Consider the following 288358-nt stretch of genomic DNA (forward strand, 5'->3'; position numbering starts at 1 on the left):
TTGAAGAAGAAAATTGATCAAGCATGATTGGTGTCTATCACAAGTTCACGTTTAGCCAATGTGCTGATCAGGTTGAATACTCTTCTTGGTGAGCACACTTCTCACTGCTCCTCCTTTGTTTTTTGCCATATTTTGCCATACCTCCGTGAGTTCAGTAAATGTAAGCTTGTACATTGATGCACTGTCTACTTCCTTTACAGTTACTACATACATTGTAACTTATTTGCCGTTTTAGTTGATGGCAAACCTCTAAAACCATATGGTTTAAATGTTGCCATCCTGCTAATGTCTTTACCTGTGTTTAGTATCCAAAAGGTGCTCGCAATGCCAGTTTTTGGCCCCTGTCATGACTACCACCACCAGCTGAACGTCAGAGTAATCATGACAAAATATTGTCTAACAAATAGTGGCCTAAATATCATTTACCAAAATATTGCTCCATTGCGAGTATATGTGCTTTTATTAGCTCTAAGAGGGCTATATTTTGAAACAATACTTAGGATATAATATATCTGTCAGACGACATTTAGACTGCAATGTTTTGGTATCATTGTGACGTAGCATCTCTGTCTGACCCTGCTAATCTTGGCTCGAGCTTCCCACCTCTCCCAACGTTGTATTATGCCTGGTAGCTTCATTAAAGGGTTTAATTCTCAACACATGAAACACTATGGGCCTGATTTAGAGTTTGATGGGCTGAGTACTCTGTCACAAACGTGCCGGATATCCCGTCAGCCGTATTACCATTGTATAATAATCTATGGGGATCGTAATAAGGCTGACGGTTTATCCCTCACTATTGTGAAAGAGAAACCCGTCTGCCAAACTTTAAATCAGGCCCTGAGTGTTCTGCTAGGGTTGAGGACGGGTCCAGTATGACAGCAACAGGGTTGATCAAGCGAGCAATCTTTAACAGGTTCACAAATCACAGGAAGAAATTCTTCAGGCACTGACAATGAAGGTGCTTTGGTGACATCCATATCATATAGGCCGCCTGAAAGATAGGAAAGGGGGTCAGTAAACATCGCCATAACGTTTGCAGTGTCCTTGGCATCTTGAAGGCTTGGCTGAGCAGAAAGTAATTTTTGTAGTGATTTTACAGATTGGTTGGTTCGGTCTAGTGAGGCAAAAGAAAGGAGAAACTCCAATGGACCAGTGCCGTAGGTTATATACAAGCTCAGCTATCCTGAAAGAGAATAGCAATTGTCAGTCACACTCTCCAAGTGGCAGCATAGGAATTGTTTCATTGCCCAGTTCACCTTTTCTGCTTGTCTATCAATCTGCAAGTGACACATGGAGGATGGATAGATGTGCATTAATAGCCAGGGAGATGCACAGTTCTTTACAGACGTGGGAAAGGAATTGCAGCCTGTCTGCTATGATCACCAGGGGCTTAACTTGGTCAGTAAGATTGTGTGTGTGTGGGGGGGAGTGAGGGGAAAACACACAGGGAAAAAGTATGTGTGAGTTTTTGTCTGTGTGCATGTAAAATTTCCTGATGAAATCCAAGACACCTCACCATACCCAATTGAAAACCCCTGCACCCAACTGTTTATCAGAAAATACACTAATTAAGAGGGCATAACACCGTAAACACCTCCTAAAGGTAAGCCCCTGATGATCACTGATGAAAACCATACATGAGGAAGGGTCTTGCTAAATCTGGTGCAATTAGCACCTTTCATAAGAGTATTATGTTGTAAAGTGGATTGTTTTTGATAGATGTTCAACCACAACTAATACTCATGCATATAAGGTAATCATTTCTGGGCTGGGTATTTAAAAACATTTCAAAAACCCTATGGAGCTATTGTGAGTGCTGTTTGTGCACTCACAGCACATGACTGGACAAACTTGTGCAAGTCTCCAAACATCAATTCCTATCAGAAGTGAGGCTGAACAAATTGAATCACTTTTCTTGTCAGAGTGACAGTTCAAGGGACACATATGGTCCTCATAAAGTGCTTCTTCTTGTAGTTTTATTGTAAGTACATAAAGAAATTAAAGAACGTGCTGCCTAAGGAAAGGCCACCAGAGGTGGTGCATCCTGGGTCCTATAGGCTACCGTGGATCCAGTGACATACTTTCAGAACGTGGAATGCCTTTTGGCCTTTGGGATCTAATACGTCCATACATGCAATAGCTGTATAACATATAGTTGACCACGTCAGAGATATTTGTGACAAACGGACTGTTTAATTTGGTGTGGTCAAGGAAGTTCTGTACTCTCCTTGACACTAGAAGGAAATGTTCAGTGGGGGATATCTTCAACTAGTGTAGTGCTCACCTTCATGCAGACTCAGACCGAATTAAACTTGTATCCAGTTCTACACCTGAATATTAACTTCACTTAATTTTCTTTGATGTTATTGCATTAATCCACATAACTACTTTTCCATGTTTTTAACTAATGTACACAATTTGAAGCATATCCAAATTTGTCACTAATTCCAAACATGTTTTACACGGATTGATTTATTAGACATTTAAGTGTGTAGGTTGTCTGAGAAATGAGCAAGGCATTTGGCGCAAACCGCATAAAAATGGAGAGGGGCTGGCGCCTATATTAGATGAGTTAAGGCACCTGTAACCTGTCCCTACGCTCTTTATCAAGATTCAAGCTAACGTGCAATAGCTAATATTTACGTTTCAAAACAGTTGAGAATCCTAGGTTAAGAATTGCTGTTCTAGAGTGCAAGTTGGATAATGGCAGGCACAATTTTGTGAGAGAAAATCGCCACGATTCAAAAGCCTATCAAAAATGAGTACGAATGGACTGAGATCGTGAGAAGTTGGTTCTGCAGTTAAGCAGCCAGAAAAGAAAAAGGACTTCAGGCCTTCCTTATCACAAAGACATGTAGATCATAATATTGAGCTAAATGTGAAGAATATTAATTCAGAGAGTAAGGGTGTATGCAACATTCAATGACAATAAAAAGGGTCGTTTTAAAAAAAAACATGGTTACAAATAAACATGACACGTTTAACAATCCGGAACAAAGTAGCTCTGGCGGGTGGTCACCCGCGGAAGTGCGTCAAGGAACGCCATGAAGGAGACATGCAGCAGCAGTTTGAACTTGACTCCCCGACACCAGGAATTTGGGCAGGCTGAGGTATAGTTACAGCATAATCCATTCTGCCGATAAACAGTTTGCCGGATGAGTGCATTTTTCACACATGGTGAATATAATGGAATCAATTAGCTGCAATAGGAGCGATCTGAGTGTCCAAGGAAAGCTTCCAGCAAACCAGAACCCCAGATTTCGACACAATGCGAAGGAGTAGGTGGCAGGCGAGCTCAGGGGACAACCACGGGAAATGCCAAATTGATGGAGAGCCAATAAAAATCAGCACCTCCTTTTCTATCCATGTTAAAATTGATAATTGTTTCTCTTTCAGGAAGCCCTTTTGTCGGACAGAAGCAACAATTTGGCTAGGTTTGCCCATAGTAACCACTTTGAGTATCTATCATCCAGGTAAGCCAATAAAGATGTGTTAAAATAATAAATGAGATAGCCCAGTAGTGTGCAGAAGACGAAAACTAGATTGTTCTGGATCTAGCACGTTGCTGGAATCAAACAAAAATCATGTTACTATGTTTTTGCAGACGTTTAGCAGAAAAAGCGTTTCAAGGCTAGGGGTCAGTAATTAGGGAGGACCTAAGGCTCAGTGAAGCCAGTTGAGTGGTATCACAGCAGAGAAGATTGAATAACTGCACAACTGACAGATGCTAAGCCAGCAGAGTTATTTCAAAACAAACATGCAGGACAAGAGTTCTAGGGAGATCCAGAATAAAGTTGTGCTTCAAACAGAAAGAAGAGGTCATGCACTAATAGGGTGGGTGGGTGGCTCCTCTGTTATGGTGGAGGAGCGTCGCTGACCTTCCCCTCCCCCTCCAGCAGCAGAAGCTGCAAAACTTTCACAAGTAGATAAGCCATGTTTATTATCCCCTCGTTGTGAAAGGGGTGGGCATCTGGGATGAGGAGCAGTGAGGGGGAGTTCTCAGCACTCCTCCTCATTGCGCATGTATGTTTGGCCAGCCGTCTCGGGCTGGCCAAACACACATGCGCGATAAGCTCTCTCCATCCCAATAACAGTTACCAGGCTGGAGAGAGCCTGCACAGGCTCCCAGTCTTCCTGGGAGCACCCAGTCAGAGCGCTCCCAACCAATCCTGACGCTGCTCTGAGCAGCATCAGGATTTGCGGCAGGGCAGGCTGGGAGCCTGTGCCTGTGTGCAGCCAGCAGGGAAGGGGAGCAGGGCACGGGACGGCATTGAAAATGTGTTTATTTTTTTATTTCATTTGATAAAATGTTAGATCTCCTGCCGCAACCCATGTGATTGACATCTCCAACCTCTGTGAAATAAGTGGCTGCTACTGTCCAACTCCTGCTGACCTTTCAGAAGCATCACCCAACCAGGACATCTCCAGCTTTACCTGTAAAAGAGACATTTTATTAGCAGAGGCAGCGTCAATCACAAGTCAGATAAGTCTTAAATGTGACTGGCACTTCACTAGCCACAAAACCTTTCCCATGACACTGGCCATTTGTGAAACATAACTGGGTTACTGTTAAGTGAGTTAATGTGTCTGCTGCAACATCCTTCATTTACTTTGTAAAATCTAGGCTCAAATCTTAGTAACATACTATGAACTCCATCATGGGTTATGGTTCACAATCAAGCACCATCTGGCCATGAAGTCAAGGTCTATAAACAGCTGCTACTCGATGGTTACTATCAAATCAATATAAGGAAAAAAATAAAATAATGAAAGCCTCAATTAGGCATTGTGTGAAAAAACTGAATTGTGAATCAATGGGTATCATTTTAGAACTCCTGAAAAAATAGAAAGTTAATGAGAACTTAATAGAGGTAGTTCTTGATCAAATGTTGTACAAGTGAAATAGTCAGATGAGACCCTGGAAGTATTTTGGACATTTTATTCAGCAATATTTACTTAGGACAATAAATCTTGACTGATTGCTGTGTGGTGTATTAGACCACAGGCTGACAAACAACCACTATGTGCTAAAATATCTATTAAAAACTTAAGCAATCGTTTATGCTGGAGGAAATAGTTGAGTAAATTCAAGGGCTCCCAGTACCAAGGATTCTGGCTGAAATACCCTCTGAGTCTTAAAGAACGAGTTACTTACCTTCGGTAACGACTTTTCTGGTGGATACATTAGCTACCTGTGGATTCCTCACCTGATGAATACTCCCATGGCGCCAGCATTTGACGGAAATCTTCTTACTAGTCTCTGCACGTCGACGAGGACGTCACTCTAGCCCACGCGACGCTGTCTGACATCATACAGGCAATAAGAAGTCCTCGCCGACGTGCCGATGACAGTACCAACATTTTTTACGTGCATGAGAATAATAATAATAACCCAATGCAATGAAAGAGCAAAGCAACATCTCTTAATATTGTAAATCACACAACATTGCAATAAAATAGCTGTAGATTTAATATAACCTTTTTTTTTTTTTTTTTTTTAAACAAATAAATATATTTATACATACGAATCATGTATATACCCAATATATATATAGATTTATATATAAATATACACATATATACAAATATCATACATGCAAAATGTATTGCAACTTTGAAGACCAAAAGGAGCACACTCAAGGATTGCTTGGAGAGACCAAAAAGGCAACGGGGAGGCGGGTGGGACCGTGAGGAATCCACAGGTAGCTAATGTATCCACCAGAAAAGTCGTTACCGAAGGTAAGTAACTCGTTCTTCTGATGGATACAACTACCTGTGGATTCCTCACCTGATGAATAGAGTCCCAAAGCAGTACCACGCCCGGCGGTGGGTGCCTAAATGGTCAAACCAAGAAATCCTGCAGCACTGACCGTGCAAAATGACCGTCCCTTCTGACCTCAGAGTCCAAACAGTAATGTTTCACAAAAGTGTGAAGGGACGACCAAGTTGCGGCCTTGCAGATGTCAACCACAGGAACACCCCTGGCCAAGGCCGAAGAGGCCGACTTAGCTCTGGTGGAGTGAGCTCTAATGCCCTCAGGCGGATCCTTCTTTGCCAAAGAGTAACAGATTTTAATGCAAAGAACAACCCACCTGGAGAGTGTTCTCTTGTGGACTGCCTTTCCTCTCCTCTTGCCCACGTATCCGACAAACAGCTGATCCTCCAGCCTGATATCCTTCATTCTGTCGATATAGAAGCTCAACGCCCTTTTTGGGTCCAGGCGATGTAGTCTTTCTTCCTCCTTTGAAGGATGAGGCGGAGGATAAAACGTGGACAAAGTGATTGTCTGAGCCAAATGGAAGGGTGAAACAACCTTCGGAAGGAAAGCAGCCTTGGTCCTCAACACCACCTTATCCCCATAAAACGTTATATAAGGGGGTTTAACCGATAAGGCCTGCAACTCACTCACTCTCCTTGCAGATGTTATAGCTACCAGGAATACTGTTTTAATAACCAAATACCTTAAGGGGCAAGAATGCATAGGCTCAAAAGGGGACCCCATAAGGAAAGTCAGGACCAAGGACAAATCCCATTGAGGCATAACGAATGGTTTTGGAGGATATTGATTCAGAAGACCTTTCAAGAATCTGAGAACAATAGGGGATTTAAATAACGATGGTTGGTCTGGAAGACAAATGAAGGCTGACAAGGCCGACAAATAACCCTTAATGGTAGCTACTGCACAACCTTTCTACGCTAGAGACAGTGCAAAAGACAAAACATGTGACAGATGAGCATGTAAGGGATCAATCTGTCTCTCTCCACACCACATAACAAATTTAGACCACCTATTAGCGTAGATAGATTTAGTGGAGTGTCGCCTGGCCGCTAAGATAACATCCACTACATCAGGCGGGAGAGAGAAGGAACTCAGGTTGCCCCGTTCAATCTCCAAGCATGTAGGTGCAGACTCTGGAGGTTGGGGTGTAAAACCTGCCCCTGCGACTGCGAGAGGAGGTCTGCCCTGAGAGGGAGACGGAGCGGAGGGCACAGTGAGAGTTGGAGAAGGTCGGAGTACCATACCCTCCTTGGCCAATCCGGAGCTATTAAGATGACTTGGGCCCGGTCTTGGCGAATTTTCCTCAACACTCGAGGAATCAAGGGTATGGGGGGAAACGCGTAAAGCAACTGGTCGCACCAGGTTATCTGAAACGCGTCCCCCAACGCTCCCTGCATCGGATACTGGAGGCTGCAGAATAACGGGCAATGCGCGTTCTCCTGAGTGGCAAACAGATCTATCCGAGGAAACCCCCACATCTGGAAAATTAAACAGACTTGATCTGGATGGAGACGCCACTCGTGGTCTGCCGAGAATTGGCGACTGAGACTGTCCGCACGTACATTCAAGACCCCGGCCAGATGATTTGCCACCAAGCAAATCTGATGGTCCTTTGCCCAGGACCATAGCCGAAGAGCTTCTCTGCAGAGAAGGTACGACCCTACTCCTCCCTGTTTGTTTATGTACCACATCGTGGTAGTATTGTCCGTCAGGACCTGTACCGACTGACCACGAAGGGATGGGAGGAAGGCCTTGAGAGCCAAACGTACAGCCCGTAACTCCAACAGATTGATATGAAACACCTGTTCCTCTGGAGACCAAAGCCCTTTGATCTCCAGATCCCCCAGATGAGCTCCCCATCCTAGGGTGGAGGCATCCGTTATTACCGTGGCCACTGGTGGCGACTGCGCGAACGGCTTCCCCTGTGAAAGATTGTTGCCCGCAATCCACCACTTCAATTCCACAGCAGCATCTCTGGAGATCTTGACAGTACCTTCTAAATCTCCCTTGTGTTGAGACCACTGCCTTCGGAGGCACCACTGAAGAGCCCTCATGTGCCAGCGAGCATGCGTGACCAACAGAATGCAGGAGGCGAACAGACCGAGCAGACGAAGGACCTTGAGGACTGGAACTACCGCTCCATTTCGAAACATTGGAACCAATTCCTGAATATCTTGAATCCGCTGAGGCGGAGGAAAGGCTCGACTCAATGTTGTATCCAGTACTGCCCCTATGAACAGGAGGCGCTGAGAGGGCTCCAGGTGAGATTTGGGCACGTTCACCGAAAAGCCCAGGTCGAACAACAACTGGGTTGTTGACTGCAGATGATGCGACACAAGCTCCGGGGACTTGGCTTTGATCAACCAGTCGTCCAAGTAAGGGAATACTGCTATCCCCTTCCTTCTGAGCTCCGCCGCAACCACTGACATCACCTTTGTGAAGACTCGAGGTGCTGAAGTAAGACCAAACGGGAGGACCGCAAACTGATAGTGCTGCGACCCTACCACAAACCGGAGATACTTCCTGTGCGACTTGAGTATCGGGATATGAAAGTAAGCATCCTGCAAGTCGACAGACACCATCCAATCTTCCTTGTTCAACGCCAAAAGCACCTGTGCTAGGGTCAGCATCTTGAACTTTTCCTGTTTGAGGAACCAATTCAAGATCCTCAGATCCAGGATTGGTCTCAACTGACCATCCTTTTTGGGAATCAGGAAGTATCTTGAGTAACAACCTCGACCCTTTTCCTGCTCTGGGACCAACTCTACCGCGCCCTTTGAAAGGAGGACTTGAACCTCCTGTTCTAGCAACAGGAGGTGTTCTTCTGAACAATAAGATGGGCGGGGCGGGATGAGGGGCGGGAACTCCCGAAAGGGAAGGGCGTAGCCTTTTCCCACAATGCCGAGAACCCAAGTGTCCGTTGTGATAGACTTCCACTTGTGGAGAAAACGCTGTAATCTTCCCCCTACAGGAGAGGAGTGAGTGGGAAACGGTGGAAGCCTAAGGCTGCTTCCCCTGCTGCACCCCTCCAGAGGACGAGGAAGAGGCAGAGTGCTGTTGAGAGGCTCCTCTGGTACGGACCCCACCCCTCCCCCTCCCTCTAAATGACCTATAGGGGAGGGAAGAGGCGGGTTGCTGGAACCTCCCCCGAAAGGAAGAGGAATAAGAGCCACGCCCAAATCCCCGAAACCTCCTGAAAATTCTAGAAGAGGCAGAGGAAGAAGGAGCTTGCAGTCCTAACGATTTGGCTGTGGCTCTGCTCTCCTTAAATCGTTCCAAGGCTGAATCTGCCTTGGCTCCAAACAGTCTGTCCCCATCAAACGGGAGGTCCAGCAGGGTTGACTGCACATCCGCAGAGAACCCTGAGTTTCGGAGCCAGGCCTGTCTTCTTGCCACCACAGCCGTGCCCATCGCCCTGGCCACCGAGTCGGTCGTGTCCAGCCCAGACTGGATAATCTGGGTCGCGGCAGCCTGGGCGTCCGAGACCACATCCAAAAGACCCTGGGGAAGCTCCGTGAATGAAGACGAAATATCATCCATCAGCGCATGGATGTACCTCCCCAGAATGCACGTGGCGTTGGTGGCCTTCAACGCCAAACTGCATGACGAAAATATTTTCTTGGACTGCGCATCCAGTTTCTTGGAGTCTCTGTCTCCAGGCACCGTCGGGAAGGAACCAGGCGCTGACTTTGAGGAACAGGAGGCTTGCACCACCAAGCTCTCCGGCGTAGGGTGTCTAGAGAGAAAGCCAGGGTCAGATGGTGCAGCTCGATACCTCCTGGCCACAGCCCTATGAACGGCCGAGGAAGACACCGGCTTCTTCCACACCTCCAACACCGGATCCAGCAAAGCCTCATTAAATGGCAAGAGAGGCTCAGCTGCAGCAGAGGCCGGATGCAATACCTCTGTCAGCAAATTCTGCTTTGCCTCTGCCACCGGCAAAGGCAGGTCCAAAAAGCTCGCTGCCTTCCTCACCACAGCATGAAAGGAAGCAGCCTCCTCCGTATATTCCCCTGGAGATGAAAGGTCCCACTCAGGGGAAGTGTCCAGCCCACTGGCTGTATCCAGACCATGCAGTCCGTCTCCAGAGTCCTCAATCTCTCCCTCCTCTAGGACTCGCTGGTACTCTTGCTCTTCTAAAAGACGGAGAGCACGCCTCCTCGAATGAAGTCTCTCCTCGATACGGGGAGTCGACATGGCCTCCGCCGACGTCGAAGAACGGCGCCGATCTCCAGAAGCATCTGACGCCGCGTCCGGCGCCACAGGCAGCTTCGGCGCCGAGGCAGGAGCCGGAGGACGAGGTCTTGGAGCCGATGGACCAACCGGAGTCACAGGGCAAAATCCTGACTTCGACGGAGGGGCAACCTCCGGGGCCGAAACATCCGAAGCCACCGGAGCGGCCACCGACGCCGGCCCCGGCGCCGAGCCCACATTCCCAAAAGGGAGAAAGGGCATAAAGGGTGCCGGCCGAAGAGGCGCAGGATCACCCAACGAAAAGGCCAAGGGCCCCGAAGGACCAGCCGGAGCAGCTCCTGGAGCCATCTGCTGAAAGATGGTATACATCGCATTAAGAAACGCGGTACTATCGGCTCCAGGAGTGGGAAAAGCCGGATACTGGGGTGCCTGGATCGAGGGCGACCCCGACGCCGGCCTCGACGTCTGCGACGCCGGAGAAAACACAAGAGGCTGCACCACCTCAATCACTGACGCCTGACCAGGTGAAGTCGGTGACGCCGGAGAGGGCAACGGCATCGATGGATGCGGCGTGACCGTGGGGCTGACCTCCCAAGTCCTCCGACGCCGAGCCGAAGGTGACCTCGAACGAGACTCCTTGCTGGAGTGACGTCGTGAGTCTCTACGGCGCCGGGAGTCTCGATGACGCCGGTGAGACCTTGGCGAAGAAGACTTATGATGTTTCTCCTTCTTCTTTGACTTTGCCATGAATAACTTGGCCTCGCGCTCTTTGAGGGCCTTCGGATTCATGTGTTGACATGAATCGCAAGTCGAGACGTCGTGGTCGGAGCTCAAACACCATAGACAGTCGGAGTGAGGATCTGTAACTGACATCTTGCCCCCACACTCTCGACAGGGCTTGAAACCCGACTTCCTCTGAGACATTGTTACCGCAGAGAAGACTACGCAGCAGACAATACACTGTAACCACGAAGGTAACAGTAACTCCCTCGAAGATAACCGTTTCGAATGCACGGAAAAAAGGGAACTGTCATCGGCACGTCGGCGAGGACTTCTTATTGCCTGTATGACGTCAGACGGCGTCGCGTGGGCTAGAGTGACGTCCTCGTCGACGTGCAGAGACTAGTAAGAAGATTTCCGTCAAATGCTGGCGCCATGGGAGTATTCATCAGGTGAGGAATCCACAGGTAGTTGTATCCATCAGAAACACCTTTATCTACATGCAGGCTCCATATTTCTTGAACTCATCAATAGCTTAATGGAATTAATATTCCTAAAATAAGTAAGAATCTTATGCAGGGTGGCTCGTGCCAAACCACATCTTCGATTAAGTTGACACAAAAATCAATGCCAACGTTTTAGCTTATCACCTGCCTGGTCCAATACATGCTCTCTTACCATCTATGCAGCATGATTTTATGCCTGGAAAATGACATTACATGGTATGTTAATATGGCTACTGCCATTAGGATATATCCATGCCTCAAGTGCTCAAACTGGCATGATCCTGTTGGATGCAAAAATGGGTTTTGAAATGGCCCAACAGGCATTCCTAAGATGGGGTTTGGACCAATGCTTATATAAAGTGATTGACACATTCACAGGAGCACATTCATGCACAAAGTAGAGCCAGAGACCACCATGGCAATGTGTGCTTTTTTCTGCAACCAATGTTTTATTTTATGTTGGCGAGTGCCAGGCAACTCAACCAACAATACCGTTTTACAAACACTATGACAAAACAATTTATGCACTGACAAAGGCAAGAGGCTGGCAGTCACTGTCCGTTAGGTAGCCTTTCATTTTCGGATCCTTGAACCAAAATGGACATTAAATAAATCCTCCCTTGTCCAATCAGATTAGTTTATTATTATTTTTAATTTAGGTCAACAAACTGTACACAATCCAGATTCGGAATCAGTTTGCAGACTAATGCTCTCTTAATTTAAGGAACTAATCCTAATTTCCCCAAAACTGCGATCACTGTGGAAGCCACAGCCATTGACGTTAAATAACCAGCCAGCCTCAGCTTGCTGGTATGCCCTGCTGGTGGAAATATGATTTCTAGACAAGCCTCTAAATCCAAACGCAGAGGACTTAATCCGGACCAACGCTGAGCCCTGTATCAAATCAAGCTTGCCCCACCAACAACTCATCTTCTATAAGGAATTTCTAAGCCTAAAGGTAAACTTTTCACCATGACAAACCTAGTCCCTGTATCTGTCCGGCAATCCGTCATGGGCGGCTATTTGACTTTCAACTGCTCTACCATGACCAGATAACCACAGTTGGCAGCTTGTGCTTTTGACGCTATTTTTTATCGAAATTGTAGAAATTCTTGTTTTATTTATTGACTTTTTGTCATTTTATTTATGAAAATATTTTCTATGTTTCTAAATTGGTTAGGCATTCTTCTAATGATGTGTCTACACTTTAATCACTGTTTGAGTGTTGCACAAACACTTTACATAGTGCCTCTAGGTTGAGCCTAACAGCTTTATTCTGAGCTACCAGAGGGTTAAGCACAGGTTTATTTAGTGACATTTGTGGTTCACCCTGGCAAGGATTGTGATTATTACTTGAGGTGGGTTCTCACCACCTACAAACTAATACTCCTTTTTCTTACAATGGTCCAAGGTGTAACCAGGGCCTGTATGTTAAATGATACTAATTGAGTGCAGCACCTATTCTTATCTAATACAGTAGCAGTATAAACATGGCTTCACACCAACAATTATAGCCTAACTGTAGCATTGTAAAAACTTCAATTCGACTTGTCAAAATATTGACAGATCAAACCCTCCCTTTCAAATTTGAATAAGCCACCTACATGTAGGCTTTAAAGTCCATAATGCATGGTGCATTGCATTTAAAAGTAGGCCTTGAAGAAGTTAATGTTAAGCATGTCCTTGAGGTGACAAGCACCTAAAAGCTATTGTCACTGTAGCAAGATGGCTGTTCCATAAAGAAAAACTGGGATATATTATGAAATGTAATTATGTACTCTTTGGCCAGGAAACATGAGAAACATCATCCCAGGACTTGTTGTAATATTTAATAAAAAAACAAATGTAAGGGTGAAGTCCAATGATCATTAAATAGTAACAAAAGGGTAGTATTAGAAAGTTACTCTTTCCTTAATAAAGCCTTTGGAGGCTAACTTGCATTAGCCTCCAGCTGCAACCCTCTGAGAGCTCAAACGCTGAATGAAGTGTGAAAACTTCCCCCAAAGCGGAAACAAAGGTTTGGGCTGAACCTAGGAACTTGATTTACTTCAAAAGTGCCTCTCCTGTCACAGGCTGATGCCAGGTGACTCAGGCCCCTTCTTTTGTTCACCATGCTCAGCCAGGAACCAAAACCGCGGATAGTGGAGCTGCCCCAGAACTGGTTTAGATTGGCCACTGAGAAGGAGCTGTTCATTGCTGTGGTCACACCTGCAGGAGGGCAGACAGTGGTAGTATGGCTTGACCATCTTGGATTTAGGCAGAGAGGGCCACTGTGGGCCAATTTAACAAGGGTACACATTGGATGCTAAAAAAGAGGGGAGGGCAACCCCCAATGGTTAGGTATGAGCCAGGAGCTACCCCCACTCACAAGCTGGGGCCAGGCATAAGTCTGGTATTGCCAGTATTCTCCTTAGAACACTACTGAATACAAGGAAGATCAGAAAAGGACTGAAACAGCTATCTGAGACCTGGGAAGAGCCCTGAAGGACTGGGCCTGCTGTCTCTTGTGCCCAGGATAAAAACATGGAATCCAAAGGTCGCAAGGTTGACCTGTTCAAGCTAGTGCAACACAACAAGCTACAAGATGCCTATCCTGCAACTGCCCACCTGACTAGTTGCAACTGCACCTTCTCTGGATCCTGCTGTTGGCCTGTACTGGAGTGAATCCAGACCCCATGTGCTGTTCCTGAGATCCTGGAACCCTTGGCTGTGTCGTGTAGGGTTGGACTTCTCCTACGACTCAAAGATAGGCATGTTTCTGGTCAAGACCAGATTAAGAACAGAGGAGGTATTTGGAGCGAAAATTAATTTGAGGACATTTGCCTTAACTTATTGATTTAGCATGAAAGGAACTTCACTTCTGGAAAAAATAGAAATTTGTAGTTGAAGGGGAGGATCACTGTCTTTTTACTTTGTTAGACATGTATTCATATGAGGGTAAAGGTATTTGTCTGAGCAGCTGTCTACAACAAAACACGGAAGACTAAAAAGGAATCGAAGAAGTAAAGACTCAACAACTTGGAAGACAATATCTTTTGCGAAACAACGCTGTACTTTATTAGTTAAAAGTAAAGTTTTCGTTTTGAGATTAAGAAGCAAAGACAGTAAACTATTTGGTTAATGACTTCCCACAGATATGTGGAATCAAATACACTTTGTGGATTCTAAAACGTGTGTTAATAAGCTTGCATTGTTTTTCGTTGGGGGTGAATTTTGTCTTGCCCAATTTGAAAGATGATTTGTCGCACTGGATTAAAGTTGCGGTAAAATAGAGTCTAATCAAAGTTCATATACATATACAGAATATATGTAAAGTCAATATTGATCTGTTCTATCTTCTTTTGTCACAACAATTTTGAAGTTACTCAGTTGGGTCTCACAGAAGGATTTACAGGTTGACGCTGCCTACATCATAAAGTATTGCCTCCCTCCTTTAAGCTCTAGAAATAGAAGTGCTGTTTGTGACATTTGAAGATAATTTTTACTTTTCTCCAATGCTGCAATCCCCCCCCCCACCTTTCCTTCTCCAGGAAACACGAGCATCTTTTGGAAGCTGCATGGGCGCTGTGATTTTGGGGCGGAATGGTCTGAACATAGCGTGTCAGTGACTCTTCTGCACGTAGATTTCAAAGGTTCTATATCGAGGGTGGCTAAGGGGTGTGATCAAACTATTGGGATTGGGAACGGCTGAAAGGGAGGTTATGTAGGAGAAGAGGATGATGAGCAGCTTTCCTTACTTTACCACTATATTATTTCTTAAGGGAAAATCAAGCTTGCATATAACAAAACAAGTCTTCCCTGTTGCTGCGATAGGCAAAGCAGTGCACTCTTATGATGATGTGAGTATTTTTGAAGGATCCAACTACTTGCGGAGGGGTACACTACTAGCTACATCGCCAAAACCACCAAAATGTATCACATGTTTGAATGTGACCTTTGTTTACACAGAAAGGGTAACAAATTAACTTCTTCCATATGTGAACTTACATACACACACACACACACACACACACACACACTGATGGATACACGCGCACAAAAACACTAAAAAATGCAGGTATTTTAATTTTATTTATAAAAGTGTATCAAACAAAAAGTTACATGCAAAGCATCAATATAGCAAACACAATTTTAGTAGTCCTACACATTTGATGAAACACTCTTATACTGCTGCGTGATGAAATAAACTTGTGAACGTGAAACACCAGGACGCCAGTCAGGTGACAAGCCACTGCGGTTGGTCAGCCCTCACAGAACAGCTGCTAAGCAGTGCGCCAGTAATAGTCCTACTTTTAGAAGTTTTACGTGCGGGAGACCATAAAACAGTCATGTTTAGCTAATTAGAACCGTGTGTTCAAATGTTCTGATTCAGCTCTCAGCACAATAAGCCACAGTATTTCTTCTGTCAGCGCCAAATTCTACAGGTGTTATCCTTGCTTCCTAGAAATTAGAAGAAAGTATTGTAAGAGTGATTGCAATATGCATAAGCAAATCATAAGTACTGTCTAAGCTTACACAATACTACACCAAAGATGTAAAATGAGGATTTCTGTGAAACCCATGTTCCAGGAAACATATGCTTCACCAACGCTCTTCATTTGCGCACTACTAACAGATTCAAAAGCGCCAGGTAGCGGGTGGATTGCAAAACCGATAAATAATGGGGAACAAGCGACCAAAACTGTATTTGGGCCTGTTGTAACCTTTAGTGCAGTGGTCAGCACAGGAATTTACAGTCGGGTAGAGATTGATGGTAAATACAGGTCATGTCCTAAATGTAATCCAAATTGAATTTGAATGGTCAGGCATGATTTATATTTTTAATGCGGTTTTAGCTCTATAATTCATTTACACATTTTTCCAGAGACCACCATTTTCAGTTCTCAGCTAGCTTTAGATGTCAATTGCCATTCTTAGGGCCTGATTTAGAGCCTGGCAGACGGGTTACTCGGTCACAAACGTAACAGATATCCTGTCTGCAGTATTGAGATTTCAATAGGATATTATGAAATCATAATACAGAGGACAGGATTTCCGGCACACTTGTGACAGAGTTACCCCATCTGCCAAACTCTAAATCAAGCCCTTAATGTTTCCAAGATACAGAGTGGGCTTTGCTTCAGCCATTGCTCATGAATGGACAGCTTTATCTATTTCTGTTAGGGTGACCACCTCAGTCTAGGTTATTAACGACACTGCTTTGAGTCCTAAACATTTGAACTACATGCCATTGTGTTCAAATGTGTTAATTTAATTAGGTCAATGAAAGCAAAACAAGACTACAACATCCAGAATGCATCAAAATATCTCACAAAAGAACACCACCGGAAACAGGGTCTGTAATTTGTGGAGAGAGATCATTACACTAATCTCAGCTGTCTCCTTTTGATTTAACTGCATTCTTCCCTATTAATGTACTTGTCCCAACAAAAGTGCTTACATGTTTGCATTTAGGGAACTTTTTACTTCAAGCACTCTATGGGAGTGCATGTGTTTTCTTGTACTCTCTCCTGCCCCTTTCCTTTCCCTACCTACTTCCTCCCCTCCCTGTGTTGCTTTCGCCCAACTGTCGAGCGCAGTGCAGACTTAGTACACTGCAAGTGAATATAGCACAACTAGAAAAAAAAAAAAAAAAAAAGAATTTCATTCAAAACAAAAAATAAAGTTTATTTATAGCATAGCAAATGCAAACCCAAAGAAGCTCAGAAATTCAATGGAATCCCGAAAAAGCTCAGAAATCAACTTTTACCTTACCAATGCACAATGCATGCTATAGCTCTTCCTGTTTAGCATGTTCATTACATCACATTACATGGCGGAGGGCTCAATTTATGGTCTGCTTTGCTTAGCATAACGTGCAGATTTCCGAGCTTTTGGGCAATTTGTGTTAGCGGAGTCATAGTTAATCTGTAACTGTTTTGTTCTATACAATATAACATTTTCCAAAAATAACCTACAGAGAAAGACAAGAAGCTAAGAATGCATGCAGTATTGCTTATTTTACTGCATGCAAATCCTGTGAAATCCAAATCAGTGTGTAAATCCAAAAAGGAAGGCTGCATTATTTGTGCTAGGGCAGCTCCTTCACCACTGCAACACATCTTGAAATTATCTATATTTAGCTATATGTTTATTTCTTAGCGTTTTGCAGTACTTACTAGAAATATTGCCGTTTGTAGATGTATATAGTGGTAAAGATTTCACAATGCGCAAGATACAATAAAATATACAACATTGTTTTAATCTCTTCTTGACTTAATTTTTTTGGCCCACTTACAAAATGATGTGTTGTACTTTTGCTCTTATGAGGTAAATATTATATTGCAATGCAATTGTGTTTGTTTTGTGTTTTTGTGAAAACGCCGAGGTATTACAAAATCTTTACAAGCAAATGATTTAACTAAACGGATGTTTATATAGATAGGTGTTGCTATTTCATCGTTTAGTAATTTTGGACGGAAACCTGAGCACTAATTGAGAGGCACCGAGCTTTCCTACATCAGTTGTCTTTGGCGTTCTGCTCCAAGGTGAAAGACATAAAAGGACAGTGCTCATGCATTGTAATGGAAGAGCCAAAAGACAGACTCCTTCTAATGCCTCAGAAAACTGGCACTGCACGCTCCATAGTCTTACGAGGCATTAGCTCATCATGCTTTACTACACTAGCTTTCTTTAATTATTTATTTTACAGAAAGGCTTACCAAGAACAAATTACTTACCTTCGGAAATTCTCTTTCTGGTAGAGATTCAATCGACCTACAGATACTTCGTCTTTTGAAAATTCCACCAAGAATCAGACTGGATTCAGAAACTTTTCATTGATGCTTCTGTGCGCTGGAATTTAGAACCTTGTGGCCCTGCACTGACGCCACTGCGCTGCAGAAAAGACATGAGGGGCCTATCGAGACATCACTCCTGCACACTGACATCTGTTGCTTTCGAAACTCCTCATGCCTCCATATGTGCTGCCCAATAAGGGAATTGGTAGATAGTGTACAGATTCCTACACTTGAGATCTTATTAATGGGTAAAGTCCAAACACAGAATGGGGATGGAGAGTGGTGGTGACGAATTTGCAGCTACAGTCTCTACCAGAAAGAGTGTTACAAAAGGTAAGGAACTTCTGATAGAGACTTCGAGCCTCAGATTCCTCAACTTTTGAATGGATATGAAAGCAATACCTAAAGGTGGTGGGCTGTGGATGGACTTAAACTAGAAAGTCTGTCAGTACATAGTAGACAAAGTGCCCTGTTCGACAGACCTGACTGTCCAGACAATAGTGCTTTGTAAATGTATGGAGAGACGCTCATGTAGCTGCCTGGTTGGTTGCAACGTTGGTCAAAGTCGGACTGGCGTTGAGTCGGCACTGGTGGGAACAATGAGGCCTACCTTTTCAGGCAAGTCAGCATCATCGTCGAAGTACCTGAGCCTGGTGAGGTCATGGGCACCAAGGGTGGGGTCAGTGCTGGAGCCAAGGGCAGAAGTGGCTCAGAGGGTGGAGCTGGTGTTGAAACCAAACCCCTCAGCTGTAATCAAAGAGGAAGGCCTTTCAGCTCCTTGGGGCCTGAAGATACCCTACATGGAGTCAGTAAAGATCTAAAGAGACAGAGCATAGCTGTGTGGAACTTTGTGATCTGGCATGGTGTGGCTCAAGACCCAGGAAACCTTGTTGCACCAGAACAAGTTGCAGAATCATTTATTTTTATTGATTTATGGAAATAAACATACAAATTAACACCCCATGTGCCACATTAATGTATCCTTATGTATCCATTTATACAGACAGTAATAAACAAATGTACAAATTGAAGATACGCTCCCTTCTCACTGGTAATTTTTTTTATACCTGGGTCCATAATGACATGTAGGTGTATACTGTCTAGCCACCTTCCCATTGAGTCTTGGTTTGTTGCTCTTCATGCTCTCTTATCTGTGGGATTCATCTCACAGACACACAGCCACAGGGGAGTATACTAACTTCCCCCCTGGCCTCACAGTTGGACCCAGGGTTGACCCTGTAAGTAGATGCAAATGGTGTACCCACTGGATTCTGGAGCAGATGTTTTTAGCGGACCCCATATATCTCTAGGGTGTGAGCTGGGAGGCAATAATTCGGCATAGGTCTCCAGCTGATCTTTCAAGTATATCAAGTCAGATATCCAATCTTCGAATTTAGGTGCCCGCCCTCTTCCCCACCTACATCCCACCCTCCTTTTTGCCAGCAGGAGGCCTAAGTCTGTATATCTACGATGCACAATTTCTAATGCTCCTGTGTATTCCAGCAGAGCTATGCGCGGTGCGAGCATTAATATCATGAGGAATAGAGCGCCTTCGACTTCTTTCCAGAATCGCAGCACCTTGTGTCATAACCACTGCAGGTGTAGAAAACGCGGACACTCAGCCCTGCACCTCGCGAAGTTGTCATCTGGCCGTAGGCCAGATTTATGGAGCTTCATAGGGGTGTAGTATAACCTGTGTAGGAATTTATAGTGTATGAGTCTCAATCTGCTGCTTGCTATGATCCTACCAGTTTATTGGCAACAATATACCCATTGTTTATCCGATAATGATATCTGCACCTCTCTGCCCCATCCTTCCCACACTCCCCCACTAGTTATTCGCTGTTCTCGGTGTACAGATTGATAGAGGGTTGAAAATAAGTACGGTGGGCTGCCTGCTTGTAGCAGTGTGTGAAGGGTGTTCCCCCTCAGTGGTTCTGATGGGAAGTTTGGTGTAGGGTCTCTAATGCTGTGTTCAAGACAGATAAACAGGTAATTATTAAGTGGGGTCTTCAACATGTCATCTGGGAGTGTGTCACGCTCCTGGAATTATCCTTCTTTTTTAGGTCTCCCCCTGTGAGTAAGTCAAGTTTCTTTAGTAATTGTGTACCTGCTGTTTCGCATGTATCTGACACGGCCCCCTGGTTCAACAGTGGCATATCTGGTAAGTATAATAAGCATTTTCCTGTGCGGTTCACTCATTTTTCGTGCACAGGCCACCGCAGAGTCGGTGGGAGGTAATATCCCTGTGAGGCCTCGGATATGTGGAGTTTGGGGGGAGGGGCAGGGGGGGGAGGCATGTAACCCTGCTTCACTGCCAGATGTGGCATGTACTGGGGAGGTCAGTACCAGTAATGTGAGAAGTGTACCTGCGCGCAATTAGAGTTCCAGGTCAGGGGCTTAAAATCCCCCTCTGGCAAATGGTTGAATGAGGGTTTCCATTTCAAATGCAGCTGTTTACCAGTCCACGCCAGCCTGATCACTTGTGTTTTTGGCATTTTGAAAAAGTGTCAGGGTGGTGAGAATGGTATATTTAGGAATAAGTAAAGTAGTTTGGGAAGTATGACCATTTTCATTAGCGAGATACGACCAGCCAACGATATAGGCAGGGTGATCCAGTGCGTAATACTGGACTGTATATTTTCCAGTGCTGCCCCGTAGTTTAACCGCATTAGTTCTTCCTGGTCTTGGGTGAGCTCTATGCCCAGGTATCTAAGATTCATATCAGTCCATTGCGAGGGGAAGTACGAGCTGCATCAGGGTGTGTCAGTGGGTAAATATGCGATTTCCCCCAGTTTATTTGGATACCGGACATGTGGCCAAATTTGATAAACTCCCACAGCACGCGGTTTAGGGTCTCCGCTGGGTTTCTAAGATATAATGCTACATCATCTGCATGGAAAATGTCACTTACCCAGTGTACATCTGTTCGTGGCATGAGTCGCTGCAGATTCACATGCTGTGCACAGTCCGCCGTCTGGTGTTGGGCTCGGAGTGTTACAAGTTGTTTTTCTTCGAAGAAGTCTTTTCGAGTCACGAGACCGAGGGACTCCTCCCCTTTCGGTTCCATTGCGCATGGGCATCGACTCCATCTTAGATTGTTTTCCCCGCAGAGGGTGAGGTAGGAGTTGTGTATGTTAGTCATAGTGCCCATGCAATGGAATGAATACGTATGTACATAATAAAGGTTAAAGTAATATATTTACAAATGTACAATTGTTTAAGATCTACTTCTAAACGGCTACAGGCTCCCGGGGAGGCGGGTGGGCGCATGTGAATCTGCAGCGACTCATGCCACGAACAGATGTACACTGGGTAAGTGACATTTTCCGTTCGATGGCATGTGTAGCTGCAGATACACATGCTGTGCATAGACTAGTAAGCAGTTATCTCCCCAAAAGCGGTGGTTCAGCCTGTAGGAGTTGAAGTAGTTTGAAATAATGTTCTTAGTACAGCCTGACCCACTGTGGCTTGTTGTGCAGTTAACACATCTACACAGTAGTGCTTGGTAAATGTATGAGGCGTAGACCATGTTGCTGCCTTACATATTTCGGTCATTGGAATATTTCCTAGAAAGGCCATGGTAGCCCCTTTCTTTCTGGTTGAGTGTGCCTTTGGTGTAATAGGCAGCTCTCTTTTTGCTTTAAGATAGCAGGCTTGAATGCACTTAACTATCCATCTGGCAATGCCTTGTTTTGAAATTGGATTTCCTGTATGAGGTTTTTGAAAGGCAATAAATAGTTGTTTTGTCTTCCTAATTTGTTTTGTTCTGTCAATGTAGTACATTAGTGCTCTCTTGATGTCTAATGTATGTAGTGCTCTTTCAGCTACCGAATCTGGCTGTGGGAAGAACACTAGTAATTCTACTGTTTGATTTAAGTGGAACGGTGAGATAAACTTTGGTAAGAATTTTGGATTTGTTCTTAGAACTACCTTATTTTTGTGTATTTGAATAAATGGTTCTTGTATGGTAAATGCCTGAATCTCACTCACTCTTCTTAGAGATGTGATGGCAATGAGAAATGCAACTTTCCACGTTAAGTATTGCATTTCACAAGAATGCATGGGTTTGAAAGGTGGACCCATGAGCCTTGTTAAGACAATGTTGAGGTTCCATGAAGGAACAGGTGGTGTCCTTGGTGGTATAATTCTCTTTAGGCCTTCCATAAACGCTTTAATGACAGGTATTCTAAATAGGGAAGTTGAATGAGTAATCTGCAGGTAAGCAGATATTGCGGTGAGATGTATCTTTATGGAAGAGAAAGCTAGATTTGATTTTTGCAAATGTAGTAAATATCCTACTACATCTTTTGGAGATGCGTGCAATGGTTGAATTTGATTATTATGGCAGTAACAAACAAATCTTTTCCATTTATTTGCATAGCAGTGTCTAGTGGAAGGTTTTCTAGCTTGTTTTATGACCTCCATACACTCTTGTGTGAGGTCTAAGTGTCCAAATTCTAGGATTTCAGGAGCCAAATTGCTAGATTCAGCGATGCTGGGTTTGGATGCCTGATCTGTTGTTTGTGTTGTGTTAACAGATCTGGTCTGTTGGGTAGCTTGACATGAGGTACTACTGACAGGTCTAGTAGTGTTGTATACCAAGGTTTTCTTGCCCATGTTGGTGCTATTAGTATGAGTTTGAGTTTGTTTTGACTCAATCTGTTTACTAGATATGGAAGGAGAGGGAGAGGGGGAAAAGCGTACGCAAATATCCCTGACCAATTCATCCATAGAGCATTGCCTTGGGATTGATGGTGTGGGAACCTGGATGCGAAGTTTTGGCATTTTGCGTTTTCTTTTGTTGCAAATAGATCTATTTGAGGTGTTCCCCAAATTTGAGAGTAAGTGTTCAGTATTTGGGGGTGAATTTCCCATTCGTGGACTTGTTGGTGATCCCGAGAGAGATTGTCTGCTAGCTGGTTCTGGATCCCTGGAATAAATTGTGCTATTAGGCGAATGTGGTTGTGAATTGCCCAATGCCATATTTTTTGTGTTAGGAGACACAACTGTGTCGAGTGTGTCCCCCCCCGTTTGTTTAAATAATACATTGTTGTCATGTTGTCTGTTTTGACAAGAATGTATTTGTGGGTTATCATGGGTTGAAATGCTTTCAACGCTAGAAATACTGCTAACAGTTCTAAGTGATTTATGTGAAACTTCCTTTGATGTATGTCCCATTGTCCTTGGATGCTGTGTTGATTGAGGTGTGCTCCCCACCCTGTCATGGAAGCATCCGTTGTTATGACGTATTGTGGCACTGGGTCTTGGAAAGGCCGCCCTTTGTTTAAATTTGTACTGTTCCACCATAGAAGCGAGATGTATGTTTGGCGGTCTATCAACACCAGATCTAGAAGTTGACCCTGTGCATGTGACCATTGTGATGCTAGGCATTGTTGTAAGGGCCACATGTGCAATCTTGCGTTTGGGACAATGGCTATGCATGAAGACATCATGCCTAGGAGTTTTAATACCATTTTTGCTTGTATCTTTTGTGTTGGATACATGGCCTGTATCACCTTGTGAAATGTTTGAACCCTTTGTGGACTTGGAGTGGCTATCCCTTCTGTTGTGTTGATTGTCGCTCCTAAGTATTGCTGTGTTTGACACGGCAAAAGGTGTGACTTTGCATAGTTGATGGAGAAACCCAGCTTGTGAAGGGTCTGTATGACATACTGTGTGTGACGTGAACACATTGTTAGCGTGTTGGTCTTGATTAACCAGTCGTCTAAGTAAGGGAACACGTGTATCTGCTGCCTTCTGATATGTGCAGCTACTACTGCCAGGCATTTTGTAAAGACTCTTGGCGCAGTTGTTATTCCGAATGGCAACACTTTGAATTGGTAATGTATTCCTTTGAATACGAACCTTAGGTATTTCCTGTGGGAAGGATGTATTGGTATGTGGAAATACGCATCCTTTAGGTCTAATGTTGTCATGTAGTCTTGCTGCTTGAGCAGTGGGATTACGTCTTGTAATGTGACCATGTGAAAGTGGTCTGATTTGGTGTAGGTATTTAGTGTTCTGAGATCTAGTATTGGTCTCAGAGTTTTGTCCTTCTTTGGTATTAGAAAATACAGTGAGTAAACTCCTGTGTTTTTCTGTAGGCTTGGTACTAATTCTATTGCGTCCTTTTGTAATAATGCTTGAACTTCTAGTCCTAGAAGATCTATATGCTGTTTTGACATATTGTGTGTTTTCGGTGGGACGTTTGGAGGGAATTTGTGAAATTCTATGCAATAGCCATGTTGGATAATTGCTAAGATCCAAGTGTCTGTTGTTATTTCTTCCCAAGATTCGTAGAATTGGCTTAGTCTTCCCCCCACTGGTGTTGTGTGATGGGGTTGGGTGACTTGTGAGTCACTGTTTATTTTGAGGGGTTTTGGGACCTTTAAATTTTCCCTGACTTCTTGGGAATTGGCCTCCTCTATATTGTCCCCGAAAACCTCCCCTTTGATATTGACCCTGGTAGGTAGGTGGTCTTGTCTGTGAAGTGTTGGTTTCTGTGGGTTGACCCCGAAACCCTCCCCTAAAAGGTGTCTTCCGAAATGTGCCTCTGCTCTGCGGGGAGTAGAGTGCGCCCATGGCTTTGGCTGTATCGGTGTCCTTTTTTACTTTTTCAATGGCAGTGTCTACCTCCGGCCCAAACAATTGCTGTTCATTAAACTGCATATTGAGCACAGCCTGTAGGATTTCGGGTTTGAACCCAGAAGTGCGCAGCCAAGCGTGCCTCCGTATTGTGACTGCTATGTTTATTGTCCTTGCAGCTGTATCGGCTGCATCCATGGAAGACCGTATCTGATTGTTCGAGATACTTTGTCCCTCTTCCACGACTTGTTGCGCTCTTTTTTTAACTCCTTGGGAAGGTGTTCGATGAGATGTTGCATTTCATCCCAATGAGCCCTGTCGTATCTTGCCAAGAGTGCTTGCGAGTTGGCGATACGCCACTGATTTGCTGCTTGTGCTGCAACTCTTTTTCCCGCTGCATCAAATTTGCGGCTCTCCTTGTCTGAAGGTGGTGCGTCGCCTGATGTATGAGAGTTGGCTCTTTTACGAGCTGCCCCCACAACTACTGAGTCCGGTGTTAGTTGTGTTGTAATAAATATTGGGTCTGTGGGAGGTGCCTTATATTTTTCTCCACCCTTGGAGTTATGGCTCTGCCTTTAACTGGCTCCTGAAATATTTGTTTTGAGTGCCTTAGCATTCCTGGGAGCATGGGAAGGCTTTGATACTGGCTATGGGTGGAGGACAGGGTGTTAAAGAGAAAGTCATCCTCAATAGGTTCCGAATGTAGTGAGACATTGTGGAATTCGGCTGCCCTTGCGACCACCTGTGCATATGATGTACTGTCCTCGGGTGGTGACGGTTTAGTTGGATATGAGTCTGGACTATTGTCAGACACTGGGGCGTCGTAGAGGTCCCATGCATCGGGATCATCCTGGCTCATTGTGGTATGAGCTGGTGAGTGCGTTAGTGGTGGAGTTTGCGCCGGTGATGCATGTGCTGATTGTGGTGGAGAAGGTGGTGGTGTTACTTTCTTTACCACCTTTGCTTGTGGTTGCTTGTCCCCTTGTTGGAAAACAAGTTTCCTTTTCATCTTGATTGGGGGAAGAGTGGTTATCTTCCCTGTGTCTTCCTGGATGTGAAGCCTCCTTTGAGTGTAGTCAGTTTCTACAGTTTGAAGCTCTTGACCAAATCTATGCAATTGGGTGTTTAGTCCTTGTTCCTCTGTATAGGAACTAATTTTCGTTTCCGAGGCTTTTTTCGGTACCGAAACCGTTTCGGTAGGCTTTTTAGGCTCCGAAGAAGATTTCTTTGATTTCGGCGTGGTATCTCGGTGCCGAACATCTTCGGTGCCGCTGTCTCTGCGCCGAATTGTCTCGGAGCCGGTGTCTCGGCTCCGAGGTTGCTGTGTGGCGGTATCACGACCGGAGTCGGATGACTTCGACACCAGCATGCCCTTTTTCGGTGCCTTGGCTCGGTCACCTAGTTTTTGGGTTAAGCCATGGCCTGTTGGCAGTGGCGTCCCCTGGGCTTTTATGGACTTTTCGTGAGTCCTAATTTTCGACGTCTTACTCACGGTTGTTATGTCTTCGGCGTCGGATTCCCCCGAATCCGACTCGTGGATGGAGAACGCTTCCTCTTCGTCCTCGAACCGATGTTGTCCTGTCGGCGTGGACGCCATTTGCAATCTTCTGGCTCTTCGGTCTCTGAGCGTCTTCCTCGACCAAAACGCTCGACAGGCTTCACACGTATCCTCCTTGTGCTCCGGGGACAGGCACAAGTTACAGACCAGATGCTGATCCGTATACGGATATTTGTTATGGCATTTAGGACAGAAGCGGAACGGGGTCCGTTCCATCAGTCTTGAAGTCGCACGCGGTCGGGCCGACCAGGCCCCGACGGGGGATCGAAATTACCCCGAAGGGTCACCGGAGCTCTTCAAGATTCGGTGTCGATTTGTTCTAACTAACCCAATACCGAACGAAACAATACCGACGTTTTTTCCGAGATTCTAACTAACTTTCCGACCCGAAACACGGAGCGAAAAGGAACACGTCCGAACCCGATGGCGGAAAAAAAACAATCTAAGATGGAGTCGACGCCCATGCGCAATGGAACCGAAAGGGGAGGAGTCCCTCGGTCTCGTGACTCGAAAAGACTTCTTCGAAGAAAAACAACTTGTAACACTCCGAGCCCAACACCAGACGGCGGACTGTGCACAGCATGTGTATCTGCATCTACACATGCCATCGAACATAATGTTATTAGTATGTATCCACTAGGTGTACGAATCGTGAATGTATTGTAGTGCTGGCGAAGTTTGCCCGCAAGCGCAAAGAGCAGAGGTGACACAGGGCAGCCCTGTTTGGTCCCCTTGGATATGAAGAAGGGCGCTGAGTGCTCGCCATTTATCTGCTTGCATGCTAAGGGGTTAGAATAGAGCAATGCAATCCAGGTTCTGAAAGCAGGTGGGAAACCCATACGTCGCTATATGACCATTAAATAGTCCCATTCAAGGGAATCAAAGGCCTTTGTGGCATATAAGATCGTTGCTGCAGAGATTCTGGGGTCCATGCTTTGTTGTATTGCAAAGAATGGGTCTAGGTTATGCAAGGTGGATCTGCCTGGGATGAATCCTGATTGATCTGGTCTGGTCAAGAATGGCATTAATAGGCTTAGTCGGTTAGCTAGTACTTTTGCCAGAATCTTTAGTGACAGTAGTCGGTAGGACTCGCAGCTGGAGGCTGTTTTATTTGGTTATGTAGCGTAATTAGCAGGGCTTTTCTCATAGAGGGCGGGAGTTGCCTCTTCTGGTTGGTCTTGGTATAGACCTCCTTTAACTAAGGGACGAGTATAGCGGTATACGTTTTATAAAAGTTGGCTGGTAGGCCATCTTGGCCCAGAACTTTGCATGACGGAAGCTGCATTATGGCTTCTCAAAGCTCATGTTCAAGTTCAGCAAAAAGGAATTTCCACTGAGAGTCACAGAGCCAAGCCTGCGCTACATCTTCTAAATAGCTGCCTGTGTCTGGGGGCATTGTCCTGGCCGAGGAGTATAAATGCTCATAGTATGTCACAAATGTCATAAGTATATCAGGGGTATCTCGGAGTATGCAGTCAGAAGGGTTACATATTTTCAATATAGTGCTATCTCAGTGTCCCGCACGAAGGGTAATGGCTAGCGCACAGCCTGGCCTCTCCCCTTCACCGTAAGAACGTGCCTGTGCATATTTGCCCCTGAAGAGGACTTCTCGCTCCACCGTCTCCTGATAGTCCGTGAGTGCCACCCGAAGATGCCGATCTGTCTGTAGTATGTATCTCAGCCAACACAGATTTTAGTTCTTTAATTTCTGTTTCTAGACAAGCTAGGGTGGACTGGAAGTCGCATAGGATACCAGCGCTGTTTATTAAACAACACCCATGCACTGTGACCTTGAATGCCTCCCATATTGTGCCTACTTTGGAGACTATGCCCCTGTTCTTATCCAAAAACTCCACTATTTCCCTCCTAAGTTCCTCACGAAAGTGGTCGTCCAATAGCATACTTGGGGATAGCCGCTATTTAATAAATGGGGAAATTGTGGCAGGCAATTCCAGCCTGAGAGTGACTGGGGAATGATCCAAATATGTGCGGGCCTGATGTGTGACCTCCCTAATCAAAGGTATCATAGGTTGAGATAGGAGTCAGTAGTCCAACCTAGACCAGCTGGAGTGTACAGTAGAGTAGAAAATGCCCTCCCTTTCTTGTGGGTGCACCCAACGCCAGCAGTCTACCACCCCGTGTGCAGCTATGTCGGCGCTCAGACGATCCGCGGCTCTAGTGCGGAAAGAAGCTGTGTTAGTCTCTCTGTCCATATGAGAGTTGAGGGCCAAGTTAAAATCTCCGCCCCAAGGTAGATATGTCGAACCTATATCCACCACATGACTTCAGATGGGATGGAAGAATAAGGGGTTGTCTGTGTTTGGCCCTTAGCAGTTAATTGTGATGGACTGCTGCCATATCCTTCCCCAAAGGATTGTGTATCTACCCTGTGGGTCATTTATAGTACCTTGAGGTATATATGGAGTGCCTTTGCCTATTAAAATTGCGGTGCCTCGGGAATAGGAAGAAAAGTTGGCATATTGTCGAAAGGAAGCCAAGCTAGTCGTGAATGAAACCTGCGCTCCAACTGCAGCTGCAAAATGGGTTTCCCGTGGCAGCGCCAGGTGAGTGTTGTGTCTCTCTAAATATGTTACTATGTGTCTTTTCTTGCATGGATCACCTAGTCCCAGTAGGTTCCATGTTAGGCAGTTTAGTGTATGGCCAGTTTTAGTTGGCTGATTCTCCGCTGAGCATATCGACATCTAGTGTTGAGTATGTGGGCTAGTCATTATCTGTGGAGGTCGCAGCGTGTATACTGTCAAAGCCTCATGTGTGTAGCTGAGATGTGTGGGTATGTAGCCTTTGGTAACTTTTCAACTTTCCCCTCCCTCCCACACTGCCGGCCCAAATCCATCAGGTAAAACCCTCTCCTTGAAATGCCAAACCAAAGCAATCAACATTAACCATGAAATCTCAGAGGGTAAAGGTGTATTCCCAAGTAGTGTCAGCCAGAGGGCCAGGAGAATCCAGTACTGATGTGCCACCTTATATCTACGGTGCAGTGTGGGCCATCTGCCCGCCTCTTGCAGCATCAGTCTTTGGATATTTGGAGATGGGCAGGGGGGTGACAACCAAGCGGGGTGCAGCAGCTTTACTACGGCTCCCTTTGGGAGTGTTGCCAGTCTCTGTCCTGGCTATACGCAGTCTCAGCCTCCCATGTGCCTAGTCTTGATCCGACATTGCAGAGGATTATCTTGGTTTAGAATAGGCTCAGTCCTGCGGTAATTCCCTCTCCCAGTTGAGTTTTAAATATTCGCTGGCCTGTTGCAGGGTGACAAATACCCAGTCTTTTGCCTGATGTGTGATCTTCAGGCAAGCTGGATACAGCATTGCATAAGGGATATTCACTTGTCTCATTATCTGTTTTACTATGGCATATTTTTTACGAGCTTCCTGGACAGCCAGTGTGAAGACCGGATAGAGCAATAGCTTACCCTCAAAATCCAGGGGGTGCCGTTCATGAGCCATTCTCAACGTCGCGTCCCTGTAACTCAGCTGGCGTACAATTATCGGATAGGGAGGAGCACCTGGCTACGGTCTTGTCATTAGTGCTCTTTGTGCTCTCTCCACCACCAAAACCTGAGAAAATGCCTATGCCCCAAACAGTGGAGTGAGAAAACGTTCTAAGTACTGCTCCATGCTCCAAGTATCAGTGGATTCCGGGATACCCACAATTCGCAAGTTAATCCTCCTAGACCTTGCTTCAACATCTCCATTTTTGGCCGCAATGATTTTAAAACTTTGGCCATTTGCAATAGCTGTTCGCTTTTTACTTGCACTGAGTTTTCAACACTTGAGATTCACTGTTCAGCTTCAGACAAGCGCCCAGCATGACTCTCCAGCTTGTTAGTGAGTACCTCATATTGGGCATTCATATTATCTATCTTATTGTCTATTGAGGAGAAACTGGACTGCTTTGTGAGCAGAACAGCTTTCATTCCCCCCATTTCTGAGGACTCGCCCGGTGTTGCTGATTGTGCAGATCATTGTCCATATTGTCTGGCTGCAACCTGGTCGATTTTTTGGCCCTGAACTGTAGTTTCTCTTGTTTGGCAACTGATTTCCCCATTGTCACTGACATTGAAGCTGGAGTCTCAGTCCGCTACTTCGTAGTTGTCTGGGGCAATTCCCGGTCTCTGCTATTGGGCTACCTGGTTGACCAGAAGCAGACCACTGCTCACCCTCCTGCCGCGGGGCCCCTCCCCTCTTGCGTGAAGTTTTCTCTGCCAATGCCCTTGATCCCAACAGGCAGTCAATAGGTCAGAGCACCAGCCTCCTCCTGAGGAGTGGCCCGTCGTATGTGGGGTTCAGTCCCACACCTTACACTCCCACAGGGCCAGGGTCCAATCCAAGTGCCCAAAGTCACGGCTGCTGGATCCCCCCCGCAATCCAGGCGACGCACGATAGCCGGGGCCATATTATCCGCAATAAGCTTGCTTCTCAGCTGCAGCCTCAGTCGCCTCGCCAGGCAATGAGCTCCTCTGCCCACTGCTGTCGTCTCCAGCTGCAGATCAGGGCCCAGTGCGCCGCCTCTACAACACCCACACGCCACGCCAAACCAGTCTCCATTTCCTGTGGCTCCACAATCGGGCTGGTCGGAGCAGTCCCCACCTCTCTATGCAGACTGCGCTGCAACCTGCCACTCCCCTCCCCCGTTCTGCTCCTCAGACCAATGCAGGATAGTCAGCTTGCACTCGGACTGGGACTCACCTCTGGCAGCCCTGTGACACAGCGCCCCCTCCTACTGTGCCAGGGAGCGGTTGTGTACCGCTCTTCCAGGCCTCACCTCTTTGGCCGCTGCGGCACCGGCGTCCCCGGGCCTCACCACTGTCCACCCCGCACGACCTCAGGCCCCCCCGCCGGCAGCCACCTTTCCTACTGCAGGTGAAGTCGCCGTGCCCTCCAAGCATCCAGAGGCCCCTCCAGTGCTGTGAAGCGGACGGGCGATTACTGCTCTCTCACAGCTCCAAATAGGCCTGTCCACTCTGGGGTTAGCCCCCCGCACCGGCGAGTGTCCGTCTGCGCTGTAGTGCAGTTTTTTTAGCCTGGTCAACAATTATTGAGGCGCACTTTGGGTGTTATATTTATCCTGGGGAGGATTATGCTGGACAGAGTGTCAGGGCCGCAAGAGCCTCCTAAGAGTGCGGCCATCTTGCTCGCCGGCTCTCTAGAGCCCCAAGAGGAATCATCTCTGAAATCAGCCAACTTCTGGAGAAGGAACAGGAGAGTTGACGCCGCCCATGGACTTTGTCAGGTCAATGGGAGTAGCGTGAAGGAGCAGAACTATGCATCAACTTATGATTTTGTGCCTACACCAGGACTTGAGCACAATGAACACTGAAATCTAGAGCTGCTTCATCAACCTTGGAAGTGAGAGTGGAAACAGGATTGAGTCTTGGACTACAGGCAACCCCAGCTCTACATCTTCTTGTGTTTGGCAAAAAAGTTTTGCCTCTTGTTCCCTGATGACCTTCAGGTTCATCGACGTGCAGTCTCCGCAGGTCTCGGAGTTGTGGCCTGACCCCACACACCAAATGCAAACTTGGTGGGAAACTAACAAACATCTGTTTCTGACAGTCCTTACAGGGCTTAACACCTGTTGTTTTAGGGAGTAACACCCCATGCACACTGAATTTAAAGGAAAAAATGAAAAAAGTGATCTCTGAGAGACGAGACAGAAGCTCCAGATCTGTGCCTCACCCACTTGATGTCAGTTTTATTTGGCTTAAAGACACTGAAGCCAGGAATATCAAGTCATTTGTGGCTTGTATCATAAATATGGTGGGCTCTGTAGAATTTGAGTTAAAAAAAAAAAAAGTACAGTGGGTAAAAAGAATCCTCCCACAGTTTAACAGGTGCCTCAATTTGGTACAATGAATGTACTCTGAGTAGCATTAGAATGGAGGCAGTGCCCACTGATTAAATAGATACCCCTCAACAAGTTTCACTTGGAGTTCAATATTAATTCTATGTGGACTGTGGAATTATCCCACTCCCACTGTAGATGTCCATCTGAGCAAGGCTGAAGAACGATTAACCATGATTCAACTTGACAAGACTATTATAAGAATAGAATAAAAGCTTCAGACTACTATTTGTGCACGTCTGTGAAGGTAATTAAATGGCGCTATTAGATAAAAAGGCCTAGTCATCCTAACCTGAGACATTTGCGTTGGAGAAAGAACTGTATTTGGATTATCTGTAAAATCATGTACGATAGCCTGTTCATGTATTGAGTAAGAAATAAGAAGTATTTGACATTTCGGACCTACTTTGTTTAAACTAAACAAAAACCTGATACGCACTCAGGCCAATTGCTAACATCCACAAACATAACACTGCGATAAAAACCCTCCAATACTATGCAGTTACAAGCTAATACCCATGAATGGGAAATAATCACACTGACCCAGTTTTTCTTGGTAAAGCTGTGTGTGGAATTCCCTATTCTAAGCAGATTAATGCACAATTTACTATCACTCTGAGAGGTGGCAGATGGGCGTGATGTGCCGGAGCACGACGTGGGCAGCTGATGGGCAGGGGAGGCGAGAACCAGACAGTCATCTTGTGCCCGCGAGCCATGTTCAATCATCCAGCAATGTTACAGGTCAGATAAAATCAGGCTCAATGTTCCCATACCTATATGTTTTGTATGGGCTCAACAGTATACTTCCCCGTGACAACTTTCCGCTGATTTGTAATTAAACCTTAATGTTTATATAAAAGTAGTTTTCCCGTTAAAATGTAGATATGCTGGACTTGAGAGCTAGAAAGATAAATGCTACAGAAATAGAATGTTAAATGCACTCTAGCATTCTGAATATCATACAGCTGTCGGAAGGTTTAAATCTAATTTCTCACGTGATATATTGTTATCCTATGAGGAAAGACAAAAAAGGAATTGAATTCATAGGAATGAGAGCAGCTAGTCATTTTCATAAGGGAAGTACATTGATTACTATTTATTTTACTTCAAGATAGTGTGGCAGTAAATATTCGCAATAGTGCTTCAACTTCTGTAACCTAAACTGTTGCATATTCCATACTATTCCATGAACTAGGTCAATGATAATGCCCCTGCTGCAGAGAGGTTTTTATCACTGAATTTGGACTACACAGGCCATCTTTTTAAATGACGGCCTAGTTAATATGTTATATCTTAGCTGTACCTTTAAGCAATTCAGTTTTAAGTGTACAGTATACCGACATTTTCTGGACCACTGTTGTTAAGGGTAAAAGAAAATCTACATGAAAATATTGGGAAAAATATATGTCCTGCCTATTTTCAATATATTTATATAGAAACAAAACTTTGATAGTGCGTTACCTGTAATCACTGTATTTCCTTCGTAGTTGAAGGCGCATGAGAAGATCTCATCTGTGTGGCCTTCCAGTACCTGAAGGCACTGTCCGGTATTTGGATCCCAGAGTCTAGCTGTTTTGTCGGCACTGCCTGTTAGTATTCGATTACCTTGGGCGTTGAAGCAAATCTTAAAGGAAATATATGACAAAGGAACAGAAAAATATAAAATTATAATTTAAAAATGCATTTCTAATATGTTGCTTAGTCTTGAATGAATAGTTTCTTACTGCTTTACTTCCTATAATATTTAATTCACCCAGGGACCGTCATTATATGCAGATCAAAAAAAAAGCTAACATATTGTTGGATCCCTCAATTATCGATCTCAGTTTTGTGACCAAAATATCAATGAAATATCACTCTGATTCAACATACCTACTCTTCACCAACATACGTATTGTTCCATTTTCCCACAATGAAGGCACGCTTATTAAAAGCTGAACTTTCAGTCTAAGGAAAAATGCAATTTAAAAAGCTTAATTGCCAATAATCATATCCAGCTGATCTGTTTCTAAGTTCACACAAGTACAAACAAGTATTGGCAAAGTCAATAGGGCTCACCTATGTGATATCTAGTTGCGTTATTGGAGTGAAGTGGAATGGAGTGCCACTGTGTGGTCTGGAGTGGCATTGCATGGCGTGGAGTGACATTGTGGCCCCTTAGAGTGGAGTGAGATTGTGTGGTGTGGATTAGAGTGGAGCAGATTGCCACTGTGTGCCATGGAGTGGAATGGAATTGTGTGGAGGGGTACTGTGTTGCATGGAGTGGCACATTGTGGAGTGGATTTTCACTGTGTGGTATGGAGTGTCACTGTGAGGAGTGAAGTGACATTGTGTGCCTTAGAGTGGCACTGTGTGGAGTGGATCTGAGCTACACTCACTGAGTGGATAGGAGTGTCATTGTGTAGCGTGGAGTGGCATTATATGATGCTGAGTGGAGCAGCAAGGAGTGGAGTAGCATTGAGTGGAATGGCACTGAGTAGAATGGCATTGTGTGTAGTGGAATGGCAATGTATGGCGTGAAGTAGAGTGGCTTGGAACGGAGTGAACTGGCATTGTGGTTAGTGTGTGAAGTGTATTGGCACTGTGTGGCGTAGAGTGAAATGGCACTGTGTGGAATGGAGAGGCATTGTGTGGTGTTGATTGGCATTGCATGGAGTGGCACTGTCTGACATGGCGTGGACTGGCACTGAGAAGTGGTACTGTGTAAATTAGAGTGGCATTGAGTGTATTGGCACTGAGTGGAGTGGAACTGTGTGGAGTGGAGTAGTATGTTGCATGGAATGGAGTGGCACTGTCTGGAGTGGCATTGTGTGGCAAAGAGAATAGTGGAGTTGCGTGGAGTGGAGTGGCATTGTGGGGCACGTATTGGAGAGGCATTGTATTTTGTGGAGTGGCATTATGTGGAATGGAGTGGCATTGTGTGGAGTTGCATTAGGTGCCATGGCATCAAGTGGCATTGTTTGGAGTGGAACCGAGTGGGATGAGGAGTGGCACTGAGTAGAGTGGCGTGGCATTTAGTGGAGTGCAGTGGCATTGTGTGACGTGGAGTGGACTGGCATTAAGTGGGGTGACAGTGTAGTGTGAAACAGAGGCATTGTGTGGTGTGGAGGGGATTGGCACTATGTGGCGAGAAGTGGCATTGTGTGGCGTGACATTGAGTGGAGTCAAGTGAAGTTGAGCTGAGTGAGGTTTAGTGAAGTGGCATTGAGGAGTGCCATTGTATTGAATGGGGTGGCACTGAGTGGAGTGGCATTGTGTGGTGTGGCACTTTGTAGAATGATGTGGAATTGAGTAGAGTGGGGTGGCACTGTGTGGTATGGAGTGGAGTGGCACTGAGTGAAGTGGCATTATTTGGAGTGGAGTGGCATTGGTGGAGTAGCATTGTGTGGAGTGACACTGAGTAGAGTTGCTAGACCTGTCAGCCTTAGGGTGGTCTTCCCCCCAAAAAAAATTCTTTCCTCCTTCATTTTTGCTGATCTCATTTTTGTTGGCCTTAGGACTCTGGGTATTTCTTTCACTACTAACCAGTGCTAAAGTGTGTGTGCGCTCTCTCATTCAACAGGGTGAAGTTGGCTACCATTCAATTGGCACATTTCATTTACTCGTAAGCCCCTAGTAAAGTGGTACTGCATGTATTCAAGGCCTGTAAATTAGAAGCTACTAGTGGGCCTGCTGCGCTGATTGTGTCACCCACTTAAGTAGCCCTTTAAATATGTTTCAAGCCTGCCATTGCATTGTGTATGTGCAGTTTAAACTGACATTTGCACCTGGCAAAAATAAAGCTCTCTTTTAAATACATATGTCAACCTAAACATCCCAGAGGGCAAGGTGCAGTGTATTTAAAAAGTCGGACTGTAATGTAAACTTTTACATGCCCTGGTAGTGAAAAACTCTTAACCCCTTGGATGCGGGCGTCGGCCACTGGCCGACGCCCGCACTACCTCCCTGGTGCGGGTCACAACCAGTGGCCGACACCAGGGAGGGGGTTAATAAATCCTCGGGTGCATCGCACCCGAGGATTTCTTTTCTTTTTTTTTTTTTTGTTCCCCGGGAGACACGGAAGCTCTTCCGTGTCTTCCCCCGCCCGCGGCGCGATGACGTCACTTTGTGGATTTCCCCATCGGCGCAGATGGGGAAAATGGCCACAAACGGCCTTCCCCACGTTGGGAAGGCCTCGTAAGAAAGGGGAGAATCTCCCCTTTCTTACGAGGCCTTCCTGAAAGTGTTTCCTGGCGGCCAGGAAACACCACTAGACACCAGGGATTTCACTTGGGGGGGGACGGCCCCCTCGGAAAACGGAGCTCGCGATCACACACCCCCAGGGGCTAAATTTTATTTAAAAAAAAAAAAAAAAAAAAAAAAAAAAAAAAAAGAAGAAAAAGAAATGGACAGGGGGTCGCCCGTGGGCAGGGCGACCCCTGTGTGGCCAATATTTTTTTTTAGTTCTTGTAGGGTTTCCCTGGGGGCCATTTTGGCCCCCAAGGAAACCATACAACAACTAAAAAAAAATATAGATCTATCTATCTATCTATATATATATATATATTAGATAGATCTATATATAACGATATATATAGATCTATATATAGATCTATCTATAGATATATCTATGTAGATAGATCTTTATATATCACTTTTGTCAATACATGTGTGATTTCCCTGGGGGCTGCGATCGGCCCCCAGTTAAACCAGACCCACATATAAAAGTGATATATATATATATATATATATTAGATTTGACAGCAGTTGTCTTGCAGTTGCAGCTTGCGTCTTCAAAGCAATGCACATACTTCAACTGACGCTTTTCAACTGTAGCTTTTAGGCAGCAATTAAAAAGTCAAGTAAGTATTGTGATTATGTTTCTGCTACAAAAGGGTCAGACTTGTCTAGTGGCAGTTTTAGTGCCATAAAGAAGCGCAGAAGGTTTATATGCCTACTGCAAAGAGCAAATCTGTATTTTATGTAAATAGCTGAGTACATTAGTAAAGTCAGCCATTACCTGCGCTACAATACAAATGAAATGTATGTGCGTGGTGGAGGGCGGCTATGGAGAGATGAAGGGCACTTTTTCTGGGTGGTAATGAGGGAATCCGAGGAGGCGGGAGTGGGAGCACCAATAATGATTGTTGGACTGGGCGCAGGAGGTGCTAAAGACTGTGACAAATGGTGTGTGACAAGGTGTTTGAGTGTCTTGAAAGAACGTGCTGATTGAGGGAAGAAGCGCAGGTAAGGTGGCCTCTACTGTTGCACGTATCTCACACACACCATCGATTTTGTGACTGTCTACGTAGGCTAGTGTTTTAGAGCAACAGTTTAGCCAATAGCAGAGATGGCATCTTGATGGATGACTGCTGCCGTCACTCGGGTTATAGAGGACAGCTCCGACATAGGATCAGAGACTGAGACATCAGATACTGAGACAGCATCTGAGGGACAGGACAATGGCGCAGACTCTGGGAGTGATTTTTCAGTCGGAGGAGTCCCATTCGATAACTCCTCTTCCAGTAAATTATGAGGGAGGTGATGAGGACAGTCCTGCTGTCCCTTTGCAAGCAGTCTGTGCAATGGGGTAATAGTGGGTTAGCCCAACCCAGAGAGCAGGTGAATGAGGCGGCAAGCAGAGAGAGAGAGTGTTCTCTTGGGAGATCCCCAATTTAGTTCAGCCCCAAATTCCACCGCCCAAATCGTATTGTGGAGACATCAAAATTATCTATCGCAAAACAAACTGGTTTTGTAAGGCAGGCACCTGTGTTTTTGGTCCTGGGTTCGGCGGCCATATAGAGAAACACACTAAACCCAAACATTTCTGGAAACTAGACATTCGGGGGAGACCACAGAGGTGTGACTTGTGTGGATTCCCCAAAGTTTTCTTACCCAGAATACCCTGCAAAGCTGAAATGTTGAATAAAAACTCAATTTTTCTCGCATTTTCTGTCACACAAACTACAGGAATATGCTGGGATCCACAAAATTCCTACCACCCAGTGATTCCTCACCTGTCCTGATAAAAACACTACCCCACTTGAGTGCCTACACCTAGTGCCTGCGTAAGGAATGGATCACCCCAGGGTCAACAGCTGCCTCATATAAGGACCAACATTGACCGTTGTGTGATCTATTCCTGTCGCGGGCACCAGGCCTACCCACACAAGTGAGGTACCACTTTTATCGGGAGACTTGGGGGAACGCTGGGTGGAAGGAAATTTGTAACTCCTGTCAGATTCCAGAACTTTCTGTCGCCGAAATGTGAGGAAAAGTGTTTTTTTGGCCAAATTTTGAGGTTTGCAAAGGATTCTGGGTAACATAACCTGGGCAGAGCCCCACAAGTCACCCCATCTTGGATTCCCCTAGGTCTATAGTTTTCAAAAATGCACAGGTTTGGTAGGTTTACCTATGTGCCGGCTGAGCTAGAGGCCAAAATCTACACGTAGGCACTTTGCAAAAAACAAGTTAGATTTCAATGTAAAAATGTAATGTGTCCATGTCGCGTTTCCTGACGCGAGCATTAGGCCTACCCACGCAAGTGAGGTACCATTTTTATCGGCAGACTTGGGGGAAAACAGAATAGCAAAACAAATGTTATTGCCCCTTGTCTTTCTCTACATTTTTTCCTTCCAAATGTAAGACAGTGTGTAAAAAAGACGTCTATTTGAGAAATGGCCTGTAATTCACATGCTAGTATGGGCACGCCGGAATTCAGAGATGTGCAAATAACCACTGCTTCTCAACACCTTATCTTATGCCTATTTTGGAAATACAAAGGTTTGCTTGATACCTATTTTTCACTCTTTATATTTCAGCAAATGAATTGCTGTATACCCGGTATAGAAGGAAAACCCATTGCAAGGTGCAGCTCATTTATTGGCTCTGGGTACCTAGGGATCTTGATGAACCTACAAGCCCTATATATCCTCGCAACCGGAAGAGTCCAGCACACATAACGGTATATTGCTTTAAAAAATCTGACATTGCAGGAAAAAGTTACAGAGTAAAACGTGGAGAAAAATTGCTTTTTATTTCAGCTCACTTTCAATATTTTTTTATTTCAGCTGTTATTTTCTGTAGGAAACCCTTGTAGGATCTACACAAATGACCCCTTGCTGAATTCAGAACTTTGGGGGTGATTCTGACCCCGGCGGTCAAGGACCGCCGGGGCCGGGGTCGGCGGGAGCACCGCCAACAGGCTGGCGGTGCTCCGCAGGGCATTCTGACCGCGGCGGTACAGCCGCGGCCAGAAACTGAAAGTCGGCGGTGTACCGCCGACTTTCCGCTGCCCATGGGAATCCTCCATGGCGGCGCAGCTTGCTGCGCGGCCATGGGGATTCCGACACCCCATACCGCCATCCTGTTCCTGGCGGTTCGCCCGCCAGGAACAGGATGGCGGTATGGGGTGTCATGGGGCCCCTGGGGGCCCCTGCAGTGCCCATGCCAATGGCATGGGCACTGCAGGGGCCCCGTAAGAGGGCCCCACAAAGAATTTCAGTGTCTGCTTAGCAGACACTGAAATTCGCGACGGGTGCAACTGCACCCGTCGCACCTTCCCACTCCGCCGGCTCCATTCGGAGCCGGCTTCCTCGTGGGAAGGAGTTTCCCGCTGGGCTGGCGGGCGGCCTTCTGGCGGTCGCCCGCCAGCCCAGCGGGAAACACAGAATCACCGCAGCGGTCTTCAGACCGCGGAGCGGTGTTCTGTCGGGGGAACTCTGGTGGCGAATTCAGAAATGTTTAGCCCTCCGGGATCCAGCATTGGTTTCACACCCATTCCTGTCACTAACTGGAAGGAGGCTGAAAGCACCAAAAACAGTAAAAATGGGGTATGTCCCAGTAAAATGCCGAAATTGTGTTGAAAAATTTGGTTTTCTGATTCAAGTCTGCCCGTTCCTGAAAGGTGGGAAGATGGTGATTTTAGCACCAGAAACCCTTTGTTGATGCCATTTTCAGGGAAAAAACCACAAGCCTTCTTCAGCAGCCCTTTTATCTAATTTTTTTTTTTTAAACTGAAATTTTCACTGTATTTTGGCTAATTTCTTGGTCTCCTCCAGGGGAAACCACAAACTCTGGGTACCATTAGAATCCCTAGGATGTTGGAAAAAAAGGACGCAAATTTGGCGTGGATAGCTTATGTGGACAAAAAGTTATGAAGGCCTAAGCGCGAACTACCCCAAATAGCCAAAAAAAGGGCTCAGCACTGGGGGTGGGGGAAAGGCCCAGCAGCTAAGAGGTTAAATGCATTTTTCACTACCACAAGGTCTACCTCCCATATGATGTTGCTGGGTGAACTTAGTAGATTTGAAAAGTGATAACTTTCAATTGGGTGCAGGTGGAACTTCAAGTTTGGTGTCTAAGGCATTGCAATTCAAGACTCTTTTTCATGATAAAATCGGATTTTAAGTCACAATTCTGAAAATGCCCCTTTTTGAAAGTTGGTATTTTCTGTCCCCAACCATTTGGTGTCTGCAGCATGTTTTCTGGGTGACATGAGCAAGTGTAGCTGGCAGTTAGACATTGTATATATCCCCAAGGCAGTGAGACAAAGGAGTATAAGTGTTAGAAAGATGGGGCATCTCTGACTTGATGAGGAGCTGTACCCTACTACACTTGCACAACTCACAAAGGGTTTGAGCCAGTCTACTGTGATCCCAGACAAGCTGGGTTCAGACCAAGGAGGCAGGAAATTATAACACCTCTGAGTGTGGAAAACTCTAGAACCTTCTCCTACTTCAAAGTGGGCACCAGGTATAAATAGTGGACTGACTCTTCAGATTATCTCTGGACCTGTGGAAGACTCAGGAGGGCTGCTGTGCTGCTCTGCCAAAAGGACTGCTACTCTGTTGCCCTGCTGTCCTGATGCCTTGCTGCCTGTGTGCATGCGAAGAGATGGACCTGCATCTTGATCCCAGAACCACTAGAGTGACTCCAAGGGCTAGCACCCTAATCTGAGCCTCAGAGACAGACAAAAGCTCTAATCATCCTTAACCCAGCACCTGGACTCTACTTGCTATGAGTATTGTCCTCCAAGTGGTGCCACCCCCAGTCCTGAACATTTGGAAGTGGGCCTGATGGTGCTCTGCCAGCTCAGCTGCAGTCCTGTAAGCAGAATAGACGCAGTACGACACATCCCCTTGCGGTCACCTTGAAACTATCGCAGTCTAATGCATTCTTGATGCTGAACCTCGCACTGCAGTCCAAGTCCCCTCTGAACCACTGCTGCAAGATGCATCCTCAGCACCGAGCCTTCGCATTGCAAGCCCCTCATCGACGGCAACCTTGACAAAGATGCAAGACTTTGCATCACTGCCGCTGCTTCTGACAACAGGGACTCTGTGTCCCAGGGACCTCTGCTGCTTGTTGTGGGCCGGATCGGATCTTGCGGGCGTTTATAACGCGCCGTGTTGCCTCACAACCTCGTTTCTGCCACTGCTTCTGACAACAGGGACTCGGTGTCCCAGGGACCTCTGCTGCTTGTTGGGGGCTGGATCGGACCTTGCGGGTGCTTATAGCGCGCCGCGTTGCCCCGCAACCTTGTTTCTGCAACTGCTTCTGACAACAGGGACTCGGTGTCCCAGGGACCTCTGCTGCTTGTTGGGGGCTAGATCGGATCTCGCTGGCGTTTATAGCGAACCGAGTTGCCCCGCAGTGCAGGACGCATCCGGGCAAAGCCCAGGCCCAGGGTGGGCCCGTCTGCGCCTGTCAGAGACCGTCAAGAGGCCGGACTGGGCAACCCCTTGTGGCCCTAAGGTAGGAGCTATCCCTGCGACATATTGAAGTACTGTGCCATAAAACTATCAAAACTTACCACATTGTTATTTTTGTAGTATTGAGTTGTTTTAAATGGGGACGCGCAAGGCAAGGAGTAGTATGCCGGCGGGCATTGCCCCAAAAAAAATTCCTAAATTGCATCAAGCGCTACACATTTCATCTAGTTGTGTGACTGACGAAATTGATAATTTGATTGAGGAAGTGGAGACCTTGTTGACTAAAAAGAAAAAAGACCCGCAGAAACGATTGAAAAATGTTTCACTTACCCCTTTTTTGTCAGTCAAATCTCGGGGCAAGGGAAATATTCCCGACAGTGGTGTCACCATGAGGCCATCGACAGCACAGGCTGACGGAACAAATATAAGCGCCAGCGAATTATGTACATACCAGACAAGCCCAGAGAACCCTTTGTTAGGCAGTGTGATTGTACATGACATTCCCTGTTCCAATCGCTTTTTACCATTGGAGTCCCAGGGCCAAGTAGAAGAATTGGGTAGCTTTAATCCAAGTGTACGACTTATAAGTCGTCACCCAATCACATCTCATTCTCAGGAGGATTTGATTGCCCTCGTCACTGATTTAAAAGAAGACGTGAAAGAACTGAAGACACTAATGACAGAGGTTTCGACTCTTCTTCGTTCTAACAGTCTTCGAAGGGAAACTGCTTGTGTACAAGCCAGAATTAAATGTTAATTCCACTTCTACTAAAGATCTGGGTCCTAGAGAGAAGACTTTTTCCTGTACAAACCGCAATCTTGACCAGGACACTAGAAATTCACAGATCAGTCTTATTAGTCCTTCTAGTGTAAAAAGTCATCCTTGTGCCCCAATGATTTCTCGACCACATACCAAAGTGGTACGGGAACTGCCTACTGTGCAAACCTCATATCAGTTCAAGGGTAGTGGTTACCCAATCTTCATGTGCAGAGTTCCTCCATTAGCGCATAATGCATACGAAGATAGCGCTTCCTTTATAAATAAGGTTATCCATTGGATACGGCATACCAGACAATGTGGTTCCATCATCCATTCAGATATATCTGCGCAGCGCTATACAGAGAGAGAGGGCCATTTGGATACAATAAAGTTAGTACTGTCTGCGCCTGAGTTGGTAAGGGGCCCATTATCCTTGGAAATGCGGAACCCGTGGCAAAGTGGCTCAAGTATCTGTTTCAAAAGCTGTTGGCCTGCAGATGATTCTTTAATAAGGGTGAACTTTCCCGCCCCGAACCGCAGCCCTCAAATTGAGAGAGATAAACCTTTAGCCATCTCTGAAGAGACCCATGTCTTAGCTAATAAGAAGGAGAGTGCTTGTCAGAATGCGACAACTATTTCAAGGAGACTGGCACAAGTACCTGTTGCTCCAGAAATTGATTGAATGTTTTTGTCTCAAACTGACCAGGATAACAGTGGATCTTCTCGCATCGCCAATTCACAGGTAGAAGGGGTGCCAGATTTAGAGTTCCCGTCCCCCAGGATTAGGGGTCCGGCATCTGACGTACTAGATGTACCTATGGTCAAATTATCACCTAGGAAGAACCAGGCCAGACCTTGTATTTTGTCATCCTCTCGGAAGGACCTTACAACTCAGGAGACTTCAACCCCAAAGCTCCTGACATGGAACTTGGCTGGAATTTGCAATAAACTAGATGACCCAGATTGGGGGGAGTTTATCGATAAATTTGACATTTGCTTGTTCCAAAAACTTGGTCAACTACTAATGTTTTTAGACAAGGGTTCAACTCATTTTGCAAAGAAGCCAGATCATCTCTGGCGGGGAGAGCGGCGGGGGGGCTCAGGTCTGAGCAATTACGGTCTGGGGAATATTAGAGACATTTTTATGGACTCAGAGGATATACTGGCTTTATCCATTCAGCAAAAGCGAGGCTTCTCCCTGTTGTGTGTCAATGTTTATAACAGACCAGGTCCTTCCAACCAATTGTCAAAAACTATTCAGGTGTTGAATGCTTTGGTGTCAGATTATATAACATTGCATTTTATCTTTGTTGCTGGGGATCTAAATGCGACACTTGAACCTAATTCTGCATTTTCCGAGATTACGCAGTTAGAAGATGCATCAAGGAATATTCCTTCTTTTTCTTCTTGGAAGAAGCAGCCCAAATCAAGTAGTAGGGTTTTGCAGATTATAGACTTTATGATAACACATGGTCTTCACCCAGGAAATAGGCGCTTTCCTTCGGACTCTCCTGCAAAACCCACATTCTTCAGAAGGTCATATAGCAGTATACTAGATTATGTGGTCATTGATGTGAGGATATGGCACACTATTCAAGATATTTCTGTAGGAAATCAATACAACAGTGAACATGCCCCACTTTTAGTCACATATGATGCCTTATTCCGTAAAGAACAGATATGCAAAATAGTAATGAAACTATTCCCCCCTTAGCAGTTTCTTCTAACAAGCGTGCCCTGAAATGGGATTTTTTCAAAAATTCAAGAAAACTGTGGGGAAACATGCTTGATTTAGTATCAAACCACCAATTAGTGGAGGATCCCTGTTCATATTCCCCCAACGAGGTTATGGCCTTGCACACGGATCTCTTTCCTATTTTGACGGATCTCTTTTTTAGAACTGTTAGGGAAAATAAGCATTCAGTACCTGGACCCCATCATAGGTGGTTTGGCAAAGCATGCAGGGAGTCCAAGTGCAGCTTGATAAAGGCAATAAAATCTAAAGATAGACATCTGATAATTAGTGCTAGGCGTGAGTATGCACTTGTAATAAAGACCTGCAAAAATAATTGGGAAGTAGAGTCATGGCAGGATTTGCTGACAGCAGCTAAGGAGAAGCACCCAAAACGTTTTTGGTCCTTGGTGGCTTCCAATGGGCGAAATGAAAATTCTAGACCAGATTTTTATATTTCACCGGAAAATTGGGTGGCCTACTTCACGAAGCTGTATGACGTTGAAACTAACAGCAGTATTGTAATTGGACTAGACTCCTCTCCCATCGATAGCCTGACTCTGTTTACACTGAATGAACCTAGGATGGCCATCATGGCCCAAAAATTAGAGGCCCCACATGTGTAGGTCAGGGGCTTTTCCTATGTTAATAATGTATCAAATGCTGTCTTGGCTAGTGGAATCTATCCCCGCTCCTGGAAGGGTGCAATCATTGTTCCTATTTATAAAAAGGGGAATAGGGCCGCTCCTGTGAATTACAGGACAATTAGCCTTCTGGATAATCGCCAAAAAATATTTTGCTATCAGGTTCTGATAAGGGTTAAAGAATGGTTAGAAGAGCCTCAAGCGCTCCGTGATCTCCAAGCAGGTTTCAGACAGAAAATTAGTACAATCGACCAGATATTTAGGTTTCTCACGATCAAATGGAAGATTGTAGACCTGGACACAGGGAACCTTTTTGTGGCCTTTGTGTATCTTAAATCTGCGTTTGATCTGGTCCCGCGCTGTAAACTGTGGGAGGTATTGGACAGAGCCAGCTTCCCAAGTCCCTTACTAAACTTAATTAAAAGTTTATACACTGAGAGTTTTGCAAATATTCGATGGGGAGTAAATGGGGAGGTAACAAGCGAGATTCCGATTAAAAGAGGGGTGAGGCAGGGATGTGTGTTGGCCCCCACACTGTTTTTAATGTTTATTAATGCATGTATCCCTTACTTACTGGCCTGTGATAATGATGCACCAAAACTAGGTGGGACAAAGACTCTGGCCCTCATTCTGACCTTGGCGGTCTTTTCGCAAGACCGCCGAGTTACCGCCGCGGTGAAGACCGCCGACCGCGGCGGTATGCCGCTGTGCGCATTCCGACCGCTGGGAGCGTTCCGCCGGAAAACCGCCAGCAGCCACACTGGCTGTCGGCGGGAAAGTGGAGACTGGTCAACCTCCACCGCCACGCCAGCAGAACACCGCCCACAGAATTACGACCCACATTTCTGTGTGGCGGTCTTCTGTTGGCGGTCTTCTGTTGGCGGTCACCTCCCCATGGCTCCTGTCGCCTCCCGGAGGACCAACGCACAAGGTAAGTTGATCGTCCGTGAGGGGAGGGGCTGGGGGGGTGTTGTGTGATGTGTGCGTGCATGGGGGTGTGCGTGTGAGTGTGTAGAGGGGGTGTGTGAGTGCGTGCATGCGGGCGGGGGGTGCTGCTGTGCCTATGGGCAATGTGTGTAGTTCGGCGGGTGCGCATGTCGGCATGTATGTGTGCGGGTATGTGTCCCCGTTGTGTATGTGTGTGTGTAGGGGGTGTGTATATGTGCATGTTGGGGGTGTGTGCATGTCGGGGTGCGTGTATGTGCATGTCGGGGTGGGGGTGGGGAGGGGGTTCGTACCACCTCTGGGGGGTGGCAGGGGGGTGGAGGGTGTGGGGGGAGGACTCGGGGGGCAGTGGGGGGTGGGGGAGACCCCTATCAGTGCCAGGGAAGGAATTCCCTGGCCCCGATAGTGCCTACCGCCATGGTTCGCATGGCGGTTCCCGACCGCCAGAAACCGCGGCGGTAAGCAGGGTCATGATACCGTTGGCGGTCTTGGGTCGACCGCCGGGCCGGAGTGCGCAGACTCCAGCCCGTCGGTCATGACCGCCGTGGCGGTCGGAGTGGGGAAGTGGCGGTCGATCGCGGCGGTGACCGCCGCGGTCAGAATGCCCTTTTTTTGACCGCCGGTCTGTTCGCGGTCCGACCGCCGCCTCTCCGCCGACCGCCAAGGTCAGAATGAGGGCCTCTGTGTTTACTATTTGCGGATGATACTTTGTTACTATCTCAAACTGCCTCCGGCCTCGCCAATTTACTCGTGAAGTTTATGTGTTTTTGCAAGGACCATGGCCTTGAAGTTAATACTTTAAAAACTAAATATATGATTTTTGGTGACAAAAAACATAAAATAAGGAGGACAATTCTATTGGATGGGAAAGTGTTAAAGAGTCGCCGATTTAGAGAATTTGGGAGTCAGATTAGAGGACACACATAAATGGCAGGCCCATTTATCAAAGGCACACATGAGACTGAAACAGAACTCGGGGTGTCTTGAGATTTGCCAACAGATCTCCCAGATTTGCAATCTCCCCCGCAATAGAAATATATAAAATACAAGCTAGAGGGGGAGCTCTGTATGGAGCAGAGCTATGGGGGCATGGCAATTTGAGGGACTTAGAGCTTGCCGAAAACTCATTTATAAAGGTCTTTCCAAAAATACCTACTAGTTACCCCACTTTTCCTATTCGGATGGACCTAAAATCTAGACTCCATCACCCATATAGCCGATTTAAGACCAATATCGTATTGGATCAGGATTTGGTCCATGGATATCTTCGGCCCATATAGAACATGGCTGAATGCTCTGCTGAGTACACAAATAATAAGAAAAATCCCATGGTGTGATCACGTTGAAAACACTCTGATCAATATAGGGTTGGCCCAGTTTTGGACAGACCCTCATGGTCTTCCAAAAAATGCAGCAGATGTTGTTAAGGATGCATATTGGCTAAAATTAAAAATAGGAAACCTAGCTGAGATGCCTTCGTCCAGCTTGACAGATAGGTTTATATCAGTCAAATGTCACTATGAATTTGACAACTACATGGACTTGATCTTATTCCCCCGAGCACGCGCACTGTATGTCAGGTTTAGGTTGGGATTGTTACCATTACGCACTTTTACTTGTAGGTGGTCCCAACAGGATAACCAACAAGACCTATGCCCAATGGGCTGCGGGTTATCTGAATGCATCGTTCATGTGTTATTTCATTGTCCCGCATATGCCAAACAGCAGATTCGATGGATTATACCCCCTTTGCAGTTCCATGGGCGTTAACAACCAGCTCTTAACTCTTAGCTCTTAGGATCTGCAAAACGAATACCCATGGCATTGTCGTATGTGCTTTGGCTAGATTTTTAGATGCAATTTAGCACGTAAGAGCAAAATGTTTAGGGGTAGCTTGCAATGTATTACATCAAAACAAGCTTAAGTGTGTAGACAACATTGGATATGCTGCTCTTATAGGGAATATTTGATTTTAATTCTAAAATTGTCATATTGTGTTTTTTATTTTGTATTTTAAGCTTATTGGGTGAAGGTTTTTATATTATTGTCTTATATTGGTGATTTTTTATAATTCCTGACTATGTTTTAGAACTTTGCATTTTGCATTTTAATTATTTTTTCTCGAACATTTTCCAGTTAGAGTGTTTTATACTATGGCTCTTTTTTATTCAGGTGTGTATTGTAGGATGAGCATTAAATGGTACTTTTATTACCGAAATAAAGCTTAATGAGAAAAAAAAACATGCATCACTGCCCCACAGATTCGACAAAACTATTGTCTATTACTTTGCATCCAAGCCCCTCATCTACAGCATCCTCGACAAAAAGGGACTCCGCATCAAAGCCTCACAGCTTCCTGGGGCCCGCCACTTTGTGATGCATCCTCAATAAGGGATCTTGCAATGCTCCGCAAAACAGGATTTAAGGTGCTCTTGTTCAGCGGGCCTAACTTGGTCCTTGCAGCCAGCCGGTGCTCCTTCGTAGTTGGCCTGAACATTTGACTTTGTCCTGGTCAGGTGTGGCCAGTTAACCACAGATGGCACTTTGTGCTTCTAGGCACGATTTTCACTTAAATCTTTAGAATTGCATATCTATGGTTTTACTGTTTGGATTTTTCTGGATTCGTGTCAAATAATTTATTAATTTTTACTCTTTTTCTAAATTGGTGTGGAATTTTCTTTTTATTGTGTTTTCACTTGTGTGGAGTGGAATATATTCGCATGGTCAGGAGTGGAGTGGTACTGTGTGGTGTGGAGAAGGATTGTGTGGCATGATATTAAGTGGCATTGTGTGATATGGAAAGTTGCCCGACTTGCAAATGAATTGCCCTATATTGTTTTAAAGTCTCAAGCTACATAAATGCAGTTATAATACAACATATTACTTGTTATCTTGACCTAGATCCATGTAAATAGCTGATGTTTTTTTATTTAATGCAGGAGTTTGTTAGTATGTACAAAGTTTCTGCAATAACTGGTTTGTTCACAAATAAATGTATTATAGAATAGGAGGGGTTAGTGGGGGAGGGAGCAACATATATCCTGCAGTGTTGTAGAGATCCAAATATTAAAAGTATTTTCCAAACAGGAGTAGCAGACGTGATTAGTACTCAATCAGGATATAAAATTTTAATAAGTAACAAAATCATCATGTTGTGATAAAAGGTGAACATAGCCTGCTGTCGGAGGTTTAAACCACAGATATATTTCAGAGTTGAAAATCAGACAGCTCTGGACTCTCTCAGATGATGGGAAGGAAACAGGAGGAGGAGAAGGAGGAGTGGAAGGGAGAAGAAGCACCACGGACAAGGGTTGGTGGGAGGGGAAGAAGAAATAGTATCTCAATTGCAGTGCAAGAAGTGGAATGACACTAATCAAGATGAGTCAATCTGTGCTTGGTCCATGCTCCACAGAAAGTAAATGAAGTTCTGCCTGGCTCTCAGTGGCCGATTATAAGGCAGCAAAGAAGAGTGACAATGATGCCAATGAATGGTATGAAATGGGTGAGAGACCATTACGGTAAACAATACCCCTCGCAGCCACAGCACCTAAAAAAGAAGAATGACCTCTATGACAATTGTGGTAGTTTTTAATCTTGTACTGTCTTTGTTTCGGAACTAGCTGGGAATGGCTGCATATAGAAGGAACCAAATAGAACTTTCTCAGTAACCCCTTGAGTGCTACGGCAACACTGGTGGCTTTTCACAGCCAAGTCCCATGTGAGAGAGGTGTAGGGTAAACAGTTGATTAGTCCTAAAGGCCGTCTCTAAGAAAGGCTTAGTGATATTAACTTTCCAGAGATGTAGCCTTTTTTCTAGGCAGTGTTTTGTATTCTATTTGCTTGAAGCTTAGTCTACTCTACCTAGCAATTTTGAGGGTTTTAATAAGGTTGCCAATAAGGTAGGAAAGCAGGGTAGCAAGAACAGAGCACTGTGACATCATTGTATCTGTACGTAATGTTCAACAAAACTTGGTGTGAAAAAAGACCAACAAAATAAGCATGCAAACAAGCCTATAAACAGAGTAAACAGCAAATAAAATCAACTTCTCCTACAATCTGGCCAGGCCCTTTAGTAACCTATCTGAGGGCAAGATCCTAAGAAAAAAAGGAAGGCAAAACAAGACTGCTTAATGTAAATTTACATTTGGTAAGAAAGAAGGGGAATTCTTAGTGTGGTTGAATTTTGCCTATGGTTTATGGACACATCCACTTTGAATCTCACACACTATTCCAGCTTAACATGTAGCCAACAAATATCAAACCTCCATGGCATGTGTTGCAGATCTGACTTCGGTATGAGCTCGAACTAAAGGTGCATCAGTTTGGACAAGGCAACAGACAGATTCCTTCTAAGACAAAAAATCTAAAGGCCAGTAAGAATCTTTTAATCACTGGTATGGTGAAACAGATGCATAAGAAAGACATTTACCACAACCAATAACTGCAGCTGAATTGATGTTTAAAGAGGCAAACTGGGGGCCTCTGATTTATGTGCAACTATTTACAGAAGATAATACTGGATCTTTTTGGCATGTTCTAAGGTTAATCTGCCTTTGAGGATACCAAATACTGAAACTCGTCATGTGGCATTTGATGATCTTGTTGAAAAGACGTTTAACTTAATTCAAGCTATTTATGTAGGTGGAGGGCATATCATGAATACATTTTGGGATGACAGGCTGAGGTGTAGCACTACATATGTAATGTCCTTAAGGCGCAGGAGTCTTAGAGAAAGTGGTATTACATTCACCTACACTATGCCCAATGAGGAATATCAATGCGCTAGGTTGTTTCAATTTGAAATTTACATTTGGGAGGAGAGAGACTGACTGAAAAGCATTTAGTTGGGTTTTGTGCCAATCTATCAAAAGAGAACTCCTGTAGGTGTCCAAGCATTTTCAATTTCTAGCATTGGCAAAAAGTAGAGGATCTGTTTTTTTAGACAGTGATGTATTTTAGTACTTTAATGTGCAGTATCCATTTGTGCTCACTCACTCGGCTGATCTGCCTTGGTGATCTGGACACATGGAAAATAACTGATGTAATTTGGAGACCTTGCAAAAGAAGCCAGTTCTAAATTATTTCAGCCACATGTGTGTGTATTGGAACTTGTCCCTATTTGTTTAGATATAGCTTGAAGTTAGTGAACACAAAAAGTACTTTAGAATCAGGTGTACTGTTCACAGCTCCCACGTGTTTATATGGTACAGTTAATCCCTGATTGAACAGTTTACACACTTTAAGTAGAGCTATGTAAGCAGCCTAATCCACCTTCGGGGTGTCAGCCACAATCAACTGTCCTGTAAGAGATCACAAAGAAGGGGTTTAGCTCAGTTTCTTCTTTTTCTGGTCTCACTAACAGAATGGCATGTAGCTCAGAAGACAGCCTTTATGTATGGCTGTTGTGTGAGGTATTTCCCATACTGAAAATAGTTCTGCAGTACAATGACAGGCTGTCCTTCACCACTCCGTGCTTTTGCAACCCTGATGTACAGAACTAAGTGTTCGCAGTCGATGACATGAGCTGTTTTGGTTCTTGATTTGTTTTAGTTTTCCTGGAGCCCTAAAATGTGTAATATTTCAGATGCCATATGTAGATATTGCATTATCTTCTCAGGAGTGTGCCTTAATCAAATAATCATGCATGTACAGATTTGACTTTTGGACAGCGCAGGAAGACAGCCAGGACAACCACTTGTAAAATGCACAAGGAAACAAAGGGCACATCTTTCTACTATTAATACTGGTTGTATATTCTGAAGTAAAGAAATGACTGGGTATGACAATTGATATTTGGATTTACTGTTTTGTTGTATCTTTAGCACATAACCAATTCCCATCCTTTAACTGGGGATACATTTGGCACAGGGCCAGCATTCTAATGTTTTTTTGTTTTTTTTAATCAATTTGAATGCAGAGTGAAGATCTATTATGGGACTTAGGGCCAAATGTAATAAAGTTTGAAATTGTGAGTTCCTATTTGCGATTTTATGTGAATTGCAATTAGGAATGCAATTTCAGATGGATGAAACTCTTTTGAGTTTGTTTAGTGATTCCCGGTGGGTCACAAAAACACCTACCTCATGAATATTAATGAGGTAGGTCACTATTTGCGACCCATTAGAAATTACAGCTATCACATGCATGGTGGCCTGCTGGTGTCAGCAGACCACCAAGTCTGAGATTGCTTTTAAATAAAACATTTTTTAACGCAGCCTGTATTCCTTAAAAAATGTAAAAAGAAAAAAATGAACCGTTTAACTTTCATTTTTTAAGAGGAGGCAGTGGTCCACGGGGCCACTGCCTGCTTCAATAAATCATTTTCCCCACCATTCTCAAAGGTGGAGGGGTTCCTTAGGGACCACTTCTCATTTGTGATTGGGTTACTACCAACTTTCTATTGGCAGTAAACTGCGAATGTTTTGCAACTGAATTCAGGTCACAAAACATTCGTACATACCTTTCCCATTCGGTATGAGGAAGCAATGTCTTCAACACACCCCTTCCTAATAGCGAATGGCAAAACCCACATTGCGATTCGGTAACAAGTTACTGAATCGCAGTTTGGGCTTCCGAAAGAGTTTTTCTAGTTGCAAACGGGCCGATTCTGCAAATCAGCCTGTTTGTGACTAGAAAGGAGCTTTGTACATGTGGGTGAAAATTCCTTTATTGGATTTTTTTTCTTCGCCAAGTGATCATAGAAGTATTCACAACAATATTAAATGTCTATTTTAATCAAATGACTTTAAAGGTTTCAGTGGCCTGGCTGATTAATTATCAAACTCTGAATGTCGGTTTTGTAAGAAGCTTGCACAACTTCTAAAACATGTCTGTATTTTGCCATATTTTTGCGTGTGGGAAGATGGTATGAAATAAAATGAACCACTGGGTGCTGATCAGTGTAGGCAGAGTGACCAAGCGATAGCTTTCTGATTGCTGGGGATTTCCCCAGTTCTGTTAAAGGATATTGGTTTCCTCTGCAGTGGTGATTTTTCGGTCTCTGAAAACAAAAAGGCATGCATTTGATGTTGCAGATGCTGATGAAGCTCCTGACAACTAGTATAGTTCATAAATCCACTGCTAGAGGTCGCCTCTGGCATATATTTGAAGTTAGGTGGTTCCTGGGCAACTCCTCTCTTTTGTCTAACCAAAGACTTCAAAGGCTCTGCCCTAGTCTTCATCTTCTGATCTCTTCACCCTCCCCACATGCAATACAAAGAGTGTACTTACAAAAAATGAAATTTCTTTTAATTTCTCATGGAGAATTTAGGCAGTGTGAAGTGAGGTAGGTGCAGTCAAAAAAAATATCTTAGGAGCACATCATAGCATTAACCGTGGTCCTCCCTGAATCTTGCAGTGAGCTTCTCAGCATATTTGGAAGCTATCATTCCTTTCTTCAAAATCACGTGACAATACTCTTTACAATCCCTGAAAAGGTCCACTCACCTCCAAAATGAGTATTTACAACAAATGAGGAGCCATGAAGCAGAATGCACGGAAGGTTACAGACCCATTGTGTGGCATTCTTTTTCCAAACCAACTGATACATCTGCTCTCAATCTGAAGAAGCTAATGATATAGGCATAAAATATCTTGAGTACAGTAGAGAATTGGGTCAGTGGGTCTAAATACGGCCATTTGAATTTTATTTTATTTTTGTCTTCCACCTTTGTTGCTCTTGGGGAGAAAGGTGTAAGTAATACTTATAACATTGGATCATGGAGGTTGTTAACTAGAGGTCTTATTAGTGGTTTCAGCAGTAAAGGCCAAAAATATTGAAATCGGGACCCCTTGAAGAAATACGTCAATGTTCAGCACTCTTCTTACTCTATTTTTGGCTTCTAGTTAGGTGAAAATATGACAAGTTAGAGAAATTAAATGGGGTGGATTTCAGTCCAGTTGGGAATGCAGGCAGGGGTGGCCTGGCTTAGTTCTTGATGTTGCATGTCTTGAAGTCAACTGATATTAAGAACCACAGCCATGGTGGTGCTCCTCTTTGTTCCTCATAATGATGATTGGGTCCCACTAAGTTCCACTTTAGAAGTATCACCTCCACTGCGCTTATTCTGAGATAACAAATAGACACAAAGATAGCTGACCTTTGTCCTTTTCTTTGTTGAACACTGTAAATTGTAATGGGACTATAAGGCTATACAAAACTACTTAAAATTGACCGTCATTCTCCTGAAAATGCCTCTTTTAAAAGTATTCAGAAGTGTGTCAGGTAAAGTATTTGAAGAAAATAGAGGAAAGATGCATCACATGGGAGCACAAATTCAGTAGATCTTTTCACTAAAACATTTCTCTCACACGTAGCAGGTTATATGCGATGGCTTAAGTAATCCTGATTTTTTGTGACCGTGTTGCCGACAAGGTCTAATCTTGCCTGTCAAACAGAAACTTGAACTGTTATGATGAGCGTCCCATGATACAATGTTTCCTGGCTCAGTGAGTAACACTCGTGCAATTACGATGCTCCCGAGAGGTGAAAAAGGCAGCAAATTAAAAGTTAAACAGGGCAAATTCTAATGAAAGTGATACGCCAGACAGAAGTACTACAGGGATGGCACAACTCAACCGATGGTTCAACGTTTCCGTTCTTCCTTCATTGTCACGAGCAGCTCACTTGCGTGCCTAGCGTTAAAAACGTCAGTGTAGCGATGTAGTTCTGCTTTAATAAGCCATAAATACAGAAGATAAACCTACCTTCGAAATTTCCCCATCGTGACCTTCTAATTTTGCGATGCACTTCTTAGTTGTAGCACTATAAACCCTGGCGGAGCCTGTGAAAAAAAAAACATAAAAAAAAAAAAAAAAAAAAAAAACTTTTCAAAGACTCGTTTTTCAGTTTCGGTAATTACACATGCTCCATTAATAATTACAATTACGCTGATGTCAATGAAGCAAGTTGTAATGAACAATATCACAATGTTGTTCTAAATTCATGCTTTCTTAAAAAAGTTACCTCATACACTAACCATTTAATTAAAAAAACGGATTCTTAGGACAACACGAAAAAGCGTTTAACGTGTGGCGAGCGGTTGCAATACATCCGACTGTTCAGAGCCAAACCTTAATGCTTGCTGCATATGCACTAAAGCGAAGGAAAAGGTTAAGAGCGCCACAGAGAACTAGTGTAAGATATGTAGTGGCTGAATATATTAAAAACGACAACAGTAAAGTATAGTTTCACTAGTTTGTCACTAGGCACTGTGAAATGAGCTATAAAATGTTATTTCATCAGTAAGTAATTTTATTAATCATGATGTAGTTACTTAAAACCTTACATGATCTGATAAAAGAAACGTTACATTTTAAAACTAACAACCTTATTAATACTAGAAGATACAAATACTTAAAATATCTAAAGTGATTTTGACTCTGCGGCTAAAAAACTAAATTAGCAAAGCGAGAGGGTACAAGATCGTGCAAATGGAGCAGTTTGCCGGGAAATTTTAGTTTGGCTCCCTTGGTGCTTTTAAGTGTCTGTGCCAGCACACGGGGATATGCAGGTTTTACAATGCTCTCCCTCCTGTTGAGTGCAGCTGCATTGCACTGTTGTTCAGCAAAGACGATAAACTTTGTCAGGCATGCCATTACTTGGGGTTTTTGGCCCTGCAGACAGAATAACATGGCTTGGTGACACGTTCTGCCTCCATTTAGATTACACAGGTTCCGTAGGAGTTTTCTGCATGGGGTTAGCAACGTGGGATAAATGCATATTAAATGCACAAAGGATTCCTGCAGCCCATGGCATAGGCTGTGTGACAGACTGGCTGGCTTTGGGGCCCATGACGGTATTATGTCGAAACCGGTCGAGTTGTAATGCTAGCATTTTCGTCCTGTAATAGCCGTTAATGGCTTCAAACAGATAGCTCTGGGGTTAGATTTTTGTAGGTGTTGATGTACAGCAATGCATGACTGCGTTTGCAGAAACGTTTCTTGTCCTGCTTCCAAGACAGAAACTTTACCTGTTTATTCATTGCTAGTCTGAAAGCCTGGTGTGATAATGGCAGATCCCACAGGTGCTGTGCGGACCGTGTTTTCAGGGCTTCTCCGCTCCCCTTAGCCCAGTGATTTGAGTGGCTGTGGTCCTGGATATCCTTCGAGATGAGCAATTTCAGAGTATTAGATGGCCTGGCTCGGGCAGATGACAGATGTTTTAGAAGTGCAGAGTTTTGCGTTAGACCTTGATCGAGGAGCCCAAATTTCGGTCTGATTGGCACAGGTGAAGCATGTTGTGGAAGGTTGACTACTAGGTGATGAGCTTTGCTCTGGGCGTTGTTAAGAAAATAATTCAATTGGCCCGGGCACGCCACTGATCCATATGAAAGCGTTTGAATTAGTTCTGATTTGAATACTGTTAAAGTGGGTTTCCAAGTGGGCATTCAAATTTTGCTCCGCAGTTTTTGAAAGGCCACGACCAATGAGGCCTGACGTGGTTTCAGGTCATTTAAATGTAGCTTGGATGAGTGGCTCTCTTGTATCCAAACCCCTAGATATTTGTAGCTGGGACTTCTTTCTACTGTACTGCTACCCAGGTACCATTTTACTTCCTTTTTTCGCCCCTTCCCAAAGATGACTATTTTATTTTTTTCGAGGTTAACGGTCATCTGGTTTGCCATTTCATCAGAGCCAATAGGCTCCCTGGTCCCTACCACCCCCACTTGCATTGTTACCCGATTTCCAAGAATTAAATCTTAGGTATGATATTGATATAGGATATAGTGATTAGGTGTAGGTTTGTTAATTTTAGGATTTAATGTAATGTATGACAGCCTGTGAAGAAGGGATACATTTTCCATAATGCATAGTGCAAACAAATCAAGCACAAACCACTTTTATAACGAAAATCACTTAATCTCCCTTTACCTTATAAAGAAAAAAACGTGTTTGCTAAGCCTGGTTCAGTTGTAAAGTGTTCTAATGCCCCCCTAGAGCCTTGTTGGTGCTATAAACTGTAAAGAAAAAAAAAGATAAAAGAACATCATGGCTTTCCCTCTTCCTTTCAAATCATGCTTTTGAGAGTCGCAACTAAAGACCATTTTGCTTACAGTGCACAAGGTCCAAGCAATTCAAATAACATAGCTCAGAAGTCTGCAAAGGTCTCCTGAACATAAAACCACAAACCGCAGAGAGCTCATGAGTGCCAATGATCTACTTTCTCCAGTCAAGCTGCATTAAAAGGGGCGACCCAATGGCAAAGTCTGGTTCAACTGATAAGCTCAAGAGTTTCAAGAGATCCAGATTGACGATCTGTTGCACAAGAACATAGATTCCAAGTATCCCTTGGGTTAAGTTATGCAAAGACCGTAGTCCCTTTTTTAAGGTTTGGACTTAAAGGTTCACAGTGCCGTTCAGTTCAAGCTCAGTAATGGGACTGGTAAAGGTGCTGAAAACAACTCGAGGCTGGTGGAAACTAAGTAGTCTTGTCATGCATGAAGCTTACTTCAGTTACCATTTATGTTGGTAAAGACATTTCTGTTATGATTGCAGAAGGAGGGCTTCTTAAACACACAAACAGTACAGGTGGCCTGCCTCAGCTCCAGTGATGAGTGGCAAGATGCCTGCTGTTTTCTGAGTGGTTGAAGAAACCTACAATGAAGAGCCTACCAGCTTGTCTAGATTTTCTGGAAACCACACATGCCATCCAAACATCGTACTGTCAACAGTCTACATTGCCCACTCTTGAACCCACTCTAACATAAAAAACACTAACACTAACATATACAAGCAGCATCATAAGACAATATTTAAATAAACTTATTTTATTTACATACAGAATTAATTAACATATTCACATCCAAATACACCTATCAGAAAAATAAGGACAGAAAAAGTGTTGAAAGAACAAGTGCTCATGTTCAAAAAGAAAGAAAAGAAGGTCAATCTCACACCTAACCAATATAATCGAAATTTACAGGACAATATTTTCTACCCAGCCCCTCTTGGGTTTTGCAGGGTTACCCTCTGTGGTTTATATTATATATCCAAACATCGTAAGCATGCCATTGTTTACCTCTCTTTCATTGCTCCTTCCCTCCACTACTCTGCCAGGTCACTGGCTCTCAGATCAGAAGCTCACCCTGCAAGGAAGTATCTAGCAGGAGATGTCTGCGTCCCTACAGTTGCTGCACCACCACACTGCCCTATAGTGAGACCTCTGAATTAAGTGCAAGGACTATGTACCACCACTCATCAATTAACCCCTTCAATGCACCTCCCTGGTGCGGGTCACAACCAGTGGCAGACACCAGGGAGGGGGTTAATAAATACTCGGTGCGTTTTTTGGGGTCCCAGGGAGACACGGAAGCTCTTCTGTGTCTCCCCCCGCCCCCCACACGCCCCTTTGTGACGTCAGCATGCTGACGTAACAATGTTGAGTTCCTCATTGGAGAAGGAAGCGGCCGCAACATTCCCCATGTTCGGGAAGGCCTCGTAAGAAAGGGGAGAGTCTCCCCTTTCTTACGAGGCCTTCTGAAACCGTTTCCTGCCCCCGATCGCAGCACAGCTGCGATCGGGGGCCAGGAAACACCACTAGATGCCAGGGATGCATAGTTGTAACAAGACAGACGGAGGACTGAATCAGTTTCTGCAAAGGGCTGAGGTAGATGTTAAAAAGACAGGGATCATTGATCTTGGCCTGTAGATGACTGGTATCAAGGTATGTTATGTGTATTTGTAAAATACATCATACCCTCAAGGCTATCCTGGAGATGAGCAGGTGTATGTGCCTAGCCCTGCCTATGGTAAGGTGGTTAAGTCAAAAAAAAAACTCCCCCCCCCCCCCCCAGGGCATATTTTTCGCCCCCCACCCCACCAGGGGCAACATTAAAAAAAAAAAAAAATACAAAAAAAAAAAAAAAAAAAAACAATGGACAGGGTGTCGCCCGTGGGGGAAATATTTTTTTTAGTTGTTGTAGGGTTTCCCTGGGGGCCATTTTGGAAAACCATACAACAACAACAAAAAATAGATCTATATATGTAGATATAGCTATGTACATGGATATATCTATAGATATATCTATAGATATATATATATATATCACTTTTGTCAATATGTGTGTGGTTTCCCCGGGGGCTGCGATCGGCCCCCAGGAAAACCAGACCCACATATAAAAGTGATATAAATATATATATTTATATTTATATTTATTTATATATAGATTTGCCACCAGTTGTCTTGCAGTTGCAGCTTGCGTCTTCAAAGCAATGCACATACTTCAACTGACGCATTTCACCTGTAGCTTTTAGGCAGCAATAAAAAAGTCAAGTAAGTATTGTGATTATGTTTCTGCTACGAAAGGATCAGACTTTTGTCTAGTGGCAGTTTTAGTGCCATAAAGAAGCGCAGAAAGAAGCGCAGAAGGTTTATATGCCTACTGCAAAGAGCAAATCTGTATTTTATGTCAATAGCTGAGTACATTAGTAAAGTCAGCCGTTACCTGCGCTATAATACAAATGAAATGTATGTGCGGGGCGGCTATGGAGAGATGAAGGGCACTTTTGCTGGGTGGTAATGAGGGAATCCGAGGAGGAGGGAGTGGGAGCACCAATAATGATTGTTGGACTGGGCGCAGGAGGTGCTAAAGACTGTGACGAATGGTGAGTGACAAGGTGTTTTTTGAGTGTCTTGAAAGAACGTGCTGATTGAGGGAAGAAGCGCAGGTAATGTGGCCTCTACTGTTGCACGTATCTCACACACACCACCGATTTTGTGACTGTCTACGTAGGCTAGTGTTTTAGAGCAACAGTTTAGCCAATAGCAGAGATGGCATCTTGATGGATGACTGCTGCCGGCACTCGGGTTATAGAGGACAGCTCTGACATAGGATCAGAGACTGAGACATCAGATACTGAGACAGCATCTGAGGGATAGGACAATGGCGCAGACTCTGGGAGTGATTTTTCAGTTGGAGGAGTCCCATTCAATAACTCCTCTTCCAGTACATTATGAGGGAGGTGATGAGGACAATCCTGCTGTCCCTTCGCAAGCAGTCTGTGCAACTGGGTAATAGTGGGTTAGCCCAACCCAGAGAGCAGGTGAATGAGGCGGCAAGCAGAGAGAGAGAGTGCTCTCTTGGGAGCTCCCCAATTTAGTTCAGCCCTGAATTCCACCGCCCAAATCGTATTGTGGAGACATCAAAATTATCTATCGCAAAACAAACTGGTTTTGTAAGGCAGGCACCTGTGCTTTTGGTCCTGCGTTCGGCGGCCATATAGAGAAACACACTAAACCCAAACATTTCTGGAAGCTAGACATTCGGGGGAGTCCACAGAGGTGTGACTTGTGTGAATTCCCCAAAGTTTTCTTACCCAGAATACCCTGCAAAGCTAAAGTGTTGAATAAAAACTCTATTTTTCTCGCATTTCTGTCACACAAACTACAGGAATATGCTGGGATCCACAAAATTTCTACCACCCAGTGATTCCTCACCTATCCTGATAAAAACACTACCCCACTTGAGTGCCTACACCTAGTGCCTGCATCAGGAATGGATCACCCCAGGGTCAACAGCTGCCTCATGTAAGGACCAACATTGACCGTTATGTGATCTATTCCTGTCGCGGGCACCAGGCCTACCCACACAAGTGACGTACCATTTTTATCAGGAGACTTGGGGGAATGCTGGGTGGAAGGAAATTCGTGGCTCCTCTCAGATTCCAGAACTTTCTGTCACAGAAATGAGAGGAAAAAGTGTTTTTTTGGCCAAACTTTGATGTTTGCAAAGGATTCTGGGTACCAGAACCTGGTCAGAGCCCCACAAGTCACCCCATCTTGGATTCCCCTGGGTTTCTAGTTTTCAAAAATGCGCTGGTTTGCTAAGTTTCCCAAGGTGCCGGCTGAGCTAGAGGCCAAAATCCACAGGTAGGCACTGTTTTCTATGAAAAAATGTGATGTGTCCATGTTGTGTTTTGGGGCATTTCCTGTCGCGGGCGCTAGGCCTACCCACACAAGTGAGGTATCATTTTTATCGGGAGACTTGGGGGAACGCTGGGTGGAAGGCAATTTGTGGCTCCTCTCAGATTCCAGAACTTTCTGTCACTGAAATGTGAGGCAAACGTGTTTTTTTAGCCACGTTTTGAGGTTTACAAAGGATTCTAGGTAACAGAACCTGGTCAGAGCCCCACAAGTCACCCCATCTTGGATTCCCCTAGGTCTCTAGTTTTAAAAAATGCACAGGTTTGGTAGGTTTCCCTAAGGTGCCGGCTGAGCTAGAGGCCAAAATCCACAGCTAGGCACTTTGCCCACGTTGTGTTTTGGGGCATTTCCTGTCACGGGCGCTAGGCCTACGCACACAAGTGAGGTATCATTTTTATGGAGACTTGGGGGAACATAGAACAGCAAACCAAGTGTTATTGCCTCTTATCTTTCTCTACATTTTTTCCTTCCAAATATAAGAGAGTGTGTAAAAAAGACGTTTATTTTAGAAATGCCCTGCTAGTATGGGCACCCCGGAATTCAGAGATGTGCAAATAACCACTGCTCCTCAAAACCTTATCTTGAGCCCATTTTGGAAATGCAAAGGTTTTCTTGATACCTATTTTTCACTCTCCATATTTCAGCAAATGAATTGCTGTATACCCAGTATAGAATGAAAACCAACTGCACGGTGCAGCTCATTTATTGTCTCTGGGTACCTAGGGTTCTTGATGACCCTACAAGCCCTTTATATCCCCGCAACCAGAAGAGTCCAGCAGACATAACGGTATATTGCTTTCAAAAATCTGACATCGCAGGAAAAAGTTACAGAGTAAAACATAAAGAAAAATGGCTGTTGTTTTCAGCTCAATTTAAATATTTTTTTATTTCAGCTGTTATTTTCTGTAAGAAAACCTTGTAGGATCTACACAAATGACCCCTTGCTGAATTTAGAATTTTGTCTAGTTTTCAGAAATGTTCAGCTGTCCGGGATCTAGCATTGGTTTCACACCCATTCCTGTCACTAACTGGAAAGAGGCTGAAAGCACCAAAAATAGTAAAAATGGGGTGTGTCCCAGTAAAATGCCAAATTTGTGTTGAAAAAAGTGGTTTTCTGATTCAAGTCTGCCCGTTCCTGAAAGGTGGGAAGATGGTGATTTCAGCACCAGAAACCCTTTGTTGATGGCATTTTCAGGGAAAAAAACACAAGCCTTCTTCGGCAGCCCTTTTTTTCCATTTTTTTGGAAAAAACTACATTTTCACTGTATTTTGGCTAATTTCTTGGTCTCCTCCAGGGGAAACCACAAACTCTGGGTACCATTAGAATCCCTAGGATGTTGGAAAAAAAGGACGCAAATTTGGCGTGGATAGCTTATGTGGACAAAAAGTTATGAAGGCCTAAGCGCGAATTACCCCAAATAGTCAAAAATGCGATCAGCACTGGGGTAGGAAAAGGCCCAGCAGCTAAGAGGTTAATAGCTTCAGCAGGATGGGGAAGCTTATATTTTCCTCTTCAGGAAATCCTGAATGAGATTTTGTTGCCCTTGCTACTGTATAGGTCTACAAAGAGACAGTAGAAACTGTAGAAAGATGTGCAGCATCACATCCTGAGGCTAAATCAATGTAAACAATGTTTGCAGACTACACCTCCAATGCTAGCCTTTGCAGCAGACAGAGAACTTGTCTGGATTTTCTAACGACCATGGGACCAGACCTGTTTTGGGACTTCTTTTTGAAGCATTTTGACACAGTGTTAGAAATAAACTAGTTCCCTTATCTCTCTTTTGTCCACATATTGTTCTAGTCATGATCTTTATAGAAGCCCACTAAGATTAACTCTATATAACTAATCACTGGCCACTTTCTTCTCTCTGACTCACAAACCAAGATTGTCCTAGTTTGCAGATCTAATATCAGCAAAACGTTCATAGAGGAAATCACAGACTTCATCATCACTCTATCATGTAATCCAACAATATCCTTCTGTTGGACTCAAAGGTAGTTGCTCCAGAAAGACTTCGAAAGTAGCGTTATTTAACATTTTCAGCACCACAAAAATTGAACAACCCATTCATTCAACCCAAACCAACATCAACATTGGCATCTCTCCTTCACAACAATGTAATCTTTCTAATGGCACTCGATTGATCAGCCCCACTGCCACCGATAATCATCTCCCCCTTCCTACAGCAACAGTCCACCACTGTCAAACAACATCACTCCACCTTTATGGACGTGCATGATGTTCAAACAAGAAACTGTTATTCTGGCGAACATAAGTGAATACACTCTCTACTGCAGTTGGTCAATCTCATCCATCCAGCCAATATTGCTACTCACAAGCTCATGCATGTACAACCTAGCACATGCTCTAGGTTTGATGATTCACCCAAGAACTTATGAACAAATTAGCTATAAGCAAGAAAAGAAACTAACACCCAAATCAGAGAAATAAATTTCAGCGCTCTTTACTCAGAAACGTAATCTCAGCTGTCAAGTCACTGAAAATCAGTCAATGGTTATGCTGCACCACAAAATCAACAGAGCCATCATGTAGTTCCTAAGTTTGATTCCAAGCCTCCATACTCCTGCACTAAATTGAAAACTGTAATGCAATCAACCAAATATTTACCAAACAATAGAAAATCATCCATGCTTCAAAAGCACAAAGGAAACTACCCTCTTCTCCTCCATCCCTCTATATAATGTCCCAAAGCAGACCTATTTAAAACTTCTTCCTCATACACGGTTGGGAACACCTCTGCCACCCTTTAACCCACTATAAACGACGATATTCACCCTTTGTTCAGGGCATTTGTTCCCAATACAATGCAAACTCCAATGATACACCCACAACTAGAAAAAAGCAAAGCTAAACCCATGAAACTGATAGCTTCAAATCCATCACAAATCTACCATTCCTTAAAAACATAATTACATAAGCAGTTGCTGTATAGCCAAAAGACCAAGTTAAGGAATATACTCCAAAATCCAAGTCATGGAAGGCGCATTTCTCATTACAAAATGGGGCCCCTGCTTTTTGTCCTGGTCCCGCTCTTAGCCACCTTAGAGCCACTGGCAATCAATCTCTAAACAATATACTTTTATCACTCAAGCAGTTGAATGGTAGAGCATTACATACCTTCTCCAAACTCTAGAACCATCCTCATCTCACCCAGACAGGCATTTCCAGCTACCAGTGTCTAGTGGTAAAGAGTTCCCCATTATTATGCTAACATTAGCTTTGACCACACACAGAACAACCACAAGAGGCACAGCAAAGGCAGCAAGCAGAGCAATCTTCTGTCAGGTAAAAAGAACGGGCAAAGCAGTTGGGATGAAGGTGTTATTCAGCCCCTACAAGAGTTGCCACAGGGCAAGCTGCCGCTGAAGGGTGGTGGCCGTGAATTACCAAAGGAGTCAAATTTAATGAAAGAGAAAGTAAAACTGTAAACAAGAGAAATAGAGTAAGAAAAAACAGTTATATATTTGACTTCTTCCTCCACATCACCAGTTGCTCCTCCACAATTCCCCCACCGATCACTTTATGTTTACATATTTTGTTTATTTATTGAGAGTCTGGCAGTTGCAACTTGCTGTTTAACTGCTCCTTATATACTGCACACTTTTGCGCTCATTTTACTATTTTTTTTTAATTTCCTATTGCAAGATTGGAATCCAACATCTTTGAACTGTAAATAAAAAAAACAAAATGGGAGCCGCATCATGGCATGCGAGCGCGTGCATGGCTGTGAGACGTATATATGTGTACACATCATCGTGTTTTTTTTCTTTTTGCTTACTCTAATTAGCACCTAAAACGAACATTTTTTTTTCTTTTTTGAGGAACAGAATCGGTAAAAGTATCATGCACTAATAGGTCCGCATTGCTTTTAAAAGACGAGAAATAGGTTTTGTGAATTCTGGTTTTAAACTTCTGACTTATTCCCTTAACCTCTCATGGAACGGTGAGCTTCAACTGACACCCCTTGATGTTTTGAATTGTTTTACGTGAGTCCACAGAGAACTTCCGGGCCAACCTTTAGCTTTATGGCCAAGTGCTGGTCCTTTTCGTTGTGCTCGCTCAGTGCCACTTAGGGTGTGATTCAAAGGGGGTGGGGGGGTATTCGTCTACTACTCCTTGCACAGGAATCGGCTCTGGAATCACCAATCACACATAGGATAGGAAAAGTGCAGCGTGTATATTGTTTGACGTTTTGGTTTCTCTTTATGCACAATCCTTTAAACCGGCTTTTTGGAAAGTAGCCATTTATAACTTGTAAACTGAAACATCTAAAGATAAATATTCGCCTTGTTATATTTGTTTTTTTTTCAGGAATATATGTTTAACAATGGGGATTTTTAGGCCTTCTCTTTTAACTGTCTTGGCTTCAAAAATGCCGATTATCTTTAATTAGGATAGGTGTACATCGGACTGTATAAAACCCAGTATTTTGCGTGCTGTCTCTATATATTTATGTGTTTCTCCGATAGGTCATCACCTCAATTACACCTCCTCTTCTCAAATCAATAGTATTTCACACTACCCAGGCTTATCTGCAAATTGCAGTACATGTCAAAGTACTATCTTAGAAATGAACGCGCAGACAACATGCTAACCTGCAAATCAAAACGCATCTTTGTAAATTAAAACTTAAACACTTCTTTAACCTCTATCGACTTTCAATGTGATATGTCATTAACCAGGTAGTGAAAACCTGTGTACTTGTGTTGAGTAAGGACGTGCTTTGGACAGAGGAAGGTGCATATAATAATTGACAAATTTTTAAAGTTTATTTCCAGAAAATTACTACATTTCATGACCCATGCCTTGGAAAATGCACAGGACAATTCATTTATGTTCTGTAGAGTTGGTAAGCGATGTTCGACCAACAGTAAACAAGCACTGAAAAAAACAATAGGCTTAATTTACAACAGGCAAGAAGGGATGTGTTAGCTTTAAAAATTCCCTTAGAATATCGTTCTAAAATGGCCGTCGAGCATTTTGGAACGGTAAACTAGAAAAATCAAAATTGCTGCCATGCACAAAAAGTCATGCATTGTGCACATATGTGGCATGATAAGTAGATGCATGCATGCAGACACATAAAAAAAAAAAAAAAACATACGAGTACACAACAACCATTTTGAAATGGTTTCATTGTCTAAGGCCACTGTATGCACATGCAAGGCCATGCATGCATTCCGTACACCAAAACACATGTGCACGAACCAAATGGCTTCAAGCAAGGCAGCCATTCTGGCGTTTGGTCAAATTTGCTGTTCCAAAATGGCTGTCATGGTAGAATACGTTTATTTTTAGAAAATAATGTTCCCGGGAACGCAACAGGAAAAAAAAAGAAAAAAAAGAGTGGACCAGTAGCGCTTAGTTGTTGTCAGACAATCCTAAGGAAAAAAAAAATAATAATAATAATAATAATAATAATAATTGTGGAACAGGGCAGGGAGTGAGCAGGGGGAAAAGGGGTTTGAATATGAATCACCAACAGATCTCTGGGGTGTGTTCAGATACCCTCTGCACTGAAAAAAATATTTCAAAAGAGGCTGTAAAGGCAGTGTGCAATGGAATTTTTTTTCTTTTTTTAAAGTAGCTCACATTTGTGAAATGCCATGAGCTGACCCAAAAACATTAATGGATAACCCCTAAAGTCGTCCTAAAGCTCCTTTCTCTACCTCTAGGTATTTGTATGTTGTGTGCTGTGTGTGACATCATGCATTCTTGGTAAACAGCTTAAGCTTTCTGTAGGCAGTACCTTAGGCCAGTGGTTCCCAACCTGTGGTCCGGGGACCCCTGGGGGTCCGCGAAGCCTTCTCAGGGGGTCCGCGAGAGCCTAGAAAATTAAAATATATGAACAAATATTGACACATTAGGTCCCCAGCTTCCAGTAATGACTCAGGTGGGGGTCCCTGGATTCCCATGATGAGTCAGTGGGGGTCCCTGAGCTCCATTAATGTTAAAGTGGGGGTCCACAGAAATCAAAAGGTTGGGAACCACTGCCTTAGGCCACTGGACTTATGCAGCAAGCGAGGGCCAAATCATGCACAGGGTTTACTAAAAAAATGCAAACTATGCAGCATACTTGGGCACATTTTGAGATTGTATCAGTTCGTTTTTTGGCATTTTTTTATATGTTAACACTGTCTGGACAAAGGTGTCACCTTAGTAGTACTAGTTTAACATCCAAATACAGCAATATGCAACTGGAAGGGGAACTGTCAACCTTTGTGAAGTGCCTCACGCTCCACAGCAACAAGTGTTGCCACAATTTTAGTAACTTTTGATCCATTTAAACTAGAAACACTTTTTGTTACATTCCGCAAATTATGCATGAAATGATGTATTGTCAAATGCAGCAAACCCATAATTAAACAAAAAAACGCCACAGCCTCAGAATTTTTAATTACAGTGGGCCTGGCAGTACCTAAAAAATAGAAAATTAAAATATCAATAGAGACAAAGGCAACACATTATTACACTATAGAACCCATAGCATGCTACAAATTTTTGATAACTCTTACAATTTCTCAAACAATAGTAGATTAATAATTGCTCTGGGCCTCGATTATGAGCTGTGAGAAATTCAATGCAAAGGTTCTGAGCAGCCAGAATTACCATTGTCGGCCAAAATCTTCGTATTGAATTGCTGCAATTACTAGCTAAGCTCCAGGGAATGGAGAATAACTGTGCAGACTCAGATTTACCAGGCCGAATTTTGTGCAGTATTACTCATCCTGGGTGGCTAACTGCCGACATCACATTCAAGTGTTGCAGACACTGGTAAACTCATCGGGAGGGCACTGTTAGATTACATTCCATGCTTCATTTATGTAACACATTTCTTCAATAACAGAACCGGACCAAAAAGATTCCTGCATGTTAAAATTTATCAGGTATTCATATGAGCCCTTTGCAATGTTGCTTTCATTGTCTAGTATTCTTGTTTAATGCTACATCTATTACAAATCAAATGTGGTCCCCAAAGCATCTTAAGCTGAAATCAGGAGGCCTTGATTAAGTGGACTTGTTCACCTGCTAGTGGTTTATTCCTTCATTTTCCATGACAGGCAGCATTCCTTGTTGTGGGCTGTTTATCGTGTGTAAAGGTTTCTACTAAGCTACCTTGTGCCTTGGCTGAAAGTCAGGTGGAGGATGGTGTTAGATCACACATCTGGGTTTTCCCAATGTGATTTTAGCAGCTTAATTTTCCAGGTATTAAAATTCGGGTTTGGTGCCAGGGAAACAGGGTGCAAGAAGATCAACCAACTTATAATTATGATAAGCAGAATTACACATGGAAATTCAGCTCCGCTCAACTTATAAGCCTGGCCATATTGTTTTGTTTAAAAAAAAAAAAAAAAAAGACATCCTTTCTATGTTCCACATTTCAATATGCTGTCAATCTTCGCAATGATTCAAGAGTACATTTCTGCGCACAAGCTCTCTAATTCTAATAAATACAGGCCTTCAATGCCTTTCAAGGCCTTTACTCATTCTTTGTGTTGGAGTGGGTTGTGTTGTTGCTACCCACTCTGTACCTTACCTGTGTTGTGAAGCTCTGTATAAAACATTCCACTACATAAAAAAGACAAAATGATTCACATTCTCAAAGCTTGTTTTAATTTATGAACCATCACAAAATATGTGGGCAGATTTAGCTTTGGGGTTACATGTGAAATAAATAGTTTTGACAATGAAGGAGATGACTTTGTAAAAAAAAATATATATATATATATTTAAACACAGCTGACAAGCGGCTCCATGTCATTTGTACCTTCAACCAATTCTGGTATGTTAGCCAACAACACTTTGTGTGCTGTGGGTTTGAGCCAATAATGAATGTGTTCATAGCAAAGCTATAAGCCCCACAAAATAACATGCTGTTAGGTGAGAAGTGTTGCATTGACTCAGCGTGGACTACCAGAGAGTCTTGGGAGAAGGAGAAGGGCCATGGGAGCAGGCTGCCCCAGCACTGCAGATTTATGAGTCATAGTCTATGGGCACAGCTCTGTATGGAGCAGAACTCTGGGGATTCCATAATTTATCAGATATGACCAGATCTGAGGACAAGTTCCTGAGAAATTTACTTTTCCTTCCACCCAGTACACTGACATATCCTCCTCATATCAAGTTTTAAAGGATATTACTACAAGACAGAGCTAAACTTATACCGATTCTGTTCTGGAGGAGATTGAGGCCATCCCTGAATTAGCTCATTATGCTGAAGCCTTGCATGAAGTAGTTAAACAAGACACATTCCACAAAATAGCCTGGCTACAAGCTTTTATACTCTCTGGGCCTAAAAGAGGCATGGGATTCTACTACACTGGAGTCCGTTCACTCCATATAGCAATTTAAAAAATCTACCAGTTACAGACAGCGCAGAATGATGTTTCAAACGCTAACAGAGGCACGCTGACAACAGAATTTGTTGACATTAAGCCCGTTAGTATTTTTTAACACTTTCTAAACACGATCATAGACCCAATTGACAGTACACTACATATCCAATTCACGGTTGGAGCTTTGCCTCTTAAAAGTATTTAAGATGGTCAGTGACATCTATAACATCCTTGTTATGCCCAGTCTGTAAAGTTTACAATGTAACTATAGCCCACATTTTATTTGGCCATGTAGCTTACTCCCGTTTGAGAGCCACTTGGATTAAGCCGGTCTGCAGACAGGTAGGTACAAATAACTATGTGGCTGCCTTAAGAATATTAAGATCTGATCCCAGACCTCTCTGTTTGTTCTGTTGCCTAGTTTCTGGGTAGGATGTGGATTATAAGGAGGAACGCTATGCTAATCCAAACGTAAAGCCTTCACTGGTCATGTATTTCAGCCTTTAAACACAATTTTTAGCATTTTTGATATGTACTAATAAGTATACTGTTATTGGCTTTCTATCCCTGTATTCTGCACTTTATTGTGCACACTGCACATAGTATTACACAATATCCTCAAAGATGTACTAATAGGTCAAATGGATAATGAAATGTGTTAGTCCTCATTATTTCTATTTTGTACTGTTGGAACCTGACCTCTTGGCACTATCTCAAAATGGAGATATTATAGTTTTAATTAGGCCTGAGTGGACTTTGCGGATTTCTGCTATGTAGAACTCCGTGAAGTGCCAAAAATACTCCACCACGCTGCGCGGAGTTCCGCGAGCGCAACAGTTTGGGTAAGGCGCACTGTTTGCATTGATTTTCAGCTCAAGAGTTTCTCCTGCGCTGTAAAATCAGTGAGAATGGCATCACCTAGAGCACCAGAGGGTGCTAACTTCTTTTTGCCGCTCAAGTAGATTTTATACTTGAGCAGCAGCTTCCTCAATGCGAGCGGCAGCTTTCTCAATGCGAGCAGCCTACCATGACCGCACTCATTCAGAAATCTCGCTTGCCAACACAGCGATTTCTCTCGCTCACTAACTTAAAGTTGGCGAGCACGAGCAAGAGAAAAATATACTCCACGTCACTTTGCAGAGTTTTTCAGAACTCCGTGCGGAGTGGGGAAAACTCTGCGAACTCCGTGGGTGGAGCAGAATTCCTCACCTACCACTAGTTTTATCACTTTCTTTAGTGTTTTGGCATGAATAAATATAATGCCATTGTACAGTGGCTCTCTATTTTCGTACCCAGCATTTTTTTGTTTTCATAGAACCTGCACATAGCACTTTACAATATTTGTGAGGATGCTCTACTTTGCTCTTCAAATAATAAAAAAAAAAAACATATTTGCTTTGAATATCCCCACAATTGTAACTTCAGAATATGTCCTCCAGGCATTATCTTGGAACGGAGGTCAGAATAAAAACAAATGGGAATAAGATGCTATGTATTGCACTTTGGTCGACTCCACTGTATTTAAGATAAGCACATTTTGTAATAATTACTGATTTTCTTACTTAACATGAAACGGTTATCTGGTTCTAGTTTTTTATTTTAACACACACATTTCTTTTGTATCTTTTGTATTCTATGCCATGTGTTGCCAAATTAAAGTTATTTACTGAAAAGCCAGGAAAGGCTGGTGGTCTCAAATGTCATAGTGCCGCTTGGTAGAGTTGTACAATGCAAAATAAAATGTAGCTCCTGGCATTCTGGAGGATAAACAACCGAGCAGTTGAGAGAGCAGAGATAGCTTTCCCAATGCAAATAAGTGTGCATCACTGCTAATGTGTTAACATTAACACTCCTTGGTAAACAAGCATGCCAAAAAGATGGCATTTACCTGAACAATGCCAGCAGGAGCGGCTGGAAGTATCTAACAAGACATCGAGAAAGGAAAATAATGTGCTGCTGCACCTCTTTCTGAGCCCATCCTCGGCACAGAGTTTATGAGATAGAGGTGGAGCGCCTACAACAACACTGTAATGCACCCTGCCTTGAACAGGAACAGCACATGCTGCAGCTAAGCCTGCGAGGTCGGCCAGTGTTTGCAGGACTTGTGAGCACACATAAAGGCATTTCTGAATTTACTTTTTAATGAACAGGTTACTCAATCTGTGCAGTATTTTTCGTGTTATAAAGATGAGTGAAACCATTATGATTTATAGACAATTGTGAGCGAAATTCTAAAGGCGTAAGCATTCATCTTAGGTTGTGACGTTTGTAAAGTGCATGCTCACCATGTTTGTTTCATTGCACTAATCCTACAAAAGACATGAGTTTCATAAGTGTGACAGAAGATCACTGGTGAATGGATAGTTGGTCGAGCAGGAGGAGGCAAGTTCTAAATGGTGAAGGTAGAATCACTCGCTGTCAACGCAGGCTCTGTTGAATCTGATCAGGAAAGAGATCAGCTGTCATTGAGCCAGGAGTATGGCTAAGAATATAATGCTTTACTACATTCTTATTAAATCAGGAAACAACCAAATATGGATTTGGTAAGGATATACATAGATTCAAATGCTTTGTAAAACAAAAAGGAGCTAATGAAGAGCTTTCAAAATGGAATCCAAATGGGTGAAACAAGGGCATTACATATCACAAAAGGAATATGATTCTGCAGGTCCTGTAGTCTAGTTAATTGATATTTCAGCTCAAGGAGGATTATACTGATGTGGTCTAAGCGGGACCTACCTTTGCTACAATAATAAGACATTTGTTGTTGTTCTATGGTGGGTGGTCATTTTAGCAGGAAGGGGAGCAGGGGCCACACACGCACACAGACATACACACTCACTAACACCTGTGCATTCACACAAACACACCCATTCACAACACTCACTCACTCAAATACAAGTACCCACATTCATACATACATGCATCTTCACAGAAGCTCCCTGGGAGGAAAGCCTCAGAGGTCCCAGGAGGGTTGGAACTGCTGCCTTCTCTCACTGGCAGACCTTAGAAGGGTTGGAACTGCTGCCTTCTTTCACTGGCTGACCTAAGGTCAGCCAATGAGAGAAGGCAGCAGTCCCTCACTTGTAACAGAGTGGGGTGGGGTCAGTGAGACTATTAATCCCACCCTGCTCTATGACTAGGTGTCACTAATTGACACTCAGCCCTGAAGTGCCCAGATATAAGGCAATTTGTGACGCTCCCCCTCGTCATAAGGGGAGGGCCTTGACACACTTTTGCCAGGCTGAGGAGGTCACGCCCACAGGTTTGTGAAATCCTCAGCCTGGCAAAGTTCAGCTCAGGCACAAGAACAGAAGAGTGTCTGTCAGGCTGACCTTTGTTCACTCCAAACTAGCATACTGTAGGAAAGTAGCCTCTTTCTAGCATGGTTACCCCCACTGTTTGTGAGTGTGTGTCAGTGTGTTTTACTGTGTAACTAGGATCCTGCTAGCCAGGACCCCAGTGCTCATAGATAAAAGCCTATATGTCAGTGTGTTATTGCCTGTCTCACTGAGCTCCTGCTGGTCAGGACCCCAGTGCTCATAGTTTGTGGCCTAATGTGTATGCCTGTGTCATGCCTAACTGTGTCACTGAGGCTCTGCTAACCAGAACTTCAGCGCTTATGCTCTCTCTGCTTTTCAATTTGTCACTGTAGGCCAGTGACCTTATTTACCAATTTCAATTGGTATACTGGACCCCTTATAAGTCCCTAGTATATGGTACCTAGGTACGCGGGCATTTGGGTTACCGGAGATCCATATGGGCTGCAGCATTTCTTTTGCCACCCATAAGGAGCTCAGACAAACTCTTACACAGGTCTGCCACTACAGCCTGCGTGAAATAGTGCACACACTATTTCACAGCCATTTTCACTGCATTTAAGTAATTTATAAGTCACCTATAGGTCAAACCTTCACTTGCCGAAGTTTAGGTGCAAAGTTACTAAGTGTGAGGGCACCCTTGCACTAGCAAAGGTGCCCCTACATACTTCAGGGCCATTTCCCCGGACTTTGTGGCTGCGGGGACGCCATTACACGCGTGCACTACATTTAGGTCAATACCTATATGTAGCTTCACAATGGTAACTCCGAATATGGCCATGTAACATGTCTAAGATCATGGTATTGTCTCTCTCATACCAAATCTGGTATTGGGGAGCCAATTCCATGCATCCTGGGGGCACCACCATGGACACCCTGTACTGCCAAACCAGCTCTCTGAGGCTTGCTCTGCAGCTACAGCTGCTGCCGCCTCACAGACCGGGTTTTGCCCTCCTGGGGTCTGGGCAGCCCAGTCCCCGGAAGGCTGAACAAAGCATTTCCTCTTTAGAAATAGGTGTTACAGGCTGGGAGGGGAAGCCTCCCCCAGCCTCTGGGAATGCTTTGAAGGGCACAGATGGTGCCCTCCTTGCATAAACCAGTCTACACCGGTTCAGGGACCCTTCTCCCCTGCTCTGGCAGGAAACTGGACAAATGTAAGGGGAGTGACCACTCCTCTTTCCATCACCACCCCAGGGGTGGTGCCCAGAGCTCCTCCAGTGTGTCCCAGACTTCAGCCATCTTGCTTTGCAAGGTGTGGGGGCACTCTGGAGGTCTCTGAGTGGCCAGTGCCAGCAGGTGACATCAGAGACCCCTCCTGATAGTTCCATACCTGATAAGATAGCCAATCGCCCTCTCAGGGCTATTTAGGGTCTCTCCTGTGGGTTCCCTTCAGATACTGCTTGCAAGTTTCCTTCAGGAATTCTCTGTAACAACTTCAGCATCCTCTGACCTCAGATCAACCGCATCCTGCTCCAAGAAACGCTGTAACTGCAACAAAGTGTCTACAAGAGACACTTTTCTTCAGCAACCTCAGCTCCAAGTCAGCAACTGCAACAGTGCTCTGGGGACTCCCTATCTTCATCCTGCACCAGAAGGACCGAAGAAATCTCCCATGGAGTGAAGGAGTCACTCCCCTGCTCCAAGCAGGCACCTTCCAAGGCTAGGACCGGTACCCTTGGACTCCTCTCATGGCAACAAGCATGTTCCTAAGGCCACAGAGGGTGGACATCATCAACATAGACTGTCTTGAGGTCCTGCTGACGCAATTTGGAGGATTTAAGACCTTGTCTTCCCTGAGAAAGACGGTACCCCTGTGTATTGTGTCTTCTTCGCCTCCTGAGGCCTTTGTGCACTCTTTGCAAAATTCCTTTGTGCACAGCCTGGCCCAGGTCCCCAGCACTCCACCCTGCGACGCTCAACTCGCTGAGTTGTTCTCCAGCGGCGTGGGACCTTCTTTTGTTGTGCTGCATCAACTGCGTTTTGCACCTCCTTTAAACTTGGATCCTGCTGCTTCTGGGGGCGCTGGCTGGAATCCTGAGGGTTCTCTAAAATGCTGAGGCCCCTCTTCCTCCTCACACAGAGTTGAGGCCCCCAGGTCCCTCCTGGGTCCATCCAGCGCCATTTTGATTAAAAACACTTTTTTGTTGTAGCCAAGGCTTGTTGGCGCCTTCCAACACGAAATCTCATCCGCAACGATCTTCACGCCGTGGGACATCTTTTGCATCATGCAGGAACCCGCTGGCATCTTCCTAGGGTGCATTTCTGCAGTCTTCTACTAACTGGGGACTCTTCATTTGCACCTTCTTCTGGGTTGACAGGGGCTCCTGTCCTTCCTGGAACCTCTTTCGACTTCTGGACTTGGTCCCCTTCCTTTGCAGGTTTTCAGGTCCAATAATCTAGCAGTTGTTCTTTGCAGACTTGGTTGGTTGCTTCAAAATCCCCAAAACGAGGTGTAGTGTGTCCTAAGGAAACTTGCAATACTTTACTCCTGCTTTTCTGGGCTCTGGGGTGGAGTAATTTACTTACTTTTACTGTATTTTTACTCTCCCAGCGATTCTGCACACACTACACTTGTCTAGGGGGGAATTCGTGATACACATTCCACTTTTTTAGTATGTGGTTTGTGTTGCCCCTAGACCTATTTTCTCCAATTGCATTCTACAGGATTTACTACTGTTTGCATGGTTCTATTACTATTTACTTGTCTAATTTTGGTGTCTAGTGCATATTACTTACCTCCAGAAGGAGTATTGTCTCTAAGATATTTTTGGTACTGTGTCATCCAAATAAATACCTTTATTTTTGGTATTGTCTTTACTTGTGCATAAGTACTGTGTAACTATAAGTGGTATTGCATGAGCTTTGCATGTCTCCTAAGCTGCTCTGCTATAGCTACCTCTATCAGCCTAAGCTGCTAGAACACTACTACATTCACTAACAAGGGATAACTGGACCTGGTGTAAGTACCCAAGGTACCCACTACAAACCAGGTCAGCCTCGTACACATACTGTGGAGAATGGCTCAGGGGCAACAGCCAGACTCTGGGCTCAATAAATCTTTCACGTTCAGCAGATGGTATTGCCTACCATCAGGTTCCTCCACTTCCCCTCTCAAAATATTTCTCCAATAATATTCCTTGAATGATGCACAGGGCAGAGTAGAATTCAACTCAATGTCTTTAGGTGAAATGTTTGCAACTTCTGAATTAATTGAAGCACTCCACTACACATGCAGTAAAGTCTGAACTATATAAATAATAAAATACAACATTATTATTAATAATACCAACACTACTACTAATAAAAATAATATAACGAAATGGTTAATAAGCTCCTAATATTGAAGTTAGCACAGAACCTCAGTTCTTCATTTGAAGACATTTTAGCAGAATAAGTATCTGCATTTTATTCTTCATACAGCCCTTGTATTTTTTTGTTTATAAACAATTTTATTAGTTTTTGCATAACAACTTAATAGCAATAGGTCACATCTGCACCTTATAGGCATATTGGTGTACAAATCCCATTTGGTTTGCATGCGTACATAATCACCGCAGATTGTGATGTTGAGGAACACGTCACTCAAATGTCGTCACACACAAGGAATATCATTTAATCGGATTTCCCATGAAGCCCGTCCACCTCCCCACACCCTGTTATACTTAGATGGGTACCCTCTTGCTTCATATACCAGCTTTTCTTGCTAGGCACACCAGTCCACGCCCCGCAAGCCATTGAGCAATCGCCGTTGCCATCTCCGTCCTCCAGCCGGCTGCGATATCCATTTTGCCCACCAGGCATGCCACCCCGAGGAAGGCCTGCTCCACTCTGCTAGTCCCCACTCCCTCCAGGACACCCAACAGGAGTAGCATCGGGGCAGTCTCCACCTCCTCTTGCAGGATCCTGGAGATTTCAGCTGTGACCACTCGCCAGTAGGTTGCTATGTGTGGGCAAACCCACACCATATGGTAGAAGTCTGCATTCGGCCTGCACAGCTGGGGCAGTCCGCATGGGGTCGGAGACCCAATTTGTGCATTTTATCGGGCGTGAGGTATGCTGTATGCAGATAATATGTTTGTACCACACAAAGGCGTGTAGTCCTAGTTAAGTTCCTAGGGGCCATCAAGGCATCCCACCAATCCTCTTCCTCTATTGGCCCAGCCAGCTCTCCCACCTCTCTCAAAGCCTATCCAACGGTTCTGCTGTGTTGGTGACCAGGGTGTGGTGTATCTGAGACACTCCCCCCCCCGTCCAAACCAGCCATCAGGGATTTTGCTTCCACAGGACTAAACTCAGAGAGGGCCGAACTAGCCTGGATGTGCGTGCTCAATGCATGCATGAGTTGTAGGTATTTAAGAAACTGGGTCTTAATGAGCGAGTACTGCTGCTGAAGCTCCTGAAAGGACTGCATGTGGGAGCCCGCCCAGACGTCCCTCAAAAGTGAAATGCCTATATGGTCCCACTTCTGGAATGCCTTTAAGGCAGAAACCTCATCAAGCCACGCCCCCAGCCATAGCGGGGTCTGCTGGGTGAGCCTCCACTACCATCCCGTCATCTGCTGTACCGCCCTCCACCCCAGCAGTACCACCCTTGTCACTTCCGGAATCTTACGCGGTGGGGTGTTACCATACAACATCTCAAGCAGTTTGGGAAAGCCCACTGTCAGGAGTTCGAGCTGGTACGCTGGATCCGACCAACCACCTCCCAGTCAGTCATTAATCACCAGCAAGTGCATTGCTAAGTAATAGAGATATACGTTGGACATTCCTAACCTCCCCCCCCCTTCATACACATCCCTTTGACAAGTACGGAATGCGAGCTGAGAGGGAGAATTGTACCATAGGAATTGTCGCACCATTGCATCCATTTCTTTAAACCATCTCTTGGGTATCTGGTAGGGGAAATTCTGGAGAAGATAAAGGAACCGGGGCAGAACCATCATTTTATATAGTGCTATCCTTCCCAGGCCATTAAGACGCAAGGTCAGCCATCTCTGGAGGTCGTCACTTATCCTCTGGGTGAGTGGTGAGACAGTGAGCGACCAGACCAATTCGGGCAGGAGGGCCACATTCACTCCCAGGTACCGGAAGCTATTGCGTTGAATAGGAATATTGTTTTGCCAGTCATAGCAATCCCTTGCAGGATGCAATGGAACCAGCATGGACTTACTGGGGTTGCATGTCAGGCCAGATGCTTGGGAGAACAGCCTCAGTATTTGCAAAGATCGGGGTCCGCTAATGGCTGGGCTGGTCAGGTACAGGAGTACGTCATCAGCGTACACCGCTATATGGTCTTCACGCCCTGTGGGCCAAGACCATCCGTCAATCAGTGGGTCTTCTCTTATCTTCTCAAGCAACTCTATCTCTAGTGCGGAGAGAAGCGGGGATAAAGGGCACCCCTGGCGGGTTCCCCGGCGAATTTGAAAGGGATCCGACACAACCCCATTCACCTGCGCCCAAGCAGTTGGATTGAAATAAAGGAGCAGCACCAGTCCCTGATATTTAGGGCCGATCCCGACACTTGGAAGCACATGGGAGAGAGACGTCCAGTCTATTGTGTCGAACGCTTTCTCAAAATCTATGCGGGGATGGGTAAGGGAGCCACGATAAGCCAGCGTTGCATGCAGTCGCCTAAGGCAATGCGTGGTACTCCTAGTCGGCATAAAGCCACATTGTTCCGGATGTATCAGTGAGGGTGGCACCCTCTTCAGCCTGGTGGCCAATATCTTAGATAGAATCTTCATTTCAGTGTTAAGGAGTGAGATAGGGCGGTAGGCAGAACAATGCTGCGACAGAGAATGGGTCTTTGGGATCACCACAACGGTGGCTTGATCGAGGCCTGGGGGGAAACCGCCTGTCCGTACAGTCTTTGTATTTTAAATGATGAATGCAATCTAGGTCCTCTCAGGCACTTTTTTTTGTGTTATCTCAACAGGTCCGCTATGGCAGGCTTCTCCAACAAGTGATTCATGAGTTACTGGCAGCTCTCCAACTAATTGTAAGTAGGTCTCCTCTGTGGAGCCTGGACTAAAATTAAAAGCTTATGGTTGATTGAACTAATATAAATACCACAATTAAAAAGCATGTGCTTGACACAAAAATGTGTGCATTTTCAGAACTCGTGAGATTATCTTTTGAGAAAATGGCTAAATTTCCAAAATATAGCTACAACTATATATTAGTAATAAACCAGTTTTTGGAGACTACTTACCAGTATTATTACCTTGGTGCCAGGGCATTGCAGCTATAGCTGTTTTGTATTACCCACATTAGGGCATTCTAAATTGACAGAGCCTTCTTTACATCACTGCTGGCAACCCTGGACCAAGATGATCAGTGCTGGTAATGCATGTCGTGGCCACTATTGTAATCTTGTCTAATGTGGTCACATATATATAATATTGGCAGAACGTGATGATTTTTATTGGACATAAGTAGCTTTTATTGCAGAAAACGTTGGGGACCTCTGTTCTAAACCAATTTCCTTTTCCTCCTACAGAGTCAAAATATGAATATAGAACTCTCCTAATTTCACAATTATTTCAGTATTCGTGTCTTAGGTTTGCTGTAGTTCATCTTTACTAGTCTGTGGTCCATATTCAAGTGACATTGTCTTTAGACTTCAACATTTATTTATCTTAGAAACTTGAGTCAAAAGGTAGTGTTCTTAGGTACAAATATACATAGCCACAACTATTGCATGCATCTTGTTTTGATTGTATAAGCCCTTGCGGGGAGAAGAAAATGTGTTTCTCTATTGCACAAAAAGACCGGTGAGATTCCCATGTTTGCTCTTTCCATAAATTTAAAATCCATAAAATGAGTGAAACATATAATCAAACATGTTGTATCCACTGTTTAAATTATTATATCAGTAAAGAATACAGGCCACTTACCATCAGCTGAAGCAGTTGCAATAAACTGTCCTGTATAATCAAAGCAGACATCTAATACTTCATCTTCATGCCCTGTCAGTGTTGCCATACACTTCCCATTCAGAGCATCCCAGAGCTTCAATCAGAGCCAGAAAAGATACAGGGGAAAAGAAATATATAAAGATGAAAGAAGTTAGGTAACGGAAATGTTTACCAAATTTTAATGCGAAAACACAGTTGAAATTCGCATAGCCACACCTGCTTCTGCACTGAATGATTTGAGCTTGAAGAGGCAGTAGAGTTCGCTCTTCTGATGATCATTAGGAATGTTAACTTTATCAGGAATCTAAAAAATGTGGAACTCTAAACAGGGCACTGACAACAGCTCTTCGCATCAGTTTGCCAGCACACAAACTTACAACAAAAAAACGTTAGATAGGTCTACTAAGATACAGCCCAGGTAAGCAGCAGCTAGATACAATGGTACCAAACAGCAACATCAGTCAACAAATGCAATTCACATTTTTAACCCTCTAAGAGGATAGAAGATGTATAGCAACTTGGTAAGCCCTGCAGTCCAATTTAATTAGAAGTTAAGATCATACTTCCTGAACTCAATCAACACTACACGGGGACAGACATCTTACAAAAACCTGCGTCATAATTCCTAGTTGAACGCTAGAAAGTTCCAGATGGATTTACATTTCATGGACAAGTTTTGGAGTTAGGGACTGAAAGGTAAACCTTTCTAAAATGTTTTACCACTAACATAGCTGTGCAGTCAAAAAACCCGTTCTGCCTCTTTTGAAGAACAAGCTCATCCTAATAAGTTTTATAAAAAAAAGATTTACATCTCATAGTGGGATGAGTGAGTGCTTTTGAAAAAGAGGGTAAAAAAAAAAAAAAAAAAAAAGGTTCTTAGGCCCATATTTCATGCAAACGCACAAGCCATTTTTGCTCTGCTGCACGAAAAGGAGACAGCAGGAATGCGCAGTATTTAACATTATACAATGCTTCTTTCTTTCTGCACTGGTGCTCAAACTGCTGCCTAGTGCAAACGTAGGCACCCTTTTAGCATGGTGCAAGGGTGCCTGCAATGTATGCAAGATTGTTATTGTGCAGAAAGGAACATCCTCCTGCACAAAAACAATCCTCAGAGGCATTTTCCTCCTTCTACCTGTGCTCCACAATAAAGAGGACAAATTAAGATATTTCTCCTCATTGCACCTCTGGCGGGGAGGCATACAAATCTGATACATTCAAAGGTGTACCAATGTTGGGAAATCTGGGACTGTATAGAACACATGGGTGGATGACATGGAACACCAACGCTCCACCAATGGAATGCCTCCCTGCCGCAGAGTGAAGAGTTACTCTAGATTTTTCAAGCCACGAGGGCCACACAAGGTGGCCTTGCATGGCTTGGTAAATCTCTCATGTCTTGCGTCACCCATGCATCCCCTTGAGTGGAGGAAGGGTAAGCAAAACCTTGAGAAATGTATTTAACAGAAGGCAAAACCTTGTGCCAAACTGAAGCTGTTTACCACCTCCCACTTGTAGTACATAGTGAAGCATGAATGTAAAGGGAACAACCCAGAAAGCCGACCTACATACATTAGAGACAGGGACCCTTCAAGCCTCTTCCTGAAATGTAAACAGAAAAGAAGGGATAAACCTGCAGTGTAGATTGAAGAAATGACTGAAGTAACCCATCTCTTTGGAGAGGGGACAATCGTATCTTTGAATCAGGATAACTGGAACAAACATATTAAAGAGACTCCGAGGGTACTGGCAGGAGAGCACATCCAGTGTGCCCAGATCCCATGATCTGAATCTGACACTTTTTCAGAAAGAATTCCCCAAGATTTCTCTTCCGCTTTAAAAGACGTGATCCTGAAAAGGAAACCCATTTACAATGGAGACAAGGCAAAGAACAGGAGCTAGGAAAATTGTCAACCCTTTTGTGCTACCTATGACGGAGGTCATGGGAGAAGGCAACACAAACAAGCACTGGCAAAGCCAATAAGTCTTGCCAATGGAGAAATATTGGCATTGTCAATGTCTTTCAGTCATGTGGTACAGCAGCATAGCTGATCTTCAGCATGGCTAAAAGTGCTGTGGCATTAAGGAGAGTGTCACAGAGGAGTGTGGTGTAGGTCAGTGGAGTGGTGTATAGTGGCATGGAGAAGAGTGGTGTGAAGTGGAGTGGCCTGGTGTAGAATGGAGTGGCAAAGGGCACGGAGTCGAGTGGCACAGAGATTGGTATAGAGTAGATGGCGCAGAGTAGAGTGCCATGGAGCAAAGTGATGTAGAGTAGAGAACCGTACAGTAACAAAGTGGCACTGTGTAGAGTACAGTAAAGTGGTGTACAGTGGAGTGGCATGGAGTGACAGTGGGGTTGAACAGAATGGTGTAGAGTAGAAAGGCATAGAGTAGATTGGTATACAGTGGTTTGGAGTGGCGTAGAGTGTGCAATGTAGGGTGGCATGGAGTACAGTGGAGTCGCGTAGGGTGGTGTTTAGTGGCATTGAGTGGCACAGAGGAGAGAGGTGTAGAGTGGCAAAAAGCAGAGCAGTGTAGAGTAGAGTGGAGTAGGGTGGCATGGATTAGAGTTACGTAGCTTGGGGTGGGTCTGAGTGGTGTAGACTAAACTGGTGTAGAGGACAGTGGTTGAAAATACGATGTCAGAGTAGGTAGGCATAGAGAGATGTGTGGAATAGAGTGATATAGGGTAGAATAGTGTCAAATGGCTTAAAGTGGCTAGAGTGGAGTGGCATAGGTGATGTAGAGGAGAGTGGCATAGAGTAGGGTGACAATGAGTGGGGTGGAAGAGAGTGGCAAAATGTGGTGTAGCACAGAGTAGAAAGGTGTAGTGTAGACTGAGATAGAGTGGTGTAGAGTGTCAGAGTGGGGTGGAGCAGAGAGACACAAAGTAGAGTGGAGCAGCACAGAGTGGAGTAGTGTAGAGTAGCGATGTGTGGAGTTCAGTGGCATAGAGTGGAATGGAACGGTGTAGACTAGAGTGGAGTGGCATGGAACAGAGTGACAGAAAAAGAATTGAAGTAGCGTAGAGTACCATTTTGTCCTGTAGAGTGGCATTGTGTGGAGTAGAATAGAGCAGAGTGGCACAGAGTAGAGTGGAGTAGAGTAAAGTGGTATAGAGTGGAGTGAGTGGATAAATGTGGCACACAGTGGATTGGAGTGGCATAGAGGACAGTGGCATAGAGCAGAATGGAATGGCATATAGGAGAGTGGAGTGGCGTAGAGTGGCATGGAGTAGAGTGGCATAGAGTGGAATGGCGCAGAGTGGAGTAGCATAAAGTAAGGTGGCAGAGTAGTGTGGTGTGGTGTAAAATGGAGTAGAGTAAATTGGCATAGAGTGGAATGGCTTAGAGTCGAGTGGAATAGAGTGGAGTAGATGAGCAGTGTACAGCGTAGTGGTGCAGAGTGAAGTAAAGCTATGATAGAGTGGTATAGAGTGGCATGGAGCAGAGTTGCATAGAGAAGAATGGTATAGAGGAATGGAGTAGAATGGCATTGTTTGAATTAGAGTGCTGTAGAGTGGAGTAGGGTGGTGCAGCACAGATTAGAGTAGCGTAGAGTGGTGTGGCATTGAGCGGAGGGGCGTCGGATAGTACAGTTGTGGGTGAGAGTAAATGAAGCATCAACAGAGACGCTTATAGGGTAATAGCAATATAAATAACAAGCTGTATGCCTGTGTTAAAAATGGGAAAGCACATTGCACATCCAGGATCAATACCAAAATGCTCAAAATATAGAAAATAGTAGTTTCCAGAGGACAGAGAACAAGGACGAGGAGAACAAATGTACTTGGTCCATGGTCCAGGGAGGAGCTAACACAAGAAAGTAAGGGAAGCCTATGGGAGCTAAGAAATCGGAAGATTGAAAATGAGAGGAACAACAGAAACAAGTAATGGTATGCTGTGAGCAGCTTGTAGGCCAACTCAATGGTAAACAATATGTCTTGCAGCACAGCGCTTGCTCTCAGTAGGCGAGAACTAAAAAGGGATTTGCTGAAAGAAAAGCCTGTCATAGAGGCGCAATGCCTCAGTTAGTGAGGAATTAAATGAAGAAATGGCTCTAGGAGGTAATGGGATTTGTAAAAATCAGGTTTCAAAAGTGTTCACAGATAGGGGCTCGTTGTACAGAGTGGTGTTCCTGCGCACTATGGAAACACCACTCAGCAAGACTTTTATTGGGTGCAGCATGCCACATAATGTTACAGGGTGGGATATTGCACACTTTAATATCACTACCGGCTATACCACTGGCTTTTCCCATTACTGATGTGACTAGAAAAAAAGGACTGAAACTGGGAAATACACGGGGTGACCAGTCCAGTAGTTGTGGATGCTGCATGTTATTTCCACATTCTGGATCCAAAACTACTGCTATTTTGTTAATGCACTGGTAATTCCACAGGATATTCGTGATAGTGGACGCAGTATTACCGCCACATGTATTAACCAAGGAAATTAAGATGAGCTCATAAAAATAAATGTGACAGAATGTTAAAAAAAAAAAAAAAGAAGAAAAAAAAAAAAGGACTATTAAAACAGAAGGAACAGAGGCAAATTAATCTGAAATGCGAACCGTGCGCTTCCTCCAATACAACCCCAATTACAAGCAGCAAAAAGTACCTGGATGAAAGGCACATCAACGGGACTATGGGCCCGATTTAGAGTTTGACAGACAGGTACTCTTTCACAAATGTGACAGATACACCATCCGCCTTATAGCAAGTGCTATAGGATCCAGTAATTCTAAATAGGGAGTGCGGGATATCCGACAGGTTTAGGACGGAAAAACTCTATTTCAGACCCTATGCCTTTTCAAATATACTATCCTTCAGCAAGAGGCGGTGACCCCAGCCCACAGCATGACAGTCACTAAGTGATTTCAGATAAACCTGGGTCGTCTACCAAGAAATCAGTCAAATACACAATATCCAAGAGAAGTACAATATTCACTGTGTCCAGAAGCACTAGGAGTTACCACTAAAATACAGATATGGAGAAAAAGAAAAAGAAAAAGTAAAAACAAAAGAAACAAAAAGAAAAGCTTGCATTATCTGCATGTATATCAGATCAGAAGAAAACGTGAAATGTAATGGATTTAAGAGTGCTCATCCGCAGATTATAGATCAGTGTTTAAACGTGGATTGTCCTGAATAGCCAGCAGAAATGCAGTTATGTTGGGAAAGTTTAATGCACATATTTCAGAATAAAATAAGATTAAAGCTACTATCAGCACTAGCAAAGTGAACAAACAATGTTTTAATATGCTCCATGATGGGGAGATTGCATCTCTGGACAGCTGTCTCTCCCCCAAAGGGATTTCATGCAGTTGGGATTCAGGTTTTTATTTCTCGCCTACTCATTGGGCATTGGTCGCTAAAAATAAGCGGACACCTCAGGCATCAGAGTACTAGCAAGATATGTCCTTCAAGAAAGGCTTGAAAACCAGAACAACTGTTAAGGGCAATGAGATGACATTTAGTGAAGGGATAACTTTTTTTAAATTTATAATATTTTGTTAATACGTTTTACGATTTTAAAGGAGTATGGAAAACTGCTGTACGACGTGAGAAAGTGATCCATCATGCCATATGATGTGAGAAAGTGATCATGCAAGGAAGTCACCCCCTTAGACCAATTATAATAGAAACGAACAAAGCACATAACTGCTTTGATTCATTGCTAACAATATAATCAAATATAAAACCAACACTCAGACTAGAGTGTAAAAGTTCCACTGCTTCGTTTAGCAGACTTAAATGTCTCTTTTCGGTGGTAATGACTGCACATATTATTGTCTGGTAGGTAGAAATGTTTTAAGGTATGGGCAAAGTGGGCTCTAACCCAGGGCCTCAGCCTTTCAGGAGGCCTCTGATAGAGCCAGCTCTATGGGCAGAGAGTTTTGCCCTGATGACCATGAATACTTCTTAAACAGATTATTTCAAATACTGTTTCTCTTTAAGTTATTTTAATGTGAGTGATATGCGAGAGTCTATTACAGACATTTTGCTGAAATCTATTTATTTTTCACACATCCAATAAAAAAGATTTTTTTTATACCAAAACAGGACCTCAGATGAGAAATGGGAGTGTGTCACATCACAGAGATTTACAGTATTATTAGTGAGCTGCTGCTGTGGTAAAATATCACTAACCCAGAATATTACATGTACCAACTTTTGAATTTGGATAAGTGCGCCTGTGCACTGTCAGTGACGAGGCCAATGAGCATGAAGAGACTAAACTGAATCATACATTCAAAGCCGTTTCGAACAGAGGCCCCTCAAAATATTTTCGGCCCAGGGCCCCGAAAATCCTTAAAATGCCCTTGCTGTTAGGAAGGGTTCTCAGTTCTTATACTGCCGACTGACTGGACTACTATGTCTAGGGGAAAGAACCAGCAAGTTCCAAAATGTTAAATAAGTGTCTTCTGTCTTTTACACATTAATTCACACACATACCTCTTTGTGCATATCATGCGTTCACAAAATTTTACTTTAATTTTTTCAGGACGATCTTGGTACTATCAACCTTTTTTAGGTCGCTATGGAACAGAAAAAGGTGCTTATGATCATGACCTACACACTTGTCCCCCCAAGCTCCTGCAACTCAGAACTCTATTGATTTGTGCCTGGCTAGATAAGACACAATATGGAGAGCTAAAAGTAAGGACCGGGGGACGAGCTAATCGGATCAATGGAGAGCAGGCTATAGTGGGTACCTTAGCAGGACAAGAGGACCAGCGGAAGACAGCATTTCCATGTTGGTATCCATGTAATGGCTGTGTGACTAAAGATTGTTAAAGTGGTGGTATGGTCAGATGTATGTCCCAGCCTCAGCAGACCTGTTGGCATCCTCTCTCCCTCCACCAGCAAGCATTTAGTCGATGGATGTCTCCATGAGCTCCCTTTGTCTTTTAACATAAGCCCACAAAATCGTAACAGTTGAAACTGCAGAACCCGTTCACTGACAAAATTAATCAAAATTCCTAAACTGCCAACTATTTGGCAGCTCATAGGAAGTTTTGTGTTTTTGTAGTTTTATATAGAGCAAACTTGGCCCGAGGGGTTGGGAGCGTTTTACAGGTTACAGATTCCAATACAGACGTTATGTTATTGTCCAGCTGGCAACAAAGGTTTAAACGCTGTTAATAGTAAATTCGAGCAAGTCACACATTAAGAAATGAGTACAGCATGTGTAATTAGAGCAGCATAGTTACGGATGACATTGATCCACTGCTAGCATGTGACTGTTTCATGACCTGACATGACCAAGGCCAACGACAGCAGGGTGTCCAAGAGCGAAGCAGTTAGATAAGAAGCCTCTGGCCCATTACTGCCAGACTTTGTATCAGAGTCAAGCAGTTTATCAGTTTACCAACCTCAGAATTCCATCGTAAGTTCAGTCCTGGCCAGAGATATGGGCAACGTCTCGGTACATATGATATGCACTGCCACAAGCAGGATCGAAAGAGGGGTCATAGGGAAAGAGGTCTCAATAATAAAAGCCACAGAGGAAACTCAATTCCAACCGACTCCAGATTTAAAGCAGCTGCAACTGTGCCCTGCTAGACAGATACCCACACATCGCCTTCCATGAAGTAACACCTCCACAAAAACGTCAGACTCCATATAAAATCCTGGGGAATACCACAACAGATAATCTGAGGAGACAAGCATGCTGGTCTCACTGACTGTTGGAAATTGGGTTACTGGATTAGAAAGGCGGCGATCTACTCAAGCCACATCCACAAACTCTGCCAGAATGAAATCAAACAAACCCCAAATAAACCTGCGCTTAGCCCTGTGGTAGCCTGGGGCAAAACAGTCAGGCTTAACTTAGAGGCAATGTGTAAAGTATTTACGCAACACTTCAAACAGTAACAAAGTAGAAACACCCCAAACCAATGTAGAAAAATAGAGTGGAAATTAATGAATCAATTGAGACAAAAACAACAAAAATCCAATGAGTAGAACTGGAGATACGTAATTTCAAAGTTTTAAGCAAAAACAGTTCCTAGAAGCACAAAGCTGCAACTGTGGTTATCTGGTTGTACTGGACTTGGAGAAAGTTACAAGTTCAGACCACAGTGATGGAGCGCAGATCGGATACAGGGACCAAGTAAGACCAGCTGAGCAAGAGTACTTTAAATCCTGGTTGCAGAGCATTGCAAGATCCTGTGTCCAGGGTGAGTTGCGCAGCAGCAGTTCTAAGGACCTGCAAGGCTGCAATGCGAGGTCCTGCATAGTCAGTCATCGAGGATGCCGTCGATGAGGGGCTTGCGATGTGAGGTCCTGCATCGAAGATGTCACAGCAGCGGTTCTAAGGAGACTGCATGCCGCAATGCAAAGTCCTGCTTCATTGTCGAGGATGCTGTCGATGAGGGGGTTTGCGATGCGAAGTCCTGTGTCAAGGATGCATCTTGCAGTGGTGATTCAGGGGAAACTCAGCTGCAATGTGAAGGCCTGCATCAAGGATGTGTCGCACAGCAGGGAGTCCGAGGAGACTGCATTCTGCAATGCAAAGGCCTGTGTCAAGGATGCATCATGCAGCAACATGCAGCAACATTTCGGAAATGGAGCTGATCCATGCTACATTGGTTCGCCCACAGGACCAGAGCTGGAATGGCACAGCACATTCAGGTCCACTTCAAAGGGTTCATGACTAAGTGGTCACTATTTGGCGGACAAGACTCACAACAGGCTGAGTTCAGGTGCTGTGTTCAAGGCTGTTGGAGCCTTTTTTGCCCCTCGGGTTTGTGATCAGGAGGCCAGCCAACTAGCCCATGAAGTCATTCTGGTGGCCCTGGGTTCAAGATACAGATTCAGTCTTTCACTCAGGCAGCAGGGTAACAGGGTGGTAGTCTTTCTGGCTGAGCAGCACATCAGTCTTTTTGAGTCTTCCATAGGTCCAGGGGTGTACTGAAGAGTTGGGTCTGAGGGTTCATTAGTTAAACCTGGTGCCACTTGGAATCTGGAGAAGGATCTAGAGGTTTCCATGCCTCCTAGTGTGTCAGGCATATCCTTCCTCCCTACACTGGCCACATCTTGTCTGGGGACAAGAAAGACTAGTGACAAACCCTTTGTGAGTGTGTTAAGGCAAAGCCTTTGTGATGTGCAATTGAGGTAGGTGACAGCTCTTCCCCTTCATTATGTCGGAGTGGCCCATCCTGCCAACTTATATCTTCCCTTTGTCTCACTGTCTGGCAGCAATCCAGAAGGACCAAGTGCCAGATATACGTAGTCATGTGACCCAAGGACAGGATGACGGAACCAATGGCTAGAACAAGAAAAGGGCAACTTTTTAAAAGTGGCATTTTCAGAATTGTGACTAGAGTCCAACTTTATCATTAAAGAAGAATTTCAATTATAGTTCTGCAGGGACCAAACTTTAGCTGACTATCTGTTTTCAATCAAATGTTAGCACTTTTTCAAAGTAATGTCAACCCAATGTTGTCCTATGGGAGAAGCAGGTCTGACAGTAGTGAAAACGAATGTAGGAGTTTTTCACTACCACGACATGTAAAAGTTAAAAGAAAAAACACACTACACCCTACCCTATGAGGTGTTTAGGGCCTATTCTCGGAGTGACATATGTATTAAAAAGGAACATTTCGGCTTGGAAGATTAATCTTGCCAGGTCAAAATAGCAATTTAAAACTGGAAACACAGGCTAAAATGGCAGGCCTTAAGTGGGTGGCATAATCAGTGCTGCAGGCCCACTGGTAGCATTTAATTTACAGGCCCTGGTCACCTGTAGTACCACCTTACTTGGGGTCTTACAAGTAAATTAAATGTGCCAATTGGGTGTAAGACAATTTTCACTCACATGTTTTAAAGGAGAGTGCATACGCACTTTAGCATTGGTTAGCAGTGGTAAAGTGTGTAAAGCCCTACAGGCAGCAAAACTAAAAGTAAAATAAAATAGGAGGCTGGAAAGCAAAGTGTTTGGGGAAAAGCATGCCAAGGATGTCAGGTCCGACATGGTCCCACAGAAATATTCAAGGGACCAAGATGCAAATTAGCCAGCTAAATTAATATGCATGCAGTCAACCCAATTGCACAGCTTGAAAGAGAAGATATGCACAAAAATCCAAGATCACAAGACCTTATGAGAATACTTAAGCACACACTCTAGAAACAGTACAATGCAGCAAGATACCAAGCTATTAAAACTTAAAGAACAACGCTGCCTGTAGTACAAAGGAGAAGGACGAATTCTCAATGTGAGCGAATCAAAGAAAGAAGAAACACTAGGTAATACTGATAAACTGAAAGATCGTGAAGACAGAAGCCTCTGTCCCAAAGCAATAAGGGTTAATTCAATGTATACTAGGACAGTGAAAAGCCAGGTGAGTGATTGCACTTGTTTGCAGGATATAATCAATTATGACAATGAAATCAGTTCAACCCAAATTCTGGAATAAGATTATGGCCCTCATTAACCGCTTGAGTGCCTTGGAAGAGGTGATCTCGTCCAAGGCACCAGTTCCCGGGTGTCTTGGACGAGATCACCTCGTCCTGCACCCGGGAACTGAGGGGAGTGCTAGCGCTCCCACCATGGGCTCCCCACCCACACCCCCCGGTTGTGGAAGGAAGGGGAATCCCTTCCCCCTCCACCCCCTCCTCCACTGTGACGTCAGCGCGCATCGCGCGCTGACAATCACATAGGGGCCTCCTCCATCGTGCTGGAAGCTCAGCTTCCAGCGCGATCGAAAGAGAAATGCAAAGCATTTCTTTTCTGATCACGTGGAGGAGGCCGGAGAGGCTTCAAAGGGAAGGAAAGGAATTTCCTTCCCTTTGATGTCTCTCTGACCGTTACAAAAAGCCGGATTGCAAAGTAATCCGGCTTTTGAAACGCCCACTAGACACCAGGGATTTATTTATCTTTTTGAAATTGGCATAAGGGAGCGACCCCTTGGGCAAGGGTCGCCCCCAGGGGCAGATCGGCCTATTATTAGGCCGATCTGCCCCCAGGGGGCAGAGAACCTCTAGGCACCAGGGATCATTTTTTTTTTTTTTTTTTTAAAGAGGTGGGGAGCGATCCCTTAGGCAAGGGTCGCTCCCCTAGGGGGCAAATTACATTTAGGCGATTGGCCTATTTTTATGAGGCCAATCGGCCCCCAAGGGGGACAGAAACCACTAGACACCAGGGAGTTTTTTTTTTTTTTTACGTGAATTTCACGCAAGGGGAGCTACCCCTTAGGCAAGGGTCGCTCACCTGGGGGGCAAATTTATTTTAGGCCATTTCTGGCCCCCTGGGGGGCAGATCAGCTTATTTTAATTAGGCCGATCTGCCCCCAAGGGGGGCAGAAACCACAAGGCACCGGGGATTTTCTTTTTTTGTTTTGTTTTACAGATGGGGAGCGACCCCTTGGGCAAGGGTCGCTCCCCTGGAGGGGAAAATTGTATTTAGGCCATTTCTGCCCCCTTTGGGGGCAGATCGGCTGATTTTTGCTAGGCCAAACTACCCCCAAAGGGGACAGAAACCACTAGGCACCAGTGATTTTTTTTTTTGAGCCAATGTCACGCAAGTGGAGCGACCCCGTAGGCAAGGGTCGCTCCCAGGCAGGGGTTCGGGGGGGTGGGGGGGCAAGTTTATTTGAGCCCATTTCTGCCCCCCCTGGGGGCAGATCAGCCTGGGCAGAAACCTCTAGGCGCCAGGGCTAAAACAATTTTTTTTTTTTGTTTGTTTGTGTTTTTAGAGATGGGGAGTGACCCATTAGGCAAGGGTCGCTCCCCTGGGGGGCAAATTGTATTTAGACCATTTCTGCCCCCCTTGGGAGCAGATTGGCCGATTTTAGGTCAATCAGCCCCCAAGGGGGGCAGAAACCACTAGGCACCAGGGCTTTTTTTTCCGCCAATGTCACGCAGGGGGAGCGACCCCGTAGGCAAGGGTCGCTCCAGAGGCGCTTGGGGTGGGGGGGGGGGGGTAATTTATTTTAGGCCATTTCGCCTATTATTATTAGGCCGATCTGCCCCCAGGGGGGCAGAAACCTCTAGGCGCCAGGGCTAAAGTTTTTTTTTGTGTTTTTTTTTTGTTTGTTTGTTTTTTTTAAGCGATGGGGAGCGACCCATTAGGCAAGGGTTGCTCCCCTGCGGGGCGAATTGTACTTAGACCATTGGGCAGAGAGGCCGATTTTAGGTCAATCTGCCCCCAAGGGGGCAGAAACAACTAGGCACTGGGGATTTTTTTTTTGTGCCAATGTCACGCAAGGGGAGCGACCCCGTAGGCAAGGGTCGCTCCCTGGGGGCCTGGGGGGGCATATTTATTTTAGGCCATTTCTGCCCCCCCTCCCGGGCCGGCTGAGCTAGAGGCCAAAATCCACAGGTAGGCACTTTGTAAAAAACACCTCTGTTTTCTGTCAAAAATTGTGATGTGTCCACGTTGTGTTTTGGGGCAATTCCTGTCGCAGCAGCTAGGCCTACCCACACAAGTGAGGTATCATTTTTATCGGGAGACTTGGGGGAATGCTGGGTGGAAGGAAATTTGTGGCTCCTCTCAGATTCCAGGATTTTCTGTCACCGAAATGTGAGGAAAACGTGTTTTTCAGCCAAATTTTGAGGTTTGCAAATGATTCTGGGTAACAGAACCTTTTCAGAGATCCACAAGTCACCCCATCTTGGATTCCCCTAGGTCTCTAGTTTTAAAAAAATGCGCAGGTCTGGTAGGTTTCCCTAGGTGCCGGCTGAGCTAGAGGCCAAAATATACAGGTAGGCACTTTGCAGAAAACACCTTTGTTTTCTGTCAAAAAATGTGATGTGTCTACGTTGTGTTTTGGGGCATTTCCTGTCACGGGCGCTAGGCCTACCCACACAAGTGAGGTATCATTTTTATCGGGAGACTTGGGGGAACATAGAATAGCAAAACAAGTGATATTGCCCCTTGTCTTTCTCTACATTTTTTCCTTCCAAATATAAGAGTGTGTAAAAAAGACGTCTATTTGAGAAATGGCCTGTAATTCACAGGCTAGTATGGGCACCCCGGAATTCAGAGATATGCAAATAACCACTGCTCCTCAACACCTTATCTTGTGCCCATTTTGGAAATACAAAGGTTTTCTTGATAGCTATTTTTCACTCTTTATATTTCAGCAAATTAATTGCTGTATACCCAGTATAGAATGAAAACCCACTGCAGGGTGCATCTCATTTATTGGCTCTGGGTACCTAGGGTTCTTGATGAACCTGCAAGCCCTATATATCCCCGCAACCAGAAGAGACCAGCAGACGTAACGGTATATTGCTTTCAAAAATCTGACATTGCAGAAAAAAGTTACAGAGTAAAACGTAGAGAAAAATTACTGTTTTTTTCTCCTCAATTTCAATATATATTGTTTCCAGTTGTTATTTTCTGTAGGAAACCTTTGTAGGATCTACACAAATTACCCCTTGCGCAATTCAGAATTGTGTCTACTTTTCAGAAATGTTTAGATTTCTGGGATCCAGCATTGGTTTCACGCCCATTTCTGTTACTGACTGGAAGGAGGCTGAAAGCACACAAAAAAATCGTAAAAATGGGGTATGTCCCAGTAAAATGCCAAATTTGTGTTGAACAATTGGGTTTTCTGATTCAAGTCTGCCTGTTCCTGAAAACTGGGAAGCTGGTGACTTTAGCACTGCAAACCCTTTGTTGATGCCATTTTCAGGGAAAAAACCACAAGCCTTCTTCTGCAGCCCTTTGTTCCCATGTAAAAAAAAAAAAAAAAAAAAAAAAAAAAAAAAACTTTTTACTGTATTTTGGCTAATTTCTTGGCCTCCTTTATGGGAACCCACAAAGTCTGGGTACCTCTAGAATCCCTAGGATGTTGGAAAAAAAGGAGGCAAATTTGGCTTGGCTAGCTTATGTGGACAAAAAGTTATGAGGGCCTAAGCGCGAACTGCCCCAAATAGCCAAAAAAAGGCCTGGCACAGGAGGGGGAAAAGGCCTGGCAGCGAAGGGGTTAAGAACACGGTGGTAAACATACTGGCAACGGCGAACAGAAGACCGCCATTGGTGGTGAACAGAAACCCACCACATAATGATGAAAAAAAAAAAAAAAAATCAGAAACCGACAAAAATCTCCCTGCCACCAGTCACCGCCAGGATCTTGTCGACGGAAATGCCTGACCTCCAACCCCACCAACGCTGAGCAAACAAACACCCCGCCCTCCAAATAATGAAGCACAAATCAGCGCGGCGGTCAGTAGAAGCCGAACTACCATTGGCAGTACAGACCGCCACGGGCGGCAAGTAGACCCAACAGCAAGAAAAGGCATACATTGTCAAGTTTGAAACCCACACACCTGACACACATCCACAACACTATAAAACACTCACAGACACACCCCACAATCCTTTGCAATGAAATTAGGCCAACTAATAATGAGAACTCCAGAAGCAGACACCGAACGCCACAATCCACGATACATACACCCAACCACACAAGAGCACCCTCACCTAGATCCACACAAGACACCATTCACAACACTCACCATGGCACCCCCCCAAAAAACCCACACTTCACAGAACAGAAGCTCAGGACTAACCATGGTGGATGAGATCCTGAAGGTGGAGCCACAATTATTCAGGGCACAGGTCCAGCACACATCCATTGCCAGGAAGATGGAGCTATGGCAGACAATATTCAACAAGGTCAACGCACTGGGACACCATCCACGCACCAGGGACGACATCCGCAAGAGATGGAACAACCTGTGTGGGAAGGTCAGGTCCATGGCATCCAAGCACCACATTGCAGTCAAGAAGACTGGGGGAGGACCTCCACCAACACCACCAGACCACACTGACTGGGAGGGAAAGGTACTGGCCATCCTTCACCCCGAGGGACTCACTGGACTCACTGGAGGGATGGATTCAGGTAAGTCATCTACAATTACCCCATATCCATCACACCTGGAATGCATGCACCACTTCACCCCACCCAGGCCACAATCAGTACATCCAGTCACCCTGCATGCCCACAAACCCACTAACAGGCCCACATCCCTGCCCCTGTGCACAGCCACCCACCCCTGCAAGGAATCACAATGGCCTACCTACAGCAACCACAGTGCACCTCCACATCCTGAGCAAAAAGCAATGCTAACCTCACAAAAGCAACCTGCATTGCCCCAAAGTGTGATACCTGCACAAAACTGCCCAGTCCTGTGCACCCCATCCGATCATGCTAATGTAACAGACATGTCCAGTCCTCTCAACAGGCACCACCACCCATGCCACCCTGACGGACAGGACAAGGAGTGACAGTGCCCCACAGGGAGACAGAGTGACCTCCCAGGACACTGGGGATGGAACCCTGGACAATGACCATCACCCTGGCCCCTCACACAGTCCTGGACTGTCACCATTCAGCAGCCCCACCCAGGATACCACTGAAACACCCCTACCACCGAGCCAACAACATCAGCCCAGGCCACAGACTGGTGGAACACAAGTACAGAGGCCACAGTCACCCCCTACCAACAGGCAGGAAGGCAATGGCCCCAGTCCAAGTGGCACTGCCAGACCTGTGCAGGAGACACAGGCACAGGGGGCTAGGCCCAGTGGGAGGGCATCAGTGGCCCGGGGGGAGGCCACAGTATGGATGCTGCAGCCCAGGACGTGATCTCTGAGGTCCTGGGAGCATATCACAATACCCAGGACAGATTGGATCAGGTAGTATCCACCCTGGAGCAGAGTCAAAGGATGCAGCTAGCACACCACCAAGAGGCCATGGAGCAGTGGAAACTGCACAATGCCACAATGGCCAACATAGCAGGTAAGCTGCTGCACCTTGTCCCAACACAGCCTGAGGCCCACACAGACCTACTACAGGCCAGGATACAGACCAGACAACAACAGCATCAACTACACATGTACCACCCTCTCAGGACACACAGGGGACATCCATCTCAACCTGTACCGGCCAACACCAGGAGGCCAAACGGACCCTCAGAACCAGATATGGCACAGGAACACCTGTCAAGACCAAGGCCCCCCTCAAAGATGTGACTCTGGCAAGAACTGTCCTCAAAGTGTCCCACTGAATCAATGACCAAACCGTGTGAAAACTACAACAAACTCTTGTAAGCATTGAGGGACCTACCACTACTGCCAACAATGGTGCGACCATCTTGCCATATTGTACAACAACTAATAGCCCACTCCCGTCACTGTAATCTGCACAATTTAATCCCTGCACCAAATAAAATACCTTTTCACCTGTTACAATGTCCCCTGTCATTAAGTTTAAACAAAGTGAAGTATGGATGTAACTGTATGATAATTCTTTTATTTTTATCTGAAAAGCAGGAAATGCACCACGCGCATTACATGTTGCTGTGCCTACAGATGTGTTGAACTATTACACATATTGTAATGTGTCCTATGCAGAGCTGGTCACAGTGGCCATGAGTATTGACCCAACACCCCCTAGATGACAAGGCACACTGACAGTATGATGCGCAGACAGCAATCTAATCCAATTTTCCCACAAAGTTACTGGAAGTAGAGTTGTATCAGTTGGCTCCTGGTATTTACATTTTCCCCCTCATCATCACTATCACTCTCATCCCCTCTCTGAGGAAGCTGGTCTGGATATACAGCACCCTCCTCCTCCAAGAGTGGGATAGAATTTCTCACAGCCACGCTGTGCAGCATGTAGCTGGCCACCACTATTCTACACACCTTTTCAGGCCCATAGGCCAGGGAACCGCCAGAGATATGTAGGCAACAAAATCTGGCCTTCAGGAGGCCTATTGTGCGCTCTATCACCCTTCTAGTACGTCCATGGGCCTCATTGTAATTCCTCTCTGCATCTGTTCCAGGATTCCTCACTGGTGTCAGGAGCCAACGCAAGTTGGGATAGCCAGAATCACATAGAAAAAGGTGCAAAATAGGACTGTCATTGACAACCCTCAGAGGCAGGCAGCCTGGCTGTCTGCTATGTGATAATAAGTGTCAGAAACACCTACCTATGATCCATCCTCTGTCCTCCTGTAGTTGTTCCATCTTGTGTGGCACACTACTGTTCCTCAGCACAGAGGAATCATGGACTGAACCAGGGAACATGGCATTCACATGTGAGATGTTCTGGTCTGCAGTACACACCAACTGAATGTTCATGGAATGAAAGTTCTTCCTGTTTCTGTACACCTGTTCACTGACTCTTGGGGGAATGATAGCTATGTGTGTGCCATCGATGGCACCTATCACATGGGGTATTTTGGCAAAGGTATAGAAGTCAGACTTGATGGCAGGGAGGTCAGCACTTTGGGGAAAATTCACATAGGACTGTAGGTGTCGTACAAATGCATTCAGGAATCTTGACAGTATAACGCTAAACATTGGCTGTAAAAAACCTGCACCCATGCCCACTGTCACTTGAAATTAGCCCGTGGCTAGGAAATGGAGTGCAGAGAGCACCTGGACTTCAGTAGGGATGGCATGCTGATTATGATTTTCCGGTCTCAGTGCTGGATCAAGTAATGCACAAAGTTCATGAATAGTTGCTCGAGTGAGTCTGTAATTGATAATGATGTGACGCTCCACCATGGTCCGCGAATCAACAAGTGGTTTGTACACCGATGGGGCTCATCCTCGTCACAAGGGTCTGTACCTAGGAGGAGTTGAAAACACGTGTGAGGAACACACATACATCTGCACACATTGTTTTTCATTCAGCACTGCTGGCATGAATGTCGACGACACAAATGCTTAGTGTGTGTGACATTACAGCATCATGACCACAATGATATATCAGGACTGGTCAGGTGAGGTAATGTATATTGTTACAAGCCTATGGGTGTTTAGGGGACAATAGGGCCTGCATCGTGCTAATGAGGGTTTTACAACTGCGTAGTAACACCAAAATGTCTGCCCCCTGTAATCCAGAAGTGTCATGGTGGAAGTGACATAATACCGCTAGCGGTTGACATAATAGTGTAAGGCAGTGTTTACCGAGGTGCGCAAATTCATTGGTTAACATGGTTGTCAATGGGCATTCTTAGCGTATCATCATCGCTGCCGGCTGTGACGGTGCATACCTCCGCGGTGCGTACGCAAACTCATCACCCTAACTTCACTTGACTCCCTGATCTCGTGCATGCAGGTACTCCACTGAGTGTACTGCTGTCATGGAAATGACACGTGTTGCAGGGGAAAGGGCCCCAGCCTTCACCAACGAGGAATTGGAGAAGCTCGTGGACGGGGTCCTGTCCAGGGGCACTGATGTGTGTAGTGGTGGGGGTTTGCAGTATACATGTGTGCATTTGTGACACTGTATGGTGCAGGGTTCTTGACATGCTGCGTGTGTGTGTGTGTGTTGTTAGGCTGTTTGCAATGTCCATCCCATAGTGGACATATAGCCAGCTGTATATGATTGGCCAGTGTCTGACCTCAGTGTTACTTTTCTGTGTGTCCCTTATAGGTAAGCGCCCACCAGAATAGGGGACTTTGGCATGCCATCGCCAAGGAAGTGCGGATCCTGGGGGTCTACAACCGGCGGACCACCCACTGCAGGAAGAGGTGGGAGGACCTGCGGCGATGGGCGAAGAAGATCTGCGAGGCCCAGCTGGGGAAGTCCTCCCACCGAGGAAGGGGTGCCCGTCGGGCACTGACCACCCTTATGCAACGCATCCTGGCAGTGGCGTACCCAGACCTGGATGGGCGCTTGAAGGCTGCACAGCAGTCACAAGGGGGTGAGTGCATATACCATATTTTGGTCCCTTGATGTATGTGTGTGTGTGCATTCTTATTGATGCTGTCTAGTGGCAGGGACTATGACTGATGTCCATCTACAAAATGGCCTCACCTCAGCATAATGTCAAGTCACCTGCACCCACTTCACGCACACCTACACCTGTCACCTGCCACTCCCTCTACCTCCACTCCCACGCCTCCCTCCAGGTCCACCCCAATTGCACCTAAGAAAGTTTTCCTATCCAGTGTTGACCTATTTCAACCCAGTGGCCCACCTCGTCCCTAAACGTGCTCACCTCCTTGCCCTGTCCACTCCTCCCACGTCACAGCCCACCCCTGTCCACCCTTCCCATTCCCGTGCCCCTTCCCCAGAGAGGAAGAAGCCCTGTGCTGCACCAGGTCCATCTACCACCCCCCGGTCCAAGCCCACTTCCCCACCTTCCAAGGGCTAACCCAAACCCCCTCCACCTTCCAAACGGAAATCTAAGCCCCACCCCCCAGTCGTAATTCCCGACCCCTACCACCCTCTGCCCCTGTTCCTTGAGGTGCCTGGATGCCCCATTGTGGCCCCTATGAGGTGGAGTACCGTTGCACTTGTGGGAGTCAAGCTGGAGCCATTGCGGCCCATCAGACTTCATGGACTGGCCTTTGGCCTTTTATGCACTTCTGTTGCTCAGTGAGCAGAATAAAGGTTAATGTGTGGCCTACGTTGTTTGAGGCACACTCTGGATCTGTGGTCTCTCGTTTCATTGTTTGTGGGTGTGGGGCACATGTATGTACTTTGGGCAGGTTGGATTTGCGTTGTGTCGGGTAAGTACCTCTTGCTGTGGGGTGTATGGCTTGTGCTGCTGTGAAGGGTTGTGGGAGAGTTGCAGGGTGGGTTGAGTGGGTGGGTATGTGACTGTGCCCTTTCTTCCCTTGTTTAGTAGGTTGCGGTACTTACCGTCGTCGTCTTCGTCAGCTTTCTCGGTCGTGGAGGTAAATGGCAAGGAGCAGGGCTGGCATGATCTGCAACTCTCTCTCCAAGTCTGCTTCGGCGTGAGGTGATCCTCCAGTGAGTGTTTCCTTATATTTGGTTAGTTTCCGTCTGGCTTTGCGTGGCAGTGGTTCCTGCCCCGGAACTGACGGCGGTCTAGTGCTTCATTATTTGAAGGGCGGGTAGGGTTTTTCCCATCGGCCTGTGGGCGGGCTATGCCGTCGTTGTCAGAACTCCTCTGCTGGCAGTGAGTGGTTTTCAGGATGCCTGTGTTTCGGTTGGTTCATTATTTGGCAGTTTGGATCACACGTCTGCTGGCGGTTGTTACTGCCACCACCGGCGGTGTGGTGTTTACTGCCGTGCTCATAATGAGGGCCTAGTTTCTCAAACTAAACTGGATTTTATTACAAGACCAGAGGCTCATATTAGGCAGTCTTTTCTCGCTTTAATTTTTACAGCAGCCAAGAAAAACATTTCCCAGAAAAAAGTGATAAAACTACAAGTGACATCACAATGGGAACAGCCAATGGGATGTCGAGTACAAGTACTAATATCCTGACTGCGAACAACAAGTCCTCTTTTCTTGCTGCTCGCAGTCAAGATATGTAATCTCACTGTTTTAATTTCATATAATTGATATTTGCTATGTGTTTATGTTTTTTATAATGTTTATCTAACCTTTATTGTCTGGGAACAAGGCACCTCGGTTCATTCCTCTGGCGCGCTCATTTCCCTGTGCCAGCGCGTCTCCTAACGGTCGTCATTCTGCCGTTGGAGACATGCTGGGCGGTCGTTTTCTTTGTGGCTGTCAGTGTGTTACTCAGCGTTTCCTCCGCCTTTTCAGGACGCTTTTCTCTCAGCTTGCGTTTGTCTGCAACGCAGATTTTTTCCGTTCCCTTCCTGACTAGGGAGTGGTTTTCACCAGGTTACCGCCTCCTCCTTACAGCAGTAGTACTCAGTTTATTTACACGCTCCCCCCCAATTGGCCACTCCCCTTTCTTTCATTTTAACTTTTAACCCCTTTTTTGCTGGTTTAAAGTTGGTGTGACAGCTTAAACAGCCTTTTTTCATACAAATTGACTGTTTTCCTCTTCAACATGTCTGAGGAAGAAGAGTCTCAACTTTTTAAGGAAAATTTAAAGTCTTTCATTAAAGACTCTGTTCAACAGGCTGTATCTGTTTCTATGTTGGATAATTCTAAGAATTTGGAAGGTTCTTTAAAATGATTTCTGCTAATGATGTGCCTTCTGCAAAAGGCAAGAAACAAGCGGCCACCCTACCTGGGCCTTCTAAAGGCATTTGTTTCATTTGGTCCTCCCACCCGAGAGCTTTCTAAGTCGGGACCCCCCCCCCTCCACATTGTACAGTTAAGAGACACTGATGATGATGACTCTTGCAGTCACAAAGACGATTTGGACGGATCTAAGGATCCTTAGGTTTATGGGCCTCCGAAGAAAAGGCAGAAAATGTCTCCTCATGACGGTGGTGTCGCTCACCCTGTGTCTCAAATGTTAGTAGACCATTCTGGGGAACCTAGGTTTGACCATTCTTTTATGGTACACCTTAATTCTAAGGAATGGTTTCCTGCTGACAATGTTGCAGTTTTTGTTTCTTTTCATTTATGTCATTCAATGGACAAGGTAACCATAAATAAATAAAAGTCTGTGTCCACGTCCTACATTAACTAACAGCATTACTGCTACCCCTGTTTTTGATCCTAACATGCTTTTGTTTTTTACAAAATTCGGCAAAGATCCTAAAAAGGGTGTGGATAGACCTTGGTCTAGTTGCCAAGATAAATTTTTGGATTTGGTGGGTCCTCTCACTAGAATTTTTGATTTGGCAGAAGAGGCCAAAATGGATCAGTCATCGATAAACGCTGTAGTGCTTTTCAATTGGGTCCAACAGGCTATTTGTATGCTTGGTAATGAGAATACTCAGTTGTATATTGAGCGAAGAAAAAAAAGTCTCCTATTGAAGATTGACCTGAAGCTTGGGTCTCTGGCCTCCAAAGCGGAGGCGCCCATGGCCAAAGGTTTATTATTCGGAGATTCTTTTATCAAGGAGCTCGGCAAGTAGGTCTCTACCTTTGCCACTCTGGATAAGGCTCATCTTTCCCTAAAGAAGATTTTTTTATCTCGGATTTTCTCCAGGGCCGGCAAAGGCAGGAGTCGCTTTGCCAGACGCTCTCTCAGGGTGTCAATATCCCAGCAGAGACTCCTACAACCAGCAGAACCAACCTGATACCTACTCAGGATACAAGCCGCATTTCTACCCCCGCCGCTCAAGAGGGTACCGGAGCAGAGGTTATTCCAGCAAGGGAGAACAATTTTCTGGTAAGTTTTTCAATTCTGGCCTACCTCCAGTAGGAGGCAGACTGGCCTTGTTTGTAAATTCATGGTTACTTCTCACGTCAGATCCCTGGGTGATTCAGTCTATTCAGAGTTACCTCCCAGAGTTTTATCAACCCCCAATTTAGTCCAGTTTCCCTCTTCCCCTTCTTTTTTTCTCAGGATCAACACCAACTCCTCCACAGTGAGATTCAGTCCCTCCTCTCCAAACAGGCCATAAAGCCAGTCCTGTTAGACTCTTCAGGTTTTCTCAGCACCATTTTCTTGGCACAAAATAAAAACCAGAAGTTTTGTCTCGTTCTCAACCTCAAGAACTTCAACAACTTTGTGGTTTATCGCCATTTCAAGATGGAGACTATTCTCCATCTCAGAGATATTTTACTACAAAACGATTGGTTGGTCAGATTGGATCTTCAACATGCTTACCTTACCGTGCCAATTCATCCTTCTCACAGGAAAAATCTCCAATTTCAATGGGAAGATTATTTTTATCAGTACAAATTCCTCACTTTCGCCTCTCCTCGGCCTCTTGGTGTTTCACCAAAATTCTCAAGCCAGTAGAGGTCTTTCTCTGATCTCACGGAGTACATTTGATCCTCTATCTAGACAACTTTCTCCTTGTGGCACAGGACAGAGATCTTCTTCTCTTCCAGTTAAATCTTTGTCAAAATCTTCTCCTCAAGTTAGGATTTCTCATCAATTTTGAAAAATCTGCCATTGTTGCAACTCAAAAGCTGGATTTTCTAGGTTTGCTCATAGATACTAATCTTTCTATTCTTCAACTTCTCCCAACACAACGTCTCTCTGATAAAGAAAGACATTTGTCAATCATAGTCTCTTCCTCACATCTCTCTCAGAACTCCAGCTCGTCTGGTAGGGCTTCTTGCTTCCTCAATTCAGGCAATCTTTCCAGGCCCTCTGCATTATCACACCCTCCAATGTTTGGAAGATTTAACTTCTTCACAAGGGTCTTGCTTATTTCGATCCAGTTTCTCTGGATCCCAAGTCCAGAGAGGAACTCCTTTGGTGGCTAACTCACTTAGACGCCTGGAACGGGAGAACTATCTTCTCTGTCGCCCCAGATCTTGTATTAGAATCCGATGCAAATCGGACTGGTTGGGGCGCAAGGTGTGGTCGGTTCTCAACTGGAGGCGCATAATCTCTGAAGGAGTCCCTCTTGCACATAAACAGTTTAGAGATGCTTGCAGGTTCCTTTGCCATCCAACCCTTTACCAAAGAAAGGCTAAGTTGCACCATTCTTCTCTGGATGGACAATCTAACTGCTGTCAAGTGTATCAACCATCTAGGAGGCACTAGGTCCAAGATTTTATCAACCCTGGCAAAGCATCTTTGGGAATATTGTCTGTCTCTGAACATTTCAGTGAAGGCAGTTTACCTACCAGGAGGTTTGAATACAGTGGCAGACTGGTACTCCAGGCATCTTCAGGACTCCAACAATTGGCAACTGCACCCTTCAGTGTTCAATGGCCTTATTTCCATCTTTGGCAGCATGTCCATAGACCTTTTTGCCTCTTGTCTCAATTCCCACCTTCCTTCCTTTTTCCGTTGGAGACCGGATCCACAAGCCCTGGCCACAGATGCTTTCCTCCAAGTTTGGCCGCTATCTCTTCTTTATGCTTTTCCTCCTTTCCTTCTAATTCCCTGGGTCCATGCTCATGCACGCAGGCAACAGTCTACACTGGTTCTTATAACACCCTTTTGGCAAGCGCAACCTTGGTACCCAACTCTTTTGGAATTGGCAACCGACCATCCGGTCTGGCTTCCTCATTTCCCGAACTTATTGCTGGAACCCCAAGGTCGACAGCACCACATGGTCCTCGACAACTCCCTGTTTCTCATTGCTTGGAGGATTTTGGGTCATCCTGGAGAACCCCAGAAATTTCGGAGGAGGCTCTCAGACTCATCCAACAATCTAGAGCCCCTACTACCACAAGAGCCTATAAATCTGCATGGGCCACTTGGTGCAGCTGGTGTATGGACAGGAGTTCAGATCCCTTTTCAGCTGATGTAGTGTTGGTTGTGAATTTTCTTGCTTCTCTAGCTTCGCAGGGTAAAGTTTACAGCACTATTAATACTTCAAGATCAGCCATTTTAGCTGAACATTACAGAGTCAATGGCAGACTGGTTTGGTGAGCAACCTCTCATTTGTCAACTTTTAAAGGGAGTAAGATTTGTTATTACTCTATCTCCCAAGTATACCATAATGTGGGATGTTAGTTTGGTGTTAACATTTTTCATTGCCTGGCCAGAGAATGCATTCCTTTCTCTTTAGCAACTTCCTGCAAAATGGACTATGCTTTTATGTTTGATTTCTCTAAAGCACGTTTCAAATGTTAAAGCTTTGGATGTTACCTCCTTTTTATTCTCCCCTTTGGGTGTTTCTTTTCAGGTTCGAAGACGCACTAAGAATAACCTGGCTTCTGTTCTTTATCCATTTTTTCCCTCTCAATCCAAGTTGTGTTTGAAATTGTTTAAAGAGTTATGTGGCTCGTACTGACGATTTGCGATCATCCTCGTCTTCCAAATTACTCATTTCTTTCCAAAAACCTCAAACCCGTTGCTTCCCCTACCTTAGCCCGTTGGGTCAAATGGATCATGTCCTTACCGGGGATTAATGTAGAATCCTTTGAAGCCCATTCTGCCAGAGGGACTATGGCCTCTCAGACTTTCTGGGCTGGGGCCTCTTTACAGGATATTCTCAAGTCTGCAGATTGGTCTAATGAAAACACGTTTAGAACATTTTATTGCAAACTAATTGCACATGTTTGATTCTGTTGTTTCTATACTTTGAACATGCATAATATGAGCCTCTGTTCTTGTAATAAAATTTAGATTTTCATATCCTTGGTGTCAGAAAGGCTAGATTTTATTAAAGACACGGAGGTGAGTATTATCCCAACACTTAATTAACCCTTCTGTTTCTTTGGTTTCAGTTCCAACCCCCTCTCCCGGCATTGGTTCCTCCTAATCCACATGGTTTTCTTCCATCTTAACAGGAATCCTTCGTCAAGGCGTCTTCTTCCTGGAGTCGTTCCTATTCTCTCCAGTTTAAAGACTGTTTTATGGACCTTTTCACTATGTTGACTATTTTATGCTGTTTTGCTTGTTACTTATTCACCTCTTTAGTTTGCATCAAGAAAAGAGGACTTGTTGTTCGAAGTCAATATATTAGTACCTGTACTCGACATCCCATTGGCTGTTCCTATTGCGAGGTCACTCTTAGTTTTATCACTTTTTTCTTGGGGAATGTAGTTTTTCTTGGCTTCTGTAAAAATATAAGCGAGAAAAGACTGCATAATACTCACCTCCGTGTCTGTTATAAAATCTAGACTTTCTGACACCAAGGCTAGGAAAATCTCAAATTTGTGCTAGAGAAAACACCCAAAAGATGCAAGAAAACATTCAGCACCAGAAATTTAAGTAGAGAATGACATACTACCAGGATACAGCTCTTATATTTTGTATGTATGATAGGAGGGGCATAATTTCTAACTTAGATGAGAATTGCAGTGCTTTCTCTCCTTTTTTTAACTCATAAAAGGTGTATTGTGCCAGACAGACAAATCATTTGTTTTAGTCCCAAATTTGAGAAAACACAATTGTAAAAACAAACAGCTCCTTCTTATTTACATCAAAGCACAAGCAGTAAAAGAAGTCATAAAACAATATCTGTGAATTTTATGAATGTTCACCATGAATCAATTATTGAAACGTATGCAACCTTTACTTTGCTGCACACTGCAACACAACAATAAGCACTGCACAACATCAAGCAGCTCTAATGTACCTTGACACTTTTAGATGATGGTAGTATAGTTGTATGTTTGCTCATCTTTTACTCTGCTTCTCTGTTTGTTTAACCATTATATTTGCTAAACCTAGATTCCTTCTATTTTGCTTTCCAACATATTGAAATTAGAATTCAAAAGTAAGGAATTGCATCTTATGCAAAACAATTAATTTATTATCATGTTCCTTAACCATAACCTTATAGTCTTTTTCTTGTCAAATGTTCTTCTTTTTCATCCATGTTGTGCATTCAAAGAAAATTAACTTGGTGCTTGCTTTAAATGATCAAGTGTTTGAACACTACTTTTATTATGGTATTTCTTTGAGTAATGAAATATCAAATAATATTTTACATTGACCTATAGGCTCTATGAAATGAAGGATTTGTGATTGAGAGGATGGTACACTTGCTCTGAGAAAAACATTCTAAAGATATTGCTCTCTTACCAGTGCTTACTTTGAGACAGTAGTTGCAGCTCGGGCCCACTAGCACTTATTTTGTGGGACCAATACTTATTTTTCCTCCTCAGACTTTGATCCAGTGTAAGAGAGAAAAACAAGAAACAAGGAGGAAAAGAAAGATGTAAAAACAATGACTAAAGGGAAAAAGCAAGGATGAAAAAGAATCTGAAAGAGTGAGCTAAACAGACAGAGTGCCTTGAAGTGGATTAAGAAAGCCTAAAGTGGAATGAAGTCTACGCAGACTAGGTATCCAGGACCCGGACACTCAATAATGATGGATATAATTCTCTGAGCTAAACTTTGGGCGTTAGAACTTATTCTTTTACATTTTAGATTTTGTCTCTTACCATACAGGTTTTGTCCATTGACCCAGTAGCAATAAGCGAACAATCCCAATTGAATTGAGCACTGCTGATCTCCCCTCGATGTCCTATCAATGTCTGCATCTTCCTTTTAAAAAAAGGGAGAAAGTAAATTATATTAAAAAAACACTTCAACAAATTATGACTCCCGCCTCAGGCAGCAGCTTTCTAACATCAATGTGCATGATAGGGTCTTAACATTTATTTCTCCCTCCTCAACATACCTCTCCTTGCCTCACCTCTTACAGGATTTCTCTCCTGTTGAACCAATATCTCAGCCCTCTTCTCTACCCTATCCTGTCTTGCATGCTACAGTTATTTCCACAAAGAGCATGTTGCCTTGAAAATACAATTCTGACTCCAAGGGTAGGGCCTTACCTCCTCACAGTGGATTACTATTATCAAGAACCATTTAAGAATGACTGATAGCAAAAGTGAAATACTGTCATGCTGTAGCTGACCCTATTTGTAGCCATCCATCACCCCTTGGCCACTACAGTTAAATTCCAAGAGCAAGTTGGAAGGCTTCCTGGACTCGAGCCTCACGTGGCACATCTAATCAATACAGTTTTTTTTAATATCAAGTATTGCATAATTGAGGCAAAACGTTCAAATTATGTTTAGTGAATTCCTGAACAAATTGTCTTAGAAAATAAAGTCTACATCTCCTTCCAGAGACCTCCAGCACTTTAATCATTCAATGCTCACCACAAAAATCCATCATACAAGGAAGCCTTCCAATCTCAAGTGGGGTTTTGGGGAGTTCTAACCAGGGTATGCCAAATTGATTCACTAAAATATCAAGTGTAGCATAAATGAGAACACACACATTTTGACTTCCCTATCACACCAAAGAGGTCACTTTTGTGTGAATCACAGGCCCTCAACTGCATTCCATTTACTACTAAGTGGATAGGGTAATGTGTCTAACCTATAGTAAACTTGGCTTCTTATAGCCAGCTGACTTTCTTTACCTCCCATTTACTATTGTGCTAGAAGACCAGATGTGGCAAGCCATAGACAACAGCCGCTGCTACTGACGTTCATGCCCAATACATCAGATAGCTTCTTCTGATTAGAGAGTATAAAATGCAGAACCTAATCTTGGTACATGATTCATGGACACCTATGAGCCCTATTGCATTATATTGTATTGCAGCATTTGTATAGTGCTTACTACCACTATTTGAATAGCATGCTACACCATTTGAGGTGTGTGGCTGGAAGGAGGTTTTTGTTTTGATCCTATGTGAGAAGGGTTTCCATGTTATGCATGATAGCCATGAGGTGCAGTTTCATGTTAAGGAATGCAGAGCATAGCAGTGTGTTGGATGATGAAGGGTATGAGACGGGCAGGTAGTTTTATGGTTTTCAGCAGGATATTGGTTACCATCATTTGCAACATAAAATAATGGACTTTGCTCACTTACATTTTTCCTAATTAAAAAAAAAAAAAAAAATATATATATATATATATATATATATATATATATATATATATATATATATATGTATATTCTCTGTTTCATTTGTCTTCAGAAGTTACTTCACCATATTTGGAACTGAAAAGTAGACTTATGAAAAAAAATTAATAAATAGAAAAAAAACTCAGTATCAAGTAGAACACAAGAACATGACAACTTAAGTGCAAAACAGGATTATCAATTTGTTCATTTTAGCTGCATTTGCATTCACTGTGGAACAAGGTTCTACATTTCTGGTCTACAGTTTATATGGATGCAGTTATGTTACTTTATTCAATAGGCCAAGGAAACCAGCCGCAAGTGTCTTTTGAACACAAATTGTGGGTTAAGAGCAGTGGCGGCACCTCTGCTATGGAAGAGGAGCATCGCCCCCACCAGCAGCAGCAGCTGCAAAACTTTAAAAATAAAACAATAATAAACAATGTGTATTATCGTTTTATTTCTAAAGGGGCGGGACCATAGGGTGATGACAGCCATAGAGGGGAATGATGTTCACTCCCTGCAGTGTGCATGTGTGTCTGGCCAGCCGTCTCAGAACAGCCAAACACACATGCGCGCACTGAGCTCTCTCCTACCCAGCAGCATGAGTGTAGCGTCAGGATTGGCCACAGGGCAGGCTGGGAGCCTGGGCCTGCCTGCAGTGCAGCGGAGAGCAGAAGAGCGGCAGTGCGACAGTGTCAATGTAAGCTTTTTAAAAAAAAAAAAAAAATTGTCATCCCCCCACTCACCCCCGCCCTGCCCCACCACTTTGTCCTGTCGCCAGCCGCAACTGGTTGAGAGGACTTAGAAGTGTGCTGTTACCTGCCAGTGGTCACGTCCCATACCGACACTGTGTGGTCAAAAGAGCCTGTGATCACTCGTTCTCCGGTGGTGTTAAAAGACAAAGAAATAATTTCAGCAGAATGTCCCTGTAAAAAGATAATTACACTTTGAAACCGATCTCCTTCACAAGCAGTCTAATGTACTAGAATAACTTAATATTAATCCTGCGCAAAAGTCAATGCTTGAAATGCCTATCATAGTACAGCAGTCATTCTAATTATCATTATGAGAAATGAGGAAAATGAGTTCATTAATGTTCAATAAATATGATTCAACATGAAACGTTAATATTTAGGCATTTATATTACATAAGCCGCATAGGCATTAGTGGGGTAAGCTCTACAACTAAATATTAACCACAATTTAAAGTCGATGAAGTTATAATTACTTTTCAGAAGCCCTTGTGGAGTGAGAAATGGCAAAAAAATGAACATGTGTATCTGTAGATTTCGAAACCTGAACAGTCCTCATGAAAGCTTCTCAAATAGGAGCCCCCTAGCTCAGCTCACTCTTGCCCTGCAGTGAGGGTTCCCCTTGACAGCAACACTGCTGCTTTATTTTCGTTATATATCACGAGTAAAGTGAAAGCTAACATGGTTTTCTCCTTCACAGAGCACAGGAGGATGTTCTCACAGTTCAAAAGATAATAGTGGGATAACAACTGTAGGAAAAAAAAGCTAATAACTGGTAGTTTCGTACTATGGAATTTAATTTTGACTGACAAAACACTAGAGCATAAAATGTGCAAAATCACAGCTTGCCCTAAAGCTTACCCATCCTCATGTAGTGTCCCTTTCTTGTTTTCTAGTTTACAATGTTTTCATTCATGGTCCTTATAGCAAGTGAATTGTAGAATGGGCTCCCCCGCGATCCATGTTGGCTGTTTGTACTGGTCTGCGAGGTGAGATGGTTCAAGGCTTTCTGTGAATAAGGATCATTTTAGCTATAGGTGGTTTGCGCTTCTCTAAAAATTGTGAATGAGCTTGTTGGCAGCCCTGTGTTTAGGCCCTCTTCACCAGTACATTGTTTCTTAGAAGGAACATCTCATGAAGTTTGATCTGGAGAGTCGGAGAATTGAAGTGGGAAGAGAAGCGGCACAAAGTGGGCCAAGTCCAGTACAATGCAAGTGGTGGACAGCTTGCATTGTTCTTTGGTTCCAGCTGACACACGTCATACTACGGTTAGGGGAGCACAAGGCCAGTGTTTACTCTGAGTGATGCACGTGGCGCAGTATGGTGGACGAATACAGTGAAGTTGTTGAGTAAGTGTAACTCACCCATTCCTCAAAATAGTGTAGCCAAAATGCATGCATTCATCATCCCTTTAATCTGTGTGTCGAAAGTTAGCGAAATGTATGTGTGCATACCTATTCAACTACGACATAACACCTGAGCTTCTAATGTCGCATAGGTTCTCATTATCCTAATGAGACTACTGGTTGTGGGCGGCAGATTCACCTGTACTGCAGGCAACCAGGTCTGATCCTGCACTATGTGACACTTGTCGGCCTAATCTGTGTTCTGTTCCGGCTAACGAGCAGTGCCTCATCCCCACTCGAGAGCAGGGATGATTGGGGCAACCGGAGGCATGATAAATGACTCCTCAGGGAAATCGTGGTCACTCAGATCCCATCCGTTTCTCTCAGTTACATTAGTCTCACATATGCAAGGACAGTCAGAGTATAGCTCAATAAAGTTTTATTGAAGTAACTGCATCTTAGATAATAAGGCATGTATTGCAATAACTAGGACGATGAAGCACAATAAGATTGAGATTGTGACAAGGAGAGTAAAACATAAAAATAACGCTACCATATTGTCACTAAGATCGTTAGCATGTTAAGATCCATTTCTGCCCTCTAGGTTTCCCCTGGGAAGACATCATCCCTCATACTTAAGCAAGAGGCTTGTAGTCTACATAAGCAGCTGCAGCAAAGTAATCAGCAATCAGCATACAGTCGTGGTCATCTGGCCGGAATCTCCCTCTAACGTACATGGTCAAAGTAGTGTTTTTATAATAAAACAGCTGATGTTCCAAGAAAGGATCCCCATGTAAGAGTTTGTATGTTTCTGTGAACATTGGAGACAAAGCGTACCACTTTTGCTGGCATCCTATCTTACTACAGCCTTGTGAAAAGCACAGAGTGAAAGAAATGTCTTGTTTGAGAATGCAGTGTTGACTTGGGTGAAGAACAGCTAGATAGAGAAAATAAAACAAGACCGCAAATGTGGCTACTGGTAAAATAATATAACAAAGCTAAAATAAAACATATCTAGGTTAAAGTGCAGAGCGGCAGGCCTGGTTTTCTAAAATAATGTGTATAAAACTATAGCTAAAAATGGCTAAACAACACTAAGAACCAGAGTATGGTGGGGAGCTAGCGGGCTCTGTACCTGCTATCTTCAAATCAGCACCTTACGACATATGAATGGCGATCACAATATATCTTGCATATTTGAACTGTGAAAAGCTCAAAATAACATTCTTCGTCTCAAAGCGAGAGGTCCCAAAAAACAATGCTGATCAGTCTCAACTGGAATGAAATATTTCAGAGTTAAACCCAAAATAGGCAAGACAGGACAAGACAAGAGATGCAGGATATGCTTCACATACTAGTGCTAAGATTTAACAGGAAATGAAGAGTGTTAAAGCCTGCAAATGTCACTGTGAACCAAGGCGTATAGTTAAAGCGTCCATTGTGTCGAAACACTACTTTGTGTTTCAGTTGGTAATGTGAATTTGGAGAAAACAAAGGTGATGAGAATAATGACAGAAGGTATATATATGATGCTTCATTTACAACTTGACAAGTTGAAGACTATTGTGAGGAACTGAGTGAATTATAAGGTATGGCTGTGCCGCCTTTCCCTGGAATACACTCACAAAAGCAGTCTTGGGTCCAGTCAGGTTCGTTTGTACAACCTTTAGCTCAACCCTGGATAGCTGGGGCTTCAAGCAATAAGACTTAACAAAGTAACTTAATGTGGAGCATTTAACAGTACCAAAAGAATGAAATAAGAAAGTCCCACAACTTAAAAGAAACACAACAATAATTCATAAAAAATAAGTTACATTAATATGAATTTATAGAGTGCACAATTAGCAAAATCCACCGTAGGGTCCTGGAGATACAGATTTTTAGGTTTTATCACTTTCAATTTCAACCGCAAACAAGCATTGGTCAACAAAAAGTTTGAAAACATTTCAAAAGTTTGTGACAATTAGTTTGGCTACTCCAGACCAGCTTGGGCGACCAAATTCAACAGTATGGAGGTCTGGCGGGCCAGTGGGATAGACTTGGACAGTTACTTGGCCACTAGAGCATTTTCCAGTCCAGTTCTAAACTTTACAGCATAACTGCCATAAACTATAATCTAGTGGTCCCGATGCTGGGGATACAGGATGAAATGATGCTCAATGATGCTTCGGTTGCTAGCCGATCAATGGGGGTGCCTTTGTGGTGATTCCTCAGTCCACAGGTAATGTGGGGTGACTATGGTCACAGAGGTCTGGGTTCCACAAATTCCTCTTTGAGGCAATAGCTGGCCAGCTGATGCTAGGCTACCATTCTCCTTACACAATGGTCAGGGCAAAATCCTTTAGTGGAGGCTTGTGTCTCTCTTGGGTGACCAATCTGGACTCTGATGACACTCCCGGGTCTGGCAGGCTTAGTTGCATCTTTTGGCCATTGAGGATCTGTCTCCTAGAAAGCCCAATGGAAGATAGTGGCAAATCGTATGCGGTGGCAACCAACTTGCCGGTCTGGGATACTTCAGCTATTTTGTCACTGGAGTTGGTTCAAGTGGATCAGCCAACTGATCCTTGGAGTTGCTGCATTGGTCTGGGGCACAACTTTTTCCAGTGCCAGGAACCACAGGCACAGTCCTAACTTCATTACCCAAAAGGGAAGCAGGTGCAGTCAAGCAGACAGCACAGCCTCTCGTTGTGTGGTTCAGGGGCAGCAGGATAGTCCTTCTTTGGTCCTTGTTCCAGTTCTGGTGTGATCTGAGGTTCAGGGTGGCAGGGATGCCATATTTATCCCTGGAAAATGCCCTGTGGGGACCATGCAGTCACTAGCCAATGAGCTACCAGGTCCCCTCCCTTCTGGTGATGCATTTCCGGCATTGTGTGGCACCTAACAACCCCAGAGTGCACTATTATGTCCACTCTCAAGATGTCGGCACCATTCCTTAGCTGTCAGGAGCTTAGTAGCCCACCTAAGAGGTGTAGCTACAAGGGGAATACACCCCCCCCCCCCAAAAAAAAAATGGTTTGGGCACTGGTCTTCTCTCTCTCTAGTCCTATCTCATCCTGTCTATGTGAACAAAGGGCAGACCCTTGAGAGTGTTATCACCATTTGGCCACCAAAGGCAGTTTACCCTTTGAAGCTCAGTTTTTGGGCTAACACCTTAAGTGACTTCCTGCTTAGGGGATGTAACACCTCGGCTTGCAGCAGGCTGCTATTTTTCCTAAGCCTGGGAGTCAATCATAAGACTCCTCAGGTGAGCAGAAAGCTGTCTGTAGGCCAGTGCTCATGTGAGGCCATTGTACTAGAGACCCAAAGTGGCAACTTTTTAAAAATTGCATTACTATAATTCTGGCAATAAAGTTGACCTAGGCATCAGTTGGGGTTTAATGCCACAATTAATTTTATACCTTACAATACCCAGTTAGTTAGTGCCATTCAGAAGTTAGCCAGCTGGGGTGTCAGCTGGTTATCCTGTATTAGCCAATGAGGCTACTAACTACTCCATAGCACAACAACAATTTGAAGGGTTTTGCCGCTAAGGCACATTTAAAATATATGTCCTACTTAATAACACACACATATATATATATATATATATATATATATATATATAACATAATATATACCCCCCTTGCCTTAGGGCTTCCTAGGTCTTCCTAAGCGATACTTGCTTGTATTATTAAGGGACGTAGTGGCTTTACCATTAGTTTAAAAGTCAAACTAGCATTGTGACCACTGCTCTTCTAGTCTGAAGTGTCAGGCTGGGAACCATTTTGTGCTTTCTTACCCAGGGTGGCACAATCGGTGCTGCAGCCCTGGTAAACACTCTGCCGTACATGCCCTTGGTCCCCTGGGTACCATATACTAGGAACGTGCAAAGAAATAGGCATTTCCTTACAACTATGAATAAGCAGTATAAAGCCTACTAATGGGGGAGAGACCACCTTCCAACTTCGAACTAAACTACCTTACCATTTAGGTCTCTGTTCTTATTCGACATGCACAAATCAAACAGTTTGTTGATTCGATCTCCACTGGAAAAGTCAGCAGTGCATGACAAAAAGGTGTAAGAAATGATATCTACTATATCACAGGGAAAGCCCCTAAATACTTGACATATGTATTCTTGACAGGGGTTAACTAAAAGGAATTGATCCATATATCTGCCTAAAACCCATCTCTGGCATAATCAATGTTTGTGACTACAGAGAGGGGTGTCTGTTTGGGAAACGTGGAAGGGTACCGCAATGAACATCAACCCTTTCATAAAACTCAAGGAAGTTGAATCCATTACCACTTTGTCAGACACTTTCAAATTAATAGGTTGGAACTAAGGAAGTAAATACAAATACATAATTATCAGGTAAAATAAATAATAATGTTTGCTTGAGCTCTCCTTTAATATCACATCCAGCAAAAAAGGGCATTTGCAAGAGATTAGTTACAAATTTGTATGGAATGACTATAGAAAATACCAAAAATACCTACCATGCGTGTGGCAAACTTTGTTGGAAACTGTACCATCACACAAAAATTGACATACCTTTACAGTTGTACAATGATGCGATTCGGGAATTCATACTACTGTTGATGCAGTTAAAACTACTATACTTTCAGCACCAGTCCGGGTGGTGTGCTTAGATGAAATGAACATATGCTGGATATGTCTAAAGTAATATTGGGATATTGTACAGATCAGAGAATATTTTGTTAGTGTAACTACACTAGCAGTTAGCAAAATGTAGAGGCCAGTTGTGGGCTTTCCAGACCATATATATATGTATATATGTTTTACAGCTTCTAAAGCACAAAAGTCACTGATGACTAAGCCAATTGTTTATCCACATTCTCCAAACTGAAAAAGTATGTGAAAAAGGAGACTCTTAATTACGGGGTGGTTGCAGGGTTACTGAGGATTATGAAAAACACATTATGTGAAAATGAAAAATAAATGAAAAGAAACTGGTTACAAAGAAAACTAATAAAAAAATGAGAAAGTGATTTTTTTATTTTGAGTAATGATGATGAAAATCTGTCATAAGTTGAAATTGTTATATTTCGTAACTAGCGATTTGGGACAGAGTTAGGATAGTTTGAAGGCTTTCAGCTATTTGAAAATGAAGGGTTAGTATTGAGGATAGGGTTATGCACAAGATTATGGACAGGGTTAGAGGCATGTTTTGGGCAAGGATGAGGATTATGTTTAGGGCATGGATTAATGTCAAGTGTTACGGTTGTGCCTGGGGGCATATTAAATGTCAAGGTTTCGTTTTTTAAAGGGATTAAGGCATTATTTATGGTGGGAGTTTGGGTTTTGGAAATGCTGTCAAAGTGCTATATAGTTACCACGTAAAGTACCATGCTAAAGGAGCGTATTCACCATCTACAAGGCTTGGTGCTGAACATAGAACTTTAAAACAAGAAAGAAGAAACAAAAACAACTGTACTGGTCCTGGCAAATACTCCATTCATTTTCTTAACTGCAACCCTTAAAGAAAACTATGGGAATTTTTAAAGGGAACATCGATTATGGGATCCTGTGTAAACCCAGTCTCACATCTTCAAGAAGGCTTTCGGGAACGGGTTGGAACTACAGACTAAACACTCAGATTGAGTTTATTTTAAAATAAATAAGTTGACCTACAGAAAGAAGCAGTCTGTGTGATTTTGAAGAAACTTCAAAGTTATTTCATTTGTGTGAACAGGTCAAGGCGAATTTCGGTGTTAACGGAGAAGGCATGCCATTGACCATTCAGACACTGATATGCCCCACATAGATAACTTTACTCATTTGAGATGGGGTGTGAATGGAGAGCCCATCTTTACATCAAAGATCAGAAAATAATCTGATACATCTGTGTTTTACCTTCATTGCTGTTGTATTTGTTGGAACGATATACTGAAGCTACTGTTCCTTCTTTGCAAATCTAGATTTGGGGCGTGGCACAGTGGGGCAAATGGCTGTCTGGCACACCCGAAGTGATATACAGAGGTTGCGGTAGCACATGCACTAGCAAACCAATTGTTCATCTCACTGCTGGGAGTCCTGCTGACTTGCTAATCATTAGCATTCACTTAAAATACTGCAGAGTGCTCACAGTTGTCTCATATTAAAATGCTGTTACAGTTTTGAATTCACTGAACTGTTTCAAGTCACTGGAAGAATAAGATTGGAGGGGGGAATCAAATTGTTATTCCAACTCTCTCCTGTGCCGTTTTTTAAACAATTCTTAATTTAATCTGTCAGCACAGTTTACTGCATTTAACACATTCCCAAAGTGGGGCAAAGAGGAGGTCTGAAGAGTAAGTGCAGTGTATAAAGACGTGAAAATAAAGAGGAGAGTTTGGACTGGGGAAAAGGAGGAAGGGCTGAGAAGATGAGGAGAAAACGGTGCACAGGTAGCGAGGGAGGGAGAGGCTATTACAGTGACCGAGGTTAAACAGTAGATCTAATTCTCAAAAAAGGCAGCGGCCAAAGGCTAGGAGCTGTAGCATAAAGCAGAGTGTAGTAACAATACTTACACTGTGAAAAGAACACAAAACAGTACTGCTCACAAAAATGATATGGATCCAGTTCAGTGCTTAGGGTGCCAATCATACTCATTTCAGCTGTGTTCTTCTAAAGGGGGGATGCTATATCCCAAAACAAATGAATGCCCCCTGATTCCTTGAAACACCGAGCTGACCCTGTAGACTGCAAACGAGCTTCATGTTAAACCTTATGCATGAATTTGTATAGCCACTGTTCGTGTTTGTGGAGGACTCCACAAACTTTCACTGCCAGAGGATAAAAACCTTTACTACAGCCAAGAAGTAGTATCCACTATCCTAAGTAGCTCAGCGCACTGCTGGTGTCGGACATATTATGCACAATAGCCACTCAGGCGGATGGTTTAAAAAGTGCCCACTGGTTTAACTCGCAGTGAAACGGAAAGCAGACAAGTACGAGTCTAGTACAGGATAGGAACATGGGAAATGGACCAGACTATAGCCCAGGCAGGGCACCTCTAGCACAGTGAGGTTGGCTGGAGTATCACGGAGTGTAGAGGTGGAGTATCAGTTACCAGTTACTCCTTCCCTTAAACTGAATTTAAGCCTCAGCCTTAGATCTTTGTAGCGCAGCAATAGTAGATACAAACAGGTTTCCCCTTCAAATGACTTCAACTATGGAGTTTGCGGTACAGGTGGAGAAATGTTATTTAATTTTGAGAATGGTTGTGGAGTCAGGACAATATACAATCCTATAGTGACATATTTAAATTACCCCAGGCATCAATCATTGCTATACTGTCCCCCACTTGATTTTTTTTAAGTGTAAAGATGGACAGAAAGCTAACTTTGTTTAGAACGAAAATTAGCGTTCCTCTGTCCCTTACGATTTTTTCAAAGAACCCTCAATAGATTTCACAATCATCAGAAATGTTTGGAAGACGAAGGGAAACGAATTAATCGGTATGGTCACTAAAATATACATTTTATATTAAAAGGAGTTACTGTATTAAAGTAGTACCGTTTTGGACGTTTCTTGATCTGGCTAAGTGATAATAAATTAAAGCAAATGTACCGGTCCTTGAAAAAAAATCTGACAAGAGCAAAGACCTCTAGGAACACTCCTCCAGACATAGCACATCACAGAAAGTAAACTACAAAAAAGTACACAAAGTGCCTGTAATGTGAAGCTTAAGGTTGTGAAATTATTTTCTTCTACATCTTCAGATCTTTAGATCAATTTATCTACAAAAATCAAATGCAATGATGATTTGATATTTTGTAAGCATTTACAGTTATGATGCAATATTCCCTCCCAGAAGTGTATTTGATAAATTAATTCAATCAAAAGTGTTTTAAAAAAATCGAGATCTATTTTCTTTGCTCCATATAAACTGTACAGCGACTGCACTTCTGCGTGGTCACCAGTGAAGAAACGTGGTGTTACATATGTTGTGTAACAGCTTCTAATCCAGAATGCAAACTTCCGTAGTTCTCGTAAATGAAAGTTGTCCTAAACTTATTTTTCAATTGATGGATCTCGTGATTATTTTGGAAAGAGAGTTTCGGCAAGAATAAAACTAGAGAAAGAAAGTTGAATCTCACATGTATTAAATCAGTGACTATCCACTATAAGGACTATTTCTGAAAACAAAACATACACTTAACGTAACAAATTCCTCTCCGGTCTGTATATCCCACAGCTTTGCTGTTGTGTCCATACTTCCAGTGGCAACCAGGGTGCTTTGAGGGTTGAATGATAGACATACCTGAAAGAGAAATTTAAAAAAAAAAAAAAAGGTAGTTTAAATACCTTATACAGGCAAGAGTGACTCTCTCTTAGTGAGTTACTTTTATGTTGTTACGTCAATTAAACCAGTCCAGAAATGGTAGCAAAGTGCAGTAACGGAATAGGCATAAAACAATGAATGAAAGCTTTAGAGAACCAAAGCAAATACATACGATTTCCGCAGTGTGTCCACGAAAAGTGTGAAAGCATTTGCCCGTTGTTGCACTCCATAACTTGCAGGTCTTGTCAAAGGATCCAGTTGCAATTTTGTCTCTAGAATATTACAGAATAAAGATTTTCAGACAATGAACAAAAACATATGAATGCCAAACGTGTATTTGTTTGAAGGAATACATACTGGGGGTTTTAATGGTATCTTCAGTCTGGGCTACAAACAGCTTTAACCCTCTATAGGAAGACCTACTGATGTTGTTTGGTCTATCTTAGTTTCTTGCTCTAGAGTTGATGGCTTTACTCCCTGATCTTGTGTTTTTTCCCACCTAAGAGTATTTTAGCTGAATGAGTTGTTATCCTTCCACAGCATACAGGAGGAGATTGTGGGAAATGAGTTCCATGCCTTAATCCTGCTGTTTGTTTGTGTTCTTACTACCCAGTTTGAGACTTTTACTGTGAGTTTCACACACTGTATATTTGATTTAAATAGACTGAGAATGCTAACAGTATCCGACTTTTTAGATAAGTTCTACTGCTATGCATCTGGGTGGGGGGCGGCTCTGGGCTGGTGTGCATGTGTGCTTGCTGAGCGTGTGGGACTACCATCTAGCTAAGCCCAGTATTTGTGCACAGGTAGCCAGTTATGGCTAGGGCCCTTCAGGGATTGGTTCTAACCTATTGTAGATCCTATAATATGAGCGGCATCCATAGTGTTAATAGGTAGTTCTTCACTAAAATGGATGTGTGCTCACTGCATTTTACCTTATGGGTGAAGCCTGCCCCACCCCACAGTTTTGCCATACTTAGGCCTAGAGATACCAGCCAGATATCAATTTAATTTTAGGAAAAACAGTTACACTGAGAAGATCAACAGTCACGTTTGTGATATCTGTAGTGTTTATGGAACTTGGAGATGTGTTATATTCCCCTAGCTCAGCCATAAGCAGATTCCAGGCCTTTGTTACCTCTGCGGGGCCAAATTCATTACTCTGCTGGCCAGCAGGAGAATCAAAGACCTCTCCACACAATACAGATATTAGTCAGTGGTTGGACCAGACCTGGGAAAGAAAGGGGTGGGGAGAAAATCTGCATGTGCTAATAATCTCTTCACACCACAACTGACCCGGGCAAGCCTAATCCTACAGTACCAATGGTGGAAGGCCAGCTCTCTGAAGCCAAACACATGAGGGGCTCCCTTTTGAAATTTTGGTGGTAAGGGATCAGGCAGCTTTGTCAGTAAGGGACAAGGCTGAGGTGCTCAGCGGAGGTCTTGCCATAGACTACGGGAAGTTACCATCTTCAATATTCCAGAATACTGTGCAAGAGTGTTGGGACAGGGGTGGAGGGATGATGTGGCACCCTTGGATTAGCACATGTGCCCCCCCCCACCCCCCAGAACATTCCATCCCCACTTAAAACCCCCTGCACAAGGGACAGACTCTTGAGAGCTCACTGGACAGAAGAGAAACACCGGAGAAAGGCCAAGCTGGAAGCAGAAGCCACCTGACCCACTAAGAAGATGAACTGATGGACTTTAACTTCAGCTGGCCTACTAGGATGGGTATTTACATGAATCAAGGTTTAAAGGTCAGGAGGCACAACAAAACTACTCCTGCTGGTTAGACTTCAAGCCCAAGATGAAGTGAATCATCCCAACAAGGCTGGAGAACATCACTAGTGAAGTCTTGTCCACCGAGGAAACTAGGAAGGAAACCAAGCACTTAGCGCTACACTGCAGACTCTTCAAACTCTCCTAGGGAGGCCCAAGTCCCCTGAGGAGGGTGCACACCTCCCTAATAATGTTTTATGGGGAACAGCCATGCTTGTGGCCTATTCCATGAGATCTTCTATGGCTCTGGGAATCCCTCCCTATGGTTGCTGCCCAGAAACATCTCAGGAGACCCTTCTTCCCGGGACAAAAGGAGCACAGAACAACACTGCTGTTCTCCATTCTCTGGCAGTGGTTTGCCCCTTCTCCCGATATCCATGTCCGAGGGGAATGGGCGGCATACCACTGATGCCCAACATGCCCAGGAAGAAAGAAGGAGGACTGCTGGCTTTGCACATCATGCAGTAGCAGTGCTGAAGAGGGAGCCAGCATGGCTGTTTGAGTGTATGCTTCCCATGCAGCCCCAGTAATGGACGCAATCAAGGTGCCCCAAAGAAACAGGGGCATCCAGCCTCTAAGGAAGCTGTAAAGAGCAGCACAAGGCAGCATATGACAAATAGTTTTTTTTTTTTTTGGTATAGTGTGAAAGTTCCCCATTCAGTATTCAGGTCTGAGGATGAAGTAGCACCACATAAGTCCCCACAATTGCTTACAAATTTGCATTTACTTCTGCTGTGGTGGCCATAGGGACTGCAGCACCACCAATGACTTATAAAGTGTTCAAGGGAGATGCCAGGAGTGCCCCCAGAAGTTGTGCCTCAAGATTGTCCCAAGGGGTTACATTGCTATCCCTATGAAACAATTTCAATAATGGGAAGGACTTTTGGAGCTGGTGCTTTTGCAAGTAGGCTGTGGAATGCAAGGATGTCTATGGGCTGATCTGAAAACTGCAGAGGCAGCAGTATAAAGAACGAAGAAAGTCATGTCCAATCTATAAAGTTTTATTGAATATGCTTACATGAACAATGGGTCTTAACACATGTTAATGAATGTCCTTAAGAGATGGTACCATCAGAGGATGTTATTAATGCAGTTTGCAATGCGTTTAAATATCATTTTACATGATATTTTGTCTAGATAATGTGTAGGGGTACTGGGATTTACGATAACGGCCTGCTGGCTATCTGAACTGGTGTCTTTAAAGGTTTATCTAGCTAAGCTACCTAATTGAAGATATGTGCACACCTTGGGGGGGGGGGGGGGGGGGTGTGTGTGTGTGTGTGTGTGTGTGTGTGTGTGTGTGTGTGTGTGTGTGTGTGTGTGTGTGTGTGTGTGTGTGTGTGTGTGTGTGTGTGTGTGTGTGTGTGTGTGTGTGTGTGTGTGTGTGTGTGTGTGTGTGTGTGTGTGTGTGTGTGTGTGTGTGTGTGTGTGTGTGTGTGTGTGTGTGTGTGTGTGTGTGTGTGTGTGTGTGTGTGTGTGTGTGTGTGTGTGTGTGTGTGTGTGTGTGTGTGTGTGTGTGTGTGAAGTGTCTTTCATTTCATATGAAAAAGCACTGACTGGTCAATAATTTATTGAGCTTGTTGTACACCAGCAAGCTAGGGTACCACTTCTAGCTGAGTAGGTCGGTTCAGCTTAAGATAGTCAAGTGCTACAATGTGGGTAGTTGGTACCAGTGAAGGGCAAGTTGCTAACTTATCACTTGTGAAGGACTCACATGTTTCACAACAATTACCCCAATTTCTTACAGGAACAATTTCTTTCATTGACATTTCATTACTGTTAGAGATTAGGTTTCTGGTTGGCACAGGTATGCACCCTGTCCAAGCAGGAATCACAATTCTAGTGAGGGTAAGAAATATATACTAAAGGTTAACCTGTGCTTACCCTCTGGTAGCTTGGAACACAGCAGTCGGACCTACCTTAAGAAGCAATGTGTAAAGGATTTGTGAAACATTTCAAACAGTAAAACTGTGAAAAGACCACATAAAAATGATCCACACCAGGTTACAAAAATAGAGCTTACGTTAATGAATAAAAAAAAACAAAATGACAAAAATCCAATAAACGAAAGTCAAGATATGATTTTTTATTTTTAAAGATGAAAGGTGAAATAGCGTTTGGAAGCAATAAGTGCTGAAATGGGATATCTGGTCATGCTAGACCGGGAGAAAGTCAAGAGTTCAGGACACCCGCAGTGGAGAACAGACCTGCTACAGAACCCACACAGGGCCAGCTGAGCCTCAGTACCTTAATCCTTGTCACAGCAGGAGATGCGTTGATGATCCCCACGCAGTTGGGGTGTTGCACCGGAATTCCCCATACAACGGTGGCAATGCATTGGGTCTGAGTGCGATGCACCAGTTCTGGGTTCAGCAGTTCTGAAGGTGATGTGCCAGATCAGTCCAAGCAGTGGCTGTGATGCGTCTGTTTTGAAGCAGTAGATTTGGGGTGATGCAGCAGTTCTGAGTGCAATATGCAGGTCAAGTCCCTGCAGCCACAGTGATGTGTTGATCCGTATCTCGCAGCAGACGATGTGTTGGTTACAATCAGTGCAACGGCAGCGATGCATAGGGTTTGGCAGATGCAGCACTTTACACTCACTTCCAAGGGCCCTGAACTGGGTTGGCACCACTTGGCAGAGCAAAACTTACATCAAGTAAAGTACAGGTGCTGTTTCTGGATGGAAGGGAAGTCTTTGCTGTTCCTGAGACTTCAGAACTGGAGGCAAGCCAGCAAGTCCTTAGAATCACTTTGGGTCTGGGATGTAGAGGCACAGGTCCAGTCCTTCACACTACCAGGCAAGAGGGCAGCAGGTCATCTCAGAGTAGCAGCTCAGCAAAGTGAGAGTCCTTGAAACAGCACAGAAGTCCTTCTTCCTGGCATAGTATCCACAGCTCCAGAAGTGTACTGAGTTGGTGGTGTCAGAGGTCCAGTACTTATACCCAGTTGAGCCTTTCAAGTGGGGAAGACTTCAAAGAAGGGTCTTCCCTTCCTGCCCCGGCTCCAGACTCACTACAGGGGGTATGCAGCTCTTTGTGTGTGGCAGGCCACTGCCCTGTCAGGTGTCAGCCCCTCCCACCCATCCTGCCTAGGATGGCCCATCAGGATGTTGATGGCTGATCAGTCACACCCAAGTTCCCTTTGTGTATGACTGTCTAAAGTGAATGCACAAGCCCGGCTGCCACCCCACCCCAGGCACCAAATGGCTAAAGAAGGAAAATGCAGTTTCTAAAAGTGGCATTTTCAGAACTGCAATTTAAAAATCAGACTTTACTGTAAGCTGTGATTTTAAATTGTGAGTTCAAAGACACCAAACTTGACAAATGTATCTATTCCAGAAGGGTAAGTACACTTATAAGATGCAATAAGGTAATCCCAATGTTATCCTGTGGAGAGATGGGCCTTGCAGGATTGAATAAAAGATTTGGGATTGTCTTTTCACCATGGAAAGATATAAAACTTAAAACTACATGTCCTGCCTTTTACATACATTGCGCCCAGCCCTGTGGGACATATAGGGCTTACTTTAGGGGTGAAGTACTTATAAAAAGGGAAGGTTTGAGCCTGGCAAGAGGTTTAACTTGCCAGGTCAACATGACAGTTTAAAACTGCACACACAAGCTCTGCAGTGGCAGGCTTGGGACATAGTTAAAGGGCTACTTAGGTGGGTGGCACAATCAGTGCTGCAGGTCCACTAGTAGCATTTAATTTACAGGCCCTGGGCACATGTATACAATTTATTAGGGACCTATTAGTAAATTAAGTATGCCAAATGGGTATGAGTCAATGTCACCATGGTATTGGGGAGATAGCACACGCACTTTAGCACTGGTTAGCAGGTGTATCCTAAAACCAGCATAAACAAAGTCAGAAAATGGAGGAAGGAAGGAAAAACGTTGAGGGGGAAGGCCACTTTAAGGCAGTCAGATTTAACAATTAAAGTAACATTTATAATAACAGTAAATACAGCTGGACTTTATTAAGAATAGAACGAATTACTCAGGTATCTTACATGGGAAGTACTACTTATTCTGCAGACTTAAAGATCTGTTAAAGGCTGCTATCATCTTGACAAAGCTTTCATGGTTGGTAGCTCCTGATAGATTACAGGGGTGGATTTGCATTTTATATTCTTGTGATAAAATACGTAAATAGTTTTCATTCTTACTGTTAGAAATGGGGTTTTTGGTTGGCAGTCAGGTTACCCTCTGTCCAAGCAAGAACCCTCACTCTAGTCAGGGTAAGTCACACACAATCCAAAATTATCCTGTGCCCACCCTCTGGTAGCTTGGCACGAGCAGTCAGGCTTAACTTAGAAGGCAATGTGTAAAGTATTTGTGCAATAAATCATACAATAACACAATATAGCACCACAAAAATATACCACACAGTGTTTAGAAAAATATATAATATTTATCAGGATAATTGTAGGTCAAAACGAATAAAGATGCAATGTGAAATTGTAGAGATATCACTGAAAAGTGATATAAAGTGTCTTAAGTCTTTAAAAAGCAAACAAAGTCTCTTTCAAGCACAAAGTACCTGGTTTAAAGTGGAAAATCGCTGCAAAAGGCCGCAGAAGAAGAGATACGTGAAAAAATGGTGTGTGCGTCGATTTCTCCCCTGCACACACAGACTTGCGTCGTTATTTTTCATGCGGGGAAGTCGTGCTTCGTTTTCCGGCACGCGGACAGTCTCTTTCTGTGGGTCGCGGGATTACCAGATGTCCCGGGGTCTGTGCGTGGATTCTTCGGCTTGTTTTCCGGCAGCGTGTCGTTCCGGGAGGCTGTGCGTGGAATTCTCGTCCTCACGGCATGTGTCGCGTTGATTTCCTCTCTGGAAGTCGGGCGCCGTTGTCCTTGCAAGGCCGTGCGTCGAAGTTCCGGTCGCCCCGAAGGTGTCGCGTCGATCAGCGTCGGTGTGCGCCGATTTTCTCGCCGCGGAGCAAGCTGTGCGTCGAAATATTCGGAGCACGAAGAGTCCAAATGAAAAAGACAAGTCTTTTTGGTCCTGAGACTTCAGGGAACAGGAGGCAAGCTCTATCCAAGCCCTTGGGGAATCACTTTTACAGCCAGACAAGAGTTCAGCAAGGCAGCAGGGCAACAGCAAGGCAGCAGTCCTTTGTAGAAAGCAGTAAGGTGAGTCCTTTAGGCAGCCAGGCAGTTCTTCTTGGCAGGATGCAGGTTCTGGTTCAGGTTTCTTCTCCAGCAAGTGTCTGATGAGGTAGGGCAGAGGCCCTGTTTTATACCCAAATGTGCCTTTGAAGTGGGGGAGACTTCAAAGAGTGGCTAAGAAGTGCACCAGGTCCCCTTTCAGTTCAATCCTGTCTGCCAGGGTCCCAGTAGGGGGTGTGGCAGTCCTTTGTGTGAGAGCAGGCCCTCCACCCTCCCAGCCCAGGAAGACCCATTCAAAATGCAGATGTATGCAAGTGAGGCTGAGTACCCTGTGTTTGGGGTGTGTCTGAGTGAATACACAAGGAGCTGTCAGCTAAGCCCAGCCAGACGTGGATTGTAAGGCACAGAAAGATTTAAGTGCAAAGAAATGCTCACTTTCTAAAAGTGGCATTTCTAGAATAGTAATATGCAATAACCAACATCACCAGTCAGCAGGATTTGGTATTACCATTCTGGCCATACTAAATATGACCTTCCTACTCTTTTCAGATCAGCAGCTAGCACTTCAATACTGTATGAGGGCAGTCCCAATGTTAACCTATGAAGGGAGCAGGCCTCTCAGTAGTGTAAAAACGAATTTTAGGAGTTTTACACTACCAGGACATGTAAACTACACAGGTACATGTCCTGCGTTTCACCCACACAGCACCATGCTTTAGGGGTTACCTAGGGCACACATTAGAGGTGACTTATATGTGGAGAAAGGGGAGGTTTAGGCTTGGCAAGTGCTTTTAAATACCAAGTCGAGGTGACAGTGAAACTGCACACACAGGCCTTGCAATGGCAGGCCTGAGACAAGGTAAAGGGGCTACTTAAGTGGGTGGCACAACCAGTGCTGCAGGCCCACTAGTAGCATTTAATCTACAGACCCTAGGCACCTATAGTGCACATTACTAGGGACTTATAAGTAAATTAAATATTCCAATCAGGTATGATCCAAGGTTACCGTGTTTAAAGGGAGAGAGCATATGCACTTTAGCACTGGTTAGCAGTGGTAAAGTGCGCAGAGTCTAAAAGCCAGCAAAAACAGTGTCCAAAAAGTGGAGGGAGGCAGGCAAAAAGTTAGGGGTGACCACCCTAAGGCTGTCAGGTCTAACACTTACCTATTCTCCCAAACAAAGAAATCTGTTTTTTTTTGTCAAACCATTCTATTACTGGACCAAGTGAATCTGCTTCAAAATACTATATTCAACTGCTGATCCCCAAACCATCACTTAGAGACAATAGAAGTGAGTGGGCCCTTTAAAGAGAACTTCTTAGTGCTTGCTTGCCAACCCTACCAATTTAGACAGTAGATTGCTGCTTTTAGGTAGCCTTACTGCCTACTTGATGCCACAGTGCAACCCTATGGAACTTTAGAATTTGTGTCTAATCCCAATCATGTGGCTTTTATGGCAAGGCTGAGCATCTATCTCTAATACAGCTCTAACCATGAATGCAGAAATATTGTGCCTAGTCTCATGTGCTGTGGACTTTACCCCTCTGGTTGCAGCCACTTCAAACCTGATAAGAGCTTTTATCGAAAAATGTTTTTGGGCAATGCACTCTCAACACTGGTCTCAAGGTGAATGGAGACTTCTGCTACCATGCCCTCTTAAATGTCAAAGCCTGGACTCCTCTGTCTTCCACTCACTCACCCTTCCGCTTGGGCTTCAGGGATGGCTTGGAGTTGAAAAGCATCAGCTTAGCTAATTGTTTTGCAGGCTCTCCGAGTCCTAATCGGCTGACCTCAAACCAAGGTGGCCCCACATCATGCTTGGCAAAACTACCTGCAGTGAAGGAAGGGAAAGGCTGTGATGGACATAGTGAAGGTGTCTGGGGTGAACCTCAGGCGCTCGGTTAAGACCACTGGTTTATCTGTCACAGGTCAACGATGGCTCCTGTTGTCTATTTTGCACACAATATGGTGCATCTTATCTCCTCCTCAGCAAAGTGAAAGCAAGTTTAATAGGCAGAAGTATTGTAAAGGGATTTATGGGATGAAAAGAGGTGTCATTTGGGCTACAGAGGAGTGGAGCAAATGGTGGCACTTTGAGCTTTTAGAGGTAGGGAACATGGTAAGAGGGCATCCACACAGACAACTGCTAGGGCACTTAAGTGGCAAGCATGTGGTGAGTACAGTAAGAGCATAATGACAGTGTGCACCCGCTATGTAATTTCCTGGGACGTTTGGCTGAGGTGGCTAACTGAATCATGATGAATATTAAAATTATGCCATTAGTGCAGCAAAAGCTCTGACGTCACTGCCTGTGATGTAATCAGTGTGCTAACTAGTATTTTGGAAACCTGAAAAAAATCTAACTCTTTTTGGACACAGAATGTTGACAATTGGCAGTTTCTTTCCAATGGTAAAATTTTTAGTTTGGCCTGGCAGTATGCCATGACCAGAATATTAAAATAAGCAAGCAGAACATTGGCACACCACGTAAATACAAACCGATGTTTGCTTCTTTATTTCTGATTAAGCAGGTACTAGAAAGCCAACATACAAAAGCATACTTTAATAGCTGAAGGAGGCTAAAAACAGACAATGTTGTACAGAAGGGGGAAGTTTAGAGCATAATCTCACCCATAGGGATTGTTAAAGGCAATCGCATAAACTACATTTCTGTGTCCCTCCAATGTATGAAGCTCTTCTCCAGAGGCGGTGTCCCACACTTTGCATGTTCTGTCATAACTTCCAGTGATAAAGCTGAAATGATTCAAAATAAGATCATTCAAACTGGAAAAAACACCCCATCATACTACTAAACAACATATCACAAAACACTAAGAAACTGTTGAAAACCTGGAATCTGTAGGCTTAAAATGCAGGATTCCAATCCTCTAAAATGGAACAAGAATATGTGTTGCATAGTGAACCTTACCCAATCAACCTCACTAATGGAGCCATACAGACCAGATATGGAGGTTGATAACAGTTGTATAGCACACTGAAAAGCTGAGAAAATAAAGTTATGTTTAGTGCAGCTTGGATTTCTTTGTAAAGGCTCAAACAAATGTAAAAAAAGTAGCATTTGTAAAGTGCCTCATACCCCTGACAAGGTGGCGAAGTGCTGTGATTTTTACCAGCTACTAGGCACCCTTTTGGAAATGTGTGGTTGGAAGGATGATGGGTGTAGAATGTGCATGTGTGAGATGTTGTTGAAGACATGTGCCAAAAACGGTGAATTTTGCAGCAGTCTTATTCCCCAAGTGTTGCAGAGAGTGAGAGAATAGGGGCAGCTTGTCTCGTAAGGTAGAAATCAACAGGATTATGGGTCATTGTGTTAACAAATGATAACATCTCAACTTTGTAGGCAAGGTTAATCAACCAGAGAATGCTGTATGGAGGCCACCCAGGAGCAATACACACTCAACTTCTGAGGGGACACTTACGCAACCAGAGAATATTAGGAGCGAGAAAATAGGAACACTGGAGGTCTGGTTAAGCAATCAGAGTGTCATGAGGCCTTACTGGGCCCTACATTGGTTCATCCCCTGGATGCATGGTTAAATGGTTAGAGAATAGTACAAGGAATCCACTGAGAGTGACAAGATACTGTTGTCAGTGTCATGGACATGTGTCTCTATTGAAGAATTATAATGTCTATCCCATCATAATAGTTAGTAAACACTGAAATGCATCACCTTGCCCAATTAAAAAGAACACGTACCTGGAGCCAGATTTATTGAATGCCACATTGGTCAGTGGAAGTATATGTGCTCTAAGAACCTGAAAAGGGAAACAAACACTTTCAACACCAGTATCTTGAACCCTGAGCTTAGATTTGTAAATGTAACACTAAATTGTGGGAACATATTACAGTTTATAGATCTCATCAGCAGCAAAATATGGTTAGCAAAACAGCAATCTTAAATTGTAGGAAATATGATGCAAACAAAAATAGAAAAAAGACAATCTCTGGTTCTCTTAATAACGCTTATTATATATTCAAAGAATCAACTTGAGAAACATCGAGACAGCATACTTAGGCAACAAAGTCTGGGGTCCAGTCTAACTTGGTACTTTTCCTCGTCAGCTCTCTCAGGGCAGTGCAGATGGTCACATAATCCTTGATGTACCAAGCACAGTGTTTGCCATTCCCAGGAATTACCTGACATCACGCACATCCTTGGCAGCTGGTGTTTCATTTAGTGCCTTGAATTTATCTGGATCAGCCTTTATACGGTGGCTTAAAAAGAGGGGTCTATAGAATTTTAATTGAGTATGGTGGAACTCGCGCATGGCTGGGTAAACATCAGTTTGGCTTTTTGAAATGTTTAACATACTTGCCCCAGTGTTCGATCATGTTCTTCCGTAGTAATTCCAAATATTAGGATATCGTCACTGTAGTTCAATGCATTCACGACTGGACTGATTACTTGTCTTATCACTTCTTGAAAGATCTCGGCAGCTGAGGACACCCCAAAACTAAGAGGCTCATATCAAGATAGGCCTAGGTTTGAGGTAAATGTTGTGATGTATCATGAGTCTTTCTGAAGTTCTAGTTGGTAATAACCCTTATTCAAGTCCAGTCTCAAGAATATACAAGCTCCGTTGAGGAGTGTAATCATGTCCGAAAGATGTGGTCCTGGGTGCCTCCCTAGTTGAACTGCAGTGTTAAGTATTCTCATACCTACATAAATGTAGGTCTGTGTGTTGAGTTTAGGTACAATTACTAGTGGAGACACCCCCAGGGATTTGCCTTTGTGTCCTCACAATTATGTTTGTCTCTAAGGGCCAGATGTAGGAGGCAGTTTGCACGTCGCAAACAGCAAATTTCGCGGTTTGCGACGTGCAAAATGCACTTTGAAATGCACAAATGCCGTTTTGCGATTCAGTACCTAGTTACCGAATCGCAAAACGGGTTTCTGAGTCGCAATTAGGAAGGGGTGTTCCCTTCCTAGTTGCGAGTCGCAGTGCAATGCAGGATTGTTTTGTGGATCGCAAACCAAACGCAGTTTGCACCCTTTTGTAATGGGTGGTAACCCATTCACAAAAGGGAAGGGGTCCCCATGGGACCCCTTCCCCGTTGTGAATGGCACTGCAAAAAAAATTTCAGAGCAGGCAGTGGTCCTATGGACCACTGCCTGCTCTGAAAAAATGAAATCAAAACGTTTCATTTATCATTTTTGTGATGCATCTAGTTTTCCTTTAAGGAAAACGGGCTGCATTACAAAAAAAAAAAAAACAGCTTTATTAAAAAGCAGTCACAGGCATGGTGGTCTGCTGTCCGCAGCAGGCCACCATCCCTGGGAATGCCGCCACTCGCAAGGGGGTCGCAAATTGCGACCCACCTCATGATTATTCATGAGGTGGGCCTTTACAACCCCCTTGCGAGTCGCAGATGGTGTCAGGGACACCATCCAACATTCTGAATTGCGACTCGCAAATTGCGAGTCGGTCTGACTCGCAATTTGCGGGTCGCAATTCAAAATCTTCCTACATCTGGCCCTAAGAGTGTTAGAAATGTGTTTTCTGTTTGGCAGATGTATGCACCCTGTCCAAGCAGGGAACCACAGTCCTAGTCAGGGTAAGTCAGATACACACCATTAATTATCCTGCGCTTACCCTCTGGTTGCTTGGCACACAGCAGGCAGGAATAATTTAAAGTATTTGTGCAACATTTAAACAAGTATAACAGTGAAAACATCACACAAAAATAATCCACACCAGGTTAGAAAAATGAATGTAATTCAATCCAAAAAACAAGAGCAAAAAAAAAAAAAAAAAAATCAATATATAGAAGTCGAGATATTAATTTTTAAAGAATAAATGTGCAAGTGGCGCTCAGAAGCAAAAGGTGCCTATTGGAATATCTGCTGCGCTGGACAGGGACAAAGTCAAGATTTCGGGCCGCCCACGATGGAGGCGGGCTACAGGATCCACACAGGGCCCGCTCAGCTACAGTACCTTAATCATTGTTACAGCACGAGATGCATCAATGATCCCATGCAGTTGGGGTGTTGCGTCGTATTTCTCAAAGCAACTGTGGGGATGTGTAGGTCCAGAGTGCAATGCACCAGTTCGGAGTACGGAGGTTCCAAATGTGATGCGCCAGGTTAATCCATGCTGGAGGGGTGATGCGTCAATCTTCTCCATGCAGTGGCAGTGATGCATTGGTTCCGAAGTGGTGGCTTAGAGTGCAATGTGCTGGTCCGGTCCTAGTAGCAGTGGTTCGCCAATTCCAATCTCACAGCAGGCAATGTGTCAGTTCTAATCAGTACAATGGCGTTGATGGGCAGGTTCTGGCAGGTGCAGCAGTTTAAACTCACTTCCGAGAGCTGTGGACTGGCTTTACACCACTTGACAGAGCAATAATTGCAGCCTGCAAAGTCCAGGTGCTGTTGTCAGATGAAGTGAAGTCTTATGTCCCCAAGACTTCAGAACAGGAGGCAAGCCAGTAAGCCCTTGGATTCACTTTAGTTCTGGGGATGTAGAGATACAGGCCCAGTCCTTCTCACTCCCAAGCAAGAGGGCAGCAGGGCAGGCACAGCAAACCAGCAGTAGGAGAGTCCTTTCAGCAGCACAGAAATCCTTCTTCCTTGCAGAATGTCCTCAGGTCCAGAAGTGTACTAAAGTGGTAGTGTCTAAGGTCCAATTCTTATGCCCAGTTGTGACTTGAAGTGAGAGAGACTCCAAAGAGAGGCCTTTGAAGTGCACAAGGTCCCTGACCTTCCTGTCCTGGCTCCAGACACTACAGGGGGGTTATGCTGCCCTTTGTTGGGTTCAGGACACAGGACTCCGCTCCTCTCTCCCATCCTTCCCCAGAAGGCCCATCGACATGCAGATGACCACTTAGTCACACCTAAGCCCTTAAGTGTGTGGCTGTTTGGAGGAAATGCATAAGAGCCCATCTGTCACCCACCCAGACATGTATTCAGAGCCAGGCAGAAGGTACTAGGGGCCAGATGTATCAAGTTTCCCAATAACCATTACCAAATTGCGATTTATTGCGAATCGCAATTAAGTCATCACTATAGGAATGTATGAAACTCCAGGAGTTTCATATGGCGATTTGCAAGGGCTCGCAAAAGACCTACCTCATCAATATTCATGAGGTAGGTCGCAATTGGGCAGCCATTGCAAATGGTTACAATCAAGGGGATGGTGGTCTGCTGGGCTCAGCAGACCACCATGTCTGTGATTGCTTTTCAATAAAGCAATCTTTTTTTTCTTTTTTAAAGGAAAACGGAATGCATTTAAAAAAGAAAAATGAAAAGTTTTCTTTTCATTGTCTAAGAGTAGACAGTGGTCCGTGGGACCACTGCCTGCTCTTAAAAAATGCTTTCACATGCATTCACAAAGGGGATGGGGGTCCCTTGGGGACCCCTCCCCTTTTGGAAATGGGTTGCCACCTATGTTAAATTGGTGGTAACTGCGAATGTTTTGCGACCGCATTCACAGTCACAAAACAATCATACATACCTCTGCGTTTCGGTATTAGGACGAGAGGCCCTTGACACACCCCCTTCCTAATACCGAATCGGTATGTAGTCGTAAATCCAATTTACGATTCGGTAACAAGTTACCTAATATCCAATTAGATTTGATACATACCAAAATGCAGTTTTTGCGATCGCAAACAGCCCGTTCGGCAGTTTTTGCAATCACAAAACTGTTTGATACATCTGGGCCTAGATGATTTAAAGTAAGAAAACACAAACTTTCTAAAAGTATTATTTTCAAAATTACAATTTAAAATCGGACTTCACCATAAGTTGTGACTTTAAATTGTGATTCCAGAGACACCAAACTTGGGGGTCCCATCTCTTCCAAATTTGAAATTACACTTATAAAGTGTAATAAGGCAATCTCACAGTTAACCTATGAGAGGGATAGGCCTTTAAGTCGTGAAAAATGAATTAAAGAGTTTAACACTACCTGGGCATGTAAAACCTAAACGAATTTCCACCTTTTTAAATATACTGCACCCAGCCCTTGGGGCTGTCCAGAGTCTACATTAGGAGTGACATATGTACTAAAAAGGACAGTTTGGGCCTAGCAAGAGGGTCAACTTGCCAGATTGACATGGCAGTTTAAAACTGCACACACAGGCTCTGAAATGGCAGGCCTGAGCCAAGCTTGAAGGGCTACTGCAGTGAATGGCAGAATGAGTGCTGCAAGCCCACTAGTATAATTTAATATATAGGCCCTGGGCACTGGTAGCAGACTTTACTAGGAACTTAAGTTAATTAAATATGCCAATTGTGGATAAGCCAATTTGATCATGTTTACGAGAAGGATCACATGCACATTAGCATTGGTGAAGTGCCCAGAGTCCTAAAGCCAGCAAAAATGAAGTATGCAAAACACAAGGTCAAAAAGCAAAAAGGCAGGGAAAGCCACACCAAGAATCCAGGTCTAACAAAGAGTTTTTGGACTTCTTCCTCAAATACTTTCTGTAGGTGGAATGGTATTCTTCTGTGATATTGGGCCACTGGTTTGACTTATTCATTGATGTGTACTTGCATGGCAAAGTCTTTCATTTCACTAATCCTGTGAACAACTTTGGGTATCAGCATACTGCTGATGGTATATCTTCTACCAAATGTATTACTGCGATCAGTTTAAGTTGTTCCTCAGTGGGTAAGCGGAGTAGACATTCTGCTGACCCTAAGCCAGCCAACAAGTGTATGTCTTCTTCGGTGGTTTGGTTCTTGTATATAAGTTTTGTTGTGAATTTCCCTACGTAGGGTATTGGTTTCTTCATCATCCAGGTGTGGACTTGTATCTTGGTTGGATGCAGTCATGGCTGTGGTTTCATCTTCCTGTATTTTTCTATACTAATGGAGTTTAGGGACATTCCACTGTCTAGTATGAAGTTGATGCAGTGGTTTCCCATGATGATTTCAATGCACGGACATTTGCTGTTGCCTTCTTCCTAGTGGGATACCATTAGAAGATATTGGTTGCTTTCAAAGGCGATTGATGAGGATGTTGAGCTTCATGTGGATACTTTTTTTATCTAGGTTGTTTACCATGGTGTCCGGGATCTTTACATATTGCTGCTGGTGTCTCTTAAGGGACATTCATGACATCTGGCTTTATGATGTTGTGAGTGCCAATTTGACATTTTCATTGATCCTTTCCACAATTTTTCAAAAATTGTTCTCTTTTCCACATTTGTGACACTCTTGGCAGGACACGAGCCATCATTGGGGGACAGCTGTTTTTCTGAAGTTTTCTTTGATTGGTTTTGCAGCCAGAATGTCTGTTCTCGCTTTTCTGCCTTATCGTCTTCAAATCTTTTGGCTTGTGCTTCTGCTTGACAATTTAGTTGTTCCCCTTGTCGTGTGACGCCAGCTGGATAGTGTATTACTCATAGTCGATGTTCCTGGGCAAAACGTTTGTGTCTTACTTGGCACATACTGATGTGTAGGTCTGTGATTGTGTGGGTGGTAATTCCCATATAATTGTATGTATCTCCTTTATGAGGAGGTTCTTCATTATGGCTAAAATTTGCTTCTTGTGCTTTGCGTCTCTGAATTTGCTGAGCCACTCCTTCCATATGGGTCCTATTGTCTTTCCTAAAGAAAGGGGTAGATGATCTGGAGGCCAGAGATAGAAGTCTGCTGATCTTCTTCCTGGTTTTGTCTCTGTCATCATTGTTCTTTCAGTTCTCCTTTTTGTTTAGTGAGCGGTCATCTCTTGCAGCGCTGTTCTAATTTTTGGCTTGCATCCATCAGTTATTGTTGACTAGCGTGTTTTTTTCCCCCAGTAGTATTGTTTGTTTTGTGTGCATGTCGGATTTCAAAATGATCACTCCATTGATTTTATTGAGATTCAGTCAATGTCTGGCTTCAAAATGGCCACCACCAACAATTCAATGTATTTCTTTCGGAGCATCTGACTTCAAGATGGTGCTACATTTTCCTCAACAAAGTCCTGGGGGTGCCTCATTTCTTAATGGCTGCCACTGTGCTTCAACGAAAACCGAGTGGTTGGTGGCCAGCTTGCAAAACACAGTACGTTTCTTCTTTTAGGATGTGATTTTGCTTTACGCTCCCATTGTTTGGTATCTTTGGGCACACCTGCTGACTCTCAACTTGGGTTGCGATGCATTTAAAAATGTGCATATAGTGCAATGTTTGCTTTGATTTTGGGTCAGAGGAAAGTTAAAATTACCATGGTTGTGCTTCGATCATCTGGATCGCGGCCGTGGTTACTCACACTGCTTTTTTTAAGTTTTGCCTGCACAGCACTTGCACTGTGGCAAAATCTTGTGTGAGAAAAAAAATAAAACTTAAAAGGGTCTTACAGCCTGCCCCCAGTCTTCTCATTACTTACCATTAGTAGGCTTCCCCGGTCACTCTCCTTTTCTTTCTTCTAGTTGGTCAGCTGGCGTCACTGGCTGCCCTTCTTCTCTCCGTTCCTCGCCTTTGTCTGTTCCTCAGAGTTTGGATGAAGTACCCTTTCCGGTTGGCGATGAGTTGCAGAAAACAGTGTCCTTCCACTAGCTTTGCGCTTCTGAGGTACTTTTTTTTCATTGCATGCCCGCCCTCCATTTAAGCAGATATGCTCCATCTTTACACTGCTCCACATCACCATTCACCCCAACAGTTCAAAAACTATACAATATACATAGCGGTTAGGACATTTTCTCTTCAATCTGGCCTTCGTGACAACGGGACAGGGGCTGCGACAGTGCTCCACAACATGTAATTCCTTCCTACGGTTGTCCTTCCTTGGCACAGCAGATTCCTTCGATGCAGTGGTGGCTCTTGGACACTTTTATTTGTCCAGGGGGAGCACTGCGTCAAACACCATTGCTGCTGCTTGAGAGCACCGCTGCAGCCTATGCTCTTCACAGCCCAATGGAGTAACCTAACTTTACTTGTATCAGCAAGGCAGACACTTGCACCGCCGCCCCAAAGGGGTGATTTTCATTTTGGGAACGTCACATCAACATGGCCTCACTGCAGCTACCCTCTCCAGCCCCGAAGAGTAACTTTACTGTCTAGCGGGCCTATTTCTGATTCGGACTGCTGCTCCATCTGCATGACCTCCCATTTACAACTCAGCCAAACTGAGTACTCTGATTTACAAGCGCCACATCAGCACGGCCTCTGTGGTATTTTTCTCTGCGATCACCACCACCACCTTTGCGGCCCACACCAGGATACTCGATTTTCATTCCACCATCACCTTACGCCTGAGAAGCAACCCTGCTGGAGAGAAGGAATAATATCTAAAGGAACAACGATGGCAGCATAGTTGGAATTCATTAATGAAATGAGCAGTAATCAGCAGGTCCCAAGATTGAATATGAAAGATTAAAATCAACCTTCCATCTTTCAAATGTCGGTAACTTAAGTGTGGTTGAGTTGGCTGAAAAAAGTGCTACAAAACGTCAGCATTGAGTGCGTCTTAACGCTTTTTTGTTTACTTTAAACCATGTGGCACACAGCCCGTGAAGCTGTGCAACATCTTTAAAAACATTACCAAGGCCAAATAGCTCTGTGTGAGCTATTTTGCTTGGTTATGGTTTTTTTAAAGATGCTGAACAGCGGCACAGGCTGCGTGCAACATGGCTTAAAGCAAATAAAAACAGCACTGGGGCGTGACCAGCGTTGACACGATTGTGGTGTTTTTTAGGTCGAGCCTAGACAGCTGACTTGTTGAAATGAGTACAGGACTTTGCTCCCACCTGCCGCTTACCATAGGTTGAAGGCAGTGTTGCGCTTGTTTTGCTGCCTTCTAACAGGTTTGGCAGCCATTACATCACTTCCTGTACTTGACTAAGGAGCACCGACCAAGTACAGTTTAATTATGCCTGGATTGTTTTTCTGCTGTTTGGAAGGACTATTTTTTTGTTTCCTGCCTCTCGTGTTTGTCAATAAGCACTCGTGTTCATGCGTGCAGTTCATTTTCTGCCTTTTCCCTTCACTTGGTCCTTACTTTACATAATCAGTAAATACATGTAGTTGTGTCTTGTACATTTTTTGTGGCTTTATATAGCATGAAATCGACCCAGGTATTGAAACCAAAACAGTGGCTTTTCCTGCACAGCGGGAGAGCCAATACTACAATATTCATTGCACTCAGGGAAACTCACTGCATAATGCTTTGCAGGCATTCCTTTTTCAACACATGTTTTGTCCATAACTCAGCCTGTGGTGGTCCTAAAGCACCACAAACACCACCAAAACATTCAGAACAATGTGCAGTTTCTATTCAGGACATATTGTGGGTCACACTAGGTTAGAAGGGGTCCAAAAATCATAACCTCTTCTACCATTTAATGCAAATGTAAACTCTCATAGCTGGAACTTTCCTTTTACAGTTGACGAGCTTATGTTATAAGGGCCTTGTTTGCAATAATATTCTGACAACCTTGCTTAGCCTGCAAATGAGTAATGCACTATGCTCTCCAAGGGCTGAAGGATGATAGTTGCCCCAATAGCCTCCACAGGGACATCTAGCCATGACTATGGTACGGCACCTTCCACTGCTGACTCTACAGGGACATCTTTTAACGACCTGTGGCACTGCATCCTTGTGCGGCTGACTCTACAGTTAAATGATATTTAAAAGGCCTCCTAGGTCTGAAAATGTGTTATACTCTATGCCCTCAAGGGGCTGAGTATATAGTTACAATGCAATGTTCTTTGTCATTATTTTTTTCAAGTGATTATGTCCTCTAAGAGCTGACCATATGGTTACGTGACCATGTTTCTTCCAAATGCTTTTTTAAATGTGGTGCTCCGTAGGGGCTGTTCGGACCATTACAGCCTAATGCCAAGTGTATGAAAGAATGCACAAACAGTTTATTTCTGATAAAGATTTCAGCCATTTCACTGAGGACCTGGTACCTCTCCATTCATTTCTGGGTTTGGGGGACATTCTGAGCTTCTGACGTCAAAAGAAGTTCTGACACTGTTCTGTGACACTGTACTTTGAGTGCTTTTGGCTCCACAGGGACATCAGGCCACAGCCAGTGGTACTGCACCTTCTGCCACTGACTCTACAGGAACATCTAGTAATGACCTGCTGTACTGCACCCTTGTGCCTCTGACTCCACAGTTAAATGATATTTAAAAGGCCTGCTAGACTTAAAAATGTGTAATGTATTTAGCACTCAAGAGGCTGACTATATGGTTACGCTGCAATGTTCTTTAGCATTATTTGTTATGCAATTATGCCCTCTAGGGGCTAAATATATGGTTAAATGACCATGTACCTTTCAAGTGCTCTGTAGGGGCTGTTCAGACCACTACAGTCTTATGCCAAGTGTATGAAGGAATGCACAAACACAGTTTATTTCTGATAAAGGTTTAATGAGCTGCATGGCTAAATATTTATAAGGTCCCAAATGTGAGGTTGTCATTATCATTTACAATGCCAACAGCTCGAACTCTCACTAATGCGAGACCTATTGCATTGCAAATGCTTGTTTTGTTTACTCTAACTGACAAAGCCAATAGATAGCACCTAGGCGAAACTTATTGGCTGTGCCAGTGCTTGTTTTTTGTTTTTGTTTTTTGTTTTCGCTCTGCTGGCTGAGCAAATTTTGCACAATTAAGAGATTATACTATGGTGTTGACTTGGCTTGCTTGCCATTGGGCCATCCCACCTTCGTCACTAGTGTGATGGCCTGCCTCAAACAGCCTTGCTCGCCAACAAAGCAAGGACGCAAGGATGATGAGGCTAATCTTTTATTTGACCATTGCCCTTACTAGTCACACTCGGTCTGCTCATGAGGAGGTATCCTCCTCTCGTTTTAGTTCGTCCTCCTCGTTGGGACAACACCTATCGCTTGACCTTTCCTGTGAGGTCAAGAAGTTCTGGTTTTGTCAGTAGCTAGACTGGTGACCTGCCTGATGCTCGACTTTTTATGACTCACACTACAAAATGCACATAAAATGACCTCTGCAGGAACAAAACAAAATCTGTACACTCCTGACATGGAGTTGCTTCGCTGCCCTCCGTGGGGAGTGAAATGCGTTATCTTGGCTGGGATGGGGCTGCGCTACTAATTAAGGTGGAGCTAAGAACAGGGTACGAACCCCCTACAGAAAACTCACCCCGTAATCTGTTGATTTGAGGACACACAAAAACGCCAAAAAAAAAAAAAAAAAAAATACAGAATGTCAGACTTCACAATAGCTTAAAATTAGGTAAGGAAATCTATGTTGTAGCATATTTTCCGAAGGTTTCCCCGACTAAAATGTTTAAAAGGAACTTAAAACAACGATTATCTGAATTTTTTATTTGCTTCTTTACAGCGAACATTATTCATCTTCAAGAATAAACTAAATACTGAAAAATTTCGAAGACGATTCATTTCTTCCTAAAATGTTTGGAGTCGAAGGACCTGAGCGACTAAAGTCAGTTCTGTTATTTCTTTGTCTTTTCTCTGAACTGAAACCCCATTTAAAATCTAAGAATAGAAGAAATAATTCATTTTGCTCATTAAAGTGTTATCTCTGCAAACTCCTCACTCACTATGTGAACTCCGTATACCTTTGAACAATTTGGACACCTTTTAAAAACTGCTTATTTACATCTAGTTTCCTACAGTGATATAACACTGCCATCTGCTGTATTTCTTCTGAAAGCACAGGGCAGACAACAAGGTTGAGAAGACAATTCATAAAAATATTGGTCGCTACTGCAAAACTATCCGCTCTAGTTTAAACTGCTCAAACAACGAGACATGACAGAATCGCACAGACTGGTTTTAGAGCGCTAGAAATCAAGTGCTTTTAAGAGTACAGCAAAGTAAAAAGGAGTGAATATCCTTGAGTCGATAAAAGATAAGAAATGGTTTCTTACCTGTAACTCCAGTTCTCTCGTAGGGGTATTTCCATGATAGTCATAAGCACTGAATAGTTCCGCGCGCCTGCGGGGACCCCGGAGCACTGTTGTGTAGTATATTCTTAAGTGCAATCATCAGCTCCTTGACAAAAAGGTCTGTGAAAAACACTTAAGAATAACAATGTGCAGCCTATGTGAACAGCTACACAGGCCAAATTGTTAGAAGAAAAAAAAAACAGTTGTAGTGTAAATTTCACGTTTAAACCTCTATTTATTCTATAAATACATAAATAAATACATTCTCATATTTTATTTACACCTCTCATGAGAATAAAACAATGTAGGGCAGTGTAGCCCATAGGCTGCCATTATACAGAATGAAAATAGAGCTGTGCCTTTAAGAAAGTAAAGTCTTCCTGTTTCCCATCATGCACAGCAAAAGGCAGTTGCCTCAGTTCTTTTTTGGAGGCTATTAACCTGACATGAAGAAAAAACAAAACATTTGTTGGAGTACCAACCTCCATAATATTCATGTTCTATGTCAACTCCACCGGGGAGGAGGGAGGGTTGCTTATGACTATCATGGAAATACCCCTACGAGAGAACTGGAGTTACAGGTAAGAAACCATTTCTTCTCTCGTAGGGGATTTCCATGTATAGTCATAAGCACTGAATAGAGTAGCAAGCCCATCCCCATAACCGCGGTGGAGTAGATATAAGAATACTGAGAAAAACATGAATCATGCAAACAAATTCTTGAGCAAAGCCTGCCCAACCTGAGCATCTGCCCTAGCGTCTGTATCAAGGCAGTAATGCTTAGTAAAGGTATGGACCGACCTCCAAGTGGCAGCCTTGCATATTTCTGCCAAAGGGATATTTCTCATCAAGGCTACAGTAGCTGCTTTCCCTCTGGTAGAGTGGGCTTTTGGCCTACCACCAAGGGATTTGTTTGCTAACTGATAACATAACATTATACATGAAACAATCCACCTGGATAAAGATTGTTTAGATGTACCCAAACCTGTTCTGATTGGGCCATAGTTAATAAAAAGCTGTTGTGATTTTCGTAAGCTTTTTGTCCTGTCCAAGTAAAATTTCAAGACTCTCTTTACATCCAGAGAGTGCAGAGTTCTCTCAGCAGGAGTAGCTGGATTCTGAAAGAAAGTCGGTAATGAAATAGTTTGGTTCACATGGAAGTCGGAGACTACCTTAGGTAAAAATTTTGGATGAGTTCTCATTACCACTTTTGCAGAATGAAAAACCGTGTAGGGTTCCTGAGCGCAAAGGGCCTGGATTTCGCTGACCCTACGCGCTGAAGTGATTGCCACCAGAAAAGCAGCTTTCCATGTGAGATGTTGCAGCGATGCCTTATGTATTGGCTCGAATGGCGGCAGCATCAGACGTGATAAGACAACGTTCAGTTCCCATGGAGGAGAAGGCTTTCTAATGGGGGGAAAAACCTTCTTTAAACCTTCTAGGAAATCCTTAATAATCGGAATCCGAAAAAAGGAAGTTTGTGAAGGACTCTTTCTGTATGCTGTGACAGCCGCCAAGTGAACTTTTATTGACGACAGTTGTAAGCCCGATTTTGCCAAACTTAACAAGTATGGCAGGATAGATTGTTCTCCACAGGAAACCGGGTCAATGTTGTTGTGTAAACACCAAATGCAGAATCTCTTCCACTTGCTTGCATAGGCTGATCGTGTGGAAGGGCGCTTTGCTTCCTTCAGAATTTCCATACAATCCTGAGGTAGGTTCAAGTGTCCATATTGCACTAGCTCAGGAGCCATGCTGCCAAACTCAACGATGAGGGGTTGGGATGAGATATCTGCCCTCTGAACTTCGTGAGAAGGTCCGGACGATATGGTAGCCTGATGTGTGGTTTGAGTGACCGGTGAAGAAGGTCTGGGAACCACCACTGGCGTGGCCACTCCGGAGCAATTAGGATCATTTTGGTCTGAACATTGGACAGCTTCTGGAGGACCGCCGGAATCAGGGGAAGCGGTGGAAAGGCGTAAAGAAATGCTCCTGACCAGCTTATCCACAGGGCATTCCCCAGTGTCCCTGGATGGTAATATCTGGAGGCGAAGTTTTGGCATTTTTTGTTTTCTGGGGTTGCGAATAGGTCTGTAGAGGGGGTACCCCAGAGTGCGAAAATGGAATGAACGACGTCGTCGTGTAGTACCCATTCGTGGTTCTCGTCCATTACCCGACTGAGGGCATCCGCTTGAACATTCTGGATGCCGGGCAGGTGAGTTGCCACTAGTGACAGGTTCCTGGCTAGAAGCCAATGCCAGATTGTCTGAGCCTCTCTGGATAAAATTCTGGACCTGGTGCCTCCTTGTTTGTTCACGTAGTACATAGTGGCCACGTTGTCTGTCTGGAGAAGGAGAGTTTCCGTTCTCAGAGAGGGAAGGAAGGCTTTGAGCGCAAGGTGGACTGCGCGAAGTTCCAGCAGGTTGATGTGATAGAGACTCTCTCTCTGTGACCACTCGCCTTGGACTCGAAGATGTTCCATGTGCGCCCCCCATCCGATCAGTGACGCATCTGTTACGATGGTTTGAGATGGGGGCCGTTGTTGGAACGGAATCCCCACCAAGAGATTGCTGGGTAAACACCACCACTTGAGGGATTGTAGGGTGTGAGGAGAAAGAAGGACTTTGTTCTCCCAATCGTCCCTCAGTTGACACCACTGATCCTCCAGGTTTTCCTGCAATGGTCTCATATGGAGGCGAGCATTGGGAACCAGATAGATACAAGACGCCATCGAGCCCAGTAGAGAAGCTATTATTCTTGCAGTGGCTTGAGGTCTTTCCTGCAGTTGTTTGCACTTCTGGAGAATCGATAACCGTCGTTCCTCCGAAGGAAACACCTTTCCTAGCCTGGTATCTACAATGGCCCCTAAGTAATGCAACCTCTGAACAGGTGTTGCTGTAGATTTCAGGAGATTGACTTGAAGACCAAGTTTTTGCAGCAGTTGTAGAGTCCATTCGAAATGTTGCTGTGTCTCGAGACAACTGGAGGCCTTTATGAGCCAATCGTCTAGATAGGGGTAGATGAATATTCGCTGTTTCCTCAAGTGGGCGGCTACTACCGCCATGCATTTGGAAAAAGTTCTTGGCGCTGATTTTAGGCCGAAAGGTAGAACTGCAAATTGGTAATGGCGTTTTCCGACAGTGAACCTTAGGAATTTTCGATGTTTCTTGGTTACTGGGATGTGAAAGTAAGCGTCGCAAAGATCTATCGCACATAGCCAGTCGCCCTGACGTAGATGTGGATAAATTTGGTGTAAGGCTAACATCCTGAATTTTTCTTTGCGAATCCATTTGTTTGCTGTCCTCAGATCTAAGATGGGACGAAACTCTTGTTTGTCTTTTTTCGGTACAAGGAAATATCTCGAATAAATCCCCTTCCCTTGCTGGCTGATGGGAACGGGTTCTATGGCTCTTTTTTGCAATAGGATATTGACCTCTAACTGTAGAGCTTCGAGATGGCGGTTGGCTGTTTTGGGTGGAACAGATGGTGGAGGACTGGTGAATCTGAGAGCGTAACCATGTCTCACAATATTCAATACCCAGGCGTCTGTTGTGATGCGTAGCCACTCGTCCAGATGATTTGAGATACTTCCCCCTACCGGAGTGGATAACGGAGGAGGGGGAAGCAAAGATTCAGGGCTTAGACGTGGGAGCCTGTCGAGTTGCCTGAGTTTGAGGTGTTGAACGACCCCTTGTCGACCTTCGCTGAGTAGAGAAACCCCTTTGATACTGCTGTTGTTGCTGTTGCTGGGGGCGCGAAGACATCCAGTGTGGCGACTGATACCGGTGGGTGAAAAGTCGTCGTTGATATGGCCGGAAAACCTTTCTTTGTTCTTTCGGTCTTTCCATCCCTACCGCTTTCAAGGTATCTAGTTCAGCTTTCATTCTAGCCATCTCGTCATCGGCATGAGAACCGAACAAGGTGGAGCCCGAGAAAGGCAGGTTTTGTATTCTCTGCTGCGCTTCAGGTTTGAGTGATGTAAGTCTCAACCATGCATGCCTTCTGAGCGCTATCCCGTGTGCATAATTGTGTGCGGATAGCACCGAAGAGTCAGCTGCAGCACTTATAATTTGGTTAGACACCATGGATCCCTCACCCACGACCTCCAGGAAATCTTCCCTTTTATCCTTAGGAAGATGTTCCGCAAACTGTATTAAAGAGTCCCAGAGGGCACGATCGTACCGCCCTAATAACGCAGTAGCGCTGGCTGCCTTCATCGTGACGGCTGCAGTAGAGCATACTTTTCGTCCTGCAGCATCTATCTTTCTGCTCTCTTTATCTGGAGGTGAAGAAGAAGATGGTGAGGTTGAATGCAGTTTCTTTGCCGCTACTATGACCACCGAATCAGGAACTGGGTCCGACCTCAAGAATAGAGGATCTTGTTCTGGTGGACGATATTTTTTAATAAGTCTGGAAGGAGCAGACTTTGTTGCGGCCGGTGCAAGGAAAATATCCATTGCTGGTTCAAGGAGACCTGGAACCAGTGGAAGCAAAGGTCTGGAAGATGTCCTGTGATGCAAGGTCTCGAAGATCACTGACGTCGATGGGGCAGGTACCGCCAGCGGGATGTTCAGCTTGGTTGCCCCTCGTACTAAGACCTCCTGGAACGTATTCACATCATCTATGGGGGACACTCTCGGGGACGGTGAGTCCGATAGGGTTGGAGAGTAGTCCCGTGTAGACGAAGAAGAACGCCTGTGATGTGAATGCTGAGATCTCTGCGGGTCATGACGGTGCCGAGAGGAAGAAGAGCGTCTAGAGGAATGTCCCGAACGTCTTACAGACCGCGTTGGAGTCCTCAAAACAGACTCTACAGGAGGAGCCGGAAGAGGCCCCGTAGGTGTTACCGGCGTCTGTGGCAATGGTGATTGTCGAGGAGAGAGTTGTGGAGACGCTGGAAGGAGGATGATTGAAGCCGAGGATTCTGAGGTTGTATAAACCCTCCTAGGTCTTTTTGATTGTCTCGACGTCGACACACTCCTCGACGTCGAAGTACGGTGACGGCGAGTGTCCTTCGCCGTCGATTCTTCTCGCCGTTGAGAATCTCTCGACGACGACCCTCGACGTCGCCGTGATGACGGTGAACGTCTACGACGTCGAGCACCCCTCGACGTTGATCGATCTCGCCGTTTCGACGGCGAACCGGATTCAGATCTCCTCGACGTGGAACGTCCTCGCCGTGTCGACGGTGACCCAGATCTCGACGGCGAAAGTCCACGCCGTCTCGACGGCGAAATCGTCGTCGACGGCGAGCGATGTCTCTTTCTCGCCGGCGAACCACTCCTCGACGGCGAGCATGTTGGCGCCGTTCCTTGCCTCGACGTCGACGCCCTCGACGTCGTCGGAGACCTGTGCCGTTTTTGAGCCGGTCTGGTCGGAGTTATAGAGGAACCAGTGTGAGCCCTGGTAGAAGACTGACCTTCTCCTCGCTCTGTGGTAGAATGACCACTTTTCCTCCTGTCCTCTTTCGCCTGGAGTCGGATCTTCTCCCTGTCACGAAGGGTCCTTCTGGAGAAGGTTTTGCAGATGTCACACGACTCCGGTTTGTGGCTGGATGGAAGGCAAATTATGCAGACCCGATGTGGATCTGTTTTGGCCTTTTTTCTGCCACAAGAAGGACATTTGTCAAACAGTGAAGGCATTTCTGAAGTAGAAAAACCTCAAAATTCTGTCAGAATCTAACAGAAAAAAGCAGAAAATTATCACTCAATGTTAAAAACGTCGAGTGAAAATGAAATTCAAAAGATTTTAAATGAATTTCTGTCACAAAAGGATTTTGTGAGGTAGAGCTCAATGCTTCAGGGTCCTGTCAGAAAGGAGCCGGAAAAAAGAACTGAGGCAACTGCCTTTTGCTGTGCATGATGGGAAACAGGAAGACTTTACTTTCTTAAAGGCACAGCTCTATTTTCATTCTGTATAATGGCAGCCTATGGGCTACACTGCCCTACATTGTTTTATTCTCATGAGAGGTGTAAATAAAATATGAGAATGTATTTATTTATGTATTTATAGAATAAATAGAGGTTTAAACGTGAAATTTACACTACAACTGTTTTTTTTTTCTTCTAACAATTTGGCCTGTGTAGCTGTTCACATAGGCTGCACATTGTTATTCTTAAGTGTTTTTCACAGACCTTTTTGTCAAGGAGCTGATGATTGCACTTAAGAATATACTACACAACAGTGCTCCGGGGTCCCCGCAGGCGCGCAGAACTATTCAGTGCTTATGACTATACATGGAAATCCCCTACGAGAGAAGCCTTAAAACAAGCCATGTTACGAGTTTACGCAAAGAGGGTTGAATCAGTAAGTGGGCACTAATATTTACAACCTGATACATTCATTAACCAGGCATTCATCTACGACCGGCTTAACAAAATTGGACAACTCCTAGCACTGATGGTTCACACTGAACATCTTCCTCCTACACAGAGGATAAAATAGGAGGCAATGGAGGATGAGGAGAGCAGCAGATAACGTGAGGTATGTTACACTAAAAATAAGAGTGCGTGCTATGTAGAGGTTTGCCTTTTTTTTTCCTGCGACCCGCAAAAACATCTGACATGTATAATGCTATACATGAACAGGGCAGCAGATCACTGGAGCGACTTTCAAGTCTATGTCAGTCTGATTGATGGCACTTCCGTTCATCTCCTCACCAGAATCTGCACCTTCTCTCGATACATGGTAGAAAATCAGCCACATTTGAGCCACTGCGTCACACCATCGGACATTCGGTGGACGGAATGAATGCTTTATTACTCAATGGTAATCTTCAATACTTCGAGGCCCGGACATTTGATAACCAACCACCCATTTTCTCTACTGTTTTTAATATTTCCAGTACCACGGTTTGGTCAATGGCATGAAAGGCAAAGAGATCACAAATGAAGCCAAGACATCTGACACCTATCCACATCTACCAACACACACACACACACACTTTAATAACCATCAATGCAAACTCTTAAACAAATGATTTGGTCACCACAACATTTTCTAGAATGTTCGCAGTACAAAGTTTCACAACTAGGAACCTTTTTTTTTCTCCTGAAAAGAGGTAAAAAATAAAAATAAAAAAAAAATAAAAAAAAATTCCAGTTTAAATGAAATCAAGCATGCTTTCCTACTCAAAAAAATATGAGTGATTTCTGTCAATAAGGCCAAAAATAGCTCCATTTACTTGCTAATTATTCTAGATTGTACAGGGTCTCTAGGGCACATTAATGGACTGCAGTCACAAATAAGATTTTGAAGCACCCTAAAAACTTCCCAGCCGTCAATTCAACTTAAAAAGACCTTTTCTGAAACTATTGTTTTTGACTATTCAAGAGGTGCAATTTAACTTGAAACTACGATATGAGTGTTTTACCTTGGCGTTATCTCAGATCCTATTGCCTGATGCGCAATATCTTATTTGTGATAAACGTCCGTTTAGTTTTTTTGACAAGCTTCATCGGAGGAGAAAACTTTTGGTTCACGTTTAATAAGAAATTTACGAAAAATTAGAACAAAAAAAGGTGTTAGTACTGACTGGAGGAATATACAAGTGAAGGAAAATAAGTGGCTACTACAAAGGCACTTAGATTGGAAACACATAGGCCCTCATTCTGACCTTGGCGGTCTTTTCGCAAGACCGCTGAGTTACCGCCGCGGTGAAGACCGCCGACCGCGGCGGTATGCCGCTGTGCGTATTCCGACCGCTGGGAGCGTTCCGCCGGGAAACCGCCAGCAGCCACACTGGCGGTCGGCGGGAAAGTGGAGACTGGTCAACCTCCACCGCCACGCCAGCAGAACACCGCCCACAGAATTACGACCCACATATCTGTGTGGTGGTCTTCTGTTGGCGGTGTTCTGTTGGCGGTCACCTCCCCATGGCTCCCGTCGCCTCCCGGAGGACCAACGCACAAGGTAAGTTGATCGTCCGTTAGGGGAGGGGGTGGGGGGGGTGTTGTGTGATGTGTGCGTGCATGGGGGTGTGCGTGTGAGTGTGTAGAGGGGGTGTGTGAGTGCGTGTATGCGGGCGGGGGGTGCTGCTGTGTCTATGGGTAATGTGTGCAGTTCGGCGGGTGCGCATGTCTGCATGTATGTGTGCGGGTATGTGTCCCCGTTGTGTATGCGTGTGTGTAGGGGGTGTGTGCATGTCGGGGTGCATGTATGTGCATGTCGGGGTGGGGGTGGGGAGGGGGTTCGTACCACCTCTGGGTGGTGGCAGGGGGGTGGAGGGTGTGGGGGGAGAACTCGTGGGGGGTAGTTGGGGGTGGGGGAGACCCCTATCAGTGCCAGGGAAGGAATTCCCTGGCCCCGATAGTGCCTACCGCCATGGTTCGCATGGCGGTTCCCGACCGCCAGAAACCGCGGCGGTAAGCAGGGTCATGATACCGTTGGCGGTCTTGGGACGACCGCCGGGCCGGAGTGCGCAAACTCCTGCCCGGCGGTCATGACCGCCGTGGCGGTCGGAGTGGGGAAGTGGCAGTCGATCGCGGCGGTGACCGCCGCGGTCAGAATGCCATTTTTTTTACCGCTGGTCTGTTCGCGGTCCGACCGCCGCCTCTCCGCCGACCGCCAAGGTCAGAATGAGGGCCATAGTTCCATACCAGACAAAATAATTTACATAAAAAATTATCACCTGGGTATCCTGGTGCTGAAACCATCAGCCAATAAGCAGTTGGTGTGCATTCGTACGGTACACAATTGATTCACTGCCAATTCAAGGTAGAATGGCGTTACATCATCTCAAGGACGTTGCACGTTTCATCCAAGGCTGAACAGCTATACTATCTGCAGCATGGAATGTAGGACGACCCCTACAAAAATACTGAGAGGCCCTAGTTGCAGACGCTCTTTATTATACTCATTGGAAACCCATTTTCACTGTAGCTTCAGCTCCCATACCCATAAGTGCCAATTCATTACACAACCAGCTATGGGCTTATTAAATAGTACTCCATAAACCATCCCCATTTCATACGACAATATGATGTACGTTCTTACGAGCCTGAGCGAAGGCATTTCTTGCTGCTAACATTAGATCCTTATTGGCCCTCTACCCTTCCCTCCATACAAATTATCACCTTAGGGGGCAAGACGTCCTTCACTTAATTTTTTGTGTATAAGAAGCATCCCTATCTAACCTGCTACCTTTGGTTGTAAATCACAACCCTAAACCAAGTACAGGCGATTCATTAACTAATATAATGACACAGTCCTGCATGGATGCATGGATTTTATTCCTCCCTAGGTTCTTCCATCACAGTGATCAAATCTCCATGATACAAGGGCTCCATTTCACCCAATAACAGCCCAGGTAACTTCACAAAGGATTATACATAAGATCAAGCATGATTCCAAGGATGAACTCAAGAATCTTGAAGAAGCATTAGTGATTGGCGATGACTTTGGAAAAACTCAGAGACAAAGGCATTCCAATCTTAATTACATGTTTCATTCAAATCACTCTTACGTGCACAATTTAAATGTAATTCTCTTTAAATATATATTTTTTCCACGTGGTGTTACGCTTCATAGCGTACCTCTAATGATTCCTATACCAGTATGTGGTTGGCCACATGTGGCACTTGACTACATGCAAGGCTATCCAGAAGTGCATTTAATTTTGTTTTGACAGTAGTAGCGCTTTAGTAGAATTAAAATAGTTTTATTTGAATTGCAATTGTCTTACTCCTACGTAGGTGTGTTTTGCATGTCTATCATTGAAACCCCTCCTTTAATTCTCCTTAACCCCAATCATTTAGGAATCATTTTTCCCCATTTTCCAACCACTTCTCTCTCCTCCATCCCACATTTATTACTAAATCCTGTACTTTCGTCTGCAGAGATCTTAGACCCCATAGGAGGGGGGTAGATGGAGTTCTCTGACCGAAGGTCTGTGAACTGTATTTTGGAGTAAATCAGATAGTACTACCTAACTGACTAGCTTTCGTGAGTAGAGCCCAAATGGGAGAAATTACACAATTGATGTAAATAAGCCGCAGGTTGCTCAAGTACCCTTTCAGGCTGCTAGAACATTTTCAAAACAAAACAAGAAGGAAGATGTACAAGAGGTTCCTTAGTCAACAGATTTATAACTCTTAAGAAACCAGAATATCAGAATGTAAGCCCTGCACATTCTCTCGGCCTTCTTTACATTCATAAAATCATTTATATAATAATGTTTGCCTTGATGTATGAATTAATCCAATCATAGCAACGCTGTCTTGCTGCCTATTCTATCTCATGCACAACGTTTTATGTAATTATTAGCAACAAACCGAAATGCAACTCCATCATAGTTTATAAGGGTAACCAACATCTTTTTAAACTAACTGGAGGCCTACAAAAAATGTAAAATAAAAAACAAGCATTGGCAAAGTCAGTAGGTCTCTCCAGTGAAACCTACTGGCTTTGTTTATGGTTTTTGGTTTCTGTAGATGCCAGCCTTGCCTTAGAGAGAAAGAAAAATCCTTTAAAGAGGGCCAACACTGAGAGGTAAATAAAAAAAATAATAAAGCATGTGCGTCTCATGCATTGGGGAGAAAAGTGAGTGGTCGATGGCAGTGTGGAGTTGCTGGGAACTAGGGAAAGGTGTTGCAAGCGCAGGAGATGGAGGTGGAAGATAACGGCGTGAACTGCAGGGGCCCAAAAGCGAGCTGCCCGGAAGCAGTTTACTGAGCCCTGGTGGAAATAAAAAAATATTTTTTTTTTAAACGAAACCAAAATAAATGGGCTGAGGGGAGCGGTGGGATGTAATGTGTAGGCAGAATCCCACACAAATAATATTTAAAAGAATGAAAACATAATTTAAAAAATAAGACGCAGGGATGTAGGGAGCAGTGGGGCAACGGGTGAGGGAAGCGATGCACTTCTGTGTGCTGAAACACAACTAAAAAGTAGTGCACTCATGTCAGCAATGGAAGGGGGCAAGACTTACAATCTGACACGATGTAACAAAGCTATGGTGCAGGTGTGGGACAAATATAAGAATAGGAAAGAAAGCCATGTAATAAGGAGTAGAGAACTGAGACAGCCAAGAGAGCCATCGACTGAGCAAGGGGATGTTTCACAGCCCACTTTGTATAATGTATAGAAAAACAGTTGTGTTAATATTTAGCAGTTCGAACCGATTACCTGCCAAAATAGCTCCTTAGTTTGACAGCAGTGCTAGAAACAGGAAGGCAAAGGTTCAAATGCCGGGGGCGACGACTCTCATCTACCTCAGGTCAATGGAATGCGTACAACAGATCTAGCTAAAATCATTACTTCGTAATCAAGTGCAGGAAAGTACCGTCTTGCCTGGCATGTTACCCCCATTTTTACTTGTGTGCCAGTTTGTTTTTGCCTGTCTCACTGGGATCCTGCTAGCAAGGACCCCAGTACTCATAGTTGTGGCCTGAATGTGTTCCCTGTGTGGTGCCTAACTGTGTCACTGAGGCTCTGCTAACCAGAACCTCAGTGCTTATGCTCTCTCTGTCTTTAAGATTGTCACTGCAGGCTAGTGACCATTTTTTCACAATTCTGATTGGCACACTGGAACACCCTTATTATCCTCTAGTATATGGTACCTAGGTACTCAGGGGATTCGGGTTCCAGGAGATCCCTATGGGCTGCAGCATTTCTTTTGCCACCCATAGGGAGCTCAGACCAATATTACACAGGACTGCCCCTGCAGCCTGAGTGAAATAACGTCCACATTATTTCACAGCCATTTTACACTGCACTTAAGTAACTTATAAGTCACCTATATGTCTAACCCTCACTTGGTGAAGGTTAGGTGCACAGTTACTAAGTGTGAGGGCACCCTGGCACTAGCCAAGGTGCCCCCACATAGTTCAGGGCAATTTCCCCGGACATTGTGAGTGCAGGGACACCATTATACATGTGCACTACATATAGGTCAATACCTATATGTACCTTCACAGTGGTAACTCCGAATATGGCCATGTAACATGTCTAAGATCGTGGAACTGGCCCCCCCATGCCAAATCTGGTATTGGGGTGCCAATCCCATGCGTCCCCGGGGCTCCAGCATGGACCCTGGGTACTCCCAAACTAGCTCTCTGGGGTTTTCCCTGCAGCTACCGCTGCTGCCAACCCACAGACAGGCTTCTGCCCTTCTGGGGTCTGAGCAGCCCAGTCCCAGGAAGGCAGGATAAAGGATTTCCTCTAAGAGAGGGTGTTACACCCTCTCCCTTTGGAAATCGGTGTTAAGGGCTGGGGAGGAGTAGCCTCCCCCAGCCTCTGGAAATGCTTTGAAGGGTACAGATGGTGCCCTCCTTGCATAAGCCATTCTACACTGGTTCAGGGATTCCCCCAGCCCCCGCTCTGGCGCGAAACTGGACAAAGGAAAGGGGAGTGGCCACTCCCCAGTCCTTTACCATCCCAGGGGTGGTGCCCAGAGCTCCTCCAGTGTGTCCCAGACCTCTGCCATCTTGAATGCAGAGGTGTGAGGGCACAATGGAGGCCTCTGAGTGGCTAGTGCCAGCAGGTGACGTCAGAGACCCCTCCTGATTGGTGCTTACCTGACTAGGAGGCCAATCCTCCTCTGAGGGCTATTTAGGGTCTCTCCTGTGGGCTTCTCTTCAGATAACGAATGCAAGAGCTCACCAGAGTTCCTCTGCATCACCCTCTTCGACTTCTGCCAAGGATCGACCGCTGACTGCTGCAGGACGCCTGCAAAGTAGCAAGAAGACTACCAGCGACATTGTAGTGCCTAATCCTGCCAGCTTTCTCAACTGTCTCCTGGTGGTGCATGCTCTGGGGGCTGTCTGCCTTCACCCTGCACTGGAAGCCAAGAATAAATCTCCCTTGGGTCGACGGAATCTTCCCCCTGCTAACGCAGGCACCAAACTTCTGCTTCACCGGTCCTCTGGGTCTCCTCTCATCGTGACAAGCGTGGTCCCTGAAACACAAGAGCTGGATCCAAGTGACCCCGACAGTCCAGTGGTCCATCTGTCTAAATTTGGTGGAGGTACGTCCTTGCCTCCCCACGCCAGACAGTAATCCTGTGTACTGCGTGAACTGCAGCTGCTAGGGCTTCTGTGCACTTTTGCAAGGAATCTTTCGTGCACAGCACAGCCCAGGTCCCCAGCACTCCGTTCTGCATTGCTCATCTTGCTGAGTTGACCACCGGTTTCGTGGGACCCACCTTTGTAGTGTTGAGACAACCGCCATGCTCAGTTTTCTTGAACCCGTGTTCAAGTTCTTCTGCGGGTGCTGCCTGTTTCTGCGTGGGCTCTCTGTGTTGCTGAGCGACCCCTCTGTCTCCTCATCCAAGGGGTGACCTCCTGGTCCTTCCTGGGCCCGGACAGTACCCATTTTCTTCAAACGCGACCTTTGCAGCTAGCAAGGCCTGTTTGTGGTCTTTCTGCGTGGAAACAACTCTGCATCCTCCAGCACGCCGTCGGACATCTTCTGTGCAAAGGAGAAGTTCCTGTCATCTTCCGTTGTTGTAGAATCTTCTGCTTCTTATACCCGGAGGCAGCCATTTTGCACCTTCATCCGGGGTTTAGTGGGCTCCTGCCACCCGGACACTTTCGTGACTCTTGGGCTTGGTCCCCTCCTTTACAGGTCCTCAGGTACAGGAATCAGTCTTCAGTGTTTTGCAGTCAGTTGTTGTCTTTGCAGAATCTCCTGTCACGACTTTAGGGTGTTTCTGGGGAAGTAGGGTAACTTTACTCCTACTTTTCAGGGTCTTGGGATGGGGTATCTTGGACACCCTTAGTGTTTTCTTACACTCCCAGCGACCCTCTACACACTACACTAGGCCTGGGGTCCCTAAGTGGTTCGAGTTGCCCCTAGGCCTATTGCATCCTATTGTATTCTGGTTTGTGTGTACATTTTACTTACCTCCTAACGGAGTATATCCTCTGAGATATTTTTGGCACATTGTCACTGAAATAAAGTACATTTATTTTTAGTAACGGAGTATTGTGATTCTTGGGATATAGTGCTATATGATATAAGTGGTATAGTAGGAGCTTTGCATGTCTCCTAGTTCAGCGTAAGCTGCTCTGCTATAGCTACCTCTATCAGCCTAAGCTGCTAGAACACTACTAATCTACTAATAAGGGATAACTGGACCTGGCACAAGGTGTAAGTACCATCAGGTACCCACTATAAGCCAGGCCAGCCTCCTACATCAAGTAACTAGACTATAAAAATCATTATTATATTATGCCCTCCAAAGGACGTGCACAAATATCTTTTGTTAAAATGCTACCATACTTGATAGTGGAAAGTGTATACCATTGATATATTGGGTGATATAAAATAACACATCCACATTTATATGATCAATAAGGTAGCATACATCTATTTGTTTTTTTCATATCTAGTAATCTAAAAAAAAGTAAACTAAAAGGAACATGAAACAAATTTAAAACCACAAGTTATATTTGAGGCACATGCAGATTTTGGCGAGGTAACTACCAAAATTGGCATGTTAATCCCCAAAAATTCAGAACTGTGTGGTATTTATAGAACTAAGATTTTGTTAGGGACAATAAATATCACACCAATTACCGGGTGACTCGTAATGACAGCTAAGGACTGGAAAGTGCCTTTTTGCACTAACTCACCATAAAGGTGACAGACATAAAAGGTAAAAAGACACCGATAAATACCTTCAAATCATGATTGTAGTAATCTGCAATATCTTTCCTCATCATTCAAAAAGTGACAGATGTTCCTCCCCGGCAATGACGTCACATCTGTTATTGGGACTTTCGGTGACCCCCTAGGAGCCCGCCCCAGAGCTGACATAGGTGTAGGTGAGTCACATGTGTTGTGACATGGTGTGATGACATGTTAGTCACGCGCCCTGTTGCTGTCCCTAGTGTTTAGGTGTATGTGTTGTGTAAAATGGCTGCCGTGCAGGTGTATGCCGTGTTCATGCCGTCAGGTTGGTTGGACTGCAGTGTGGCTCCTCAGAGGGAGGTGGGGTGGAACTACAGAGGCCCCTCTCACCCTATCCAGAGCCTTGCATAACCTAGAGGGAATTGTACGATGGTGAACTTAAAAAAAAAAAAATATATATATATTAATAATAATAATAATAATAATAATAATAATAATAATATAAAAAAATAAAATAAAAAAAAGAAGAATCTTGAAGCTCACAGGCAAAGAAAGGGCCAAGCAGGGTGTATATCGACATAGAGCATGACCTCTAAAAACACAAGTCATAGTTACCTAAGGAGGGTAGCTGTGTGTAAGAGAAAGCTAAGTGAGGCCTAGCAGGCCACGTGGTGGGTGTTCAGGCCGTTACGTAGTTTCTAGAGGAGCTGCTAGCCATTACCCCTATTATCTTAGCAGGCCTTCTTGTTAGTGCTAACGTAAGGACTTCTTGTTAGTGTTAACGTAAAGCAATGAACTTTCAATCTATGTTTTTGCAAGACAAAGTGACCCATCCATGCTTAACAGATGTCCAAGTAGAAAGAGGTAGCCTCCAGGTGAAGTGTATGAAATTCTAACATAACCATAAAACAAAATGTGTTTCAGAGCCCACCCCTTCACAATGCCTATGCATAATTAGCCTGGCATAGCAAGTTTAATAGCCCCATCATAGGTATCATACACACAGACATCTCACAAGACTGTTTTTTGTGACCAGCAAATTGAAGCCTGCAGAGAGCAGGGCTACCCCAGACCATTAAGGAGAAAAATATGAAAGGCAGAGCGCAAACTGGTAATGCAAACCAGCTTTTACTGAAGGTAAATACATATGACCTGTTTGTATATTTTTTTTTATGTGATTCCAACTTGCTGTTGTCTCTAGCCCCTTTCACTAGGAAGCACAGAGCATATCTGCCATGTATTTTGAATACTGCTATTTAAAGCCATGTTTTGTTATAGATTTATTATTATTATTATATTCTATTTATGTGGTACGCAAAATGTGTTTTAGTTATGATAAAATGTGCTAGGGGTGCCCATCACGAACCCTTGCACCCCTCAGCAGCCCAAGGGGCTAGGCTCATGGAGGGTGGGCACACAGAATCAGGGGCAGTCACCCCAATTGACCATTACCTTAAATGTGGGATATAGGGGCGTCCTGCGTTTGAGCGCTTTGGGGGACACCCCAACCCCCCCCCCCCCCATCATCCCAAGGGACAGGGGAAGCCTATGTGGCGGTGCGAGGGGATAACTGAGGAAGCTTACTATTTAAAAGCACATGCTGAAAAGGTCCTTGTGCATGCAGACTTCTGGAAATAATAATAATTGTAAGATACCTCTTATGATTAATGTGGCTACTGCAGAGCTGTAGTTTTGACTCTCCACAAAGCAGCACAGAGGGTTAATACGCCTGTTGCAAAGAACAGAGCTATGTGTGGATAGCTGGCAGGATAGGTAAAGACAGCCTTTATAAAGGCTTTTAAAATGATATTATTGTATGTGAAAGGACTATCGCAAGATGTGGGTCCACAATGTTTTTATTGGTGGGTAGGGGGTGACAAAAAGGCTGTTGCATGGGTGTAGGAGGCTGGCCTGGTTTGTAGTGGGTACTTAACTTTACCACATTTCACTAATAAGGGATAACTGGTAGTGTTTAAGCAGCTTAGACTGAGTGAGACTGCCAAAAACATACTGACATAAAGGTAAAAATGGGGGTAACATGCCAAGAAAGATGGTACTTTCCTACAATGGGTCCTCAGGCATTGAGAACACGCATGTAAAGTATTGTGATGGCTGGTGGTAATAGTGCTTAATTTGTGCCCATTTCCAGTGCTAAGCACCTGAGAACCGGCACATATTTTTTTTTTAGGTTTAGTGCTTATTCTTCTGCCTCAAGAATTTGATGCGCACAAAAGATAATTTAGGGGAAAGATGTTGGTAGAGAAAAAACAAAAAAAGCTGCCCAATGGGAGAAAACAGCAAGCTGCAGAGTGAGTTGAAGGGTCACGGAGTGGCTTTAATTGCAATAAAGAGACCTGAGATGGCTTCAGGATTACGATGACTCAGTATTCTGTGTTCCCACATGTAAGTGCAGCAGCCATGTGTTCAGGAGGAGGGCTCAGGGCACTGACACGTTTTTAATTACAAATTAATTAAGAGGTACAGGCCTGAGGAGCCCTAGCCTCTCGCGCTTGGGCCCTCAGGCCCTTACATTATACCAAACGGTTGGGGCCCTTGGACCCCAAGCACAAGGCTTGGTTCCCGAGGGGCCCACCTGTCAGCGGTTTTTAATTTGATTATGTTTAAATATTTAAAATAAAAAATAAAGAAATTAAAAAATAAAATAAAAAATAATTTAAACAAATAAATTAGTGGTGGCAGAGGAATACAGAGGAGTGAGTGTGTGTGTGTGTGTCCTCTGCCCCATAGCTTACAGCACAAATTCTCAACGCTGAGGGCTCTGAGCAACAGGTTAGCGCTCCACAAACCCCCCTTTCTTCTTACCTTAGGTTAGGGTCCTGTTGCCCTGGGGAGGTGTTGAGAAAGATGCAAGGGCCCCCATGCTGCCTCCACAGCCTGCGATTTTACAAAAAGACTCTCTGTGCTGGTGGAGCTGGCCCTGCCCGTCTGCTCCACCCTCTAGGCTGGGGCTTAGAGTGAGCTCCGCTCCCCACACATGGTTCAGAGCATTGGCGAGCTAGGGCGAAAACACGCAAATGGATCCTAAGATCCGGCTACCATTCTATTGTACGTGTATATATACAATTAACTCTGATGTTTTAAATTGTTTTGTTTTATATTTTTAATAATTACTGTAATAAAATGAGGGTATAAGGACTAGAGGCGGCATTGTAATATGAGTAAAATAAAGCTGCGGAGCCCCCTGGACCTATATAAATAATGCCTTTTGGACAGCTTCCTAGATGTGTTGCGCAGCAGCACCGCCCTGTGGACATTTTTAAATAAACAGTGTATGGTTTTTGAGAAATGTGAACAAGCGTCTTTATATATTGTACCTTCAGAACAATGTAAGAGTATGATAGTGTACTTATTAGCTAACATAGTGAGTGAGCTTGCTTAATTGTGTATGTAATTATTTGAGAAAATGCATTTACAGGCTTATAGTATAGTTATGTGTTATGACGTCACCATAAAAATGAATGGTGGTCTAAAATCAAGTATGTCTTTTTATACGTAGGATCCCCAAGACCAAGCGGCGGCCCACAAGGAAATGGATGCCTTTCAGCAAGGTACAGCTACCTATAGTTTTATAGATAGATAACAGTGTGAAAGACCTACTCTTACTACCTATTTTGCTTTATTTCTAACAATGTTTTCTGATACCTTTCTTTCGTTTTACAGGATATGACGCTGAAGTAGAGACAGCTGTCAAAGCTCTATAGCGGATCCTTCAGGCTCAAGATGTAAAGTCCTCAGCGAAACAAGATACAGCTCTTACGGGTAAATAAAATTATCCCATGCCTCAGAGAACGCTAATAGTCACGGGTTTATATTGGAAGTGTAACATTTATTTATTTTCCCTCTTCTCTACAGAGCCCCTGGGGCGCGCACGAGTGGTGAGTCTTCGGCGCAAAACGTGGAAGACGTTGTTAAAAAGGCATGCAGGAAAAGGAAGAAATGAAGTCTACAGCGATTAAACACCTATAAAGAAAGGCCCCAACCGTGGGAGCACATTAGGTTTGTTTTAAAAATGTAGAGCCTAAAGATTCCTAATCTCCCTCTCTCCAAAAAAAAAAAAAAATTTTAAAAAATATATATATATATATATATATATATATATATATATATATATATATATATATATATATAGAGAGAGAGAGAGAGAGAGATTTTTTTTCTCCCTCTACAATATAGTGGTTCTGGCATTACCTAAATTATTATTATTTTTTTTATTTTTATCTTTTACATCGTAGAACCATCACAAAAGATCTCAGAAGGTTTTCGCCGTAAGACCAAGCAGTCAGCGTTGCCTTTAAAGGGCGTCTCAAGAGTCTTACAAAACAGTCATCAACAGCTGCGAAGATCGGTGCAGAGTGTCAGGACAAACAATGACCAGGGTCTACAGATAATCATCATAGACCAGGTACAGCCATTAACCACTGCACCACTTTACAAATAAACTCCGCCACCGGTACAACTACCTCTTGTACTGGAAGTAGAACTCAGCAAGGGTTGAGACAAAGACAATGGAGACGTTACACCCGCAGACACACATCATCAAGTACTGTTTAAAAACGAAGAAGGGGGACCCCAAACAGGGGAAGAAGTCTAAAATAAACCGTATTTGCTTAAAGAATTGTAAGAAGAAGCAACCGGTCCCTGAGCTACTAACGATTCCCCTAGACCTCTCAGTTAAGAACACAGTTACTCCTCTGATACGACACCATAGTCCACAGAGTTCTAAGTGTTTTAAGGCTGGTAATGTAGAGGCGGTTCCAAATGGACTAGTCCCAAAAACTGGCTTCTTTGGGCACTGACGGAATGGGTTGAGGGTTCTGAAACAACAGCAACCACTGAAGGCAATGGACCTTCTAGCGTAGACCCAAAGGTGCAGCAATCTTCAGGTCAGCAATCACCCGGTCCTAGCCCCTGCGCTTCCCACGCATCCGCGGCCCTAAGCTATTATGATCACCATTTATGTTTCCCATATCTAATGGACCTCAAGGAGCATACGATCCTACCAGTCCCCCGGTCCAGTGTATACGTTCCCCAGTCTTCTCCCTCTTCAACATACCCTGATAGTAGTACGGGCGGTAGCAGGTCACAAACTCTAAGTTTTGAAACCCTGTCTTGCGAGAAACAGTCCTCCGAAACACCCGGGTGTTCGAATTGGGGCCCGTCCTGGTCCACCTATTCAGAAAGCGGTTATTGCTGTTACCAACGAAACTGCACCTGGTATGGCTCAGGGAAATATAAACATCGCATCTAACGCCTTAAGTAATGACCCAGAATATGGCGTTTTGGACCATACTAGAGTCCTGGACACCTATATAAAAGAAATACACCAATCTGTTAGAAAGCTAAAATTCAGACTGAGCCTGAAGACTTTAAAACTCAGGAAACTCAGGAAAGGGGGGTTGAGGGTGGGGGGCGGACGTCGCAATACCACGTCCTCCAGAGCCGGGCTGAGGGCTTTAACTCAGAAGTTGCCGTTGTGTAGGAGGGAGGTGGTCCAAGCATGTGAATCAGTCGCTGCAGACATAGGTAATATACAGGCATGACTAGACGTGAGGGGTAGCCTAAGGAGTATAAGAACCGCATTTATTAATACTAGTATCCACAGGTCTACGTTTCTTACGAGTGCTCAAAATAAAAAAGAGCCACCCAACAACTGCGTAAAACCCCAAAGAAACATCACCTGTAACATAACACGACCTCCGCTAGGCCTTAAAACAAAGTTAGGAGAAAACATCACAAACATCAGGGTTTTTAAGACCTTAGGGAATAGAGACCTGATCATAGTTACCCCCAAACAACCTGCAAGACCCAATCACATAGTAGGTGAAGTGGCAAGGACACAGCTCGTAAGTACATCAAATATTGTTCAAATAGGCTGCAGTCTGTTACCTAAAAGCATCTGGCCTTGTAAGAAACAGAAGTGGGCTAGTAGCGCTAGAAACTGTAAGCTTTTAATAAGGAAATTAAAGAAAGCCAGATTAAGTGTTACAAGGAGGTATATAAATACACCAGCACCTGGCCATAATCAACTATCAGTGAATGACACACCAGTGAGCTCCCCCAACCTGCGACGATCTGCAACCAGAGGATTCAGTACAGGTGTTTCTAGAAAGTGTTAGAAGGTACAGTCATACCGTAAAGAGGTTTAAATCTACAGAGCATTATGAAGAATTCCATTTTGTTAAACTGGAATGTATAAATTCTTCTGATCACGGCATTATAGCTATCCATTAAGCTGTACAAACTCTCATAGAAAGGCTGTTACATGATGTGGGTCCTAACACCCCGCAACGTGTTTGAAAGTGTAGAATTTCTAGAAAGCCATTCTAGCCTGCTACAGAGCAAGGCTGAAATAGTTGCATATGGCACCTTCAGAGTCATCGCCCTCGTTGTCAGGGGTCGTGAAGGTGGTGTTTCCAGACCTTTGAAGAGCATCTTGAATAGTAAGATCATTGGAAAGAAACAAAGATGGTTACTCAACTTTAAAACAGGGGTATCTAACACAGGTCTGGCTGCTAGCATAGCAGGGCTACTGATGGATCGCACTGCACCCGATACTCACATTCTGTCTAGAGCTGCTGAAGCCCATAGGTCGCTTGAAATACCGCATGACCGGATGGTCGGTTTTTGGGGACATAGGTCTTTTTGCGAACTATTTTGCTGTTACGGTGAAAGTTCTTTACCACAACGGTTCCTGGAAGTACTTCACAACCGGGAAGCGGACAAAAACAAGACTGTGTGTTCTCCATCATGAAAATCACTTTCAGTATTTTGAACCTGAGGGGTTTTCTAGGGGCCAAGTACGTGTGCACCCATTGCAACCATATCTACAACACACAGACAGCTCACCAATGTGAAATGCACTGTAAAATGTGCCAGAGTGATGGGTTTATTGAGACCGCAGGGCAGAAGGTTCAGTGCCAAACCTGTAATATATATTGTTGCTCGCAAAACTGCTTGAGCATACATAACAGACTTGATCACTGTCTCTAAAATAGACTGCAGAAGATGCGGATGCTATGTTGCCTATAAGCATAAATGCAAAGGTATGAAATATCCCAGATGTAAGGTATATTGTCACACAGGGGCAGAACACAAGTGTTACATGGTTAAAGGATTCCCTCAAACCTAAACCGAAGACTACATAGTGTTCGAAATAGAGTGTACACAGAAGACAGGTGTACATCAACCTAATTATGTTTATGCTCTTCATCTAACTTCCGATGACAGCTGGGAGTTTGAAGGGCATATGTGCAGGTACGATTTCCTCATCACTTTCCTGCAACCAAAATTCTATGGGTAGACTAAGATGGCTCATAACTCTAAAGCGTACAAACCCTTTATGTTGCAGACCATGATTGGTGAAAAGATGGCTGCAGAACTTATCACCCAGAGTTCAAAATTGATGTTGTTAAAGGCGATGCCTTTTCAAATAAGGTTCATTGATATTCTAAATTTTCTACCCACGAAATTGAGCAAATTTGGTTTCCCAGGGTGCAAAGGTTATTTCCCCCACTTTTCAACACCTGGGCCAAAATCACAATTATGAAGGACCCATGCCTCCAGTTACGGTATTGAGTATATGATGCCGGCCGAGAAGGAGAGCTTTCTACAGTGGTATGATGAAAAACGTGAAAATCACTCATTTTCAAACAGTTGAAAGCGTACTGTCAGGCGGATGTAATGATATTCCGAAAAGCCTGCAACATTTTCAGAGACCTGGTGGTGGAAAGGACCAAAAGGGTTAAGGTTTTGAATCGCAATAACCGAACGTTGAAAAAGACTGTACACTACATAGACCCTTTCTAAAATAACACATTGGCTTCCATGTGTATGTCCATCTACAAACATGTTTCTGAAGCCCTGCACCATAATTCTAGTACTACCTGACCTCTATACCGGCAAACAGAAGTGTTATTCTACCCCCTCCATCCAATGGCTCATGTACATCTGACAAGGAAAACATCTTCATTCAACATGCCTTACAGGGCGTTGAATACAGAGTGGGGCCTTATTATCTAGATGGCTACACTATAATTAATGGTGTGCCTACGGCTTTAAAGTACAAAGGTTGTTTTTACTACGGTTGTCCCGGCTGTTACAAGGCCCAAGAGTTTAACAGACTGTTGGGCACCAAGTTTGAACACTTACAGCGCCGTACTCTGAGGAAGGCTGAATATGTTGAAAGCCATGGCTTTGGAATGAGAACCCTATGGGAACACAAATGGTTAGACATGCTAGCTTTGGATGCGGAACTCGCATCTTTTATTAAGAGGCGACAGTTACGAGCCTTTGGAACACCGCAACGCCTTATTTAGCGGTCGTACAAATGCTATACAATATTACAGGGCTGCGGGTGAAAAAATACACTATGACTTCACAAGTTGTACCCATTTTTGAACAAACAGAAGTTATACCCTATAGGCTATCCCATCATCATCTATAGGGACTTTATGCCGGTAGGTGATTATTTTGAACTCATTAAGTGCCATACCTACCTGCCACTGCGGCCATACTTCCCAGTGCTACCGTACAGAGTCGACGGCAAGCTCATGTTCCGGTTATGTCGTACCTGCGCCGAAAGTAAAGAGACTAACGAGTGTAGACACACCAACGAGCAGAGGATGCTCATCGGTACTTGGTGTAGCATCAAGGTACAAAAGGACCCTGAGAAAGGTTACAGACTGAGTAAAATAGTGGAGGTATGGCACTTTAAAAGAAGATCAACATGTCTCTTTCCTTAGTATATCAACTTGTTTCTGAGAGACAAACAGGATGCTTTGGGCTTTCCTGAAAGGTGTGTCAATACGTCTTTAAGCAAAAGTAAATCGACGATTAGCACACTCACGAAGGCGATTGAGACCTGAGTTTATCGAAGTCAACCCCGCCAGGTGCCAGTTAGAAAAGCTCTGCCTAAACTCCTTAAGGGGAAAATTTGCACAACGTACAAACCTTTCAAACACTACCATTTTAACAGATCCTAAAGAGTTGTTTAAGTATCTTTTTTCACCAAGTTATGATGAGCCCAGCTGCGAGTTTATCGATGATGAGACCGCTGCTCTCTGCTGGAAATACGATAAAGAGTACCCCACAACATGTAACAATATAAATATTTTCATAGCCTATTTCACAACGGCTTACGCTCCTTTAGAACTTTACAGGATGTTGGATATACTTCAGGAGCACTGCCTGTATCACAATACCGACTCTGTTATTTTAGTGAGTAAGGATGGTGATGAAGACCCACCCCTAGGTGTTTATCTAAGAGATTTGACCAGCAAATTAGATAAGGACAACTACAGAGTAGGATTCACCTTACCATGACCCAAGACCTATTCCTACAAAACGGCAAACAATGCCATGTGTATGAAAGTGAAAGGTATCACCTTAAATGTTATTAACACAGTTAAAATCAATTTTGACAGTTTAAAGGATTTGGTGAACAAATACGCTATATCAAAAGATGGTGATAATAATAAAACCATTGTTGTACAACAGCCCATCATAGTGCGGTCCAAAAAGCAGTGGGAATTTACAACCCACCCTCTACATAAAACCTTACGGGTAGCGCTTGATAAAAGGGTCCTTACTGAACACTACAAAACCCTGCAGAACGGTTATTAAAGATGCATTCGAATACTGAATCCCCACAACTATGGACACAAGATTGCAACACCCGTTCTCCTACGTTTTAGCGGGCCCCTCAAATTGCGGTAAAAGGTTTTTTTATAAAGAAGTTGCTGGAAAACGCCCCAGGGGTTTTATCCCACACCCTGAACAATATTGTATGGCTTTATTCATGCTGGCAAGATCTTTATACGGAACAATCCCTAAGGTTCCACCACATTAAATTTATAGAAGGGATACCCAACACTCTCAATAGCGAAGCCTTGTTACCTAAACACCTTATAAACATGGTGATTGTAGATGATCTTATGCTCGAGGGTGGGGACCATCCTGAAATAGAAAAGCTTTTACCTAATATTCACACCATCGTAATCTAAGCATATGTTACATTGTGCAGAACTTGTTTTACAAAAGGTAAGAGCAGGCGTTGTATAGCTCTAAACGCCTCATACCTTGTCCTTTTTAAAAACCCCTGTGACAAACAGCAGATTCCTATCATCACTAAAAGATGTACCCCAGAAACACCCAGTTTTTCCTTGTAAGCCTTTAACGAAGCTACCACTAAACCTCACAGCTACCTGCTGGTAGACTAAACCCAACACTCTAGAAGACTACAGACTACATGCTGATATTCACCCACCCGACTTCCCCGTCACTTACATACCTAAAACAAACCATCGTATAAAAAGAATTGTTAAGACTTTTGCAACATTTACACTCTAAGCCTTATAATGTAAGGTTCTGACAATTTCCGCGCACTCACACCGTATTTTAGCCCTCCTAAAAAATGCTGGTCAGAGCTAGACCCCAGCAAAGAAAGGCCAACCTTTGTATGGCTTCGGGCGACTTAGTGGCTGTTATTTCAATAATTGCCCTAAACACCCTAAAAGGCAATGTCCCTATAACAGAGAGTCAGTTCCAGGTGCTGAAGAAGAAGCGTAGCCTTATCAAAAAGCTTAGTAATGAAAGGGCTTCCCTCGTTTCTAAGAAAAAACTTGTTAAACAGTCGGGCAGCTTTATATGAGCGCTTCTGGGCATAGCGATTGTTTTAATTACAACCTCCTAGCCGGGAACTAATGGATTACACTCAAAAGTGGAACAGTTGGACCCTTCTACGAACAACGCTTGGGATTTACGAAAAAATGAAGCACTATGTCTAGATGCCAAAATTCAAAACATTTTAAACAGGACCGATTTAAAACCTTACGACAAAGCTGATCTTTACTCCAGAGTTCTTCAAAACTTTCTACATTATTACAGGCAGTGGCAGTCAGAAAAACATGCTGGCTTTATATACCAACGACTCTGATCCGCCACCACCGGCCCTCGACGCACCTCAGGCTCAACACCCCCCACATCCGGTAGTCCCATCACCACCGCCCCCAAAGGTCTTTGTTGAAGAACTTTTAAAAAATGTAAGACAGAGGTGCGAAGCAAATGTTTCTAAGTAAAATGGCTGCTTCTAAAGATCTAACCTCGTGGAACGATCGGGGTGAATTCCTCTACAAAGGACAGCAGATTGTTGGGTCTCAGATGTACGATCTCGTCAAAGGTTTCACACACCCAAGAACCCTATTGCTCCAGAAAGTGCCTAGAAGCTAGGACCAGTTTCTACAGGCCGCTGCAGAACTCAACGTTCCTTCTACGATCATTGGTAATGCTGAACACAGACGGCTGTTTGAAAGATCCTACTTACAGCCCTCCAAGTACTCCAATGCCTGTTGTTTTTAAATCCGGCCCTACAGTGCCCGCAGCCCCGCATATCCCCCAGCTATCCCCCTCATGTAGCACATCTCCTCTGCCTTTGGAGCCTATAAAGATATCGTCCAAAAGGAACACTTGGTTACCTATTTGATACTTCTACTTTTTTAAACAATGTACATGTTTTTAACACTGTATCTATATAGTTTTACACCGATTAATGTATTTAATGGTTGCTTTCATCATTTATTTTCGTTAATATGTTTGGTTGCTTAATGCTTGTACTAAAATTATATGTAATAAACACTTTTTAACCATTTCACCACTCTTCTTTCATCTTTTTAACGTGTGGTCCCCATCGGAACCATGAAAATGTATAGTCTGATTTTGAGTTTAAATTCTTTTATTGTAGACAATTATAGTTGCACGTATATAAGCATTACACAGCCTTACACTTTTGACACACATCGTATTCTGTATTAACAATAGTGGCCATAGACCCCGCATTTTCTTTTACATACTTCACAACCATACGGTCGTTATTTACTAGATTGCACGAATATAGATTTAGAAAATTTCTAAACGTCATACCCTCAGACATTTTACTAATAAAATATATACAGTGTTCTCCACACGTAACTGATAAAGAACCCTGCAATCGCATCTGGTTATACTTGACCCTACCAGCAGCTTTATTTTTTTCATATACTTGAATACGGGTTTTGTATAGATGATATACTTGTGGAATGCCGCCGAACTGTCAAACACTAACATTGTCAATACCCAAAAACATTCCCACCCAGTGTGTTCCACCCTTGTAATGCGGGTCTGTGTTAAAGACTTGCGATCCTGGTCTTTCTACACCAGCTTCCTGGGGTAGATTGCCGCTCAGAAAAACATCTAAAAAGTATTTCCTTGCTTATTTATGCCTCCTTAAGAACTCACGTATCTGCACAGTGTCCATTGTACAATATTTTAAAGATAGTCAAACATGATTTGGCAGACGTGGTTGACCTGGATGACACTGTCGAACACCGCAAACACAATCATGTTCACATTGGTAGCCAAGGGTTGACTAAAACTTTTTCCAGCTTTTAGACTTCTGTTTATCAGATTATAATGATCACCGTCTTCCATGTCGGGTATCAGATCAAAAGCGAACAGCGTGTAACCATCCCCATATCCTTCTCTTGAAAAGACGACTCCTGAGTCCTTCAGATGTTTTCCTGTTATCAACACCAGTCCAAGATATTCTCTGATAAAATTCAATGTTCCAAAACTGGGTGTGTACAGTTTCACCAGAATCAAAACCCCCCTCATGTACCAGCACCGCGTAGTTGATGTCATAGTGTTTGAAATTGAATGGGTTTGAGGCATACTGACCGTTAAAAGCGGACTGTCCAAAAACCCTATAATAAGTTTTGGTAGCTGTCCAAGAAATAAATGTTGCTGCTGTGTTAATCTGGAACCTGTTGGAATGCTATATATCTTCAGGGCTACTCTTTTCATTGAGTACTTGGCGTTCAATAGTTGTAAGGCCTCGAAGTGAGCCAGTCTGGCGCTTGGTGACACTTTCACTCACTTCACAAACAAAATGGCGGACAGTATAACTAGTTTATACTGTTCTGCATCCCCACTGATGAGACAGAATGAGTCCTTGTTGCGGGTTAAGTTGTACTTAAGATTGATGTAATTGACGAGTAGTTTATCTTGGTAGAAAAGGTCTGAGTGTAAGTGACCTAGGAGGTCGAACTGCCTACTGCCAGTTGCAAAGCTCGCTATCTTTATAAAACCCTGATTGCGGCCGTCCAGAGCAGTAGCTGCAAAATGACTAAGTATCTTTGGAGAAGATCCCCGCTGAAAGCTGTGTGTCCAGGGCATCGCTGCTGTAATTAAGTTCCTAAAACCCTTTTTAATTTACCTGAACAGTTATACTGTACACTGCATCATGATTTGGAGCTTCAATAAACACCTTCCGTCTAACATTATACAACACTAAATGCATAGTCGCACATGACTCAATGTTGGCTATGGTTTTGTTGATGGCTCCGACCACTGAGGCCACAGATGGGTAATATCCGTCAGGAAACCCGGTATGGATGGTCATATCGATCGGAGCACACTTAATATTAAATACGGCTTTGTACACTAAAAACGTATTTCATGTTCTGGGGTGTTGGATTTCGGTTAGGGCTACCTCCCAAACCCCTTTCAGGTCTACAGGTTTTGCCAATTTTACTGTATAATTAGAAACTCTATTGTCAGGGAACATGTCCTTTGAGGCGTTGGGCAGCAAAGTGATATAAAATGGCATTGTATCCATCTTCACGTCTACAACGATCCCCAACGTACTCGCACAGAACTGGCCGGTACACAACTGTTCAATCTCGAGCCACCACCGCCATTTGACAAAAACCTGGTGGTTAGCTCTGCTACCTTTCCTTTTCAGAACCTTTTCAATCCTGTACACCCTGTGCAGATCATTAAGGGATAGATGTATCAAATGATTTTGCACCTGCAAACTGCGAAATCGGCCATTTGCGAGTGCAAAATCGTGGTCTGCAATGCATCAAAGGAATTCGCAGACCACAAAATGAAAATCGCAAAAATTTCGATTTTCTGCGTTGCGAGCTGGATTTTGCGAATCACAATTTGCGATTCGCAAAATCCAGGTCACAAGGCAATTCTACGAAAAATTGTAAATTGCGATTTTTCGCAGAATGGTATTTTGCACATGCAAATTACCATTGTCTGCAACCAGGTGGTAACCTGGTGCAAAATTTAGAAATGCAGTAAAACTGCATTTTTAAATTTAACATGTACAGCACACGTGCCCTTTTGGCATGTGTGTACTTTACACGGTAAAAAAAAAAAAAATGGGGTGCAGGACAGGGGGCCTTAGGCCCCCAGCACCCTGGCCTTTTGCATTTCCCAAATTGCGATTTCTGTTTCAGAAATTGCAATTTAGGAAATGCAAAAAATTCACAGCTATGGGCCAACAGGCCCATAGCTGCGAATGGGGCCAGTATCGCAATTTGCGATTCGGTAATTGCATTTGCGATTTTTAAGAAATCGCAATTACCGAATCGCAAAGGTGATACATGGCCCTTTGCGAGTCGGTAATTGCGATTTCTTAAAAATCGCAATTACCGAATCGCAATGGGCCAGATTCATACATCTGGCCCTAGGTACCTTCTGTAGCTCCTCCTAATAAAAGACACCCAACACCTTTTTCCAGGCATAGTCCTTTAGCTTGTAAATATATACATCCTCTTTAAGCTCCACACTTTTTCACTATGAATATCTCATCACTAAAAGTCTGTTGGTATCCCTTCGTAAAGACCCCTGTCAGTTTTGAAACCCTAACATGGTCACCTTCTTTTAAAACTGGCTTCTTTACATCTGCAGCGATCCGACTCCCATATACATTTCGCCACACCTTTAACAAATTATCGGTAGATATGTCTATGGGGGCCATTTTGATGGTTGTGCGGTAAGTGGCGTTGTAAACGCCTACAATAGACTGTAGAACATCCACGTACGGGTAGGTGTTATAAGCAGTGAAATATCTCCACATCTTAGACTTTAGGGTTCTTTTAAAACACTCGATAACAGATGCTTTTACCTCCATGTGCATTACAAAATATTTAACATTATTCAGCTTTTCCTTCGTCTGTTTGTAGTTTTTGAGGGGTTCGCCCTTTCCTGAAGATTGCTTTAAAGGCTTCAGTTACACCGGAACCCCTTTTATCGCTTAGCACTTGTACATAGGCTTACTTCGACAATACATCTATAACCGTTAATATGTATTGGAACACAGTTATTATGCTTTGATAAATCTTGAAGACTGATTATGTCCGCCTGCCTTTGATAATCTACTTGCGCCTTAACGATCGTAGGTCTTCTCTTAAAATATGTCCTGGCAGGCTTATGGAGTGAATACGCCCCTTCCACAGATAACCACGTCTTCACCAGCGCTATGTTTCTTGGTTCATTTTCAACTAGAGCCCTTCTAAACAGTGCTTCGGTGCCCCCGAAGCTACCAACCCAGCTTGTATCGTAATAAAGCTTCCTTAATCCATCACGCGACATGTTGTCATCTGTTACAATCCATGAAATGAAAGACACTGGTTTTGTGTAATGCCGTTTTATTAAAAGTATTAGCACAGAATAAAACTATTTACTTTACATTTCTAGATACAGATCTTATGGTGGGGTATTGTTAGACATTAGGTTGTCTTTTTACTACGTGTGCATACTAAAACAATCTCTACATACATTACTAGGCGCCATGCTGCTAATCGACCTCAGCTCCACGAGTTTTGCTATTTTTATAGCTGTACACTCTATAGCTCTAGACACGACTTCCCTCTCACGCCTCCTGTAACTTTGTACACCAGGATACTGACAGCATTCATAAGTTCGTATAGATCAATGCCAGACAATACTAAACCCTTCTTTGTGAAATAATCATCTGTCCGAAGCTCCAAGGCTGTGCATAACGCCACTGTCGGCAAAAGTCTTAACTCACGCGTACGCCTTTTGAACACGCTCCAATATTTATCAGCTGTGGGAATCCACGCGCTGCTACACCATTTGGATATACATCCAGGATATACATCCAGGACTGTCGTACATCATCTCGGCGGGCGGCTCAGAAATGTTCAAATAATGTAGTTACAGGGTGTATTTCAGCTATTTTTTCTTTAATCAGCACATATACCATTCTGCCAATGCATATGTATCCGGGGTGTAACTCAGACATCTTGCACCTCGACATTCTGATACACGTCCTAAAAGTGTGTAAGTATGTATGATAAATAACAGTGTGTTGACCCTCTACCTTTTTTTTTGTTTTGTTTTGTTTTTTGTTTAAACAGTCTTCGAGGGGCTAATGAACCGATTCTTCTATTTTTAAAATAAACATCACACAAGCGTCTTCCTGTAACCCTTTCTATCATCTTTCTATCAAAATACGTACAGAACCCATACGTGCGCTCGAGTTTTGAACCTGGTTCATTCGAGTGCTGGATCTCTTTGAGCGCTGCTGCTACGATCTTAACCACATCGGGTGTACAGTTTTCTTTTCCTCGGACATCCCATACACAGCTCTTAATATTTTATACACCTTGTACGGGTCTAGCCTGCTACATATATGTTGAATTGTTCTTGGTGTGTACCACTCATATAGACACTTGTGAGCCACCTGTTGCAGTTCGTTAATTGTATGCCCATAACAAAGATTATAATAGTCACGTTTCACACGTGTTCACAACAGTCGCTGCACAACCTTTAACAGACCATACTGCATCTTGTGGGATACCCTTAATTCCCTTTCCGAAAACACCGCCATTATAGGTACAAACACAATTCTTACGTGGCTATTTGTTCTGGCTTGTGGAACTTTCAGACTGTTTTGAACAGCATAAGCAGTAAACATTTACATTGTTAACCTTTGATGATGACCCTTCTCCAGCTGGGTTTTTGTTCATGTTTTCTATGGTTCAATCAGAAACAAAAACATACTATTAGCTAGGAGGTTACAAAATATACAAATATGCGTTGTGTCTATACCGTACTTTTTACTAAACTCTTAATTTTCTTGACACTTGGCTGCGCCTCTGAAATCTTGAGAATCGCACAGATCCATTGATGTTGTCATTGTTTAGACACGGTTGCTGCACAATAACTGCATCCATTGCCTTTTCCTCGAGAAAACCCATATCTTCATAGGCAGGGGTGTTGGGAGGTGCTATATATTCTTCTACATCGTCAAGGTCGGTGAAAATGTTTCCAACATTTAACTCTTGACTCGATGCATCACTCCCATCGCTATTGCACTTAATAGGGGATATTAGATGGGGTAAATCCTTGAGGCCGAGCTTTTCAAGCCTATGGCAAAGATCCTCTTGAAAGTCTGTAACATTGCACCCCTCGTCTTTAGGAGTACCCTTCTGCGCGTACTCATCCAATACCGATGGTTTTAGGGTTCAATAATATTCGTCAATAGTGTTCAAGCCACCCTCTGAGGCCGTCTTTTGATGAGGGGGTTGTTTCTCTTCATAATGAAAATTATCTCTTTCAGCTAGATGCTCTGGGTTTAGCGCAGGTCGCTTAGACAGCCCCTTATATGGATTCTAAGGGTCAGAAAGGGCGTATTCCTCTCCAACATGACACATGCTCTCCAAAGGGACTCTTATTCGTTGGGTGAATATTGCATAACCCTGCCATCATGTATTAGGACCTAGCCACATGCTCGTGTTCGGCCTACGTCACAATCCCACTGACACTCTTACACCCACGTCAATTCCAGGGTTGTTATGCAAGTCTGTGAGGAGGGTGGGTGGGGGCTTTGTAGTTCCACAGCACCTCCCTCCGAGGAGCCACACTGCAGCCCAACCAGCCTGACGGAATGAACATGCCCAGACTTATCCTCTTAGGCGTATAAACACGGAGCACACCTGCACGGCAGCCATTTTACACAACACATACACCTAAACTCTAGGGACAGCAACAGGGTTCGTGACTAACACGTCATCACACCATGTCACACCACATGTGACTCACCTACACCTCTGTTAATTCCGAGGCGGGCTCCTAGCGGTCACCGGAAGTCCCGGAAACGGATGTAACGTAATTTCCGTGGCTGGACAACTGTCATTTTTTGAATGATGAGGAAATGTATCCCCGATTACTACTCATGATAACAATAAGCTTCAATAATAGACGCTAGGCCCAAACAATATATTGAGAAACTACAATAAGCTAAACATTTTAAATTTGAAACAATACTTTTATTGCTTTTAGATTGAAAAAGATCTTGTTAAAATAAAAATAGAGACAATTACATCTAACCTGTTGAGATACATACAAGACTTCCACATGGCAATGGGCTTCTGCAAAGCTAGATAAACTAACGTAAAGTTGCAGGCTTCAGAACAAAACAAAAAAATCATGGTAGTTCTCACAAAGTAATCCACCATTTCTTTTGCATAAAACAATAAGCAATGGCAAACCTTGATTGTTTACCTTAAACAGATAAAACTTGTGGCTGTCGTGTTGGCCAAGCTTCTCCTGCAACCTCAGAATCAAATGCTTCACTTGTTGTGTGCGGGAAGCAGTGACAAGTGGTTCGGCTTTTCGGATATCTTCCACCAATGTTTCCACATCTGTGCTGTTGGACAATATTGTACAAATACACAAAATAGTTATAATTACTTTGATAGTCAATCAATAAATAAAATCTTTATTTTGGCCAATTAAGGCCATAGTCAATACATATTAAAAAAACAATTAAAAAAAGCATTAACAACATAACTTACATAAAAGGACAGACTGAATAACACCATAAAATTCAGAATTTCCATTTCACGTCACAGTATATTTTCATCAGATGTTAGAGCACCAAAATTGGTATCAACAGATCAAATAAAACAAGCAATATTAGTTACCCCTCTAAAGTTCTTCTCGTTTGTGCTGTGTCCTTCAAATATGAACATACAATAAAACTGATGCATTTGTGTAATTAATAATTGCAAAAAGTGCAAGGCCTCCCTACACCTACGATGATTTTAATACCGGTTTGGGAAAAAGACTGGGTTTAGGATTGTAGTGCTTGCAAAAAAACATGTAATGTATTAATAACTGCATAAAGGTCCCATTGCAGCTACAAGCCAAGAAAGGGGCTCCCAGGAAGTCTATTTGTCACCCACGACTCAGGAGCCGCCAGACTGTGCCGGCTCTAAAACAAAACAAAAGTGACAACTCCCAATCACTTACTTCCAAGGAACTATAAAAAGGGTATGGTCTGTGTCAACAAAGAATCTATAAAGCGTCAGCACGGTACTGTTTGCCAGCTCAGATTTTAGCCTACTATCCTCGTAAGCTTCCCCATATAAGCACTTTACCCTTTTCTTATCGACTTTCGTGACCTCCTCGAGTTTCAAGAATAGGTCAGATAATCCTATTTACTGAAATGTTCTAAAAATATAGCTTAATCAAGGAATAGCAAGACCTCTCTCCAGGCTCAGTCAATCCATAATAAGGTCTCTGCATAGCTGTGTGTGGCTGGGGGGGCAGGGGAGATCCAGATGCTAAACCAGAGTAATAGCAGCGCCAGGGCTACCTTATCTTCTATGTAATGTTGTCTTAGCTCAGAATAAATAATGTAGCTAGAGGCTGTAGATGGAAGCTGAAGCAGCTTCAGGCAAATCTGGTTTTTAACTAACTGCAGGGTAGGACAATTGTAATGTACCCAAACCCCTGCCCCATACATGGCAGACGAAACTCATCGTGCATTATAGATTTTAAGCAAGGGCACTAAAGAACCTTTCCCTCTTGCCCTTCGAAGATTAAGGATAGCTCCTGCTTAAGTTAAGGCATGAGCTAGATACTTGGTGTTGCCAAGAACCCGTTAAGTTAAAAATTACACCCAAGTAGCGGAAATGTTTAATACTACTCGAGGGCTGACTTTGAATAACAAGCCTATGAGAGAAGAAGCGCACCTTGGGCCACAGGCCATAATCAGTGACTTGCCGTAGTTTGCTGCTAGAGCCAGGCCGCTCATGTACTCCACACGAGTTACCAATGTTCGAAGAGCGTTGGGTGTCCGCTGTAACAGAACTGCTTCATCAGCATATAGCAATGCCGCTACCTGTCTTTTTGCGACTCTTGGGGTATCAACAGGGCATGCAGTTAAATAAGGTTAAACATTATTAATATAAAAATTAAATAGTAAAGAAGCCAAGATGTGGCATTGGAGCACGCCACACGTGAGGCGGTTTTCCGAAGATAGTTCCCCATTGGGGCTCAGGTTCACCTTTATTATCAAGGAGCTGTGCAAATTAAACAGCAAATTCACCACAGATGTATCAGCCCCCATGTCCAGCAGTTTCAGCCACAACGTGGACCTGTTCAGTGAATCAGAGGCTGTTGAAAGATCCATGAAAGCCAGGTACAGAGTGGAGCGCTTTCCCCGAGTATATTTATCCACTATGAAGCTCAGGTTTAGACACTGCTCTACTGTACCCCACCCTGGCCAAAACCCAAATTGAAATGGCAAAAATATTTGTTGCTCTTGTGCGCATTCGTCCAATCTGTTATAAATCATCCTCCCGATAATTTTGACTCTGCTATCAAATAGGGAGCTAGGTTTATAACAGTTGGGAAACATACGGTTCCCCTTTTTAAAAAGCCACAATGATCTAGAGTTTCCAAGAACTAGGAAATGGCATGTTCATAGAGCTATTGAAAATGTTGGTAATCAGAGACCCACTCTGCAGTATTACACCTTATTAAGATGATTGGTATCCCGTCTGAACCTGGTGCCTTGCCTACTGTGCTCTGGTTTATTGCCAATATGACTTCTGACAGGGCCATCACTAATGCTGATGCATAAAATAGACTCCTTCGCAGCTAGATATCCAGGTCTGCGTTCATCTCAAGGTGATAAATTAACAAGAAGTGAGTCCACGTCCAAGCCTAAGATACTACATTGGAGCATGGAGCATGGAGCTCCCAGGAGTATTCCTTGCTCGGATTCTATTGATTATACCCCAGAAACATCTGTGCTGTTGGACAAAATTGTACAAATACACAAAATAGTTATAACTTTGATAATTCATGACAAAAGAGGCTGTGAAGACTTCAGATTACCTTTCTGTAAAAGAAATAATGAGATGTGACATTTTTGTTAACAATGCAATATGGTGAGGTGTCTACAGCACAATGCTTTTACAAATGTTAGATTCTTTTTGAACTGGTGCTTGTATTTTATAGATACGAAATATGAAAAACCTTTAATAGAACCTGCCAAAGTAGGAGAACCAAAAAGAGTTTCCAGTCCATCAGCAGTTGACAAAGTTAAAATGTGTTGTAGGGGAGAGGGAAATGCTGCTGTGCTGCTTGCCTAGGTTTGTGCGATACAAATACCACTTGCATACATAGGTGCCAACCAATGTTAAGAGCTGATTTCCTCTAGCGAAAGGGCATCCAACTCAAACTTTTCAGGAGTCTTGCCAAGTAGCAAACCAATCCAGATTTCATGTTGGTCAAGCAAAGGTGAAAGTAACAGGGAAAACAGAAAGTGTTGGCGAGGGCCGAGTGGGGACAAAGGAATATAGAGATACCAGACGGTTAACCCCACTGAAGGGGTGTCAGGTCCCTGGGGTAGGGTCCCCCCCCGCTCCTTCCATGAGGAGTAGGAAAAGGGGGTCAAGAAAGGGCAACAGGCAACAAAGGAGTGAAGCCTGTAAGAGAGGTCTGCAAAGCAGGAAGGAACAGAGTGGGGCATGATTTATGGCCAATCAAGGGCCAAAGCACCATTCAAGCAGCCCCATGAAAAAGAGGAAGTAGTAGTTTAATGGGCAGCTGCAGTGCCCATTGATGCCGCCACTGGGAAATGAAATACCACCAGGATTGGAATTGCACCCAGCTGAAGAAGCTCAGGAAGAAACAACCATAAGAGTGTTGTACCTACAGAGACAGTCCAGAAGAGCGGGTGGTACCTGCAAACCATCAGAGGAAGTCTGGCAGTAGCAAGTAGCAGCACACGGTAAGATGCCAGGAGGAACTGCTTACAATGTGGAGGCTAGTGACGCAACCTCAAGACTGGCGATTGTGGATGCAAAGGATTCTCAACAACAGTGGTCCTTGAACGTCAGGAGGGACTGCTTTTGGTTGAGGCAAGTGACAATCTCCCAACAGCAGGAACAACCTGGAAAGGGCAGAACAAACTAACACAGGAGGATGGGGCCAGGAGGTAAGTGGGCAAGTGCTATATCACCCATTTCTGGTCACTGGTACAAGCACGCCCTCTCAGGCTTTGGGGAGTACGTGATGCAATCAGGCGTAATTAGGCTGAAGGACAGCTGCTGAGGGCAGAGGTACGAGTGAGGAGCAACATGACTGTGGCAGACATTAAACCAGACAGAAACAAAGATTAGACACTCCATCTGAAGATTAAGGGTTCATGAACTGGTATGTTCATGCTTCAAAAGAGAAGCTGAAAAAGTGGAGAAGGTGGAGGGCTTATTGCCAGGACACATGTAGTAGGAATCATGGCAGAACAGTAAAAAACTCAAATATTTGTAAGGAATTATATTTCACATTTCAGTTGCTGCTAAATTCAATGGGTTTTGTTGATACAGACATTGCAGAGATGGGAACCTCAATGTATATATTGGGTACAGAAAAGAACTACTTGCATCTGAATGGCTAAGGCATAGACTCTCACTCTGAAGATTAAGGGTTTGAGTCCTGGCATCTCAGTGGTCATGTGTTACCTCTGAAGTCTGATCAATCACAAAGTGTTTCCAAGCTCAATGAATTGAGTGAAAGGGGATTGCTGGTTGAAAAAAAGAGATGTGAGGAACTGCTTAGTGACAAATGATGCAGTCTCGGGACTGAAAGAATAAAGAGGATACATAAGCATCCCATTATCAAAGATCATAACGTGGAGCAAAGGGGGAAAATAAACTAAAACATTTTGGCACCCAGCCAACACCAGCGAAAAAATATCTCATCACGCAATTAGGTCGCAGCAGACACATACATAGCCTGATAGGACTGCGCCAGAGGACAAGCATAGCTTCACTGAAAAGGAAGGCTACCAGCTTAGCAGCTGGCAATTGAGTATTAAGATGCCCTCCCCCCCGCAAGCCAAAAGCAAGGCAAAGACTCTCGCCACAGCCAACAGAAGCAAGTTACGTTACAAAGAGGGAGTAGGGGCAGACAGTAAGCAAATTCACAGTGAAGGGGAAAAAGACCTTTAACATATCTTGGGTCTGGCAACCGTGGCAGCAGGCCACAGAGGAAAAAATAGTTAGTGGAACAGCTGCTACAGGATGCAGAGCTATGCTCAGACAGTGAAGAAGATACTCTCCAGGAGGCTAAGTGTGAGCCACACAGAGCAGGAAGAGAGAGTAGAGGGGACAAAGCCAAGGATAATCAAAAAGCAGCAGGAAAGCATAGAAGCCGTGCCCAGCACTTGTGGCAAAGACAGTGGCAGGGTGGTACGATGGAGCTGGAAGATGCACAAGAGGAGGATGGTGATCACAACAGAGACTGGAGGGCTATTACAGATGTGAATGATGGTGGCAGCTGCACAGGATCACATGTATCAGGAGCGGTTCAGCACCCATAGGGGAGCAACCAGGCAGGGCAACAAGCAGCTGCATGTGACCCACCTATTATTGCGAGTGGGATGATGCTGGGCAAACGATTAGCATCGCAAGCGCCAATAGTTTCCCGCTATTACCGGGTCACCCAAATAGTTTTTATACACCTGGGTTTCCACTTTGAAGGACAATTTTACTATAAACAGGCATCTCCCGATGGGCTGCTCAGTGACTTGCTTGTACTCTAAAATGTAATGTCAGTATATTCAACAAATGGGCAGTGCAGAGAACACTTCAGAAAGAGGGCATCCTACACTACCTGGATGACTTCTTATTTGTCTGCAAAGTATCATGAGTGCCTTAGCAGTGAGATGAAAGAACGCCTGTATGTCCACAACAAGAAAATGGACAAAGGCCACAAAAGCGGCCACATAATACAGTCATACCTTATCTGTGGGTCTTGGGATGCAGAATGGCAGGGCAACCAGAGGGAGAGCACAAGGACATTCCCAGTGACAACACTTGCAGCTCAGGTACAGTGGGGCTGGCCATAGGCCAGTAGCCAAGGTTGCAAATGGAGCCTAGAATTCTGCAAGCGGTTGCAGCCATTGAGAAATTCAAGGAGGAATCTGGTAAATAGTTACTGTTGTACATATGGTGATGAATGGAGATAATGATTATGATAAAAATCACTTTCCAAGATTAATTCCACCTGCGATTGGACAAACGTTTTCAATACACTCTGGCCATATGGGTCAAAATTGAAAAGAATGGCCGACTGCGATGGAGTACAGGTTGGATACAATAAGCAGATACGGTCTGGTCGGTGCTTACCTTCGGACTGCAGAACATTTTCAGTGGGGAAAGGCTGCAGGCAGTGTCCAAGGAAGAAGTGCTGTCTTTGGAGAGCTGCTGGACTAAGTTGTGGCGAAGATGTCTTTGTTTAGACTTAGTCACATATTTGGATTTTGTCTATCTGGGCACCTTTAGCACCACCACCAAAGGGTCCAGGACTGGAGGGGCACCACTGGGGTGGGGTGAGGGTGCGGGGGGGAGGGTTAGGACTCACTCGGGCTGGGTCTAGGTGAGGGATCAAGATGATTGGAGCCTTTAATGTCCCTGAGGTATTCAGAAGGTCAGTCAACTAGCCCTTGGAGTCACTCTGGTAGTCTTTGGTTCAGCAGTAGAAATGGGTTCAAACATCAGGGCGGGCAAACTTTCTAAAAGTGGCATTTTCAAAACTAACTCAAAATCCGACTTTACCATTAAAAAGGATTAGCACTTATTAAATGTAATATGGCAACCTGATCTCATCCTACTGAAAAGGTAAGCCTCACAGTAGTGAAAAATGAATTTAGGAGTTTTTCACTATCCAGGACATGTTAAACTTAAAAGTACATGCCTAGCCTTTTGATTACAATAAACCCGGTCCTATGGGCTACCTAGGGCAATGAAAGGGGTGTTAAAGGATTGGAAACGGGTTATATTGCCAAGTTGAACTGCCAGTCTAAAACCGCATTCAGGCTGCAATGATAGGCGTGAGACATGTTTTAAGGGGCTGCTTAAGTGGGTGGCACAATAAGTGCAGCAGGCATACTAGTAGAATTTATTTTATAGACCCTTGGTATGTAGTATACCACGCTACAAGGGACTAATAAATAAATTAAATATGGCAATCACTGAAAGGTCAATGTTACAATCTTTTAGGGAGGGAGTACAAATCATTAGCACTGGTTGCCAGTGGCAGAGTACAAGGAGTCTTAAGGCCAACAAAGCAAATTTCAGCAAAAAGTGGAAGGCAAAGGTAAAATGTTTTGGGAAAGACCCCAAAAAGGCTCACAGGCCCAATAGTAACCAATCTAGTTATCCAGCTCTTATGAAGCCTAATTTGAATTTTTAAATAGAACCGTCAAATAGGTAGCAATTTAAATACTAGGCTTTTGGGAAAAGAAGTCTTGCTCGCACACCTCTGAATAATTTAATACAAATCTCACAATCAAGAAACAGTTTGAGATTGGGTATGGTTGGGACAAGGAAAAACAGGCATCATAAACCAAAAACATGCACCGATGTAACCAAGTGATCGAGGCAAGAAAACAAGACATTTTGGAACAACTAAGGTCTAGTGGTTTGTGTCTAGATTAGACAGGGTTCTAAAAGTATGCTTGCCTCGAAGATCTGTAAGTTAATACCTCATTGGCAGCTGAGGTTGGGGGGGGGGGCAGAGTATCACTAAGTTTCAGGCACTAAAAGTCGTCTTAAGTGAAAACGTGGTATAACAAGGCTAGAGAAGTGAAGTTTTCCATTAGGAGTGGTACTCTGATGTATAGTCACCCGAAGGACCTGAAACATAGGGGGAATTTCATCCAAACACATTTTGGTGCAGGATGTAAATGTGAGACAACCAAAGAGCTCACATGGGGGGTCATTCCAATGTTGGCGGGCGGCAGAGGCCGCCCGCCAGAATTCCCCCCTCCGAAATACCTGTTGACCGCGGCGGGTATTACAAGTTTTCCCCTGGGCTGGCGGGCGGTTGCTGAAAAACCGCCCGCCAGCCCAGGGGAAAACGACCTTCCCACGAGGATGCCGGCTCGTAATCGAGCCGGCGGAGTGGGAAGGTGCGACGGGTGCAGTGGCACCCGTCGCGTATTTCAGTGTCTGCAAGGCAGACACTGAAATACTTTGCGGGGCCCTCTTACGGGGGCCCCTGCCGTGCCCATGCCATTGGCATGGGCACGGCAGGGGCCCCCAGGGGCCCCGCGACCCCCCCCTACCGCCATCCTGTTCATGGCGGCTTTCCCGCCATGAACAGGATGGCGGTAGGGGGGGTCGGAATCCTCATGGCTGCGGAGCACGCTCCGCAGCCATGGAGGATTCACACGAGCAGCGGAAAGTCGGCGGGAGGCCGCTGACTTTCCGCTTCTGACCGCGGCTGAACCGCCGCGGTCAGAATGCTCGTTGGAGCACCGCCAGCCTGTTGGCGGTGCTCCCGTGGTCGGTGGCCCTGGCGGCCACCGGCCGCCAGGGTCAGAATGACCCTCATGGTCTTTAAGCAAAGGTTCCAGCCTAACACTTTGTGCTCCAGTCCAGTCACCTGCTTTCCAAGATTTGGGAATATTGTACTTCTCCTATGCCATGCACTTCACAAACTACATATGGCTTTTAATGTTTCTTGCTAGCTTTTTCCCCCTAAGCTTTTTATCCTCCTCACAATATTGCACTTCCCTTACGCCAACCCCTACCTCCAGCTCTTTTCTCCTTTCCCTTTCATCAAGGTTTCCCTTTCTTATCCCTATCGCTGTACCTTTGGCCTATTCCAAGCTTGGAATAGCCTTAGGAACTTCTCCAACTACGCCTCTCCAACTGTCCCTAATCCACAATCGTGCCATCCAAGTGAGTATTGTCTTTCTTGCCACCCCTCATGCTATCCTCAATCCTTCCTGCTGGTCCTCACTTTCACTATTGTACAGCAGAAGCGTCCGTCTTCCTCCTTTTATCTTGTTCAACAGTTTCAGGTCCACCTCAGTGCCAGATTTGAGTTCTATGGCCAAATTTTTGCAGACGCAGCCAGTACACTCCTGACACAGTCACTCTCATTCCAGCACTGCCTGTTGGGTGTGGCACATTTCTTACTCAGTCCTCCATGGTCCATCCATGGTTTGCAATTTGGAATTGGCCGGTTTCATCTGCTGTCTACCTGTATCCACTTTCCACCAACTTTATCCTCTCCTGATAGGGGCATTTTCTGTCCCTGGCACTAGGCTACCTACACAAGTGAGGTACCATATGCTCTACCCTGTGAAGCTTTGCCAGCAATCTCCTGCCAGAGCATTTGTCTACTTGCACTCTTTTCTTTCCATTAACACTTCGAAATCCTTTAAATCCTGTTTACCAGCATGTAGTTATAGCTGAAGTACATATTTTTGGTTATTGTTTTGTGTTTTATCATGTATGTATACGGTATTATTTAACTTGCCATCCCTGCATCAGTTTGATTACTAAGGGCCTGATTTAGAGATTGGCGGACAGGTTACTCAGTTTAAACGTGATGGATATCCTGTCCATTGTATTACAATCTCCACAGGATATTACGGAATCGTGATATGGGGTATGGGATATCTGTCACATTTGTGATAGAGTAACCCCCTTCACCAAGCTCGAAATCAGGCCCAAAGTCTCTCCTCACTAGAGTAGTATGAGGGAAGCTTTCAGAGCTACTGGAGGACAGGAAGGGGCAGAGAAACTGACAGCTTTTCATGTAACTAATTACAGCTAAAACATACGCTAAATAGGTATTAACACCCTCTTTTGAGGGGACAGCGAGGTTGTTAGAGCACATCAGACCAGAGAGCAGGAGTGCATTTTGAAGTCAAGGTGAGAAATTGAAACGGAAAGCCAACAGAGTCTGTAGTCAGATAGGAGAGGGTGGCATGGGGCCTGTGGTGAGAGGGGAAGAGAGAAGGAGTAGCATGGAGTAAAAAGTGGGAAAAGGGGCACACAGGGGCGAAGTCTCTATTGTGAAGTAAGTGGAACAGGTATGCAACAGTAGTAATAGGAATGAAAATCTGCCTAGTCCCTGTGACAAAAGTACAGTGTGAAGTTACAGGTTACTGTGAGAGGGTTTACAGTACAGTACAGTACAGTGGTGGACAGGAAACAAGGGCTACTAATCTGTCTGTTCCAGTCCAACTAATTGATTTCTTTACCAGGAAAGTATATTTTATAAAAAGTCTACACCCTTGCAGTAAGAGTAGAAAGATCAGATTTTCTTCTCATTGATGCACTGAAGTTATAGCTATGTACTCTAAAACACTAGAGTGGCAAAAATAAGCTATTTTGGGGGAAAATGTAGATCTCCAATTCTTGCTGTGAAAATACAAACATGCACATTGGGGTTTAGAACATTGCTCAAAGTATGCAAAATAGTTGAATAGTGTATATATCTGTTAACTTAAGTTTACTTTATGCATTTTGAGGTCCTGAATGCTTGTGAACTGTACCATCACTCTAACTATCAGCATAGATAGCCTTAAAATTATATAGCATTTTACACAAGTTATTGTGTGGCTTGGCCCCTGCAAGAAAAAGCTCACAAAAATGAGAAGCAAATACAGCTCATCTAACTACCAGAAGTAGTGTCAACAACACTTAGTAACAGTTCCTATGCATTAACAACCCCTGTTTCTGAATGCTTTTCAAGATGACATTTGGTGCAATATTACATAATGAAGCAATAACAGGTTAAACATGATCTGCAACTACATAGCAAAGCGATCAGGCTGCAAGAATGCCCACTAGACACCAGGGAGTTTGGTTTTGTTTGGTTTACAATTATAAGGGTCGTTCCCCTGGGGTGGGCAAATTGTATTTAGGCCATTTCTGCCCCCCCCTCTCCCAGGGGAAGACCCGCCTATTTCTATTACGCCAATCTGCCCCCAGGGTGGTTAGAAACCACTTAGGCACCAGGAATTGGTGTGTGCGTGTGTGTGCGCGCGCGTGTTTTGTTTGGGGGAGCTGCCCCTTGGGCAAGGGTCGCTCCCCATGGGGGCAGACCCGCCTATTTTTGTAAGGCCCATCTGCCCCCTTGGGGAGCAGAAAGCCCACCAGAGAAGATTATTATTTTATTTTTATTTTTTTAAACCAAAGAAGAGGGTTGTAGTATGGCCATACCCGCACCCCAAATAAATGGGGACAAAGTTGTTCCGCCCACCATTGGGCAGATACCTCTGATCCACTCCTCAGGGGTGTGGGGAGGGTCAGAAAGCCTACTAGATGTCAGGGAATGGAAGAAAAAAATTAAAAAAAAAGTGGGTGGTGGCTACCAACCAATATAGGCATGGTTATGCTCCCACCCCAACTGAAGAGGGTAACAGTCTTTCAGCTCTCCCCCCCCCCCCGCACACTAAAGATATTATCTCAACGGCAAGCAAGAGGACATTTGACTGTTTTGGTTTTTGGTTTTACATATGGGCCATGAGAGCTTGTCTAACTCTCAAAATCATCCCACTTGGAGTGGTGAGGCATGCACTTTTTGGACTTTGGGACGCTGCCATGTAGAAAAATCTACGAGACCTAGACACATCTGAAAACTAAACATCTGGGTAGGTCCACGGTGGTGTGCTTCACATGAACCTGCACCATTTTCTTACCCACAGTGCCATCCAAACCTCCAACTTTGCTTGACATCCCACATTTTTGTGATGGAACCTTCAGGAATCTGCAGGAATCCACAAAATTCCTACCACCCAGCATTGTCGCATCTATAACGATAGAAATTCTGCCTCACTTGTCAGCCCTAAAACATTTTTTTCCAAACTGCCCGTTTGGACCCACTTTAGTTCCCCCTCAATTTCAACATGTTTTTGGCTCTTCGCTGTCAGACACTTGGCCCCCCTACACAAGTGAGATATAATTTTTATCTGGAGATAGAGGGGAATGTTGGGTGGTAAGAAATTTGTGCTGGTGCGGTGATCCTACATAGAAATGTGGGGAAAATATGATTTTTTAGCTAAATTTGAGGTTTGCTGAGGATTCTGGGGGAAGAAAGCACTCGGGATCCACGCAAGTCACACCTCACTGGACCCCCTCGGGTGTCTAGTTTTCAGAAATGTCTGGGTTTGGTAGGTTTCCCTAGAAGGCTGCTGAGCCCAGGACCAAAAACCCAGGTGCCCCCCCTCAAAAACAGGTAGTTTTGTATTTGCTAATTTTGATGTGTCCACATAGTTTTCTTTGGGCATTTCCTGCCTCGGGCACTAGGCCTACCCACACAAGTGAGGTGCCATTTCTATCTGGAGACGTCAGGGAATGCTGGGTGGAAGGAAATGTGTGGCCCTTCCTAGGTTCCAGAACTTTCTATTGCAGAATTGGGAGGAAAACATTTTTTTTTTGTTTTGCCAAATTGAGGTTTGCTAAGGATTCTGGGTAACAAAACCTGGTGAGGGTGCCACAAGTTACCCCATCCTGGGTTCCCTAAGGTGTCTATTTTTTTAAAATGCACAGGGTTGGTAGATCTTCATAGGTGCTGGCTGAACACGTCAGATTTAAATGTAAAAATGTGATGTGTCCATGTTGGGTTTCCTGTCATGGGCATTAGGCCTACCCATTCAAATGTGGCACCATTTTTATTGGGAGACTTGGGGGAACACAGAATGAAAGAACAACTGGTATTGCCCCTTGTCTTTCTCACCATTTATTCCTTCCAAATGTAAGACAGTGTGTAAAAGAGACGTCTATTTCAGAAATGCCCTGTAATTCACATGCTAGTATGGGCACCCCGGAATTCAGAGATGTGCAAATAACCACTGCTTCTCAACACCTTATCTTGTGCCCATTTTGGAAATACCAAGGTTTCCTTGATACCTATTTTTCACTCCTTATATTTCACCAAATGAATTGCTGTATACCTGGTATAAAATTAAAACCCATTGCAAGGTGCAGCTTCTTTATTGGCTCTGGGTAACTAGGGTTCTTGATTAACTTATAAGCCCTATATATTCCCGCAACCAGAAGAGCCCAGCAGACGTAACTGTGTATTGCTTTCAGCAATCTGCCATAGCTGGAAAAAGTTATAGAAGAAAACGAGGACAGAAATGGCTCTTTTTTTTTTACCTCAATTTCAAATTTATTTTATTTTAGCTGTTACTTTCTGTAGTAAAACCTTGAAGGATCTACACAAGTGACCCCTTGCTGAATTAAGAATTTTGTCTACTTTTCAGAAATGTTTAGCTGCCTAGGATCCAGCATTGGTTTCCCATGCATTTCTGGCACTAACTGGAAGGAGGTTGAAAGTACACAGGAAAAAAAAAAAAAAAGGGATATGTCCCAGCAAAATGAAAAAAATGTGTTGAAAAATTGTGTTTTCTGATTCAAGTGTGCCTGTTCCTCAAAGCTGGGAAGATGGTGATTTCACCGCAAACCCATTCTTGGTGCCATTTTCAGGGAGAAAAAAAACAAACAAAAAAAAAAAACACACAAGCTTTCTTCTGCAGCCTTTTTTCCCCCCCATTTTATTTTTTAAAAACTAATTATTAGCTGTATTTTGGCAAATTTCTTGGTCTCCTTCCGAGGACCCACAAACTCTGGGTACCTCTAGAATCCATAGGATGTCGGGAAAAAAAGTACGCAAATTTGGCGTGGGTAGCTTATGTGAACAAAAAGTTATGAAGGCCTAAGCACGAACTGCCCCAAATAGCCAAAAAAGGCATGGCACCTTAGGGGGAAAAGGTCTGGCAGCGAAGGGGTTAACCATATTTCTGCTAGGTCATAGACGTCAATAATGACATATTCAGAGAAGTAAACCCCAACATGTAAGAGCTACTCAGAACATGAATATGCTGGTCCTCTGCCTTCAGCATACTGAAAAGGTGTATGGTTTTCGTATACCAGTTTACTGCTGCAGAGTCCATGCTGTTCCTGGAGAAAGAATACATGGCAGAAAGCAGTCATGAAACAAACTTACAGGTAATTCAGGTTTTATTAAATTTATTTAAGTATAGACAAAGTTAATGCTGCTGTGGGGAATCAACAGGCAAATCTTATAGGCAGAAGGCATATAGACCCAAGCTCTGGAAAGCCATTGCTGATAAGGGAATTCCCTTAATTAAAAAAAAAAAATTTAAAAAAAAACACAATTGTCAACAGTAAACAAAGTTGATGTTACTCATTACCGAGTGAGCCTATCTCTATAGTCCAAGGGATCTGAGACACGTCCCTTTAGTCTATGACAGTAAATGATAAAACAAATTAACACCACACTAATGAAGAGTATGCATGGGTGTGGAATTCCTATAGCCTGACGCCCAGGGCATATTGTTTGGAGTCAATGACTATAAGTTTTCATGTTTGTTTTGTCACTGGGACAAGTAGGCCCAGCCCACTGCAGCACAAACATGTTGGATGCCAGTTTATAAGGAAGGGAACGGTCTGCAGTTGAGGTAATGTTTCTTTTCATATGTCAATATTGTTTGAACTTGTATTTATGGTTCATTGATGCAAAACCTTTATTATTAGGGAGAACACTAATAAACATCGTAAGGCCACACTGCACTACTGATCATGGTTCCAGTAAAAAAAAAAATATATATGTTTATACATGTTTGAAATGTTTAACAATATGGGGCTATGTATGATGTTCCCAGAATGCTCTATGATTAAATGCAAATGTTTGCAGGAGTTGTAAGCAAGATTGACAATTCTTTGATGGCAAAATGAAAGGTTCAGAAAAAAAATGCAAATAGGACAAAACAAAAAAAAGTGTTGCTAAATTACTGTAAAATGTAGGTACTACTTTGATTCATAATTTTAGTAAAACATGCTGATGCATGTTAGTATTTCCAAAAAATATTCATAATGGGAAATCAGTGTAATCATTCTTAGCAAGATTATGGAAAACATGAAAATAAACAAGCACTGGCAAAGACAACCGATCCAACACTGGTTGTCAGCCTTTTGGTTTTGTCACATAGGGCCATATGTACAAACACATTTTCCCATAGACACAAAATGGGTAAAACCTTTTGCTACATCTGGCCCTATGTGTTTTGTTTTGACATGGCTTTTTTAACACTTTCCTGTTGTGGGCCCTCACCATTGTAACTAACATTGGCAAAAAGCAAAAATGTTTTTGGCCTCAAAAAGAACACATTGTAACAGTAGTTCCTGGCACTGAACAAACCTACTTTGTGTGCCAATATGCTCATTGTAGAGGGAGCAGAATGCTATCACTGACAGCAAAACCATCCGATAGATGGATAGAGAGAGAGAGAAACAGAATTTTAACAAAACAAAAACCTTGGTTCATGCCAGACCTAATTCTTATAGAAAGTCATAAAAGTGTACCCATGGTATATGCCTTTGCATTAGTGGCTTTCATGAATTCACAAAAATGTATAGAAGTAGACGAGGAACACGTACTCCTAGCAAATATTTGTGAGCTGTATTTTAGCACATGCAAATATGCATGTGTAGAATTGCTCATGTGAAAATCTGAGCGTTTACAAGTTCACTTTCCCTCCAACCACTTTGTTCTCAACCCTGCAAGAACTTTGTGAGGAGTACATTTCCAACATTTCTAGTATGGGAAATGATTAAGGAAGAGTGAAAGTGAAAATCTTTAAAACATGCAAGTTAGTAGGTTTACAAAGACTAAAAGGCATTCCAGCCATGGAACTATTGCTTACTCCAGCCCCAGTCGGTAGACCTGCAGAGCAGAAAGGTGGCAAAATAAGGAAATTACTATAGTCGGTCTTGAAATTGCTAGTATTCAATCCCTACTATAGTATTAGCCCTGAAATAATCAGAGAGGCTGTTATGAGAACTCTTACATAATGAGATTGTTGCCATAATGTGTCGCCACACCATATGGCACCAAAGGGACAAGTAGATTTTCCTACAGGACAAGTAGACTTACGATATTTTAATAAATTCAACACCGCTGAGTATGGAAATTGGTCACTGTTGGACTGAGCTGCAAAAGGTGCTGTTGGACAAACAATGGCAAAGAATATGTCAGTGCAATAAAATGATTTATGTGAACTAGAAGCACAATGTACTTCTGTTTACAATTTTACAAAGATGGTATTTTGCACCCAAGAAACTGCTTTAGATTGGCACTGTCAGTTAAGCCCTTGTGGGGGACAGGACACTGGTTGGCTTCTTATAAATGTGCACGTTTTGTGATGGAGTCAGGAATTCTGGGTTACAGTTGATGACATCAATAAAACAAGTTATTTGGAGTCCATGTTTGTCTCAAGCCAAAAGATATTTATTGGGATAATTTAAAAGGGTGACTAAACAAACCAAAATGTTTGTGTGGCTTTGTACAATCCAGATTTGGCATAAAATTGCATTGGTTTGCTTTAAAAGCCTTACATTTTATGTGCTGGTTGCAAGACATTGTTAAACAACCTAAAGGACCTCTGCCCTGAAATGTCTTTAAATGTTCAGGATATTATGTGGAAAAGTAATAGATATCTGGTTCATATGGTCTTCACATGTAATTGAAAAGCATATTTGAGATACCTTTTACAAAGGGAACTCCATGCTTCGGTACACCATAGCCAAGGACATTTGGGTCATGCATAGTTTTTATTTTTTAACTAATTTGTTCTGTGGGCAATTAACCTTCCATGGCAGAAGGCAGCATATATCTTACAGTACAATTGGTTATTAATTTCCGATTAAGTATAGCTGCCTTTCATACTTGTTGATAAGATATGAACTCAGCCACAACCTAAAATGTGTATGCTTCCTGTGAATAATCAACTGCTTGCCTAGATATAATGTTCTCTTACCATTAGCATTATAAGTCTATTTAACACGGCCTTTAGAAGCATCTAATAGGATTCGCTATGTGGTTCAAGCAGCATGTACCTGGATAAAAGGAAATAAGTGGAATGCTTGACCGAAGTGGAGAGGATAAGAGTAGAATTAACAGAGATAAAACAAACTACATTTGTACAGCTTTTATCTGTGAAGTTCGTTATGTATGGCTGGTGTGTCCTTTTAATTTAAAGTTATTCACTAACGTGCACTGAAAATACTTTCAGTTTGGAATGCCTCGTCCCGATTAGTACAGGACATCCAAAGCTACAATGCCCATGGCAACAAGGTAATATTATTAGTAATACGTCTCCCCGGTGCCTCATGATTTATCACTCAAATATCAGATTAAATATATTTTGGAAATTCAACCAGTTTTGTCTATATTAGGTTATGAGTCTGAAAATGGGCACATTTTCGTCTTCAATAAACATTTTTTTATTATGGGATACATATATTAATGCAGCCAAGCAATATCTTCTAATTGAGACATCTGGGCAGCACACAGGAGCCCTACTTACAGGTAGCTGGAGAGATAGCAGTAGCTAAGGAGCTGCTTATTGGAGATGCCAGGCTTGAAATCTGGAACATATAACTACTGTTCAGGTCAAGTGTATCATGTGGAAAAGTAACAGAAATCTGGTGCATACTGCCTTCAGAGGTAACTGAAAAGAATGTTTGGGATACCTTTTAAAACAGTCATTCCATGCTTATTTTGCTACAGTGAATAGAGCTTACATTATAAATGAGCTACTTTAATACCCCTCATAAGCATTAATAATAAATATTGCCCTTGACAATAGTGATCTTCCTGAGAGCTCATATGCGCTTGTGGCCTGACAATCAGCACTATGATCTGCTGGACTTCGATGGCAGCTGCAATATCTCCAACACCTGTAACAAAAGAGAAATCAGACTACGTGCTGGTCGCTGTTGTGTGTAACATTGTTCCTACTCGCCTAGGTGTGTGTGTAATTTTAATTAAATAAGTGAGGCGTTAGCAATGACATACCTGGGAGTCAGATCAAGTAAATCAATAGACTTAGTCTTCACATCACCTCCTTTTTCATATTCCAAAATAATACCTGTATAAAGTGGAATGGAACATTATGTGGCATTTCAATCAAATAAGAAGTTTATGAAGCATAACATCAATTGTATGGTCAATCAATTAACCAGTTTTTTTTTTAAAGTTATAATAACACGATCATACATTCAAATAAGCACACAAAAATATAAAAAGCAAAAAGGCATTTTCTGTTTACAAACTACGGGCCTGTTGTACAAAGCAATTTGCGAACAGGTTATCGAATCGCAAAATTAATTTATAATCCCATAGTGAACTGCTGTTTGGAAGGGGTGTTTAGGAAGTCTATTTGTTGAGGGATGTATCAATATTTTGCAACTATAATCTTGTTAAAAAAAAAACTGAAAAGTTACCAACTGTAATGCTGGAGCGTGAACACATTCACAAAAGAAAAGAGGTCTTCCTGGGACCCCTTTCCTTTCCCTGTCCACCAGGGGACCACTTCTAACTCTCAAACAAACTTTTATCTTTTAAAAAGTAACAAACTTTACTTTTTAAATGCAGTCCTGTTTCATTTATGGAAAAAACGGCTGCATTAAAAAAGTGCTTTCTTTATTAAAATGTGATGATAGACATTGTGGCCACCATTCCTGTGATGGCATCCAAGCGTAGTGAGTCGTATTTCAGGACCTACATCTTTAATATTGATGAGGGTGGTCGAATCCCACTACAATTCAGTATTTTGTGAAGTGATCTATTTGCATACAGTTCGATATAGTTCAGTTTGGTTTGCAAAATACTATTTCATATGCAATCATACAATTAAAAACAAGGTATCATTTCTTTACAGAATTCAAAGGTATTTTCAAAAACATCTGATAGACTGCTGGTGTCAAGTTTGAATTTAGAACTACCAACATAGGAGAGAGTGAGAAGCAATGAACATCTGCTCACCTTCCCAAGTTTAAATCATAACCAACAAAACACGAGCAAGTGTGTCGCCAACTCCAAATTCAGTCTATTACCTGTCTCTGTGTGTTACAGACATGTCTTAGATTTATTTTAAGTCCCCTAACCCATCAACCTAGTTGAAGGCATTCTTCGTCATAGAGGTCCCATCCTGGGTATCTAGGGCCTCCGAGGTGCGCTACAATGCCCGATTATAGCTGAGAGGGTTTGTTGTTAATAATTAGTGCACTTAGAGTGATGCGTGCATAGATAAGGTAACTTAAAGTTGTCTGCGGGGCACGGACTTCCCCTTTGACAAGATTAAAAACAGTGCAGGATGTTTATGGAGACCTTATGCACTCCTACATCTAGTTCTTAGGTTGTCATGTTTCAGCCAGTAGTAAGTCTGTCCAAAAGAGGGTCAATGTGGTTTTCTTCAGGGCCTCTTCCGACTGGCACCTGCTCACTAAGACCATGAAGTGAACTTTTTGTGCCAGACGCTGACAAGATAACTAGTCCCTGTATCTGGCCTGTGCTCCATTGCAGTCAGTATGAACTTGTGACTTTCCCCTGGTCTAGCAAGACCAGATAACAGCGAGTGGCACTTTGAGCTTTTAGACACTACAGTTGCCTAAAAAGGATTTAAATTCAACAGCTCCAGTTCTACTTATTGGACTTTTGTTGTTTTGGTGTTATTGTATTTATTATAATTTATCTGGTTTTATTTTTCTAAGCTGACTTGGGATTTTTCTTGTTTTGCATTTATTACGGTTTGTGTGCCGCATAAATACTAAACACAGTGCCAATAAATTAAGCCTGATTGCTTTGTGCCCAGCTACCAAAGGGGTAAGCATAGGTTGTGGTTCACCCTGACAAAGATTATGGTTCTCCCTTAAGAAGGGTTTCAGCCCCTCCCCCCCAACCAATAACCCAGTTTCTAACTGTAGTAAATGATCATGCCAACAGACCCAGTGGAGAAGTCCTAACATCAACCTCCGCAGGGAATTCAGCCATACAAGTGGCAGAGGCATAGAAAGAAGTAATTAAATTAGCACAAGAATTGTTACACCAATGTTTTCCTCCAGGGGATGCAATGATGTTCTAAACAAGGCCATTACATTGAAGAAATCCAAATGAAGCCAATCTTGCATTACAAATCCCTAGTTGACTTATTAACCTTGAAATTCCTGGACCAAAGTCAGAGTGAACAGCGCGAGTCAAGAGAGATAATACGGCTAATTATATCTTGGTAAAAACAATATTGGCAAAGAAAGAAAACCTTCCAATTTGGTGTTAATAATCTACCCAACTACAGAGGAGCCTTATCCTAGGATCGAATCCTGAAACAAGCAGGGAAAGGAAAACTCAAGTTTGAAAAGCATAACACTAAAGTTACCTGTAGATCTATATGTGGTTCCAAAACAAATAACTAATCTGAAGATGACCTCCTTAAAATGAATGTTAAATTCCATCATCAGATTGGAGAGAAAGAAATCCTGCTTAAAAAAAAAATAAGATCACATTTGGCAAAAGTGGACAAAACAGCAATCACTGGGGATGGCTGTAAACGTCCCAGTATCGAAAAAACATCTAGCCTTCGGAAGCAGTCCATTTCTAGCTCCCAATAACATCAGGCTCTTTTGTACGCAGGACCATTGTTGTATTAACCCCCTGGGCGCCCAGTACGAACTGATCTTGTCCTTGGCCACAATCACCATGTGCTGAGGACGAGACCAGCTCGTCCTGCACCCGGCTCACGGGGGAAGCGCTAGCTAAGCATTTCTCTTCTGACAGGGAGGTGGGGGCAGGTAAAGGCATGAAAGTAAAGGCCTTTCCTTTCATGTCATGTCTCTGTAAGCATTTCACGATCGGACTGCAGAAATGCCCACTAGGCACCAGAGAGTTTTTTTTAATATATATCTGTGAATAAGGGTCGCGGCCCCTTGGGCAAGGGTCGCTCCCGGGATGGGCAATTTTTTTTTTTTTTTTTAAGGCCTTTTCTGACTCTTTCCTCCCCCTCCCCCCACACTCCGGGGAAGATCGGCCTACTGTAATTAGGCTGATCTGCCCTGGGAGGGAGGGGGAGCAGAAATCATTAGACACCAGGGATTGTTTAATTTGTTTCAGGAGAAGAGCGACCCCTTAGGCAGGGGTCACTCCCCCAGGGGCAAATTATTTTTAGGCCATTTCTGCCCCCCTTGGGGGAGATCAGCCTAATTTGGGAAGGCAAATCTGCCCCAAGGGGGGCAGAAAGCCCAGCAGTGACCAGGGAAGAATTTTGTTTTTAAAACAAAAATCAGAGGGGACAAAATTGTTCAGATGGGGCAATTACCCACAGGTCACTCCCAGGGGGGCAGAAAACCTACTAGATGCCAGTGAATTAGAAAAACATAGTGGGGTGGTGGCTACCAACCAGTATGGGCATGGTTATGCCCCCACCCCAACTGAAGGGGGTAACAGTCTTTCAGCTCCTCCCACACACTAAATCATCTTATCCCACAGCAAGCAAGAGGTCATTTAATTAGTTTGGGTTTCGGTTTTACGTTCGGGCCATGAGAGCTTGTCTAACTCTCAAAATCATCCCACTTGGAATGGTGAAAGCTGCACTTTTTGGGCTTTGGGACGCTGTCATGTAGAAAAATCTATAAGACCTAGACACATCTGTAGTGTGGTCAGGTATATGTACCCTCTGCACGTTTGCTTCAGGCTTTAGGCCTTTGTGCACTTTGCCCTGGGTGTATTTTATTCCTTTGCTTGCAGCATTGAGCCCTTGTGCACTTTGCTCTAAATGCATTTTATTCAGCTTCGTACTGTTATTTTTCAAATAGCCAGTTCTACGGTCTTGTTTTATTTTTTGGTATCACACTGTTTAGCCTACTTCTGCGCTGGAGTTCTCAATAACACATTCTTGCTCACGCTGGGCTCCAGTCAAGGATACAGTCTAGTACATTGCTGATAGAAGTGGTAGGAGTTTAGTCTTTGAATACATTCTTGCGTAGGGACATTTTGTGATCACACGGACACGTTAGTTATAAAAACACTTCCTTGTCCTAATACACGCAAGAGGGAGATTCCGACCAGGGAACCACAACTAGACGCTGACTGCCTCGTTGCAGATGCTGAACCAGATCACAGGCCTTTGCTCAGGTATGAGGGTTGATGGCTTCCCGGGGAATCTGAAAGGCAAGCTTAACATGCTGTGCTCGAAATGTAACCTACTGAGGGAGAATAGAATCTATTAACACCATGATAGCGTTGTTTTTATGTTTCATTCTCATAGTGACTATTTCAATCCTACTGTGTTGTATGGTTCTGGTTATTGCGGCTCACGCCTTATTATCTAAAATGCAGTTGTTTTATTAAAAACAAACAATCTATAAAACTTAAACTGCCTTTGTCATTTGTATATGAGATCATCCTGTAAATGAGAGAGCTGGTTTGGACCCGAGTGACCACGACTTCCCTGAGAAGTTCCCTAGATGTCATGCGCTCGGCTGCCCAATCATCCCTTCCCCATGGAAGAGATGAGGCACTGCTAGTTAGCCGGAGCAAAACCGGATTTAGAGTGACAGAGGTACTTCCAAGTGGGTCAGACTCAGTCCCCCACACCAGGAACGACTCTGCTTCTTAGAAATCCAGTAGTCTCATTTAGGATAATGAGAGCCCACGCGACACATCTGAAAACTAAATATCTGGGCGAGTCCAGGGTGGTGTGCTTCACATGCACCCAGCACCATTTTCTTACCCACAATGCCCTGCAAACCTCCAACTTTGCTTGAAAACACACAATTTCCCCACATTTTTGTGATGAAATCTTCCAGAATCAACAAAATTCCTACCACCCAGCATTGCCGCAGATACTTGTCAGTCTAGAAACATTTTTCCAAACTGCCTTTTTGGACCAGCTTTGTTTCCACCTCATTTTCAACATGTTTTTGGCTCTTCCCTGTCACAGGCTCTTGGCCCACCTACACAAGTGAGATATCATTTTTACCAGGAGACTGAGGGGAACATTGGGTGATGGGAAATTTGCGCTGCTGCAGTGATCACACAGAAATGAGAGAGAAATGTTATTTTTAGCTAAATTTGATGTTTGCTGAGGATTCTGGGTAAGAAAACACTTGAGGATCCAAGCAAGTCACACCTCCCTGGACTCCCTCGGGTGTCTAGTTTTCAGAAATGTTTGGGTTTGGCAGGTTTCCCTACATAGCTGCTGAGCCCAGGAGCAAAAACACAGGTGCCCCCCGGCAAAAACAGGTAGTTTTGTATTTGATAATTTTGAAGCGTCCACAGAGTGTTTTGGGGCATTTCCTTTTGCAGGCACTAGGCCTACCCACACAAGTGAGGTACCATCAGGAGACGGGGGAACGCTGGGTGAAAGGAAATTTGTGGCTCCCCTCAGATTCCAGAACTTTCGGTCACCGAAATGTGTGGAAAAAGTGTTTTATTTGTCAAATTTTGAGGTTTGCAAAGGATTCTAGGTAACAGAACCTGGTGGTGCCACTCCATCTTGGATTCCCCTAGGTCTCTAGTTTAAAAAAATGCACAGGTTTGGTAGGTTTCCCCTAGGTGCCGGCTGAGCTAGAGATCAAAATCCACAGCCTGGCATTTTCCAAAAAACACGTCAGTTTTCAATGTAAAAATGTGTTGTGTCCATGTTCTGTTTCCTGTCGTGGGCATTAGGCCTACCCACGCAAGTGAGGTACATTTTTATGGGAGACTTGGGGGAACACAGAATAGCAGAACAAGTGTTATTGCCCCTTGTCTTGCTCAACATTTTTTCCTTCCAAATGTAAGACAGTGTGTAAAAAAGATGTCTATTTGAGAAATGCCCTGTAATTCACATGCAGGTATGGGCAACCCGGAATTCAGAGATGTGCAAATAACCACTGCTTCTGAAACACCTTATCTTGTGCCCATTTTGGAAATACAAAGGTTTCCTGGATAGCTATTTTTCACTCTTTATATTTTACTAAATGAACTGCTGTATACCTGGTATACAATGAAAACCCAATGCAAGATGCAGCTCCTTTATTGGCTATGGGTACCTAGGCCAAGGCTTATCTAAGAGACATGCAGAGCTCATGCAATACCACTGTAGTCACACAGCAAATTTGATTTGCGACTACATACCGATTCGGTATTACAAAGGGGTGTGTCAAGGGCGTCCCTTCCTAATACCGAATCGCAGAGGTACGTATGATTGTTTTGTGACCATGAATGCGGTTGCAAAACAATCGCAATTACCACCAATTTCAAACTGGTGGTCACCTATTCGCAAAGGGGAAAGGGTCCCTGGAGTTTCATACATTCCAATAGCAATTACTTAACTGTGATTCGCAGAACATTGCAATTAGGTAATCGCTATTGTAAAGAATGATACATCTGGCCCAAAGTCCAGAAGTCACATCAGAGTCCAGGAGGAGTAGGAGCTACTACACACACAGCTGTGGACGCAGGAGTTGGTCGACGGAAAGACGAAGACTGTCAGGCACGCAGCCCTGGAGCAGGTGAAGAGTTCCTGGAGGATGCAGTTGATGCCCCACACCGGATGGAAGACTGCATTCGTTCAGTCAGTGGCATGGAGAAGCCACCAACAAGCCTTGGCGAAGGCAGAAGTCGCGGTGAAACAAATGTGGAGCTGCCGGGCAACAGCAAAGTCCAGGAGGACGCAACCAACAATTCAGGGGAGGGGGACGGGGGACCGTCCATGAGGGATCCTCAGCAAGGCAGAGAGTCCACAGAAGAGGCAGCCTCCACAGGAAACCCACTGGATGAGGAACCGGAGTCAGAGGAGCCCACGCAGCATGACTGAAGAAAAGGTCCCACACCACAGGAGAGGCACACAGAGGGCTATGCGTCGCAAGAAGGAGTGCTGGGGCTACATGGAGCCCGAAGATCTCTTGGAACAGTTGCAAATAAGCGGTGGTAGCTGCAAGAGACGTGGTGCACAAGGGTACTGTCCTGCGTGGGAGGGCAAAGGCTAACCTCCACCAAAGTTGGAGGGCTGGCAGAAAGGACTACTCCAGACCAACACCCTTGATGCAGGATCCACACAGGTAAGGATGAGAGGAGATCCACGCCGCCGGTCCTCGTTGTCTGTGGATGCAGGGGAGTGACTCCTTAACCTCAAGGGATTTCTTCTTCCTTCTTGTGCAGATTGAAGACTTTGCCCACAGAGGATGCACAACCAGGGAAATGTTGCAGAAGCTGGAAGGAGCCGTTGAAACAAGATTGCAAGCAGAGTCTTCGTCATGGTTGCAGATTGTCAGTTCCTGTCGCCGTTCCAGTGACTAGAAGCTGACGTAGAGGTTGCAGAGGAGTCCTGCTGGAATCTTGCAAGCCAGATCGGAGGGCACACCCACGAAAGAGACCGTAAATAGCCATGAAAGGTGGTCTCCTGGCTACGTGACCAATCCCCCTATTAGCAGGGGGCTCTGACGTCACCTACCTGGCCACTCAGATGCTCCCAGAGGTCCCTGCCAACCTTGGCTTCAAGATGGCAGAACCCAGGGACCCTCTAGATGAGCTCTGTGCACAACCACTGGAGTGGTGATGGACAGGGGACTGTCATCCCCTTTCCACTGTCAAGTTTCGCGCCAGAGCACTGGCGGTCCCTGAACTGGTGTAGACCGGTTTATGCACGGAGGGCACCAAATGTGCCCTTCAAAGCATACTAGTGGCTTGGGGAGGCTACCCCTCCCAAGCCAGTCACACCTATTTCCAAAGGGAGAGGGTGTTACCCCCCCTCTTCCAAAGGAAATCATTTGTTCTGCCTTACTGGGCTTGAGCTGTTGAAGAAAGCAGGAGGGCAGAATCCTGTCTGAGGGGTGGCAGCAGCTTGGGCTACCCAGAAAACCCTAGAAGGCTGGTAGGAGCAATGCTGGGGGTCCTCTAAGGAGACCCCAGAGTGCATGGAACCATACTTCCAATGCTGGCAACAATATTGGGGTATGATTCTGACAAGTTTGATACCAAACATGCCTAGGTTTGGAGTTAACATTACGTAGCTGGAAGTAGGAAGTACAGGCATAGAATGGCGTTCCCGCACTCACGAAGTCCTTGAAAATGGCACTGGAGTTTGTGCACTAGCAGAGGTGCCCTCACACACAGGTACTTGTACCATGCTCTCTGGGCTAGGAGGGGCAGTCATAGGGGTGACTTACAGTGACCAGGTGCAATGACCTATGGTGAAAAAGGGTGCATGCACCCTTTCACCCAGGCTGCAATGGCAGGCCTGCAGAACACTTCACATGGGGCCCCCATGGGTGGCATAATACATGCCCTGGGTACCATATACTAGGGACTTACATAGGGGCACCAGTATGCCAAATCTGGGGTGAAAATGGTACAAGTTACCAAGTTAGGAGGGAGAGAGCAGAATCACTGGGTCCTGTTTGGCAGGGTCCAAGTGAACACAGTCAAACACACTGACAACAGTCAGAAAATGGGGGCAACCATGCTAAGAAAGAGGGTACTTTCCTACAGCGTGATATAAAATGGATCTCAATTTTACATTGTTAGATGGTCTCTAGTTGGCAGTTGATTTACACCCTGTCCAAGTAGGGACCCCCACTGTAGTCAGGGTAAGGGAGATACCTAGTTCAGATAACCCCTGCTCACCCCCTTGGCAGCTTAGCACGAGCAGTCAGGCTTATCCTACAAGCAATGTGTAAAGCTTTTGCACATCACACAGTAACACAGTGAAAGCACTATAAAAACCACACCAGTTTTAAAAAAAAAATAGCCAATGTTTATGCGTATAAAAGACCAAAACGAGAAAAATCCAACAGACAGTAATAAAGACATTAATTTTGCAAGAATTAACTAAATACAGTTCCTTGAAATCGATAGCTCTATCTGGGACTATCACGGTGTCATGAACAACAAATCCACCAGTTCAGGCCAAACGCGGGGTCGCGGGCCAGCTACAGTGTTGGGAAGACCTGCAAAGAGTACCTTTGAAATGTAGGGTGTTGTGATCCTCGCTTTAGATCCGGAGTGGCGTTGACGTCGAGGCTGGGGTGCAAAGCGGGACGCCGCTACGTACGGGGCCCACTGGCCACGGTGCAGGCAACTGCTCGGTGACAGCATCCTGCGGCGCTGGTGAGACCAGGGCTGCAGTGTAAAGAGGGGCGGTGAGACGTGCAGGTTCTCCAGGTTGCAGTGCAGGCAGCGGCGTGGTCATTCCTGAAGAGCGTTTATCGGTAGGCACAAGGCGGCGCCCACGGGTCATTGTGCAGACAGGGGCATCTGTTGACAATGCTGGAGTCAATGGCATTGGTGGACCAAGGCTGCAGTGGGGGACAGAACAGGGCTTTGTGTACCTGACGAGCGGTTTCCTCATGTCACAGTGCAGGCAGCGGTGTCAGTGTCAGCATAGAACGGCATCATGGGGAATAACAAGGCTCAGTGTTAGCAAGGCTCGGTGTTAGCAAGGCAACGCGGAGTGCAGGCCCAGAGGTCATGGGTCAAGCAGCAGCCTGGTGGCGTTATCAGTGAGACCAGGGTTCCAGAGCAAAGCAGGGCACAGCTCCGTGGGGTGTCAGGTCACGTGCAAGCAGCGGCGCTATTGATGACATCATGGTGTTTTTTCTTCTGTTGCAGCACAAAACACACAGTTGCCAGTGCTATAGGCAGATGAATCTGAAGTCTTTGATATCCCTGAGGCTTCCAACAGGAGGCATGCTCTACTTCAAGCCCTTGGAGAAACTTCACAAGCAAAATACACAATAAAGTCAATTCTTTGTCCTCTTTAAGGAAGAAGCAGCAACTGCAGGCCAACCCAGCAAAGAGGCAGTACTCCTCCTCCAGCTCTTCCACTCTTCTTCTCAGTAGAGGTTCCTCTTGATCCAGAAGTGTTTTAAAAGTCTGGGCTTTTGGGTCCAATACTTACACTCATTTCTGCCTTTGAAGTAGGCAAACTTCAAAGGAAATTCTCTGTTGTTTACAAGATCCTGCATTGCACAGGGTTGGCCCTAGACACACCCATCCCACTCTAGCCCAGGAGACTCATCAGGATATGCAGGACAAACCTCAGCTCCCTTTGTGTCACTGTCTAGAGGGAATTCACAATTCTTCTTAAGAGTGGGTTTTTCAAACAGACAATCTAAAAACAACTCTACAAAAAGATGTATATTTAAATTGTGGGTTCAGAGACCCCAAACTCCACATCTATCTGCTCTCAATGGGAAACTACACTTAAGATATTTAAAGGCAGTCCTCTTGCTAACCTGTTGGAGACATAGGTCTTGCAATAGTCAAAAACACATTTGGCGGATTTTCACTATCAGGACATGTAAAACACAGCAGTACATGTCCTACCTTTTAGATACACTGCACCCTGCCCCTGGGGCTACCTAGGGCTAACTTACATGTAGAGAAAGGGGAGGTTTAGGCCTGGCAAGTGGGTACAGTTGCCAGGTTGAATTGGCAGTGCAATACTGCTGACACTTCAGTGGCAGGTCTGAGACACGTTTACAGGGCTACTCATGTGGGTGGCACAATCAGTGCTACAGGCCCAATAACAGCATTTGATTTACAGACCCTGGGCATCTCTGGTGCACATCACTAGAGACTTGCCAGTAAATCAAATATGCCAATCATGGATAAACCAATCATCAATACAATTTACATAGGGAGCACTTGCACTTTAGCACTAATTAGCAATGGTAAAGTGTGCAGAGACAATAAGCCAGCAAAAACAGAGTCCAGAATACCATTAAAACATGAGGCCAGAAGGCAAAAAGACAGTGGGGAAACATGCCAAAGATGCCAGGTCTAACATATATGATCATCAAGTTTGTACAAGAAATTAGAGCAGCAACAATACTGATTAATCTTGTATACAAGCACAGGCAACCTACTCCAGTTCCACTAACTCGATATCTAGGGGACACAAGGAGGGCACCAATCCCCTGATTATCTAATATAACAACAGTTAGTAAGTAATCAGTCCTGTCTGATGTCACATAGGCAATTAGAATCCTCCATGAAATATTCCAGCAGAAATGCGATGAGTTTAATAGTCATGAGTTCTATGGTCGACGTTTTGGTCTCCCGCGGCTCAAACAGTCCCTGAGACCATCCTCAGGACAACGTGTCATGAAGAAATTAAGTGCAACAATTGTTGCTCTACAACATAATAAATAAATACCTTATATTACCAAACCAATATCTGCATGGAAAAACAAACCAAAACACACCACACATAAAACATGGCTCACCCTCTCACAATATACACCACATACAGTCACATAAAGCCATTTCATGCAAACGTGAGCCGAACCGTACACTCATGCCTATAACGAGACCTCACCTACATTAGTAGGAGTGACCAATCTCACCACTAATACCGATGCCAGTGCTGCTGAATGGAAAATCCTCCTCCTCAGCTCAACATAATATTTAGATATGCCATAATAAAAACACCACGAGGGACATGTGGGGAGGGGGGGGGGGGGGAGTGCTTACCCCTGTGTTCTATCATATGCTCCTGGAGTTGGATGGTGTTGGCTTTGGTTGATGACTGATTTCATTCACAGGTGACTACATGTGGTGTATATTGTGGGCAGGCGATCCACGTTTATGTATGGCGTGTTTTGGTTTGTTTTTACATGTATATATTGGTTTATTGATAAGTTATTTATTATGTTGTAGAACAACAATAGTTATAATTAATTGTGTCATGACACGTTGTCCTGGGGATGGTCTCCGGGACTGTCTGAGCTGCAGTAGAACAAAACATTGACCATAGACCCTTATGATGAAACTCATCACATTTCTGCTGGAATATTTCATGAAGGATTCTGATTGCCTGTGTGGCATCAGATAGGACTGATTAAATACTAACAGTTGTTTGTATTAGATAGTCAGGGGGTTGGTACCCTCCTCATGTCCCTTACATGTGGAGTTAGTGGGAATGGAGTAGGTTATATGGGCTTGTGTGCATGATTAATCAGCATTGTTGCTGCTGCTCTAATTTGTTGTATAAATGACTTCTATTTTATATCACGCTGTATGTGGATTTATTCAAACATAGAATTGGTCCATGCTTGGACTAGAACATTAACTATTGATATTCATCTATATTAAGTTAATTATCAATATGAGTCCTCCTTGAACATTTATTGTATTAGAATTCCAAGTACCGAGTTCTTGGGGGAATATTGGGTTACCCTGTCTATTATGGCAATATATGCAGCACCTTATGCTTGGGAGTGATTGTTTGATTATTGACATTTTCAATGTCTACTTTCCTCCTGATAAAAACAATGGTTAGTGCTAATTCTAAGAGACTTAGGGCTACATGTATGAAGGAAATGATTTGCGACTCGCAATTTGCGAGTTGCAAAACCGTATGTTGAACAGTGTCAATGACACTGTTTGCAATTCGCAAGGGGGTCGCAAATGCCATACCTCATGAATATTCATGAGTAGGTCGCAATTTACGACCCCCCTTGGGAATGGCCGCCCTCACAGGGATGGTGGCCTGCTGGAGACAGCAGAACACCATGTCTGTGACTAATCTTAAATAAATAAGTTTTTTTTAAATGCAGCCCGTTTTCCTTAAAGAAAAACGAGATGCATTTCAAAAACAAAAATTGAAACGTTTGTTTCATTTTTTCCAGAGCAGGCAGTGGTCCGTAGGACCATTACCTGCTCTGAAAAAATGTTTTTTACTGCCATTCATAAAGGGGAAGGGGTCCCATGGGGACCCCTTCCCGATTGCGAATGGGTTAGCACCAGTGAGACACTGGTGCTAACTTTAATTGTTTTGCGACCGCATTCGCGGTTACAAAACAATCATACGTGGGACTGCGACTCGCAATTAGGAAGGGAGCACCCCTTCCTAATTGCGACTCGCAATCCCTTTTATGATTCGGTAAATTGTTTACCGAATCGCAAAAATGGGTTTGAACATACCAAAGTGCATTTTGCACGTCCCAAACGGCCCGATTCGCTGTGTGCGATGTGCAAATTGCTACGTACATGTAGTCCTTAGAATCACAAATTATTCAAACAAATAGTTAAAAAAAGGCTGGATCAAAAAGAAAAAAGAAAATAATACTAGTATGTAGAGACTTTAACACCAAATCACACACTTCAAAGATCGAGCCAGACATTACTGAGGAGGAAAATGTCCCACAGTGCTAATCAGACAATTTCATGTGTACTAAGGAACCACATCTACTGGTTTTAAGAATGCGGTCTCCACACATTAAATGGACAAACTATATCAGATATTTCAACAAAGAAAACATATAGAGTCAATAATTGTGCCAGCCTGAATGGCTAGATCCTAATTGTTTCTTGTCCTCAATATGTAAGTATAAAGACAAATCGAAAGAAGCCATAACCCGCTAATTGCAGTAGACTATGCAGGGCCTTAAATTACTTAAATTCCCACAGTTTAAGTAAGAGCATAATCTGCCGTTATTTAAAATGGTAACAAAGTCTTGCCAGAGAGAACTAAATGGCAACCAATTGTTCTATTTTAGTCACTGAGAACCACATAGTAGATTAGGTATTTAAGAAAATTTATGAAGTGGGTGTTAACCAAGGACAAACAAATCAGGAATGGAAAAACAAACATGTAATATTTGAGCGCATATCATGTTTGTTTCTTTAATTAAGACTGAATGATACGGTAGATAGAAAATCTCTAAAAAAACTATCTGAATACACTTGAATGTCATGTTGACGAATGGTTGAACGAAAAACGGACACAGAGGAAAGTGTTGAAAAGATTTCAATTAAATATGATGGAAGAGGAGACCTTAAGAAAGTTAATTAAAGGATACAAGTTATTAACCATGCTCGAAAAGAGATAGTTCCAACAAAAAGCTCAGGCTTGATTACTTTCGCTATGAAAACTAAGCTCTAAGATCTCCAACAAAAATATGGGACCTTGTAAGAAGGGGTTGGGAGGTACCACCCACAAACCGGGACACAGTGAATGGTCCCAATCAATGGCTTAGAAAATATTTCTACACTATATCAAGGCACTACTACTATTTCTGAGCCAGAAGCTAAAAAAAATACCCTGAATAACGGCTCCTTTAAGTGCAATTGTGGCGTTGGAATTTACTGAAAAAGAAATAACCTGAACCGAACACTTTTAAACTAACATTTCAATTTAGGGCTCACTTTTAAAATCTTTCAACGTGACCTTGAAACTCTGAAAGGTCCGTACCTCATGACATCAGTGATCATAATTCCTATTTTAAATAAAGGACTTGTCTCGGTCCTGGGGAACTATCACCCAATCTTGTTACTTGATGGGGGTGTCGGTAGAAACAAATATGGGGGAAACTTCTTAACTATATCCAAGACTGAGTCTGAAGTGATCAGATTGTCTTGAATCTCCAAGCAGGTTTCCAAAAAGAAGTGGGGATCATAGACCAATCTATTAGACTCTAGGTCACATGAAGTAAATATACAAAGTAGGAGAAATCCACCTTATACCCGGTATTTATAGACCTGCAAAAAGCATTTGACGCAATTGAAAGACATTTTTCATATACCTGGAGGGATCAGGGGAAACAAAAATCTTCTGCTAACATTACAGCAGCTCCATTACAAGACTACTTCCAGGGTCGGAAATGGATCAAAGTGAGAATATAGGCCTTACCAATACAACTCAGAGTCTCTCAGGGCTGTCTATTAGCACCAACGTTATTCAACTTGTATAAAACTGACACTTGAAGGTTTGGCCTTCATATTAACCTGAATGTCCCAATAATGGAAGGTGAGGAAGTTCCACTCCTCCTCTTTGCCGGCACCGTTTAACAGCTGGCACGAAGCAAACTGACCACGAGTCGTAGGTTGAGAGGTTCTGAACATTTTGCAACATTTAAAAAAAAAAAAAAAAAAAAAAACCTTACCATCAATGTCAACAAAAATGTAAGGTGCCGAACCCGAAATTTACCCTAACCAGAACACTTCATTTTTATTTGGAAGACGCCTATGCTTTTGATTATTTGGGCCTCTGATTCTATCACAAAGGGTCCTGTGTGAAGCATATAGGGACATGGGTGATTAAAGGAGCCAGAACACAGGGGCCGACCTTAACTGTATGATTACAAGATGAAAGTAGTGGCTGCAACTATGTACGGAACTAAACTGAGGGGCTACAGACAGGAAACATAGCTACCACCGGCTTTTTCCCCACGTGTGCTGTGCCTAGGCCCAGGCATGCTGATGGAAGCATTAAGATGAGAGCTGGGTATAACCAGCAGTGAGACACACAATTCATCCAGAATCTATACTCTACTGGGCCGGACTACGGACAAACAGCGCAGCACAATCCTATCTCAAAGCCACTGCTTGATGTTCGAGCAAATAAAGATTCTAAAAATAGAATAAATGCACCATATTAAACAAACTTTGAAGGAAACTGGCTGCGGAGAATACCAGGGTGGCCCGAGTCTAATGAACAAATCTAATTTTTCAACAACCAAAACATCGTCCTCGAGAATTTTTGAATCCTATGCGGAACAACTAGAACAAGAGCTAAAGAGAAGTCTTAACATTGGCTACGGATGAGTAATTCTACCCGTTTTATCAACTGTAAAAAAACGGTCCATCAACAAGGACTTTCCAGAACATTGTTAAATGCGAATTAGGTGCCCAAGCGACACTGATACATTTCATGCTGCTTTGCACTAACAGTCTGTCTGTAAGGAATAAAGATCCTCCATGACTTATATTGGAACTGTAACTCTACAGCAGAAGCATGCTCTGAAACGCTATATGCAAAGTAAGAAAGATGCTCAGGCCTCACCTCATAATGGATAACAGATTATCTCCTGATATACAATTTGTATGAGATTATGAAGATGTTTCGCCTACGTAAATAACCTTGAACCACCAGGGCAGTAAGATGATGGGGAACCGCTTCATCGCTTCCAAATGTATACTTATTATTGATGTCTGTGAGCAATTTGCAGGGGCCTCTGTAAGGTTAAAGGTCTTCACTCAGAGAGCCTAGTAGCTAGATCAGAGATTTGTGCCAAACCCGATCCTCTTTCTTTCTGTCCCAGGACCCAAAATGATGCGCAGCGTGTGGTAGTTATCCCGATAATCAAAATAATTCTAAAATGCACACTATCCAAGTTATTGCACACAAACATACAAGAGTGTAACTTGGAGCCGCGGAAGTCTCTGGAACCGCACTGACCTGGTGGGTAATAGCGTAGCAAGAACCGCTTGAGTTTCATCTTCCCGCAGTAATACGCTGACCAACCGTAACCACGGAAACCAACAAACACAAACGGCGAAACAACGCGCAGAAGCGAAAGTAATGCTTAGCTCCGCCCGTTCCATTCATTTTATTTCGAAAACAAGAAAGGGACGTCTGTGTCACCTGACGGCTGACGTATTGAAAATAGGTCACGTACGGAAACGCTTCTCACTATGCTGTTTGCAAGTGAGTTAGATGTTTATTAGCAAGACTACACCTTCCTATGCAGCGTTTTGTGAGTCATATTTTACACAGTTCCTAAAATGTTGCTAATGTAATATTTTTTATTAATGCTATTTGAGTAAAGTAATAATACACACACTCTAAATAACTTTGTGTATTGAAATATTATTGTTGCGAATGATTTCATATCAAATTTTCTCTTAAATTCTATGAAGACATTTAATTTGTCCAAGCACCCAACAAGACTTCCACTTTACGCTGTTACTGGGCGTGTTTTTCTCGTTGAAGTACTCCTGGTTTCTTTTTCATCATTTCCTGTTTGAAGGTGCGGGAACAAGGAGTCTATGTCCGGACAGAATGCTTAGTTTATGCTTCTCTTTCTTCGCTCTTCATTTGCCATTTTTTCACAGCAGCCAATCACATCAAACATATTAACAATAAAACTACATTTCCCATCACTATTGTATGTCGTAATGTTCAATGCACTAATCACCAGGAACTAGTCCCATAAGTAGCTCTGACACCATCATATTAGCGTTTTTTTCTTTTTGGGTAAACATTCCAACATTTTAGTACAGGATGTGGGAGATTTTGTAAAATAAAAAAAAATGGAGGAAATTTAGTTTCCCCGTTGACTTCTACTGCAGTTGATGGAATTTCAGGAGGGAGACAGCTAAATTAACAGCAATTTTTAGCTTTAAAAATCGTGCGGTTCCTTCTTGAATCGGGCCCACAGCCATCTATGTTGCTGTTGCCTCTAGTGATAAGTACTTTTCCATTCCATTATTTTCACACATGACTTCTTAATTCCTGGCTACCGTTTTGGTCTGTACCCATATTACCATCCCAGTATAAATTCTATTTCAGGACCAGAGGCTCAGATTTTATTACAAGACCGGAGGCTCATATTATGCAGTCTTTTCTTGCTTTAATTTTCAACAGCAGCCAAGAAGAAAAACTACATTTCCCAACAAAAGAACTACAAAGTGACATCATACAGGAAACCATCCAATAGGACATTGTATACCACTATTAGTATCCTGACTGCGAACAACAAGTCCTCTTTTCTTGCTGCTCGCAGTCAAGATAAGTACCATTATTCGTTCGTCCTTCATAAAAATGTTTGCATGTATTGTTTATTAATTAGGTATTTTATTTTGCATGTCTGTGTTTAGGACACACTTTGTTTGCTGCGCGCACCGTCTATTTTCTTAGTTTTATTTCTCTTTGCCAGCGCGTCTCATAACGGTCGTTTTCCACCGTTATAGACCCGCGTATACGCGCGCGCAGCCGGCGTGTCATCCGTCTTCCATATGACAGCCGGCTGCATTCCTCACTTTCTTCGGCTCGCGTCTTTTCCAGACGTGTTTCTTTGTTTGTTCCGAGCGCGTCTATTAGCGTTTTTTTCTTCACCGTTATAGACGCGCGTGTCCTGCATTCCTCAGATGCTTTACCTCGCGTCTTTCTCCAGACGCGTTTATTTGGTGATGTAGAGCGCGCAGTTTATCGCGCATCAATTAAAAATCTTTTTTCTTACGGGCGCCTGAGGAAAAGCCCCTTCTTTCTGCCCTCGCCTAATTTTTAATAAGGATTTCTCTTTGCCCTCAATTTTCTCCAAATTTCGTTTTTTCTATATATTTTAAGTGCTCTTCATAATGGCTGAAGAGGAAGACTCCCAATTTCTTCTAGAATCCCTGAAGTCCTTTATTACAGATTCTGTTCAAAAGGCAGTTTCTGTTTCTATGCTGGACGTATCAAAGAACTTAGAAGCCTCTCTCTCCAAGATTATTTCTGCTTCTTATATGCCTTCTACGAAAGGCAAGAAACGTGTGGTTTCCCTTCCGGGACCCTCAAAAGACGTTTCTGCTGGTCCTTCCAGCCGAGAGGTATCCAAATCGGGACCTCCTCTTTCTCCGCTCCACATTACTCATGTAAGAGACACTGATGATGACGATGATGACTCTCCCAGTCATACAGATGATATGGACGGATCTTCGGATCCTGTTTGTTATGGGCCTCCGGAGAAAAGGCGTAGAATTTCTCCCAGTGACGGTGGTGACGTTCACCCGGTGTCTCAGATTTTGGTGGACCATTCTGGTGAACCCTTGTTTGATCCTTCCCTAATGGTTCATCCAAACTCAAAAGAATGGTATCCTGCTGACCACGTTGCAGACTATGTTTCCTTTTTCCTATGCCATTCTTTAGACAAAGTTACTAGCAACAAGCCTAAATCCGAATGTCCCCGTCCCTCCTTGCCTGATAATATCACTGCTACACCGACGATTGACTCTAACATGCTCATGTTTTTCACTAAATTTGGCAAAGACCCTAAAAAAGGTGTTGATAGAGCTTGGTCAGGCTGCCAGGATAAACTTTTGGATTTGGTGGGTCCTCTCACCAGGATTTTTGATATGGCGGAAGAAGCCAAGATGGATAATACTCCAATTGATCCTGTGGTCCTTTCTAACTGGGCGCAACGCGCCATCTGTATGCTGGGCAATGCAAACTCCCAATTGTCCATCGAACGAAGGAAAAGTCTCCTGCTCAAGATTGACCCTAAACTGACTTCCTTGGCCTCTAAAGATGAGGATCCTTCAGCTAAAGGCCTATTATTTGGAGACTCCTTTATTAAGGAACTGGGCAAATATGTCTCCACCTTTGCCTCCCTTGACAAGGCTCAGGTTTCTATTAAAAATATTTTTTCATCTCTGGTTTTTGGCAGGGCTGGCAAAGGCAGGAGTCACTTTGAGGGCCGTTCCCTCAGAGGTCAGTATGCCAATCGAGACTCCTATAATCAACAAACCCAGCTTGACACCTACTCAGGATACAAGCCACGTTTCTACCCCCGCTGCCCAAGAGGCTATCCTCAGAGAGGCTACATCAGTAAAGGAGAACAAGTCTCCGGTAAGTGTTTCCAATTCTGGCCTTCCTCCAGTAGGAGGCAGACTAGCTCTTTTTCTAGACTCATGGCGTTTTCTCACCTCAGATCCCTGGATAATTCAATCCATTCAAGGTTACCTCTTAGAGTTTTATCAACCCCCAACTCAGTCCCTCTTTCTTCTTCCCCTGGTGTTTTCTCAAGATCAAAATCAACTGCTCCACAACGAGATTCAATCTCTCCTCGCCAAACAGGCCATAGAGCCAGTTCTATTCGACGCTTCAGGTTTTCTCAGCACCATTTTCCTGGTACAAAAGAAAAATCAGAAGTTTCGACTAGTTCTAAACTTAACAAATTTCAACAATTTTGTGGTTTACCGACACTTCAAGATGGAGCCCATTCTTCATCTCAGAGATATATTACTTCAAGGCGACTGGTTGGTCAGACTGGACCTTCAGGATGCTTACCTCATGGTCCCAATTCACCCATCACACAGAAAATTTCTTCAATTCCAATGGCACAACTCTTTCTACCAATTCAAAGTTCTTCCTTTCAGGCTCTCTTCGGCCCCTTGGTGTTTCACCAAGATTCTCAAACCTGTTGCGGCCTTTCTCCGCTCTCACGGTGTTCGTCTGATTCTTTATCTAGACGATTTTCTCTTGATGGCACAAGACAAACGCCTTCTCCTAGTTCACCTACAGTTCTGTCAAGATCTTCTTCTCAAATTGGGTTTCCTTATCAATTTTCAGAAATCAGCCTTGGTTCCAACTCAAAAGTTGGAATTTCTTGGTTTTCTCATAGACACTACTCGTTCAATTCTTCAACTTCCCCAGCACAAGGTCTCCTTAATCAAAAAAGAGATTCGTCAATCCCTCTCCCTTCCTCACATCTCCCTTAGAACTCTGGCTCGTTTAGTGGGACTCCTCACCTCCTCTATCCAAGCCATTTTCCCGTGTCCGCTACATTACCACGCCCTTCAACGGTTGAAGATCCGCCATCTTCACAAGGGTCTGGCCTATTCCGATCCTTTGGTTCTGGACTCCAAGTCCAAAGAAGAGCTTCTATGGTGGTTGACTCACCTAGACGCCTGGAACAGAGGAACTATTTTCTCTGCCGCCCCAGATCTTGTGCTAGAGTCCGATGCAAGTCAGACAGGTTGGGACGCAAGATGTGGTCAGTTCTCGACTGGAGGCGCATGGTCTCTGAAGGAGTCATTCTTGCACATAAACAGTTTAGAGATGCTTGCAGGTTCCTTTGCCATCCGCTCCTTTACAAAGGACAAAGTAAGCTGCACCATTCTTCTCAGAATGGACAACCTAACCGCTGTCAGATATATCAACCATCTAGGGGGCACCAGGTCCAAGATCCTGTCTACCCTGGCAAAGCATCTTTGGGAATATTGTCTCTCTCGACAAATCCCGGTCAGAGCGGTTTACCTGACGGGCACTCTGAATACAGTTGCGGATTGGTATTCCAGACATCTTCACGACTCCAGCGACTGGCAGTTGCACCCTTCAATATTCAATCATCTTACTTCCCTCTTTGGCGTAATGTCCATAGACCTTTTTGCCTCTCGCCTCAATTCTCACCTTCCTTCCTTTTTCAGTTGGAGACCGGATCCCCAGGCTCTCGCCACAGACGCTTTCCTTCAGATCTGGCCATTGTCCGTTCTTTACGCTTTTCCTCCCTTCCTTCTCATCCCTCGAGTCCTTGCACATGTACGCAGACACCAATCCATACTGGTTCTAATAACCCCATTTTGGCAGGCTCAACCTTGGGTTTCAACCTTATTGGAATTAACAACCGACCGTCCTGTATGGCTTCCTCACTTTCCCGACCTCCTCTTAGATCCTCAAGGTCGGCAACATCACCTAGTTCTCAACAAGTCCTTGTTTCTCATTGCTTGGAAGATTTCGGGTCATCCTGGAGAACCCCAGGAATTTCAGAGGATGCTCTCAGACTCATCCAACAGGCCAGGGCCCCTGGTACCTCAAAGGCTTACAAATCCGCATGGGCCATTTGGTAAAGCTGGTGTTTGGACAGGAATTCAGATCCCTTTTCAGCTGATGTAGTGTTGGATGTGAATTTCCTGGCTTCCTTAGCCTTCCAGGGTAAGGCTTATCGCACTATCAACACTTACAGGTCTGCCATTTCCGCTGAACATTATAGAGTTAACAGCAGACCAATTGGTGAACATCCTCTCATCTGTCAACTTTTAAAGGGAGTAAGATGTGTTTTTCCTTCAGCTCCTAAATATAATGCTATGTGGGATGTCAATCTAGTGTTGAAATTTATTACAGCTTGGCCAGATAATGAATTTCTTTCCCTTAAGCAACTTTCTGCAAAATTAACTATGCTTTTGTGTCTAATTTCACTTAAACATGTTTCGGATGTTAAAGCCCTGGATATTACCTCCTTTTTCTTCTCTCCTCTTGGTGTTTCTTTTCAGGTCAGAAGACGTACTAAAACTAATTTGGCAACGGTTAACTATCCATTTTTTCCCTCTCAACCCAAGTTGTGTGTTGGTAATTGTCTTAAAGCTTATGTGACTCGTACTGCAGATTTGAGGTCATCCTCTTCCTCCCAATTGCTTATTTCCTTCCAGAAACCCCATAAACCTGTCTCTGCTCCTACGGCTTCTCTGGCTTTTTGGGCGGGATCCTCTTTACAGGATATCCACAAATCTGCAGACTGGTTGAATGAAAGTACCTTTAGAACCTTTTACTGTAAACCAATTTCTAATGTTTCGAATTCTGTTATTGCTATGCTTTAAACATGCATAATATGAGCCTCCGGTCTTGTAATATAATTGAGATTTTCCTACCCTTGGTGTCTGAAAGGCTAGATTTTATTAAATACACGGAGGCGAGTATTATCCCACCACTGGTTTAACCCTCCCTGTTCCTTTATTTCAGTTCCAACTCCTTCTTCCAACGTTGGCTGTTCATGATCTACGTAACGAACTTCCTCCAACACTGAACTCTGTCATCAGCGGATATCCTTCCCGGATTCCTCTCTACACTCACCATTTTCAGGATTGCCTTCTAGACTTTGTGACTTTGATTTCTGTTTTTTATGTCATTTTGTTGGTTACTTCTCCTCTTTAATTGTTCGCATCAAGAAAAGAGGACTTGTTGTTCGCAGTCAGGATACTAATAGTGGTATAAGACGTCCTAATGGATGGTTTCCTTTATGATGTCACTTTGTAGTTCTTTTGCTGGGAAATGTAGTTTTTCTTCTTGGCTGCTGTTGAAAATTAAAGCAAGAAAAGACTGCATAATAGTCGCCTCCGTGTCTTTAATAAAATCTAGCCTTTCAGACACCAAGGCTAGGAAAATCTCAATTATGCTTCTCTTTTTTTACTATTCATTAAAACAGCAGCCAATCACAAAACAGAAAAATATAAACTACATTTCCCATGTTGCACATCTCCATGTCACCACCAATCATGTCTCTCCAGGCCCTATTAGAGCCCCGAACAACATCCTGAAGTCCTCTTTCTTTGCTGCTCCAGCATAAGATAAGTGCCTTTCACGTTGTTCTCTTATCGTTTTTCTTTTAGCGCCTGTTTTTTTTTTGTCGCGGTCAGGATTTTTTCCTGCCAGCGTGTCGCGGTCTTGGTAGGCTTCGTTGGTTGCCTTGGCAACATTCCTCACTGATCAGGGCGCGGCGTGCTGATTTTTCCTCTTCAGCGCGGAAAGCGCTGATTGTTTTTCTCAGCACGCGGCGTGCTGAGTGTCCATTCCTCATCAGCGCCTGGCACGCGGAGAGGGCATTCCTCTTCAGCACGCAGCACGCAGGTTTTCTTTTTCAGCGCGGGGAGCGCTGATTGCTGTCTCAGCGCGCGGCGTCCCTCGGGAGCAGGTTAGTAACCATTCTCAGGCACTGTGCGGCGCGCTGAGAGATTATATTTTAATATTTTAATATTTCCTTACCTATCAAGTTCTTTCCGTCCCCGCAGGCAGCGATCCTGCTGTGGCCCGGAGCCTTTCCTTGTCAGGCCTGGGAGCAGAGCCGGATTTGAGCGCGTAGCCCAGTTGGGCCTTTTTTAGTAGGATTGGGCTACGCACTGTCCTTCCTTAGTTTCTCCTCCTCTGGCACTGACAGGACGCTGGGAATTGCGTGCATTTTTCGAATTCCTGGCTTCCTGTCAGTGTTCTCGGCGCCATCTCATGCTGCAATAGTCGAGTTGGCCCTGAAAAGGAGTGGAGTGCACGCTCGAGTATTAATAGTTTTTTTCCTCAATTTCTTGTGGTTCTCAACACGTCCTCCGTGTTGGGGGGCTGTAATAATCAGTGGACAGCTTTTGCTGAGGAGTCATTTATTCTTGTCTCTTGACTCCCCCCTTGAATCCTGAGTAACCTACGTTCTGGGGTACACTCTGTGCATACTGTTTGTGGCAGTTTGTGAAAATGACCTATTGGGTGCCCTTTGGGGAGGAGGACTATGGGCGTTATGAGGAAGACGGTCAATTTCTGGATGACGGTCTGTCCGAGGCGATAAATGGTTCGGTTCAGCAGTCAGTCAGCAGGGCCTTGGAGGTTTCCGTTCCTCAACAGATCAGTCAAGCGTTGGTGGTGGTGCTTAAGCCTTTCACGCAGCAGTTGGAGGCCTTCGCTAAGAAGCAAAATCTTGTTCCCTTTCAAGAGGGTAATTCCGCGGAAGGGAGTCCTTCACTTCCTAGTACTTCAAAGGACGCTCCTTCCGCTTGGCCTCATGATGGCATCATGGCCACACTATAACAGCCCTCGGCTGAGGACCATCAGTATTGCTCTGTTCCATCCGCTTCCAGTGTTTTCCCTAGAGGGGTTCGAGTTTCATCGGACTCTGATCCCAGTGAGTCAGATTCCTCTCACTCGGGCAGTCCTTTGTGCAAGCGCAAAAAATCAAAGAAATCTGTTTCTTCTAAAGTGCAAATGGACCTCGCCCCTCCTTCTAACCCCTTTCAGTTCAATCCAGAGGACGTAGTACATCCCCGTTCTGCAGACTGGGCTCCTGCGCAGGAGGTGGCAGAATATTTGCATGGTAAGCTGCGCAGGAGTTTTGACAAGGAGGTGCGCAATAGGTTGCAAGCCGAATGTCCTAGGCCCGAGCTCCCAGATAAGGTGGTGGAGACGCCTGAGATCGATGCCAGCATGCTGACATTCTTAAAAAAATGTTGCAAAGGATCCAAAGAAGGGGATTGACCGAGCCTGGAGTTCCTGCCAGGACAAGCTTCTTGATCTGACGGGTCCCTTGGCAAAAATACTTGAAATGGCGTTGAAGGCCAAGGAGACTGTTGTTCCTATTGACCCCCATATTTTGGCCGTGTGGACTCGGAGAGCAATATGTCTGTTGGGTAATGCCAACTGCGCCATCTCGATGGAGAGGCGCAAGTCCCTCCTTATGAGGATAGACCTCAACTTGACAGAGCTGGCCTCAGCAGATGCGGGTCCCCTAGCAGTGGGTCGCCTTTTTGGGGACAAGTTCGTAAAGGATATTGCCAAATATGTGACAACATTTACAACACTGGATAAAGCGCAAACTAGTTTGAAAAAGGTGTTTCACTCGGGCCTTTTTGGCCGGGCCGGAAGAGGCAGGGGCCGCTCGTCAGGCCGAGGATACTATCAGGGTCCCCAGAGGGGAGCCTTCACGCGGGGCCAAGCCTACACTCGAGGTGGTACCTTTTTCCCCTCCCATTCCCGCGTTCAACAGCGCAGAGGACAGCGGGGAGGTTCACGGGCCACCGCCCCTACCGGCTACTCAGCAGGTAAGGCTTTTGGATTCTTCATTAATTCTCAGCAGGTAAGGCTTTTGGATTCTTCATTAATTCAGCTGGGGGGTCGAGTGCAATTCTTCCTTCACAATTGGCTTTTGGTAACTCAAGATGCGTGGGTTTCTGCAGCAATGTTTTTCTGGTGCAGAAGCGGGGAGGAGGGCACCGGTTGGTGCTAAACCTCAAGGAGTTCAATTCGTTCGTTGTTTATCGGCATTTCGAGATGAAAGGCCTTCATCTTCTTCCCGATTTACTCCAGACGGGAGACTGGATGATGCGTCTGGACCTGAAGGACGCGTATCTGACAATTCCTATTTGGCATCCTCACCAATGGTTCCTCCAATTCAAATGGAAGGACAAATGGCTGGAGTATTTGGTCCTGCCTTTCGGGCTTTCTTCAGCACCCTGGTGCTTCACCAAACTGCTCAGGCCAGTGGTAGCTCACTTGCGGGAGAAAGGGATTCGGCTGGTAATATACCTAAACGATATATTGATCATGGCTCAATCCCTGGAGTTGGTGAAACAGCACGGTACAATGACAGTCTCTCTTTTGAAAAATCTCGGTTTTCTCATAAACGAGGCCATGTCGATTTTGATGCCCACCAGATCACTGGAGTTTCTGGGTTTTGTGATCAACTCAGAGACTTCTCAATTGATCCTTCCCCGAGCCAAACTTCAGGACATCAAGAAGGAGTTGAGGGTGGCCAGACACAAACGTCGCTGTCCTTGAGGAAGATAGCTCGCTTGGTGGGCCTTTTGGCTTCCTCGATTCAAGCGATCTTTCCGGGACCCTTGCATTATCGAGCCTAACAGAGGCTCAAGATTCAACACTTGCAAAAGGGCTTGACGTATTCGGAGCAAGTCCCTCTGACAGAGGAAGTCAAGACAGAGCTCAGCTGCTGGCTGACGCAAGTAGACGCTTGGAATGGCAGGGCCATCTTCAGTTCTCATCCAGAGGCTGTCATAGAATCAGATGCCAGTCGGTGGGGCTGGGGAGCCAGGTGCGGGGATGTCGCTACGGGGGCCGTTGGTCCCAACAAAAGCTCCAGCTGCACATCAGTTGTCTGGAGCTATTAGCAGGCTCTTTTGCGATCAAAACCTTGTCCCCGAAGAAGTCTCATGCACCATACTCTTGCAGATGGACAATGTAAGGAAATGGTTCCCTGTTGCAATTGCGACCCACTTTTTGCCTGATACTGATGCTGACTTGACTGAGAAGTGTGCTGGGACCCTGCTAACCAGGCCCCAGCACCAGTGTTCCTTCACCTAAAATGTACCATCGTTTCCACAATTGGCATACCCCTGGCACACAGATAAGTCCCTTGTAAAAGGTACCAGTGGTACCAAGGGCCCTGTGACCAGGGAAGGTCCCTAAGGGCTGCAGCATATGTTGTGTCACCCTAAGGGACCCCTCACCTAACACATGCACACTGCCATTGCAGATTGTGTGTGTTGGTGGGGAGAAAAAGGCAAAGTCGACATGGCATCCCCCTCAGGATGCCATGCACACAAAATACTGCCTGTGGCATAGGTAAGTCACCCCTCTAGCAAGCCTTACAGCCCTAAGGCAGGGTGCACTATACCACAGGCAAGGGCATAGCTGCAAGAGCAATATGCCCCTACAGTGTCTAAGTCTATTCTTAGACATTGTAAGTACAGTTGTGGCCATATTAAGTATATGGTCTGAGGGGTTGTCAAAAACGAACTCCACAGCTCCAATATGGCTACACTGAATACTGGGAAGTTTGGTATCAAACTTCTCAGAATAATAAACCCACACTGATGCCAGTGTTGGATTTATTAAAAAATGCACACAGAGGGCATCTTAGAGATGCCCCCTGTATTTTACCCAATTGTTCATTGCAGGACTGACTGGTCTGTGCCAGCCTGCTGCTGAGAGACGAGCTTCTGCCCCCATGTGGTGAGGGTCTTTGTGCTCTCTGAGGACAGAAACAAAAGCCTGCTCTGGGTGGAGGTGCTTCACACCTCCCCCCTGCAGGAACTGTAACACCTAGCAGTGAGCCTCAAAGGCTCAGGCTTCGTATAACAATGCCACAGGGCACTCCAGCTAGTGGAGATGCCCGCCCCCTGGACACAGCCCCCACTTTTGGCGGCAAGTCCAGGGGAGATAATGAGAAAAACAAGGAGGAGTCACCCACCAATCAGGACAGCCCCTAAGGTGTCCTTAGCTGAGGCAACCCCTGCCTTTAGAAATCCTCCATCCTGATTTTGGAGGATTCCCCCAATAGGAATAGGGATGTGCCCCGCTCCCCTCAGGGAGGAGGCACAAAAAGGGTGTAGCCACCCTCAAGGACAGTAGCCATTGGCTACTGCCCTCCCAGACCTAAACACACCCCTAAATTCAGTATTTAGGGGCACCCCAGAACCTAGGAAACTAGATTCCTGCAACCTGAAGACGAAGAAGGACTGCTGACCTGAAAGCCCCGCAGAGAAGACAGAGACACCAACTGCTTTGGCCCCAGCCTCTCTCCCCACTTAAAAAAAAACTGCTCCAGCGACGCGTCCCCCAGGGTCCAGCGACCTCTGAAGCCTCAGAGGACTACCCTGCATCTAAAAGGACCAAGAACTCCAGAGGACAGCGGGTCTGCTCCAAAGAAGATACAACTTTGCAACAAAGAAAAACTTTTAAAGGACTGCACATTTCCCGCCGGAAGCGTGAGACTTTCCACTCTGCACCCGACGCCCCCGGCTCGACCTGCGGAGAGACAACACTACAGGGAGGACTCCCCGGTGACTGTGACCCTGTGAGTAGCCAGAGTTGACCCCCCTGAGGCCCCCAGCTACGCCTGCAGAGGGAATCCAGAGGCTCCCCCTGAACGCGACTGCCTGCTTCTAAGAACCCGATGCCTGGTAAAGACACTGCACCCGCAGCCCCCAGGACCTGAAGGATCTGACCTCCAGTGCAGAAGCGACCCCCATGTGGCCCTTTCACTTGCCCAGGTGGTGGCTACCCCAAGGAGCCCCCCCCCCCTTGCTTGCCTGCTTCGCTGAAGAGACCCCCGGGTCTCCCATTGAACTCCATTGCAAACCAGACGCCTGTTTGCAGTCTGCACCCAGCCGCCCCGTGCCGCTGAGGGTGTACTTTTTGTGCTGACTTGTGTCCCCCCCGGTGCCCTACAAAACCCCCCGGTCTGCCCTCTGAAGTCGCGGGTACCTACCTGCTGGCAGACTGGAACCGGGGCACCCCCTTCTCCATTGAAGCCTATGTGTTTTGGGCACCACTTTGACCTCTACACCTGACCGGCCCTGAGCTGCTTGTGTCGTAACTTTGGGGTTGCCCTGAACCCCCAACGGTGGGCTACCTTGGACCCAACTTTGAACCCTGTAGGTGGTTTACTTACCTGCAAAACTAACAAATACTTACCTCCCCCAGGAACTGTTGAAATTTGCACTGTCTAGTTTTAAAATATCTTATTGCCATTTTTGCCAAAACTGTACATGCTATTTTGCTGATTCAAAGTTCCTATGATACCTGAGTGAAGTACCTTTCATTTAAAGTATTGATTGTAAATCTTGAACCTGTGGTTCTTAAAATAAACTAAGAAAATATATTTTTCTATACAAAAACCTATTGGCCTGGAATTGTCTTTGAGTGTGTGTTCCTCATTTATTGCCTGTCTGTGTACAACAAGTGCTTAACACTACCCTCTGATAGGCCTACTGCTCGACCACACTACCACAAAATAGAGCATTAGAATTATCTCTTTGTGCCACTATTTTACGTCTAAGGGGAACCCTTGGACTCTGTGCATGCTATTTCTTACTTTGAAATAGTACATACAGAGCCAACTTCCTACAGACAACATCTCAGCAGTTTGTTATATCAACAAGTTGGGGGGGTACGAAATCCCCTCTGTTAGCCAAGATAGCCAAAGATTTTTGGCATTATTGCCTGTCTCACAGACTGATTGTGGTGGCGGAGTACATTCCGGGGCAATCCAATGTGATTGTCAATTGGAATTCCAGGTACCTCAAAGATCAAAGCGATTGGAAGCTGCTTCCCCAGCTATTCCGCCTGACTCAGGATATTTGGGGTCATTGCAAGATAGATCTCTTTGCCTCCAGTCTGAATCGACAGCTGGAGAACTTCTTCAGTTGGAGGCCAGACCCTCTCGCAAGGGTCACGGATGCTTTCTCCCAGGATTGGTTGGGGAGCCTCAATTATGCCTTCCCTCCCTTCGCGATGATTCCGAGGGTGGCAACCCACATCAAGAAGCAGGAGGCAGAGGCGATTCTGATCGCTCCAGTCTGGAAGGCGCAACCGTGGTTTCCACTTCTGCTGGAGTTAGCCTGCGACTCTCCCCTTCTCCTTCCTTGGTCTCAGGACACGCTGATGGGGCCCCAAGGGGAATTTCATCCTCTTGTGATGGAGAGACAATTGCAGCTCATGGCATGGAGGCTTTCAGGCAATAATGGTGTTTGCCACGATTTTCGGACTCAGCTACAAGTTTTATCAGTAAAGCGTGGGCTCCCTCTACCAGGAAACGATATTCATCAGCATGGAGAGCTTGGGGCAGTTGGTGCATTGGAAGGCACGTGGATCCCGTGGAGGCGGGAATAGTGGAAATAGTAAATTTTTTGTTGCAAAAAGCAATGGAAGGCGTGTCCTATAGGACAATCAACAATTTTCGTTCTGCCATTTCAGCAGGTCATGTCAAGGTCCACAATAATCCGGTAGGTATGCATCCGATTATTTCTAAGCTTTTTAAAGGAATTAGAGCCTCTAACCCTCCGAGGCCTAAATATACATTTCTGTGGGATGTTAGCCTCGTGCTTAAGTTGTTTGAAAGATGGCCTGATAATGAACTTTTATCGAGAAAACAGTTATCAGGGAAACTGGCTATGTTGTTATGCCTTACGGCATGTCGTCGATTCTCAGATGTGAAAGCTCTGGACCTTGCAGGTAGAGTGTTTACACCGGAAGGTGTTTCTTTTTCTATTACTAAAAGGACAAAAACAATATTCAACTAGTATTGAGTATGTTGCGTTTCCTTGCAATTCAAAACTGTGCGTTGTGAGTTGTTTGAAACAGTATGAAGAATGTACGAGGGTTTTCAGGTCAAATAGCGAGGGCCAGTTACTGATTTAATTGAGGAAACCTTTCAAACCGGTTTCTGCTGCGACCATTGCCAGATGGTTAAAGGACATGATGGTCGAGGCAGGTATTGACTTTACTCAGTTTGGCGCTTATTCAGTTAGAGGAGCCATGGCCTCCAGGTCTTTTGAATTGAGAGTAACTATTCAAAATATTATGAAATCAGCTGATTGGTCCTCCGATTCCACTTTCAAGCAGTTTTATTATAAACCGGTGGGTGATATTGCGACAAGGTTGTTTCTATCAGCTTTGAACTAGCATAATCTGAGCCTCCGGTCCTGAAATAGAATAACAAATTTGCTAGCTATCGCGCCAAGGATTTTCAATTCTATTGAGGACATGGAGGCGAGGATTATCCCACCCAGTTGAGGATTTGATAATGTATGGTTATCATATATGATTACGGCAGCATTTAACTTTCTGTATATATATAATGTTTATATATTTTGTTTTCCCTCCCTGATATTGTAGAGGTGGAATTTTGGAAGTTTATGTGATATTTTGTCTGGTTATCCTAGGAGCTGAGCAGAAAGCAGAATGAAGTATGCATTTGCCAGTCGAGAGGTTGAAGTTCCCAAGTTCGTTCTCGGGATGGTTCGAGGTGGTCAAAGACTTTGTCATTTTGAGATACTACAAGTGTTATTGGAGAAGGTTGCTCCAAGTTGTGTTCCCATGCAAAGAAAGAGGACTTAAGGATGTTGTTCGAGGCTCTACTAGGGCCTGGAGAGACATGATTGGTGGTGACATGGAGATGTGCAACATGGGAAATGTAGTTTATATTTTTCTGTTTTGTGATTGGCTGCTGTTTTAATGAGTAGTAAAGAAAGAGAAGCATAATCCTCGCCTCCGTGTCCTTAATAGAATTGAAAATTCTTGGCATGATAGCTAGCACATTTTTTATTCCTCCCTTCCAGATTCCCGCATCGGAAGTTGGTGCTCAGGAGAAGGGAGGTGGTCGCCTTCTACTGAACGAACAGCCTAGGCGCATAGTCCTTTGTCTTACTGCCAGTAACCTAACGGGAAGCACAATTATATCAGGCATTGAGGCCCCACCGCAAGCTATTGGCATGTTATAGAGCCGCCTCTTTTTATCCTTTTATTGCTGCTACACTAGGGAGAAATTAGAAATTTCTTAGCTAACAAAAAGGAAAGTTTAATTCTATTAAGGACACGAAGGTGAGGATTATGCATTTCTTTCTTCACTCTTTATTAACAGGAAGTTCAAAGTAAAAAAAAAAAAAACAACACAAGACTACATGTCCCATGACCCAGGGGACAGTGTCCATAGTAACTGTCAACCAATCCACATGCAGTTCACAAGACCATATATATTCCAAGTACCCCAAGTCCTTCCTCATCTTCACTGTAGGATGTTAAGTGCAAGCAGTTTCAACTAGTCTTGTTAACATACCCTATGAATAAAACACACTTCGTTAAATCCATTCCCATATCAGTAATATAGCTGTTGCTATTGTTTAAAAGCAAAGCATACGTTAAATCACAACTGAGCAATTTATTAACATGCACCATTAAACTCAATGATACAAGCATAATTTTTCTTGTCATAATGTACTTTGAGAGAACAAGAAAACACATTATTCTTCATCTTATGAAAATATAGATATGATAGCATCTCGTATTGTCTATCAAATACTTACTGTCATCTCCAGAAGTGGGTGAGTGACATATCCTCCATGCGTTGGGAGGGAGAAGCCTCCCATCCGTGCCCTTAATAGAACTTAAACTTTTCATTGTTAGCTAGGAAATTTCTCATTCCATGTCAGGAACTGAGGCAAGAATTGTGCGTGTTTGAATCTTACTCATCACAAGTGTAGATGCTTCACAGATAGGTTTGAAGTAAACCCTTTTGAAGGAAGATTCTAAAGACCAGTCTGCCATGTTCATAATGTCTTCTAATCTGCTACCTACCTGAATGGCCTTAGAAGCCATCACTCCTCTCGTTGAATGAGCTCAAACACATGAGTGTTAACTCCAGATTCTGCCATGCCATCTTACCCACCGGGCAATAGAGTAAGACAAAACCGCCTTGAAGTGTTTCTTAATGGCAGTCAACAGTTGTCGTTCCCCTTGCTGTCTGATATCCACCATCATCTCTTCGTACGCCTTAAGACATCTGACTACACATAAATTGGGAGCTGCTTCAAAGGCAGGATATGTCACTGACCTCGTTTTGGATTTTGTAGTCCTATATATGGTGAACGTAACCTCTTCTGGGATAAACACCCTCGCAATGACGTCCAAAGCTCTGACGACAGGAGACTCTCTTACAAAAATCAGGCAAAGCAGCATTGCCAATTTCGCTGGAATTTATTTCCTAGAAAGATATTGGTTATCTTGCCATTCAGACAGAAAACACAGAACCAGATTGACGTCCGACAGCCAGAATACCTGCGTTCAGACAGTTTGGACAACTTGATGCTTTTGAGCAACCTACATAGCCAGGGATGTTCCCCCACAGGATCATTGTTGATGGGTGGATGTCCAGCAGAGATCGCTGATCTGAATAAGTTCACCGTGTGCTAGGTGAGACCAGAACTCGCCCGTTCACCCATAAAATTAAGAATATCTATAACTTGGGACCCCAAGGGATCCAAGTGTCATTCCACACACCAACAAATCCATCTGCCTAGGCTGATCTGTATCTATTGCTTGTCCCTATAGCCCATGCCTGTTGGATGTACTGTTCAGCCTCTTTTGAAAGTCTGATGTCTTCCCATCATCCCTGGAAATGTTCCACTCCATGAGGTCTAGATGTCCCTGCAGTACGAGGAGGTGGGGATTGCCCTATGGGTCCCTCACTGAAATATGGTAATGGAGGCGATAGTGCCAGAAATCCTTTGCCAGTTCCGCAAGTAGCCTCAAATGAGTCCCGTTTATGCACTGGACTGCCGACACATTATCCATTCTGAGTAGGACGCAGCAGGATACCCTGTCCACAGTCAGAGATCTGATCATAAATCATCCTGCCAGGAGTTCCAGGTAGCTGATATGTAGGTTTGATTCCTCCTGTGTCCATCTGCCCCCCATGGAGATCTCGCTGCACCTGGCTCCCCATCCATGTCGACTGGCATCCGACTTTATGATCAGGTCCGGAGGGGATCCGAAGATTGCCCTGCCATTCCATGTATCCATGTGGTTTATCCACTATTGCAGCTTCACCTGGGCCTCCGATGTCAAAAAGATCAGTTCAGAGTACGCGAGGCCTCTCCGAAAGTAAAAAGCCTTCTGCCGCTGTAAAGCCATGTAATGGAGTGGACCCAGAAAGATGGTCTTTATATAAGAGAGTAATAACCCCATTATTCTGGCCAGTTGTTCGAGGGAAATCCTGTCCCATCTCAGTACCTTCTTCAACTCCTTTTTGATCTTGATTACCTTTGGTTCCGGAAGGCTGAGCTTGGCCGCCTTGGAGTCTATGAGAAACCCCATGAAGTTCATGTTCTGGGCTGGTACTATTTCTGATTTCTGTTGGGTGATGACGAATCTTAGGTCTTTCAATAAGGCAATAGTCGTTGTCAAGTGAGACAGAAGTTAAGGGCAAGACTGATTCATCAAGAGGATGTCATTCAAGTAAATTATCAATCTGATCCCTTTCGTTACAAGGATTCCCACTACTGGCTTGAGGAGTTTCGTGAAGCACCAAGGTGCTGACAAAAGTCAGAATGGGAGAGAGTGGAATTCGAAGACTGGTGTCTCCACATGAATTGCGGGAAGCAACATTGTGGTGGAAAGATAGGAACTGTGAGGTAGGCATACTTGAGGTCCAGCCATATCATTCAATCCTCCTGCAACAGGAGATCCCTAATGAGGTGAATGCCTTCCATTTTGAAATGGTGGTAGATTATCCAGTCATTGAAGTTTCGCAGGTTTATTGCCAGACGAAACCCTTTGTCTTTCTTCTCCACTCGGAATAGATTCCCAAAAAATCCCTGAGGGTGTAATACTGACCTGCTAATGGTCCCTTTTCTGAAGAGTTCTTGTACCTCTGCATCAATCAAGGCTGTGTCTGTTTCTGAAAAGAAGAGCTGTTTTGGTTTAACCACCTGAGCCAAGGATTCGAAAAATTCTACGTTGAATCTGTTTACTGTTTTTAGAACTCAAGGGTCTGACGTGATCTCCACCCACTTGTGTGCAAATAGCCGCAGCCTTCCCCCGATATCTTGAGGGAAAGAAAGGGTATTGCTTACCGTTAAATCCTCTGGGTGTGTTTGCACCTCCATGGATGATGCAGGTGTTCGTGCCTTTTCCACTCTCCCTGTTGGGGAAGAACTCTCCCTTGCGGCCATCGTGCCATCCATTATTGCATCTTGCTTGACCTCTGTTGAGGCCTTTGGAAATTGGAGCTGCCGGCGGAGCGACCCCTTCCTCTTCCATCTCCAGCGAAAACCTTTCCTGAGAAGATTTTTGTGATGGAGGTCTGTACCTTATCCAGTGCCAAGAAGGTGGCCATAAACCTCTTTAACTCCTTGACAGAGGGTTCCCCAAATAGTTTGCCCTGTGGGACTACCCCTGCTTCAGGGTTGGACAATTCGCCTAGCTTAGGGTCAATGAATAGAAAGAGAAAGAGAGACAGACAGAGAGAATCTTAATTAAAACAACAGACCTAATTAGGGGCCCAATTCTTAAAGAAAGTCACCAAAAGTTCACACATGATACATGTCTTTAAATTAGTGCAGATTTACATATTTCATGAATTCAAAGGAATTTACAGAAGTAGACCTGGAAATCGTACTCCTAGAAAATATTTGTGAACTGTATTTTAGCACAAGCAAATATGCATGTGTATATTTGCTCTGGAGAAAATCCGCTGAGCATTTACAAGTTAATTTCCCTCCAAACACTTTATTTTCCCCAACCCTGGAAGAAGTTATACTTTTGACCCTTGTCAGGAGTAAATGTGCATCCTTCCCCAGTATGGGAAAAACTTAGAGAAGAGGTGGTGAAAACCTTTAAGTTAGTAGGTTTACACAGACTCAAAATGGCTTTTCAACCCTGTAACTATTACTTACCCCTAGCTCCAGCCCCAGTGTGTAGATCTATGGAAAGTTGGCAAAATAAGGAAATTGCTAGAATTCAAGCCCTACTATAGTATTAACCCAGACATAATCAAAAAGGCTGTTATCAGACCTCCTGTATAATGTGATTGATGCCATAATGTGTCGCTGCTCTATATGGCACCAAAGGGACAAGCAGATTTTTTTACAGGACAAATCAATTTATGAAGCAATCTCTCCTATCGACAAGTAAATATTTTATTAAATTCCACACCCCTGAGAAGTGCACAATTTTGGTTTGATATCAGGGGTCATTGTGACTTTGTCATCTACTGTGGGTCTGGGGCATTTGGCCTGCAAGTGGGCCCGGAACTCCTTGTCAAGGGTTTGGTGGATTTTGCCAACTACGTAATCTGCAACCTTTTGGTCTGGCTGCCATTCCAAGGACCTAGTGTGGTAGAGCCCCTCCAGTTCAAACATCTCAGACTCATTAGAATCCCCCTCAAAGGGGTCTGAAGTGTCCAAGGCTGGTTGCCAAGGTCTGCCAAAGTCGCAGTCCTCATCAGAGGAGGCACCGTCATCCGTATCACCCTCCACTTTTTCATGCAACCATACATCAGGCTCAAATAGTCAAACACGAATAATAATGTATATAGAACAGTGCTAATTGAAAATTCCCCCAAGACTGACACCGAGTAAAGCGTTAAGGAAAGTGAATGACATAACTGAAGCACCAGTGAAGAAAGAGGAAGGACTTGGGGTGCCTGCGTTATATATAGATGGACTTGTGGATTGGTTGATAGTTACTATGGACACTGTCCCTTGGGTCATGGGATATGTAGTCTTTGTGTTTCTTCTTTTGAACTTTGAACCTGCTGTAAGTGAAGAGTGAAAAAAGAAATGCATAATCCTTGCCTCCTGTCCTGACAAATAATTTTTCTCACTGGCACAGAAGCATCGAACACTTTCCCTACACCCTGAAACTCAAGTGCAAGTAAAGTATACAGATTTGCCCGAAGGGCTGTGTTAGAAATGGGGTCTCTAGTTGGCAGAGGTATACACCCTTGTCCAAGCAGGAACCACAATCCTAGGCAGGGTAAGTCACAACACAATCCAAATTATCCTATGCCCACCCTCTGGTAGCTTGGCACTGAGCAGTCAGGCTTAATTTAGAAGGCAATGTTTAAAGTATTTGTGCAATAAATCATACAGTAACACTGTTAAAACACTATACAAATACACCGCACAGGTTTAGAAAAATAGATAATATTTATCTGATTAAAATAAGGTAAAAACGATGAAAATCCAATGTTCACAAGCAAAGTTATTACTTTTTTAAAGATTAAATCCCACTAAAGCGCTTAGAAATGCAATAGCTCCAACAGGGGCTATCAAGGCGTCGTTGACGGAGTCATTTTCAATAATCCAATGCCACATGTGCAGGTCACGGAGTCCCATGAACACTTAGGCACAGTACCTTTGAAAACGGAGAAACAAAGATGTCGCACTGAGTCGTGCAGATGAAGCATCACTGTTGCCGGTGTGGCGTCAGTCCCTTACGACACCAGGGAAGGTGAGATGTCGGCTCCGTACTGCGAGACAGAGGAGGTGAAGCATCAGTTCTGTCCGGTTGCAGGGGGAGCTGGTACGGCATTAGTCGCAAGGCGTTAGTTCCTTGTGACCCGCTAGGGTTCATGAATCCAGTCATTTAAAATGCCATGAGTCAACTTCGCAGTGTCGCAATCACACTGCGTGATGTCAGTGGCGTCTCGGCGACATCGGACTTGCATTGCAGGTCGTGGTCGTGGCTAAAGCAAGGACCACAGACCAGGCAGTGGTGTGGCGTTGGGCAGCAAGTCTGTGCTGGACTCTCTGAAGTTGGTCCTGGAGTTGCTGAAGTCGGAAAACTAGTTAGGAGCTAGTAGGAGAAGTCTTTGTTGGCCCTGAGACTTCAGAACAGGAGGCAAGTTCAGTCAAAGTCCTTGGAGAGCACTTTTAGGGAAGGCAAATTCCTTCCAGCAAGGCCAGAGGCCAGCAGGGCAACAAGCAGGGGGGCAGCAGTCCTTCTCAGAAAAATGGTCCAGATGATTCCTTTGGGCAGCCAGCCAGTTCCTCTGACAGAGTGCAAGTGTGGATCCAGAAGTGTCTGATTTGGTTGGGTCAGAGACCCAGTTTATATACCCCAAAATTCCTTTGAAGTGGGGGAAACTTCAAACAGTGCCAGGATCCCTGTGGGGAGTTATTAGTCCTTTGTGTGAGGGCAGGCCACTGGCCTTTGAAACATAAGAGAGAGCCCCTCCACCCTTTCTCCTTAGGGAGACCCATTCAGTATGCAGATGAATGCAGATGTGACTGAGTGTCCTGTGTTCATGGTTGTCTGGGTGAAATGCACAAGGGGAGCTGTCAACCAGCACAGACCAGATGTGGATTTGGGCCAATCTGTAAGGCACAGATGGCAGTAAGTGTAGAGAAATGCCCACTTTCTAAAAGTGGCATTTCTGAAATAGTAATATTAAATCCAATTTCACCAATAAGCAGGATTTTCTATTCCCATCCTGGCAATACTAAACATAACAGGGCCACTCATTACAGATCAGAATCTACTTAAAAGTACATGAGGGCAATTCTAATGCTAGTCTATTAGAGGATCAGGCCTCACAGTAGTGGAAAACAATTTTATTAGTTTTTACTACCAGGACATGTAAAACACATAGGTACCTGTCCTGCCTTTTACCTATATGGTACCCTGCCCTATGGGTTACCTAGGGCCTACCTTAGGGCTGACTTATATGTAGAAAAAGGGGAGCTTAAGGCTTAGCAAGTTAGTTTTAATGCCAAGTCGAAGTGGCAATGAAACTGCACACACATACCTTGCAATGGCAGCCCTGAGACATGGTTAAGGGGCTAATTAGGTGGGTGGCACAATCAGTGCCGCAGGCCAACTAGTAGCCTTTAATTTACAGGCCCCGGGCATATTTAGTTCACTATACTAGAGACTTATAGGTAAATTAAATATTACAACAGGGTAGGAATCCAATGTTAACATTTTAGGGGAGAGAACACATTCTGGTTAGCAGTAGTAAAGTGCACAGAGTACTAAAACCAGCAAATACAGGGCTAAAAAATGGAGGGAGGCAGGCAAAAAGTTGGTGGATGACCACCCTAAGGCTGTCAGGTCTAACAGGCTGAATATCATACATCCTGACTATACAGCCTTTAGTTTGTGGGGTACCTCCCTCATGGTATTTTGGATACCCTCCTATTATAGGGTGGCCAGATTTTGAGAAGCAAAAAACGGGACAGGTCAGACATAAAAGTAGGACTAGAGTATTTCGGGTTTATTTTATGTCTGGCTGCCCTGGTTTTTTTATAGTATTAAATAAAGACGTACTCTTGGTGGAGGTCCTTCTGTAGCTAGTGTTATAGGCTACATTATATAACATTAGTTGTGGCAGGACCTCGACCTGCAGCCCCTGCCCTCCTCCCTGCTCTGTGTTTCCTCTGCTATGGACACCCAGACAACCTCCTTCTGTGCTGCCTGAAAGCAACCGATCATTTACTAAATCAGTTTAGGAGCATCTCTTGAAAGGAGAGCACAGTTTAATTTATGATCTGCAGAATTACTTTATCTTTGTACCAAAAACCGGGACATTTGTTGAAATTTAGGAAACGTTTTGGGATGTTGAGACAGTCCTCTAAAAACCGGGACTGTCCAGGGAAATACAGGACGTAGGGTCACCCCATACTATAATCAGAGCCACTGGGATTATGTGGCAGGAGAGGGCCAAATTATGTAGCAGGATTGATTAAAATTATGCAGCAGGAAAAGGCAAAATACGTGGCATAATTTGGCACATTTTATGATATTATTTCATTATTTTGTCATGTTTGCACTTGTTAACTCTCTCTGGGCCTAGGTTGCACCTTATTAGTGCCAGTTTAACAGCTAAATATAGCAACAAGCAACAAAAGTGAGGAGTCACCCTCTGAAAAGGCCCTTCCACTGCACAGCAGCATGTGTCACTGCGTTTTTAGTAACTTTTGAACCATTTGCGCTAGAAACCTTTTTTTGTCAAAATCTGCATATTATGCAGCAGCTTAATGATTAGATGGCAAATGCTGAAAATCCATAATTAATGCGAAAAACACTGCAGCCGCACAGTCACACAATTCAAGTGGCCCTGCCTATAATTTAACATGTGTAAAAATACTGTACAAAATCCAGAGTTTTCAACCTGATAACACTGCATGATCTAGCTAAAGGGTAATGGCAGAGTCACACTTAATGAGGATTCATACTAGGAGTATGTAAATGATGAATATTTCTTGGGAGAAAGCCTTGTTGAGCCTTTAAACAGCTCTGTCCAACAATCAGATAACAGACCGCCCTCTGGCCTTGCAACCATTCTCAAGGTAATTGTGTAAGTATGCCACACACAAGCCTCTGAGTATCCCCACCACTGAACCCTGTATACTTTCCAGAACTAATACATTTGACTCTTCATACCATAGCAGAGCTGCAGTGGAGGTTCATCTACATGTCAACCTTGACCAGGAGAGCTATATTTGGCTCTCAACTGGACGTATAGTGCAGATGCCAGCTGTTGGGGAGCCAGGTGTGGAGAGGCATCTCCATGTGGGGCCATTTGTCAACAGGCAAATGGGTCTTCGCATAAACTGCTTGGAGCTACAGGCTGGCTCCTTTGTGATTAAGATGTTATCCCCTCACAAACTGAACTGCTGCATCCTTTTCCAAATGGGCATGTGAGCAGTCCAGTACATAAACAAACAAGGAACACTATACCCAGAGTACTGGTCAAGATAGCAAAGGACTTTCGGCATTTTTGCCTGCAACACAAAATTTTGGCGAGAGAAGAATACCTTCCGGTTCACAATTGCAACAATCTTCCAGACTCTGCAGGATCATTGGGTTATGTGCTATACAGATCTCCTTGCCTTTTCTCTGAACACACAAATAGAGAGATTTTTTCAGTTGGAGACCAGATCTGATGGCTCTGGAGACCAGACCATTGACACCTTTCTTAAGGATTGGCATGACCCACTCTAATATGCCCTGCCCCCATTTGTTATTATTCCCCGAGTAGCAGCTCGAGTTCTGACTCAACAGGTGGAGTTGATCTTAGTAACCCCCCACTGGAAAGTGACATCGTGGTTCCCAATAATTGTGGCGATGCCTTGCGACTCAACAGTGGCATTTTCTCTTTTTCCAGATCTCCTATTGGACTCATTAGAGTTTCAACATCTGAGGGATGTGTTGTGACTGGTTGGTACATTTGGAGCTTGTAAGAAAATACCTGTTTTTGCATGATCACCCCCATTTGTCAGACTGATGCTACTGCTTTTCTGACTATTTGCACTAATTCTCTGCTAACCAGACCCAGTGCATGTGCTCTGACCTATAAAAAGTGTTAAAATTGGCTAAACTCCTTACTGGCAGCTTCAACATACCTATAAGAGGGGTCACTTGAATTATGCAACTGTGGCTTTTTCACATAATTATCGGTTTGCCCCTTTTGCCACATAATCCATCATCTGCTGCATACTGTGCAGATTGTAAGAAAAAAAACTTTCTAATTTGCCTTTTACTGCCATGTAATTTAGTCAACCCGGCCACATATTTTGGTGCTCCCCTGCAGCATAATTTCAGTGGCCCTGCCTATAACTCCCTAATATATGGTACAAAGTGCACCTATGGGCTATAGTGGACTGCAGCATCAATTGCTCAACCTGCTACAGTGATAGTGCAAACATGACTGCAGGCCTACCCCTATGGCCTGCCTGTGCAGTTTTAAAAATGCAAATTTGACCTGTTAAAAAATCCACTTTGACAGGTCTAAACTCTTTTTTAAAATAATACTGTCACGCCTAAATGGACAATTGTGCCCTTAAGTCAGGGTGTATGGTATTTATAAGTAGGACATGTAAACATTTAGGCCCTCATTACAACCCTGGCGGTCAAAGACCGCCAGGGTTGTTTTGGCTGAAGCACCGCCAACAGGCTGGCCGTGCTTCAGAGGGGATTACGACCACGGCGGTAGCGCCGCGGTCGCACCGCCGGGGCCGGCGGTTTCCCACCACATTTGCCCCGGCGGTGATAATCCGCCAGGGCAGCGCTGCTTGCAGCGCTGCCCAGGGGATTACGAGTCCCCCTACAGCCAACCTTTTCCTGGTGGTTTGAACCACCAGGAAAAGGCTGGCGGTACGGGGAGTCACAGGGCCCCCTGACAGGGCCCGTGCAGCTTTTCACTGTCTGCATAGCAGACAGTGAAAAGCACGACAGGTGCAGCTGCACCCGTCGCACGGCCGCAACACCTCCGGCTCCATTTGGAGCCAGCTCCCATGTTGCGGCTCACATCCCCGCTGGGCCGGCGGGCGGAAACTCTGTTTCCGCCCACCGGCCCAGCAGGGATGTCATTATGGGCACTGCGGGAGTGCGGCTGCATTGGCGGCCGCACTGCGGTTACAACTTGGCGGGCGGCGGTTGCCGCCCGCCAATGTTGTAATGACCCCCTATATATTAAACATGTCCTCACAATGAAAAAGTCTCAAAAGCTATTTTCAATGTAACAGTATTAGCTGATCTGTAGGCAAGCATTGGGATACAATATTAAATGTAATAATCCAGGAAGTAAACATATGACAATGGCCTTTGTAAGTCTGTGTAAGTGCATTAATACCGTGCTTCTCAAGAAGAGTTTATGCAAAGAACTTTTAAAAACACACAAGAGATACAGAGGGGCTTACAGCCTGTTAAATGCATTATAAAGTGCCCAGGAAAAGAAGGAACACATATATTATACATCTAAATTAGGAATATATAACTACTTCTACAATTAAAAATTCTACAATCTTTTGGTGAGCTATTAGCAGTGTTAGATCCAGTAATAAAGTATTATCCACAATGAGTATTAATTCCACCGCCAACCAATGGGCTTTACATTTTAAGGGGATATATTGCCTTACATCTAATATTAATTCCAACCAAAATGTTTACAGAAACCCTGCTCTCGGATCAAACCTATTCCTTTGTTATTGGGGGTACTTTTAGTCTTGCAACAATGCCCTTCAGGTAAAGCTCCAGGGCTTGACCTAGGACCTATAGATTTATTTAGGTACAACAAAGATTTGTAGACTCCATGTTAACAACTATTTTCAATAATGTATGTATTACCCAGCTATGCGATTCCCGGTCATTAACTGCAATGTTCCCTACTTTTAAAAAATAAAATAAAATGAAACCTAGGTGCTACAGAACATTTTAACGTATTGATTCCGTGGCCAAAATCATTGGTAAATCTGTTTTTAATGGGATTAACAAATGTGCAAATGTGAACGTCATTTTAAGTCCCAGCCAGACAATGTGGGTTTAAGGAATGGCTAGGTATTTTGGATACTTGGTAAATATACCATAACAGAGCACTGCCCCTTTTATCTAGCTTTTAAGAACCTATCTAGCACTTTTGACAGAGTTCATTGTGCAAAACTTTGGTTCCTTTTATTAGAACAAGGCTTAAAGGCAGCACTGGTATACTTTTTTGTTTGATTTACATCGTAATCTTAGAACCAGTGTCAGATGGCCTTGTTCGATCATACATCGTCCCTTGATGGTAAACGAATTGGTCTGATGTTAGAAATCTATAATGCACAATGTATGACTATACCAACATATGGAGCTGGAGTCTGGGGTTTTGCTAACCTCTGCATATTAGAAATGGAAGAGAATTGCTCCTGCTGTCACCATCTGTTTCTTCAACCATGTACCTGACATTACAAGTGTCATTGGGCTCACATATTTAGAGTATAGTCCTAAACGTGGCCCCGCTTTGCTGTGGCTATCTATTTTTACAAATTCCCATGCCTCTTTCAATTAGTTGAACAATAGACATTGCTTATCTTGGGACTGACTGCAGCTTAAAAATTCACTGGTGTTTGTATGTTAAACAGATGCAAGAATGCAGTGGTAGACCCTCTCTTTTCTAGTACCTTTGTTTCAAACGCACCTGTATAGAAAATAAACATGTTGCCAGGAAAGGTTTTGAATAATCCAAATCATCTGTGAGACAATTTACAGTTGTGGAAACTACTGCTGGCATAGAGCCTCATCAGAAGATCTTCGCTGGGCACTGCGAAAGAACCCTTGATGAGGTGTGAACATTGTCCCAGAGCTGAGACAAAGGCCTTGGGTGTCAGGAGGTATTCTGTTCCTTTGACAGGGTGAGCTCTGTTTCCAAAGGTGCAGATATTAAGTAATGTGTGTATCATGTTTATAGCCCTGTACCTATCTCCCACATTTTCCAGGTAACTCAGAATTAATTAATTTCAACGTCTTCATCTTTAATGATTTGCAGTCTAATGTGAAACTGAATTTTTGCTAGAACAGTCTCCTGGTATTCAGAACTGATATATATCCTTTACCTGTTCTGATAGCTCCATTGCCAATTCTTCAGTTCAATCTATTCTGTATTTAGAAACGATGTTTTAGGAGTTTTGACTAAAATAATTATGTAAAAAATAAACCAAAATAAAATTAGTAATTCGCTTAATATTAATCTCAGAATCACACCATATTTATTACCTTGAGGATTTGTTCACTGTGGATATATGAATTGTTCTAAAAACTTCTATGCATTAAAATGACTTCTGTTAGATACTTCCAAATTATTATTTTTACAAATGACTGAGAAAGAACAATCTTCGTTCTATTTAATTTGAGTAAAATCTTTTTCATTCCGTGTACTCTCGTGAACTAATGTTCGATCCATTAGTGTCTCAGGCTTATTTTCAAGAGGGGAAGCTGCTACTCTTATTAATATTCCCACTTCTATAATCTGGATAAAAGATTGCTTGTTTTGTCAGCCTAAGGACTGGTTTATTTTTCTTATCTAGTTATGTTAGTTTACCGAAAACAAACTATTCTAGATGGAAGTTTCCTACTTATTTTGTCTTTGATATCCCCCAAGTAAGAGTCTTTGCACTTTCATCTCTAATGCCAAACATATGTCTTGTTTGTGTTGCAGGGTATCAAGAACTCCCAATATCGGAATAAACGTGTGGACTCTTCTTGGATGCAATTTACTTAAAGTGTGTGCTTGCAGCACTGTGTGCCTGAGACTGTGTGTTCAGAACTTACTTTCTTCCCTGTTTAATCAAGCACCTGTGTGCTCTGGGCTAATTTGATTATGAATCCATTGTTTAATCAGGCCACAGTCTAATTGAAGGCACGGAGTGTGTGCCATAGGACTTGTGTGCTGATGTCTTAAATGCCTTTAAGTCTGTTAGACATGTGGTGGCGTTTAAATGAAAACCCTTTAAAGTTTCCTATTTCATACATTCTTAAGTGAACTTTACACCTTTCTCGTTTCAGTGTGGGAGGTGGGCCTAAACTGGTTTTTAACTACAAACAGCTGTATGGTTTCTGCTTAGGCTTGTGTTTATTTTTTACATTCCATATAACATTCTTCCTTCTAGTTGTTATTTCAGCCACTTCTTTTCGATCTTGGTCTGTTCTTGGCACCAGGTGATGCACGTTGCCCTGAACATCTATTACTTGTGTTGGTGTCCTAACATAAACATCCCTCCCACCTTAGCGCCTATCCTCCTAACACAAAGTCCCCAACAGTCCTGACATCCAGGATGGCAGCGATACAAACCAACCACTGAATCATGTATCTATCATTTTAGTTTGTAAATGATGCAGTGTCTGTATTGCCTCTGACAAAGTTCCATTCCCTGCATCATTTGCTGGAATGAATGTGCAGCACACAGTTCCTATTTTCTTGCATACTCCTCCTTGCATGGCTATCATAAGGTCAAGTACATAACGGTGTTGACTCACCATCTTTCTTAGAGCATGCAGTTCTTCTTTTATGGCATTGAAGCCATCATTGGTGGTGTTGATGAACTTGAGGAGCTCCCACCTTGTGATCTGGGGCGAGCCAATGAGCTATTGCTTTAACTTGGACAAATATCAAAATGCTCCAGAAGAAAAGTTCAGTGTCGTTGAACGTGCAGTTCTCTTGGGGAACTTCATTCCAGGTGCTTGTGACATAATATTCTGCAGTTCTCATCCTTAGGCTGTAATTTAGCAAGGCTGTTGGACAGCTCATGGGCTGTTTATGCAAAGCGAATCTGTTTATTCCAGGGATTACCCAAACTGGAGCAATTAAAGTCGCTATGGAATAAATCCCTCCCCATTTGGGTGGTAACTGGGCATACAGCATTTCTCCACACTGCCAAAAGAAATCCATAAGGCTGGAGGCCTGCATGGTGACGTGGAAGACTGGCCTTACAACCAATATTTCAACCTACTTCAACTGTGACGTTTCCCCTGAAACGAAAGGAAACAGAAGTTAGTTTCATGACAGTCTGGGGATTTATAGTGCAGGGGTCTTGCCGTAGTTGGACTCTCGCTCCCTAGCCAGACTGCTGGTTTAAGAGTGACAGCACTTCTGTCAGTAGATGACTGAGTCACTCCTACAACAAGTCTCAACTGTTGGCCCAACACTCCCAGCTCACAAGCAGTGACACCAAAATTAGAGAGTAAAGGTTGATTTCTGGCAGCCTGTCTCATGGACTCTAGATGCGACTTCTCAGGGGTGTTGTGGTGGAACGTAAGTTACCTTTTTCTCTCATTAGCAATAAGCCTCATATATACAAAGGTAATGAAGGAGATGCAGGAGAGTTTTCAATATATTTATTGAAAAGACTGCAATCTGCGGTAAAATGCATCTGCTGCAATGATTAGGATATCAAACAGCAATAAAAGCAGAATTGTGTAGATGAGGGTTGTGAATATGAAAACCCCCTCCATCTTACAATAAACATTAGATATGTAATTACTAACCAAGGAAGCGTAAATGTCTACCCTAATGAGAGCTAGGTATGATAAACCTAATCTGCCAGTACCATGTCCATGAGAAGCGTCCCCCAACCCTTGTAACCTTGGAATGAGAGTCGCTAGGTCAGACTCTGTGAAGACACAAAGGCTGAGTTCTGCCGCAAGGTGAAGTGCAGCGAAGATGGCATCTGAAAGGACCCCCTCTAATGACCATGTCCGTGTGAGGTGTATTTTTTCAGATCATGTATGATTTATGAGGCAGGTATGTTCCTAAACAACTGATAATGTGTCATATTTGTGTCAGCAATTGCATAAACAATCCCTAACAAATGTGCATGATGTCCCTGTGACACGTAAGTGAGAAAAGGAAATGATGACAATACTTACATACAACACTGATAAGGATGCCTTCTCAGAATGGCAATGATAAGCAAAAGCAAAACATTTCTTATAAAAATGTAGACAGCTGTAAAATGCTAAAAGAAATAATAAAATAAATGAAATAACACGGAGCAATGCTAAGTGGACAAGTAAAATGGATTCAAAACACCCTCCACATTGCCAAAACAAAGATTCTAAAACACTAGTGAGGGTGCATGAGTCCAAACTAAAAAGGCACTGAGCTAAAAACCTAAAATCTAGTTAAAATCTAAGCTAAAAACATACAAAAGAGAAATCATGTCAACCATCGCAAGCAAGGCAGGCTAAATATGGGTCGAATTTAAAAAGGCTATTTGGTTTTAAACTTTGAATGGTGAAAAAAAGCTAATGGCTGAATTTCTCAGCAATAAGTATGGTCTTATAGAAGGTCTCCAAAGTCATCAAATGGGAGTTGGTCTATGAAGGACTCCACATTGGTAGATGTCAGATTGATCACAGGATTGGAAGAAGGATCCACTGAGCAGGAGTGCGCAGAAGCCTCAAACGAAGGATCACCCACATAGGCAGCACCATCCATAGTGCCAGATGACGTTGGAACCAAGTAGTTCACAACCGGTGGCACATAAGTGGCCTTGTGAATCAACCTCAGTCTCATGGGGCACAACCATGAATGAACCCTCATCGGAACATTAACAGTTCATCATCATCATCACGCAAGCTTTATTCGGTCATAAGTAACCATCAAAGCAATACAAAAGCACATGAATCCAGAATTTAAAAAATCTTTAAAAAGGAGTTAAAATCAAAGTATACATTGCAATAAATTAAGACCATTCATTTTTTATCCTATAACATACATATTTACAGATTTCTAAATATTTAAAAACAAGTGTGTATATGCCATGCAGCCACAAATAACTTGCTAACTGCATAGATTATAGGAGTCAAAATGTCACTCTTCAAGATCCTTAAGGCAATACCACATTGTCTTATGCCCAATTTCTGACAAACTGAACAAATCCACTTGCGTCGGGGGCAGGCATACGCTGGGCAAAAAATCATAACATGTTCGATATGTTCGGAATCATCATTACAGCCAGGACATAAATCAGATGTTGATGATAATCTCCAGCTACCAGTTAAAGACAAAAACGGTAAACATCCAAAACTAAAACGGGCATACAAACTCTTGCCCAATGAGTCAGGAATAAGATCTAAATAAGATTCAAACTGGGGACACCACTTAAAATCCAGAAATTGATTAGTCAATCGACCGTAAAATGTACAAAAGAGCTTATTATTTCTTACATAAGACCAATAGGCGGATTTCAGGGATTGTTTCTGGGCCTTTCCTAAATTCTGTGGGTTCTCCCAATAGCACTCAAGTCCCAAGGTACAAAACCATTTTGACACATGCCTAAGCCATGGAATAGAAACTGTAGTAGGTCTTTTTAGGATGTCAAGAAGGGAGTTCCTGTAGATGGCAAGCTCTGGAGTAGTCCAGATCCTTACCCAGAAGAGTAGGGGTCTCAAAACTATCAGACCAGAAATGCGGTTAAAAAACCGGGATCAAGGGTGTACTACGTGGGCACGCAAGTATTGCTCTGGCAAAGCAATTTTCACCCACAAACAGTTTATTAGTATTACAAAATCCCCACACCTCAGCACCCTGCGCTTTTGCCAAATAGATCTTAATAGCCAGGGAAACAGCTTTTGTGGCAGTACTTTTATAAAAGCGCAGGATAGCACCTGAACTGTGTTGAAGAAGTATCACATTTTTGACAATCTGATCTTCCCAATAAAAGTTGTTTGAGATACTCACTCCCAAATAATCTATTGAACTAATCTTACTCAGGGGGGCCCTGTCTAGAATGATGGTACTTCTCCCTACTGGTCCAGAACTAAACACTATTAGTTTGCTTTTACTAGCATTTAGTTCCAATCCATAATCACTCTCTTCTTCCTGTCCCTCATCAGTCGCCATGAGCAGGGTGAGATCAGCTCTGTCATAGTAGGGTTTTAGGCGGTTGACATGGAGTACCCTAAGGGATCTCCTGGCAGTGCCCATGTCTACCAAGTAGGTAACCTCACCCTTTTTCTCAACAATGAGATGGGGTCCACTCCATTTGTCCTGGAGTGCTCTTGGGGCCACAGGCTCCAATACCCACACCTTCTGTCCTGGGTGGTACTGGGTCAGGGCAGCCTTCTAGTCATGCCATTGCTTTTGCAGCTCCTGGCTGGCCTGAAGGTTTCTACTGGCCTTTTTTCAGGTATGCAGCCATTATTGATCTTTGGCCAAGTACATAGTCCACAATGCCCTGTTTAGGAGCTTTTAAAGGTTGTTTCCACCCCTCCTTAACAAGTGCAAGGGGACCTCTCACATGGTGCCCAAAGAGAAGTTCAAAGGGGCTAAAGCCCACTCCTTTTTGGGATACCTCCCTGTAAGCAAAAAAGAGGCAAGGTAACAGGACATACCATCTCCTTCTGAGTTTTTCAGGGAGTCCCATTATCATACCTTTGAGAGTTGTATTAAACCTCTCAACCAGACCATTTGTTTGTGGATGATAAGAAGTAGTGAACTTGTATGTTGCACCACACTCCTTCCACATTGCCTTGAGGTATGCAGACATAAAGTTACTACCTCTGTCTGACACCACTTCCTTAGGGAGGCCCACTCTGGAAAAGATTCCCAGGAGGGCCTTTGCCTGCAGGAGCTGTAGTGGTCCTTAAGGGGATTGCTTCACGATACCTAGTGGCATGGTCCACTACCACAAGGATAAACCTATTGCCTGAAGCTGTTGGAGGGTCAAGGGGCCAACTATGTCAACCCCTACCCTTTCAAAGGGTACCCCAACCACAGGAACTGGAATTAAGGGGGCCTTTGGTGTTCCACCAGTCTTGCCACTGGCTTGGCAGGTCACACAAGAGCGACAAAACACTTTGGTGTCCTCTGACATATGAGGCCAGTGAAACAGGGGAACAAGCCAGTCCCAGGTTTTACTTTGGCCCAAATGCCCAGCCAAAGGAATATCATGTGCCAAGGTAAGAAGAAACTCCCTATACTACTCCAAAGGGATGACCAATCTCCTGGCAGCTCCAGGTTTAGGGTCCCTTGACTCAGTATACAGAAGGTTGTCTTCCCAATATACCTTATGGCTATCACTGACATCCCCATTCTGCTGTTTGACAGCTTGCTGTCTCAAACCCTCTACTGGGGGACAGGTCTGCTGTGCCACACTCAGCACTCCCCTAGCAGGCCCTCCTGCACCCAAAAGCTCAGCAGTGTCTGCTGCCAGCTCATCTGGTGTAGGTTCTGCACAGGGAGAGGATTCCTCTTCCTCAAAAGGGGAATCTTCTGGAGAGGGAGGGATAGTGGGCAAGGATTTACCCTTACTACCCCTAGCTTTTGGGAGCACTTGGTCCATTGTTCCAGGATCCAAGTTTCCCTGTCCTTTTTGCTTCTTGGCCTGAGCCCTTGTCAAAGCAAAAATATGCCCAGGAATGCCCAGCATTGCTGCATAAGCCTCCAACTCCATTTCAGCCCAAGCTGATGTATCCAAATCATTGCCTAGTATGCAATCTATAGGTAATTCAGTGGCTACCACAACTTTCTTTGGACCAGTAACCCCCCCTCCCCCAATTGAGATTAACAACAGCCATGGGGTGGCTAAGTGTGTTATTGTGAGCATCAGCCACTTGGTACTGCTGACCAGGTAGGTGTTGATCAGGGTGAACCAGTTTCTCTATAACCATAGTTACACTGGCTTCTGTGACCCTGTAGGCCTCAACCTCAACACCATTGATTAGGGGAAGTTGCTTGTACTTACCCATATTAAGGGGACAAGCAACCAAGGTGGCAAACTCAATGTCACTATCAGAGAATAAAACAGCCTCTGTGGTCTCCCTAACAAGACCAACCCCAATTACACTGCCAGTGGTGAACCCAGCTACACCCTTGGATTGGCTATTTGTAGTAGACTTCCCTCCACCACTTCTATTACTAGGGGCACTAGAGGTTGCAGTTGGGGTTGTGCTAGTGGGAGCCTTGGTGTTTTTCTTTGGACAAGTGGCATCACTTGCCCAATGGCCTTTTACTTTTCATAAATAACACCATGGCTTTTTCTGATTGTGAGAAGAGGATTTGGACCCACCACCCCCAAAGGAGTTTTGTGGGCCTGATGAAGACTCAGAATGTTTTTGATCTTTGTCCCGACCCTTGTCAGAAGACTTATCATCCTTCTTCTTGCCATCCTTGTCACCCCCTGTATGACCTTTTCTGTTCACTCTTGTTCTGACCCATTTGTCTGCCTTCTTTCCCAATTCTTGGGGAGAGGTGAGATCTGAGTCTACCAAGTACTGGTGCAACAAATCAGACACACAATTGTTCAAAATATGCTCTCTCAGGATTAGATTATACAGGCTTTCATAGTCAGTCACCTTACTGCCATGTGACCTACCCTCCAAGGCCTTCACTGAACAGTCTACAAAGTCTGTCCAGTCTTGAGAGGACTCTTTTCTGGTGTCTCTGAACTTAATCCTGTATTGTTCAGTGGTTAAGCCAAATCCATCCAAGAGTGCATCTTTCAAACCTTTTTAGTTATTAGCATCACTTTCTTTAACAGTAAGGAGCCTATCCCTACCCTTACCAGGGAAAGATAGCCACATGATAGCAGCCCACTGCCTTTGAGGGACCAACTGTACCATACAGGCCCTCTCAAGTGCAGCAAACCACTTGTTAATGTCATCCCCCTACTTGTAAAGGGGGACTATCTTATGCAGGTTTCTGTAATCTTGCTCTCTAACAGGATTACTATCAAAAACACTGCTGCTGCCATCATGGGGAACTAACCCCAACCTCTGCCTTTCCCTTTCCACATCCAGAGATTCCCTGTCTAAGGCCAGCTGTTGCTGTTAAAGCTTCAGCCCGGCCTCTTCCAACCTCAGCTTTCTGAGTTCCCTTTCCATTAAGTTATCCTCAGGGTGGGAGGCTTGGGAATTGTGAGACACAGAAGAAATGTGGGAATTGGCAGAGTTATACCTGTCCCTAACTAGCTGGACTCTAGTGACCTGGCCTTTAGGAGTGAAAGGTGCCCTACTAGTGTGTGACCCCCTCCCACTACCAGTGTCACTAGGTGTCCTGTTAGGTGGCAGGTCCTTGGAAGAACCCTCCTCAGCATCCTCAGGGGACTCCTGTGAGTCTTGCTGGTTACCCCCCCTCTTCTACCTCCTGATCCTGGGATGGGCCAGACTGGTTCTGGTCACTTTCTAGGAGAAGGCTAAGGAGAAGATCTTTGGTAGGATTCTTACCAATTGCTAAACCTCTTTCAATGCAGAGACCCCTCAAACTTTTAAAGCTTAAACTACCATATGGTGCCTGGACAACACTGGGAGTAAGCTCTACTGCAGGCATGATAGAAAGGGTTTAGGACAGAGAGAGAGAAAAAAGTTTAGAAACTTTTTAATGAAAAGAAAAAAACTTTTTCAAACTTTTGAAAACTTTCCAGAAACGTTTTAGAAAGTTTTAGAGAAGGAAAGTTACACTGTTTAGGTTAACTGTGTATATTCTGAAGTATTTGGTATATGTTTTTCTTATGAAAAGCACAAATGACAAAGTGGTAAAGCAGTTACAAGTACTTATCCCACTGCTGCACCACCAGTGTAGGAGGCTGGCCTGGCTTATAGTGGGTACCTGATGGTAATTACACTTTGTGCCAGGTCCAGCTATCCCCTATTAGTAGACTAGTAGTGTTCTAGCAGCTTAGGCTGATAGAGGTAGCTATAGCAGAGCAACTTAGGCTGAATTAGGAGACATGCAAAGCTCCTACTATACCACTTATATCGTATAGCACTATATCATAAGAAACACAATACTCAGAGTTACTAAAAATAAAGGTACTTTATTTTAGTGACAATATGCCAAAAGTTTCTCAGAGGATATACTCCCTTAGGAGGTAAGTAAAATACACAAAATATACACACAAACCAAAATCAGGTAAGTAAACAGTAAGAAAAATAGTGCAAACACTATAGAACACAATAGGATACAATAGGCCTAGGGGCAACATAAACCATACACTCCAAAAGTGGAATGCGAACCACTAATGGACCACAGACCTAGTGTAGCGTATAGAGGGTTGCTGGGAGTGTAAGAAAACACTAAGGGTGTCCAAGATACCCCACCCCAAGGCCCTGAAAAGTAGGAGTAAAGTTACCCTACTACCCCAGAAAGACAGTAAAGTTGAGATGGGGGATTCTGCAAAGGCAACAACTGACTGCAAAGCACTGAAGACGGATTCCTGAACCTGAGGACCTGTAAAGAAAGGGGACCAAGTCCAAGAGTCACGCTAGTGTCTAGGGGGGCAGGAGCCCACTAAACCCCGGATGAAGGTGCAAAAGAGCTGCCTCCGGGTGGAAGAAGCCAAAGATTCTGCAACAACAGAATATGCCAGGAACTTCTTCTTTGGTCAGAAGATGTCCCATAGCGGGCTGGAGGATGCAGAGTTGTTTCCACGCAGAAAGACCGCAAACGAGCCTTGCTAGCTGCAAGAGTCGTGGTTGAAGAAAATGAGTGCTGCCCGGGCCCAGGAAGGACCAGGAGGTTGCCCCTTGGAGGGGAAGACAGAGGGGGCGTGTAGCAACAGAGAGAGCCCATGCAGAAGCAGACATCACCCCAGAAGCACTTGAACAGGCGTTCAAGAAATCTGAGCACGGCTGTCATCCCAACACAACAAAAGAGGGTCCCACGAAGCCGGTGGTCAACTCAGCGAGTTGAGCAATGCAGGACGGAGTGCTGGGGACCTGGGCTGTGTATGAAGGATTCCTTGCAAAAGTGCACAGAAGCCCTAGCAGCTGCAGATCACACAGTACACAGGATTACTGTCTGGCGTGGAGAGGCAAGGACTTACCTCCACCAAACTTGGACAGAGGACCACTGGACTGTCGGGGTCACTTGGATCCAGCTCCTGTGATCCAGGAACCACGCTCATCAAGATGAGAGGGGACCCAGAGGGACAGTGATGCAGAAGTTTGGTGCCTGCATTAGCAGGGGGAAGATTCTGTCGACCCACGGGAGATTTCTTCTTGGCTTCCAGTGCAGGGTGAAGGCAGACAGCCCTCAGAGCATGCACCACCAGGAAACAGTCGAGAAAGCCGGCAGGATTAGGCGCTACAATGTTGCTGGTAGTCTTCTTGCTACTTTGTTGCAGTTTTACAGGCGTCCTGGAGCAGTCAGCATTCGATCCTTGGTAGAAGTTGAAGAGAGAGATGCAGAGGAATTCTGGTGAGCTCTTGCATTCGTTATCTGACGAGAAACCCACAGGAGAGACCCTAAATAGCCCTCAGAGAAAGATTGGCTACCTAACCAGGTAAGAGCCTGTCAGGAGGGGTCTCTGACATCACCTGCTGGCACTTGGCCACTTAGAGGTCTTCATTGTGCCCTCACACCTCTGCATTCAAGATGGCGAGGTCTGGGACACACTGGAGGAGCTCTGGGCACCACCCCTGGGGTGGTGATGGACAGGGGAGTGGTCACTCCCCTTTCCTTTGGGCCGGGGCATCCCTGAACTGGTGTAAACTGGCTTATGTAAGGAGGGCACCATCTGTGCCCTTGAAAGCATTTCCAGAGGCTGGGGGAGGCTACTCCTCCCCAGCCCTTAACACCTATTGCCAAAGGGAGGGGGTGTAACACCCTCCCTCAGAGGAAATCCTTTGTTCTGCCTTCCTGGGACTGGGCTGCCCAGACCCCAGGTGGGCAGAAACCTGTCTGAGGGTTGGCAGCAGCGGTAGCTGCAGAGAAAACCCCAGAGAGCTAGTTTGGGAGTACCCGGGGTCTGCGCTGGAGCCCCAGGGATGCATGGGATCCGCACCTCAATCCCAGATTTGGCATGGGGGGACAATTCCATGATCTTAGACATTTTACATGGCCATATTCCGAGTTACCATTGTAAAGCTACATATAGGTATTGGCCTATATGTAGTGCACACGTGTAATGGTGTCTCCGCACTCACAAAGTCTGGGGAAATTGCCCTGAACAATGTGGGGGCACCTTGGCTAGTGCCAGGGTGCCCTCACACAAAGTAACTTCGCACCTAACCTTCACCTAGTGAGAGTTAGACATATAGGTGACTTATAAGTTACTTAAGTGCAGTGTACAATGGCTGTGAAATAACGTGGACATTTTTTCACTCAGGCTGCAGTGGCAGTCCTGTGTAAGAATTGTCTGAGCTCCCTATGGGTGGCAAAAGAAATGCTGCAGCCCATAGGGATCTCTTGGAACCCCAATACCTGGATACCTAGGTACCATATCCTAGGGAATTGTAAGGGTGTTCGAGTGTGCCAATTAGAATTGGTGAAAAATGGTCACTAGCCTGCAGTGACAATTTTAAAAGCAAAGAGAGCATAAGCACTGAGGTTCTGGTTAGCAGGGCCTCAGTGACACAGTTAGGCACCAGACAGGGAACACATATAGGCCCCAAACTATGAGCACTGGGGTCCTGGCTAGCAGGGTCCCAGTGACACAGGCAAAAACAAACTGGCACACAAGTAAAAAATGGGGGTAACATGCCAGGCAAGATGGTACCTTCCTACATCTACACAGAAGGATTTAAACCTGTCAGTAAGAATCTGAAGACCCATTGGGGTCTTAGAAATGAGGAGTGAATCATCTGCAAAAAGCAGAATAGGAATTTTCTCTCCATTCAGGGATGGGGCATTGTTTTGACAGAGAGACATAGCTTGTACCACCTCATTTATAAATAGAGTAAATAGAGTTGGTGCGAGGACACATCCTTGGTGAACCCCTCGTAAAATAGGAATATGATCTGTTAATTCTCCCTGGTAACCCCATCTCACCTGAGCGTATGTGTTCTCATGTAGCCATTGTAATAAGCAAATTATATTGGCAGGAGTACCCATTCTATGCAAGACATCCCATAACTTTTCTCTAGGGACCATATCAAAGGCGGACCGAAGGTCCACAAAGACAACATCTAAATTTTGCTTCGCAAGGACTACATATTTCCAGTATAAGAGCATCAGCCTGAAAACCTGATCCACCATACTAATTTTCGGACAGAAGCCCGCCTGGAGTGAGGCAACACCTGATTATCTTGAGCCTAGTCAAGTAGCTTGTCCAGGAGCTGCTTGGCAAAGATTTTCAGGAGGTTATCAATGAGACTAATAGGTCTATAATTAGAAGGAGAACATATGTCACCTTTTTTATGGATAGGAATTATTTAGGCCCTGTGATAGGCTATGGGTGGTACAAAAAGGGTCGGAGTCTTGTTGAGGGTGAAAATAGAACAAATTAATTTTTTTCTGATATTGGTGCAGTATTCTACTTTATGTATTTAAAGATAGATTGTGGTATTTCCTATAGTCTCTGTTAATTGTCTTGTTCTTTGGTTCTTCTTCTAGTTTCGTTGATCCTCTGGTCCTCGGTCCTTGAAAAGCCACGACCCTCCTGGGTCGTGGCAGGTTCCTTTTTCCTTCGTCTCTCCTTCTCCGGGGACAGGTGTTCCGTCTTCCTCTCGGTTCGGTAGAGTCTGGGATTCGCCTTCTGCTCCGGGATCCGTCCGGCTTTCTCCCTCTAGCGCATCCTTCTCTGCTTCTTTCTCTCCTCCCGCATAGTCCGTCGGTAGTTTTAGGTCCCTCGACGTGAACTCTATCCCCGTCTGAAAGTGTTCCCATGTTACCATGGGAACGCGGAAATGACTCGTCCGAGGTGCCAGGGCGGGGCCAGCCCTGGGAAATGGAAGACGCGGTCGCAGAGACCCGTCTACAGGCCCCTTTCCAGGTACTGGGAATTGGGCCCCCAGCTGCTATAGTGTTTGAAGTTGTGTTTATGTACCAGGATCATATTACTGGTTCAGATTTATAAAGATCCCCGGTATCTTATCTGGACCTGGTGCTTTGGTAGATTTTAGAGAGTTGATTGCAGCAATAGTTTTCCCCCATCGTAAAAACAATTGAGTCAATAAAATTAAGAGTATCCTTCCCTTGACCATCAAGGAGATGACATGTTTTAACCATCTGCTGGAGGGGGGTTTGATAATTAAAAGTTTGCTAGGTGGAGCATATAGCTTGGTAAAGTGATCCACCCAGCTCTCAGGTTGAATATGAGTAGGGATTGTACTCCTGCCCCCTCTATGTCTATAATACAGTAACTTCCAGAATATCGCATTATCATAATGCTTAATTGCATCAAGGATGTTCTGCCAGGTTTTATCTTCCCAGCTTTTTTTGTCTGTGTTATGGTCTTATTATAGTCAAATCTGGCTGATTTTATCGCCCCCTGTGAACTGGACATAATGGCTGATTTTAATGCTGATTTGGCCTCGGAACAGTCCTTATTAAACCACTCGCTAATTTTATGGTTCTCATCAAGGCGCTTGGTGTTAGTCTTCTTATAGAAAGTATTTTGCAATTCCCTCATCATTACTTCATGGATACTAAGAATTGGAATATTGCTGATTTCAAACTCCTCGTAGTCAGCCATAGCATCAACAAAAGTTGGTAAATACCCTTAATCAAGTAAGGATTGGACATTACTTTAGGCCAGCTGACACGAGTATGACTATTATCCAAGAGAGGCTCCGGGACCTCAGTAAAATGAATGTTCTGCGATCTCCTAAATGCACAACTATATAAAGTGAGAAGCAAGGGAATATGATTGCTCTCGTAACAAGAGTCCACCTTCATGTCTTTTAAAGATGGCCATAGCCTGACAGCCACTAGAAAATAATCAATAACACTTGAGGACTGACCTCGCTTAAAGGTAGATGCAGTGCACAAATCAGAGCGAGTATGGCCATTACAGGCCCTAAGTCCAAATTTAAAACATAAGGATGTCAGCTGTAAGGCAACACGGGAGCGAGTACATAAACGCCTGTTCGTCAATTGAGGGATACCCCAGAGTTCATCCTCTTCAACCGTTAGATCACTGCTTAAACAAAAGGGTTCAAAAGTGAAATTCATATCCCACGCAACCACTAATTTGGTCGAAAAATGCAGGGTATCCATATATTCAGACAATTGAACTAAAATCTGTGACTCTAAGCCCCGTGAAACAGACCTGGCATATACATTAATTAAAGTCATCTTAAAATCTCGATCAAATATAAGCTGGACACCCAATAAATCAGGGGAATCTATTTTTAGCGCAAAATGGTCAGAATGTAATTTCTTGTTTATCAATATCAATAGGCCCCCTTTGGCACGTCCAGTGCCCCCCTGTGCAGGCTGGGCTGCGGCGTAATATGATAAAAACCCATCCAAGGAGACTGGGTCCTCCTCCCATGTCTCCTGTAATAGACATATGTCCTGTTTGTTTATATAATTGACTCATTCAGGATCTCCCAGCTTCCTGCCTAACCCAGCCAAGTTCCATGACATAATAGAGAGTTCAGAACTCGTTGTCAGTACTCTCGGCCTGGGACACTGAACATCACTATAATTTTTGATCTCATCTAGCGCTCCTAAGTTAGCCTCAGGGGTCCGAACTAAGGTGATCGGATAGGGAATCAAAACATAGTCAATCAGCCTTGGGTAATGTCTGAGAAAAGTTTACTACCGGAGTCAGGGCACACTCCTGGATAGAATCGGACTTCCTACCAGCTAGATCGCCATATGGTATACATTGACTACCAGTAGGGGGAAAAAGTTTAAGCCTAATACCAACCCCTCTAGAATTCCTAGATAGCAAGTGCATAGTTCAAATCAATTAGTTAATCCACCAGCAGCCTGTCCATAAAACAAATAGAAATAAAGTTGAAATTTGAACAAATTTGACTATGTCTGTCCACCTCAAGAATATCTGCGCAAATAACAGAAAGGCACTTTCTCTGAACTCGTAGCCAATAGATGACCTTATTTAACAAGGAATCATGGGTTTCCCGAGAGCCAGGGGGGCAATTTAGGTACCTCAACCATATAAGTGGTGGCTCCCTTGCTCCACAGGCCTCAGCCCGATTCCTTATGGACTGACCGTCTCAGCCTGACACACAGCATCATCCGATGGCACAATGTAATGCTGTGAACGAGTAGCTACCCCAGCAGATACCTGAGTACCAATTGCCCCCAGGGACCCTTAGTATGAGTCGCAGGCTTAACTTCAACAGGCTTCTCTAACCCAATAATATTCCTATCCTTTATAACAGCCTTATACTTTCACCTTACAATCACAGGTGCAACCAAAGATCCCTCAACATACAATGCAGGGGAACTCTCGGGAAGAGACGTTGTAGAAAGCCCTCAAGAATGATTACCAGCTCGAGGTCTAGCTTCAGGCACATTAGAAGCAGTGGGCAAACCCCCTGGAGCAGGGCAAACCCTGCCCCCCAAGCATTTGCACACACACTTCTGTGCCATAACCCCATTAATTGGTTCGTTAACAGCTGCACCAAACTCTTGACTTCATTCAACTTATGAAAGATAGAGGCCAAATCGGTTTCCCCACAAGACAGAGGAAGTCTACCCATATTCGGAGGCAGTTTGGCCACAATAATGTCATCAACACAGACTTCAGGTTGTAGATGTGTAACATAATCATGGGGCCTCCCCTTCTCTGCCAGAAGCCCAAACTGGTTATTGCACAGAATATTTGGAATCACCAGGACCTCAGGGCTGAGTGGTAAGCAAGGGACCTCTTTCCCTGCAGGAAAACCGCCTGTGTCACAGGATGCAGCGTCCAAGGCACAGTGCAGAGTGGAAGTCCATGCAGTAGATGAATTGAGTCTAGGAACTTGGGGTGCCATGTTTAAACCTATCTCCACAGAGGAGTTGTGTGGCTGCATCTTCCTCTTAAATATATGAGGGATTATTTTAGCAGAAGTACCGCATTTTATAGATGGCAAATTAGAGTTATTGCTCGGAATAGCCTCCACCTCTTCCAAGAGGATATCAATCTCTTCTAAGGGATTATTCCCTTTGGTGGGCAGGGAACTCGTTTGTTTGTCTGACCGTTTTTTAAAGATTTTGTTTTCCACTGGAGAGGACAGGGACAACCACAGCTTTACGCTTCCCCATCTCTAGAAGCAGATGATGTAAGTGGACCAATAAATAAACCCTGTGATCACTTCCAGAAAAAGCTAGCAGGCGATGACAGGCGTAGACGGGCCCATCTTGGCCCGTTCTTTGCCCTGGCGCATCCTGTGCTGCGTTGATCCAGTAGCGCTTATAAGCGCAAGTTTGAAGCAAGGGAGCATGGGGGATGTAGTCCCTCCCCAGGCAAGTGGCGGCCACAGAGTCCCAGGAGCAGTCAGCACGTTCCCGTGCTGCGTGGATCCAGTAGCACTTATAAGCGCAAGTTTGAAGCAAGGGAGCCTGGGGAATATAGTCCCTCCCCAGGCAAGTGGCGGCCACAGAGTCCCAGGAGCAGTCAGCGCGTCCCGCGCTGCGTGGATCCAGTAGCGCTTATAAGCGCTAGTTTGAAGCAAGGGAACCTGGGGAATGTAGTCCCTCCCCAGGCAAGTGGCGGCTGCAGAGTCCCAAGAGCAGTCAGCACATCCCCATTAACAGTTCCTTGTCCACAGGAGGCACTAGCTGTACAGCAAGACACACCAGTGGCGTGCACTCGAAGAGGCACCAGGTTGCACGCACCGCAAGACTGGTCGGAATGTCAATGACCAATCATGCTCTAATCCCTCCAGCAACGAAGCACCAAAGTACTGCATCATGCGGTCATGACACAGCTGGGCTGGTGGTAGCTTCATCACTTCGCTTAGCTGAGAAAGCACAACCACTGTATATCAGGAATAGCAGTAGCAATAGCCTGCGAAATAGCACCAAAGTTATAGGAAATCTGCCAAACACACTCGAAAAGAGTGAATGGATAGCTGAAAGAATGACCCCTGAAGACATTCTGAAAGATGGAAGCAAATCCAGACCCAGCAGCCTTAAACAAGTGTACAACCCCTGCAGTGCTCGAGGTGTTGAATATTCTGCAGACCAACTATCCAAAGTGCTTGGGGAAGTTGGTATTCAAAAAGGATTGTATCTCTGTTGATGATCTCGCTGTCTGGAGAGTGTACGTCTTCTTGGGCGATGTCAACGCCACTTGTTTTTGGAGCAGTAGTGCCTTTAGTCTGCTCAGATTGTCAAAATTAACATTAGTAGTATTAATGTGAGGCCACATTTCTGCTACTTGTATCTTTTGTGTGGGGGAGAATAAAACATGTCCACAACAAGTTACAATTTGAGAAACTGAAATTGCGTAGGCAATTCCTGGTCTCATTCTACAGCAACTCTAATCGTTCAGAACCACATAACTTCCTTTCAAAAGTATATGGAATGTTGGATGAGTCAAAAAGACAGGAGTACCCTTCAGAAAGCATGCCAAGTTTGCTACCTCCACATTTCAGTAGCCGGGAAGAGACACCTCTTAGCAAATCATTGAATGACTAACAGTCTCATATTCACTTACGTTCAGAAAGACCTCTGTATTGCCGTTCATACATTTGAACTCGAAAGGCAACTCCCACTCTTCCTTACAATAGTTATCTCCTAGCTGCTCATATCTGCCTAAAGAAAAATAATTCAAACATTTTGGAAAAGGAAAGGTGGATATTTGCAGATTTATAACCCCATGTACAAGCCATGCTGTTGATGGTGTCTCTGCCACAATTAAAGGCAGCTTTTCTAACTTTGCAATGTTAAGCCTTGTGTAAGTTGCTTCCTTTTTCGCCATTTTCTCTTATTCCCTGGACAGATTAAAAGCAGCAAACAAGTCACTACTATTTATGTATTTCCAGGGGACGCAGCCATTTTTGAGAATCTGCAATGTCCAACCCAACTGCATGATGGAACGTAGCTGGCCTTGCTCATGTTGTAAACAGGACATGCCATTCTGAATGATGTCAATCGCAGATGACACAATATTATTAAATGTGTATATTCTGTTGGACAGAGTGTTCATGCCATTATCAACAACAGTTAAAGACTTTTCCATATTTTCTTTATCTATCTGCCTTAAAATTGCAGCCACTTCTGTTTGAGTAAGCTTCCAAATCTCATTGTATGTGGCGCACAGGAATTGTTTAGAGTGGGATTTTCTTGGACCTTGCAAGAGATCCTGCAAGTCTACTTCCTCTTGAAACACCCTGAGGAATTAACAACACATGTCTGACACCCATTTGTGTCCAAATGCCACAATAACTACCCAGCGGGACTTAAAAGCATGGAATTATGGGTACCATTCTGGACCCAAGGATTTAGCTCTTCTTCTGTGACATCGAAGTATTTTTGCCAATTGGTGAACTTGCCTGGTGTGGGGATACTGGGCGCATTCATTTATTTTATTTTTGCTAACCCTAAGCAGGATGTTTGCTGAACTGTGTAATTTAATAATATAATTTTTATAGGAATGAGGCATGCTCCAAACAAGTCCTCAATACCCTGAATTTGCCAATCTTGTGTTCCCCATATGTTTTTCACATCTATAGTGCTCTTCCAGTATTCATAACCTTCAACAGTAAGCAGGGAAACAAAGGAATATGAATAGATTAATTTGGCATTGGTTAGCAATATTTTACACATTTTAGAAGGTAGTAATTTGCAAAAATATGACTCTGCATTTGTAGTGTCATGCCCAGAGAAATATGCAAATTTGTTCACATATGTTTTGGGGCTCCCCACAGGTGGAGCTGAACAATGTTCCCATAGTGTGTAATTAAATACTGCTCTACGTCTAGTTGCTCAGTGCAGAAAGTAATGTTCCCATTGATGATAACAGAACATTTCCTCCTAGTCTGCTGTGTTCATATACACATCTTCACTTTCAAATACAGTGTAATTCTGCAGTCCAGACAGCATCGAATCAACTGTTTTAACACCCCAGGCATCGGAAACAGAACCTGGTGTAACTGCATCAGTCATTGAAAGTTTAAATACATAAGGAATTTGGATAACCTCAGTAGGCCCATATATATTTGAAATGGTACTTTATCCCAAACATTCCCATCAGGAATTGATACTGCTGAAATGTTCACAAGGGACAAGTCCCTTCGGACCTTATGTGAGGAGGGATATGGTGTTAAACCTTCACCCACTGACTCAACATCAGCACATTCAGGAAAATAAAGCCCATTTATCAAGAGAAGGAAAACAGTCACAAAACCAATCCATAACAGAAAGGCAAGCAATGTCAGTAGTATCCACAGATAACGCCATGGTTAGACAAAATATGTACAGCTTTATGTGTCTTTGAAATAGTTTCATTTGTAGATGTAGATGAAGTTAAAGAAAAGTCATCTTGGTCGATGAAGTAACCGGAAGCAGCCTGTGCAAATACAGGAGCCAGTGCTTTGCTGGTGGATGGATCCAGTTCACGTGGAGGTTCATAGTAGACAGTGTTGTCAGTTTGTGTTGCATTGGAGTAATAAACTGCCTCATCTTGGACAGTTCTTGTCAGTGAAGTGGTAACAGGGATTAGCAGAAGCTCATTCTCTGTCCTCCCTATGCTCAAGGAGACATGTTTAGCATTGTTGTACATTCTGGTGTAGTCAGAAGTGTTGTTTCTTCTTTGAAGAAGTATATCCTGTTGGGTAGTGAAAGGGGACCGGGAGTTGCCCAAGAGACCTCAGGGTCCACTGTGCAGGATCGGCCACATGGTGCAATTTGATTTTGTCAATGGAGACAAATACGTTTCCTTTGGAACCTGCCAGCGTTGGTAGAATGACGGTTCTGGTGCCTTCAATCCCCAGGAATGGAACAGGTGCTCTGTAGGATGGGTTGAATTCCTTCTTCACAGCAATCTTCTCAGCCTGTGGATGTTGTTGGTAAATTCCTTATCCCTAAGGTTGCAGCACTGGCTCATGAATTATCATCACAAAATTGTTGAAACTCCGGAAAGACAGGGAGAGGTTCATTTATGTCAAAAGGTGCGTCTGCCGCCACCAAACCAGGGCCATCTATATCTGGGACATACATAGTGTTATAAATGGGGTCTTTGGTTGGCAGTCAGGTTGCCCCCTGTCCAAGCAAGGGCCCTCACTCTAGTCAGGGTAAGTCACACACAATCCAAATTATCCTGTGCCCACCCTCTGGTAGCTTTGCACTGAGCAGTCAGGCTTAACTTAGAAGGCAATGTGTAAAGTATTTGTGCAATAAATCATACAAAACCACAATATAGCACCACAAAAATACACCACACAGTGTTTAGAAAAATATATAATATTTATCTGGATGAATGCAGGTCAAAATGATCAAAGATGCAATAAGTAAATGTAGGGATATCACTGAAAAGTGACATAAAGGGGGTTATTCCAACTTTGGAGGAGTGTTAATCCGTCCCAAAAGTGACAGTAAAGTGACGGATATACCACCAGCCGTATTATGAGTTCCATAGGATATAATGGACTCGTAATACGGCTGGTGGTAAATCCGTCACTTTTCCGTCACTTTTGGGACGGATTAACACCTCCTCCAAAGTTGGAATAACCCCCAAAGTGTCTTCAGTCTTTTAAAAGCAAACAAAGTCTCTTTCAAGCACAAAGTACCTGGTTCGTGTGAAAAATCTCTGCCAAGGGCTGCAGAGGAGGAGATTCGTGGAAACAAAAGGGTGTGCGTCGATTTCTTGGGCCACACACAGCGATGCGTCATTTCATTTTCACGAAGGGACGGCTGAGCGTCAATTTCCGGCGCTCGTTCGTGGATCCTCTTCGGGTTGCAGGGTTTTCAGACACCCCGGGAACGATGCTTGGATTTCTTGCGCTGCTAGGACGAAGTCACTGGAGCTGCGTCGATCCGGTAGGCATTGCATCACATTTTCTACCGCACAGTAGACGCGGCATCGATTCCTCTCTGGAAGTCGGGCTGCGTTGTTCCTGCTTGGCTGTGCGTCAATCCGGTGAGGCCGTGCGTCAAATTTTGGGACGCTACACTGGCGCTGCATTGATCTTCTTGTTGCAAAGTTCGGCTGCGTCGTTCCAGTTCAGCGCAGTGCAGGCTGTGCATCGTTTCTGCCAGGCTGTGCGTTGAATTTTGCCGCACAAGGAGTCCTTCTTGCAGAGATGAAGTCTTTTTGGTCCTAAGACCTCAGGGATCAGGAGGCAAGCTCTATCCAACCCCTTGGAGAGCACTTCTTCACCACGGCAGCAGTGCAACAGCAAGGCAGCAGAACCTTCACAGAAAACAGAGAGGTGAGTCCTTTGAGCAGCCAGGCAGGTCTTCTTGGCAGGATGCAGGTTCTGGTTCAGGTTCTCTTCTCCAGGAAGTGTCTGAGTTGGTAGGGGCAGAGGCCCTGTTTTTATACCCAAATGTGCCTTTGGGGGAGGCTTCAAAGAGTGGTTTAGAAGTGCACCAGGTCCCCTTTCAGTTCAATCCTGTCTGCCAGGGTCCCAGTAGGGGGTGGGGCAGTCCTTTGTGTGAGAGCAGGCCCTCCACCCTCCCAGCCCAGGAAGACCCATTCAAAATGCAGATGTATGCAAGTAAGGCTGAGTTTCCTGTGTTTGGGGTGTGTCTGAGTGAATGCACAAGGAGCTGTCAACTAAACCCAGCCAGACGTGGGTTGTAAGGCACAGAAAGATTTAAGTGCAGAGAAATGCTCACTTTCTAAAAGGGGCATTTCTAAAATAGTAATATTAAATCCAACTTCACCAGTCAGCAGGATTTTGTATCACCATTCTGGCCATACTGAATACGACCTTCCTACTCCTTTCAGATCAGCAGCTACCACTCAAACAATGTATGAGGGCAGCCCCAAAGTTAGCCTATGAATGGAGCAGGTCTCACAGCAGTGTAAAAATGAATTTAGGAGTTCTACACTACCAGGACATGTAAACTACATAGGTGCATGTCCTGCCTACACAGCACCCTGCCCTCAGGGGTGACAGATGTAGAAAAAAAGGAGTTTTAGGCTTGGCAAGTACTTTTAAATGCCAAGGCGAATTGGCAGTGAAATTCTACACACAGGCCTTGCAATGGCAGGCCTGAGACAAGGTTATGGGGCTACTGAAGTGAGTGGCACAATCAGTGCTGTAAGCCCACCAGCAGCATTTGATCTACAGGCCCTGGCCACATATAGTGCACTCTACTAGGGACTTATAAGTAAATCAAATGGCCCAATTGGGTATGATCCAATGTTACCATGTTTAAAGGGAGAGAGCATATGCACTTTAGCACTGGTTAGCAGTGGTAAAGTGCGCAGAGTCTAAAAAACAGCAAAAACAGTATCTCAAAAGTGGACGGAGGCAGGCAAAAAGTTAGGGGTGACCACCCTAAGGCTGTCAGGTCTAACATGTGTTCCCTCCAGCTGAAAGTGGGGAGAACTACCCAACCTCCTGGGAGCTATCATCGCTAAGGCGGAAGTAGCTGGAGAGACCACCAGCGTTGACGTGGTCAATCCCCGGGCGATGCTGCACCGTAAAGTCCATCCCCTGTAGGGAAATGGACCACCTCAAGAGTTTAGCATTCTCACCCCTCATCTGCATGAGCCATCTGAGGGGCCTGAGGTCTGTCTGAACCCAGAAGTGAGTCCCAAACAGGTAGGGTCTCAGCTTCTTCAATGCCCAGACCACAGCAAATGCTTCTCTTTTAATAGCACTCCACCTCTGATCCCGTGGTAATAGTCTTCTGCTATTAAAAACTACTGGTTGGTCTAGGCTCTCCCCATTTAGCTGTACTAGGACTGCCCCATGCCATGCTCTGAAGCGTCTGTCTGCACAATAAATTCCTTGGAGTAGTCAGGAGCCTTGAGCACAGGGGCCGTGCACATGGCTTCCTTCAGGGAGACAAATGCTTTCTGAAATGCCTCTTTCCAATTCACCAACCTAGGTTGCTTTTTGGATGTGAGTTCTGTCAAGGGCGTCACCATGGTTCCATAGCCCTTGTCAAATCTGCGGTAATAACCGGTGAGGCCCAGGAAGGCCCTCACCTCGGTTTGTGCTCTAGGTGGTTGCCAGGCCTTGATAGTTTCAATCTTGGCCTGGAAGGGTTGCACCTTGCCACCACCTACTAGGTGTCCTAAGTACACCACGGAACCCTGCCCAATCTGGCACTTACTGGACTTGATGGTCAGGTCTGCCTGTTGCAGGGCCTGAAGTACCTCTTTGAGGTGGAGCAGGTGTTCCTCCCAGCTGTCATTGAAGATGGCAATGTCGTCCAGGTAGGCTGCACAGAAGGCATCCTTGCCAGCTAGGACCCGATGACCAACAGTTGGAAGGTAGCGGGGGCATTTATTTAACCCAAAGGGCATCACCCGGAATTGGTAGTAGCCCTCAGGTGTGGAAAATGCCAATCTCTCTTTGCCCCTCCCAGTCAAGGTGATCTGCCAGTACCCTGATGTAAGATCAAAAGTACTGAGGAATTTGGCAGCGCCTAGCCTGTTTACGAGCTTATCAGCTCGGGGGATGGGGTGAGTATCGGTCCATTTGACGGAATTGAGACCCCAGTAGTCCACACAGAACCAGAGTTCTGGCTTGGCACCAGGTGCAGCAGCCTTGGATACCAGCACCACAGGGCTGGCCCAGGGACTACTAGACCTCTCAACCAATACAGCCAACATCTTGATGACTTCCTCTTTGATGCTGGCTTTCACCTTATCTGACAACCTGTATATCTTGTTCTTTACAGGGGGACTGTCTCCCATGTCAATATCATGGACACACAAGAGCGTGAGTCCAGGGGTGAGGGAAAACAGGGAGGAGTACTGTTCCAGTAACTGGTAGCAGTCCCCTCTCTGGTCTAGGGTCAGGGAGTCAGAGAGAATGACACCCTCTACTGACCCATCACCTTCCTTGGCAGAGAGGAGGTCGGGGAGAGGTTCATGCTCCTCCTCCATACCCTCATTTGTCACCAGAAGCATGTTGACTTTGGTCTTCTCAAAGTGAGGCTTCAGTCGGTTGACATGGAGCACCCTTAGGGGGTTCCTAGGGTGTTGGAGGTCCACTAGGTAAGTGGCCTCCCCTTTCTGCTCCTTCACTTCACATGGGCCAGACCAGCTGTCCTGGAGAACTCTAGACTCTACTGGCTCCATTACCCACACTTTGTCTCCAGGTTGAAACTCTACCAAGGTGGCCTTCTGGTCATACCAGCGTTTCATTACCTCATGACTGGCCTCACGGTTACTTTTGGATGTTTTCTAGAAGCGGTGCATCTGGTTGCTGAGGGCAAGCATGTAGCTGACCACATCCTGAGGAAGTGCTTTGGGAGCTTTCTCCCACCTCTCCTTGACAGTGCTTATTGGTCACCTGACAGGGTACCCATAGAGAAGCTCAAAGGGACTGAACCCCACCCCCTTCTGGGGTACCTCTCTGTAAGCAAAGAGAAGGCATGGAAAGAGGACATCCCACTTACGCCTCAGGGCCTCAGGGAGGCCTGTGATCATGCCTTTCAAGGTCTTGTTGAATCTCTCCACAAGACCATTGGATTCGGGATGATAGGGTGTGGTGAACTTGTAGGTTACACCACACGCATCCCAAATGGACTTCATGTATGCAGACATGAAATTAGTGCCTCTGTCAGACACTATCTACTTTGGGAATCCCACACGGTTAAATATCCCCATTAGAGTTCTGGTCACCACCGGTGCAGTTACGGTCCTCCGAGAGATTGCCTCTGGGTAACGGGTGGCATGGTCTGCCAAAACCAGATTGAACCTGTTGCCTAGGGCAGTTTTGGGGTCCAATGGACCAACAATGTCGATGCCCACCCTTTCAAAGGGGGTGCCAGCGACAGGGAGTGGGATCAGGGGGGCTTTTAACCTCTTCCCTATTTTACCACTGGGCTGGCAGGTAGAACAGGACCTACAGAATGCATTTGAGTTTGTCCTCATTCAGGGCCAATAGAAGTGGGTGACAAGCCTGGCAAAGGTTTTGTCTTGCCCCAAATGTCCTGCCAGACCCAGTAGGAAGGCTCGGTAACACTGGGGGACCTCCAGCGCACGCGCTGCCCCAATGTTTGGAACCTTAGGCTCATTGTAAAGGAGATCATTCTCCCAATATATATGGTGATCGCCAGAGGCTTCACCTGCTGCCTGGGCTGAGGCCTGTTGCCTCATGCCCTCTAGAGTGGGACATTCTTTCTGCGCCTTGCAGAATTCCTCCCTGGTGGACCCACCCTCAACTTGCCAGACAGCAAGCTCAGGTAGGTCACCTAGGGCGGCAATGTCTTCCCCAGTTGGTTCGGGGGCGTCCACCTCAGGAACCTCGTCAACCACTGCGGGAACATTTGGTACCGGTTTCCCGAGCCCCTTGCCCCTCCTCTTGGCAGTTGTCTGGGCCATTGTTCCAGGCTCCAGAAGCCCTTGACTTCCCTCCCTGGCAGCCATGGACCATGTGGTCATGCAGACCCACTCAGGCAATCCCAACATCTCCAAGTGAGACCTTAGCTCTACCTCCTTCCAGATAGTTGTAGGAGGCTGGCCTGGCTTATATTGGGTACCTGATGGTACTTACACCCTGTGCCAGGTCCAGTTATCCCTTATTAGTAGATTAGTAGTGTTCTAGCAGCTTAGGCTGATGGAGGTCCCTAAAGCAGGGCAGCTTAGGCTGAACTAGGAGACATGCAAAGCTCCTACTATACCACCTATATCATATAGCACTAGATCATAAGAATCACAATACTCAGAGTTACTAAAAATACAGGTACTTTATTTTAGTGACAATGTGTCAGAAATATCTCAGAGGATATACTCCCTTCAGATGTAAGTAAAACACACAAAATATACAAACAAACCAAAATCAGGTAAGTAAACAGTTAGAAAAGTAGTGGAAACACCGTAGAATACAATAGTATGCAATAGGCCTAGGGGCAACACAAACCTTATACTAAGAAAGTGGAATGCGAACCACTTAGGGACCACAGGCCTAGAGTAGTGTGTAGAGGGTCGCTGGGAGTGTAAGAAAACACTCAGGGTGTCCAAGATACCCCACCCCAAGACCCTGAAAAGTAGGAGTAAAGTTACCCTACTTCCCCAGAAACACACTAAAGTTGTGATAGGAGATTCTGCAAAGACAACAACTGACTGCAAAGTACTGAAGGCGGATTCCTGGACCTGAGGACCTGTAAAGGAAGGGGACCAAGTCCAAGAGTCACGAAAGTGTCCGGGGGGGCAGGAGCAAAATGGCTGCCTCCGGGTGGAAGAAGCTGAAGATTCTGCAACAGCAGAAGATGCCAGGAACTTCTTCTTTTAACAGAAGATGTCCCACGGCGTGCTGGAGGATGCAGAGTTGTTTCCACGCAGAAAGACCACAAAAAACCTTGCTAGCTCCTGTGTTCCAGGGTCGACGCTCGTCAAGATGAGAGGGGACCCAGAGGACCGGTGATGCAGACGTTTGGTGCCTGCGTTAGCAGGGGGAAGATGCCGTAGACCCACAGGAGATTTCTTCTTGGCTTCCAGTGCAGGATGAAGGCAGACAGCCCTCAGAGCATGCACCACTGTGAAACAGTCGAGAAAGCCGGCAGGATTAGGCGCTACAATATTGCTGGTAGTCTTCTTGCTACTTTGTTGTGGTTTTGCAGGCGTCCTGGAGTAGTCAGCTGTCGATCCTGAGCAGAAGTCAAAGAGGGAGATGCAGAGGAACTCTGGTGAGCTCTTGCATTCGTTATCTGAAGAGAAACCCACAGGAGAGACCCTAAACAGCCCTCAGAGGAGGATTGGCCACCTAATCAGGTAAGCACCTGACGTCACCTGGTGGCACTGGTCACTCAGAGGCATCCATTGTGCCCTTACACCTCTGCATTCAAGATGGCAGAGGTCTGGGACACACTGGAGGAGCTCTGGGCACCACCCCTGGGGTGGTGATGGACAGGGGAGTGGTCAATCCCTTTTCCTTTGTCCAGTTTCGCACCAGAGCAGGGGCTGGGGGATCCCTGAATCGGTGTAGACTGGCTTATGCAAGGAGGGCACCATATGTGCCCTTGAAAGCATTTCCAGAGGCTGGGGGAGGCTATTCCTCCCCAGTCCTTATCACCTATTTCTCAGAGGAAATCCTTTGTTCTGCCTTCCTGGGACTGGGCTGCCCTGACCCCAGAAGGGCAGAAGCCTGTCTGTGGGTTGGCAGCAGCGGTAGCTGCAGTGAAAACCCCAGAGAGCTAGTTTGGCAGTACTCGGGTCCATGCTGGAGCCCCGGGGATGCATGGAATTGGCACCCCAATACCTGATTTGGCATGGAGGGACAATTCCATGATCTTAGACATGTTACATGGCCATATTCGGAGTTACCATTGTGAAGCTACATATAGGTATTTACCTATATGTAGTGCACACGTGTAATGGTGGTCCTGCACTCACAAAGTCTGGGGAAATTGCCCTGAACTATGTGGGGGCACCTTGGCTAGTGCCAGGGTGCCCGCACACTTAGTAACTTTGCACCTAACCTTCACCAAGTGAGGGTTAGAGATATAGGTGACTTATAAGTTACTTAAGTGCAGTGTAAAATGGCTGTGAAATAACGTGGACGTTATTTTACTGAGGCTGCAGTGGCAATCCTGTGTAAGAATTGTCTGAGCTCCCTATGGGTGGAAAAAGAAATGCTGCAGCCCATAGGAATCTCCTGGAACCCCAATACCCTGGCTACCTAGGTACCATATACTAGGGAATTATAAGGTTGTTCCAGTGTGCCAATCAGATTTGGTGAAAATGGTCGCTAGCCTGCAGTGCCAGTTTTAAAGACAGAGAGTGCATAAGCACGGAGGTTCTGGTTAGCAGAGCCTCACTGACACAGTTAGGCCCCACACAGGGAACACATTTAGGCCACAACCTATGAGCACTGGGGTCCTGGCTAGCAGGATCCCAGTGAGACAGGCAAAAACAAACTGACACACAAGTAAAAATGGGGGTAACATGCCAGGCAAGATGGTACTTTCCTACAGTAGTGTGCTCAAGGTTGTTGCCTAACAGAGAATCTACAGGCATGGCAGGACTCACAGCAATTTTTAGAGTACCGGAGACCCCCCACACTGAAAGGGAACCAGAGCTACCGGTAGGTGGCTCTCACGATTGTCGGCCACTATGACTTGGTGGAATGTATTTGGAAGGACCTGCTCTGCTGACACCAGCTGACCCCTGACAGTGGTCATGCTGGCTCCTGTGTCACACAGAGCCTCCACCCTTTGCCCAATGATGGTGACCCATTGCCTATACTTGGAAGTATTGGTAGGCATGTGGGTTTTTGGCACCATCTCTGCACCCCCAGGGACACTAGGGTTACCTCTATCTGCTCCCCAGAACTATCTGGAACTACTTCCTCCCCGAGCGCTACGCTAGCCAACTCAGGTGTCTGCCCTCCTTTGGGGGGCTGTGCCCTCTTGGGACACTTGGAGTCGCCCTCAGAGTGCCCATACTTAATGCACTCTGCTCATTGGAGTCCAAACCTCCCTGTCTTATGGTCAATGAACCCCTTCCTTTTGGAATCAGACTGGGACTGGTTACCACTATTCTCTTGGGAACTATTTTGGGGGCCTTTTGAGAACTCCTTGTTTTTAAGTTTTTCTCCCCCCTCTTTCTTCTGATGGGAACCCTGACCACCTTTGTGGGTGTCCCCCAGATACCTTTCTGGACACTCTGGTGCTAGTCCAGAGGTCCACCTCCTCAGCAAGCTTCCTGGGATCAGTCAGCTTTCTGTCTACTAGGTGCTGGCACAACTCTGTAAAACAAGTACCGAGCATATGCTCTCTCAGAATCGAATTAAACAATCCTGTGTAATCATCTACTTTGTAGCCCCGCACCCATCCATTCAGTGCCTTACTGGAAAAGTCAAAGAAATCTACCCATGTTTGTGTGGACTGTTTGGTGCTGTCCCTGAACCATTGATATTTCTCAGGGGTCAGCCCAAACTTGGCAAGTAAAATGGCTTTCACGTGTGAGTATGTGTTTTGATCCTTTGGGTCCAATGTGAGAAGTGTGTCCCTCCCAATTACTCGCACATACCCCCACATATCTGTACCCCGTTGCTCTTAAGGAACCCCATGAGCCCTTAGTGCAACTTCATAAGCAGCTAGCCATTTATCAATGTCATCTCCCACCACAAAATTGGGCACCACATTTTTGGGTAAATGAACCTTCTTTTCTCCAGCAGGTCCTGCCTGTGTGCTGCCACCATTACTGCTGGAGTTAGACTGCTTTGCCTTAAGATCCAGCTCCTTGAGACTCAGTTCATGAGCCAATAAAAGTTTCTTTTCAGCCAAAGCTCTCTCTGCCCTCTTTTCTTCCTGTTGAGCCCCAATTTTCAGCCTTGCCATTTGCAATTGAAACTCTCTCTCCTCTCTCCTCTCCTCCACGGTTAGGCCTTCATCAGAGACACTGCTCCCTGGTTTGGCAGAGGGCACAATTGCAGTGGTAACATCATCCACTGATGGCAAACAATCCTCTGGAGAGCCATCTTCTGGCTCCTCTTCAGCATCCTCCTCTGAATGGGCTTCTGCCCAGGCCCTCAGCGCCACTTGAAATTCCTCCTTTCTGGAGGCACATTGGGTGGGTACTTTAATCTCCCTGCAGAACCCTTTCAGCTGTTTGACAGTCTATGTCTCCAACACGGCCAGGTCAAAATCTCCTGCTTGAGACCCAGCCTAAGACATGTTGAGTTTGGATTTTAGTTTAAAAAATCGTCAGGAAAAAACGAATTTGCAAAAGAAATAAAAAATCAAGTTGACCTTCAACTGTGGGTATGTAGTGAAATACTTAGCTACTGCATGTCAATACACAAATACCAGTCCTATCTCACCGCTGATCACCAATGGGGTCTTTGGTTGGCAGTGAGGTTACCCCATGTCCAAGCAAGGACCCTCACTCTAGTCAGGGTAAGTCACACACAATCCAAATTATCCTGTGCCCACCCTCTGGTGACTTGGCACTGAGCAGTCAGGCTTAACTTAGAAGGCAATGTGTAAAGTATTTGTGCAATAAATCATACAGTAACACAATTTAGCACCACAAAAATGCACCACACAGTGTTTATAAAAATATATAATATTTATCTGGATAAATGCAGGTCAACACAATCAAAGATGCAATAAGTAAATGTAGGGATGTCACTAAAAAGTGATATAAAGTGTCTTAAGTCTTTCAAAAGCAAAAAAGTCACTTTCAAGCACAAAGGTCCTGGTTCCTGTGAAAACTCTCCGCAAGGGGCTGCAGAGCAGAAGATTCGTGGAAACAAAAGGGTGAGCGTCGATTTCTCAGGCCACACACGGATTTGCGTCGTTTAGTTTTCACACAGGGACGACTGTGTGTCGATTTCCGGCACTCGATCATGGATCCTCTCCGGGTTGCAGGGTTTTCAGACGCCCTGGGGACGATGTGTAGATTTCTGGAGCTGCTAGGACAAAGTCATAGGAGCTGCGTCAATCGGGTAAGTGTTGCATAGAATTTTCTACCACACAGCAGGTGTTGTGTCGATTCCTCTCTGGAAGTCGGGCTGCGTCGTTCCGGCTCAGCTGTGCGTCGATCCGGTGAGGCCGTGAGTCGAATTTCAGGTTGCTACGCTGGCGCTGCGTCGATCTTCTCATTGTGAAGTCGGGCTGCATCGTTCAGGTTGGGCGTGCGATGAAATTTTCACCGTGGTGCAGGCTGTGTGTCGTTTCTAGCAGGCAGTGCGGCAATTTTCACCACACAAAGAATCCTTCTTGCAGAGATGAAGTCCTTCTGGTCCTGAGACTTCAGGGAACAGGAGGCAAGCTCTATCCAAGCCCTTGAAGAGCACGTCTTCACCACAGCCAGAGAGCAGCCAGGCAGCAGGGCAACAGCAAGGCAGCAGTCCTTCACAGTAAGCAGACAAGTGAGTCCTTAGAGCAGCCAGGCAGGTCTTCTTGGTAGGATGCAGGTTCTGGTTCAGGTTCTCTTCTCCAGGAAGTGTCTGAGTTGGTAGGGGCAGAGGCCCTGTTTTTATACCCAATTGTGCCTTTGAAGTGGGGGAGACTTCAAAGAGTGGCTTAGAAGTGCACCAGGTCCCCATTTCAGTTCAATCCTGTCTGACAGGGTCCCAGTAGGGGGTGTGGCAGTCCTTGTGTGAGAGCAGGCTCTCCACCCTCCCAGCCCAGGAAGACCCATTCAAAATGCAGATGTATGCAAGTGAGGCTGAGTATCCTGTGTTTGGGGTGGGTCTGAGTGAATGCACAAGGAGCTGTCAACTAAACCCAGCCAGACGTGGATTGTAAGGCACAGAAAGATTTAAGTGCAGAGAAATGCTCACTTTCTAAAAGAGGCATTTCCAAATGGTAATGTTAAATCCAATTTCACCAGTCAGCACGATTTTATATCACCATTCTGGCCATTCTAAATATGACCTTCCTACTCCTTTCAGATTAGCAGCTACCACTCAAACAATGAATGAGGGCAGCCCCAATGTTAGCCTATGAATGGAGCAGGCCTCACAGCAGTGTAAAAACGAATTTAGGAGTTTTACACTACCAGTACATGTAAACTACATTGGTACATGTCCTGCCCTTTACCTACACAGCACCCTGCCCTTAGGGGTGACTTATATGTAGAAAAATTGAAGTTTTAGGCTTGGCAAGTGCTTTTAAATGCAAAGTCGAATTGGCAGTGAAACTGCACACACAGGCCTTGCAATGGTAGGCCTGAGAGAAGGTTAAGGGGCTACTGAAGTGGGTAGCACAATCAGTGCTGCAGGCCCAGCAGTAGCATTTCATCTACAGGCCCTGGGCACATATAGTGCACTCTACTAGGGACTTATAACTAAATCAAATAGCCCAATTGGGTATGATCCAATGTTACCATGTTTAAAGGGAGGGAGTATATGCACTTTAGCACTGGTTAGAAGTGGTAAAGTGTGCAGAGTCTAAAAACCAGCTAAAACAGCATCTCAAAAGTGGAGGGAGGCAAGCAAAAAGTTAGGGGTGACCACCCTAAGGCTGTCAGGTCTAACACAAAGGTATCCCAATTTAGACCACATAAGAAGTGTGACCCCCCCCAAGGACCATCATGGCAGATTATTCAGTGCTCTCTGGTCCACATATAGGCGATGAGGCCAACTGTGGCCTGAACCTTATACTGTTTCTGTTAAGGACTGCGTTAGGTTACTATTCCTCTTCTCCACAATGCTATTACCCTCTGGATGATATGGGGAGGAGTAATGGAGTTCAACACCCATCGTCTTCATGGTGTCTCTAAATGCCCTAGAGGCAAAAGCTGGGCCCTGGTCCAAGTGGAATGCTGCAACTGCATATGTACCGATAAAGACCAGCAAGTTGTTTTTAACAGTTCAAGCATCAGCTGACCGCTGTGACCATACCCACAGGATTCTAGAACAAGAATCAACAGTGACTAAGATGTATTTGTATGTACCATCAGGTTGTAAGAGACCAAAGTGGTCCAGGTACACACATTGTAGTGGCATATTGCACACTAAAAGGGATGTCTGCGGTGGGCGTTTGATGTTGGATCCCTTTATTTGCTGGCAAATGTCACAGCAAAGGACATATTGCTTGGTCTGTTTCTACAGACTTGGCCAGCAGAAACGTTTCTGTAGAATTGATATTGTAGCCACCACACCAGAATGAGCAGATGTGACACCCTCATGCTCTGCTTTGAAGAGATCTAATCTCTGGTCTTAGTTGGTGATCGCCAGGAATTGTTGCAAAGACAACATTCTGTACACTGATATGATAGGAATATTTTGTAGGGTATGCTTTTAGAAGAGACTTGCCTTCAGCCGAAGCTTTCACGACAGCCTGAACCTCATTAGTCAATCTCATTTGAGAACAAGTCACTGCAGCAACAGAAACTGTAGCTACTGCTGATTTGGCCGCTTCATCAACCAAAGTGTTTCCTACAACGTGCACTACACGTTGATGGCCTAGTGTATGTACTACATGACCTTCTGGTAGCTTATCCTTTAGATCACCTACTCTTTGAGCCTCTGAACCCATTCAACCACCAATTATTGAATTAATCATTGTAGGATTGGACTCAGTAATACGAATCACACACAATCAATGTGAGCTGCTCTGGATCCGTATGTTCCAGTGCCAAGATGAGAGCTGTAAGCTCAGTCAACTGAGTGGTTGGTGTAGATCCCCAGGGTCTGCATGTAGGTAATTGAGGGTGGAATGCACCATCCTTCATCGTTCCGCTGACGGCTATACAAGCTAGTATTGATGTATTGTACCTACAGGTGGTTTGCCTGAACCATAAGTATATATGTCAGTTTGTTATCTGTCAAGTGGCAAGATGTTAGTAGGTGCAGGATACTCCTGTTCATTTTGGAGAAATTCTTGGGTTTGAAGTTTCAGGTCAAAGATGTAGTCAACATCAGTGGCAGTCAGGGAGTTTGTCCATTGAATCCAATGTGAATGTAATGCTTTAGCGTTAGGAACACTTGCTTTGGTGACAGCCTTTAAGGCTGGCACGGGTAATGACAATAATGTGCTTCCCTTGGGCAAGTGGCCTTTCCTTGATGGCAGCCATTTGTACAGCAGTCAGAATCTTTTCTGTGGGTGCAAAGAGTTGTTCTGCGTTGGAGTATAAATGTGATTTGTATGCCATGGGCACTGTGACACCCTCATTAAAGTTAACATATGTGAACCCGATGGCACCAGCAATTATTCTGATGACCAAATTATTTTTTGTAGTCACATGTGTGTAAATGTGATGCTTCTATCATGTCTTGCTGCAATCCACTAAGGATGCACTTGCGTTCAACAGTCCAGTGTCTGCTTGAGAAATCTGGGTGAATTAAATCAAAGAGTGGTTTTATGCATTGTGCATAATCTGGAATTTAAGTTCTGCCAAAGTTAAAGAAACCAAGTAATGACTGTAGTTTCTTGATGGTATTTGGTGGTTAAAGTTGAGCGCATTTTTCTAAAGAATGTAGGGCCAGGCTCTTGCCCTCATCTGATAGCTTGTGTCCCAGGAACAATTCCTTGAGAAATGCTATTTTAGTTTTCTTAAAATTAAATTGTAGCCTAAGGTGATAAATCCTAAAATGATACGATTGACCCTGGCAAGATGAATGTTGAGGTCATCATCTGTGAGATTGATGTCATCCACAAAGTACAACGGAAGTTTTAGCCTCATGTTTAACAGGATATTGGGGCTGAGGCTGAGGTGTAGACCTAATAGGTTTCACATGGTAGGGGGAATCCTTATCCCACCCAATGTGGTTGTGGTACAGCACGGGTGCCTGCGCCAAAGCCCAGTCAACAGCATAGGCTTCTTTCACTGCATCCGGAACAAGATCTTAGAAAGAAGGCAAAATTACATCTTCCCCATGTGGGAGCTTGTGGATGTACTGGGGTGGCCAGTCTTTGTCTGCCAATAGGATATCACAAGTAAGTTCTTCCTAAAAAATTGTACTAATAGTGCGCTCTGTGTCTCCCTCAATTTGGATATTGGGTGGGAGAATGCGCCCTTCCACAGTCACAACTACAAGAAAGTCGTTATTTGCTGTCACATCCAGATGATCTATCAGACTCTAGCGACATATCGTGACTTCTGCTGCCCTGTCCTGCAAGGTACCTGCCCATGTCTTGTTCCTCAGCATTGTTCTCAAGTTTGCTGGTATATTTTGTTGAAATCGCTGCCACCTTCTTCTTTTTGAATTGTGGCTTTTGTTGTGGGGATTTGTATTCTTTCTTGTCTGAGGAACGCTGAGAGTCTTTCTGCTGTTTCACGTAGTTAGTGCATTGCTCTGACCGGCCCACTCTCTCACACATCTTTCCAGTGTGTCCTGAAAGGAACAGGAGGAACGTGTATTAGTATATCTGCCAGGAGCCTTTAAAGTTTCTCTACTTCTGAGATTATATCTCTGACTTCTTCTGTCTTTATTTTGTTCTTGTTTTTCCCAGCATTTTTTAGGACCCTGTGGTGTTTGTTAAGTACCACCCTTAGGGTGGTGCTCTGAATTTCAGATTTCTTGAACTTGACTCCAAAAAATATCCTGTCCTATACTAGTATGGGTTTCAGAAATAATTTTCGGTAGTTGACGCTCCTGTTCCAACTGTGGAATCTCCTGGAGCCGCTTGTGTATAGCCAACACTACCACTTTCCCTTTAATGTTATTAAGTATTATTGAGGATTCAATTCAATCTGAAAACTGAGCGAGACACAAGCAGACAACATGCATTGGCAAAGCAAATGGGTCTCACCTATGTTTGTAAATGTTTTTTTTTTTTAGATATGTGGTCCAGAAGAGCGGATGCTGTGCAGCATGGCTGAAAGTAAAAAAAAAGCCATGATACCATTGATGCTGGTTTTTATTCTCAGTGGAACGGGCTCACAGAGTATCATCACAGACCAGTGGTGTCACGCCTTATTTACTACAAGGACAGAGATGTGAACGTGAGTGAGGCTGGCAAGCAAAACAACTTGACCGTTGACAATGCCAAAGTGATGATCTTCCCAAACTACACATTGGGGGTCCAATGCAAATGGCATACTTGACTTGAAGTCAAATGCAAGGGGAGAAAACTTGATATCCAATACTCACTTCTCTTCCGGTCTTGTCTCCGTATTCAAGCTGATAACAAAGCACACATCTTTAATGACCTCAAGGAGTCCTGGACCTGCATGGGAAGTTGTGGACTAGCTGGAACTGACCACGGATCTGGTGTACTGTACTGGGAGACCTCTGACCTCCCCTGGGCTTTAACATACTGCTCATGGTGACTCCCCAAACAGAACAAAATATCCTTTAATTTAACTGTTGACATGGCATGCACACGAGTACTTGCTGATGGAGCTCCCAGTCACAGTGAACCCTCCCAGATTACTTCCTCTGGTCAACTGCTGCCACCCACTTACAGGTAGTGGGAGATGTAGCAGAAAAGTTCTGTTAAGGCAGGACCCATACCTGCGTGTCTGCCTTGGGGCACCACGGGGATGGACAGGCTTGTGTTCTTAATTTATTTTTCTCAAGCACCCGTTGACCCTTTCCCAACCCCCTCACAAGAAGCCACAGATGGGAACGCCCCCACACACGGAGGCTGCCAAATTACACTGAGCTGTGGAACTCATGCTTATGTTGCAGACAGACACATATATCTTTTCTACATGAATCCCATATTACAGAGCTAGAGGCCATAGGATTGCAGAAGCAATGGAGGGGGTAAGTGTATTCCAATAACTACTCCACCTTTGTCTGGAGAGTGTTGGTGTGGATCAAGGCAGGGGTCATTGCCACACATAAAGTCATAGATCCAGAGGGCCGATATGTTTTCGTAGAAGGCCGCTTGGATGGCTGCCATGTGCTCCTTGGAGCAATACATGCACCCAACACTGAACAGACACCATTCCTAAATGCATTGTCCACAATACTGGTACAGTGGTGTGAACTCCCCTGGCTATTAGGCAGAGATTTTAACAGTGTCCTCAAAGTAGCGGTAGATTGCTGGTTCCTGCCCCTGCCCTGCACCACAGCCACCTCTAATGCTCACACTCTACGCTCATGGCTGCAACACTGGTAACTCTTGGACCTAAGGTGCCATTGTAACGCTTATGCGCAGATATACTAATTTTACCTTCACGCACACAAATCACGTCTGAATAGATCAGTTCATCTTTACCTCAGACATAATCCAGAACGTCACTCACGTAGATTATAGCTTTCTGAAGTGATTAATATAGAACCAAATGCATCTGCATGCTCAAATGTGATCAAATCTCAGAAAACTCCCTTGGCAGGCCACTACATTGCCTTTTGGACATTCAGAATTGAATGACCCATAATAATTTACACCACAATGGAGATAAAATTTAGATAATTGTCGTAGAGTGTCTGAAAACAAGTCCTCCGATCTCTGGCCTCAAACTTTGGGTGAAACACTCATGACTGAGACTGAGGTGAAGAGTCACTGAAATTTGCGTGGGCATGAAGTGATATTTTCCCTGGCAGAAATGGGGAGGGCATGTCCTAGACCTACCTTCTGTGGAGGGACAACATTTTTCATAATGGTGTCACGTTTTTAGCATCCCCTATTTTCATCCGTCTGTTGCACTGGTTATACAATTGCAAGAAATTCCAAAGCCAGTGAGCTAAGACTAGGACACACCTTGCAGTGACCCTGATTGCGTAACAAAAATACGGATTTAGAGCTCGTGCCTTCACACGACTCTTCTCTTGTATCCTCCATCATTCCCCTCCCTTTAAGCAACCCACCGTTCTATACTTTTTTAAAAAGAGTTTTCCATCAAATCCAAAACTGCAGAATCAGTTGTGCAGAGAATATGGTAAAAGCACATCATGCTTGTTTCCATTGTGAGACTAGACAGTCATTGTTCAGTGATGTTAGGCAATGAACATTTTGTAATACACATGGAGAGACAAGTGCCACAAGCGTGCACAGAGATACAAATAACATATATAATGTCTCATCAGAACTGGCAACCTTAATTAGCAACAAGCATTCACACTAAACCCAAGAACACACTATTGAATGACACACGAAGATACACGGAACACTCATATATATAAGACACAGAAGTGCAGTCACCAAAAACACAGTGGCACAAAAGAAACTCAAACCGAAATTCAATATATATCTTCTCAGACATACGAAAAGCACAAACATGGACATTTGCATGCACAACATACCAGTAACATGTCAAATTTAAGAAATGTATCACACACACACCCTCAAAATGTTGAAGGTACTAACAAGAGAGATATGACAGTGTAAGGGAATACATATATTGCCCTTGGCACAGAAAAAGTCGAACACACTGTACGTAGGAATTCATGTGGACAAATATGTAATTACTTCTACAACGATTACTTCTTCATAGCAATAATTTAGTCCCATCACTTCGCCTTAACATTTCTTAAACACTCAGTGTATGTAGTAATAAAATGGTCATTAACTTGACCTCATCACTCCTATGACTGCTGCTTCTTCTCCTTAACCTCTTACCTTTTACTTCCTCTTGATAACTTCAACCTAATCTTAACTAGTGGTGTTTCTAGTAATGAATATTAGAGGGTGGACGAACATGGGTCCAGAGATAAAAGTGATAGGGCCACCAACAAAGGTTAAAAAGTAGGCATGTGTGTATATTCACTGAAAAAACAAGGGGCATATTTATCAAGGTTTTGTGTCACCCTTGCACCTTGCAAGGGGACACATGGGCAACACAAATCCTAAATGAGATTTATTAACTGACCCGTGGCCCTGAGTGGCTTGATAAACCTAGGGTAATTCACGGCAACGCAAATCACTGTCTTACGTTATTCTGTGGCAGGGAGACGGGCTACGGGTGTAACGTGGGTGTTACCTACGCATCCACCCATGTATTCTGGTCCATTCTGAGATTTACCATCACTGGTAGTCCTGGAAATGCAGCAGAATTGTACACCTTCACACCAGAGGCTTAATGAAGAAACATATCTTCATTTCTCCTCATTGTTTCCTCTTTTTAAGTGTGCTGCAGTAGGCTGTGCATGTAAAAAGAGGAACATTCCCCTGAGGATTGTTTTTGTGCAGGAAGCTGTGCCTTCTTGCACAAAAACAATCCTGCCTGCAACACAGGCAATCTTGCAACATGTTGCAAGGATGCCTGCATTGGCATTGGCACTGGGCAGCCAAACATGTGGCAATGCTAGGAAAGGACAGAAATGCCCCATATATTGGTCAATATGGCAAATTCGTGCCTCTCCACTAAGACATCTCCCCAGGGCGACAGGTGTGCAGAGTATGGCGGGGTGGGACAGGCCTCTGCGCTGAGACCTCTACCCAGGACAACAAGTGTGCATAGTAGGGTGTGGGTATGGACTGGCCTCTCTTCTGATACCACTCCCCTCGGTGATGAGTGTGCATACTAGGGTGTAGGGAGTGACTGGTCTCTCCATTTTTGTTCCCAATATCCCCATGAGTATCACAAGAACTTACCATTAACTCCCACTGGTTCACAACATTTTTTTAAAGAATTTACAGTTTGAATCATCACATTATTAATTCTTCATTCTCATCCAGCTAATATTGTCTCATAGACCTCCTCTAATTTACTAGAGGGTCCACATGCCTTTACGCTACCCCCTTTATATAGCTCTTTCCAATAATTTCCCCATATTCAGAAATGGCCACCATTTATTTTCTGTTTCTCCAAGAGTCAGCTGATAACAGCATTAGCTCTCACGGGACTCGCAGGACCCTCATGCTTTTCCAAAAGCAAGATGGTCAATGGGAAAAAAAGCCCTCTCAACCAATCGGATGGCTCTGTTTTTGATTTCTCGCAATCGTGAGACTCTTGCAAGATGCTTGCAAACCAAACTATCCAGTACCATCCCTGTAAAGTTTCTTGGTGAAGCTGGGATCAAAAAAGGGGGTCCCAAAACCAAATTTCCCCACAAAAGTTCTGAAAGGGCTTAATGGAATTAAACCAAATTTGGTAGAAAGCTACATCTTGGTCCAGAAAGCAAGTATTTCTAATTTTGTGTCAATCTGTCCAGTAATTTTTTTGAGAGATTAAGTTTCAAAATGTATGTGAATATCATACCGCTGAGAATCCGTGAAACCAACAGATTTAATGATATGATCTGATTGACTGCCACCACATCAACAAAGATGTGAAGATAAGCTTTATATGAGTCGAGGACTCAGTCCCATGTCCTAGAAAAATAATTTAAAAAACATATGGGGTGGGGCAAGGTACGGATACACTATCCCCTCCCTGGGCCTGTTGGGAGGTCCCAGAAGGACTCCAACTAAGGCCAAAAGTGCAATTTGTTTTTAGCGTTACTGCAAATCTGCGGAGGATCCGCAGAGCTGCATGAATGTTAAAAAAAAGAAAGCTCCATGTTTATTGTTTTTTTTTTTAATAATGCTTTATTAAATATAATTTGTGACAATCAATATTAATAAAAATGTCATTGTGTAAATTTATGCAATATACATTTGATTATAATTATTGGTGCTTTTTGACAAACACACCAGGTCCGCTTTATATATGTTGATGTGCTGAACACTTGATAAAGCCAATAGGCCCACCTCTTTTTATATTTTGGCATTCTGACTCTTTGACAAAGCCAGTAGGTCTGCCTTGCTCAAAATGGCATCCCTCACATTGTTACATGAAATAAACAGCCTTACGCTGCCCTGCCCCCGACCCCAACCGTTACATAGTCAAACGCACTGCCAGGCACCCAAGCCCACACCAATGACAATGATGGTCATGTGACTTTGCGTTAAAAAAATATAGAAACTTACAGAGGCTTAAGTAACATTAAACTTAGGAATTGTCGTTTTGCCCACGTCCAGTGGAATGATGAGATTGTGTAGCTGCGGGGATTTTGCATAGTCATATATTTGCCACATTTACCACATATTCCACCATGTGCTGCATTATCTGCAGATTTTTATGAAAAAATGTTGTTTCAAGCTCAAACGGTTCAAAAGTTACTAAAATGCAGCAACACGTGTTGCGGCACAGTGAAAGGCCCTTTACCAAGGTTTACTGTTCACCTTTTCTGTTGTTTACTGCTTTATTTGGGTGTTAAACTTGTGCCCTTTCCATGCACTGCTAGTTCGACAGCCCAGCATGACTCTGTGGAAGGCCTTAAAGAGGACTGGATGGGCTTATCCAACCACAGTGATATGTGTTTATTTTTATTTTTTTAATTAGCATGATACCACTCCCTACATGATTGGACGCCTTTTGAATGGACCCTACTAGAGTTTCACAACTGATCATGTACCATATTTGCATTGCAAGCACAAGTACAACGTGTTTGCATGCATATGTATGTTGCATTTTTAAATATGAAGGTTTGTGCTAAAAAAAATAACTTTCCTGGAAGTGTAAACTCACATTAATAATGTAAATGTAATAATACAAAATAATAATTTGTTTTCAATGGTCTTTCTATTATATTGGCCTTTTACATCATGGATTGGTGTGCTTCCTATAGTCTAAATATTCAGAATGATGTTTTCCTAGACAATCCATCAATGCATTTTGTTTTACGTGTGTCTATTGAAATAGATTGATGTGGTACGCAATTATCTTTGATCAAATATTGGAAAATGCATTTCAAGCCAAACTCTGCACCATTCTATTTTTCTGCTTTTTTGAATATGTCACTGATTGAAGGTCACCACTTGTATACTAGTATTTTCCTATTTAAAGTGTTTTCGTATGTGTTCAGAAAATGAATCAACCACAAAAACAAGAATTCTTCCTTTCAGCCGTTTTGCATGTTAAGAGTGGAAAATATAGGTTTATTGGCTGTGTCAAAGTTTATTATAAATTAAAATTCAGTTTGCTCTGAATTGAAAGAAGAGCTTATCAACTTTTCCTTGGCAGCTATACTTCAGAAACAGACATCACTCCTCCCTCCTCAGAAACCTGTCTTCAGAAACACGTTTGCACAGGAAACTAAGAGTTGTGTGTTACTTATTACACACTCACAGTTTCCCCCTGCTAAATTCCCGCACACCAAACCGTCCGAATTTATCAGAGGAAAAGGTCCGGATAAAGGATAAAGCATGCACAATTCGACAGGCTAACAACCAATTCCACACCTTCTGACTAATTTTCCCTTTAAAACGCGGAATAGGAATTTACCAAACTTGTAATGTGGGCCTCTGAGTGTTTCTTCAGTTGGTGTAAAATAACGTTATAAATATAGACAATGATTTCCAAAGACATTTATGAGTATGAGAAGTATTACAACATGAGTACCCTTTTATATACTCTTACAAGGTTTAATGGATAGGCCTCTAAACATCTAACTGCTTACTACTCAATGTTCAATGGGGAAACTGTCCTTTCTGTTTGTACAATCTTTAAATGAATATTTCCTGAATATTCTTATTTTAGCTAATTCATAAAGGCATGTCAGAGTTTGTAAAAAAAAAGTCCCATGGAAGTACTACTTTAGGCACTCTAAAATGCCTTTATGAATAAGCTACATCGTTTTTTGTGTAATCGTGTCACCCATTTTGGTGACAAATTATGGGCATCATATAAAGAGCCTATAGGACATCACTGTTAGAATAACAGTCATAGTAGCTCCCTCTTCCTTAATTTTTGAAAGCAAGATCATTTTTATGTCTCTCCATTTGACAGTTCAACTCAATATGGGCCAAATCCTCCAGTGTAATTTACCGCTACCGATTAAATGCTTCATCAAGCACGGAGCTGCTGCTCAAAGCAGCTCCGTGCTTGCAGAAGCAATGGCACTGTAGGGGAAGCCATAAGACTTCCCCTACAGTGCAAGTTAACCCATAAGGGCATTTTTTTTTTTTTATAAAAATAAAAAAATATGTAGGGACCGCGGGGAGCCTTTGAGGGCTCCCTCGCCGTCCCACAAAGCCCATAAAGGGCTTTATTTTTTTTTATTTATTTTTTTTAAACCCAATTTTAATTTAAATTGAATAAATACATCCTTTTATTTTAAATTGAACAAAATATCTCATTCTAATTGTATGAGACATTAAAGCCTAAAAAATCTCTGTCTCTTCTCCTCTCACTTTCTTTCTCTTTCTATCCTTCAGTCAATTTCTCCCACTCAGTCACTTATGCACCCACTCACACTCATTCAGACACTGATGCACCCACACACAGACCCACTCACACCCACATGCACCCACTCACAGACCCGTGTACACACTGAAACACCCACTAAAACACTGATATAAACACTCTCACACCCAGACAATCTGACAGCCACTGTCACCCCCAGATATACCCTTTCACATCTATTCTCACACCCAGAGAGGCCGCGACCAACGCTCGCCCACGCATGGCCAAAGGCATGTGTACAGCATGGGGTTGAGTGGTCAGGGGTAGTTGGCTGCGGGGTCTCACTGCAGGCCAGGTCTTGCCGGCAACCGCCCCTGCGCACGGGTGAAGGCCGTGCATGGTGCAAGTTTGGGTGCTCATGGGGGGGTTGGACTCAGGGCCTGGCTGGAGGTCAGTCAGTGGTTAGATTAACGTATAGTCATGAAAATTACTATACATTAAAAAAACCATAGAAATTCACTGAAAAAACAAAGGTTACAGAGACATTATAATTAGGAAATAGATTTTAAAAAACGGGGACGCACGTTATAGTTAATTTGGGCATGAGATAGAGTTACTTGAGGTAACTCTAACTGCTGAATTTCTATGGTTTTGTACACTTGAAATGTGAGCCTAACTATGACGTCCCTCTAGCCTTTGCTTTAATATATATATGCATTAAAAAAAAATAAAAAAAAAATATATATATATGTATATATATATATATATATATATATATACACATATAGATAGATAGATAGATAGATAGATAGATAGATAGATAGATAGATAGATAGATAAAACCTAATGACAATTCCCACTTGGTAGTTATAGTTAGAAACTTTTTTCCATAGACGGAGCATTGTTTGTTTTGGCAATAACTTTTGTGCTAAATAATGAATCTACATGAAATTTTCAAAACAGATACTTTGGTCTGTTCATCTGCTGTCTTGAAAGTTTTAGGGTGATCCGTGAAGCAGGGGCTGAAAAAAGATGAGTCCCAAAACACTCCATTCTGTGTTTACGAGGATTTTGCATTCTTTAGACATACCTACAGCCCAAACTTCTGAACGGAATTACACCAAATTTGGCATGAAGCTAGATCCCATTCTGCAGATTGTGCTTTTGGTGGCTTGGTTTAAATCTGTTTAGTAGTTTCAGAGTGATTTAAGGCCAGAAAATACAGAAACCTTGCGCAGTGGATTCTCTGTGGATCGATCTGCGGTTCCGCATGCTACACAGAGAATCTGATTCACTGCCCGCAACCTGACAGGAACATTGCAGCCCCCAATTTATTTCATCAAGAAACGGTCCCACGGGCTGACATCGTGGGTGAATGTAAATGATCGGGGTCAGGTTAGAGGGTTCCTGACCCCATTAGGGTCACATAGTTGTGTAAAAATAGTGAAAATGGTTTTCATATGGCTTAAAAAATATTATTTTTTACGGTTTCCAAGATCCACAAATCCATCCGTGGGGTTCAGTGGGGCCCCCGGTGTAAATATGTACATGCATCGACAGATTTCACGAAATGTCCCCAAAAAAAAGATATAAATTCATACACCTATTCAAACACCCAGACAAACAACACCCTAACATCCACTCACACCCAGAGAGACACTGTCATATCCACTTTCACACCCACACAGACTATTCTCACATAGTCACTGAAAAATCCAAAGGTTACAGGAAAGTTATAGTTAGGAAATAGAATTAAGAAAACCTTAGAAAGTCACTGAAAAAAACAATGGTTACAGGGACGTTATAGTTAGGTTCTGAATTTACTCCATAGAAATTCACCTGTTATAGTTAGATTTATCTAAAGTAGCTATACCTCCTACCCTAAGGTAACTATTACTTGTGCCCCCACCATGCACAGGTATGTGATCAATAATTTTACTGCAGATCTTACAGTGACTTTATCAATGATGTTATCAAAGGTGTAATGAGTGTTGTATTTTGTGGGGTAATTAGCAGTTCATGGCGAAGGTGCGAGTTATAGTTATCTTAGGACATGAGTTAGTTACCTTAGGGGTCCCCCTCCCGCAGCCTTGGGGACCGCCACCTCCACAGAGCAGAACTTGTAATGAAATGTGAGGGGCCACCCAGCCCCCCTTGCAGCCCCAGCAACTGCTACCTTACCTGGGCAGAGTTTGTTATAAAATATGGAGGGTGCCGACCCGCCTGCAGCCCTGGGGACCGCAACCTCCCTAGGGCAGAGTTTGAAATGAAATGCGGGGGGCCTCCCAGCCCCCCCAGCCCTGGGGACCACTGCCTCCCTGGGGCTAAATTTAAATAAGATAGGAGGTCTGTTTTGGACCCCCGGGGACCACCACTTGCCTGTGGCTTTATAAGTTGGAGGGGGGGCCGCACAGCCCCCCTCGAGGCGCCTATGATGGCCCTCCTGCTATTTCCTGGGGTGCCCACCCCTAGGGCATAGCTGTTTGCTCTGACTTGGCAGGAGCTTTGATAGCTCTCACCAAGTAAGAGCAAACACTCTGGTTCCAGCAAGTGAGAGCTGTCAAAGAGCTCTCACTTGCTGGAAGCAGAGGTTTCTGTGAGAAAGTAGCCTCTTTCTAGCATGGTTACCCCCACTTTTAGCCTGTTTGTGAGTGTGTGTCAGTGTGTTTTTACTGTGTCACTGGGATCCTACTAGCCAAGACCGCAGTGCTCATAGATAAAAACCTATATGTCAGTATGTTTTGCCTGTCTCACTGGGATCCTGCTAGCCAGGACCCCAGTGCTCATAGTATGTGGCGTAATGTGTGTGTTGTCAGTAGTGCTTAACTGTGTCACTGAGGCTGTGCTAATCAGAACCTTCGTGCTTATGCTCTCTCACCTTTTAAATTTGTCACTATAGGCTAGTGACTTCATTTACCAATTTCAATTGGCATACTGGACCCCACCTTATAAGTCCCTAGTATATGGTACCTAGGAACCCTGGGCATTGGGGTTCCAGGAGATCCTTATGGGCTGCAGCATTTCTTTTGCCACCCATAAGGAGCTCAGACAAACCCTTTTACAGGACTGCCACTGCAGCCTGCGTGAATGAGTGCACACATTATTTCACAGCCATTTTCACTGCACTTAAGTAACTCATAAGTCACCTATATGTCTAACCTTCATTTAATGAAGGCTAGGTACAAAGTTACTAACTGTGAGGGCACCCTTCCAATAGCAAAGGTGCCCCCACATAGTTCACGGGCAATTCTAAGGACTTTGTGAGTGCGGGGATGCCATTATACGCATGCAGTACATATAGGTTAATACCTATATGTAGCTTCACAATGGTAACTCCGAATATGGCCATGAAGGTCCCTAAGATTATGGAATTGCTCAAATCTGGTATTGGGGAGCCAATTCCATGCATCCTGGGGGGTCAACCATGGACCCACAGTACTGCCAAACCAGCTCTCTGAGGCTTGCAATGCAGCTACAGCTGCTACCACCTCACAGTGTTCTGCCCTCCTGGGGTCTGAGTAGCTCAGTCCCAGGAAGTCAGAACAAAGCCTTTCCTTTGGGAGCAGGGTGTTACACCCTCTCCCTTTGGAAATAGGTGTTACAGGCTGTGGAGGGGTAGCCTCCCCCAGCCTCTGGAAATGCTTTGAAGGGCACAGATGGTGCACTCCTTGCATAAGCCAGTCTACACCGGTTCAGGGACCCCCAGTCCCTACTCCGGTGCAAAAACTGGACAAAGGAAAGGGGAGTGACCACTCACCTGTCCATCACCACCCCAGGGGTGGTGCCCAGAGCTCCTAGAGTGTGTCCCAGACCTCAGCCATCTTGTTTTCTAAGGTGTGGGGACACTCTGGAGGCCTCTGAGTGGCCAGTGCCAGCAGGTGACATCAGAGACCCCTCCTGGTAGGTCCATACCTGATAACGTAGCCAATCCCCCTCTCAGGGCTATTTAGGGTCTATCCTGTGGGTTTTCTTCAGATTCTATTTGCAAGTTCCCAGCAGGAATCCTCTGCAACTACTACTTCATCCTTTGACCTCGGATCCACCGCAGACTGCTCCAGGAACTGCTGTAACAGAAACAAAGTATCCAGAAGGGCTACTTTTCCTGTGCAAATTCAGCTCCAGGCAGCAACTACAACAGTCTCCACGGTGTGCATGCTGTGGGGACTCCCTGTCTTCACCCTGCACCAGAAGGACCGAAGAAATCTCCCCTGGAGTGACGGAGTCACTCCCATGCTCACGCAGGCACCTTCTAAGTCAACAACCGGTTCTCTTGGACTCCTCTCCTGGCGACGAGCGTGCTCCTTGGAACACAGAGGGTGGACCCCTTTGATTCAAAACGCAACTTTGCCGGAACCAAGGCTTGTTGGAGGAATCCAGTGCCAAAACTCACCTGCATCCAACTTCCGTCCATGGGACATCCAGTGCATCACGCAGGAACCCGCTGACATCTTCCTTGGGTGCATTTCTGCAGTCTTCATCCAACCGGGGACTCTTCTTTTGCACCCTCTTCTGGGTTGGCAGGGGCTCTGGTCCTTCCTGGAACTTCTTGCGACTTCTGGACTTGGTCTCCTCTCTTTGCGGGTCTTCAGGTCCAGGAATCCAGCAGTTATTTTTTGCACTCTTGCTTGGTTCTTGCACTAACTCTAATCACATCTTGTAGTGTGTCCTAAGGAAACTTGCAGTACTTTACTGCTGCTTTTCTGAGCTCTGGGGTGGGGTAATTTACTTACCTTTACTCTATTCTTACTTTCCCAGCGATTATCTATATACTACACCTGTCTAGGGGGAAATTTGTGATTCACATTCCACTTTATTAGTATATGGTTTGTGTTGCCCCTAGACCTATTTTCTCCCATTGAATTCTATAGCATTTCCTATTGTGTGCACTATCCTATGTCTAATTAATTACCTTATTTTGGTGTCTATATATATTGTGTATAATACTTACCTCCAGAAGGAGAATTGCCTCTAAGATATTTTTGGCCTTGTGTCACCCAAATAAACTACCTTTATTTTAGGTAACACTGAGTATTGTCTTTACTTGTGTATATGTACTGTGTAACTATAAGTGGTATTGCAGGAGCTTTGTATGTCTCCTAGTTCAGCCTAAGCTGCTCTGCTATAGCTACCTCTATCAGCCTAAGCTGCTAGAACACTAATTACATTTCACTAATAAGGGATAACTGGGCCTGGTGTAAGGTATAAGAACCCAAGTTACCCACTACAAACCAGACCAGCCTCCTTCAGAAACAGAGGAAACAATTGCTCTCACAGACAGGGAGCTGTATGTTCAGCAGTTCCCTGTCTGTGACAGTAATTCTGGCTCCCGCAGGAGATGGGGAGCTTGCTAAGACAGTCCCCCCGCAGTCTCCATGGTGGTGACTGGGTGCCCTGGGAGGCACCCTGGTGATGTGGCTGGGCCCCGGGGGATGGGGTCCATGGGGCCAAGATCTGCCTGGGGAGAGGGGCTGCCCTGAGGGAGGGGAGCAACTCCTGCTGTGCATGGCCAAATGCCGTGCACAGCATGGGGTTGGGTGGTTAGGGGGGTTGGCCACAGAAACTGAATGGTCTACTGCTTCCCACTTAACATTACTCTTATTATTAGACAACTTTAATTGCTGGGCAGCGTCACCTAAAATGGGAGTAGCAAAGCAGGGAAAAAGATCACAAACCGAGAGTATAAAGGGATCATGATCCCTCTCTTCGTGCTCCATACTACTGAATGGATTTACACCAAATAACTTACAAGGCTCTGTCTTGAACAAGAGCTACCTTTCTACCAAATTGGGTGTAATTCCATCCAGTGGCATTTTGATACAGCTGTTAAATTTTTCCTATGGGAATTAACATTGAAAACGCTCTAGATTTCACCCCCACTTTATCTCGGCCCCTGCTTGACGGATCACCCTAAAACGTTCCAGACAGCAGCTCCCATAACTATCAAATTTTTGGGGACAATTCTGTGAAGATTTGTCAAGTGATGTCAAAGATATAGGCAAGCAAAAAACATATATATATATATATAAATATATATATATATATATCTATATATATATATATATATATATAGATATATATATATATATATTTTTTTTTTTACTTGGCTGTGACACAAAAAACAATACTGTGTGGAGCATGCATGGGGTCCACTTATGATTCTTCAGCAGAACTGGGACTGGGATACCCCAGAAACTGTTTTCAGATTTTTGGGGAAGGAGGCATTACCAGGACCTCTAGAGTAAGCTGTGTCAGGTGATCGCTTGAGTTTTGTCCCTAGCAGAGTGAGGACCATTGTGGAGTTAAGGTCTGAAGAGCTTGAGAGGCAAAATCTATACAGCACATTCTGAGTAAGCTGAGGGGTGCTCAGTTATATGCATGCACACCTGTTTGTGGGGAAAATGCCTACCAACCATAAACACTATCAGGGAAAGAAAGAGAGACTCTTACATTGACTTTCCACCACCAAGGACTACCATGAGGAAGAGAACTAATTTAAAATGTTAAGGAGGTTCCACTTAACTGAGGTGACACAATAGTTAGAGAGACACTGCAAGAGCTGCAGAATACAATTAAATGGGTTGAAATGAAGGTACCCTCTAACAATGGGGTATTTGAAGAATTAAGGGGCCCTCAGTAGAAATGAAAGTGTCAAAGGGCTTCTGAACGGCTGGATTATTACCATTGAACAGTTGGGGAGAAACTGCCAGCAGTCACTGCAGAAAGGTCAGGATTTGGGTTTGTTCATAATCTATTATGGGATTTCTGAAGTCCAAGGTGGAGCATTCGGAAAAGGAGACCAGAGTCTTGAAAGGTATTGTTTTGGGGATACCCAATGTAGCCAATGTGGAAACTTTGAAAGTATAGGTGCAACTCTTCATTGACACTCTTTCTTCAGGCCCAGAGGTATGAGTCGTGGTGTGTCCTTTTTGGCCTAAGGGGCTCAAAAGGTTCTAGTGGAGGGTCTGCTACTATGATTATGACGTTAGGGGCCTTAAACACATCATGTAATGGTCACCTAAGCTGCAGTGAATTGGGAATGACCTTACAGACAATAAAGACGGAAATAGTATCCTTTGGCCTGAAAGTGTCAATTTGTTGCCCAGCACAAAGCTATGGTATTCATGTTTTCCAACTTGACAGCTTCAGGTAACTTCTGAGTCATAGAAGGGTGACAAAGGACAAGAAGTAGATGGTGGACAGTTTTGTGGCTCTTCTGATCGCACACTACATCCTCGCTAAATCTTGTAACACCCTAAATATGATTTTCGTAAAGTACTTAGGGTCACCAAACTTATACAAAAAACTTGTCTGTAACTCCTTATCCTCTGCCATTGTTATCAGAGCCTGCCCCAGCTCGGACCGACATGGGTGATTAAAGGTCTCCCTCGCATTCTTCAAAAAGAAGGCCCACGCATAGTATTGCATGTCTGGCACAGCCAACCCTCCATTTTCTTTCCTCCTTCTCAGTTTTTTCCAAGAAATACGTACACCTTTAGATGCCCAAATGAAGCTACTAATTTTTCCTTGAAGAATCCTTAAAGAATCCTTGCTAAACATTAATGCTATCGAATTGAAGATAAATGTAAACTTGGGGACAATCACCATCTTAATTAAATTAACCCGACCAATAATAGTTAAAGGTAAATTTAACCATCTTTTCAGTAGGATATCCACCTCCCTCATTACCTTCCTAAAATTTGTCTCTGCGAGTTTATTTATATCCTGTGTTATGGTAATCCCTAAGTATTTAACCTCCTCCTTCTTAATTACAGGACTACCTACCTCCATATTCCAAACCATCACCTCCGTCTTTCGATTATTAACTGCATACCCCGAAATACTCCCAAAATCTCTCATCAGTTCTTCCAATATCAAATTAGTCTGGGTTAGGTTAGAAGTGTAAATCATCAGGTCATCTGCATACAAGGACACTTTCATAGAAAAATTCCCACTCATAAAGGGGAGAATTTGCTGATCATTCCTAATTCTAGTAGCAAGTGGCTCAATGTACAAATCACACCGTAGCGGGGACATCGGACACCCCTGCCACGTAGCCCTTCCTATCCTAAACGAGGAAGTGAGATCACCATTAACCAAAATTCTTGCACAGGAATCAAGATAAATTTTTTGTAACATCCTAATAAAGTGTCCCCCAAGATTATAATCTTCACATACCACCTTTAAATACTCCCAGTTAACTCTATCAAAAGCCTTGGTTGCATCAACCATCACAACTGCTAGAGGGGAGTGACATGTGGTGGCCAAATCGACTGAGGCAACCAACCCATGTGTCAAATCCTGCATATATCTTCCTTTCAAAAACCCCTTGTGATCAGTATGTATCAACTTCCCCAAAATACCCCCTAATCTATCTGCCAAAAATTTTGCAAAGATCTTATAGTCACAGTTTATGAGGGATATTGGACGATAAGATTTACAACACCTGGGATCCTTTCCTGTTTTTAAAATTATTGTGATAATAGCTTCCCTCCAAGAGGGGGTGGGGTCTCCCATCCGTCACAAGAATGTTCTTGAAGAGTTCTCTAAAAAAAAAAACATAATACTACCCGCCAAAGCTCTATAAACTTCGACGGGCAACCCATCAGGTCCTGCCACCTTACCTAATTTACCCAAATTTATCACATGCTCAAGTTCTACCATATCAAATGGCTCGTTTATCGTCTTATTCTCCTCTTCACTTAAAGATGCCAATTCCACTCCCTCTAACCATTCCTTCACCGAGTCTGCAGGAGAGCCACAAAACTGTTGTGTTATAGTAATAAAGCACCTATTTGGGACTCCCCAGGGTCACCGGAGTGGACTAAGGATGCATTGGCAACCCCTTTAAAGGCAGCAGGGTTTTTATATTGGGGACAACTTTGTTATAATGGAGAGGTTAGATCATTTGAAAACCTGAATGGGGAGGTAGGGGGTAACTTGTCTAAGTTCAAGTACCTTCAGATTATTAGCTGGGCCAAAGATTTAAAAGTGGAGTTGGGAGGCACAGATGAGTTGGAAGATCAGTGGCACCTGGAAATCCCGTTGAAGAAGGCAGTGGCCAGATGGTACTGGCTATTTATGGATATCGTGGACGGTGATTTCACTTTACCAGAGGAGCTATGGGGAGAATGCTGGCCGGAGCACCAGCACAAAGATTTATGGCAAGTATCTACTACACTTTTATATAATACTGTCAAGCCTGCTGCGTTAAGGAGGAATCATCTGTTTTCAATTCACAGAGTTTTTTGGACACCAGCAAAGCTTTCTAGAATGGACTAGGACAATATGGTTGGATGCACGAAGTGTGCGACGCTGGTGGTAGACGACGTCCATATGTTCCTGGAATGTCCCAAGCTCAGTAAATTCTGGGTAGAGGTTGGTGATGCTATTAGTGAAATACTCTCTATAAGACTCAAGGTAAGCCCCTTGCTTGTTTTTTTTGGATGTTTGATAGGACCTCAGCAGATAAGTAGGGATGGCTCTAAGTTGTTGTTTGGTATGATGCTGGTGGCAAGGAGAGCGATCTGTAAAAAATTGATTGATGCCTCACCCTCAACTCTTAAAGATTGGAAAGATGCTTTGATGTATAATTTAAAGCTGGACACGAGTAAAACTTGTAAAAAAAAATAGATTTTGGAATCATTTGAAGCAGTGGTGGGGTTTGGGTGAGGATAAGGGAGTACATTTTGATCTGGCACGGTCCAATGATTAAACATGCCTCCAATTTACCACCACCGGCCGTCGTCGGTAAGTGGAGTGGGTATAGCAAGGCCATACTTCCGGGCATGTAAAGGGCGGGCGGAGTTGGGCAGCGTTTGATCATAGCACCCTCTGTATTAATGACCTCCCCGCCTTATATCCTCTCACGGTGAGGAAGGATGGTATGAAAATGAGGACCAAATAAAAAGAATAATAAAAAAAAAAGAAGTAGATGGTGGACAAACTAGATTTTGGTCTTTGCTGGGCCAATGTGCAGCTGGCTCTGGACTGGAATGATCTAATGTCCAACATGAGCTCTGTTACACCCCATCAGTTTTTGGGTTATCTCTGCACATATTAGTTCTGCTTTGATTGAGGGTTTGCTCAACATGAAAATGTTCAACCATTACATGGGTGGTGACATGAGGGTTATTCAAGGCCTGATTACTGTGCAATATTTGAGATAATTAGCATCTTCTGATAGTTGTTTTTCTTTAATAAAATATTTGAACTACGAATAAAATATAGGCCCTCATTATGACATTGCCAGTAAATTCCACTTACCGCCATGCCAACTGCCGCCAACTTACCACCGCCGCGGCGGATATCCGCTAACCATATTATGACACACACACACAAATCCGTCACTATTCAGCCACACACACAAATCCGCCACACCAAAGGTCGGTGATAAACTGGCGGTATCAAAACCCACACCGTTACGCCAACAGAACTATGCCCATCACATTGTGATCCACGAATCACCACGGCGGACATTCAATGGCGGTAAACCACTGGCGAGTCATACCACTGCGATCAAAATACACACACTCAAACAAAACAACACCACATTGGACAATTCAAATGACACACACCTGACACCATATACACATGACACACCCACCCACTCACACCACTATAAAACACTCACCCACATCTCCCACAACCCTTTACGACTACAAACCATTGCCAACAGAGGGAGACAGCAAGAGAACCCACACAACCAGAGCCACATACCACCATCACCTATACATCACCCACACACCTTACATCACAGACCCCAACACATCACCCTACACACCCTCACCCACACCACTCACACTACACCCATGGCACCACAACAACACCCCAAGTTCTCTGAGGAGGAGCAAAGGGTCATGGTGGAGGAAATCATGCGGGTAGAGCCACAGCTATTTGGACCACAGGTGCAGCAGATATCCATTGCTATGAAGATGGAGCTATGGCGGAGGATTATGGATAGGGTCAATGCCATGGGACAGCACCCCAGAACAAGGGAGGACATCAGGAAGAGGTGGAATGACCTACGGGGAAAGGTGCGTTCCATTGAAGCAAGACATCAGCTCGCAGTACAGAGGACTGGCGGTGGACCCCCACCTCCTCCCCCCACAACTAACAACATGGGAGGAGCAAGTCTTGGCAATCATGCATCCTGAGGGCCTGGCAGGAGTAGCAGGAGGACTGGACTCTCGTAAGTCAACTCTTTATTGTAAGTCAACATTTTACTACTATCACCCCCCTGCCTGCATGCCATCGCATAGCCCAACCCTGACCCTCACTCCCATCGCTCCACCACCTCCCACACACCCATCCATCACAACCAACTCATCCCAATGCCAAGACCTGCATGCAACACCAATGCATGGACACCCTTCACAGACCTGCATGTACACATATCACCACAGCATGCACACTGGAGAGAATCACCTAGCCCACCAAGTAACAACTCACACAAGGAAAAGCTGCCAAGGCAATAACAACCCAAGAGGGTAACACACCCATGCACAATATGTCACAAACAGAAACATAAACACTGCTTTTACATCCCCACAGGTTCCCCAGCCAATGTCTCTGGAGAAGTTGTGCCAGCAACATCCAGTCCCCCCACAGAAGAGGCCCACAGTGATGACAGCAGCTCTGCTCGCCTGGATCTGGATGACCAACATGGCCCATCAGGGACCTCTGGACAGTCGGTTACCGGGCAAAGTCTCACACCACCCCAGAGCCTCCCCCCTCCGGAAACACTACCACAGCACCCACCCAGCGTACCCACCCCAGGACACGTCAGTCAGTGTGTCCACCACTACAGGGACCCCAGGGCACCCCCAAACCCAAGACAATCAGGGACCTGAGGCCAGTGGCAGTGGGCACACAGGTCAGGGGACAGAGGCACAGGTCAACAGGGAAGCTGGGAGGACTACTGTGTGCCAGGGGAAGGACAGACCCAGGGAACCGACTCTCCAGGAGGCACTCACTGAGATCCTGGGAGCATACCAACGTTCCCAGGATACGCTGGGCCAGATCCTAGCCAACATGCAGGAGAACAGGCAGCTGCAGGGCGGACAGTACCAGGGGATCAGGGAGGACTTGCAGCCCCTTAACACCACCCTGGTCTCCATTGCAGGGATGCTGGCAGACATGGCCAACATTATGAGGGAGGCAGCCTCACAACAGCGGGCCCCTGCCACTAGCCAGACAATTGAACAACCTTCCACCTCCACTGCCGCCAGTGGACAGGAGGCCCCGCCACAGGACCAACAGGCCACCAGCACCCCTCCCCCTGCAGAAGGTGAACCACCCCGCAAATGTTCCCTGCGATCCATGCAGAAGGCAGAGACTATTGCCAAGACCCCCGCCAGGAAATAAGACTCTCCTGATTGTCAACCTTGTGTCCAACTCTGTCGCCCTGTCCACCTTGAACTGAAATTGCTCCCCTTCCTATGCCCCTTTGGACAATGCACTTGTGCTACAAATAGACTGGAACTATACCCTGGACTTTCCTCCATCGTCACCCCAGCCCATTGCACTTCCCCCTTTCCTTCTTAGCACTGCAATAAACACCATTAAAAAAAATACTAGTATGGAGTATGTCAAATGATTTAAGTATGTATTCGTTTAAAAAGGTTAAAACATTACAATTCAACTGTACAGTAATGTGCACATAGGATAGACCTGTAGTTGGCTGCAGTGAACACACCAGGAGCGATAGTTGGGCACCACCATCTGCAACAAGAGTTACCAAATGGTATAGTGAGTGGGCA

At 44.3% G+C, this 288358-nt stretch overlaps 1 protein-coding gene across 1 annotated transcript; it reads right to left on the reverse strand.

The window, feature by feature from the left end:
• Positions 1-15254: 15254 nt before the first annotated feature.
• DAW1 (dynein assembly factor with WD repeats 1) lies at positions 15255-206159 on the reverse strand. The gene is made up of 13 exons (XM_069213859.1): positions 206005-206159; positions 189861-189933; positions 172443-172587; positions 128371-128429; positions 127284-127406; positions 117931-118030; positions 117630-117737; positions 108210-108316; positions 105910-106012; positions 79266-79380; positions 54473-54549; positions 33455-33617; positions 15255-15642 (listed from the first exon to the last, which is right to left on the reverse strand). The coding sequence occupies exons 1-13, from the start codon at positions 206042-206044 to the stop codon at positions 15608-15610; spliced, it is 1248 nt and encodes a 415-aa protein (XP_069069960.1). The 5' UTR covers positions 206045-206159; the 3' UTR covers positions 15255-15607.
• Positions 206160-288358: the final 82199 nt, after the last annotated feature.

The sequence above is a fragment of the Pleurodeles waltl genome, chromosome 11 (genome assembly GCF_031143425.1).
Source record: "Pleurodeles waltl isolate 20211129_DDA chromosome 11, aPleWal1.hap1.20221129, whole genome shotgun sequence".
NCBI lineage: Eukaryota > Metazoa > Chordata > Amphibia > Caudata > Salamandridae > Pleurodeles > Pleurodeles waltl.

Coding starts and splice junctions, on each gene's coding strand:
- DAW1 (XM_069213859.1), bottom strand. CDS start 206,044: ATGAAACTCAAGCGGTTCTTGCTACGCTATTACCCACCAG. Junction 106,013..108,209: donor TGGGACGTGACCACTGGCAG/GTAACAGCACAC, acceptor TTTTTTTAAAAG/GAAGATGCAGACATTGATAG. Junction 33,618..54,472: donor ACGATGGGGAAATTTCGAAG/GTAGGTTTATCT, acceptor ATTTCCTTTAAG/ATTTGCTTCAACGCCCAAGG.